Raw genomic sequence first — 251,216 nt, forward strand, 5'->3', positions numbered from 1 at the left:
GAGCAAACTGGCTACTCAACTGGCAGCTTCATTAAATAGTACCCGCAAAACACCCGTCTCAACATCAAGAGTGAAGTGACGACTCCGGGATGCTGGCCTACTAGGCAGAGTTCCTCTGTCCAGTGTCTGTGTTCTTTTGCCCATCTTAATCTTTTCTTTTTATTGGCCAGTCTGATATATGTCATTTTCTTTGCAACTCTACACTAGGTCGGGTTTTTTAGTCTCCAAATATCCACTATTTCTAATGTGTCCAAAATATTTGTGATTTCCTTAGGGGCATGTTGATGATAGTTTGTAGAGTGATTTCCTTTGCGGTCCATTGAGGAACTTAACACTGTGTTATAGTCTCCTACCATAATGATTTGATCACTTGTTGCCTGTAAGTTCAATAAATTGGTAAAGTTGTTTTCGAAGAAGAATGGATCATCCTGATTTGGACCATATACAGTTGAAGTTGGAAGTTTACATACACTTTAGCCAAATACATTTAAACTCAGTTTTTCACAATTCCTGACATTTAATCCTAGTAAAAAGTCCCTGGTTTAGGTCAGTTAGGATCACAACTTTATTTTAAGAATGTGAAATGTCAGAACAATAGTAGAGAGAATGATTTAATTCAGCTTTTATTTCTTTCATCACATTCCAAGTGGGTCAGCAGTTTACATACACTCAATTAGTATTTGGTAACATTGCCTTTAAATTGTTTAACTTGGGTCAAACATTTCAGGTAGCCTTCCACAAGCTTCTCACAATAAGTTGGGTGAATTTTGGCTTGACTTTGTTGTCCTTAAGCCATTTTGCCACAACTTTGGAAGTATGCTTGGGGTCATTGTCCATTTGGAAGATCCATTTGCGACCAAGCTTAAACTTCCTGACTGATGTCTTGAGATGTTGCTTCAATATATCCACATAATTGATCTTCTCATGATGCCATCTATTTTGTGAAGTGCACCAGTCCCTCCTGCAGCAAAGCACCCCCACAACATGATTCTTCCATCCCCGTGCTCCACGGTTGGGATGGTGTTCTTCAGCTTGCAAGCCTCACACTTTTTCCTCCAAATATAACGATGGTCATTATGGCCAAACAGTTCTATTTTTGTTTCATCAGACCAGAGGACATTTATCCAAAAGGTGATCCAAGTGCTTGTAAAGGGTTTCTCACCCAATGTTCTCTCTCCTTTGAGCTACAACCCTCGTCGTTTCCCACCGACCGGTCTAAGATCGCTTATATCATCACCCTGCTGTCGGAAAAAGCCCTGGCCTGGGCTACTGCTGTGTGGGATGCCCATTGTTCCTGCTGTGCCAGCTACTCTGCCTTTGCTGAGGAATTCAAACGAGTGTTTCAAGGCCCAAGCAGTGGTTCTGACTCAGCCAAACAGCTCCTGACTCTCCACCAAGGTTGGCGCAGCGTGACGGACTATGCCATCCAGTTCCGCACGGTGGCAGCAGCAAGTGGCTGGAACAACGAGGCGCTCACGGTGTGCTTTCTGAAAGGCCTTTCCGACACTATCCAAGATGAACTGGCCACTCGGGAACCACCGGACAATCTCGAGTCCCTGATCAAGTTGGCCTCACGCATTGACCAGCGTCTGAGAGAGAGAACTCAACCGTAGACCTCTAGGTCTAAAAAAAAATGTTTCTGTGATCATGGCTGATTCCTTTTGATTTTTACATGATGTCAAGCAAAGAGGCACTGAGTTTGAAGGTAGTCCTTGAAATACATCCACAGCTATAGCTCCAATTGACTCAAATGATGTCAATTAGCCTATCAGAAGCTTCTAAAGCCATGACATCATTTTCTGGAATTTTACAAGCTGTTTAAAGGCACAGTCAACTTAGTGTGAGGAAACTTCGGACCCACTGGAGTTGTGATACAGTGAATTATAAGTGAAATAATCTGTAAACAATTATTGGGAAAGTGACTTGTGTCATGCACAAAGTAGATGTCCTAATCGACTTGCCAAAACTATAGTTTGATAACAAAAAATATGTGGAGTGGTTGAAAACGAGTTTTAATGACTCCATCCTAAGTGTATGTAAACTTCCGACTTCAACTGTCGATTAATGAGCCAAATCTCTTTTTGTCCACTTTCATATTCAAAATATTCAACCTTCCTTGCGAATCATACCTGACTATTTACACATTCAGATAAAAGAATGTGTTATATCATCACACCTTTTGAGTTCCTTTGTCCATGACAGAAAATTATTTCACCACCCCATTCCTTTTTCCACGCAACTTCATCTAAATTCCTTTTCTTTTAGCTATGTAAAGACTGCTTTTCTTTTTTATAATCTGCTAAACCATTACAATTATAAATGGTAATGCTTATTTCACCCCTTACCATAACTAGATACTATTCTCAGTCTAAATTGAACATAATTAGTGCTTGTTAAGTTACTGCCATCAGAGGTATTTTGACGGTTCAAACTAGAGCTTTCAAATGTCTGATATTTAGAATTCAAGAAATAGGTTCTAGCAATTTGTTTTATTCCCTTGCCTGTTTGGCTGTGAGCCAATGCCACAGATATTAGAAAATTGAGACAAGATATTATGTGTGTAGTAAATCTGAGTAGGTTGATGTGTATGATATTGGATGTGATTTAGTGGGAGTGTGTACAATGTCTGTATAAGAGAAAGACTATAATGTGTGATGTCCAAATAAATAATAACTCCGTCAATTTGTATGGGTTAGTGTCTATGTGTGTAACATGTAGTGATAATTGTAATCCATATCATATCACCGTCATAGTTGCATCACAATTACCTTTAACATCATTGAAAAACACATCCCAGCATTTCCATCGCAATTGACGTTTCACATGATCATGAAAGAGACCTTGCATTATTCTAGAGATGGCTTTACTACAGTACAAATATATTCCATACAATATGTTATTATTCCCCAATGCCCCTATTCTGATATCTTCCCCTTGCTTGTTTGAACATGTATAAACTTGTAGACAAATACATAAAAAGATAGACAAACAATTAACATATTAAATTATAAGCAGTTCTCGACAATAGTGTAACGGCATTCCTCCTCTTCTGAGGAGGAGTAGCGAAAGGACCGGAGGACCAATGCGCAGCGTGGTAAGTGTCCATAACGTTTATTTAAAGACATAAACTGAACACTACAAAACAATAAACGTGAAACGAACGAAACCCAAACAGTACCGTATGGCAACAAAAACACACACGGAAAACAAACACCCACAACTCAGAAGTGAAACCCAGGCTACCTAAGTATGATTCTCAATCAGAGACAACTAACGACACCTGCCTCTGATTGAGAACCATACTAGGCTGAACTCAAAACCCCAACATAGAAAAACACACATAGACTGCCCACCCCGACTCACTCCCTGACCATACTAAATAAAGACAAAACAAAGGAAATAAAGGTCAGAACGTGACAAATAGAGAGGGAGAGAAGAGAAGAGAAAGAGAATAGAGCGAGATCAGGTGTGTGTGTGTGTGTGTGTGTGTGTGTGTGTGTGTGTGTGTGTGTGTGTGTGTGTGTGTGTGTGTGTGTGTGTGTATAAGTCCATATGTGTAAGCGAGCATGTAATTGAGTATGTGTGTGTTCATATCCACTTTATAATGTTCTGATATTTTTACAGTTCCCATACTTTATTTTGCTTGTAACCTGAAGTCCCTGTAGAATTTAGTACTGCCATTGTGTTATGGCACTATCTCGGAATAGCTATCCATCTATATAGAGTTTGTCCACAATGAGAAGGGCACGCTTACCCTTCTCCCTTTGTTGCCTTTGTACCAGATACAGTCTCTTACAACGTTCGTTTATCTTCCTTGGAAATTGGTCATTGAGACCGAATATGGTCCCTTTAAGCTCCCTTCCCCTGCTTTGATCAGCTCCTTTTGCTGTTAGTGTTCAAATTATGCAATAATCGGTCGGGGACCCTTGGTCTCATCACTCCGAGCTCCAAGTCTGTGTATTCTGTGGATAGCCACCTTGTTTACAGTCTCTATAGTTAGTTTCAAGGCGGATTGCATGAATTCTCTGATCATGCCCTCTGGATTATTGAATGCGTTCTCAGGAATCCCAGAAAAAATCCCATGCTAACTAGCTCTGCTAGTGCAAGTCAAATGGTCAGAGTGGGGTGTTCTCTCATTTGTCTGGAAGCAAGCTAGCCAATGTTAGCCAGTTAGCTTGGGTGCCTGACTGCCGTTGTGAGGTCAGAATGTTTCGATCAACCCTACTCCTCAGCCAGAGCGTCCAGTGTATGCTCTCAACGCTCCGAGAGCGAAACGCTATGAATTTACGAACGGACAATCTGACAGCACAGTTACAGTCACCAACACGCTGGATGACTTAACAGCCTAGCCAGCTCTGCTATTGCAAGTAATGTTCAGTGAACTGTTATCTATTTTGTGTCCGGAAGTAGGTAGCAAGTTAGCATGGGTGCTTGACTGCTGTAGTTAGTACAGAATGCTCGTATCAACCCTTAAAGAGATGGGTGGGGTTGTAGCTTAAGAGGGTGTGAACGATGCTAAATGGGTGTAGACATAGAAGGGCTCTCCAGTAGTAGTACCAAAACATTCAAAAGCCATTTTCTCAAAAGTGAGTTTATAAGTTTATCAACCTTCAAAGCAGAATTACTTTCCCATTGTTCCTCAGCTGTAGTGTATGATATACCATTTTGTAGCTCTGTGTCTCTAATTGTATCCAATGTAAAAATAAAAAATAAAAACATTTCAAATGTTGCTACTTAACAAGACCGATTCGAGCCGGTCGTTCACATATATTTAACAATCCAATCAGCTGTAAAAGCACCAGATAACATTTTTGCCAAATGCTTTTTAATTATGTTTTTGATATAGGGGAATAGTTTTTGGTGCCCTTATAGTACTGCTGATGTGTTGTTTAAGATGTACTCTTGCATCTAAAACCAGCCATATGGCTTATCTGGTACCCAGAACAAGCACATGCTCAAATTCAAACAGGACTCAAAACAAAGACACAAAGGCTTTATTGACTTGGAATGTTTAGACATTTACAAGCATGTTTTTGCTTTCAGCTATGTGTACTGTGAAAGTATGGTTATCAGGTTGTCCATATGGAGATATCACACATGACATTAATTTGTAACCATTGCCAAATTCATAAGTTCTCATTTGCATTTCCAATCAAAAGCAATATGAAAACATATGGAAATATCCATGAAGGGTAATTGCTGCTACAGAGAACTGTTTGAATAGCTGCAGGGAAGAAAATCATTAAACTTATTGCTTTATGCTCAGTGCATGCATTGGGAAACAGCAGACTGAACTGTGCAGAGATTAAGTACTATTTGCATTATAACTGTGTATGCTAGAGAAACATACTGCATGTGACTGTATTGCATCCTCTTTAACTAAAGCCTTAAAAAGCATAATTTAAATAAATAATACATACGTGTTAAATAACTGGAAACCAAGTTTGCACTGGAGAGAGCCTTAAAGTGTTATATTTCAACGTGAAAATATATTTTTATCCTTGGCAGAATCATACCTTTCCAAGGACCACTGCTACTTACAGATACAATATCTTAATTTGAGCCAGTTTGCTACAGCAGGAAAATAATCCTGCAGCAACAGGACATGTGAATTATGTAGATTATAATTAATGGACATTTTGGATGATACTTGATTTTCTAAGTGGAAATTACAAACTTCAGAAGCCTTTTTAAATCTCAAATACACTATCTTTTAAAAAGTCCTTCATTGCAGGAAAGTCCTCCTGCAATAGGGTGATCAAATTAAGATCCTACATCGGTAGTTACTCCATTGTCAATCATAACGAAACAACTGATAAACCCTCTACTTACTATTATCAAGGTTACACACCCAGAGCTTGGAAAAGAGGGTCCTTGTGTACAGTACAATGTAATAATGTAATGGGCAGTTCCTCAAGTCCAACCTTATGACACATCATCAACCCTATTGCTTGATACTGCTGTAAGGGGATGTGTGTACTGTACCTATACCCACGCAAAGCTTTATATTAGCACAAACCTCACCCACCAATCAACACATCAATTTACCTAGCCTCTACTGTATAAACAGCCAAAGTGAAAGCCACAGACACAGGGGGTTCAAGAGTGGTTTTGTGAGTGAACATTCGTGAATTAAAAATATTTAATTATTTCTTGAACATTTATGTTTTAGCTGACAATTATATTATGCTATTGTAGTGGGGCAATATTTTATATTTATGCAGTAGTGTAAAGTACTTAAGTAAAAAATACTTCAAAATACTACTTAAGTAGTTTTTTGGGGTATCTGTACTTTACTATTCATATTTTTGACAACTTTTACTTCACTACATTTCTGAACAAAATGATGTACTTTTTACTCCAAACATTTTCCCTGACACCAAAATTACTCATTACATTTTGAATGCTTAGCAGCACAGGAAAATTGTCAAATGCATGCACTTATCAAGGGAACATCCCTGGTCATCCATATTACCTCTGATCTGGAGAACTCACTAAATACAAATGCTTGTAAATGATGTCAGTGTGCCCCTGTACTAGAAAATTGTGCCATCTGGTTTTCTTAATATAAGGAATTTGAAATAATTTTTACTTGTACTTTTACTTTTGATACTTAAGTATATTTTTGCAATTACATTTACTTCTGATAAAACCAAATACTTTTAGAATTTTACTCAAGTAGTATTTTACTGGGTGACTTTCACTTTTACTTGAGTCCTTTTCTGTTAAGGTATCTTTAATTTTACTCAAGTATTTGTCACGACTTCTACCGAGGGTAACTCCTCTCCCTGTTCGGTTAGCGCTCGGCGTCGCCAGTTTACTAGCCGCCACCGATCCCTTTTTCCTTATCTGGTTGTTTTGTCTGTGTTCCTTTTCACACCTGGTTTCATTTGCATTTATTTCTGTGTGTATATAGGGCACCTGTTGCCTGCCTGAGTTTGTGCGGGATTAAGCTTGTGTGTATTTGCGCTCGATTATCTTTGATGTTTGTTGTTTTCATTATTACGCACGTGTATGTAAAGTGTCAGAACTGTGGTTGTTCCTCAGTTTCTGATTATCAAGAGTGTAGTTTTGGGATTTTCGTCTGTGCCATTTTTGTATTGGTGGACTATATGATTAAACACGCTTCACTGACATACTTGGTGATGCCCTTCGGCCTGACCAACGCCCCAGCGGTGTTCCAAGCGCTCATAAACGATGTGCTTAGGGATATGCTTAACATATTTGTGTTCGTTTACTTGGATGACATCCTCATCTTTTCGAGCTCCCTTAAGAACACACTAAGCATGTAAGACAAGTACTCAAACGCCTCCTGGACAGCCATCTATACGTTAAGCCGGATAAAATGTGAATTCCATTCATCTGAGTACAATTCCTGGGATTTGTAGTGGAATTTAATTACTTAGTCCAAATGGACCCTAGGAAGGTACAAGGCATGCGCTTGGCCCACCCCCAAATCCGTTAAGGATGTTCTAGATTTCCTGGGAAAACTTTTACCGCAAGTTCATCAAGAACTTCAGTTTGGTGGCAGCTCCATCTCTCAGCTTTAACCAAAGGTGGCAATGCAAGGTTTTTGTGGGGAAGAGAAGCTGAGACCTTCCAAGGACTCAAGCAGCTTTTACTATTTCCCATCCTGATACTACCGACTACGGATGAACCATTTGTGGTGGAGGTAGACCCAAACAGCAAGGTTGGTGTTGGAGCTGTCCTGTCTCAGAGGGGTGAAGACAAAAGCTTCATCCGTGCGCTTTCTTCAACACCTAGGCTTACCCCGACTAGAGAGGAACTACGATGAGGGGATCGTGAACTCCTAGCGGTTAAGATGGCATTGAAGGAATGGAGAACACTGGCTCAAGGGGGCTTCTCACCCGTTTCATAAATTACCAGCATGGACCACAAAAATCTGGAGTATATCCAGCCCCAGGCGAAGCGATTGAACTCTAGACAAGCTAGATGGTCTCTTTTCTTCAATCGATTCCAGTTTATCCTCACCCTATCGGCCCAGGTCGAAGAATCTGTTTGGATGCCCTGTGCTTCTGTCTCCTGCCATTCGAATGACAGGACATGCCTGTCTTCCTGCTGCTAAGATTGTGGCTCCGATCTCGTGGCAAGTTGAGGATACCGTGAGACGTGCTCAAGCTAGCGAACCGGACCCTAAAGGAGGCCCTGCCAATCGGTTGTTTGTCCCCAAGGCAGTGAGGACTCAGGTCCTTCTGTGGGGGCACTCCTCTCGCCTCACCTGTCATCCGGGCGTAGGTCAGTGCCACCTTGGAGTTCATCCAGCGTAAGTTCTGGTGGCCTACCATAAGAGAAGACGTTGCCACCATCAAAAGGAACATCAATGCCTGCCCCGTGTGCTGCCAGGGCAAATCTTCTCACCTCCGCCCTTAAGGACTCCTTCACCCTTTACCTGTTCCCCACAGACCCTGGTCCCATATCTCATTGGACTTTATTACTGGACTTCTCCATCCCATGGCAATACTACTATCCTAGTCATAATCGACAGGTTTTCAAATGGCAGGCAGGTTCAGATACCCTCTGACTAAGTTACCTTCTGCCAAGGAAACGGCTGAGTTGGTAATTAATCATGTGTTCCGAGTCTTCGGCATTCCTCAAGATGTGGTTTCTGACAGAGGTCCCCAGTTCGCCTCAAGGTTTTGGAAGGCCTTCTGCCAACTCATGGGGGCTTCTGCCAGTCTATCTTCAGGGTACCATCAGAGTCCAACGGCCAAACAGAGAGGATGAATCAAAGCTGGAAACCACCCTAATGTATGACATCGTGACAAGAATGTCCAAAAATGGTCATCCTAAATTGTTTGGCCCGAAACAGAGAGCACAACAGTTGCGCTCCTCCTCCACTGGTATGTCCCCAAAACGAAGTGTCAGTTTGGCTATGCTCCTCCATTGTTTGAGACCAGGAGGCAGAAGTCAGAGTGCCTTCAGCCTTGAGATTCGTCACAATGTCAACACAATGTGGAAAGACCCGTCTTAATCTCGTTCCACAGAGGTATCAATTAGAGCCAACATATTTCGCCGTCAGATTACACTACCCTGCGCCCCGGCCAGAGAGTCTGGATCTCCACAAAATATTTTGGGTGAAATACGGGTGGAGTCTGCAACCTGTCCCAAAAATACAGTGAAGTCCCTTCAAGGTTGTAAGGAGAGTTATGACCTTTAGCAGTTTCTTATGCAAATCACTTACCCAACACTGTATAGATTAATATGACATTTCATGTGTCATTATTTAAAACCTGTTTTTTTTTCTCCCCTTGTTTATTACAGACCTCCCTTACTCCGCCTCGTGTCATTGGAGGCCATGCAGAGATAGAGATACCGTCCACCGGATACTGGATTCCCGCCGGGTGCAGCAGGAACAAACTGACAAGTATCTGGTGGACTGTTTAAAGCTTCGGTCCTGAGGATTAAAACACTGAGTTGTTGACCAAAGACATCCTGGACAGTTGACCTCATTCAGTCAGTTCAGGGTCCTCCACCCAGGATGCAACGTCAGGAGCCGTTCTCAGTGGGGGATTCTGTCAGGATTTGGCCAGGGTTGTTCCGGGTTTTGGTCAGTAGATGCCCCCATTGTGCTTTTTGTCCCTATGTTTTTCCCTTGATCCCCATTATTGTTTGCACCTGTGTCTCGTTCCCCTGATTGTATTTAAACCCTTTGTTTCCCTCAGTTCTGTGCTCTGTGTTTGTATGTTAGCACCCTGCCCTAGTGTTCTGTGTGCTCTTGTCGATTCCGGGTGAAGTTCTTGTGGTATTCTGTTTTTTGTTTTTGTTTATTTTTGGTGAGTTTCTTTCAAGGTCTTTTTGTGTTTTTCCTACCACCTTTTGGATTTGCCATTTTTTGTATTTTAGGTCGCTTTTTTCTTTATTAAATACACCGTCTTAATGTACTGCTGTGTCTGCCTCATCTTCTGGGTTCTGCTGTCTATTCGTGGCTCAGTTGGTTAAGTGACTGTTTCTGACTCCGGAGACCCAGGTTCGAAACCAGGTCCTGACAAACACCATTGTAAATACAACCTATATTTATGTTGATTTATTTTCCCTTATGACCTTTAGCTATTTGCCCCAAATCATTACAACACTGTACATAGACATAATATGACATTTGAAATATCTTTATTATTTTATAAGTGTCTTTTTATTTTTTTATTGTTTATTATCTATTTCACTTACTATAGCAATGGAACGTTCCCGTAAACATACATTTCCCATGCAGAGATAGAGATAGACGCCCATAGCTCATGGGAGAAAGAAAGAAAGCAGTTCAGGAACAAACAAAAAAGACAACGAATCTAAGACTGTTTATAAGCTTCTGAGTTGTTTGGATTAAAACACTGAGTTGTTGACCAATAGTATTACTGTACAGTTAACCTTCAATCAGATTTCAGTCCTACAGGATGCAACCTCTGCTTCTCAGTGGCGAGACAGTGGGTGTTGGACAGATAATATATATGAATGTTGAATTCCTGAGAAGACAATAAAACCTTTTGCATAGAGTGTTGATAAAAAGAGTCACTTTGGGGCTGCCTTTCATAATACTCTCTTGAAAACATCTTATTCTGCTTCAGAAAGAAGTGGTCAAAACCGGATAGCCAGCGCTGTAGTCTATCAGGAATCAAGGTAAGACCCAGATGCAGAAACATCAAATTGACAATGGTTTGTCAATATTCCAACAGAGGCAGGCATTAGACTGGTCAAGGCAGGCAGGGGTCAGTAAACCAGAGGTGGGGCAAAGGTACAGGTCAGGCAGGGGGGATTGGGTCGCTGGAGCCAGGAGAATCCAAATACAACGGGTGCTAGATGAGCGGGAGCTGGATAGCCTCGCTGTGGTTCCCTGACACACGTAGGTTGATGGGAGTGGTTTTGGGTGACTTGGCCTATAGAGCGCCCATCCAGCGCTCTAACGTCCATGGGAATGAGAGGGGCTGAGTGGGGATGTTCAGCTCAAATTAGTCAATTTATATGGTCCAAAAGCATATTTTGCCCCAGAGTCAATGAGAACCCGGAGAGATTTGGACTGGTCTCCCCACATTAGAATAGCATGATTTTAATTTTATTTGCATGCAAGGAAGCAGGAACGTTCTCCATATGGCCCACCAGAGTACACGCTCCTACTGGTGAGCCTGTTTTTTTAAAGGACAAGAGAAAATGAAATGACAACTCTTTGTGTTGATCCTGTATTGCCAATCCACTGGCGACAGCCTAGCTCTGCCTAGTGGCATAGGCTCAGGAAGCGGTGACTCAGCTGGTGACTCAGTCGTCTTCGGCAGCCCTAGGGACAGGTCGGGAAGCCTCGGATTCTCTCAGCAACAAGACCGTCGGGAGCAAGGTGGGATCCCTGGGCGTGCAGGCAAAATCCAATATCCTCTCCCTCTGTCGTTCCCGTAATGGCCCATCGATACGGATGGTCAAAGCGGGAATTGAGCGCCGTGGGTAACTTCCGAGCTGCAAGCTCATCCTTGACATCCTCCAAGATGCCGTGCAGGAACATATTGAACAGTGCCTCTTTATTCCAAGCACTCTCCACTGCCAAAGTGCATAAATCCACCGCATAGTCAGCCACAGTGCGAGAGTCTTGCCCTGAGAACGGGGCATCAAAAACCTTCCTCACTTCTCCCATGAACCCCTCAAATCTACAGCCATGTTGTTCCCACATGGCAGTAGCCCAGTTGAGAGCCCTCCCGGACATCAGCGTGATGAGGTAGGCTTTCTTGGAGCGATCCGAGGGGAAGGAGGAGGGCTGAAGCTCGAAGACGAGGGCACACTGACCGGTGCTCTGCTCTCCATTGAAACGTTCTGGAGGAGGTAAGTGGAGCTCCCAAGAAGGTGGAGTGACCGATGAGACGGTGCTGCTAGCAGCTGAGTCGCTGAGGAGCTGTGGGGTTACCACCATGGTAGGCGGCCTCCCAGAAAACCTGTGGAATTGCTCCAGCAAACTGTCCAAAGCCCGGTCACGGCGTTCAGTCAACGTTTGGACCACCTCTACAAGGCCACGATGAAATTCCTTGTGCCTACCGATGGTGGCTTCCTGGGTGGAGATGGCGTTGCGCATTTGGCCCTGGTCTGCTGGGTCAGTCATGGCCAGCTCGTACTATCAGGAATCAAGGTAGGACCCAGATGCAGACACGTCGAATTGACAATGGTTTAATATTCCAACAGGGGTAGACAATAGCCAGGTCAAGGCAGGCAGGGGTCAGTAAACCAGAGGTGGGGCAAAGGTACAGGTCGGCAGGCAGGCAGGCAGGCTCAGGGTCAGGACAGGCAAGGGTCAAAACCAGGTGGGTGAGAAAAAGAGAGACTGGGAAAAGCAGGAGCTGATAACAAAAATGCTTGTTGACTTAACAAACAAGATGAACTGGCAAAGGACAAACAGAGAATAGGTTTAAATACACTGGGTGTAATGGGGAAGATGGGCGACACCTGGAGGGGGTTGGAGACAATCACAAGGACAGGTAAAACAGATCAGGGTGTGACAGTCGTCGCTGTAGACAACCTTCAGACTAGCAGTTTATGGTCCATAAGCATCACTTCAGAAGTGTCCTTTTGGCAGGTAGCATTGTCTTATTTAGACATGGAAATGTTTTAGATTTTAGATAACACCATTCCTGCAAGCAAGCTAGAAAGGAAGGCTCCATTTTTCTTTGGAAGAGCAAAACATTACACATTAATTTCCATTAACATAAAATAGTCTGTTTTTCTGATTGGATTGGTCAATAGCAACTTCAAAGTAGTTGTATCAAATCAGTCAGATTAATATAAAATATATTAAATATCACTGCGTCATAGAATACAGTATATTTTAAATTAAAACTCTCAAACTCTCCTCCCTTTGAGAGAAAATATATTTGCCTTGAAAATGAGAAAATAAACAAAAGAACCATGCATTTTGTAATAATCAAGAACAACTCTTGAAGCTAAATCAAAACAACAATCGAACACATGTTTTAGGTCTAGCATTTGTGTGAGAATTACAATGTAGGTTTAGAGTGGTTTCAAAAGCTATTTGAAAATTAAATGTATTAGCATCTCAGTTTACAGCACCCAACATTAGTATAGCAATGGTGAAAGTTCTAAGGCCATTTTCTAACAAATAATGACTTTTCACAGCACACACACATTTTTACATTCAGATTGACTTAGCCATTTGCACCACGCATAAGAAAACAAACTATTCTTTGATAAAACAGAGAAGGCTGAATTCCTGGGAAGACAATAAAACCTTTTGCATAGTTGTTCATAAGAAGAATCCCTTTGGGGGCTACCCAGCAGTATACAGTATGACACACAGATTACTGATAGGCCTGCATCAGCCAATAATTTGCACTCACAACATTATACACCTATTTGTTTTTATGTAAAAAAAAGGGATTTTAGAACTTGACTTTATCTGTCTTGTTGCTGTTTATTGCCATATAACGATGAATAACATGTGCATAGGGTTTAATAACACATCAATAGCCTCCACCTGCATTTTGTACATTTTCTGACAATCATGTAAATTAATCAGTGGTCTGAATCAAAGAATGAGACCAGATCAAGACAAAGGGCCCTGACAACTGCATGGGAATGGATCTGGCCCAGCTGGGTATTATGACAAATCTCCTTCAGAATGAGAGCTTACTGTGCAATGCATCAGGGAGGAAGATTAGTGGGCCACTTCAAGTCTGAATTTGATTCAAGTTACAGAGTTTTTCTCTCTCTCGCTCTCTCTTCTTTCAAAGTTTCGGAGAAGATGAAATGCCAAACACTAGTAAAAAGAGCATTAACCAAACCATCTTATCTTTTGGATGGAACATTGTCAATGAAGAAGTGCTATCCCACAGGCAATAATTGGTTTTGAGGAAAGGGGCCATTTATTAACTCGTTTTCAATGTAGTTAGTGCAGAGAACACAAGCCCATTAGGTTTGTGTATGCTAGATGCATGTGCTCTTTCCCCTTGGATGCTCTAACATGCTTTCTACCTCTCTCAACACGGATATTATCACCCTGTCACCGATGTCATATCCTCTGATAGGTCACATGAACATTATATTGAGTAACTGTCAGAACATGTCATCGTGGCATTGGCTATGTGAGTTTTGATTGACAGCTGTATGCAATGAGACTCCACATTCCCACTGTCCCTCGATATCCTGTTTGAAATAGTTAAATAACCTCATTGATTCATGGCCTGAAAATCTGATCTAGTGTATGTTCTTCAACTGAAAGGTGTCATTAAATAAGCATATGAATAATTGAACAATGTGAAAACCAGACCATGGAAAACAGTAGGGTTTCTGTAGATAAAAACACATGACATGATTCATCTTAACCCTAAGATTGCACTGACAGAGAGGGCTGCCTTGCTTCTATTTCTTAGGAAACTTTGCAGTATTTTGTTTTTTAAATATTTTATTTCTTACATTGTTAGCCCAGAAAATTGTATGTGTTATTACGTACAGCCGGGAAGAACTATTGGATATCAGAGTGGCGGTAACTCACCAGCACAACCAGCATTACGGATCCTTTGTTCGCACCACTCAGGGCAATTGAACTGATTCCAGAGGCCGACCCAAAACAACGCCGGCGAAGGAGAGGTACTCGGAGCGGTTTTCTAGTCCAACGCACCACCCACCGCTTCAGAGTATATTACTCGCAAATATTTAGTCCCTGGATAATAAACTTGACGAGCTCAGGGCAAGGGTTTTCTTTCATGGGAACATGGCTCTCTCGGGATATACTGTCGGAGTCCGGCCAGCCATCTGGATTCTCAGCTCATCGTGCCGACAGGAATAAACATCTCTCCAGGAAGAAGAAGGGTGGGGGTATATGTTTCATGATTAACGACTCATGGTCTAATTTTGATAACATACAGTCCTTTTGTTCACCAGACCTAGAATACCTCACAATCAAATGCCGTTGGTATTAGCTCCCAAGAGAATTGTCTTTGGTTATAGTCACGGCCTTGTATATCACCCTCAAGCCGAAACAATGATGGCCCTCAAGGAACTTAACCTGACTTTGTGTAAACTGGAAATCCTATATCCTGAGGCTGCATTTATTGTAGATGGGAATTTTAACAAAGCAAATTTGAGGAAAAGGTTGCCTAAATTCTATCAGCATATCGACTATAGTACTTGCGCTGCTAAAACACTCAACCACTGTTACTCCAACTATCCAGGGTGCATACAAGGCCCTCCCCACCCTCCTGTCAGCAATTCTGACCACGACTCCATTTTCCTATAGGCAGAAACCCAAACAGGAAGTACCTGTGCAAAGGACTATTCAATGCTGGTCTGACCAATTGGAATCCCTGCTTCAAGATGTTCTGGGTAGCTTCCGAGAATAATATTGATGAATACACTTAGACGGTGACTGAGTTTGTCTGAAAGTGTATAGGAGATGTTGTACCAACTGTGACTATTAAAACCTACCCTAACCAGAAACCGTGGATAGATGGCAGCATTCATACAAAACTGAAAGTGTGAACCATCGCATTTAACCATGGCAAGGTGACTGGGAATACGGCAGAATATAAACAAAGTAGTCATTCCACCCGCAAGGCAATCAAACGAGCAAAACTTCAGAATAGAGACAAAATGGAGTCACAATTCAACCGCTTAGACACAAGACGTATGTGGCAGGGTCTACAGACAATCACGGACTACAAAAGGAAAACCAGCCACGTTGAGAACACCGATGTCTTGCTTCCGGACAAGCTAAACACATTCTTTGGTTGCTTTGAGGATAACACAGTGCCATCGACGCGGCCCTCAACCAAGGACCGTGGGCTCTCCTTCTCCATGGCCGACTTGAGAAAGATATTTAAACGTGTAATTAACCCTCGCTGGCCCAGACAGAATCCCCTGCCGAGTCCTCAGAGCATGCACAGACCAACTGGCTGGTGTGTTTACGGATATATTCAATCTCTCTGTATCCAAGTCTGTCCCCACATGCTTCAAGATGGCCACCATTGTTCCTGTACCCAAGAATGCAAAGGTAACTGAACTAAATTACTATCGCCCCGTTGCACTCACTTCTGTCATCGTGAAGTGCTTTGAGAGACAAGGATCATAGCACCTCCACCTTACGTGTCACTCTCGACCCACTTCAATTTCCTTACCGCCTTAATTGGTTCACAGACGTTACAATTGCCATCACACTGTATACTGCCCTATCTCATCTGGACAAGAGGAATACCTATGTAAGAATGCTGTTGACTATAGCACAGCATTCAACACCACAGTGCCTTCCAAACTCATCATTAAGCTCGGGGCCCTGGTTCCGAACCCCACCCTGTGCAATTGTGTCCTGGACTTCCTGACGCACTGCCCCCAGGTTGTGAAGGTAGAAAACAACACCTCCACTTTGCTGATCCTCAACACTGGGGCCCCACAAGGGTGCATGTTCAGCCCCCTCATGTACTCCCTGTTCACCCATGACTGGCTGGCCAAGCACGCCTCCAACTCAATCATTTGCAAACGACACAACAGTAGTAGGCTTGATCACCAACAACGACGAGACAGCCTACTGGGAGGAGGTGAGGGCTCTTGGAGTGGGGTGCCAGGAAAATAACCTCTCACTCAACGTCAACAAAACAAAGGAGATGGTCGTGGACTTCAGGAAACAGCAGAGGGAGCACCCCCTATCCACATCGACTGGACAGCAGTGGAGAAGGTGGAAAGTTCCTCTGCGTACACATCACTGACAAACTGAAATGGTCCACCCACACAGACAGTGAGTTGAAGAAGACGCAATAGTGCCTCTTCAACTCCAAGAGGCTGAAGAAATTTGGCTTGTCACCTCAAACCCTCAAACTTTTACAGATGCACAATTAAGAGCATCCTGTTGGGCTGCATCACCGCCTGGTACGGCAATTGCACCGCCAACAACCGCAGTGGGGCGGCAGTGTAGCCTAGTGGTTAGAGCATTGGACTCGTAACTGAAAGGTTGCAAGTTCAAATCCCCAAGCTGACAAGGTACAAAAATCTGTCGTTCTGCCCCTGAACAGGCAGTTAACCCACTGTTCCTAGGCCGTCATTGAAAATAAGAATTTGTTCTTAACTGACTTGCCTAGTAAAATAAAGGTAAAATAAAAAAAAACGCAGGGCTCTCCAGAGGGTGGTGCGGTCTGCACAACACATCACCCAGGGCAAACTACCTGCCCTCCAGGACACCCATAGCACCCGATGTCACAGGAAGGCCAAAAAGATCATTAAGGACAACAATCACCTGAGCCACTGTCTGTTCACCCCAAAATCATCCAGAAGGCGAGGTCAGTACAGGTGTATCAAATCTGGGACAAGGGATTGAAAAACAAACTCAAGGGCATCAGACTGTTAAAGAGCCATCACTAGCACAGAGAGGCTCTATTTACACAGACTTGAAATCATTGGCTACTTTAATAAATGGAACACTAGTTACTTAGTCTATGCCGCTCTGACATTGCTTGTCCATATATTTAAATATTCTAAATTCCAAATTGTTAGATATTGCTACATTGTCGGAACTAGAAGCACAAGCATTTTGCTACGGTCACGCCCTGGCCAGAGAGGCTTTTATTCTCTATTTTGGTTAGGCAAGGGTGTGACTAGGGTGGGCATTCTATGTTCATTTTCTATGTTTTGTATTTCTTTGTTGTTTGTCCGGCGTGGTTCTTAATCAGAGGCAGCTGTCTATTGTTGTCACTGATTGAGAACCATACTTACATAGCCTTTTCCCACTGGGTTTTTGTGGGTAGTTAATTTCTGTTTTGTGTTTTTCACCTTGCAGGACTGCAATAACATCTGCTAAACACGTGTACAGTTGAAGTCGGAAGTTTATGTACACTTAGGTTGGAGTCGTTAAAACTTGTTTTTCACCCACTCCACAAATTTCGTGTTAATAAACTATAGTTTTGGAAAGTCGGTTAGGACATCTATTTTGTGCATGTCACAAGTCATTTTTCTAACATTTGTTTACAGACAGATTATTTCACTATATCACAATTCCAGTGGATCAAACATTTACATACACTAAGTCGACTGTGCCTTCATAGAGCTTGGAAAATTCCAGAAAATTATGACATGGCTTTAGAAGCTTCTGATAGGATAATTGACATCATTTGAGTCAATTGGAGGTGTACCTGTGGATGTATTTCAAGGACCACCTTCAAACTCAGTGCCTCTGCTTGACATCATGGGAAAATCAAAAGAAATCAGCCAAGTCCTCAGGAAAAAATTGTAGACCTCCACAAGTCTTCATCCTTGGGAACAATTTCCAAACGCCTGAAGGTACCACGTTCATCTGTACAAACAATAGTACGCAAGTATAAACGCCATGGGACCACGCAACCGTCATACCGCTCAGGAAGGAGATGCATTCTGTCTCCTAGAGATGAACGTACTTTGGTGCGAAAAGTGCTAATAAATTCCAAAACAACAGCAATGGACCTTGTGAAGATGCTGGAGGAAACAGGTACAAAAGTATCTATATCCGCAGAAAAACGAGTCCTATATTGACATAAGCTGAAAGGCCGCTCAGCAAGGAAGAAGACACCGCTCCAAAACCACCATAAAAAAGCCAGACTACAGTTTGCAACTGCACATGGGGACAAGCTTGGAAAAGCTTGGTCGCAAATGGGTCTTCCAAATGAACAATGACCCCAAGCATACTTTCAAAGTTATGGCAAAATGGCTTAATGACAACAAAGAACAGGTATTGGAGTGGCCATCACAAAGCCCTGACCTCAATCCCATAGAAAATGTGTGGAAAGAACTGAAAAAGCGCGTGCAAGCAAGGGGTCCTACACACCTGACTCAGTTACACCAGCTCTGTCAAGAGATACGGGCCAAAATTCACCAAACTTATTGTGGGACGCTTGTGGAAGGCTAACAAACGTTTGACCCAAGTTATACAATTCAAAAGGTAATGCTACCAAATAGTAATTGAGTGTATGTGAACTTCTGACCCACTGGGAATGTGATGAAAGAAAAGCTGAAATAAATCATTCTCTGCTATTATTCTGACATTTCACATTCTTAAAATGAAGTGGTGATCCTAACTTACTTATGACAGTGAATTTTTACTAGGATTAAATGTCAGGAATTGTGAAAAACTGAGTTTAAATGTATTTGGCTAAGATGTATATTAACTTCCGACTACAAATGTGATTGGTCACATACAGTTGATAAGATGGATTCTATAAAAAATGTAACATGTTTTAAGTTAAACTGTAGTTTTTTTTTTTTCTTTTTAGTGAATGATTCCTGTGAGTTTTAGTGATTTTAGGCCATCAAACTGTGTGTATGCTAATTTGGAAAGTTTGACCTAATCAGATAAAAGGAAATTGCCTAGGATCAGAGAGCAGGATCAGACCTAGGACAATGAAGATGGGCGGAGTGTGAGTCTGACATCGAGCTAAACAAAGTACGAGCCATGGACATTCCACAGGGGAAATAAGGGAAACTCATTGAATGTATAGCTGGGGAGGTTACACCTACAAGAGTGTGTGACCAAAAGGAGAGAAGAGTATAAGATGTGCTGTCAACTTTCTAAATATATGCACTCAGATGACGGCATCCTTGTTAGTAAACACTTGAAACGTCTCGAGCTTTTGGTCTCAATTCCTTATTGCAAAGAGGTTGCAATAGCATTTTTCTTTTTAACAATTTGATTACATGATTCATACAGTACAATATCACACAGCAGTATTGTGGCCAACAAACAGAATGAGAAATACCACATCAAATCTACAGTAATCATGTAAGATGTTGTCACATGCTTCATAAAGAGACTAACAATGAAATGCTTACATACGTGTCATTTTCCAACATTGCAGAGTTAAAGATAAAAAAAATACATTGAAATAGCGACACGAGGAACACATACACAGAGAAAAACAAAATCAATAACGAGTAAAACATAACATGGCTATATACAAGGAGTAGCAGTATAGAGTCAATGTCCAGGGGTAGGAAGTAATTTAGGTAGCTGTATAGATATAGGTGAGTAGGAAAAGTGAGTAGTTAACAGGATAGATAATATATGGTAGCAGCAGCGTATGTGGTGTGTGTGTGTGTGTGTGTGTGTGGCCATGCTTTGTCCAGCATTTTTCATTTCCTTCATCACTGTTCTTTTAATCAGGCCCATTATGTTGTATTTATTTAGCCTACCCCACCACTAATGCACTGAGATGTTGTCACATTGTATAATGATAGGAGACAGGCGCAAGAATATGAAATGTTTTTTTATTTCTTTACCCAAAATAGCGTACGTCATGAACATGACGGGGACGAAGCCCAAAACAAATACGTATATATATATATATATCACAGCGCTGTAACCCAAACAAAGGACGAGGTGTAAACCTCTAGAAAATACACGGAACGAGACCCATAATAACAAGTGCACACTAACTCAGTAACACCAAAGCAGATACAACAGAGCACAGGTTCTCACAAGACCAACAGACATGGAACAATAATCAAGCAGGACAACGGGGAACAGAGGGCACATATATAAACATACTAATCAGGGGGAATGGGAACCAGGTGGACGTAATGAGACAAGACAGTCCGGGGTTGGAGGTAGTGATCCAGTTGAGTGACGCCTAGAAGGCCAGTGACTTAGACCTCCGGAGCTGGTGAACGGAATGAGCAGCAGTACCGGGGGAATCCATGACTGATGTTGATATGAGTCCACCAAGAAATAGGTCACACAGCCTGTGTATTTGATGGCAAGACAACGAATGAGCCTATGAAGCAGCACCAGAGATGCTTTGATTTCTATATAGGCTATTGTTTAAAAAAGAGCAACATAATCAGTTTCAACTGAAATATCTGATCATTAATAGATTAGAAAAAAGGTAAGCCCATCATCAGGTAGGTCCTTGTTTAATAGCCTATGACATGCTGTTGAAATGTTGAAGCTTCTTATGATAACCTACTTCAAAACCAAATAGTAAATAGTCACAAAAGTAGATGGGGTGTTCGTTAAATTATCTTTTGAAATAAAAAAATGAATGGAGCAAATTTTGAGCAACAGTTTTGGTAGGCTCATGTCGCTGGGCAACTCGCGGCTTGTTTTCCGTTTGTAATCCGTGAAGTCCTGCCTGTCACAATCGTCATAACGAGGAGACCAAGGCGCAGCGTGATTGGAATATGTTCTTCTTTTATTAAAACAAAGAACACTTAAACGTGATGCTATAAACAACTAGTGTTGACATGCAACTACACAGACAATAACCCACAAAACTAAAATGGGAAATGGCAACCTAAATAGGATCCCCAATCAGAGACAATGATAAACAGCGGCCTCTGATTGGGAACCAACTCAAGTCACCATAGATCTACATTTACCTAGACAAAGCAAAACCCCATAGATGTACAAAAACCCTAGACAAGTACAAAACACCCAAACAACCAAAATAATAAAGAAAACAAAGATAACTAAGGTCAGGGCGTGACACTGGCACATCCAGCGAGCGTCAGAGATGGCGTAGTAGGATTCTATCTTAGTTCTGTATTGACTTTTTGCCAGTTTGAAATGCAGAAAGTAGAGTAGCTTACACAGTGTAATGTAGCTACAGTGGGTGAAGTAGAAATAGTTGTGCATTCCATTACCAGAAAGGCCAGGTGTGAATTCTTTAGAAGCGTTTATTTTTATTTTTTTTACGTTGGATATAAATTCCACAACACTGATTGTTGAAATGGTAAACATTGATGCAGTTTTGCTGACTGTATCTGTAAAGGGACTCTGTTGCTGCAGCAACAATGAATTCATGTAGGGAATTTGTTACCAGTGGTACAGTTCATAAAGTACAGCAAATTGTGATTTCCCTATTCCCTTGCATTTGAATAGTTTTCCACTCATCCTGATTATGTAATAATACCAATATGTAGATTTCATATTGTGTCAAGCCTAGGTCGAATTATGACTATCTCCATTGATATTGTCCACATTTGAAACAACGTAGATCTGCATTGTCAGAGCAATACAAAATGAGTATAAATTATTCTGAATTACAACACTTTCTCTCTGTGTATACAGTATGTGTATTAGTCACTGTTGTTTTCCATCCCAGTGCCATTGTCTATGTGGAGATCCCCCTGGATGTAGAGGCCAGGGTATTCAGGGATCTGCAATGGACCTGGGCCAGGGCTTGGCCACTGCCATGGGATGGATGAATATTCATCATATCTACCCTGTGGAAGACATATGGAGAAATGTGATCCCTAGTCTCGTCTGTTCAGCTTACTGTTTTCCTCCCCATCCATCAGAGTGACTGCAGCCCTCCCCCCTGGGCAAGTCCATGCAGTGGCTCTGACTCTGCCCTCTCACTCCAGTGCAGAGAGACAGAGAGGATCCAGGCAGAATCCATAGCTACTCATCCCAGAGTGTGCCATGAACTGGGCCAATGTGATATGCTTTTATAGAGACTGCAAGCTCTTTTTCTATTGCAAGTGCCATCGGTTACACATTCCTGATACCATTGTAAAGCATAAGTTACTATTGAGGACCTATATTTCAGTGAGAATCATGTACTTTTGTTAAGCTTTGTGCCTAAATGGAGCTCAGGTGCACACTCTGTGGCGAGTGCTACCTCTCCATTTTAGAATGATGCATTTGCATCCACTTATAGGAACTTCATGAATTCAACAAAAGCTATTATTTTTTCTGATCAAAGCAGTTGAAATATAAAATGAACACACTCCCACCCATCAGGCTTCATAAGCATCTGGCTGTGGTAGACAGGAGCATACCAAATCAGTTACTGACTGCCTCAGTAGGGTAATTAAGCTTTGGGTGCTGCCAGATCCTGTCACCTGTTCGTCGGCTTTGTTTACCCTCTCTAGCTCCACAGATGATGAGTGGTTCTCCAACGAGACAGAAATCCAATCGGAAGTAGAGATACAGAGGCTGAGGGGTTTTCAGAGAAGACAGCAGCCAATTAGAAGCACAGATACAGAGGCTGAGTGGTTCTCTGAAAGGACAGTCAACCAATCAGAAGTAGAGATGCAGAGGCTGAGGGTCCTCAGAGGAGACAGCAAACAAATCAGAAACAGGTGTGCAGATTAGTTTGACTTCTGTCACAATCAAATGATTGAGTCCAAGACAAACAGAACGAGAGGTCATTCCAGTATATCTAGGTCAGGTGCAGGAGCAGTTGCCCCTCCCTTGCATGCCGCCTGCCTAGGGTTGCAAAGCTATTAGTATTTTACTAAAGTTACTTCTGTAAATTTGTTAATGTATACCACAATAACTTACATTTTTTTATTCTTATATAGTATTCCTTTTTCACATCTGTGTTCATGAGTTTCCAGTCAATAGACCATATGATTCAAGAGAAAATAGCCTAATTATTGAAAAAAATACATCTAATCAATAATGTACTTTTTTCAATGAACTCTGAAACCCTTCCAACTATTGAATTTTTTCTAAACTGCCACCAGTTAGGCTTCAAAACATTTACAAAAAGACATAAAAATGTGTAAAAATATATATATTTCATGCTGAAACCCTCATAGTAAACCCCAATGGTATTCACTTAGTTGATGATTTGTATTTAAGATAATGTTTAACAAATATGTCATTACATTAATTAGACACATTATATTTTGATGTTCCCAAAAAGGACAGTAGATCTCATCTTTTAAAAATAAAAATCTTGAAAGCTACCAACCAAAATGTTGGTAGTTTACTTTGTCCCTGACCTGTTTGGAGAGCTCCTTGGTCTCCATAGTGCCGCTTGCTTAGTAGTGTTGCAGACTCTGGTGCCTTTCCGAACAGGTGTATATATACTGAGATCATGTGACAGATCATGTGACACTTATATTGCACACAGGTGGATTTTAATTATGTGACTTCTGAGGGTAATTGGTTGCACCAGATCTTATTTATAGCAAATATGCATGTACCACTTTTCCATTTTGTTATTCTTTTGGATTTTCTGAAACAAGTCATTTTTTTTCATTTCACTTCACCAATTTGGATGTCCATTACATGAAATCCAAATAAAAATCAATTTAAAATACAGGTTGTAATGCAACCAAATAGGAAAAACGCCAAGGGGGGTGAATACTTTTGCAAGGCACTGTATAGTCATGGGTGCCAAAATGTTTTATGTATGGTCCCGGGAATCAAACCCGCTATCTTGGCGTTACAAGCACCATGTTCTGCCGAGCTAGATGTTGCTGTGTGAGCTATGTGGCGGAGAGCTTCTACAGCGCTGTGCAGCGCGTGGACATTTTGCAGATGCAGGTGATGACTCCAATATGTGTAATTTTTTGGGACAACTGGGAAAATTGCTATTTTTCAGCTATGAACCCAGCATGAACCTGCAGGAGATCGCCCATTGGTGGATGCAATGGGGAACACGACCCTAATTTGCTCTCAATGTGTATGGTACATTACCAGGAAATACACTATATTATAAGGACATAAGGATTTGGAAGGGTCTCTGAGATTGCAAAGACAATGCAGTCCTTTATAATAATGTTAAACAACAGCTGATTTTGGAGTGCAGTGTCAAATGTCCACCATAAAAGTAATGAATAATAATATGGTAAATTATCATGCATGCAGGTGTCTGGTCATTGACAGTCAGTTTGAATGGTTCCTCTCTAGCACAGAATGAAACACCACTGTCCTCATTATGATTGAATATAAAGCACAGGCACCATCAACGTGGGAGACTTGTAATGTTTCATTTGTGTGATGGAAACTAAACCCACCCACTTCCTCAGCCCACAGGCAGAAGATAGCAGTGGGAAGGAACCCTGACTCAGTACATCAACCATTACATTCATCCCCTGTTCTAATCCTTGGAGTGATGACTCGACGGTTCTAACAGCCTGCCAGGGCAAATGGGGGCTCCCATCCCAGTCAGCCGCAGTTAGTGCCTCCCATGTTGAAACTCAATAATAGTGCCTTCATCTCATTGGCTCCCAAGGGATGCGGTGCCAGGGTCTATTGGCTCATCAATCGTAGCTCTATTGTCCCACCCCTGGGTTTTAAAGTGAACTTTTGGGCAACCCTCACCCCCACCTCTATCCCTCCAGTCCACTCCCCTTCCAGTCAGAACTGGTTAGCTGTGGCGGTGGCACCCATGGCAGGCAGCTGTTACAGGATTGGCCTGGATATGCCTTTAGCCTGTTTGCAGACTGGCATCCCTGGAGGAGCAGCAGTGGGTTCAGAGGAGAAACGAGTGGCTGCTTCCTCCATCACTGTTTTTATGGAAGCACCAGAACCTCCCAGAGGGAAACAATTTGGCATGGTTATGGGCGATGGATGAGGATTATCCCTTGCGTGTTAGTTAGGGATAAGAGTAATTTTCAATCAAATAACTAATAATTTCTACACAAATGCATTCAGAGAAAAACACTAAAAGGAACCGAAAACAGAGGTGTGCTTAATTCAAGGATTTACTCCTAGAGCATTACATTACTGTTTTCACATGAAGCTGGCACACTGTCCCGGGGTACAACAAGAAATGAGGGATGCCCTCTCTTTGTGTGACCCAGTGATCACCTCTCCACTGACTGTGCATCAGAGCTGGAGACAGAACCGTTCAATACCTGTCAAGTGTCTCCCTGTCTCTGTCTGGCCCGCCTGAGCACTGTGACAGCCAGAGAGGAGATGAGAGGAATACAGACGAACCCGAAGCTACAGCAGACTTCAAACAGACAAAACCAGACAGAACAGGGGACCTTTGCCAACAGAGACATATGCAGTAAACTGCTGCAGTCGAAAGCATCCACCTGGGGCTGTTATCTAGCTAGCTAACGTAAGTTGTGTAGGTCCAAACGGAACCTGCAGTTTTCTTCTATTTTCTGCAGAGATTTCTGATGAAAATCTGCAGAATTCTGCGGAAAGCTTTTCTTGTTCAACCTCTGGTGTAAGTGTACCTCATGCAGTGTAATGGGGCACTTTTATACAAATAAAGTTACATGTATAAGTTACCTGTTACATGTAAAACAACATGAACCCACTTACTTTCGATTTCGAACATTTACAATCGGTGTAAACAGATATGAAAACAGTAAGTTAATTAATAAATAAATAGATAAACAGTTTTGCATAAAGTGTCATGAATTCGATACTTTTTGTGTGAGAGAGAGTGTGAAAGACAAGAGAGAGAGAGAGAAATGTGCAGTGGAAAGAGTCAGCTCTTTTCTGCCTGGAGGATGTAGATATTTCAAATTTAAACAAAAAACAATAATACGTGCATGTAGCCTATACAACTCAGACCGCAAACTTCAATTCAATAACATATTATGTTTTTGTATGTATGAACTAAGATCCAAAAATTTCATTGACAAAATAGGTGTTAGACTACAATACCCTGAGCACTTACATCTGAATTTGAATCACTTGTGTTTGAAGAGTCAATCAGGCCATCAAATAAATAAACCAAACCTGAAGAGGTGTAGACAGGAATATAAAACACCAACCAACATCATTTCCTAAATACCTGTTCAACAAAATACATAGGAGGAGGTGAGGGATATGGCCAATATACCACAGCTAATGACTGTTCTTAGAAAGACGCAACGCGGAGTGCCTGGATACAGACATATTGGCCATATACCACAAAACTCTGAGGTGCCTTATTGCTATACTAAACTGGTTACCAACGTAATTAGAGCAGTAAAAATAAATGTTTTGTCATACATGTGGAATATGTTCTGATATATCATGGCTGTCCTCTAATTAGCATTCAGGGCTCAAACCACCCAGGTTAAACTCTCTAAGAGTATGATGTAAGTATGACCTACAGTAATTCTGACAGAAAGAGAGCGAGAAATAGAGAGGGAGAAAAAAGAAAGAAAGAGAGAAATAGAGAGAAGAGAGAAAGAAAGAGGGAGGTGTGATGTCTAATGTTTCAAGCAGGGCAGGGGGAGGAGTGAGACCGCATGAGAGAGTTCATTCTTCAGTGCTGCCGTTGAACTTGGCATTCTTCTGTTCTGAGTTAACAAGTTCTGGCGATGTGAGAAGAGTTTCTCAACATCCACAAGTAAAGAGAAGCAATGCGGGCCAGAGTTGGCAGCCTGTCTGTCGTCGCTGCCCACCAGTCTACTGCTCTCACCTCTCTGAAATCAGTCTTGTCTATTGACGTGTACCTGTGCCACTCCTCCTCATACACCTCACTCAAATCAGGGATGATGTGTACATAGGCCTTCCTCTCTTTTCCTGGACCCTTCCACTCGTGAGTAGGTCCTGCAGTTTGTTGCCGATGTTCTGGGCGAATGGCTCCGATGTCTTCTCCAGCTTCTTAAGGAGGACCACAAGCTCCAGACTGTGATCTACAATAAACACAGCCTAGGCCTTCAGTGAAGATATGTGGATCCTCAGCAGCTCCTTCAGATCTTGGACACACTTGGCAAAGGTGTCCAGGAACACAGAGAGGACATCCATGTGCTTTGCCAGCCACTCCACAGCACTGACCTAAGAGCACCACCTGGTCTGTACTGTGTAGACTGGCATTACAGGAGTGAGGTCCACTTCTAGCATGATGCTGGCGACAGTGGAGGGCAAAAAGACCTCTTAACATGAGCACACAAGGTGTTCATCTCCACGAACACTTCAGGCAAGACCTCTAAAACAAAGTTTAGGAGATGTGCAACATATGTCACATGGGTTGTGTTGGGAAAGAGGCCCTTCGGGAGCTTCTTAAAGGCCTTTTTCATGTAGCTGGCTGAATTTGATACATCGGCCCACAACTGATTGAAGCTCACCCCATTGCTACTCAAGACTTATCCAAAAAGGCCCAGTCTGCCATTATGGGTCTCTCTTCTACTGGCTGAAGTAGAATGACCAAGGCGCACCTGACCCTTGTGTCAGTGGTCCTGTCCAAGATCACGTAGAGATCCTGACCCTTGTGTCGGTGGACCTGTCCAAGATCACGTAGAGATCCTGACCCTTGTGTCGGTGGTCCTGTCCAAGATCACGTAGAGATCCTGACTCTTCCAAGATGTCGGTGGTCCTGTCCAAGATCACGTAGAGATCCTGACCCTTGTGTCGGTGGTCCTGTCCAAGATCACGTAGAGATCCTGACCCTTGTGTCGGTGGTCCTGTCCAAGATCACGTAGAGATCCTGACCCTTGTGTCGGTGGTCCTGTCCAAGATCACGTAGAGATCCTGACCCTTGTGTCGGTGGTCCTGTCCAAGATCACGTAGAGATCCTGACCCTTCAATACATCTTTGATTTTCTAGGTGTAGGGCTGGTACAGTTCAGCTAGGTATTCAGTGAACATATGGGAAGCTGCAGGAACACTCCCTCCTTGCTTGGAGTGTTTTTGTTTTAGAAACGTGGAGAACTTTGGTTCCTTCTCCAGCAGAACATTGAAAAAACACTCTGTCAGCGTCTGAATTCTTGATTGACCTGTAGGATAATAATAACAACGTGTGTTAATATAAATTAAAAATTAAGGATAACTTAAAGTCATAATAAGGTTTTGGTAAAACAGACTCTTCCTTTCACACACATACAGCACACAGAGCACACACACAGAGACCGAGAGAGAGAGAGAGCGAGAGGGCGATCCCAACACCCAAAAACCCACACACAGCGCACAACAGGATGCCCCATCATTTATTTTATTTTCATAACCTCGGCCTATTTATTGGTCTGGTCATTATTTCCTCCAAGCTAACTCTAACCCTATTTAGGCGAGTAAATACAGGCTAGGAAATCTAGCAATATTGGCCACTGTTGCCTTTGATCAATGTGCCATGAAGCTGTGCATAGCACTCTCGCCCTCTCACACATGCGGGCAGTACCCAGCTAACCTTGTGGGTACACACAAAATTCAATCCCATTAAAAATCCAATTTTCCCTAACCCCTAATCCTAACCCTAGCCCGTACTCTTACCTTTACCCTAACCTTAACTGTAAACCTAACTCTAGCTCTTAACCCTAACCCTAAAACTAACCCTAGCTCCTAACCCTAACCCTTAATGTAATTCTAACCCTAACACTAATTCTAACCTTAAATTTAAACCCCCGAGAAATAGCATTTGACCTCGTGGGGACTAACAAAATGTCCCCAGTTGCTCAAATTTGTGTTCGTTTTCCATTCTTGTGGAGACTTCTGTTCCCCACAAGAATAGCTAAACATGTCCACACACACACACACCACAGAGTTCACACACACACCACAGCTAGACACTGTAGCAGAAACAGTAGCCAACCACACAGTGTATATCACATGATTTCATATGTGCCTGGACTGATTTAATGACCATCAATAAAATAGACAAACAGACTCTCGAACATAAGTGAGAAGAGGAAATGGAGGAGAGCAGGCTCATTGTCTCAACATTAGCTCTTGGCTCAGCCAGTGAAGGACATTGTCACGTACACTCACACACACACACACACACACACACACACACACACACACACACACACACACACACACACACACACACACACACACAGTCCCCCATGGACCTAGGGTGATAAGTCAGAAGAGATGAGACGTGCCATTAAACCAAACTAAAGTTATGCCCAGTCACACAGTAGCGCTGGGTGAGATGTCGAGTTATACAGCAAGTCATGAAGTCAAGGATCCTCATGACAATGTCATCATTTAAAATGGCAGCCGTCTTCCATGATTATTAACAGGATTTATCAGCTTGTGGTTCCTAGTTAATTCCAGACGTACTCTATATGCATTTAGAATAAATTGGATTGAAAGTGAGAAAACAAGTGAGAAATTAAGTTATGGTGGAACAATCTCCAGGGGGTACAGCATCAATTCAGCATGTGTTGTGGCTTAAGAGTATGATAATGTCATATATAGACTACAGTAGACCTATCTGCCAACTCCTCCATCTTCCCACCATGAACAAACAAGTATACTAGAGGAATGGTTTTTAATTTGTTATCCTGACAATCATTTTATATACATGATCGTACAGTACACCAAATTAGTATAATTAAGAGACTATATACAGTATATGACAAGACACTATTGTTTTTGAGCAACAACAACATCAGGTGAAGGTAAGTGGATCAAGCGGCGTAATGATATCAATGTCAAAGTCAGGACGTTCCCAATTTCACTCTCATCTGATAAGACTGTCAGTTCTATTCTCTGTGTCTGGGTTGCTGGGAAGGTTGGCTTGTCAAATCCAGTGCCATGGAAACGCACGCCCACCGTGAGCCCTGTCACTTATTGCCTTTGTAACAATATTACTTCAGCTGAGGGAGAGGACCAGAGCTAATATGAAAAGGCTAATGCAGCCATGATTAAAAGGAAAATCTGCCCTCCGTCTCTAGGTAATACAAAAGCAGATAGCTCATATTACCTTCATATCATTGCAAATACATCTAATGGTGAGAAATGAATGGTTATTATATCACAGCAACTAATATGACATTTTAAGAACTCTGACTCAGATCTCTCCTCCATATTTGTTTATTTTCTGTGTCCGGGTAAATGTAATTGAGATCAAGGGAAACGAACACAGAGATTACAACAAATTAAACAGACAACTGATAGATAATTTGGGACACAGGAATGAGTAACACTGTGGCCAAAGGGTTGGTGGCTCCTTATGGCAGCATTCTTTAAAAAGCACAGCTAGAGTTTTTTTAAATAAAGACAGAGGCCTGTGGTGATTGAGAAACGCTCCATGGCATCCTCATCAGAATCACTCAGCCCTAAATGTGAGAGTTCTTTGCATCTGAGATCTCAGCCTCATCCATCAGCCATATGAGTGAAACTATAGGCAGCCTCTCAGTTTCCCAAATTAAATTCTCCACAGTGGCTGCATCTGAGGATGTCCACAGAAGAGTAATGTGGCGGAGAGGACAACCTGAAAATGCAGCAATCAGGGAGGTGTCGGAGATCTAGGTGATCTGTGAGTCCCAGAAGGACATTTATTTTTTTTGTCAGGTGAAGGTATTTGCCTGATTATGTCAATGATTTTACACAAGTCTGCATAGCGGTTTAATGCAAATGTCTATTTCAAGCATCTGTTGCTGCTGGTTATATTATCTTGCCTCTGGAAGGAAAATCCATGATAGAGATACAGACAGGGGCCCAAAGTGATTTTGGCTGATATACTGCCAAGTTATGTCATTCCACTTTGCCTTCTAAGATTTATTGGATTTGTGTTTATTCCTGATCCTTCCTCCAACAAGCATGCACTTGATGTGATTGTTTACCATCACTATTGCTGATATTTCCACTATATTGAACTCCCAAGTGGCGCAGTGGTCAAAGGTACTGCATCTCAGTGATAGAGGTGTCACTACAGACACCCTGGTTTGAATCCAGGCTGTATCACAACCGGCTGTGATTGGGAGTCCCATAGGGCGCGCACAATTGGCCCAGCGTCGTCCGGGTTTGGCCAGTGTAGGCCGGCATTGTAAATAATAATTTGTTCTTAACCGACTTGCCTAGTTAAATAAAAGGTTACATACATTATCTGAATGAATACCACAGTCATGATTCTAGCCACAGTATGTAGCTTGGGAGATCATCAATCCTTAAATCAATTGTTTTTACTCCAGAATTCAAATGTTGAGGCTAGCATTTCTCTCTGGGTAAAACAATACACTATGGAGAATATAGTAGATGAAATAAGAGGAAAATCCATTAATATACAACAATAAATGTTCAATTATTGATCAGGAATAATATTTCAGTAGTTCTGTTTTGTTTCATCTGCATTTTTCTCTTTATATTTTCCTCTCATAAAATATTTAGGAGCTCAATCTACTTATCCACATTTTCATTATCTGCAGATTTCCTCAAGTGGGTCCATTAGTGCAGTTTAACATTACACCTTGCCAACAATTTAGGTGGAGCATCTGGGAAGCTTAAGGTTATTGAGCAAACTTTAACGGTCAACGACCTTCGCTATTGACTAGTGCCGTAACATGATATTTTCAAGCTAATAAAACGAACAAACGTGCCCTTTGTGAAATCAGTAAACTTGAACACTTTCTCCACTCGAGTTAGAAACCTTGACTTACCACTAAACAAAAATATAAAACGCAACATGTAAAGTGTTGTTCCCATGTTTCATGAGCTGAAATAAAATATCCCAGGTATATATATGCATCAAATAGCTTATTTTGCTCTAAATCTGTTTACATCCCTGTTAGAGAGCATTTCTTCTTTGTCAAGATAAACCATCCACCTGACAGATGTGGCATATCAAGAAGCTGTTAAACAGCATGATAATTACACAGGTGCACCTTGTGCTGGGGACAATAAAAGGCCACTCAAAATGTGCAGTTTTGTTACACAACACAATGCCACAGACGTCTCAAGTTTTGAGGGAGCGTGCAATTGGCCAGCGGACTGCAGGAATGTCCACCTGTGCGGTTGCCCGATAATTAAATTTTCTCTACCAAAAGCTGCCTCCACTGTCGTGTTTAAGAATTTGTCAGTACAGCCAACCGATCTCGTGAGCGAGCGGTTTGCTGATATCAACGTTGTGAACAGTGCCCCATGGTGGCGGTGGGGTTATGGTATGGGCAGGTATAAGCTACGTACAACAAACACAATTGCATTTTATTGACGTCAATTTCAATGCATAGCGATACCTTGACGAGATCCCGACGCCAATTGTGAGGCAAATTTTGTTTAAGGTATCTGTGACCAACAGATATGTGTTCCCAGTCATGTGAAATCCATGGATTAGGGCCTAAAGAATTTATTTCAATTGACAGATTTCCTTATATGAATTGTAACTCTTAATGAACTGTAGAATGTTGAGTTTATATTTTTGTTCCGTGTAGATTTATGGCAGATATAATATTTAAAGCTAGCATCTTTGTACTTTAACATCTCAAGTTAGGACAGTTCTACAAAACATCTTTAATGAAAAGGACTCTGTCTTTGCTAATGTACTGCACTCCTAATGCTGCTCGTAATGCTCTACCTTGTAACCACTGAAAGTGCCAATATCCATTATGGCGTACTCTAATCAATGGAGGAGTAGCATTTAGGTGCATTTAGACACAGACTGTTTAAACAGGCTGCTAATGAAAGCTAGTAAATTATACAATTCAGTGGACTTCCATTTAGCTATAATACATGTACAAACAATACTGTCAATACATGGCTATTCCTATAGCTATCAAATATGGTCATCAATACTTACATATGTATGTCTTAATGGGGGCAGTTTTCTACAGCAGGAAAGTAATCCTGCAGCATCAGGAAATGTGAATTATTATGTGGATTATAATTAATGGACTTTTTTGTAGGATACATTTTTCGTTAGGGCAAATAAAGTCGGAAATTTCAAAGTGGCAATTAAACTATAGAAGTGTTTTTAAAACTCAAATACACAACAAGTTTGCATTTCCTGCTGTGCAGGAAAATTCTCAGACACAAAATAATGATCAAATTAAGAGCCTACATCTGTATGGCATCAAAGCTCACACCTTCATTGTTCAGTGGACAATCATCAACACTCCTTTCCACACTTGACACGACACAAGGAGATATGTTCTATAAATATCACCACATTAATACAGTGTGTCAAGAACATGTAGGACCTATCAGCTAGTCTAGACCTGATTCTGCATTGATTATACCAGACTCAGGTGATCTGCAGCAAAGCGGTAAAGTGGGGTAGAAGGGAGCGGTGTAGGACAGGTGGGGGAGCAGCTGTTCCCAGTGGGTACAGAGACATCAGCAAGACAGGGCAGATGGAGCCCCTCGACACCTCCAACAACACCCATTGCTTCAAACCAGAGCAGGGCACAAATGATGAATGGGTTTATTAATGTGTGACTATTGTGAAAATCAAATTAAATTAAGTCCGTAGCCATCTCTCTGATTACTATATTCATTATATTCAGTATTAGGTTTTTCAATTTCCTTTGCAGAAGAACAGTCATTCACTAATAACCATTACCAGCATAGTGAGATGAGTCACTGTCATTAGTTCTACACAGCTCTCCAACATCAACCCAGTTCTCTCTATCCATTAGTCAATGATCAACCAACAAATCACAATTAGTCAATCAACCACCCAATAAATCAGTCAATCAAACCAGCATTTCAATAAATCAATAAGTCAATCTAAAATAAAAGTAATCTTTTAAGTCCTTGAGACAAGCCATTTTGCTTTCGGCTCAGCAAAGAACTGACTGAACACTGATGCCTGACTGTGTGGTAGAATGGACCTACACATGTGGTGATTTTAGGGCTTTTAGATGCATGTACTTTTTACTCTCTCATTCAATATTCAATTTGCCGCTACCTTTGGAGATCTTAAAAGAAAGTATACATTTTTCATGGGGCACTTGTCAAGTGGAAATGGTGTTGAACCCGGTACCATATTTGTAGACCTTAAAAAGGTGACAAATATGGCCCTGTAATTTAATAGCACTTTGGCGTAGGCCTCATACCTTGACACCTGACAAGAACCCCAGGGTTATGCATTGAGGAATAGAGGTGTTAGATAAATGAATGTTGCATGCACTTATGCTAATGGAGAATTCTGCCAGAGTATTCAGGGTGATGTCAAAAAGAAGGCAGAAGAGAGCAGGCGGACGGTTAGGTGAAGTAAATGACCCCGAAATGGCTGTTTTCCATGATTCACAGGATAATATAAGACAATAATATTACAATAATGCACCATAACTATCAATACAATAGAGAGGAATGTCTTCTTCTAAGTACAAAAGGTGGCCAATATGATCTAAACTGTGATAATATAGCAGGTAATGTGTAGTGCGTATACAGTAGATGGGTGGGAGGTGGGATTTTCAACAATATTGATGCATAGCTGAACAATTTGCATCTACAGTATAGGTCTGCGTGTGCAAAGCCCTGTTGTGTTGAAGGCATTTTTTTCACAATGTGTTACCATGAAATAAATGACAACGATCGAGCTACTGTCACCCTACCTACCCTACGTGAATATTCGTTGCCCAAGGATCCCCATATATATTTGTCAATTATCATCCGAAATGGAAATGTGTTTTTAGATAAAATAATAGAGACAGTAGAAGTCGGAATAGACGGTAATCGCGGCGAGACTGGAGGTTATCCACCGCTCGGTTACCGCCTGTGGGCAGAAGTAAATAAACAGACTGGAAGGAAAAAAAACGCGTGTTTCTTTGTACCGTCTCTGTAGTCTATGCAGTCTCGACATCTAAAACATACAGCCTGTGGCACAATGTCTGGAGGGAAACTTAGAGAAACTGCAAAATTAAGCCAAACAAGTTGAGAGAGGTATATATGAAGTATTCATTTGAGCCAGGCCTGCTAGCAGCTTGGTATTGTTTTGACTGCTGGCTGTGCTTTGTGAAGAATGCAGCATGCGGATCTGTCTATTGCTGTGAAGCTGAAATAGTGTGAGCGGCAGTTAAGAGCGCGACTGGAGCTCACGTTAGCATCCACCGAAGCTCTCCTCGGTGCCCATTCCTCTGAAATAAGCCGTATAACCTTCAAAAACTTCCATAACTAATGCAACATATGTCAATATTGCTATACCATTGCTTAATCGTGCAGAATGTCCAAAAATAAACTCGAAATGATTAAAGGCGTTTTTGTGTTAGAGGGCTAAAGAGAAAGAGAGAGGGAGAGAGAGAGGAGAGAGAAAGAGAGAGACGCACCGATGTGACGGAGATTTGGGAGCAGCAGCAGAGTAGAGGGTGTTGTGCGCGCGCTAGCAGACCTGCCTCGTGATGGTTCTGCAGTGAATAGGTGAAGTCGAAGCAGCTGGAATTATAACACACTGCTCGGAAGTACGGTCATCGGAGGTATTTTCACTGAGGATATACAGAAGCCTGGATATCTGTGGCAAGCAAGGTGGAAATGTCATCTCTGGCCATCGCCTTTATTCTCACGGTGCTTGGCGTTGTCAGTGCTGCGCTGGCGGCCAGTCACTGTAAGTAACTTGATAATAATACAACATACATTGTATCGAGATTGTTGGTTCTGTTTTCTAAGTTTGTATGGCATTTGTTCTCTCTCGCAATCCTAAATCAGCAGAATGTTGAGCATGGAGTTCCATGCATGCATATGATAACCTCAACTCAGTCAGATAAACTACAGAGCGGTTTTGCAAAACCTGTCTTTGTCTCTACAATTGCAATGGATGTAAACGGATCTAATCGATTGTTTATAATACTCAGATCAATCAACTAACTTCCTGTACTTGGGATACACGTTTTAGCACATGTCATTTGAGTAAACATGTGTCGCATAGATCCATCTTTCTCACATTGCAGTGTTCAATATTAACAGTAGGAGCAAAATTCGAAATTAAGTTTTCAACATCACCTTCCTATCTCGGGATTTGTGAAGTCCTTGCGAAAACCTAGAGCTGTGTAGGGTTACATCCCACTGGGCACAGACGTCAATTCAACTTCTATTACACGTTTGTTCGGCGTAATTTCATTAAAATTATATGGAAACAACGTTGATTCAACCAGTGTTTTGCCCAATTGGATAAGCTGTTTTTATTTAATTTAATTGCTATAGGCTACTGTTTCTTTCAGAGACCACACTCAAACACAATGCATGTGCATTATACCTACTACCTATGTGAACCCAATTCGACTAGAGGCCTATGCCTAGAAGCACATCCTACCATGGTCATCAAACTTACTAAGAGGAATGACATTCTCAAGTGCAAATGCTTAGGCTATCCGTGTTACCATGTCTGCACTGTCACTAGAGGTCAGAATTATTCTACTTAGGTGCAGGAAGCTTTTCGATCAGAGAATATAACTGCTCTATTTGAAGTGGAACGAGACAGTTCTGAACACTATATTCTCAAAGCTAAGAAAAATATGACATGGTTCCTCATCTGAACAGTAGATGCCAGATGTCACCCATGATTATCAGCATAAAGTTTGAGTAATCAGTAGAAATAATATACATTCATAAGCCAAAGCTTTTTTTCAAACTTAAATAAACACAAAGGAATTAGCAATCAGTCTCTGATATTGATTTGGTAGCACTGTAGTTCTGAATCCATTTACTGTTCTTATAATTCTTTGAAACCTTGTTTGAAACAGGAAGTTGTCTAAATGGCATTACTGTATGCAACCTTGTTTAAGGTTGAGTCAAAAACTGTGCATTGGGGGCTTTGCTGCTAATGTTAGTGCCTGGGACCCATTTAGTCTGTGACTTGGTACCCTTTTTCACCTACAGTAATGCATTAATGTGGTTGGTGGCAGCTCAATGTCTCCCGTCGGACAGGCATTGCTTTGCCGTAGCTCTACCTGGTGCTGGAAGGCAACCTGGCAGGCAGCCTGGACGAGAGAGAGAAAGCAGGGGGAAACACTACAGTGTGTTTGTGCCTCACAGTTTGAACAGCCTGCTGCTCTTCTCTATTTGGATCAGAGTCTCATCAAGTGAGGCTTCTGTTCAATGGTCCTCCCAGACAGTGCTCTGATCATCATGGTTCATTCTCCCCATCCCTCCCCTATTTTTAAAGCTTCAATTTCAACTCGAGGAAATAAATGTACTCAGCACAGGATGCATAGAAGAGTGGTTGATCTGACATTAAAATGCATATCAGTATTTTATATTGACACGGTGTCTAACGGATGATTAAAGATGACTAAAAATAGCAAACTTTCACTTGGTGGTTTACCCTTTCCTCTGTGTGTGTGTGTGTGTGTGCGTGCACGTGTGTGTGTGTGTGTGTGTGTAACTAACTGGGTGCATGCATGAGTACTGGTGGTGTGCATATGTGTGTGGCTCATTTCATTTCATGGCCTAATGGTTCAATGACCTCATCCATCAGTCGTGATAGCTGCTCGTCATCTCATCCTGTATTTATTCAAAGGATATGGACTTGAGTCAACAGTGTGCATTGACCTGAAGCATGAAACATCAAATGTTACATGTCCCTTTTGTTCAAGCAATTCATTGTTTACTATTAGTTTATTTATTTTGTTTGTAAATAAGTAACAAAGTTATAACAAACATCAAAAGGACATTTAAAACAATTGTGCTTTACAACCAAGCACTCCTTTTGGTAGCGCTTTACAATGACTCAAGGTTATATAACATTCATAATGGATTAGTAAATGTTTTATTCATTATTTATCCATCATTACTCACACATTTGTAAATGTTAGTAACCTAGTTATTCACACATGTATAAACAACTTGTAAAGTACTTAAAAAATAATTAATATGATTACGCAAAAGAGGTTGAGTTAGTTAAGTCTTTTTGCGTGGCGTCATACTAGAGGTCGACCGATAAACAGTGCTGAGCTGTTGAAGAGCTGCTGGCAAAACGCACGAAAGTGCTGTTTGAATGAATACTTATGAGCCTGCTGCTGCCTACCACCGCTCAGTCAGACTGCTCTATCAAATCATAGACTTAATTATAACACACAGAAATACGAGCCTTTGGTCATTAATATGGTGGAATCCGGAAACTATCATTTCGAAAACAAAACGTTTATTATTTCAGTGAAATACGGAACCGTTCGTTTTTTTATCTAACGGGTGGCATCCCTAAGTCTAAATATTCTTGTTACATTGCACAACCTTCAATGTTATGTCATAATTACTTAAAATTATGGCAAATTAGTTCACAATGAGCCAGCCTGCCCAAATTGTTGCATATACCCTGACTCTGCGTGCAATGAACGCAAGAGAAATTACACAATTTCACCTGGATAATATTGCCTGCTAACCTGGATTTCTTTTAGCTAAATATGCAGGTTTAAAAATATATACTTCTGTGTATTGATTTTACATTTACATTTACATTTAAGTCATTTAGCAGACGCTCTTATCCAGAGCGACTTACAAATTGGTGAATTCACCTTCTGACATCCAGTGGAACAGCCACTTTACAATAGTGCATCTAAATCATTTAGGGGGGGGGGGGGTGAGAAGGATTACTTATCCTATCCTAGGTATTCCTTGAAGAGGAATCTCCGGAAGGTGGTGATTGACTCCGCTGTCCTGGCGTCGTGAGGGAGTTTGATCCACCATTGGGGGGCCAGAGCAGCGAACAGTTTTGACTGGGCTGAGCGGGAACTGTACTTCCTCAGTGGTAGGGAGGCGAGCAGGCCAGAGGTGGATGAACGCAGTGCCCTTGTTTGGGTGTAGGGCCTGATCAGAGCCTGGAGGTACTGCGGTGCCGTTCCCCTCACAGCTCCGTAGGCAAGCACCATGGTCTTGTAGCGGATGTGAGCTTCAACTGGAAGCCAGTGGAGAGAGCGGGGTGACGTGAGAGAACTTGGGAAGGTTGAACACCAGACGGTCTGCGGCGTTCTGGATGAGTTGTAGGGGTTTAATGGCACAGGCAGGGAGCCCAGCCAACAGCGAGTTGCAGTAATCCAGACGGGAGATGACAAGTGCCTGGATTAGGACCTGCGCCGCTTCCTGTGTGAGGCAGGGCCGTACTCTGCGGATGTTGTAGAGCATGAACCTACAGGAACGGGCCACCGCCATGATGTTGGTTGAGAACGACAGGGTGTTGTCCAGGATCACGCCAAGGTTCTTAGCGCTCTGGGAGGAGGACACAATGGAGTTGTCAACCGTGATGGCGAGATCATGGAACGGGCAGTCCTTCCCCGGGAGGAAGAGCAGCTCCGTCTTGCCGAGGTTCAGCTTGAGGTGGTGATCCGTCATCCACACTGATATGTCTGCCAGACATGCAGAGATGCGATTCGCCACCTGGTCATCAGAAGGGGGAAAGGAGAAGATTAATTGTGTGTCGTCTGCATAGCAATGATAGGAGAGACCATGTGAGGTTATGACAGAGCCAAGTGACTTGGTGTATAGCGAGAATAGGAGAGGGCCTAGAACAGAGCCCTGGGGGACACCAGTGGTGAGAGCGCGTGGCGAGGAGACAGATTCTCGCCACGCCACCTGGTAGGAGCGACCTGTCAGGTAGGACGCAATCCAAGCGTGGGCCGCACCGGAGATGCCCAACTCGGAGAGGGTGGAGAGGAGGATCTGATGGTTCACAGTATTGAAGGCAGCCGATAGGTCTAGAAGGATGAGAGCAGAGGAGAGAGAGTTAGCTTTAGCAGTGCGGAGCGCCTCCGTGATAGAGCGAAGAGCAGTCTCAGTTGAATGACTAGTCTTGAAACCTGACTGATTTGGATCAAGAAGGTCATTCTGAGAGAGATAGCGGGAGAGCTGGCCAAGGACGGCACGTTCAAGAGTTTTGGAGAGAAAAGAAAGAAGGGATACTGGTCTGTAGTTGTTGACATCGGAGGGATCGAGTGTAGGTTTTTTCAGAAGGGGTGCAACTCTCGCTCTCTTGAAGACGGAAGGGACGTAGCCAGCGGTCAGGGATGAGTTGATGAGCGAGGTGAGGTAAGGGAGAAGGTCTCCGGAAATGGTCTGGAGAAGAGAGGAGGGGATAGGGTCAAGCGGGCAGGTTGTTGGGCGGCCGGCCGTCACAAGAAGCGAGATTTCATCTGGAGAGAGAGGGGAGAAAGAGGTCAGAGCACAGGGTAGGGCAGTGTGAGCAGAACCAGCGGTGTCGTTTGACTTAGCAAACGAGGATCGGATGTCATCGACCTTCTTTTCAAAATGGTTGACGAAGTCATCTGCAGAGAGGGAGGAGGGGGGGGCGGGGGAGGAGGATTCAGGAGGGAGGAGGATTCAGGAGGGAGGAGAAGGTGGCAAAGAGCTTCCTAGGGTTAGAGGCAGATGCTTGGAATTTAGAGTGGTAGAAAGTGGCTTTAGCAGCAGAGACAGAGGAGGAAAATGTAGAGAGGAGGGAGTGAAAGGATGCCAGGTCCGCAGGGAGGCGAGTTTTCCTCCATTTCCGCTCGGCTGCCCGGAGCTCTGTTCTGTGAGCTCGCAATGAGTCGTCGAGCCACAGAGCTTTTTTAAGAAAGGCATTGGCGTTTATGGTTAGGTACAGTCGTGCAACGATTGTGCTTTTCTCGCAAATGCGCTTTTGTTAAATCATCCCCCAGCGTTGCATTGATTATATGCAACGCTTGACACGCTAGATAAACGAGTAATATCATCAACCATGTGAAGTTATAACTAGTGATTATGATTGATTCATTGTTTTTTTATAAGATAAGTTTAATGCTAGCTAGCAACTTACCTTGGCTTCTACTGCATTTCTGTAACAGGCAGGCTCCTCGTGGAGAGCAATGAGAGGCAGGTGGTTAGAGCATTGGACTAGTTAACCAAGGTTGCAAGATTGGATCCCCCGAGCTGACAAGGTGAAAATCTATCATGCTGCCCCTGAACAAGGCAGTTAAACCCACCGTTCCTAGGCCGTCATTGAAAATAAAAATGTGTTCTTAAATGACTTGCCTAGTTAAATGTATATATATATATATATATATATATATATATATATATATATATATAAAATATAAAAATCGGCGCCCCAAAATACAGATTTCCGATTGTTCCGAAAACTTGAACTCGGCCCGAATTAATCGGCCATTCCGATTAATCGGTCGACCTCTAATCCTGACATGACCCTCCAGCATGACAATGGCACCAGCCATACTGCTCGTTCTGTGCGTGATTTCCTGCAAGACAGGAATGTCAGTGTTCTGCCATGGCCAGCGAAGAGCCAGAATCTCAATCCCATTGAGCACGTCTGGGACCTGTTGGATCAGAGGGTGAGGACTAGGGCTATTCCCCCCAGAAATGTCCGGGAACTTGCAGGTGCCTTGGTGGAAGAGTGGGGTAACATCTCACAGCAAGAACTGGCAAATCTGGTGCAGTCCATGAGGAGGAGATGCACTGCAGTACTTAATGCATGATGCTGCCTGTTACTTTGGATTTTGACCCCCCCCCTCCCCCCCTTTGTTCAGGGACACATTATTTCATTTCTGTTAGTCACATGTCTGTGGAACTTGTTCAGTTTATGTCTCAGTTGTTGAATCTTGTTATGTTCATACAAGTATTTACACATGTTAAGTTTGCTGAAAGTAAACGCAGTTGAAAGTGAGATGACGTTTCTTTTTTTGCTGAGTTTCTATGGGTGATACAATCATCCCAGCTCTGCATATTTTGCTATGAAGAGACAATCACGAGATCAATTGTTTTGGTGCTGTCCATATGTAGCTTGTATGGCTAATGAATTTCAACATTTTCCTGGAGCTAACCCTGCAAATAGCACTGCTGGGCGATTTAAAAAGTCATAGTCAATCGATCAATAATGTAATAATACTTTTAGCAAAAAACGTTTATCTTTAAGATGACAATCTGTAGAAACTATGAAAAAAGAAAGGTTCTGTACTTTTGTGAAACAGAGCACAGATGAAAAACAAATGGCAAATTGAAAACGGGATGGTGTTCAGAGATAGATGGGAGGGCTTGAGTGAAGTTGAAGCATGTGTCTAAAAACAAACAAAAGATAACTATTGTAAAATGTCTGTGTCCGTAAAGTGTATATAGTATTTTTAAGCTGGAAGTAGAATCCTAAGTGTTGTTGTCCATTAGTTTACTCCAATTAGGGGAGTGGTGGTAGTGTTAGGGGAAAATAATAAAGGAAAATATATAAACATTTATACAGTAACAGTCAAAAGTTTGGACACACCTCCTCATTCCAGGGTTTTACTTTATTTTTTTACATTGTAGAATAATAGTGAAGACATCAAAACTATGAAATAACACATATGGGATCATGTAGTAACCAAAAAAAGTGTGCCTTGTTCAGAAGTTAATTTGTGGAATTTCTTTCATTCTTAACGCGTTTGTGCCAATCAGTTGTGTTGTGACAAGGTTAGTGGTGATATATAGAAGATAACCCTATTTGGTAAAATATCAAGTCTATATTATGGCAAGAACAGCTCAAATCAGCAAAGAGAAATGACAGTCCATCATTATTTTAAGACTTGAAGGTCAGTTAATACAGAACATTTGAACGTTTCTTCAAGGGCAGTTGCAACCTTCAAGTGCTATGATGAAACTGGCTGTGAATTCCACTCTAAATAATTCCACTTTAATAATGTCTACATATCTTACATATCTTACATTACAAATATCACCTGTATATTCTGTATTGAGACCCAATCAGTGGACACTAATAAATGGATCACTAGTCACTTTAAACAATGCCACTTTAAATAATGCCACTTTTATAATGTTTACATATCTTACTCATATCACATGTACATACTGTATTTTATACCATCTACTGCACCTTGCCTATGCCGCTCGGCCATTGCTCATCCATATATTTATATGCACATATTCTCATTCACCCCATTAGATTTGTGTGTATTAGGTAGTTGTTGGGGAATTTTTAGACTACTTTTTGGATTTGTTTGTATTAGGTAGTTGTTAGGAATTGTTAGACATTACTGCGCTGCTGGAACTAGAAGCACAAGTATTTCACTGCACTCACATTAACATCTGCTAACCATGTGTATGTGACCAATACAATTTGATTTGAGATCGGCCACAGGAAAGGAAGACCCAGAGTTACATCTGCTGCAGAGGATAAGTTCATTAGAGTTACCAACCTCAGAAATTACAACCCTTTTGACTGTATATATATATATAACAAAAATACTTACATAATGATTATTAAATGGTTTGTAAGGACCTATATTAAACATCTTATGATTGGAGTAATGATTCATAAATAAACTATTTACTAATCCATTATAAATGCTTTATGATGCGGCATTATTATGAAGTGCTACCCTTCGTTCACAATTAACCATTCAACACGGTACGGTTCAACAGCACCCACAAACTTCACAACGGCACCACACACATACCATCATTTGGCCCACTGCTACAATTCATGTGTTTTGGAGATTTAATTTCCATCCTCCTCGTCATCTGTGAATTGTTTCATCCAATGTCCATGAACTAATTCAATCTCCTCGAGAGGTAAATTCTTACTTTTGTTTTTGTCACGTTCGTCATAACGAGGAGACCAAGACGCAGCGTGATAAGAATACATTCTTCTTTTTTTACACGAGGAACACTAAACAAACTAACAAACCCCCTGCGACGCTATACGCCACAAGTGCTGACAGGCAACTACACATAGACAATAACCCACAAAACCAAAATGGAAAATGGCAACCTAAATAGGATCCCCAATCAGAGACAATGATAAACAGCTGTCTCTGATTGGGAACCAATTCAGGCCACCATAGACCTACATATACCTAGACATACTAAAACCCCATAGATATACAAAAACCCTAGACAGGCCAAAAACACCTAGACAATACAAAAACTAAACCAAACACCCTTGTCACACCCTGACCTAACCAAAATAATAAAGAAAACAAAGGTAACTAAGGTCAGGGCGTGACAGTTCTTACTTTTCAAACCCAATTTTTGGCTAATCTATAAAAACAATGTTGATAGCCGTTCTTGCACATGTGGGATTTCAGATGGTAATAAACATGTGCAAAACCTGACTGGTTTCCTGATGTAGATATTTGGTTGGGTATTTTAGCAAGGATTTCATGCCGCAGATCAAAACAAAACATTGTTTAGCTTAGCCATCCAAAATGTTTCAGTGCATCCAGTTTGTGTAATGTTTGGTCAAGTAGAAAAAAGGTGACCAAAACAGGTTTGGGCAATGGACATAAATAGACATGTATTAAAGTTTTGCTCCGTCTATACGGGGTGAATCTAAGCACAAGTCTGAACAATCATTCATGAACATTCTGCATTCATGTCAAATTCACTCCGTGATCAGGATTGGCAAGCTGCTCAGAGATAAAACATCTAGATTCTCCTAGAGGACAAGCAAATGACTGTTCTCATATTTACCTTTGAGAAACAAAAGGAGAAGCCAGATATCCATCATGGGTGGTTTGTGTAGCCCCTGTGTCTGGTGACAGAGATAATGGCAGCCACATCCTCTCAGAGGAGCATGTCCTCATGCACTCCTCGCAGAGAGAGAGAGAGATTTGTGACCTGTTGCCGCAAGAAAAGGTTAACCAGTGAAGAACAAACACTATTGTAAATACAACCCATATGTACAGTATGTTTATTTATATTCCATTTTGTACTTCAACTATTTTGCAGATTGTAACAACACTGTTAGACAGCCATTATATAACATTTGAAATGTCTTTATTCTTTTGAAACTTTAGTGGGTGAAATGTTTACTGTTCATTTCTGATGTTTTTTTCTCTCACATTTCACTTGCTTTGGCATTGTAAACATATGTTTCCCACGCCAATAAAGCCATTTGAACTGAATTTAAATTTAGAGAGGGAAGTGTCTCTCCTACAGTAGCTGTGATAGAAGCAAGTTTATAATTGTGTGTAATGGGATTAATAGAGGCTCAACATAAGCTGTGTTGGGTTGACTAGGCCAATATTAATATTGAGCCAATCTTGTTGAGGGCCGCCACACTAGCAATAGAGTAAACAATCCTCTCGTATGAACTTCTTTATGCTAGAACTTGTACTGTCTGATTGCAAATGGTGTAGGCTATTACAAAGAACAGCTAAAGAGTTAAAACCAGGAGAGGATTTTATTCTGATATTATACTGTAAGTGAGTACTCAAAAAGGTTAAAACAGTATAATAATGTAATATGTCACTATATTTGTGAAAGCAGTGGCTAATTTCACATTTCCCAATACATCCCCACTCTCTGTGGGGGATTGTGGAATTTTGACCAAAGCATTAGTGTAATAGAGTCTTTACCTCAATTTTATTATGAGGTCAAACATGTTAGGTGTTTTAAATGGAGTCACCCTGCTGGGAGGGAGAGTACGGTTGTGAAGGTTGCCTTGGGCAAGGAACAGCGGGGGGAGTTTCCATTTCAAAAACTCATACTGATAGTATAACTTATGACATACTTCCCTAGGGTCTGGCTCCAGCATATTGCTCCAGATCCTGTCAATACTATGGGGAAATGGGTCTTGACAACCCACACAAAGTCAAAGGGATTTATACAAGAGCACATTAGACACACACCTACACACACACACACCTACACACACACACCTACACATGCACACATGCACACATACTCCTAAACATGCACACACCTACAGCCATGCACATAAGCGTGTGCATGTGGACACACAAAGACTGTCAGACATAGCGAGCCTTCCAACCTTTGAAACCCTCTAAAATGTAAATGAATACCTCTTATCGTAGATAGACCATATCACCACACACAGCGGGGGAAGTTACAGTATGAATGACCTTGCGAGGGAAGACAAATACAATAGCAGTGGTATGTGGCCGTAATTCTCTCTTTACCCCATGATCATTTATTCCAGGTGTTTCTATAGGGGTAATTTAAATTAGTGAGTGTTTGGTCACTCTAGAGATGAATGAAACAACTTTGAGAGATAGCCGTGTTCTGAATTGCCCTCTAAAATGCCCCATCACTCACCCCTTCTCCAGATCTCCAAGATAGATGAGGACCCATTAAGTGATCAGGGAGTTAGGAGGAGGACAAAATGTCACTATAAATTATGCAGAGGGATGTTGTTGTGGTGTTGTTTAATTACGATGGGGACAACCCTATCAGCTGATGTGCTATATTTCCAAAATGATAATCAGCCGTTGACCTGGTGCTGAAAAAGACATTGTGATAAACCGTTATCATCATCATCAGGATTCTGATTGTCTGCCTCACCATGGCTAGCCCTCTGCTAGGATCACAGATAATGCAGATTATGATATGCCTCGGGGGGCATTCAAATGTTTGTGTTGGCAAGACACAAAGAACAGGACAGTGATACAGTTGGCACAGGGAAAATAGAGCTGGCTTTATCCTAAAGGGGTTTCTATCTAAATCCATTACAAACACAACTGTTCTGGATAAACCCACGGCCGTAACTGCCTCATTCTCACTGACTAGAGTTCATGTCTTCCTCTACCAGACTTATTCTGTTTGAACGGTTCAGCCCCCACTGTTCGAATTCATTGCTTTTTATATTAATGAGAACGTGGCTATTCTTTTTCTTGAGTTTGACTTATTGCAACTGTTCCGGGCGAATTGAGTACCAAAGCAAAGAGAGGCAGAGAGAAAATCTTTTTCTTCCTCTCACAGAGCTCACGATCAAATTAGAGTTCTCTTTTCTTTGATATGTTTTTGCTCGTGCCTGGTCCGCTTTGTATTACCCTAGGCTTTGGATTATGGTTTTATATTGTGTCAGATGACAATTCAAGTAAATTGTGCTTTCTTTTCAATAGGTCTGCAGGACAGACTGTTATTGCTGTTCTGTTCTGATTTAACACACTTGATGAAGTGTTAAGACTAAACTAAATGTGTCTGTAACCTAACGACCCGCACTCACAAAAGAGCATTTACATGTTCATTGCTATGAGCTCGTTTGTAATTAGTATAGTTATGTTAAAACTAGTTTCTTTTTTTATTAAATAGCCGTGTCTTCACATTTCCAGTCTGAGTAATACACAGAGAGTGAGTTGGGGAGATGTTGTTTCCAGTTAAATTAGTACCCATATATGACAAGCTTTTTTCATCTTCCAGTGTGTGGAAGATGACGCTGTAGGACAGCTCTGGTCAGCTGAGGGCATCTCACCCCATGGTTGTGTTTTCTCATTAAGCTGGTGTTTCATGTGATAACGTGAAATGATGAATCGCTACAAATTATGGCAGCCTGAAAATAAATGATCCACTTGCATCAACTAGAGCAATTTGCATGCATTGACTGCAATCACCACGCATGAGATACGTTTCTCTCTTTTTGAGGGTGCCCAAATGAATTAATACGACAGAATTACAGTTCAATTTAGCTATAATGGGGTCTCAGTTACACCACTTCTGAGTGTGCTCACACTCACACACACTGTGCAGACACACTTGTGCAGACACAAACATACACACACTATCTATTTGACAAATGTGGTGCCAGTGGAGGTCTTTGTATTTACAATCGAATCACTCCTACACTGATGGAACAACACTCTCCATCTATTGAGTCCTATACATTAGCTGTAAATATTAGCCTATTCATTTGCTTTAAAATCTCAATTAATTCATGGCATACAGTAACTAACCACAAAGTAAAAATTCCCACAAATCTGTTTTTAGACTTTGTAAATCCCCAGCATAGTAAGAGTTTATATTTGATCCATTAATCCATTTTTGTTTGAACATATTTGGGGACATTTTTGCAGTCAAGATGACACTGCAGCGGTGGTGTAATCCCAACTGGCCAGGCGGTCCCAGATGCTCCTTCTGTATCCTTTGATCTTCAATTCGGGAGCCTTAGTCAAGTACCATAAAGTAGGGTTGGGCCGTATTCAGATTTTCATGCCATCATACCGTTTCTGTACCATACTGAGGTATACGGTATTACCGGAAGTGCACAAAAGGGGAGACATTTTTAAAAATTATTTATTATGATATAAAAAAATTACCCAGAAAACTATTTAGGCAACAGGGATCTTGATCCAGGAGGGGATTGAATGTTGCTGTGGGGTTGCGTGCTATGCCGCTGCTTTATAAATATTACATTTCTTTTTCAGTATTGAAAATCTTACTGTCGGTATTTCGAAATAACCCAGTATACGGTATATTGCTCAAGTCTACTGTAAAGTACACTTTTCACCATATAAATCCACATAGTGCCCTCCACTGTAACTTAAGCCCTCCATGCTCTCAACGTCAACAGTGAAGAGGCGACTCCGGGAGTTCCTCTGTCCAGTGTCTGTGTTATTTTGCCCATCTTAATCTTTTCTTTTTATTGGCCAGTCTTTAGATATGGCTTTTTCTTTGCAACTCTGCCTAGCAGGCCAGCATCCCGGAGTCGCCTCTTCACTGTTGACGTTGAGACTGGTGTTTTACTATTTAATGAAGCTGCCAGTTGAGGACTTGTGAGGCATCTGTTCTCAAACTAGACACTATAATGTACTTGCTCAGTTGTGCACCGGGGCCTCTCATTCCTCTTTGTATTCTGGTTAGAGACAGTTTGTGCTGTTCTGTGAAAGGAGATGTACACAGCGTTGTACGAGATCTTCACTTTCTTGGCAATTTCTCACATGGAATAGCCTTAATTTCTCAGAACATGAATAGACTGATGAGTTTCAGAAGAACGTTCATTGTTTCTGACCATTTTGAGCCTGCAACCGAACCCACAAATGCTGATGCTAGAGACACTCAACTAGACTAACGAAGGCCAGTTTTGTTGCTTCTTTAACCAGGACAAGAGTTTTCAGCTGTGCTAACATAATTGAAAAGGGTTTTCTAATGATGAATTAGCCTTTTAAAATGATAAACTTGGATTAGCTAACACAACGTGCCATTGGAACACAGGAGTGATGGTTGCTGATAATGGGCCCTTGTACGCCTATGGAGATATCCCATAAAAAAATCTGCAGTTTTCAGCTACAATTGTTATTTACAACACTAACAATGTCTACACTGTATTTCTGATCAATTTGATGCTATTTTAATGGACAACAAATGTGCTTTTCTTTTAAAAACAAGAACATTTCTAAGTGATCCCTAACCTTTGAATGGTAGTGTACCTCACAGAAGTCTGAAATGTAACAAAACCATTTGACATAGAAACACTGTATTTTCTGTGGGCTTTCACAGCTTCATATAGTGTACATTCTATACATGGTTTACAGTATACCTATTCAGATTTTGGGGTCGCCACACAATATTAGCACCATGTATTCCAATATATGTGATCTTATTCCAGTGTATTTAAATGTGAGTATACTGGCAGACATTTTTACAGGAAAAATAGTGCTGTTGTGTCAGACCCACCATCTGGGGCTGCCGGGCTACATGATTCTATTTGAATGGGAGTCCCTCTCCTTCAGTCTAGTATTCAGTGGGGCTAATCAGCCAATAACCCCTGGTTTCTGACTTCCAGTGGGGGCTAATGTGTGGGGTCACTTGGGACCAACTAGGATCCATATTTTTTCCCAGCACTGGGGCTATTCAGTGGAGGAGAGGCAGGATCACCTGGAGTGTCAAATATGATTGGAATTACCACCCTGGAATCATTGGCTATGGTTGAGAAGGTTTGCTAAATTGAATGGTAAAAATATAACTTGTGTGATATTTTGTGATATTCGTTCTCCCATCCTGTCAACTCCTCATGGATATCTGAGGCAGGTCTGAGTTTGGGTGAACTGATGTTAACATTTAGTATCAAAACCCAAGAAAATGTTGGCATATAGTCTGTGGAAGAAAGAAATAACAGTTTGAACATCTGACTAACTTGAGAAAGTACCTTAGCTATCTTGTGAAAATAGGGCAATTTGTTACCGTAAATTAGTCTGGTTTCATTGTAGGGCAATGTTTGTTTGGTGGCTGAGAAGCTTGCTAATGAGCAAAGAGAGTTGAGAGATCTGTTGATAAGCACTGTCAAACAGACAAATGGGCCCATGATATCAGGAGGAGATCAAAGCCGTCATCATGACAGACAAAGAAGTTGGAGCCAAAGGCAAAAATTGGCACCACTGGTTAAAAAATAGGTCGTAAACAATATTTATTTCAGCCTCATAAAAGTACTTAGTACCTTTCTCCTGGTTGAATTTAGGCCTACTAGTATTAAACCCAGTTTAGTTGGCATATCATTGTTAGTCATCTGTATATATGAGACTGTGCCCCTTTTCTAATCTCCCAGTATGTACATGTTATACCACCTGAAATATCCCAATGGAACCAATATGCTGGGGCTGGAACATGATTTTGAGAGCTCTAGTGATAAAAACACAACTAGTCTCTCCATGTTAGCAATCTTATGTAACATGGTTATAAATACATATTGTTAGGGAGGGGATTGAGGATTCAACTGCAGAAGATACACTGTGCACAAAACATTAGGAACTCATTCCATGACATAGACTCACCAGGTGAATCCAGGTGAAAGTTATGATCCCTTGTTGATGTCACTTCTTAAGGAGGAGGAGGAGACCGGATGTTTAAGCCTTGAGACAATTGAGACGTGGATTGTGTATGTGAGAAAGGGAAAGGGGGATACCTCGTCAGTTGCACAACTGAATGCATTCAACCGAAATGTGCCTTCTGCATTTAATCCAACCCCTATAAATCAGAGAGGTGCGGGGGGCTGCCTTAATTGACGCCCATGTCATCGGCACCATTCAGAGGGTGAATGGGCAAGACAAAAGATTTAAGTGCATTTGAATTGGGTATGGTAGTAGGTGCCAGGCAGACCGATTTGAGTGTGTCAAGAACTGCAGGGCTGTTGGGTTTTTCACGCTCAACAGTTTTCCGTGTATATCAAGAACGGTCTACCACCCAAAGGACATCCAGCCAACTTGACACAACTGTAGGAAGCATGGGCCAGAATCCCTGTGGAACGCTTTCGACACCTTGTAGAGTCCATGCTCCGACGAATTGAAGCAGTTCTGAGGGCAAATGGGGGTACAACTCAATATAAGGAAGGTGTTTGTAATGTTATGCTTGTGTATCTCAATGATTCACGTACTGTAGTTGTTGCTGACTGTATATATATTTAGTATTCAGCTCACAAACTACCAGCAGCCTCTATGCCCTTCAGTCTGTGTTTGGTTCATTACTGGTGAGTTCATATGAAACCATGTCGTGCCCTCAGGAATATGTATACTACACTTCAGACAGTCCTCTCCACACAAACAGACTGGATTTGGGATTATGTCTTCAGGGATTTGTTTGACTGTGTCAGAACTTGTCATGGATTCAGAAGAATCCATGACAAAAGAAGCACTTGATTTGAATATGCAACTTCTGTAAACTCACATCTCAGGTGGAGAAGTAGACAGTTTACATCTGAAGTTGGTAATTCCTAAATAATCCATCAAATTCCCCTTCAGGTATCAACCCATTTCATCTGTTTGCTTTTAGTATTGTGTCAACTCAACAAATGTCTTTCTGACTAAAATCCAACAGGCGAATCCCTTCATTAGCCATTATCCAGAGAAGGGGTGGTCATTTTTGGATTTGAATTAATACCAGCCCTTTTGTTCAGGTCTAACAGGCAGACAAGAATAGCACATCCCAGTCCTGCCCAGTCCAACACTGCTGCCTAAAACCTTCTATTACAGTACAATGCTCCAGCCTTCTTCCATCAGCCTCAATGTGCTGACTGCAGGGAAATGTAATTATGCGACCACCGACCGTTTGAGCTGAGTCACTGCTGCAGTTGGGGCTCTCTTCTCGTCCTGCCTAACGACTTAAGCCACAGGGGCGGGATAGAGAGTTTAACCATGTGCTTGGACACATGTTGTGCTGTAGTGATGACGGGGATTGTATTGTTGACACTGCACAAGTGACTTGTTAAGTTACTATAATACCTGTGTAGTCAAAATGTAATTATAAATTATAAACAGCTGTTTTTTGTTGTTGTGGAAGTGCAATAGAAACTGTACCTTATTTCAGTTGTTTAATAATAAAGGTAGTGTTACCAAAGATGTAAACGAAGTAATCTGACGGAACATGCGTCTATACTGTAGATGAACTGTATGTGCCGTCCCAAATCAGGTTGTTTACTTGGAACTTGACCGGTGAGAAAAACAAGTACTTATCTATTTAAAGTAAAATATGATGTACTCCTGATCCTAAATCACTAAACCTTGATCCTCTTACATGATGTTGATGTGAAGATGTAAACCCTGCAGAGCTATGGCATGCATCTCAGCTCAGAGAGGAGCAGAGGGAGATGGAGGGGCAGAGAGTGCGATAGGCAGGGAGAGAAAGCAAACAGCCAACATGCACGGTAGCCTGCAGCATACCACAGAATAAAGAGGAGAGCGTCAACATCAAAATCCCTTCAGAGCACGTTGGCACTTGCTGTAGTGATGTGCGTAATGTACATTGGCAGATATCTCACTGCCCGGCTGTATCTGGGTCTTAAAAAATGGCTTGATCCACTCAGCATCAGAGGCATCTGCTGGCGAGTGATCTGAGTGCCGCCAAATCAGGTCAGATGAGATCCAGTGGGCCAAAGCATGCAAACAGACTTAATGCTGTCTGTTTTTTAACATGGCATTGTTGTCTACTAGATGAGTGGTCACTAGCCAATGCAGGTGTTTCCAGGAGGAGAGCTCCAGCATGGAGACAGCATCCAAAACAAGAGAGAAATCGATGAATGAGTCACTGATGGAGAGTGTACAGTGATCATTGTAATCAAGCTGTTGCCAGTTATTTTTATGTCCTGGGATCCTCTTTAGCAGCCACACAGTGATGCTCCAGAAGCAACACTGCTCAGTGGAAACAACAAAGGAGAGTTGTGGTGCAGTAACTAGCTAAGTGAAAGAGCTCCACCCCACTCACTGCTCTTATTGGGGCTTGGCAGGCAGGGCTGGATCAGTGATGTGTCCGACACGTTCAGATCACTGGACTCTTAATGTCCTTCTGCCTGGTGGACGTGATCTAATCTCACACTGATGGATTAGGGGAACACTACAAGTGTTCGTGCAGGATCTCACCGGTTCCGTCTATAACTCAACTCAATTTGGATTTATGATTCAGTTAACGTGCACGCCACAATCTGACTGAATGGTACAATGAATGTCATGTTATCAGGTTTATCTTTGGCCGATATTGTCGTTATCTAATCGGCCATGATAATAGGAGTTTTATTTCAGTTTTAATGAGCACTTTTAATCAGGCCCTGCTTCAGGTGTTAATCTCTAGATGATTTTCAGGCCTCAGAAAGCAGGTAATAGGCTAATCAAAGCCGGTGGGTGATTTGTAGAACCAGCAGAGAAAATCAATCTCAGGATTTAATGGGTGTAGAAAATAGTTTGATTTCATATAACCACTCATTGATTTAAAAGGTTAGATGTTGTTATCCATGAATCCACAAACTACTGTAACGTTACCTGGTATCCGTGTGCTAGAAAATATGTATTCAGTCGCATATTTCTGTTTTTTTCTTTAAATACATGCTGGAGATATTCAGCTACTCCTGAAGGACAGGGGAAGTTCAGCAAAAGATTATTGATTTATTATTTAAAATCTCTTTGTATCTCCTAGTCATGCACCTTGGTTGGACTGTGTGGTAGCAGCAGCATTTGTTTTCCTTTGTCTTAAATCTGTGCAGACAGAAAAATATAACAATGCATTTTGGCAATGATATCAAAGCCACCTAAGGGTCCAGGAGATGTTATTTATCAGAAAAGTAATTGTTGCAAATGTAACCATCTGGGGATATTTTGTGGAACTTTGCTATAGAAACTAATGTGTGAAAGGAAACATTTGACTATATTAAAATGAAAATGGGTTTCATGACCTGCATCAGCAGTGGGCTGGGTTGACTAAGAATTCCATTGAGTAAATATTGATATTATATTCCTTCTATCATTTTATTTTTTCCCTCTCAAGGCCATTGGCTCCTGTGAGAGTCGTAGATGCAGAGGTAGCTGCCGCTGTGAGCTGCTGAAAGCTTAGTGGAAATGTGTTTGCAATTACATGCAAATTCCCCAGAAAGGTCAAGAAACGTCAAACCCTGCAGTAGTTAACGTCACTAGCTGCATCTGCCTTTCATCTATGATACAATAGTAATATGCTAAGACAGAGAACTGAAAGTGACCAAGGTATGGAGTATTACACAACTCAGAAGAAAGATTCTAAAGAATACTGTAAGAATTCTGAAGCAGTTTAGTTGTTTCTTCTGAAAATGCAATGGATCACTGAATCCCTGTTTGTTTTCTCCCTCCCCACAACCTTTGTTCACAAGGGTCTGAGACCTTGAGAGAGAAGTGCCTGGTTGCCAGTACCAGGTTAGGCCTCATTTTTAAAGATAGCTGATGATCCACAGTGTGTCAGAGCCTGCAAAGCCATGCTGTGCAGCTTGCCCCAAGTCTTTAGGGTCCACAGGCAGTCTCACACACTGACATGGATGGTGTTTTATAACTAACGGTTATATTCCAAGTTGTGGAATGTTTTTGATGACTACAATATTCACATGCCAATCCAATCCTCAAATATCCTATACATGACCTGTCAAGGTGTAGAGGAGAGGTGCACAACAGATATTTTAGACATTTATGTCCTAAAGGCTGTTGCCATGGAAATGACCTTGACCTCTGTTAATATTGCTCTAGAAACCCAATTTTATGTTGTATAGACAGGTTGGTTGTTTAGCAACAAAACTGACCCGTGCACAACTGTGGGGCAAAACTGACAGGGTTGGCTTAGATTGTTGACAACATGTGACCTATCTTTCAACTCCAATGTTAATGAAAATGTGACTGCATCTGCACAATGAGCACTTGTTGTCTCTCAAATACAACATTACAGTTGTTGCTTAGCTAGATTGCGAATTTTTGGCATATTTGGGACATTGACATGAAATCAGTCCAAACACCTCAAAATAAGACATGGTATCAAGTACAAGATGAAACGAGCCACTTACGATTCCCCACATGGCAGTTTCTTGTCATTCTTGCTCGCAATCACAACAACGCGGTGACCTCTGCTCCATGGAAGTGCCTACATCACTTTTGTGACGTTGTCAGCTAACCCATCTACAGGATGTGTGTTTATGCTCCCCTGAAGTACTGTACAATATTACATTGGATAGACATGGCTGCAGTCACATTTGTGGACTGCACAGCATTGAAGGTCACGGTTGAGAATATGGTTGTATATCCTCTTCTGCAGCCCAGGCATTTCTAATGGATCCCACACAAGTAACGATAGACTAGTGTTGTCACGATTCCCAAATTTTGACTTCGATACCACTACCAGGGTTAGTATCACGATACATGATACCATCACAATACTCGATTCAAAAAAAATACCACAACAACAGAAAATTAGGCGTTTAAGCCAAAGTTACAGAATGGCACTTGCTCCAGACATAAACTCAGCTACTGCTCTGTTCAATCACTGGGCATCTTTTTTTTGTATGCATGAAGAACTCAATAAGACAATCATACAATCAATTTGACTTTGTTTTTAACAATCTAACTTTAAATGGGACTACAAAACAACATAATGGTAAACTTTTAGTTGAAAGGTAAATCTCTATTGTTAATCTGGGTAACTGAAGATGTAGCCTAGGTCTATTCACAATACAGGTGAATGCATATTATTCAATAGTGCGTGCATGCATTTTGTTATTGAGTTGGTTTTAGCTGATTTCATGGGGCTGCAGATGACAAACAACCCCTTCCATTTAGGACTTGTTTTATTGGCAACTGCTAGCAAAACATATAATTAATGTCGGACGTTTACATACACTTAGGTTATAGTCATTAAAACTAGTTTTTCAACCACTCCACACATTTCTCGTTAACAAACCATCGTTTTGGCAAGTCAGTTAAGACATCTACTTTGTGCATGACAAGTCCAACAATTGTTTACAGACAGATTATTTCACTTATAAGTGTAACGGCCGTCTGGTGAAGAAGGATCGGACCAAAGTGCAGCGTGGTAAGTGTTCATGATTTTATTGAAAACTGAACACTAGAAAACAAATAACAAAGTGAGAACTAAACAGTCCTGTCAGGTGCAGAACACTAAACAGTAAACAACTACCCACAAAACACAGGTGGGAAAAAGCTACCTAAGTATGGTTCCCAGAGAAAACGATAGACAGCTGTCCCTGATTGAGAACCATACCCGGCCAAAACAAAGAAATACAAAACATAGAAAAATTAACATAGAATGCCGACCCAAATCACACCCCGACCAAACCAAAATAGAGACATAAAAAGCTCTCTAAGGTCAGGGCATGACAATAAGTCACTGTATCACAATTCCATTGGGTTAGAAGTTTACATACACTAAGTTGACTGTGCCTTCAAACAGCTTGGGAGATTCCAGAAAAGATGTCAAGGCTTTAGAAGCTTCTGATAGGCTAATTGACATCATTTGAGTCAATTGGAGGTGTACCTGTGGATGCTGAAGCTGAAGAACACCTTCCCAACCGTGAAGTACGGGGATGGCAGCATCATGTTGTGGGGGTGCTTTGCTGCAGGAGGGACTGGTGCACTTCACAAAATAGATGGCATCATGAGGCCGGAAAATGATGTGCATATATTGAAGCAACATCTGAAGACATCAGTCAGGAAGTTAAAGTTTGGTTGCAAATCGGTCTTCCAAATGGACAATGAACCTAAGCATACTTTCAAAGTTGTGGCAAAATGGCTTAAGGACAACAAAGTACAGGTATCGGAGTGGCTATCACAAAGCCCTGACCTCAATCCCATAGAAAATATGTGGGCAGGACTGAAAAAGTGTGTACGAGCAAGGAGTTCTACAAACCTGACTCAGTTACAGCAGCTCTGTCAGGAGGAATGGGCCAAATTTCACCCAACTTATTATGGGAAGCTTGTGGAACGGTATTATTTTATTGTACTAATCAACAACATTGTATAGAAGAAGCAGTCTTTTCTTTTATAAAAGTGTGCGTTGTCTCTTTAAGAAAGGAATGTCATTCAGGAGGAGACAAAGAAGTAAATACATTTTTGGTGGCTACGGAGACAAAGTGAATGAGTAACGTTTTTGGTGATAATTAGCTTTGAAATCAGCATATTTTGCATTATGGTTTGCATATTATTACAAACATGTACTAGGGTATTGAATTGATGTTGCTTCCGGTGTAAGCTAGCAAGGAAATGTAGCCTACAAGTAAAGCTGGAAGCTCCCAGTATTGTCTGTTTATTACTGTTTTGTGAACAGTAATGAACAGTTTCAACATTTCTGCATGCCATGTTGCAGTATTCAAGTGTGTTAACCTTTGTGCATCATGAGTGGGGATCAACCAATGCAGCCCCGACAGCTCTAGCAATTAATGAGTAAGTGGACTATGCACTTTGCTCTTCACACTGTAAAGGGGCTGCGCTGATAGACAGACTTGATCCTCTCAGTCACGTGAGACACATTTGACAGAAGTACCGAACATAACAAAAAGTTTAGTGCCAAATATTTTTTTGTATAGGAAAAGGATCTACGTTTTGGCATACCGTGCAACAACACAATGGACAAGCAACTGTTGCCCGGGACCCAACAGTATAATATAGCAGTTTCAAGAGTTGTTTAGATTGTTCATTTAAATGGAATAGACATTTGCATGTTAGGTACAATATTGTGAGAATTGATTTAGTTTAAAACTTATTTTTGACAATACATGGGAGGTAATGCATAAATTAAAACGCTGATCAATGTAATGCAGTTTGGCATATGCCAAACACAAAGCAGGTGGTCATGTTTTAATTACTTTGCATGACTAAACCTGACATCTCGGAAGTGGAAACAATTACTCACTTTTATTATCACAGTGCACAAGAGAGAGCATGAGAGAGAGAGAGAGAAAGTGCTTATATAAACAAGATATTACAACAGTGCAATATGCAGATCGATAAGAGGAGTTTATTGAATTGCACTCAAGGCCCTCCTTACTTTCAAAGACTGTGTAGTCCAATACTGTTGACGCCAACCTTAAGACTTATTGCAGATGTGACCGCCACCAAGGACGGTGCACTCTTAGAAAAAAGGCACTATCTGGAACCTAAAAGGGTTCATCGGCTATCCCAATAGGAGAACCCTTTGAAGAACCCTTTTTTGTTCCAGGTAGAACCATTTTGGGTTCCATGTAGAACCCTTTCCACAGAGGGTTCTACTTAGAACCAAAAAGGATTTGATCTGGAACCAAAAAGGGGTTCTCCTATGACAGGGTTCTCCAACTGGCGGCCCGTGTGCCGAATTTGGCCCGCTGGTGGTTTTCTGAGTTTTCTGGGCAAAAACTAATAATAAAACAAATATATTTTTGTTCTTGTTGAATTTTCATTGTTGGAAATAAAAGACTGTAAAAAGACCAGGAAATCAGCTCCAAATGATTTTCAGTTTGGAAATCTGTTCCCACATATTCCCACGCATAATAGAGAGACATATGTGATTGTATACAAATAATAGTAATTAATAATAATTGATTGGAATCATATAGCATTTTCTACCAACTGGGGTGCTCAAAGTGTTTTTACATAGTAGGAGGAAACTCACCTCATCCACCGTCAATGTGTAGCACCCACCTCAGTGATGCACAGCAATCATTTTTTTGCAAGAACTCTCACCAGACATCAGCTGTCAGTTGATGAGATGAGCAGTGATATATGCCAGTTAGGAATGAGGAGGATGATTAGGTGGCCACTCTTACAATAAATGGGATTTTGAAAGACCACAGAGAGTTAGGACGCCCGTTTTAACGTCTCATCCGAAAGACGGCACCCTATGCTTATCAATGCTCCCAAATATAACCAAGGTTTGAAATTATTATGTTTTAGTCAAATATTATATCCGTTTCGGCTTCTTGTGGTGAATTTGCAGTCTACAAATATATCATTTTATTATGTTCCGGCCCCTTAACCATATGCTCAAGAAAAAATTCCTATTGGGACAGCCGAAGAAACCTTCGTGAGGACATGGTAGGCAAACTGCTTGAGGTCTTTCAACAAAGAGAATTGGAAAGAGACAGAAAGACAGAGAAGGCGAGGGACACCTACCTCATTCTCACATCTTTTATTTTTTTTGTATTTTAGCACAGAAAGTAACACCACAAAATATGTGTGGTCGGTGTGAAGTTCTGAATGTTTTTCTCTCCAAATCGTGGAGGGTGAGGCTTGGGGATATATCCCAGTGATTCTACTGTACACCCTGTATGTCTCTGAGAAGATTTGAGCCTCCTTGCTCTCCATTTCTTTAGGTACTTAGAGCCCTCATTGGTACTTAGAGCCCTCATTTAGAGATTACCATTGGGTATCATATAATTCTCTGGCCACTGCAGCCTCACAGCTTAGAACTCCACAACCACATCTTCCAGCATTTCTTCTTCTTGTTTTATAACTGAATGTCAAGCCTACTTTGGGGCTTACAACCCTATCAGTCTCTCAAGTATCTTAGCTCTGATGTTTAGTGGAAATGCAGCACACTGAGAGATAACAAGAGGGCCTCCACACACTCCCGGGCCCCTCGCCACCCTGCACCATTTCTCCATGCTCTTCCATCATGTGTTTCTTCCCGCTGTCACCCTCGCCTCTCTTTCTCTCTCATGATGATGTTGGAAATCAATTAATAAAATCTGGAGCCATCATTTTTGATGTGGGGCTCATTGAGCAGACCTGTGAAAATGTTAATTAGCTGAATAATCAGCTTAGCTACTGCTTGGCAGCTTAAACTGTTGGCCTCTATGGAGTGTATCAGACATGGTTAGGGGCTCTTCCTCTGTGTTTAACCATACTGCTAGTACAGCTATAGCCGATCCCATGAATGGTCACCTGGGACGAACATTGGGTTTTGCTCAGAGTACTCCCCGTCCCATGCTATTACATGTCAAATAAATCAGTAATCATGCATATGGGGCTGAGGCCAGGGTGAGCCCCCCAAAAAAGCCTGTAACTGTCTTCGTTGATGTTGGAGCCTGCTCAGCTCACCTGGAGATGCCTCATGGCATGGGATATGGTAGAGATGGCTTGGCTGACAGCGGGGGAGGGAGGGAGGGAGGGGGTCAGTGACAGGTCCCAGACTGCAGTCTGAGGGCAAAGTCTCATCAAGATGACGAGGAAAAAAGCTGTCCCCAGCAATCACAGAGGAGAGGAGATGAGAGGAAATATGCTCTAATGAGAAAGAGAGATAGACAGTAGAGCTGGGGGCAGGCAAGTGTGCAGAGAGGAGAGAAGAGGAGTAAGAAAGGGAAAACAACTAGGAAATAGAAGAGGGAGTGGAAACAAGAAAAGAGAGCCAGAGAGAATACAGTACTATGAAAAGGAGATGATGTATTATAGATATACTGTATACCACGCTTCTCTGCGGAGCTGAATCGCATGCTGGCATTCACTCGTCTGTAAACAAACCCCTCTCGGCGTACCCATGGTGAAGCCCAATAAGGTGCAATAGAAAGCAGCAGGTCTCAGCAGGTCAATGAGGTACTACTGAATCAGTGATGTAATGAAACCTCGGAATACTAATTGGCCTCAAGGAAAGAGAGAAAGTCTGAGAGATAGAGATAAGAATGGAGGGAAAAGAAGAATGTGAGAAGAGAGAACGGAGTGATATTTGCTCGGTATGCGAGATAAAAGCCCTGCAGCGACACAATCAAATTCAGCGCAGATGCTTCAATGGAAGCCACAATTGAAAACAAGAACAATAATGGATTGTCTCTTGGGTTTTCTTGACATTATTCTAAACAGATAAATTAATGTGTCAATTGCTGGAGGAAGGGCAAGCAGCAAGCAGACAAAAGAAGAAAAAGCGCTTGTGGTCTTTTATGTGAACAAGGAGGCGATTGCTTGTTGATTTCCTCTGAACTGAAAATGACTCTGTCCCTACAATGAGAGATTAAAGAGACTTGTATCCCCTTTGAACCAGGACAGATCGCGGCAAACACGTTCTAGGCGGTATGTTGTCGGTCATTTGAAGGGGCTCTGTTACTTTCTGCATAACCAAACCTCAAAGCATCCAAATCCTCTAAAGACACACCTGAACAAAATGGTGCACAGGTCCTAGGTGACAGGAGCTAGCTTCAACATGTTGGAAACCATGTATTATCCAATATGAATCATTGATATATGACACGTATGACTGACTGATCATTTCTAATGAGAATACTGTTATTTCTCATGATTCTTGTCTCGTGGGTAAATTAACTTCCACGGTAGTGCTCCATCACATGGCAAATATTTGACTGATTATGACGCATGTAATTAGTTACATCTCCCAGTCAACATAGAACAGCAGAGCTTGGTTAAACGAAGAGAAAAGGTTACCAGAACTCATATTTCATCAGCCTGTGCATGACTTTGAAAGGAAGCACTAGGCATAACCCTTCTCAGAACCGTTTGTCTTTCCCATCTTTTGTGTCTAATGCAATCAGAACTTAATGAGTTGGTTGCCACATTTGTCTGCATATACAATACACTGTCATGTGTCATACATTGGGGGCAGTGAACCTCACTTGAATGTTATCGATCATTCACTAGAGACAGTATAAGACATGCTCAAGGAGATCACAGGAAACAGGATCATTCAATGTTACAAAATGTATGTTGAAAGCATATTTGCTACAGTTCTCAGAGGTGTATCAAGGCTACTTACTGTATTATCGCGCTAACCTGATTGCTCTGGTTTTGATCTCTTTAGATAACTGTGATGGCCCTTTGGTATCAAATCTGCCCCAGGCCTCATTTCAGAGTTCCTCGCAGTCCTCCACCAGCAACGTTCCACACTTCTCCAAGCTCAACAGAAGAGATGGTGAGTAAAGATTAAGGCCACGCTCAATGCTGTGTATAAGTACCTATCCATCAGTAATAACCTCTTGACGCAGAGTCAACTTCCCATGAACATCCTGTGCAGAGCATGTTGCTTTAACATTTCATTTCCACGTGTAGCATAATAAACACAAATGATCTGTGTATAGCTGTAATTGATTTGATCGATGGATTGTAAACAACAATTGCTTGTCATTTAATTATATGGTTGTGAGCAGTTAATTGCCAGCTGTTTCCTTTAGAGTCCGCCATCTGCATTTGATCACTATACATCAATGGCTTTCACTCACGTAAATGAGAACTTGTCAAAGTATTGATGAACTCCAAAGGCCAACCTAATTGTCCCAGACACTCCATACTCCTCAGTCTGGAAAGTTGTCAATGTGGTTAACAACAGAGTTGTTGGAGTTGCCTGACTTAAAAAATATTGTTTGGCCTTTAACATACATTACTTATATATATTACTTATATATAGCAAACAGAGGCCTTCCAGGGAAACATACTGTATATACACATATATTTTTCACACCCTGTCCATCAAACACTGCCTGTACCCCAGGTTATTTTTAGCCACAGCCAACCTCCTTTTGTGAGTCTTTAAGAACCTGAATGATCCTTCTCTCTGGGGGGGGGGGGGGGCTCCGTAAATGATGCTTCCTCTGTGACTGAGACTCTGGTTTGATATTCAGAGCTCATCTGCTCCCATGGTGTTGTGTCCCAGCCCACAGCAGCTGAGTAATGAATCTCTGCCTGAGCTGACCTGTTTCTTCTTCTTGATAGCTGAGTAGCTGTGGGGCTTAAACACATCTTTAAGGAACATAACCTACATTACAATTAGGACTACTCAAACGATTAACATAAATGAATCAAGTTAATGGCATTAGTTCATTTTTTGTTGTTGAATTTTCTCAAATTTGTCCCTATAGAATAAAAGCAGATAATTGAGTAACATGTATACTTTGCTTTGATTGTCAGATTTTTACGGCTACATCAGAATGTTTTAATAGCATTTTCACTATCAAAAGTCACTGCAACATACAGCTATTAATGCTCCCAATGTTTAAGTAGTTTAACACACGCACACACACACACACACGCACACACGCACGCACACGCACACACGCACGCACGCACACACACGCACTGTGTGTGTGTGTGTGTGTGCAATGTCTCTTTCTCTCTCACTCTCTCAATCACTCACTCACTCTCTCACTCTCTCACGCACACACGCACACACACACACACACACACACACACACACACACACACACACACACACACACACACACACACACACACACACATAATGACAAAATATACTACTCACCTCACACTTTGACAAGCTTCTCATACTGTACAGTCTTGGCCAAAAGTTTTGAGAATGACACAAATTTAAATTTTCACTGTCTGTTGCCTCATTTTGAATGATGGCAATTTGTATATACCTCAGAATGTTATAAGGAGTGATCAGATGAATTGCAATTAATTGCAAAGTCCTTCTTTGCCATGCAAATGAACTGAATCCCCCAAAAACATTTCCACTGCATTTCAGCCCTGCCACAAAAGGACCAGCTGACATCATGTCAGTGATTCTCTCGTTGTTGATGAGCGCAAGGCTGGAGATCACTCTGTCATGCTGATTGAGTTCGAATAACAGACTGGAAGCTTCAAAAGGAGGGTGGTGCTTGGAATCATTGTTCTTCCTCTGTCAGCCATGGTTACCTGCAAGGAAACACATGCCGTCATCATGGAGGATGGCCTGGTGTCAAGAAGGGCAGCAAAGAAGCCTCTTTTCTCCAGGAAAAACATCAGGGACAGACTGATATTCTGCAGAAGGTATAGGAATTGGACTGCTGAGGACTGGGATAAAATCATTTTCTCTGATGAATCCCCTTTCCGATTGTTTGGGGCATCTAGAAAAAGCTTGTCCAGAGAAGACAAGATGAGCGCTACCATCAGTCCTGTGTCAGGCCAACACTAAAGCATCCTGAGACCATTCATGTGTGGGGTTGCTTCTCAGCCAAGGTAGTGGGCTCACTCACAATTTTTCCTAAGAACACAGCCATGAATAAAGAATGGTACCAACACATCCTCCGTGAGCAACTTCTCCCAACCATCCAGGAACAGTTTGGTGACGAGCAATGCCTTTTCCAGCATGATGGAGCACCTTGCCATAAGGCAAAAGTGATAACTAAGTTGCTCGGGGAACAAAACATTGACATTTTGGGTCCATGGCCAGGAAACTCCCCAGACCTTAATCCCATTGAGAACTTGTGGTCAATCCTAAAGAGGCGAGTGGACAAACAAAAACCCACATATTCTGACAAACTCCAAGCATTGATTATACAAGAAGGGGCTGCCATCAGTCAGGATGTGGCCCAGAATTTAATTGACAGCATGCCAGGGCAGATTGCAGAGGTCTTGAAAAAGAAGGGTCAACACTGCAAATATTCATCAACTTCATGTAATTGTCAATAAAAGCCTTTGACACTTATGAAATGCTTGTAATTATACACCAGTATTCCATAGTAACATCTGACAAAAATATCTAAAGACACTGAAGCAGCAAACTTTGTGAAAATTAATATTTGTGTCATTCTCCAAACTTTTGGCCATGAATGTATACTGGAAATACATAGCTTAATATACTTTCTATACTGTATGTCCTTTCAGGCTTTGGGAAAAACATACTACTGTATCAGAATCTCAATGCAGTCGGAGGATAGGCTATTAATACATCTCTGCTAGCATGTCTGTTTCTCTGTTAGTTTCTCTGGGAGACTAGGTCCACAGGCTAAGGGATATCAAGACTGTGTCCATATTTTAGAGTAATGGCTATGTGTAATAGAATGCTGAATATCAGACCAGAATCAAAGTTAGTTGCTTTTGTTTTTATTTTATTTTTTCTAAGGCACAACTACATGATTGAAGCCATTAATGGTTCACTACTACAAAGATGAGAAAGAAAAACCCTTGGTTCAAATTGTTTCCGATCCGGCTCAAAGGACTGACTAGAATAAGGGTGCAAAGGCACTGCCAAAACTGTCCAAATCACCTCCAATAATGCCACATGAAACTGCTTTTAGACAGGGTTTAGACAATCGTGCACATGAACACATATAGTAGAGTACAGCCAGTGAGTCTGTATGAGTTAACCCAAATGCCAAATGCCAAATCTGAAAAATTCTCTTTTATTTCTGTCTGACTCACAGCCCTACAGACATAATAACTGCAACAGTGACCAGTGACCAAACACAATCCCACTCTCTCCCACACACTCTATATTCTCTCTGGCTGGAGCTTTAAGGAAAATAATCTTTCTCACTGGAGATAGCTGTCTGGACTACCTATCTGTTTGGGGTTGTGTGCGTGTCTGTCTATCTACTCATGCTGTGTCACACCTAGCCATGCTAGGTCACTTTTTGCACCTTCCTGTTCTGAAATGTTTTTTCTTTCTCTGGTCTCAGGAGCGGGAGGCTGGTCTCCCCAGGTGACAGACAGACAGCCGTGGCTGCAGCTGGACCTCAGGGACAGGATGGAGGTGACGGCCGTCGCCACACAGGGGCGCTACGGCAGCTCAGACTGGGTCAGCGGCTACCTGCTGCTCTTCAGTGACACCGGCCTAGCCTGGAAGCAATACCGACAGGAGGATGGAGTTGGGGTGAGTCTCCTCGCTAATGATTTCTGTACCATGAAAGGCTCTGTTCTCTATTTGAATCCTTTAAACATTTTTGCAGGCTGTGTTCAATAATATGTGAGAGCTTCAGATCTATAACTGTCGTTCTCATTCCCCATGACAACGCCCGGAAGAAGGCGTCAAATAAAGCTGTATCTGACAGTAATGTCAGACTTCCTTGGGAAGATACATAGCTTGCGAGTTTGCCTCCTACCTGTCAACTCAGAAGCAGTACATGCTGACTGCAATGTTTGGGTTTGCTGAAGTGGATTTGAATCAGACTAAAAGTATGAAAGAATGACAAAAAGTCTATGAAAGAGTGACACTGCTAAATAAGACTGCTGGATAAGAAACACATGACTCAGTGTCTGAGCTCTCTCTATCTTCACTCTGCCAGATACAAGGGAGTTTTAATCCACTCTTTCAAGTCTTTACTTCATTTTAGCGTTGCCATGAGGGACAGAGTAACGGTTGATCAAGATTTTTGAGTCTGACTGTTTTTTGTTCCTGTGGTTTGAAATCCCAACTTGGATTTGAAATCCTAACAAAGGAGTGCTTTTGCAGATGCAAATACTCATCAGGCAACTATACCCCATGGACAAACATGCTCACAGGTTCCTCTATCACACCCTTCCAGAGTGTGGAATAAGAATTGTTATCCATGTCCACTGATGATTTATAAATATTGCACTTGGCTCTATTTTTCCCCCTCTCGTTCAGTGTGTGAGCAGAGAGTAGAGGAAACATGCGCCTGTATGGCCAATGCAAAGTCACATTACAGGAGAAAAGATTGATTGACTTATCATGTCCATTTTTTTTGGGCCTCATCAAAATGGATGCAGCGTCTCGACCTGGAGGTGTGAACTTTTCATCACTCACATGCTCAGAAACACATGGATGAAAGAACACCTTTTCTTCTTCTGGTACAGTATGACTGAGCTCAGCTGCTGCTCATGTAGCAGTCATATAGGGTAGGTCCAGCTATAGACCAACGACACTCCTATATCATAGAGGCGTTGCAGATGGTGCCACGGCAATTTCAGTGACCTCTCTATTAGTTGATGTCACTCGAAACCAAGCAGTCATAAACCTTGTAGTATTGTTGTTGGTGTGAGAGGTGTAGGATCCATTAGATTCAGAGTAGTGGCCATAACTGTGCTTGTGCTGACAAGCCAGCTTAGGGCTCTTATAGAGCTGACATTGACACATATCTCTCCACACCCTCGTCTCTCTTCATCTCCTAGCCTTTGTCACTTAACGGCAGGTGAACCTTGATTCCTCGTAGTGGAAAGTGCTGAGTGCAGGGGCTTTCTGAGTGCTTGTTGCTACACAGTTATTACTGTCATCGCATGTCTTCCCCAAAGACATGAATTTTAGACGCTTTCATGCCTCATAGGTTGTCATCTCAATAATAGTTTTCAAGGGCATAGTCTATACTCAGTGGTACTTTGCTTGACATAAATGCATGTACTTTGTCTGTCATGAAAGTATTGCCATTCAAAGAAAGGAATGGAAATTGCCAAAATAATGTCAACAGCCTTGTTAATAAAAAGAAAAGCTATAACTTTGAGAGAGCATCATATTTTTCTGACAGATTAACAAATAAATAAAAAATAGACCAAGGTAATGATGGTTAACCATTACATAGCAGTTGAAATGAAATCTTTCTCACAAAATGAACTACAATTCTGCTACGCAAGTTACATCGTAATTATTTGATGGTTATGTATTTGACATGTGAGATGATAAATTATGAACTTTGTCTCTAAATGATAATCTTATAGCAGAGGTCATAAGCTAATTCTGCCTACAGGGCATGTATGAAAGGGTTAATACAACATGAATTATGTTGCACACCATAATGTTCTAAAAGGTGCTGATAACCATAAGAATGAATATGTATTTTTCATTGAACCTTTATTCCACCAGCAAATCTCATTAGGTTTGTGCTTCTCTTCTCCGAGAGACTTTGCCCTTGATAAAGAAGCAGCGGATGTCACTCATTCAAACCATTGTGCTGAAAAGGTTTCCCAGGTTCAACCCACTCTTCATTTTCCATGAAGGGTTTCAGTGATTCTTTTGATGTAGGAGCACAGCACTTTTCAGAAACATTTTTTTTTTGTTCAATTGACAGGGGCACCTTTTTTCGAAAATGGTATTCATTGACGTGCTGCTGGTAATTTTCACCAGGTTTCCAAGATCAAAGACTGTGAAAGACCAGAGCAGCTACAACATTGGCCTTTCTGCATACAAATGTGGAGAAAACGGAGCCTTCGATATAAACAGGTTGTGCTTTGTTTAAACCTATGCATCTTGAAGCCATCTTACATTTTATGTCTCATGTATGTTTTGAAATTTGAGAAAGGGGTCACATAAGGACATTTGCATACATGATTTATCATGCAGTTATGTAGGCATTATAAAGGGCTTATGGAGGCTTCATTAAACATTCAAAGTGTGACCGATAAACAGATTAACAGACCTCCCATTAGTGCTGAGTGCTGCTCCCAGGCTCTCATAACCCCTGATTGACCACATGACCAGATACATCAGATCATGTGCTCTCCATACTTTCGGTTCATTTCTAATATCCAGCTCTCAAGTCTTCCATTACAGGGAGGCTTGAGCAGCCCACAGGCCAATCAATATGGAGTCTATTACCATGTGAAGATTGGGTGCAAGAGCATGGTCTGGTGGTCAGTGTAGATCTTCTCCAGGTCTAATTGATGGAAGGTTTGTTGGGATTGTCGAGGGGATCGGAAGTTTCAAACTGATGCTGAGTAATTGGCGAAAAGAAGACACATTTATCTCCATGGGTGGATATCTCACTTGTTTAACACATAGCTTAATATTAACCTCTAGTGTCGAGCAATCCCGTATCCGGGAGCGTGATCATAGCCTCAAGCTCATTAGCACAACGCAACGTTAACTATTCATGAAAATCGCAAATGAAATGAAAGAAATATATTCACTCACAAGCTTAGCCTTTTGTTAACAACACTGTCATCTCAGATTTTCAAAATATGCTTTTCAACCATCGCTACACAAGCAGTTGTGTAAGACGTATTGATAGCTAGCATAGCATTAGCCTAGCATTCAACAGGCAACATTTTCACAAAAACAAGAAAAGCATTCAAATAAAATCATTTACCTTTGAAGAACTTCGGATGTTTTCAATGAGGAGACTCTCAGTTAGATAGCAAATGTTCAGTTTTTCCAAAAAGATTATTTGTGGAGAAATTGCTCCGTTTTGTTCATCACGTTTGGCTAAGAAAAACCCCCGAAAATTCAGTCATTACAACGCCAAACTTTTTTCCAAATTAACTCCATAATATTGACAGAAACATGGCAAACGTTGTTTAGAATCAATCCTCAAGGTGTTTTTCACATATCTATTCGATGATAAATCATTCGTGGCAGTTGACTTTCTCCTCTGAAGAAAATGGAAAAATGCACGCAGCTGGAGATTATGCAATAATTTAGACGGAGGACACCAAGCGGGCACCTGGTAAATGTAGTTTCTTATGGTCAATCTTCCAATGATACGCCTACAAATACATCACAATGCTGCAGACACCTTGGGGAAACGACAGAAAGTGTAGGCTCATTCCTGGCGCATTCACAGCCATATAAGGAGACATTGTAACACAGCGCCTTCAGAATCTGGGCCATTTCCTGTTTGAAATTTCATCTTGGTTTCGCCTGAAGCATCAGTTCTGTGGCACTCACAGATAATATCTTTGCAGTTTTGAAAACGTCAGAGTGTTTTCTTTTCAAAGCTGTCAATTATATGCATAGTCGAGCATCTTTTCATGACAAAATATCTTGTTTAAAACGGGAACGTTTTTTTATCCAAAAATTAAAAGAGCGCCCCCTATATCGAAGAAGTTAAACAAAGATTGGTGATGTTGACGATGAGTGAAAGATAACTTCCAAGAAACAGAGGTTAACGGTTAGCTTGGATTACATTTGAATGACAACGTACACATACATTTTAGAAAACTATGAGCATGAATATTTAAAAAAAAACTTTTTTGGTTTTGGTAATGATTTATGAATTTGTTTTTGTATTATATCGTAAATGTATTGTCTTTTTTTATAGTGTATAAAAAAATCCAGGAATTTTCTGCTACTTAGTGCAGTTGAGGTGGGAATTCCATCTGCAGCTGTTTGTCCAAGGATGTGTTCATAAATTGCCTTCAGTGTGTCAAAGTGCGCTCTGAGCCGTTCGTAAATTCAAAGTGTTACGCTCTGGAGCGTTCAGAGCGCACTGGACGCTCTGGCCAAGTATTCGGGTTGATCCAAGCCTTCTGACCTCACAATGTCAGTCAAGCACCAAAAACTCGCTAAAGTTTGCTAGCTTGCTAGCTACTTCCAGAATCAAATGAGAGAACTCCTAATTCTGATCATTTTACTCGCCCTAGCAGAGCTGGTTAGACTGTTTCATGTTATCAGGAGGGTTAGTTACTGTAACTGTGCTGCTGGCGACTATTTCATTCTGTTTTTTGCCGAGTTCATAAATTAATCAATTACTCTGCTCTCTGGCATACTCAAATCGGAGTAGCCAGAATTAATTTACAAACGCACCCCATATCAACATCTGGCAAGTATTTGTGAAGAAGTAGACATAATGATATTTCTCCCTATCTGGTACTTTACCTAGACACATAAAGTCACATACTGGCCTATTATTTGTCCTCAAACAGGAATTAGTTGGTCCCATTTCACACATGCAGAATATTTTTCAGCAGCAGAATTAGCAATCATTGTGGTCCATAGTCTCTGCAATGTAGTAGCTTTCTAGTTTAGCTAACAACAAACTCAAAGTCTTTCTGACTTCATATATGATATATATATATGATATATATCATATATCAGTATTTACAAGTATGTTTTTGTTACATTTTATCTTCAGTTTCTGATGCCTCAGACAGAAGCGATGCAACATGTAGACGTACTGTGATGAATAATGAACTCATCTTTTCTCAAAGTTTCTGTCCCAGGTGCTATTCTGTGTTTTCTTCCTCATTGAACAGAGTAAATAATAGATTGTCTCTGATGTTTGCCTATGTGCAAGTGTAGCAGAGCATCAGAGACAGTGGAATGAAGAAAGAGCTTGGCGTAACCCCTTGGGAGAACTTGGCTGCCTTTGCCTCCCCTGTAAGCCCGGTAACCATGGCACTCAGGTGCTCTTTGTGTTTGACACATAGCTAAGTCCGCCCGGCTCAAGGGACCATATAAAGCATCTTTCTGCAAGGGGAAGGAAGATACGTTAAAGCTTGTACTGTAGCTAAAAGTAACACTGGGGCATTCTTTTCTAAAACTCAATACATCTTCCTTTGTTTAATGTACTGTTTGTATGTTTGTTTTGCATTGAGTGAACAATGCCTCAAAATAGTAGAAACTATCCTCAGAGAGCTTTCATATCCTTTCAAATGTCTACATGACACGAGGAGACATGCCATTTGTCTATGTTGTTACAATATATTGTCTTAGAATTTTATTATCCTAAATTTTCGTATAGCAGGGGAGTGAATATTTTACCCTAGAGCTAGTGTGCATTCAGCTGACGTGCATGACATTAGGGACCTCATCACAGTAGAGGAAGAGTAAAGAGTCCTAATGAATGGGAGGGAGGCCGTTGGTTCAAGAGTCGATACAGGAATAGAAATAATGAAGTCACTGTGGGGTTAGTAGCTGTTTATGTGGACAGTGACAAACCTAAAGCCCTGTGGTCCAATGGGAGGTATTCTGTCCCCTCAGGGTTCTAGCCAAAGACTCTGGTTCACATCTGCACGGTAATTGGGCGGATGTGTTGTCGCCATTTTTTTCAGATCTGGAATAACAAGGGTTGTTCTGGGACAGGGTTTAGTTTCCATTGTGCTTTAAAATAGATCACTCTTGCGGGAGACTGATGTTCCTGATATGACGCAAGATGACTGCTGGGACTTTTGTAAAGCAAACTGCAAAGCTTAAAGTCACTGTCCCTGCTGAATCACTTGTTGTACATGTGTTTCCAAGGTCACACACACCATGCACTCATCCATTTCAGTCCAAACACAAAAGAATGTGTCTTAGGTCTGCTGTATATGACTCATTTGAAAGAATGAGATGACACTCATGACGATTTGTATTACCTTCAAGGGCCTGTACGTATGTGTACTCACTCACTACTCACTCAACTCACTTTCTCTAACTGACTAGAGTTTAACCATGATTCTTGCAGCCAACAGGGAGACATGCAGATACTGCCTCTGGGTCTTACTCAGTTCAACACAAACCTTTGGGCTTGACAGTATGATTGAATCATTATAAGTCATTTCAGTGCTGATTCCCTTGCTTAATTTTCAAGAGAATTACTGATCAGTATTGCATGCCTATACTGTTGATTTAAGGATTTAATGAAGAGTGCCATTGACCCAAACGACGCTAGATAACGCTGATAGATACATTCTATTGAATTATTGTCTACGTTCTAGGTAAGGCATTTCCTTGTATGCTATTGATGAGATGATTATGAAATGCTAAGATATCCTGGACATATAGGAGAGATTTTAATATCAAGAAATTAAATGGCATTTATATATTATAGTCATTAGGGGGGAAAACATTATGAAAGCTGACACTTGGAAAACAGAAAAAGGAAAACAATGATGAAATTGCACCATGCAGGGTATAGTATATGTTTCCAGGCCATTCTAATTCAAACAGAATACTAATGACTTCATGCAAATTGAATTGTAAATAGCTTTTGCCATGTTGTTATTCATATTGTGGTATCAAAGTGTTTTCATTAAGTAAAACAGTGTGCACAGAAGCCACAGTACAATAACGCAAAATGCAGGACAGAATCTGCATGATTATGATTTCACTGTATGGGTGTCCTTAGTCCGTATCTAGTGACCATGATATTTTGTATACTGTGGGCGCGTGGGTGTAGGCCTATGTGTCGAAAGACACTATGACACGTGCTTGGAAGGTGTTGATATGTACTGGGACTTGTTAACAAAATATGTAACAAAACATGTATTGTACAGTTGAGAACTACCATCTGTACAATGGATGGAGAACAAAGAGAGTTTGTCCATTTGTGTTGCCCTCAATATTTCCTTTGAGAATGGATGAATGTTCAGTCATGGCTTACACAGTAGAGTCTATGATGTGATTAAGAGGATAAATATGATGAGTATCTTCATTAAATTTGCATTTTACTTTTCCACCTCTCAGGGTGCGCTTAAGGTTACTGTAGTGACGCTGCATGAACGATGAAAGACACCTAATGCATCTTATGTAACCCTTCTGCCTGTTCTCCTTCCTCTCTGTGTGTCTCCAGAGGTTTGTGGGGAACGTGAACGCTGATGGCGTCGTCCACCACAAGTTGTCCCACTCTATCAGAAGCCGCTTCCTGCGCTTCGTCCCGCTGGACTGGAACCCCAGTGGCTGGGTGGGACTCAGAGTGGAGGTGTACGGCTGTGCCTACAGTGAGTGACCAGACCACCAACATTACAGAAAACAAACGTGTTCAGCTAATATCATAATAACTCCATACACATTGAGCTAATATCTTAATGTTCTGGCATCTGTGATTCTAACCCATTTGGTATTCACTCTGTGGGACTCCTGGACTGCATTGGACATTGCTCTAACAAGAGCATGTTCAGACCTGTCCAGACTCTAACACTTGTCATTGGGGCTTGTCATCTGTCATGTGGCTGATTGTATCCCCATGTTGATGGTGGAATCCATGAGAAAATAGCATTATGCTAGCCAGTAATGTCATTGTAACCATCCTTTACATTGTTGCCCACTATTTAATAAGATATACAGTATGTGCTAACTGAAGAGACATTTCCTTCTGGCATGCCTTCCTTCCTACAAGATCAAAGCAAATACTGACGGAACACAGTCCTCACCAGTTAATAGAGGCAGACAGTGACAGCCAGCCAGGCGTGCCAGTTGAGAGCCAGTCTCTGCCTGGGTAATGCTAAATAAATAAAGGGGAGTAACTAGGACGCCTCTCACACACATTCTGAAGCAGCATTAACTGGATCAGCCAGTGAATTACTGCTTTGTGAAAGACAGTTACAATTAACCCTGAGTGAGCACTTTCATAATGCCGAACTGTTCCACAGCACGATCCCTGTATTAATATTGGATGAATGTGTGCTCTGCTAATAAATGCTGCGTGACATGCACCTCAATGTTAAAATGAAACTCCGGAGTGCTCTAACAACGAGCAAATACAGAGGGGAAGTGAAAAATCTTGGAGCCACGCAGTACCATTGAACATGTCATAGATGACAAAGTTGCACTTATAGGTAAGCCCTTGGAATCTGTATTCGGCTCATCATAATCATTATGGAAATCTTGCTGATAGGAAGGTCTGACTTTTATACATCCTCTAAAATGATTTAAAGACATGCATAAGATCCGGGCACAATCAATGAAAAATGTTGAAGTTAGCTGTCATTTGCTTAACTGTGGTCGGTACTGCCCAAATTAGCATGATTCAAACATAACATGTCTACTTTAATTACACCAACAGAAGAAATATTTCAACATTAGAATGCAGATTTAATTTCTTAATGTTCACACACTTATTGCAAATCTTGTTAATGTCAACTGAAGGGCTGTCCTTTGCCTGGAGACTGAATCACACCCATGTCTCTCCATCTCATTTTGTTTTTCATTCACTAGACCCTCAGACTTCAGATCAATGAAGGGTAAAACGATTTAACTTATTTTCACAGCTAATCACGTGAACAATTCTTACTTTTGTTCTGAATATTCCCCATAATTGCCATAATGCCTTATTGTAATTGACAAGGTTGGGTAGGTTACTTTCTAAATGTAATCTGTTACAGTTACTAGTTACCTGTCCAAAATTGTAATCAGTAATGTAACTTTTGGATTACATAAACTCAGCAATGTAATCTCATTACATTCAGTTAAGAGGCATTAGAAAAAGACAAAAATGTATGTTACCAATTTAATGACATCTATTGCAGGATAAATCTTTTTAAAGTTTACATAGCAGGCCATATATGGATGTTACATTTTACTTCATGGGTTGGTAATGTAGACTTCTTCTAGCCCATTGCTTTCTACTTGTCACGTTCTGACCCTTGTTCTTGTGTTATTTGTTTGTTTTAGTTGGTCAGGACGTGAGTTGGTTGGGCATTCTATGTTTTTGTGTTTCTAGGTTGTTTTCTGTGTTCGGCCTAGTATGGTTCTCAATCAGAGGCAGGTGTCGTTAGTTGTCTCTGATTGAGAATCATACTTAGGTAGCTTGGGTTTCACTGTTGTTTTGTGGGTGATTGTCTCCGTGTCTGTGTTTGTTCGCCACACAGTACTGTTTCGGTTTTGTTCACGTTCATTGTTTTGTATTCATTGAGTGTTCAGTTTATGTTTTTAAATAAACAACCATGGACACTTACCACGCCGCATCTTGGTTCGATCCTTGCTACACCTCTTCAGAGGAAGAGGAGGAAAACCTTTACACTACTACATATTATAATACGATTAAATTATATATATTCAAATACACATTTAGATTTGTGAACAGCCATCCACAACAACCACGTAAGGCGCAAATAGCTAAATGAGAGAGCAACAGTGTGATTCAAATCAATGCGCGATGTAGCTATCAACAATACAGTGGCAAGAAAAGGTTTGTGAACCCTTTGGAATTGCCTGGACTTCTGCATAAATTGGTCATAAAATTGTATCTGATCTTCATCTAAGTCACAACATTAGACATTAGATTACACAGTCTGCTTAAACTAATAACACAAACAATTATACGTTTTCATGTCTTTATTGAACACACCGTGTAAACATTGACAGTGCAGGGTGGACATTTTTTGTCAACCCTTGGATTTAATAACGGGTTGACCCTCCTTTGGCAGCAATAACCTCAACCAAATGTTTTCTGTAGTTGTGGATCAGTCTCAATTGGGATCAGGTCAGGACTGGGCCACTCCAGAAGGCATATTTTCTTCTGTTGAAGCCATTCTATCGTTGATTTACTTCTGTGTTTTGGGTTGTTGTCCTGTTTTATCACCCAACTTCTGTTGAGCTTCAATTATCGGACAGATAGCCTTACATTCTCCTGCAAAATGGCTTGATAAACTTGGGAATTCCATCAATGATATCAAGCTGTCCAGGCCCTGAGGCAGAAAGCCACTGCTGTAAAAAAGAAGAAGATCTGTGCCTCGACACAATCCTGAATCTGAGCTCTACGGGACAATTCCTTCGACTTCATGGCTTGGTATTTGCTCTGACCTTATGTCTACAGGTGTGTGCCTTTCTAAATGATCAATTGAATTGAATTTACCACAGGTGGACTCCAATCAAGTTTTAGAAACATCTCAAGAATGATCAATGGAAACATGATGCACCTGAGTTAAATTTTGAGTCTCATAGCAAAGGGTCTGAATACTTACGTAAATAAGGTATTGATTTTATTTCTATGGGGTATTGTGTGTAGATTGATGAGGATTTTTTTTATCCATTCTAGTATGAGGCTGAAACATGACAAAATGTGGAAAAAGGTTAGGGGTCTGAATACTTTCACAATGCAATGAATAAATATATACTGTACCAGTCAAAGGTTTGGACATAACTACTCATTCCAGGGTTTTTATTTATTATTACTATTTTCTACATTTTAGAATAATAGTGAAGACTTCAAAACTTTGAAATTACACATATGGAATCATGTATTAACCAAAAAATTGATAAACAAATCAAAATATATTTAATATTTGAGATTCTTCAAAGTAGCCTTGATAACAGCTTTGCACACTCTTGGCATTCAATCAACCAGCTTCATGCAATGCATTTCAATTAACAGGTGTGCCTTGTTAGAAGTAAATTTGTGGAATTTCTTTCTTTCTTAATGCGTTTGAGCCAATCAGTTGTGTTGTGACAAGGTAGGGGTGGTATACAGAAGATAGCCCTATTTGGTAAAATACTAAGATATTATGGCAAGAACAGCTCAAATAGGCAAAGAGAAACGACAGTCCATCATTGGTGCTATAATGAAACTGGCTATCATGAGGACTGGCACAGGAAAGGAAGACACAGTGTTACCTCTGCTGCAGAGGATAAGTTCATTTGAGTTACCAGCCTCAGAAATTGCAGCCCAAATAAACGCTTGACAGAGTTCAGGTAACGGACACATCTCAACAACAGCTGTTCAGAGGAGACTGCGTGAATAAGGCCTTCATAGTCAAATTTCTGTAAAGAAACCACTACTAAAGGACACCAATAAGAAGAAGAAATTTAGCTTGGGCCAAGAAACACAAGCAATGGATGTTAACCCGATGAAAATCTGTCCTTTGGTCTGATGAGTCCAAATTTGAGATTTTTGGTTCCAACCGCCGTGTGTTTGTGAGAGTTGGTGAACGGATGATTTTCACATGTGTGGTGTGATGGTGTGGGGGAGCTTTGCTGATGACATTGTCTGTGATTTATTTAGAATTTATTTAAGGCACACTTAACCTCTAGTGTCGAGCAATCCCGTATCCGGGAGCGTAATCATAGCCTCAAGCTCATTAGCATAACGCAACGTTAACTATTCAATGAAATCGCAAATTAAATGAAATAAATATATTGGCTCACAAGCTTAGCCTTGTGTTAACAACACTGTCATCTCAGATTTTCAAAATATGCTTTTCAACCATAGCTACAGAAGCATTTGTGTAAGAGTATTGATAGCTAGCATAGCATTAAGCCTAGCATTCAGCAGGCAACATTTTCACAAAAACAAGAAAAACATTCAAATAAAATCATTTACCTTTGAAGAACTTCGGATGTTTTCAATGAGACTCAGTTAGATAGCAGTTTTTCCAAAAAGGTTATTTGTGTAGGAGAAATCGCTCCGTTTTGTTCATCACGTTTGGCTAAGAAAAAAAAACGAAAATTCAGTCATGACAACACCAAACTTTTTTCCAAATTAACTCCATAATATCGACAGAAACATGGCAAACGTTGTTTAGAATCAATCCTCAAGGTGTTTTTTCACATATCTATTCGATGATAAATCATTCGTGGCAGTTGCCTTTCTCCTCTGAACCTAATGGAAAAGTGGACACAGCTGGAGATTGCGCAATAATTTCGACGGAGGACACCAAGCGAACACCTGGTAAATGTAGTCTCTTATAGTCAATCTTCCAATGATATGCCTACAAATACGTCACAATGCTGCAGACACCTTGGGGAAACGACAGAAAGTGTAGGCTCATTCCTGGCGCATTCACAGCCATATAAGGAGACATTGGAACACATCGCATTCAAAATCTGGGGCATTTCCTGTATGAAATTTCATCTTGGTTTCGCCTGTAGCATCAGCTCTGGGGCACTCACAGACAATATCTTTGCAGTTTTGGAAACGTCAGAGTGTTTTCTTTCCAAAGCTGTGAATTATATACATAGTCGAGCATCTTTTCGTGACAAAATATCTTGTTTAAAACTGGAACGTTTTGTTATCCAAAAATTAAAAGATTAAAATTATCGAAAAAGTTAACCAGCATGTGTTATTTCATAGTTTTGATATCTTCACTATTATTCTACAATGTAGAAAATAGTAAAACATTAAGAAAAACTGACTGATACTGTATATATATATTTATATTCTGGACTAATTTCTTTATTCTTTACTCTTTGGATTATGTGTGTCTTGTTTTTTATTGCTAGGTATTACTGCACTATTAGAGCTTGAAACACAAGCATTTTGCTGCACCTGAGATAACATCTGCAAATCTGTATACGTGACCAATAAACATAGATTTTGTTATTATTTTTACTTATTCGATTGAGTAAACAATTCTAAGAGGTAGGGCGATTCTAGAATTGTGTTTGTGTGTTTACGAACGTGTTAAACATTTTTTAAATACACGATAGCAAAGTCATGTCTTTGATACAATGTAATGTAAATGTTAGTTGAACAGCTTGCCCAAGCACGTCAAGTTTTCTCCTACTCATTGCTGATTCCCTTGTTTCTCTAGGCACATCACCCTCCCTCAGTTCTGTGTTGGAATAACAGGTGCATGTTAGAGATTGCATTATTTATTCAGACAGCTTTGCCTACAGAAACTGAATCCCATCAGAAAATATAATGTATTCAGGCTTTAAAAACAGGAATTCAACATTTCGCCTGCTGCTGAAGCTCACTACAGTATTTCTTCAGGTCAGGCCCATCCACATGAACTGAGCATGGAGCAGAGGCGCAGTGTTAGATAATGTATTAGACAGAGCTAGAGAGTTGTGATAAAAGTACCTCAGAATAAATAGAAAAAGTTTGACATATACTTCCAATCAGAATTTGTGGTGAAAAGTCAATTCTGTAAAAAGAAATGTAACTTGCCACTTCAATTCCTCTTAAAAGTACTGGCAACAGAAAACTCACAGCTCAGACGTGACACAGTGCCATAACTGAGGCCATTTTCTAAAAAGCAATGATTCTTTGATCTTCTTTCAATCCTCATCTAGAATCGTACGTGGCAGACTTTGATGGCAGAAGCTCCCTGCTCTACCGGTTTAACCAGAAGTCCATGAGCACGGTGAAAGATGTGATCTCACTGCGATTCAAGAGCCGCCAGGCTGAGGGGGTGCTGCTCCACGGAGAGGGTCAGAGGGGCGATTACATCACCCTGGAGCTGCACCGGGGCAGGCTGGCCCTCTACCTCAACCTGGGTGAGTTTGTTACACTGGGGCAGGCTGGCCCTCTATCTCAACCTGGGTGAGTTTGTCACACTGGGGCAGGCTGGCCCTCTACCTCAACCTGGGTGAGTTTGTTACACTGGGGAAGGCTGGCCCTCTACCTCAACCTGGGTGAGTTTGTCACACCGGGGCATGCTGGCCCTCTACCTCAACCTGGGTGAGTTTGTCACACCGGGGCAGGCTGGCCCTCTACCTCAACCTGGGTGAGTTTGTCACACCGGGGCAGGCTGGCCCTCTACCTCAACCTGGGTGAGTTTGTCACACCGGGGCAAGCTGGCCCTCTACCTCAACCTACGTAAGTTGCTGGCCCTGCACCTCAAACTTGCTCACATAGGTCAGGGGTTAGAGGTCAGAGATTAGAGATCATGGGTAACAGGACACACGGCACTCTGGGTAAGTATGGAGGAGTCCTTTGAACCTTAAAAGGAGTCAAGGAAGCAGTCTGGATGTTTGTATTCTACTCCCCTTCCAAATACCACTGCACCTGAGCTCCATTTACTAGCTGGACTCAGACTGTTAAGGATCCACATTGTGAGCAGTTGAGCTGGGAAAGATAATTCTTAAAGGACAACTGCACTTCCTGATTTGGCCTCATTTTCATCAATGCTCATTAAGAAAAGCTTGCTGCCATCACTTAATGCAAATGAGAGTTATCTTAAGGGGTGTGGTTTGATGTGGGTGTGTCTTTGCCATTCTATCAGAACAAACAAGGACAGTAGCTAGCCAGTTCTAGTTGAAATATCACTGAAAGCAAGCTGGCAACATTCATCAAAAATGTTGTCAGGTTTACTTGATTATGAGCTTGTCATAATCAAGCAAAAAACAAAAACAAAACAAAAATACATGTCATTCGTCAGATGCTTCGTAAACAACAGGTGTGGACTAACAATGAAATGCTTAATTAAGGGCCCTTATATAGAACAAGGAGGCCCGCACACTGTTAAAGCTCCCAATTCACTGCTTTATTGACAACGTTTCAATCCGAAATGGATCTTTGTCAGGGCCCTTTCCCACAATGCAGATAGAAAGAAAATAGAGAAATAATAGAAACGTTAAATATATATTTTATTTAACTAGACAAGTCAGTTAAGAACAAATTCTTATTTACAATGATTGCCTACCCCGGCTAAACCCGGGCCAATTGTACACCGCCCTATGGGATTCCCAATCATGGCAGGATGTAAGTGACACCTCTTGCACTGAGATGCAGTGCCTTAGACTGCTATGCCACTCAGGAGCCCAACATAACAATAAAAGTAATAACAATATAAGTATTTATAAATACACAATGAGTAACGCTAACTTTGCTATATACAAGGGGTAACAGCACCGAGTCGATGTGCATATGTCCTAGGTAATTGAGGTTGATAAGTTCAGTTGAAGTCGGATGTTTACATACACTTAGGTTGGAGTCATTAAAACATGTTTTTCAACCACTCCACAAATGTCTTGTTAACAAACTATAGTTTGGCAAGTCAGTTAGAACATCTACTTTGTGCATGACACAAGTCATTTTTCCAACAATTGTTTACAGACAGATTATTTCACTTATAATTAATGTATCACAATTCCAGTGGGTCAGAAGTTTACATACACTAAGTTGACTATCTTCAAACAGCTTGGAAGATTCCAGAAAATTATGTCATGACTTTAGAAGCTTCTGACATCATTTGAGTCAATTGGAGGTGAACCTGTGGCTGTATTTTAAGGCCTACCTTCAAACTCAGTGCCTCTGCTTGACATCATGGGAAAATCAAAAGAAATCAGCCAAGTCCTCAGAAAAAAGACCTCCACAAGTCTGGTTCATCCTTGGGAGCAATTTCAAAAGTTACCACATTCATCTGTACAACCAATAGTACGCATGATACTGATGCGTTCTGTCTTCTAGAAATGAGCGTACTTTGGAGTGAAAAGTGCAAATCAATCCCAGAACAACAGCAAAGGACCATGTGGAGATGCTGGAGGAAACAGGTACAAAGTATCTATATCCACAGTAAAACGAGTCCTATATCGACATACCTTGAAAGGCCGCTCAGCAAGGAAGAAGCCACTGCTCCAAAACCGCCATAAAATAGCCAGACTATTTGCAACTGCACATGGGTACAAAGATCATAGTTTTTGGAGAAATGTCCTCTGGTCTGATGAAACAAAAAATAGAACTGTTTGGCCATAATGACCATCGTTATGTTTGGAGGAAGAAGGGGGAGGCTTGCAAGCCGAAGTACACCATCCCAACCGTGAAGCACGGGGGTGGCAGCATCATGTTGTGGGTGTGTTTTGCTGCAGGAGGGACTGGTGCACTTCACAAAATGGATGGCATCATGAGGAAGAACAATAATGTGCATATATTGAAGCTAATCTCAAGACATCAGTCAGGAAGTTAAAGCTTGGTCACAAATGGGTCTTCCAAATGGACAATGACCCCAAGCATACTTCCAAAGTTGTGGCAAAATGGCTTAAGGACAAATAAGTCCAGGTATTTCAGTGGCCATCACAAAGCCAAGGAGGCCTATAAACCTGACTCAGTTACACCAGCTCTGTCAGGAGGAATGTGCCAAAATTCACCCACCTTTTTGTGGAAAGCTTGTGGAAGGGTATCCGAAATGATTGACCCAAGTTAAACAATTTAAAGGCAATGCTACCAAATACTAATTGAATGTATGTAAACGTCTGACCCACTGGGAATGTGATGAAAGGAATCAAAGCTGAAATAAATCACTCTATTATTCTGACATTTCACATTCTTAAAATATAGTGGTGATCCTATCTGACCTAAGACAGGGAAATTCTACTCAGATTAAATATCAGGAATTGTGAAAATCTGAGTTTAAGTGTATTTGGCTAAGGGGTAATGTAATCTTCCAACTTCAACTATACGTACTGTATAACTAGGAATAAAGTGACAAATAGCAAACTGTAGCATCAGGGTATGTGATGAGTCAAAAAGGTTAGTGAAAAAGGTTTAATGCAGATAGTTTGGGTAGCTATTTGGTTAACAATTTAACTAACATGGCTTGGGGGAGAAGCTGTTCAAGGTCCTGTTGGTTCCAGACTTGCCATGCGGTAGCAGTGTCTCCTCTACTCCCATTCCTCCTCCGGCCTCCGGCATGCTATCTACCGGTCCTGGTATCCATCATTATGTGCACCTGCAAGTCATCATCAGACACACCTGGACTCCATTACCTCACTTATTACCTCCCCTATATCTGGCACTCCCTTTGGGTCTTTCCTTAGGTTCGTTCTGAAAGTATTCACTCATCCAGACATTCTGTTGTGTTACAGCCTGAATTCAAAATTGATTACATTCAGATTTTTGGTCACTGTCCTATTCAAAATACCCCATAATGTCAAAGTGGAATTATGTTTTAAGATATTTTTACAAATTAATTAAAAGTGAAAAGCTGAAAAGTCTTGAATCAATCAGTATTCAACCCCTTTGTTAAGGCAAGCATAAATAAGTTCAGGATTAGATATTTGCTTAACAAGTCACATAATATTTGCACAAACTCGCTCAGTGTGCAATAATAGTGTTTGACATGATTTTTGAATGACTACCTCATCTCTGTATCCACATATACAATTATCTGTAAGTTGGCCAGTGAATTTCAAACACACATACAGTCACAAAGACCAGGGAGGTTTCCAGTGGCTCACAAAGAAGGGCACCTACTGGTAAATGGGTAAATCATGTAAAAGCAGACATTGAATATCCCTTTGAGCATGGTGAAGTTATTCATTACAATTTGAATGGTGTATCAATACACCAAGTTACAACAAAGATACAGGCATCCTTCCTAACTCAGTTGTCGGAGAGGAAGGAAACTGGAAAATCAGAGATTTCACCATGAAGCCAATAGTGACTTTAAAACAGTTGCAGAGTTTAACGGCTGTGATAGGAGGAAACTGAGGATGGATTATCAAGATTGTAGTTACTCCACAATACTAATCTATTTGACATAGTGAAAAGAAGGAAGGCTGTACAGAATAAAGCCTGTACTTTTTGTACTGAATACAAATCAAATCAATCAAATCAAATTCTATTTTTCACATACACATGGTTAGCAGATGTTAATGCGAGTGTAGCAAAATGCTTGTGCTTCTAGTTCCGACAATGCAGTAATAACCAACGAGTAATCTAATCTAACAATTCCAAAACTACTACCTTATACACACAAGTGTAAAGGGATAAAGTATATGTACATAAAGATATATGAATGAGTGATGGTACAGAACGGCATAGGCAAGATGCAGTCGATGGTATCAAGTACAGTATATACATATGAGATGAGTAATGTAGGGTATGTAAACAAAGTGGCATAATTTAAAGTGGCTAGTGATACATGTATTACATAAAGATGCAGTAGATGATAGAGTACATTATATACATATACATATGAGATGAGTAATGTAGGGTATGTAAACATTATATTAAGTAGCATTGTTTAAAGTTGCTAGTGATATATTTTTACATCAATTTCCATTATTAAAGTGGCTGGAGTTGAGTCAGTGTGTTGGCAGCTGCCACTCAATGTTAGTGGTGGCTGTTTTCCAGTCTGATGGCCTTGAGATAGAAGCTGTTTTTCAGTCTCTTGGTCCCTGCTTTAATGCACCTGTACTGACCTCGCCTTCTGGATGATAGCGAGGTAAACAGGCAGTGGCTCGGGTGGTTGTTGTCCTTGATGATCTTTATGACCTTCCTGTAACATCGGGTGGTGTAGGTGTCCTGGAGGGCAGGTAGTTTGCCCCCGGTGATGCGTTGTGCAGACCTCACTACCCTCTGGAGAGCCTTACGATTGTGGGCAGAGCAGTTGCCGTACCAGGCGGTGATACAGCCCGACAGGATGCTCTCGATTGTGCATCTGTAGAAGTTTGAGTGCTTTTGGTGACAAGCCAGATTTCTTCAGCCTCCTGAAGTTGAAGAGGCGTCGCCGAGCCTTCTTCACGACGCCGTCTGTGTGGGTGGACCATTTCAGCTTGTCTGTGATGTGTACGCCGAGGAACTTAAAACTTACTACCCTCTCCACCACTGTCCCGTCGATGTGGATAGGGGGGTGATCCCTCTGCTGTTTCCTTAAGTCCACAGTCATCTTCTTTGTTTTGTTGACGTTGAGTGTGAGGTTATTTTCCTGAAACCATAGTCCGAGGGCTCTCACCTCCTCCCTGTAGGCCATCTCGTCGTTGTTGGTAATCAAGCCAACCACTGTAGTGTCGTCTGCAAATTTGATGATTGAGTTGGAGGCGTGCATGGCCACGCAGTCGTGAGTGAACAGGGAGTACAGGAGAGGGCTCAGAACGCACCCTTGTGGGGCCTCAGTGTTGAGGGCGACTGGGTGGCGGCCCGTCAGGAAGTCCAGTACCCAGTTGCACAGGGCGGGGTCGAGACCCAGGGTCTCGAGCATGATGACGAGTTTGGAGGGTACTATGGTGTTAAATGCTGAGCTGTAGTCGATGAACAGCATTCTCACATAGGTATTCCTCTTGTCCAGATGGGTTAAGGCAGTGTGCAGTGTGGTTGCGATTGCGTCGTCTGTGTACCTATTTGGGCAGTAAGCAAATTGGAGTGGGTCTAGGGTGTCAGGTAGGGTGGAGGTGATATGGTCCTTGACTAGTCTCTCAAAGCACGGAAGTGAGTGCTACGGGGGGTAGTCGTTTAGCTCAGTTACCTTAGCTTTCTTGGGAACAGGGACAATGGTGGCCCTCTTGAAGCATGTGGGAACAGCAGACTGGGATAAGGATTGATTGAATATGTCCGTAAACACACCAGCCAGCTGGTCTGCGCATGCTCTGAGGACGCGGCTGGGGATGCCGTCTGGGCCTGCAGCCTTGCGAGGCTTAACACGATTAAATGTTTTACTCACGTCGGCTGCAGTGAAGGAGAATCCGCATGTTTTGGTAGCAGGCCGTGTCAGTGGCACTGTATTGTCCTCAAAGCGGGCAAAAAAGTTATTTAGTCTTGTCTGGGAGCAAGACATCCTGGTCCGTGACGTGTTATGTTTGTGTCAAATCTAATACAACACATTACTGAGTACCACTCTCCATATTTTCAAGCATAGTGGTGGCTGCATCATGTTATGGGTATGCTTGTAATTCTTAAGGACGGTGGAGTTTGTCAGAATAAAAATTACATGGAATGGAGCTAAGCACAGTCAAAATCCTATTGGAAAACCTACTTCAGTCTGCTTTCCAACAGACACTGGGAGATGAATTCACCTTTCAGCAGTACAATAACCTAAAACACAATGCCAAATATACACTGTAGTTGTTACCAAAAAGACAGTGAATATTCCTAAGTGGCCAATTTACAGTTTTGACATAAATCTACTTAAAAAGGTATGGTAACAACTGAAAGAGGTTGTCTAGAAAAGGTCAACAACCAATTTGACTGAGCTTGAAGAATTTTTAAAAGAATAATGGGCAAATGTTGCACAATCCAGGTGCGGAAAGCTCTTAGAGACTTACACAGAAAGACTGTGTATATACAAAGACATATGTAATTGTTGCCAAAGGTGCATCTACAAAGTATTGACTCAGGGGTGTGAATACTTATGTAAATTAGATATTTATGTATTCCATTTCAATTCATATGTTAAAATTTCCAAAACATGTTTTCACTTTGTCATTATTGGGTATTGTGTGTTACAACATATTTTGGAATGTTTTTATTCTGTACAGACTTCCTTCACAATGTCTAAAAACATGCCCTAACAAGCAAAAGAGGCTTGCACATAGTGTGGAAAAATTGCTTTTATTTACCTTTGTTTCACAGTAGCTTTATGCAGTTACAGCTAAAATGACCCCCATTTTCTCCAAAATACAATAGTCAGGATACTTGTCCACACGATTAAGCATGTATTTAAGGTAGCAAAAATGACATTCATTTTCGACCAAATGAGCAGTTACTGACATTTTGCTTGGAACGGCAGTGTAGATGGGTGAGGGAAAAAAACTATTTAATCCATTTTGAATTCAGGCAATAACACAAGAAAATGTGGAATACAGTGGCTTGTGAAATAATTCACCCCTCTTGGCATTTTTCCTATTTTGTTGCCATACAACCTGGAATTAAAATAGATTTTTGGGGGGTTTGTATCATTTGATTTACACAACATGCCTACCACTTTGTAGATGATTTTTTTTTATTGTGAAACAAATAAGAAATAAGACAAAAAAGACAGAACACTTGAGCTTGCATAACTATTCACCCCCCAAAGGCAATACTTTGTAGAACCACCTTTTGCCGGAATTATAGCTGCGTGTCTCTTGGGGTATGTCTTTATAAGCTTGGAACATCTAGCCATTGGGAATTTTGCCCATTCCTCCAGGCAAAACTGCTCCAGCTCCTTCAAGTTGGATGGGTTCCGCTGGTGTATTAAGTCATGCCACAGATTCTCAATTGGATTGAAGTCTGGGCTTTGACTAGGCCATTCCAAGACATTTAAATGTTTCCCCTTAAACCACTTGAGTGTTGCTTTAGCAGTCTGCTTAGTCTCATTGTCCTGCTGGAAGGTGAACCTCCGTCCCAGTCTCAAATCTTTGGAAGACTGAAACAGGTTTTCCTCTCGAATTTCCCTGTATTTATCGCCATTCAACATTCCTTCAATTCTGACCAGTTCCCCAGTCCCTGCCGATGAAAAACACCCCCACAGCATGATGCTGCCACCACCATGCTTCACTGTGGGGATGGTATTCTCGGGGTGATGAGAGGCGTTGGGTTTGCGCCAGACATAGCATTTTCCTTGATGGCCAAAAAGCTACATTTTAGTCTCATCTGATCTCCCACTCTCATCTGATCTCATCTCATCTCCCACATGCCTTTTGCGAACACCAAACGTGTTGGCTTATTCTTTTCTTTAAGCAATGGCTTTTTTCTGACCACTCTTCCGTAAAGCCCACCTCTGTGGAGTTAACGGCTTAAAGTGGTCCTATGGACATATACCTATGGACATATACTTACTATTATACTTGTTATTATTGGACCATGCTGGTCATTTATGAACATTTGAACATCTTGGCCATGTTCTGTTATAATCTCCACCCGGCACAGCCAGAAGAGGACTGGCCACCCCACACTGCCTGGTTCCTCTCTAGGTTTCTTCCTAGGTTTTGGCCTTTCTATGGAGTTTTTCCTAGCCACCGTGATTCTACACCTGCATTGCTTGCTGTTTGGGGTTTTAGGCTGGGTTTCTGTACAGCACTTTGAGATATCAGCTGATGTACGAAGGGCTATATAAATAAATTTGATTTGATTTGATATACTCCAATCTCCACTGTGGAGCTTTGCAGCTCCTTCAGGGTTATCTTTGGTCTCTTTGTTGCCTCTCTGATTAATGCCCTCCTTGCCTGGTCTGTGGGTTTTGGTGGGCGGCCCTCTCTTGGCAGGCTTGTTGTGTTGCCATATTCTTTCAATCTTTTAAAAATGGATTTAATGGTGCTCCGTGAGATGTTCAAAGTTTCGGATATTCTTTTAAAACCCAACCCTGATCTGTACTTCTCCACAACTTTTCCCTGACCTGTTTGGAGAGCTCCTTGGTCTTCATGGTGCCGCTTGCTTGGGGGTGCCCCTTGCTTAGTGGTGTTGCAGACTCTGGGGCCTTTCAGAACAGGTGTATATATACTGAGATCATGTGACAGATCATGTGACACTTTGATTGCACACAGGTGGACTTTATTTATCTAATTATGTGACTTCTGAAGGTAATTGGTTTCACCAGATCTTATTTACGGGGTTCATAGCAAAGGGGGTGAATACATATGCACGCACCACTTTTCCGTAAAAAAATGTGTATTTATTTTTTTCACATGACCAATTTGGACAATTTTGTGTATGTCCATTACATGAAATCCAAATAAAAATCCATTTCAATTATAGGTTGGAATGCAACAACATAGGAAAAATACCAATGGGGGTGAATACATTCGCAAGCCACTGGAGTATGGAGTATGAATACTTTCTAAAGCACTATACTGTTGGTGTTCCTTTTGTCCAAATGGGAACGGGCAGTGTGGAGTGCAATAGAGATTGCATCATCTGTGGAGCTGTTGGGGCGGTATGTGGATCCAGTGTGTCTGGGATGATGGTGTTAATGTGAGCCATGGCCAGCCTTTCAAAGCATTTGATGGCTATAGATGTGAGTGCTACGGGGCGATAGTCATTTAGACAGGTTACCTTGGCATTCTTGGGCACAGGGACTATGGTGGTCTGCTTGAAACATGTAGGTATAACAATCTGGGTCAGGGAGAGTTTAAAAATGTCAGTGAAGTCACTTGCCAGCTGGTCAGCGCATGCTCTGAGTACACGTCCTGGTAATCCCTGTGGCCCTGCTGCCTTGTGAATGTTAACCTGTTTCACAGTAGAACCGCTGGGCCTTGACGGACCCCCCTTCAAGCTAATTATATTCTCACAGTGTAATTAATATATTTAATTTATGCTAATGCAAAAATAATCACTTGGTTGTGTTTATGAAGGCCTTGGGTAACATTAGAATCAGGGTTGGGCGGTATTCAGACTTTCGTATTTTCACATCGTCCTTCTCTCATACCGGCATATACAGTATTACTGGCTTAGTACACAAGGGGGCGCCAAATAACACATAAAAAGCCCATTGTGTTTCTATTATCTGCTTACAAAATGAGCATAATTAATAGCGAATTTCAATGGAGGCTGCTAGCTAAATATGCTAGGGAGCTCAAATGAAAATAAACAAATTGCAAATATAGGCAATCCAGCTCATAAATTTAGACATAGGTAGGAGCTACCCAATGTCATTTTGGTGAGTTTGTACATTTACAAGTGAATGTGAGAGAGACATTTTGCAACTGAACAAAGTTTTGAGGCTTGCTTGTCTGAAAGACCAGTACTGGCTCTGGAGCAGCATGTGTAGGCTACACGCTCAATCTGTGTTCAGTCATTAGGGCGACAGGCCTGCCTTCTCTGCTTAGAGAAGAGGGGAGAGTTGAAGATGGACCCTGTTCGGAGAAGAGGGGAGAGGAGAAGATGGGCCAAGAACAGAGAGGAGAAAATACGCAAGGAATTCAAGATAGCATTGGCAGCTGTACAAATAACTAATCCAAAGGGCTTTGACTTCTCAAACATGGCAGAAAACAAACACAATATGATGCCCTGTCACCTTATTAATTCAGCAACTTACTTAGATTAACTAGATTAACTAAGTTAAATTTAGGGGTCAGGCTAATACAGAATTCCGCATTTTTCACATAGGGTTATTAAGTATAAAACACATAAGAAATACTTGCTGCATTTTGTAAACACAGATGTAAATAGCTTCTTATTGTAATTTCTGCATGGCATCAAACACATTTAGTGCTTCAGTTGCACTTCTCAACTCAGATGATAATTCAATAACAGGCATTCTATCAGCAGACCTGGCTCTGACTGATGTGTAGATAATTTTCTACTTTTTTCTTGGTGTAGCCAGCCTACTTTTCTCTGGTAAAATGATAAATTGACTGAAGCTGGCTACATTCTTTCTATGATAAACATGATAAATATGGTGGCCATGCATCATTTTTGTAAGCTAATTTACCTGTGTGACTACCAGCCAAACGCAAGTATAAACACCATGGGACCAGGCAGCCATCATACTGCTCAGGAAGGAGACTTATTCTGTCTCCTAGAGATGTACGTACTTTGGTGCGAAAAGTGCAAATCAATCCAAGAACAACAGCAATGGACCTTGTGAAGATGCTGGAGGAAACAGGTACAAAGGTATCTATATCCACAGTAAAACAAGTCCTATATCGATATAACCTGAAAGGTCGCTCAGCAAGGAAAATGTCACTACTCCAAAACCGCCATAAAAAGCCAGACTAATGTTTGTAACTGCACATGAGGACAAAGATCGTACTTTTTGGAGAAATGTCCTCTGGTCTCATGAAACAAAAGTAGAACTGTTTGGCCATAATGACCATCGTTATATTTGTAGGATAAAGGGGAGGCTTGCAATCCGCAGAACACCATCCCAACGATGAAGCACAGGGGTGGCAGCATCATGTTGTGTGAGTGCTTTGCTGCAGGAGGGACTGGTGCACGTCAGAAAATAGATGGCGCATGAGAAAGAAAATTATGTGGATATATTAAAGCAACATCTCAAGACATCAGTCAGAAAGTTAAAGCTTGGTCACAATGGGTCTTCCAAATGGACAATGAACCCAAGCAGACTCCCAAAGTTGTGGCAAAATTACTTAAGGATAGCAAAGTTAAGGTATTGGATTGGCCATCACAAAGCCCTGACCTCAATCCTATAGAAAATGTGTGGGCAGAACTGAAAAAGTGTGTGCGAGCAAGAAGGCCTACAAATCTGACTCAGTTACACCAGCTCTGTTAGGAGGAGTGGGATAAAATTCACCCAACTTATTGTGGGAATCTTGTGAAAGGCTACCTGAAACGTTTGACCCAAGTTAAACAATTTAAAGGCAATGCTACCAAATACTAATTGAGTGTATGTAAACTTCTAACCCACTTGGAATGTGATGAAAGATATAAAATCTGAAAGAAATGTTATTTCATTTTTTATATGACCTTTATTTAACCAGGTAGGCTAGTTGAGAACAAGTTCTCATTTAAAACTGTGACTTGGCCAAGATAAAGCAAAGCAGTGTGACACAAACAACAACACAGAGCTACACATGGAATAAACAAACATACAGTCAATAATACAATAGAAAAAGTCTATATATAGTGTGTGCAAATGAGGTGGATAAGGGAGGTAAGGAATACAATATAGCAATTAAGCACTGGAGTGATAGATGTGCAAAAGATGAGTGTGCAAGTAGAGATACTGGAGGGAAAAGGAGCAAAATAAATAAATACCAGTATGGGGATGAGGTAGTTGGATGGGCTATTTACAGATGGGCTATGTACAGGTGCAGTGATCTGTGAGCTGCTCTGACAGCTGGTACTTAAAGCTAGTGAGGGAGATATGAATCTCCAGCTTCAGTGATTTTGCAGTTCGTTCCAGTCATTGGCTGCAGAGAACTGGAAGGAAAGGTGGCCAAAGGAGGAATTGGCTTTGGGGGTGGCCAGTGAAATATACCTTCTGGAGCGTGTGCTATGGGTGGGTGGGTGACCAGTGAGCTGAGGTAAGGCCAGGGCTTTACCTAGGAAAGACTTATAGATGACCTGGAGCCAGTGGGTTTGGCAACGAATATGAAGCGAGGGCCAGCCAACAAGAGCATACAGGTCGCAGTGGTGTGTCGTATATGGAGCTTTGGTGACAAAAAGGATGGCACTGTGATAGACTGCATCCAATTTGTTGAGAAGAGTGTTGGATGCTATTTTGTAAATGACATCGCCGAAGTCAAGGATGGCAGTCATTTGAGAAACCAAGGCTTTTGAGTTAGCCGATAAGAATGTGGTGATTGACAGAGTCGAAGGCCTTGGCCAGGTTGATGAATACAGCTGCACAGTATTGTCTCTTATTGATGGCAGTATTGTCTCTTATGATATTGTTGAGGACCTTGAGCATGGCTGAGGTGCACCCATGACCAGCTCGGAAACCAGATTGCATAGCGGAGAAGGTACGGTGGGGTTCTAAATGGTCGGTGAACTGTTTGTTAACTTGGCATTTGAATACCTTAGAAAGGCAGGGTAGGATAGATGTGGGTCTAGAGTGTCTCCCCCATTGAAGAGGCGGATGACCGCGGCTGCTTTCCAATCTTTGGAGATCTCAGATGATACGAAAGAGAGGTTGAACAGGATAGTAATAGGGGTTGCAACAATTTCTGAGGATAATTTTAGAAAGAGAGGGTCCAGATTGTCTAGCCCACCTGATTTGTAGGGGTATAGTATTTTCAGCTCTCAGAACATCACCTATCTGGATTTGGGTGAAGGAGAAATGTGGGAGGTTTGGGCATGTTGCTGTGGGGGGTACAGGGCTGTTGACCGGGGTAGGGGTAGCCAGGTAGAAAGCATGGCCAGCCGTAGACAAATGCTTATAGAAATTCTCAATTATTGTGGATTTATCGGTGGTGACAGTGTTTCCTAGCCTCAGTGCCTTGGGCAGCTGGGAGAAGGTGCTCTTATTCTCCATGGACTTTACAATGTCCCAGAACGTTTTGGAGTTTGTGCTACAGGATGCACATTTCTGGTTCTGGTTTCCTAGTTCTACATTTTTTGAATGGGGCATGCTTATTTAAGATGGTGAGGAAAGCACTTTTAAAGAATAACCAGGTGTCCTCTACTGACTTAATAAGGTCAATGTCCTTCCAGGACACCCAGGCCAGGTAGTTTAGAATGGTCTGCTCACTGAAGTGTTTTAGGGAGCATTTGACAGTGTTGAGTGGTGGATCTTTTGACCGCAGACCAATTACGAACGCAGGCAATGAGGCAGTGATCGCTGAGATCCTGGTTGAAGACAGCAGAGGTGTATTTGGAGAGCAGGCTGGTTAGGATGATATCTATGAGGGTGCCCATGTTTATGGATTTGGGGTTGTACCTGATAGGTTCATCGATAATTTGGGTGAGATTGAGGGCATCAAGCTTAGATTGTAGGATGGCTGGTGTGTTAAGCATGTCCCAGTTTAGGTTCCCTAACAGAATGAGCTCTGAAGATAGATGGGAGGCAATCAATTCACATATGGTCTCCAGGGCACAGCTGGGGGGCAGAAGGTGGTCTATAGCAAGCATCAACTGTGAGAGACTTGTTTCTGGAAAGGTGGATTTTTAAAAGTAGATAGCAACTCCGCCCCCGTTGGCAGTTCTAAATGTCAAATAAAATAAAATTTTATTTGTCACATACACATCAAGATTGTAGTTACTCCACAAGCAGATGTTAATGCGAGTGTAGCAAAATGCTTGTGCTTCTAGTTCCGACAATGCAGTAATAACCAACAAGTAATCTAACTAACAATTCCAAAACTACTGTCTTATACACACAAGTGTAAGGGGATAAAGAATATGTACATAAAGATATATGAATGAGTGATGGTACAGAGCAGCATAGGCAAGATACAGTAGATGGTATCGAGTACAGTATATACATATGAGATGAGTATGTAAACAAAGTGGCATAGTTAAAGTGGCTAGTGATACATGTATTACATAAAGATGCAGTAGATGATATAGAGTACAGTATATACGTATACATATGAGATGAATAATGTAGGGTATGTAAACATTATATTAGGTAGTATTGTTTAACCTGTTACATCTATGGGGGCGCTATTTCATTATTGGATAAAAAAACGTGCCCGTTTTAAGCTCAATATTTTGTCGCAAAAAGATGCTCGACTATGCATATAATTGACAGCTTTGGAAAGAGAACACTCTGACGTTTCCAAAACTGCAAAGACATTGTCTGTGAGTGCCCCAGAACTGATGCTACAGGCGAAACCAAGATAAAACTTCAAACAGGAAATGAGCAGGATTTTTGAGGCTCTGTTTTTCATTGCCTCCTTATATGGCTGTGAATGCGCAAGGAATGAGCCTGCCCTATCTATCGTTTCCCCAAGGTGTCTGCAGCATTGTGACGTATTTTTAGGCATATCATTGGAAGATTGACCATAAGAGACTACATTTGCCAGGTGTCCGCCCGGTGTCCTCCGTCGAAATTGGTGCGTCATCTTCAACTGCACGTCTTTTTCCAAGCGATTCACAGGAGAAAGTAGACATCCACGAACGATATATCAATGAAGAGATATGTGAAAAACACCTTGAGGATTGATTCTAAACAGCGTTTGCCGTGTTTCAGTCGATATTATGGAGTTAATTTGGAAAACAGTTCGCCGTTTTAATGACTGAATTTTCGTTGTTTTTTTCGGTACCCAAACGTGATGTACAAAACGGAGCAATTTCTCCTACACAAAGAATCTTTCAGGAAAAACTGAACATTTGCTATGTAACTGAGAGTCTCCTCATTGAAAACATCTGAAGTTCTTCAAAGGTAAATTATTTTATTTGAATGATTTTCTTGTTTTTGTGAAAATGTTGCTGGCTGAATTCTAGGCTTATAGCTATGCTAGCTATCAATACTCTTACACAAATGCTTGTTTAGCTATGGTTGAAAAGCATATTTTGAAAATCTGAGATGACAGTGTTGTTAACAAAAGTCTAAGCTTGAGAGCAAATATATTTATTTCATTTCTTTTGCGATTTTCATGAATAGTTAACGTTGCGTTATGCTAATGAGCTTGAGGCTATAAATAGGATCCCGGATTCGGGATTGCTCGACGCAAGAAGTTAAAGTGGCTAGTGATATATTTTACATAATTTCCCATCAATTCCCATTATTAAAGTGGCTGGAGTTGAGTTAGTGTGTTGGCAGCAGCCACTCAATGTTAGTGGTGGCTGTTTAACAGTCTGATGGCCTTGAGATAGAAGCTGTTTTTCAGTCTCTCGGTCCCAGCTTTGATGCACCTGTACTGACCTCGCCTTCTGGATGGTAGCGGGGTGAACAGGCAGTGGCTCGGGTGGTTGTTGTCCTCGATGATCTTTATGGCCTTCCTGTAACATCGGGTGGTGTAGGTGTCCTGGAGGGCAGGTAGTTTGCCCTCGGTGATGCGTTGTGCAGACCGCACTACCCTCTGGAGAGCCTTACGGTTGTGGGCGGAGCAGTTGCCGTACCAGGCGGTGATACAGCCCGCCAGGATGCTCTCTCGAGTTTGTGAGTGCTTTTGGTGACAAGCCGAATTTCTTCAGCCTCCTATAATAATAATAATAATAATAATATATCCCATTTAGCAGAGCTTTTGTGTGAGTCGGCTGGGGCCACTACTTTTTTGGTGGACGGGAATCGAACCCACGACGCTTGGCGTTGCAAGCGCCATGCTCTACCGACTGAGCCACACAGGACTCCTGAGGTTGAAGAGGCGCTGCCGCGCCTTCTTCACGATGCTGTCTGTGTGGGTGGACCAATTCAGTTTGTCTGTGATGTGTATGCCGAGGAACTTAAAACTTACTACCCTCTCCACTACTGTTCCATCGATGTGGGTAGGTGGGTATTCCCTCTGCTGTTTCCTGAAGTCCACAATCATCTCCTTAGTTTTGTTGACGTTGAGTGTGAGGTTATTTTCCTGACACCACACTCCGAGGGCCCTCACCTCCTCCCTGTAGGCCGTCTCGTCGTTGTTGGTAATCAAGCCTACCACTGTTGTGTCATCCGCAAACTTGATGATTGAGTTGAAGGCGTGCGTGGCCACGCAGTCGTGGGTGAACAGGGAGTACAGGAGAGGGCTCAGAACGCACCCTTGTGGGGCCCCAGTGTTGAGGATCAGCAGGGTGGAGATGTTGTTGCCTCCCCTCACCACCTGGGGGCGGCCCGTCAGGAAGTCCAGTACCCAGTTGCACAGGGCGGGGTCGAGACCCAGGGTCTCGAGCTTGATGACAACCTTGGAGGGTACTATGGTGTTAAATGCTGAGCTGTAGTCGATGAACAGCATTCTCACATAGGTATTCCTCTTGTCCAGATGGGTTTGGGCAGTGTGCAGTGTGGTTGAGATTGCATCGTCTGTGGACCTATTTGGGCGGTAAGCAAATTGGAGTGGGTCTAGGGTGTCAGGTAGGGTGGAGGTGATATGGTCCTTGACTAGTCTCTCAAAGCACTTCATGATGACGGAAGTGAGTGCTACGGGGCGGTAGTATTTTAACTCAGTTACCTTAGCTTTCTTGGGAACAGGAACAATGGTGGCCCTCTTGAAGCATGTGGGAACAGCAGACTGAGATAGGGATTGATTGAATATGTCCGTAAACACACCAGCCAGCTGGTCTGCGCATGCTCTGAGGGCGCGGCTGGGGATGCCGTCTGGGCCTGCAGCCTTGCGAGGGTTAATACGTTTAAATGTTTTACTCACCTCGGCTGCAGTGAAGGAGAGTCCGCATGTTATCGTTGCAGGCCGTGTCAGTGGCACTGTAGTGTCCTCAAAGCGGGCAAAAAAGTTATTTAGTCTACCTGCGAGCAAGACATCCTGGTCTGTGACTGGGCTGGTTTTCTTTTTGTAATCCGTGATTGACTGTAGACCCTGCCACATACCTCTTGTGTCTGAGCCGTTGCATTGAGATTCTACTTTGTCTCTATACTGACGCTTAGCTTGTTTGATTGCCTTGCGGAGGGAATAGCTGCACTGTTTGTATTCCGTCATGTTTCCAGTCACCTTGCCCTGATTAAAAGCAGTGGTTCACGCTTTCAGTTTCACGCGAAAGCTGCCATCAATCCACGGTTTCTGGTTTGGGAATGTTTTAATCGTTGCTATGGGAACGTCATCTTCAACGCACGTTCTAATGAACTCGCACACCGAATCAGCGTATTCGTCAATGTTGTTGTCTGACGCAATACGAAACATATCCCAATCCACGTGATGGAAGCAGTCTTGGAGTGTGGAATCAGATTGGTCGGACCAGCGTTGGACAGACCTCAGCATGGGAGTTTCTTGTTTTAGTTTCTGTCTGTAGGCAGGGATCCACAAAATGGAGTCGTGGTCAGCTTTTCCAAAAGGAGGGCAGTGCAGGGCCGTATATGTGTCGCGGAAGTTAGAATAACAATGATCCAAGGTTTTGCCAGCCCTGGTTGCGCAATCGATATGCTGATACAATTTAGGGAGTCTTGTTTTCAGATTAGCCTTGTTAAAATCCCCAGCTACAATGAATGCAGCCTCAGGATGTATGGATTACAGTTTGCAAAGAGTCAAATAAAGTTCGTTCAGAGCCATCGATGTGTCTGCTTGGGGGGGAATATATACGGCTGTGATTATAATCGAAGAGAATTCTCTTGGTAGATAATGCGGTCGACATTTGATTGTGAGGAATTCTAAATCAGGTGAACAGAAGGATTTGAGTTCCTGTATGTTTCTGTGATCACACCACGTCTCGTTAGCCATAAGGCACACGCCCCCGCCCCTCTTCTTACCAGAAAGATGTTAGTTTCTGTCGGCGCGATGCGTGGAGAAACCAGCTGGCTGCACCGACTCCGATAGCATCTCTCCAGTGTGCCATGTTTTCCGTGAAGCAATGAACGTTACAGTCTCTGATGTCCCTCTGGAATGCTACCCTTGCTCGGATTTCATCAACCTTGTTGTCAAGAGACTGGACATTGGCGAGAAGTATACTAGGGAGTGGTGCACGATGTGCCCGTCTCCGGAGTCTGACCAGAAGTCTGCTTCGTTTCCGTCGTTTTTTTGGGTCGCCGTCTGGGATCCATTCCGTTGTCCTGGGTGACAGGCAGAACACAGGATCTGCTTCGCGAAAGTCATATTCTTGGTCGTACTGATGGTGAGTTGACGCTGCTCTTATATTCAGTAGTTCTTCTCGGCTGTATGTAATGAAACCTAAGATGACCTGGGGTACTAATGTAAGAAATAACACGTACAAAAGCAAAAAAACGCATATTTTCCTAGGAACGCGAAGCGAGGCGGCCATCTCTGTCGGCGCCGGAAGTGCTACTATAGTTAAGGATGGAAATTTCAGGGTTTTTGGTGGTCTTCTTAAGCCAGGATTCAGACACGGCTAGGACATCCGGCTTGGCAGAGTGTGCTAAAGCAGTGAATAAAACAAACTTAGGGAGGAGGCTTCTAATGTTAACATGCATGAAACCAAGGTTTTTATGGTTACAGAAGTCAACAAATGAGAGCGCCTGGGAAATGGGAGTGGAGCTAGGCACTGCAGGGCCTGGATTAACCTCTACATCACCAGAGGAACAGAGGAGGAGAAGGAGAAGGGTACGGCTAAAGGCTATAAGAACTGGCCGTCTATTACGTTCGGAACAGAGAGTAAAAGGAGCAGGTTTCTGGGCACGGTAGAATAGATTCAAGGCATAATGTACAGACAAAGGTATGGTAGGATGTGAATAGAGTGGAGGTAAACCTATACATTGTGTGAAGATGAGAGAGACATTGTCTGTAGAAACATCATTTAAACCAGGTGATGTCACTGCATGTGTGAGGGGTTAGCTAAGGCGTATTGTGCATGGCTAGAGGCTCTACAGTTAGATAAGGCGATAATCACTAACCAAAACAGCAATGGACAAGGCATATTGACATTAGGGAGAGGCATGCGTAGCAGAGTGATCATAGGTGTCAGGATTTGGCCAGGGTTGTTCCGGGTTTTGGTCACTAGATGCCCCCATTGTGCTTTTTGACCTTATGTTTTTTTCCCTTGTTCCCCATTATTATTTGCACCTGTGCCTCGTTTTTCCCCTGATTGTATTTAAACCCTTAGTTTCCCTCAGTTCTGTGCTCTGTGTTTGTATGTTAGCACCCAGGCCTAGTGTTCTGTGTTTTCTTGTCGATTCCGGTGGATGCTCTTGTGGAATTCTGTTTTTGTTTTTGAGTATCTCTTGAGGCTTTTTTGTGCTATTCCTACCACCTTTTGGATTTGCCATTTTTGTATTGAAGGACTTCTCCTTTTTACTTTATTAAATACACCGTCTTAAGTACTGCTGTGTCTGCCTCATCTTCTGGGTTCTGCTGACTATTCGTGGCTCAGTTGGTTAAGTGACTGTTTCTCACTCCGGAGACCCAGGTTCATAACCGGGTCCTGACAATAGGGTCCAATGAGTAGCTCGGTGGGACGGCGATTCGGACAGCTAGCGGGCCGCGACTAGCAAGCCAGCAGAAGGGCCTTAGAGGGACATCGTGATGGAAGAAGTCTGTTGTAGCCCCCTTGTGCTTTTACGTCGGCAGACCAGTCGTGATCAGCAGAGCTCCGTGTGGTAAAAGGGTCCAGGCCAATTGGCAAAATAGGTATAGTGGCCAAAGAAATTGTGCGATGGGCCTCTTCAGCTAACAGTCCGATATGCTCTAGACAGCTAGCGGGCTGCGGATAGCAGGCTAGCAGATGGGCATTCAGGGTACTTTGCTAGCTAGCTGCGATGATCCAGGGAAAAAGGTTCAGAGCTTGCGGTAGGAATCCGGAGATATGGAGAAAAATACGTCCGATATGCTCTGGTTTGAATCGCGCTGTGCAGACTGGCAAGAGTTGTCCGGGCTAAAGGTTAGCTGATGACTGCTAGTAGTGGCTAGCTGACTACTAGCTAGTAGCTAGTTAGCTGGCTAGCTTCTGTTGGGGGTTCCGGTTAAAAAATAAAGAAAATAGCAGATCCATACCACATTGGGTGAGGCGGATTGCAGGAGAGTATGTTGAAGTTGAGGTTAAGAAAAATACTCAAGAAAAAATATATAAGAAGATATATACACGGGACACGACAAGACGAAGACAAAGACATCTGACTGCTACGCCATCTTGGAAGAAGTCTCTCTACCAATCATTCTCTCTACCATTATTCTGACATTTCATAATTCTTAAAATAAAGTGGTGATCCTAACTGACCTAAGACAGGGAATATTTACTAGGATTAAATGTCAGTAATTGTGAAAAACTGAGTTTAAATGTATTTGGCTAAGGTGTATGTAAACATCCGACTTCAAATGTTGAATGTCAAACTGTAGGTGAAATGAAGAACACAATCTGCTTAATCTCCTAATGTATTGCACAAGTTGACTGCAGGTATTTACTTAAAATGTAGTTACACATATTATGATCATGTAAAGTGTAGGTCGCATGTTCCATGAGCTGAAATATAAGATCCCAGAAATGTTCCATATGCACAAAAAGCCAATTTTCTCTAAAAACAATGTGTGCAAATTTGTTTACATCCCTGTTAGTGAGCACTTCTCCTTTGCCTAGATAATCCATCCACCTGACAGGTGTGGCATATAAAGGGGTGGCAGGGTAGCCTAGTGGTTAGAGCATTGGACTAGTAACCCCGAGCTGACAAGATACAAATCTGTCGTTCTGCCCCTGGACAGGCAGTTAACCCACTGTTCCTAGGCCATCATTGAAAATAAGAATTGTTTCTTAACTGACTTGCCTAGTTAAATAAAGGTAAAATAAAAAAATAAAAAAGAGGCTAATTAAACAGCATGATATTTACACAGGTGCACCTTGTGCTAGGGACAATAAAAGGCCACTCAAGAATGTGCAGTTTTGCCACACAACATAACAATGCCACAGATGTCTCAAGCTTTGAGGAAGCGTGCAATTGGCATGCTCACTGCAGGAATGTTGCCATGGAATTGAATGTTCATTACCCTACCATAAGCCGCCTCCTCCAATGTCATTTTAGATTCTTTGGCAGTCTGGCCTCACAACCACAGACCACGTGTATGGCATCATGTGGGCGAGTGGTTTGCTGATGTCAATGTTGTGAACAGAGTGCCCCATGGTGGCGTTGGCATTATGGTATGGGCAGACATAAGCTACTGACAACAAACACAAGTGCATTGTATTGATGGCAATTTGAATGGACAGAGATACTGTGATGAGATCCTGAGGCCCAATGTCGGGCCATTTATCTGCCGCCATCACCTCATGTTTCAGCATGATAATGGCCCCATGTCGCAGGAATCTGTTACACAATTCCTGGAAGCTGGAAAATTCCCAGTTCCTCCATGGTCCGCATAATCACCAGACATATCACCCACTGAGCATGTTTGGGATGTTCTGGATCGACGTGTACCACAGCATGTTCCAGTTCCCGCCAATATCCAGAAACTTCACACAGCCATTGAAGAGGAGTAAGACAACATTCCACAGACCACAATCAACAGCCTGATCAACACAGCCTGATTATGCACAGAAAAAGTGTCGCACTGCATGAGGGAAATGGTGGTCACACCAGATACCCACTGGTTTTCTGATCCGCGCCCCTACCTTTTTTGTAAGGTACAGTATCTGTGACTATCAGATGTATATCTGTATTCCCAGTCATGTGAAATCCATAGATTAGGGCATTATTTATTTATTTCAATTGACTGATTTCCTTTTGTGTGACTCAGTATAATCTTTTATATGGATCTCCTAGTTTCCAGTTTTGAAAGCGGCAGAAGTCATGCTGGATTGACAGCATGGCCAATGTTTACCCTTTTAAGCTTGGAAAAGAGACCCATAAACCCAGAGTTGGACCACACATCCACTCCACTAAATAGCAGGCTAGTGATTGCTTTGCAATGCTTTTAGTTAGCCAATGATTCCTTCCAAGCCACTCATTGTTGAATTTGCGATTTCCAACCTGTTGTGTAATGTTTATGTCCAATGGCCGAGGAGAAGCAATACATTTTATCTATATAATTTCATAATTTCTCTTCATATGACAACATTTTTACATGATTTGCCAGTAGATTGCCTACTTGATTCATGATGATGACTGCTAGCTTGCTCGCTAAGATTTTAACAGTATGATCTTGACATGATCAGTCCAATCAAAGTTACTGTAGATATAACGTGGTTTGTCGTCATTTAATCTGTGGGAAATGACCTTGAGCCTTCTCGGATGGGCACTTATAATGTAACTCTATGGTAGCACCCAAGTGACTTGAATTTTTGAGCTCTTTAGCAATGATGTAGTGTCCCCATGAGTGACAGAACACTGAGCCAATCACGGCAAAACTAGAGAACATTACCAATCCCTATGCTCCATTTTTTCACTGGCTGCCCCACCACCACAGGAAGCTCTGAGATAGGCTGAAACACCTGCATTTTAGAGCTGCCTTACTAAGAGGCCGTGTTTGTGTGCGGCTTTATTATTATTTATATATTTTTTACATTGTTTGCAAACTGATATGTGACACTTATTAACGGCAAAATAACATGCAAAACAAACTAGCCAGTAAAAGCCATTCAAAGCCAGTAAAAAGTACATTTTACAACCACTGTTGTGATAATTGTGTTGTTTGCCCTATAACCCATTCGTTCATATGCAACGGTGATATACAGTAAGGCCGTGACAACAAAAAGACACCAGTCTCACAGGGGCGGAATAAATTCAAATAAAAAAATTTGGACACAACTACTCATTCAAGGATTATTCTTTATGTTTACTATATTCTACATTGTAGATGTATAGTGAAGACATCAAAATTATGAAATAACACATATGGAATCATGTAGTAACCAAAAAAGTGTTTAACAAAATATATTTTAGATTCTTCAAAGTAGTCACCCTTTGCCTTGATGACAGCTTTTGCCCACTCTTGGCCTTCTCTTAACCAGCTTTATGAGGAATGCTTTTCCAACTGTCGTAAAGGAGTTCCCACATATGCTGAACACTTGTTGGCTGCTTTTATAGTACAGAATGCTTGGATCAAACCCTAACAACACTGGACCAATTGTGCACCACCTTATGGGACTCCCAATCACAGCCAGTTGTGATCCAGCCTGGAATCAAACCAGGGTCTGTAGTGCCTTAAACAGCTGTGCCACTTGGGAGCCCGAAGACTGAATCAAGGCGGTCGATCACATATTGAACTTTAATCGTCTCAGGCCTGTGGCACAACATATTAATGTATGGTTAGATCAGAATTAAGTCAAAACCACAAGTCCAAATCCCCATCTCCATCCATGGCTTGGGAAATGGCTGATTTAGCAAGCTAGCTACTGCAGGACATCAACATAAGCAGACCAGAAAGAGACACGTTCTTCTGAAAATTATGTTTTGCTCAGGAAGTGATTTGATTGGTGTGAAGCCAAATTCAAACTGGCCTCCCTTGGGGGATGTTTTGCTGCTCCAGGACAACCCACAGTTGAGCTTAGCTCAACGCTGATTGGCCAATTATTTTATTTTTTAACAAGGGAGACCAAGTGCTTGCTGGCATCAATCAATCAAATAATACGGTGACAACATGTTATACTGTTTTGGTCCAGTCAGCATCAGATACAAGGGCTTCACATACTGAGACAGAGGGGCTCTGTTTCCCTCGCTCAGATGATTTCGCTGATGAGAGTCAGACACTTCAAATTAATCAAATCAAATTGTACTTGTCACATACACATAGTTAGCAGATCATTTTGCGGATTTAGCAAAATGCGTGTGTTCCTAGCTCCAACAGTGCAGTAATATCTAACAATACACAACAATACACACATCAAAAAGTAAACGATGGCTACAAGGCCCTCCCCCACCCTCCCATCTGCAAATCAGATCATGACTCCATTCTGCTCCTCCCTTCCTATAGGCAGAAACTCAAACAGGAAGTACCCGTGCTAAGGTCTGTTTAACGCTGGAATATGGAATATGTTCCGGGTTTCCTCTGAGAATAACATTGACTGAAACACTGACACAGTGACTGGGTTCACCAGGAACTATTGTTTCCACTGTGACAATTAAAACCTATTTAAACCAAAAAACATGCATAGATGGCAGCATTCCCGCAAAACTGAAAGCGTGAACCTGAACACGATGATGAACACAATGGGAGACAGAGAGCTGGTTTCAAGCGCAGGGCGCAGCAGGTGTTTAATGTAAAGGACCACAGGAGGAAGCAGGTAGCTGGGTCCAGGGGCAGGCAGAAGGTCATACACAAGGGGTCCAAAAGGGCAACAGTACAGGGAGGGAAAAGGCTAGTAACGTAGTCTGAGATATCAGGCAATAGGTAGATAACAGGAAATCTAATAGGATTAAATACAGGCAGGGTATAGTAAAAGGGAGTCGTTAGTGAGGCAGGCAAAAACTATCATACATGGGAGGAGTAAATCAAAAGAAAAGACAGCGCTCCGAAAGACGTGTGTCACAAAACAAACAATACCTCACAGTGATGGGGTGCAAACAACTGAACTAAGTAGTGTGTGATAATGATATACAGGTGTATAGAATCTAGGTGTTTGAGAGTGGGAGCTGGAAAGTGCGCTGGAAAGTGAGCTGCATCAGGGGATCTACGTATTTGGAAGCAGATGTTACAGAACCACCGCATTTAACCACGGCAAGGTGATTGGAAATCTGGTCGACTACAAACAGTCTAGTTATGCCCTCCGTAAGGCAATCAAACAGACAATACAGAGACTAAGTGGAATCACAATTTAATGGCTCAGACATGAGACTCCAGACAATCCCATATTTTAAAGGGAAAATCAGCCATGTCGCGAACACAGACGTCTTGCTCCCGGACAAGCTAAACACCTTCTTCGCCCACTTTGAGGATAACAGTGCCGCTGACGTGGGCCTCTCCCAGGTACTGTGAGCTCTTGTTCTTCGTGGCTGACGTGAGTAAGACATTTAAGTGTGTTAACCCGCTTGCCCAGACGGAATCCCTGGCTGCGTCCTCAGAGCATGCGCAGACCAGCTGGCTGCAGTGTTTAAGTACAAATTCAATCTCTACCTATCCCAGTCTGCTTTTGCCACTTGCTTCAAGATGTCCACCATTGTTCATGTACCCAAGAAAGTGAAGGTAACTGAACTAAATGACTATTGCCCCATAGCACTCACTAATGTCATCATGAAGTGCTTTGAGGGGCTAGTTAAGGATCATATCATACCTTGGCATCCATGAATACATGCCACTGACCATTTTAAGGTTCTAAATAAAGTAATAGATCAATACAATAGATTAGCCCAACCTGTTCTTCATTCACAATTGGAGATTACATAATTATGGAGATTACATAATTATCATTTGCTTCCCCTCACTCACCAACTCATCCATTCTCTCCTTTCTCCACATCATACTTTACTTTCACTTTTCTTTTCATAATCCGTGATAGTTTGTAAGCCCTGCCACATCCAGTGTCAGGCCCGGTGTAGTGGGATTCGATCATAGTTCTGTATTGTCGCTTTGTCTGTTTGATGGTTCTTAGTGTCATCATCGGTTTGTGGTGGTAGATAGACTGGTAATAGAAAGCTACGAAAAATATAGATGAAAACTCTTGTTAAATAGTATGGTTTACAGCTTGTCATGAGATATTCTATCAGGAGAACAGAACCAAGAGACTTCCTAACTATTAAAGATTGCGCACCAGCTGCTGTTAACAAAGAGACACACGCCACCCCACTTGAGCTTACACTGCCATTCTGTCCTGCCGATACATAGAAAAACCAGCTAGTTGTATATTATCAATATCCTTGTTCAGCCAAATTTCTGAGAAACTTAGGATAATACAGTTCTTCAGGTCCCATTGATAGGGTAGTCTCGAACGGAACCTGTCCAGTTTGTTCTCCAGTGATTGTACATTTGCCAATAGAAGAGAAGGTAGTTTCATCAGGGTGCCCGCATGTCGGCCTCTACATTGCCGTCTCTTCCTCTTCCGATTGTCCGGTATTAGGGCCTGGTCCGGAGTGATCAGTATGTCCTGCGCCGCCAACCCTTTGAAGTAGAGATCTTCATTCAAATTGAGAGTAGTGATTGCTTTTCTGATGTCCAGACGCTCTTTTCGTCATAGGAAACGGAGGAAACATTATGTACAAAAAAACACACACAATAGCAGAATTGGTCAGGAGCCCATAAAACGGCCACTATACTTTTCAGCGCCATTCTTCAGACCTGTCTTCAGGTGCAACGTTAGCTATGCAAATCTTCCTCTTACATTACACATCAGGTAGAGGCTATTAATTTAGCTAGTTACATCACAGCATAATAGCCTGTCAAGTAAGGACATAGCTATAAACCAAATTGAGCTACTTACCAACAACACACCTGTCTCTGGTTTGACGGTTGACAGGCCAAGTAGAAAGCAGTCAGATGTAATCCATATCCTAACCATCTGCTCTAGATTGTTGAACAACTTTATGGAAGCTCATTTTCACTACAGTAGCTATTTTCTGAGCAAGGGCAAGTACTAGTCACACGTCTTATCTGGGAAAGAGGTTCCATTGGGTGGGTTCATTTTGCTTGACCCAGTGCCCCGGATGGGCAGGATTTGCTAATTTTTTACATACTATGTATGAAAATACCCTCAGATTAAAGCTGACCATTTGCACTTAAACTTCATAGTCATTGTTTGATTTCAAATCTAAACTTTTGGAGTATGGAGTCAATAAATATGGAGGACACTGTAATTCATATCACAGGCCCAATACTACTGTAGAGCTGTTTTTACTTGCACTATATAGCTTGGTTGCCCCGTCCTGTCCCTAAGGGTCCACTGCCCTGCAGCGCCCAAATCCAACACACCCCGCTCAGCTTTAGCATTTTAGTGAAACATTCACTATTGGTTTCAGGTGTGTTTGTCTAAGGCCAGTGACAACCAACAGTATGGCAGACCCCCAGGGCCAGGACTGAGCAGCCCAGCAACTAGGGATTTCTTAAATAATTATCTCCACTGACGTGGGCATGTTTTTAATACAGATTCCTTTTCTCATACATTATTCCATATAAGGCATCCAGACCTTATGTTAGTTGCACAGAATTCCTTTAATCATGTAATAAATCAAATTGAGTGATATATAATTTGACATTTCTGCCATCCATTGTGACTTTGTGGAATGATAATCAACCTTCTTATTAATGGCAATGCATTTCTTAGTCGCTATAAACGCTAGGTTAAACAGTTTCTTCTTATAATAGTCTTCAGTATCAACATTTCCAAGCAAACAAAGGCAGGGAGAAGGGAGAATCTATGGACATGCTGAGATAAGAGCACATACTCCTTGCAAGAATTCATCCAGCCTTCACAAGAGTGTGACATAAGCAGATATGCCCCCTTTTGTGTTTTACACCTCCAGCAGTGGAATTACATTTCTGTGTCGATTATGGTCATGTTCACTGGTATATAGTGCGTTCTATGGATGGTATTAAACTACAGTAATTTATGTGGTCTCGATATCAGCCCTTAATACAATTTGGAACTCATCTTTAGAGGTTTGTCAGACTGCTTTAAAATTGTTTAAATCTTTGAAGCTTCTGGCTTGTCCAGTGTTTGCTGCACAGACAAAGTATTGCATCTGCAAAAGTTCACCTCCACACCATGACAGACTGCTCTTCCCTGGTTGCCTGATCCTGCTGAGACCACTGTCGCCATCTGATCCTGCTCAGATGAGACATGACAAAGTAGTAACTTGCTGTACATTTATACATTATATTATCCAAGAATAGAGTCAATGGTTCAATAATTGAAATTACCATTATTCCCAGATCCCTGACTGTAGCCTAACCATCAACTCAAGATTGAAACAAAGGCTACAAAACATTCCCATACACACAAGAACTGTTAAATACTGCTACCTGACAAATACTGTAGCTAGACCCTCAAGCTGAACTGGCTTTGGTAGCTAATAGCTAGCTAGCTAGTTAATTCACCTCACACAGCACTTCCATCGAGAGGGGATGAAACATGTAATCATTGGCTAACATTACATGTCAGTTACACTACTAACTCAGCACTGGGGGAATAAATATATATTTCTTTCTGTTGAGTCAAACAGCAGTTATCTTGCCAGCAACATCAGTCAAATAAAGAGTAGCCAGTTTCTGATCTGCTTGCTTTTACAACTTGGAGAAAAAGCACAACACACACAGACAACAGCTGCCTCTGTTAACACACTCTGTGGTGTCCAACCAGTCCTAAATCCTAAAAAGGCCATGCTTATATTTTCAATTTATTTTTTTGTCTTCAGATGACACCCGGTTGCGGTTCAGCAGTGGGCGTGTTGCGGTCACTCTGGGCAGTCTTCTGGATGACCAGCACTGGCACTCTGTCCTCATCGAGCGCTTCAACAAGCAAGTCAACCTCACCGTGGACACCCACACACATCACTTCAGGACCAAGGGGGAAGGAGACTCTCTGGAGGTGGACTATGAGGTGTGTCTATCCAAACATCCATAATATTTTCTTACAGTAGGTCTGAGTAGATTACACCACTATCATCCAGTCAGGAAAAACACATTACCCCAATACCAGGGTGAGATTAAGAATAATACTTGGTCTATCTCGTTAGAACCTGACATCTCATTTCAACCTGACACCTGACACTATACTTTCGTATGACTTTTCTTCTATTTCTTTATATATTTCACCTTCTTTCCTCATCAAAGCTCAGCTTCGGGGGCATCCCACTACCAGGTAAGCCTGGCACCTTCCTGAGGAAGAACTTCCATGGTTGCATCGAGAACCTCTACTACAACGGGATCAACATCATTGACCTAGCCAAGCGACGCAAGCCTCAGATCTACAGTGTGGTAAAAGCTATTCAGCTACTCATTTTTAATGCATAAACTGTAGGCCAAGGCCACATTTATTTTGCGCTGAATTACCAATATATTAACTTATGTAAGTGATAATGCTCCATTGTATTAGAAGTGGAGGTTAACAACACCTAACCTTAGAGAACTAGTGAACCATAACAGTTGTTGCATAACAAATTACAGACTGCGGATAGGTATCCATGTGAATACAGGGTGCATGGCAAGAACCACTTAGAGCTGAGAGAATAGTCTTCTATTTTCTTCTCTTGTTCTTATTTTGGAAAGAGATCAGGGTTCAGTGATGAGTTGGAGCAGGAGCTGTATTCAGTGATCCATTCCATATAGAGGTATTATTACCTTCTGTAGCCGGAGGTAAATTGCATTATTTAAGGTAGTCCTCTCGGAGCTGTCAGGGCCTTGTGCAGCCCCTAAATGATACATCTTAATGGATATTAACCTTGAGAAACTTTCTGTCTCAGTGGTCTTACAGTCCCAAACACGAGGTGTGATACACAACGGGTGTCACCTAACCTCTAACAACAAATCCGCTAACACTGAAATAGCATTAGCATAAATAAGTTATCAATGATTCGGTGTGAGTTAGTGTCAGCCTATTGAAATAGGAGGATACTGAAATCAAGTTTGGTTGATTTGATGGAAGAGTCCCTGTGGAGGGTTTAGTGAACGTGCTCCATGTCACTGCCACTCCATGTCACCAGGATCGATGATGTGTTCATCCCCACACTGCTCTGACCTTTTCCTGTGTACAGAAATTCATGTCTTCTGTACTGGCTCTTCCTGTCCCTAGGAGTCATAGTGGGGTTGGCAGTGGTAACCCAGCTCCCTACAGAGTTGATTTTATCTCATTCCACTGTTCTCTCTATTGTTCTTTCTCTCTCTCTTTTTTTGTTGGTCTTGTACTATACCCGCCATTTTCTTTCTCTCTCTCTAGAAGGGGGCCAGTAAGGATTTTTAATTAACCCCTAAATGTTGAAAGTTGATCTTGATCGGAGCAAGGTGACTGTAAGACTATGTGTTCCATGTGTGTCACCAGGGCAACGTGACCTTCTCGTGCTCGCAGCCCCAGCTGGTGTCCACCACATTCCTGAGCTCCAGCAGCAGCTTCCTGTCGCTCCCGGCCACGCCGTCTGCTTCAGGAGGCTTCACGGTGCGTTTCCAGTTCAGAACATGGAACCCAGATGGGCTACTGCTCTCCACCCGGCTGGCCCTGGAGCCCCAGAGACTGGAGCTGCAGATAAGCAACAGCCGGCTGCGCTTGACCCATCACACGTCAGCCCAGCAGAAAGAAGAGGTCTCCACCGGTGAGGGCCAGGCCAACAGCCTCTAGCCTAGCTAACCCACACTATGGGCTGGAATCAGTGGTTCTGCCTATGGGGACTCAGATTATAAAAGGCTATTGTATTCTAGTGAAGAAGGCAGACAATGAGAAACCCATTTTATTACTGCAGAGTATGTTTGTGGTTTTACACAGAGATAGTCTGATAGTGATAGTAAAGATTATGAGTAAAGCTTATAAGAGGAGACGATCCATTCAGTTGGACCTGTGCTTATCTCTTATGAGTTCACAAACCAGACCTGTGTTCAAATACATGTTTTAATGATTTTTTTGTGTATTTACTTATTTTCAAATACACAGCCCAAAACAAGTACCAAATAGTCGACCAAATTGTATTTGAATGTATTTAAAAAAAATACTTATTTAAAATACAATTGTCAAATACCTGAGTTAATGTAACGTAATGTATTTAAGTCCGTGTATTTGAGTATTTCCAAATTCATTGCAATATTCAACTTCTTGTATTCATGATATCATAGAAAATGTCACAGTTGCTGACGTTTTTCTCAATACATTGCCATCAATGGTAAAATGTGAGTGTTACAGGGTAGTGATGTGTAGGTTGACTCTTAACCTGATGTCCCCACAGTTACAGTGTCTTCGGGAAGTATTCAGGCCCCTTAACTTTTTCCAAATTTTGTTACGTTACACCCTTATTCTAAAATTGATTAAATTAAATAAATCCCATGAAGACAAAGTCCAAAACAGGTTTTTACAAATGTTTGCAAATTGATTAAAAATTAAAAAGAGAAATACCTTATTTACATAAGTATTCAGACCCTTTGCTATGAGACTCAAAATTGAGTTCAGGTGCATCCTGTTTCCATTGATCATCCGTGAGATGTTTCTACAAATTGATTATAATCCACCTGTGGTAAATTCAATTGATTGGACATTATTTGGAAAGGCACACACCTGTCTATATAAAGGTCCCACAGTTGACAGTGCATGTCAGAGCAAAAACCAAGCCATACGGTTGAAGGAATTGTCTGTTGAGCTCAGAGACAGGATTGTGTTGAGGCACAGATCTTGGGAAGGGTACCAAAACATCTCTGCAGCATTGAAGGTCCCCAAGAACACGGTGGCCTCCATCATTCTTAAATGGAAGAAGTTTGGAACCACCAAGACTTTTCCTAGAGCTGGCCGCCCGGCCAAACTGAGCAATCGGGGGAGAAGGGCCTTGGTCAGGGAGGTGACCAAGAACCTGATGGTCACTCTGGCAGATCTCTAGAGTTCCTCTATGAAGATAGGAGAACCTTCCAGAAGGACAACCATATCTGCAGCATTCCACCAATCAGGCCTGTCTGGTAGTGGACAGATGAAAACCACAACACAGTAAAAGGCACATGACAGCCCGCTTGGAGATTGCCAAAAGGCACTTAAAGGAATCTCAGACCATGAGAAACACGATAATCTCATCTGATGTAACCAAGATTGGCCTGAATGCCAAGCGTCATGTCTGGAGGAAACCTGGCACCATCCCTACAGTGAAGCATGGTGGTTGCAGCATCATGGTGTGGGGATGTTTTTCAGTGGCAGGGACTGGGAGACTAGACAGGAAAGATGAATGGAGCAAAGTACAGAGAGCTCCTTGATGACAGCCTGCTCCAGAGCGCTCAGGACCCCAGACTGGGGCGAAGGTTCACCTTCCAACAGAACAACGACCCTAAGCACACAGCAAAGACAACACAGGAGTGGCTTTGGGTCAAGTCTCTGAATGTCTTTGAGTGGCCCAGTCAGATCCTGGACTTGAACCCGTTTGTGTAGCAACGCTCCCAAACCAACATGACAGAGCTTGAGAGGATCTGCAGAGAAGAATGGGAAAAACGCCCCAAATACAGGTGTGCCAAGCTTGTAGTGTCATACCCAAGAAGCCTCAAGGCTGTACTCGCTGCCAAAGGTGCTTCAACAAAATACTTAGTAAAGGGTCTGAATAGTTATGAAATGTAATTTTTCATTAAAAAAAAGAAATCGCAAAAATGTCTAAAAACATGTTTTTGCTTCATCATTATGGGAAATTGTGTGTAGGTTGATGAGGAGATAAAAACGATTGAATCAGTTTTGGAGTAAGGCTGTAACCTAACAAAATGTGGAAAAAGTCAAGAGCTCTGAATACATCCCGAAGGCACTGTATATCCGAAGGGTGAGCGAGTTTAGGGTAATTAAATATTGTATGGCTAAAGGATGGGTGTATCTGTAGGCTACATTGAGGTTTTTCTATAATTATTTTGTTGTCTATCTGGCATTATTGCGTAAGCCTAAGCTTTAGAGCCTAACCATATGCATGCCAAATAGCCTACACGCCAATCGCCAAATACTTTTGAGAACTGGTAAAAAAAAGTTAGTCCATCCACTCAGGCAAAAAGGACAGTTTAATTCAAGAAAAAATCTGCGAAATGGAGAGTTTGGGAAGTGGTAAAAGAATATGGTTGCAGTTATGTGTGATGATTGTGTAGCATGCTATACACATTTGACATTCACAAGACGGGGACTTAGAATACGCCTCTGGCACGTCAATGGAACTGTAGCCAACTGCACTGTTCAGATGGGTTAAATGGAAACTGAAAACTGGAGACCGACTGTAGGTCTATATCCTCTCCCATAACTCCTGCAGAATTAATATTTTTTCTTGCAGTAAAATTATATATCAAATGTACAGTTGAAGTTGGAAGTTTACGTACACTTAGGTTGGAGTCATTAAAACTCGTTTTTCAACCACTCCACAAGTGTCGTGTTAACAAACTGTAGTTATTGCAAGTTGGTTAGGACATCTACAGCCTTATTTCTATTACAGCATATTGGATGACTGTTGTTCATATTCCACCCAGCTCAGTGTAACATTGGCTACTACATGATACTTACATTTTCGCTAAATCCACCATAAAGTTGCTACATCCTAGCCTAATTTACAACATAGGTGCACAGGTAGAGAGAAGAATGAGAGTAATCAAGGTGATAGACAGTGGCACATTCAATACCGCCTTGCACACTCTCGCCTGCATCTAGCTGATCGAGGGTGTAATCATTCGTCCAACAGTTTGAAATTATAGTTTCTATTGTATAAATTCAGATATGTTTATCCATGTTTCGTTCCTTTTGCTTCCACTTAAAACTTCTTAAGACTAGGGGGCGGTATTTTCACGTCCGGATGAAAAGCGTGCCCAAAGTAAACTGCCTGCTACTCAGGCCCAGAAGCTAGGATATGCATGTTATTAGTCGATTTGGATAGAAAATACTCTGAAGTTTCTAAAACTGTTTGAATTATGTCTGTGAGTATAACAGAGCTTATTTGGCAGGTGAAACCCTGAGGACAAACTGTCCAGGAAAAAAGAAATTTGAGTTCACTCTCTTTTCAATGGGTTTTCTATGAGGATCTGGATTTCTAAGACACTTGCTTGCAGTTCCTATCGTTTCCACTAGATGTCAACAGTCTTTAGAAATTGGTTGATGTTTTTCCTTTGAGAAATGAACAAGTAGGGCAGTTCAGAATGAGGGTAAAGTGAAGTGTACTGTTTGTTAGAGGCACGTGACCTGAAAGCAGGCTCCACTTTGTTTTCATACGGTATTGAACACAGTTTATCCCGTCTTAAATTTTATTGACTATTTACGTAAAAAAATACCTAAAGTTGTATCAGGATAGTTGTTTGAAATGTTTGGAACAAGTTTACAGGTAATTTACTAGATATTTTGTAGTCATGTTGCACGAGTTGGAACCTGGGTTTTTCTTGATCAAACGTGCCAAATTAATAGACATTTTGGATATATAACGATGGAATTTATCGATCAAAAGGACCATTTGTGATGTTTATGGGACATTTTGGAGTGCCAACAAAAGAAGATCTTCAAAGGTAAGACATTAATTATATCGTTATTTCTGAGTGTTGTGTCGCACCCGGCGGGTTGAAATATGAATGTCATGTGTTTGTTTGGTGGGGTGCTATCCTCAGATAATCTCATGGTTTGCTTTCGCCGTAAAGCCTTTTTGAAATCTGACACGTTGGCTGGATTAACAAATGTTGCTTTAATTTGGTGTATTGCTTGTGTGATTTCATGAAAGTTTAATATTTATGGTAAGTTAATTTGAATTTGGCGCTCTGCCATTTCACCGGATGTTGTCAAATTGATCCCGTTAACGGGATTTGATCCCTAAGAAGTTTTAAGAAACATTTTAACAGAATCTGCTAGGGCTGACCCCATTTTGTCGATTGTTCGATTGTTTGGTCGATAGGCTGTTGGTCAACCAAGATTATTCTAGTGAAGTAGTAAAAAAATATATATATAAACATATACATATGGTACACGAGACACCTGTTGGATTCAGGCCTGTCTGAGAGGACTAATCCATTGTGGAGGCCGCGGGGATGGCACACCAGTATTACCAGTGGTACATTTAACATTAATTACCATAATTTCCAATCTACAATGTTTGTTTGGTTATGGTAATTTCTGTTAATGCATTCAATATATTATTATTACAGTCTTACCATTGTGTTTGTAGGAGTGGACACATTCTTTGCGTAGTGCACAACCTAGGCCACACTTGTGAGAAAAAAGTTTGGGTTTATTTCATTCCATTTACAAGTATTAATTGTCTTTTGTTTGGAGCATTCCTGTCAGTCTTGAGTAAGAACCTGTTTACGCATAGAAGTAGGCCTAGGCTACCTGGCCTGCGCGCAAATGTAGGCTTATAAATGTGCCCATTTGGGGATCTGATACTATTTCTAGTTCACCATTTTTCTTCACCTCAAACAGCAAGTAAACAAGTCTGTTTTACATCCAATGAGAATAGTTCCTCAACCTAGCTTATTTGAAAAATCTTTCCAGCTCTCTTCCTTTCAATAACTATTCAGCATGAATGGAGAAAAAAATGTAATGCTCTGATCCGGTGAAACGTCATAAAAAAGGCCTACCTAATTACTTCTTATCCCTTGGGCAAATGGCCTACAGCTGTGTCTGTCTGTCCGGGAGCTCACTGCCACCTGAAACTCTGAGGGCCCAGAATATTTTATACAATGTTGAATGTTTGCTAGCAGGAGCTTTTGGCTGGACCAAGTTAATAGCTGATACAATGTTTCAAGTTCCTTGCAGACAGGCCATGCATATCCAATGTGATTTATAGGATATTCATTTTTATAAGCATATTTTCTACCTGCAGGCTGCAATGTTTTTATTTGATGGCTTTATGTAGGGCAATTCTTGACATAATGGCAATGGCAATAGAAGTTACTTTTATATTTGTATCGTTTTCATTTAGCTATCATTTTGAATAACCACATGACACATGAAATGAATCTGTTCCATGAAAATCATAACTGGCACACAGATCAATAGAAATGGTATGATAACTTGCCACTCCAAATGTAAAAGGTTGCTTATTACTGGCAACTTCCGGAGCATAAGGCCAGCAGCAGCATGCAGCAGAAGCAGGAGGGTCAAACACAGTTCATGCAGCCACATACAACAGCATGATCACTTGCTCAATGTACTATAATTCCTTATTGCATCTACACGCTCTCCTCCTCTCACCTTTTCCCTTCACTTGTGGACTTCAGTGCAGTGAAAGAAGGAGGGAGATAGAGGGTGAAGGAGAGAGAGTGGAAAGAGGGGGGAGAGAGGGGAGGTAGGGAGAAAGAGATATGAGAGAGAGAGAGAGGAGGCAGAGGGAGAGGACGGTTCATGTCTGTGATGACTTTCTCTATGCTTCCATGTTGTGATGTTAATCTTCCCCCATTGAGTGGAATGTATTCACTTTGGAATCAACCCTGTGACACTCATCTTTTCCAATTGACTGCAATGTATTGACATAAGCTTCAACCCTGTGACACTAATCTTTTCCTATTGTAACGGTTTTCTTTACTTGAAGGACAGGTGGACCAAAACGCAGCGTGGTGGTTATTCATGGTACTTTAATAAAGACACTATACATGAATAAACTAACAAAACAAGAAATGTGAAAAAACCAAAACAGCCCTATCTGGTACAAACACAGAGACAGGAACAATCACCCACCAACACACAGTGAAACCCAGGCTACCTAAGTATGATTCTCAATCAGAGACAACTAATGACACCTGCCTCTGATTGAGAACCATACTAGGCCGAAACATAGAAATACCCAAATCATAGAAAAACAAACAGACTGCCCACCCCAACTCACGCCCTGACCATACTAAATAATGACAAAACAAAGGAAATAAAGATCAGAACGTGACACCTATTGACATAAGCGTCATCACTGTCACTAATTGTTCCACATTGACTGCAATGTTTTGACATACACGTCAACCCTGTGACACTCATATTTTCCCATTGAATTCAATGTATGTCATAAACATCCAACCTGTGACACTTGTCTTTTTCCATTGACTGCAATGTATTGAGAAAAATGTCTGCTTTTCAAATCAAGGTTATCTGAATACTTGTTTTGAAATGTATTGAAAAGTAATTGAAATGCCTGAAATAGTATTTGAACCCAGGTCTGTCACACAAAAAGATAAGCATTTGGTTTTGTCCATTTTTTAACAATGGGGAGATGAAATATGCATTGAGGTGGGATTCCATATTGTTGGATTTAGTTATTTTTACATGCTTATTAGCACGACATAGCACACAGACAGAGTTATGTTTGACCCGTCTCTGTGTCTGTGTGCTCATTTGAGACTGATCTCACTCACTGCAACATAATCAAGATGTTATCAGTAACAATCCGAGGTCGTCCTCCATCTGTTGCATGTTGGAGGCTTCTCAGAGTCAATGCTTGAACCAGGTGTGCTTTTTTGTTTGTTTCAAACAATTTTCTGCCTGAATTCTAGCACATTTAATTACATTCCATTGTAATTCTCCTAGCCTGCAACCCTGCAAGCAGATGGCAAGCACAGAGGGGATTGTAGACAGAGCAGACACACACAGAGCTTGGATGCCCTTCACTGTAAAGGCCTGAGCTTAATTAAATCAAAAACCAAAGATTATACCACTGAGGTTTACCATTGGTTCCTTCTCAGAATGGAACTACAAACACAACAGATGGGGATTGTTGGTGATCCTTTGTTTATTTGGTAATGTAAGGGAAACTATATGAAATGTGTGTGTAGTGTGGAGGGAGATCCATAAAGTCAACATCTGCGAGAGCAACAGAGTGAATGCAGAGGTTTGTTGCAGACAAACAGATTGTATATATAAATATAAAACTGTACATTTTTTTTTGTAAATTGTTTTTATTACAGTGTAGTTGCTATGGTAAAATAACAGTGATGTGCAGAGATTGACAGTGTATTTTAAAGTCTCCAAAACACCCAGAACCTACACCCTGCTGTCTCCACAGGTCACAGGGTGAATGATGGACTGTGGCACACCGTGAGTCTCAGCTCCCGAAGTCTCCAGGTCACCATGACTCTGGACAACGAGCCGTCCTCAACCATCGAACTGGCGGACCACATGGACGCAGGAGACAACCTCTACTTTGGAGGTAAGAGGACAGATAATATGACCAATACTTCGTTAGGTATGAATATATGTTCTGGTATTTACAGTAGAAACGCAAGGACTTGATGAAACTGGGGACTGTAATACCTAAATAGCCTCACTCTTTGGCATCGTCACTCAAGTGCCATAGTGGGTCTTAATTTACATTGGCTTGTAAGCAGAGATTAACTTAATACATCCCTGTACAAACTTTAGCTTCCCAAAACTTGCCATGTACTGTACATCTCAAATCTTCTGATAGCTGGCATTTTACTAAGCTGCTTTTAAAAGGCTTCAACTTGTATAATGGCATGTCTTGGCAGGTTTAACTCTGCACTCTTTTTTTGGGCGACTTCTCTCTCTGCCATAACAGAGGTTTAACAACTTTACATGATTGTCACTAAATCACAAATGTCTCCAGTCAGTAAGTCAGTCAGCACTCTTAGCAACTTAACATGCAGTGCCTTTGGAAAGTATTCAGACCCCTTGACTTTTTCCACATTTTGTTACGTAACAGCCTTATTCCCATCAATCTACACACAATACCCAATAATGACAAAGCAAAAACATGTTTTTAGAATATTTTGCTAATTTATTCACCAACAAAAAAACTGAAATGTGACATTTGCATAAGTATTCAGACCCTTTACTCAGTACTTTGTTAAAGCACCTTTGGCAGCGATTACAGCATTGAGTCTTCTTGGGTATGATGCTACAAGCTTGGCACACCTATATTTGGGGAGTTTCTCCCATTCTTTTCTGCAGATCCTCTCAAGCTCTGTGAGGTTGAATGGGGAGCGCTGCAGCACAGCTATTTTCAGGTATTTCCATAGATATTAGATCGGGTTCAAGTCCAGATTCTGGCTGGGGAACTCAAGGTCATTCAGAGACTTGTCCCAAAGCCACTCCTGTGTTATCTCTGCTGTGTGCTTAGAGTCATTGTCCGATTGGAAGGTGAACAAGTTTTCATCAAGGGTCTCTCTGTAATTTGCTCGGATTATCTTTGCCTCGATCCAGACTAATCTCCCAGTCCCTGTCACTGAAAAAATTCCCCAAAGCAAGATGCTGCCATCACCATGCTTCTCCGTAGGAATGGTGCCAGGTTTCCTCCAGACATGAAGCTTGGCATTCAGGCCAAATAGTTTAATCTTGGTTTCATCAGACCAGAGAATTCCCAAGTGGGCTGCCATTTGCCTTTTACTGAGTAGTGACTTCCGTCTTGCTACTCTACCATAAAAGTCTGATTGGTGTAATGCTGCAGAGATAGTTGTCCTTCTGGAAGGTTCTTCCATCATCACAGAGGAACTGTAGAGCTCTGTCAGAGGGACCATCGCATTCTTGGTCACCTCCCTGACCAAGGCCCTTCTCCCCCAATTGCTCCGTTTGGCCGGGTGGACAGCTCTAGGAAGAGTTTTGGTGGTTCCAATCTTCTTCCATGTAAGAATGATGGAGGCCACTGTGTTCTTAGGGACTTTCAATGCTGCAGAAATGTTTTGGTACCCTTCCCCAGATCTGTACCTCGACACAATCCTGTCTCGTATCTCCATGGTCAATTCCTTCGACCTCATGGCTTTATTTTTGCTCTGACATGCACTGTCAACTGTGGGCCCTTATATAGACAGGTGTGTGCCTTTCTAAATCATGTCCAATAAATGTAATTTACACTGGATCTTCCTTTAGAAGTTGCATCATACTGCAGCACAGCTTGCGGGCTGCCGCAGGATTCTATGGCATGTTATTTAAGTGTCAGCCATTGTTGCCATTAATTCTAGTTAGTTCTAGTTTGACCACCAGAGGGCATCATTGAGAAGCATTTGACTGTTTTCAATATTGGCTGTACGAGAGAATTTTAAACCTTTTTTGTAAGATCATAGTATATGGGATAGATTTTAAGAAATGTAACTTAATTAATTTGATTAATATTATGGTGTTTCTAATTCCAAGGAAAACTAAAAACTAAACCCAAAGAGTTTTCGTTAGTAAAATATGGCGCTGTCAATGATGTGCGTACTGGGAGCGGAGTCAGGTGCAGGAGAGCAGAGAGTTGTGAACAGGCGCACACTTTATTTAGGCAGGAGAAACCAACAGACGGACGCCACTGCGTCGAAACCTCCAGCCAATTGGCAAAAGTGAAAACTCGCAAACAGTCACAATAATATGTACAAACAAATAAACATAACTCGTGAAATAAAACACGGAAATAAATGCATACCAGTATAGCGAGTCAAAATAGACACAAAACAATCTCACACAAAGACATGAGGGGGAACAGAGGAATAAATACATGTAGTGTGATTGGGGAACGACAACCAGGTGTGCAGGGAACAAGACAAAACAAATGGATAAATGAAAACTGGAGCGGCGATGGCTAGAAAGCCGGTGACGTCAACCACCGAACGCCGCCCGAACAAGAAGAGGAGCCGACTTCAGCGGAAGTCGTGACAGGCACTGTACAAAGTGAAGAGCAAAATAATCCTAACATTTCCACACCATAATTGTAGGCTAACCAATACCCAAATGGAGATTCAGTGAAAATAAAGTCAAATTGATTTATCAAGACCAGTCCCCATGCTTTTCTCAGAGCAGCGTGAAACTGTGCTGGCATAGTTTACCACACGCGGGTAGGCTATTGCTTCAAATCCTATTATAACAATTGGATGACTTTGGGAGTTTCAGTAAGCAACAATTTGTTGCCTTCATTAGCCTACTGTCACGTCTAAACAAGGTGGGTGGAATCAGGCGCAGAGAGCAGATAGCGATATTACAGTTTATTCTCCGGCGAACAAGAAACACGGTCAACCCAACACACACAGGGTGAACAATCCAACACAGGATAAAGACAGACCGGAGAATATTAACACAAGATACACCGACTGACATGAAACACAAATAACAATCCCACACAAAACAGGGGCGGGACAACCTACTACATATACAGACACTAATTAACTAAACAACACACAGGTGAAACCAATAAGACAAAACCAACAGATACACAAAAAGGGATCGGTAGTGGCTTGTAGGACGGTGACGACGACCGCCGAGCACCGCCTGAACAGGCAGGAGAGCCAACCACGGCGGAAGTTGTGACACCTACTTTATTCTTAAAATAACTCCAGCACAGAGAAGAGAAAGGAGCCTTAAATAATTCAACAACAAAGCGATTGAATTCAAAAATGCTTTTGACTCTTTTTAATTTTGGGCATCAACCAAAAACACAGCATTTTCCTTAGTTTGAATTAGATTTAAAACATACAACTATTTCAAAATGCATATGTTTATTAGGCTACTGTGCAGTCTGACAAAACCAACAGGACAATGAGAATAGGCAAAAATAACACACCATAATTCCTCTCAAGAGAATTAACATTACAGTTACACCAACTGGTAGGCTGATCACACAATTGTACAAAATGGTAAAAGAACTCTTGAAGAAAGCTACCCATCTACATACACATTTCTTGTGTTTACATCTAACAATAGCAACAGGAATATTATAAAAGTGAAATAAGTATTTGTTCTGACTTACATTTGGTCAAAAACGCACAAATATCAAATGAATGACAGTCTGATCTCCACAAAAGCCATCCTAAATAAGAAATCAATGTTGTTGGTTGCCATGGTGAATAATCCAATAATAATTGGTAGGACACATAAAAGGAAACATCAAAGAGTTTCCCGGAATCACTAAACGAAAATACTGGCAAATCAATAAAATGTCCTTGTACAGTAGTAGATCTAATTAAATTTAGAGGATTCTAAATTAATATCTAAGGGGATTTTGTACAATTATAATGCAGGGTTATTAATAAATTAATATATTTGTAGTGGTTGATGCATTATTGGGGGGGCAAATCTGGTTTTAGAGTACTTAAGCATCGAATACATTGCAAGTTTGCCCATTTTGGCCTTTGGACTACACTTTACAATATGACTCAACTCTGACTGACATCTATAGTGCTACAAATATATTATTGACTGTTTTATTAAGTAGTCTTGCTTGTCTCAGAGCAGCGCGAAACAGTGCTGAAGTAGTTGACCACATTCAAGTAGGCTATTGCTTCAAATCCTATTATAACAATTGGATGACATTGGGAGTTTCAGTAAGCAACAATTTGTTGCCTTCATTAGCCTACTTTATTCTTAAATTAACTCCAGCACATAGAAGAGAAAGGATTGAATTCACAAATGCATTTGACTGTTTTTAATATTGGCCATCAACCAAAAACACAGCATCTGCCGTGATAGAAATACATTATTGTATTCGTTTTGTTTTTTTTACTATTTCAAAATGCGTATGTTTATTAGGCTACTGTGCAGTCTGACTAGTAAACATACCCTACATTACATAGTAAACATGGTAATGTGCCTAATTACTTACATAAGGGCGAGCAGGCCATGTCCAGACTTTCTCAGTGACCTGAAGTACTCATTAACTCTGTCTTTAATGCTTTTTCGGGTTGCATCAGTCATGGACAGAAACCTCTGAGACACAGTATTAATGATGAACACCCGGAGGTTCACTGGTAAGCCACATTTGCCTCTGGATCCATCCCAAATGGTATTCTGTGTCAACTCGTGTTATCTCTCTTCGGTCACACATCCTTGGAATAGCAGAACAGTCCGGACGGACCTCGTCGTGCCTGGTGAGCAGTTCGTTAAGTTTTGTTGTCAGAAGAGGAATGGAAATGTCAGAGTGAACCGACGACCTGACGAATCCGCTACATCAAATCAAATCAAATCAAATTTATTTTATATAGCCCTTCGTACATCAGCTGATATCTCAAAGTGCTGTACAGAAACCCAGCCTAAAACCCCAAACAGCAAGCAATGCAGGTGTAGATGCACGGTGGTTAGGAAAAACTCCCTAGAAAGGCCAAAACCTAGGAAGAAACCTAAAGAGGAACCAGGCTATGTGGGGTGGCCAGTCCTCTTCTGGCTGTGCCGGGTAGAGATTATAACAGAACATGGCCAAGATGTTCAAATGTTCATAAATGACCAGCATGGTCGAATAATAATAAGGCAGAACAGTTGAAACTGGAGCAGCAGCACGGCCAGGTGGACTGGGGACAGCAAGGAGTCATCATGTCAGGTAGTCCTGGGGCATGGTCCTAGGGCTCAGGTCCTCCGAGAGAGAGAAGGAGAGAATTAGAGAACGCACACTTAGATTCACACAGGACACCGAATTGGACAGGAGAAGTACTCCAGATATAACAAACTGACCCCAGCCCCCGACACATAAACTACTGCAGCATAAATACTGGAGGCTGAGACAGGAGGGGTCAGGAGACACTGTGGCCCCACCCGAGGACACCCCCGGACAGGGCCAAACAGGAAGGATATAACCCCACCCACTTTGCCAAAGCACAGCCCCCACACCACTGGAGGGATATCTTCAACCACCAACTTACCACCCTGAGACAAAGCTGAGTATAGCCCGCAAAGATCTCCGCCATGGCACAACGTATGTTTATTAGGGGGGCGCCAACCCAGACAGGATGACCACATCAGTGAATCAACCCACTCAGGTGACGCACCCCTCCAGGGACGGCATGAGAGAGCCCCAGCAAGCCAGTGACTCAGCCCCCGTAATAGGGTTAGAGGCAGAGAATCCCAGTGGAAAGAGGGGAACCGGCCAGGCAGAGACAGCAAGGGTGGTTCGTTGCTCCAGAGCCTTTCCGTTCACCTTCCCACTCCTGGGCCAGACTACACTCAATCATATGACCCACTGAAGAGATGAGTCTTCAGTAAAGACTTAAAGGTTGAGACTGAGTTTGCGTCTCTGACATGGGTAGGCAGACCGTTCCATAAAAATGGAGCTCTATAGGAGAAAGCCCTGCCTCCAGCTGTTTGCTTAGAAATTCTAGGGACAATTAGGAGGCCTGCGTCTTGTGACCGTAGCGTACATATGTTGACTCTGCCTGTCAGAGGTGGAGTTCCAGAGCTCACAGGTGTGCCTGGCATGGATTGTGACTCCATTTCGTTCCTCGACCTCTTCAACACATCATTCTCCACCAAATCCTATTATAACAATTTGGATGACTTTGGGTGTTCCAGTAAGCAACTATTTGTTGCTTTCATTAACCTACTTTATTGGAATATTTCTGTCATTCAGTGATATTTATTCCCATAGTAATTTGTTATGGTTCCATCCAGATGTGGTTAGAAAACAATGCATTTGGTGGACCTGGTAAGAATCTATTGTCTTGCTGATAGCCCATCAAGGATGGATGACTTCTTTTGTATTCTTAAAAGAACTCCAGCACAGGGAAGAGAAAGGAACCTTGAATAATTAAACATCTCGGTAAAATGCTGTTAGACTTGGGGAATATGGTCACGGACAGTGCTATTCGCCTGTGTTACGCCGAACGTGACGACCCAGGAAAAGGAACAGGTACAGTAGGCTCCAATACTGTAAAGTTGGCCAAATAATGCTGAAAATAATGCTTAAATAAATTGACTGTTGGTCTTTACTGTATGCTGCACATTTTTACATTGTATTCCATTTCAACAAACAAGACTATTCAACTAACTGATGGTTGAAGATGATGAGCGATCGGCAAAGGCAATCTGGAATCTGCTGGCATCACAGCACAACATCAACATCGCTCTAATCACAGTCAGAAGACAGTTGAAGAAACTTGAGTGGACTTATGGAAAGGCTCTGTTACACATTTTATATACAGTTGAAGTTGGAAGTTTACATTCACTTAGGTTGGAGTCATTAAAACTAGTTTTTCAACCATTCCACAAATGTCTTGTTAACAAACTATAGTTTTGGCAAGTTGGTTAGGACATCTACTTTGTGCATAACACATGCAATTTATCCAACAGTTGTTTACAGACAGATTATTTCACTTATAACTCACTGTATCACAATTCCAGTGGGCCAGAAGTTTACATACTCTAAGTTGACTGTGCCTTTAAAGAGCTTGGAAAATTCCAGAAAATAATGTCATGGCTTTAGAAACTTCTGATAGGCTTATTGACATAATTTGAGTCAATTGGAGGTGTACCTGTGGCTGTATTTCAAGGCCTACCTTCAAAATCAGTAACTCTTTGCTTGACATCATGGGAAAATCAAAAGAAATCAGCCAAGACTTCAGATATTTGTAGACCTCCACAAGTCTGGTTCGTCTTGGGAGCAATTTCCAAACGCCTGACTGTACCACGTTCATCTGTACAAACAATAGTACGCAAGAATAAACACCATGGGACCACGCAGCCATGATACTGCTCAGGAAGGAGACGCATTCTGTCTCCTAGAGATGAACGTACTTTGGTGTGAAAAGTGCAAATCAATCCCAGACCAACAGCAAAAGACCTTGTGAAGATGCCTGAGGAAACAGGTACAAAAGTATCTATATCCACAGTAGAACAAGTCCTATACCGATATGATCTGAGAGGCCGCTCAGCAAGGAAGAAGCCACTGCTCCAAAACTGCCATAAAAAGCCAGACAACCTTTGTGGAAGGCAACCTGAAACGTTTGACCCACGTTAAACAATTTAAAGGGAATGCTACCAAATACTAATTGAGTGTATGTAAACTTCTGACCCACTGGGAATGTGATGAAAGAAATAAAAGCTGAAATAAATCATTCTCTTTACTATTATTCTGACATTTCACATTCTTAAAATAAAATGGTGATCCTAACTGACCGAAGTCAGGGAATTTTTTCCAGGATTTAAATGTCAGGAATTGTGAAAAACTGAGTTTAAATGTATTTGGCTAAGGTGTATGTAATCTTCTGACTTCTGTAGTTTTTTCACAATAATTCGTCTGACAAACAGAGAACTTTGCGTGCTGCAGGCCCAGGCATGGATCAAAGCTGGCGAGACATTCAATTACATCATCAAGATGTGACCACATAGTGTCCTACTAATAGTACTTGTGAAAAACAAGTGTTTGAGAACATGTTTTCAAATACCTCCAGGGCCGATAGACAAGTTCCTTACTTTTTCCCCCTTCTGCTTGCCTCTTCCATTTTTGCAGTAATGCTGCAATTAGTTGGTTGCAATTTTGGGTAGAGCAGACATTTCCGTGGTAGCTGCATGTGTAACATAACTCTACCAGTCCTATTTATGATATCATTTACAAAGTTTTACCTTTTTTAATTTTTTTTATTGAAAATGTTTTTTTTAAATCAATTAGTATATTTGAGTTGAACTACAATATTTATTGTATTATTTCATTTTCAAACAATCGAAAGTGAGCAGTTGTAATCTGAATAAAGGTACAAAGGCCATTCTTGAACATGGGGTGAGACATTGTTACTAATTTGATAGAAAATCAGTACGGATTTAATTATAACTTTTGTATGTCTGACACCTTTAGTGAGAGGTCTAATGCTTTAATATTTAATAATTTCTGCCCTCCGAATTCATATTCATTATATAAATATGCCCATGTGCACCTTCATCAGATGAACCTCAGCATGTCGGCTAAAGCGATTTAATTCATGAATGCATTTGAAAGTTTTTAATATTGTGATAATGAAGAGCAAAATAATCCTAACATTTCCAAATAAAAATCAGATTGATTTATCAAGACCAGACCCCATGCTATGTAATTCAGTGATATTTATTCCCATAGTAAATAAATCGATATGGATCCGTTAATATATATATATATATAATATATGTCGATGAAGTAATAGTGTACAGTATATGCTTTATCCGACATTTTGCGGTTGAATGAGGTTTGGAGTTAGAAATGTAAAACTTTAGAGTACTTAATACATTTCAAGTTGGGGGGATTTTTTTCACACCTAGCCAAGCCATCCTTTTGTAAAGGTTGAAGAGTCTGTCGTCCTGCTAATAGTCCATCATGGAAACGTTATTGGACCCATAGGTTTTAGGCCTGCAAGTAGGTTATAATAATCCATGCCTTCTGGGAATGTTTAAATGTCCAAATATTATAGGTGGAGTTAGAATTTTGGCTGTCAGAAGTATTAAAATCAACCAATTAAATGTGCTTTATTATCCAAATGTTTAAAGTGCAACACGCATCTGATTATACAATATGAATAGGATTTATTTTGTTGACATTATTTATTGTAACCACAATGTCACAAATTATTTAACACACACAACATGAGCAGATTAACTTGGTCAAAACCATCAAAACATTTATTTATTAAAGACTAACAGACTGAAAACACCTCCATTAATTTACGAACAGGTAGTCAATTTACAGTTTAGACTACCGATAGATCAGCGATATTTCCGAGATGATTTTGTTTTCAAATACCTGAAAGTGAGCAGTTGTAATCTAAATAAAGGTAAAAAGGCCATTCTTGAACATGGTGTGAGACAATATGATCTTAAATGGAATATTTTTTGCTCATATAATTTTAACAGGTCGATAGGTGTAGTCAAAACCATGAGCAGATATGTGAACTGTGATATGACTAAAGAGTTAAACTCTCTGGTGTCCCACCTCGCCAACAGCCAGTGAAATTGTAGGGCAACAAATTCAAAACAACAGAAATATCATAATAAAAATTCCTCAACCTTACAAGTATTTTACACCATTTTAAAGATACACTTCTCGTTAATCCAATCACTGTGTCCGATTTCAAAAAGGCTTTTCGGCGAAAGCAGAACATATATCATTATGTTAGGTCAGCAACTAGTCACAGAAAGCATTCAGCTATTTTCCAACCAGAGGTTTCACAAAAAGCAGAAATATAGATAAAATTAATCACTAACCTTTGACGATCTTCATCTGATGACACTCCCAGGTCTCAATATTACACAATACATGTATGTTTTGTTCGATCAAGTTCATATTTATATCCAAAAACCTCAGTTTACATTGGTGCCATGTTCAGAAATGCCTACAAAACACCTGGAGAAATTGCAGAGAGCCACATCAAATAACAGAAATACTCATCATAAAACTTTGATGAAAGATACATGTTTTACATAGAATTAAAGATAAACTTCTTAATGCAACTACTGTATCAGATTTCAAAAATGCTTTACGGCAAAAGCACAATATTCAATAATCTGAGAACAGCCTTCAGCCACAAAAGCAAGCCATACAGTTACCCGCCAAATTGTGGAGTCAACAAATGTCATAAATAGCCATATAAATCTTCACTTACCTTTGCTGATCTTCGTCGGAATGCACTCACAGGACTCCCACTTCCACAAGAAATGTATGTTTACGTCCATATGTATGTCCAAATACCTCCGTTTTGTTTGCACGTTTAGTTCACTATTCCAAAGGCACAATGCGCCAGTGCAAAATCCAGACGAAAAGTCAAAAGAGTTCCATTACAGTTTGTAGAAACATGTCAAATGATGTTTACAATCAATCCTTAGGGTCTTTCTATAATAAATCTTCAATAATATTCCAACCGAACAATAGCATATTCATTACAGAGGAAAAAGAAGGAATTGGGCGCCCGCGTGACCGCGCAGTAAAGAACTGTTTGGCCTCAGCCTAGTCCACTTGTTGAAACAGCTCTTATTCGACACCCTTCCACAATAGAAGCCTCAAACAACTTTCTAAAGACTGTTGACATCTGCTGGAAGCCCTGGGAAGTGCAACCTGGCCCCATAGACACAGCATATTGGATAGGCAATTACTTAAATTAAACTACAAACCTCAGATTTGTCTCATGTTTTCGCCTGCCATATGAGTTCTGTTATACTCACGGGCATCATTCAAACAGTTTTAGAAACTTCAGAGTGTTTTCTATCCAATACTACTAATAATATGCATATATTAGCATCTGGGACAGAGTAGCAGGCAGTTTACTCTGGGCACCTTATTCATCCAAGCTACTCAATACTGCCCCCCTGTCACCAAGAAGTTAATCAGGGTGATTTTTTCACAAATAGACAGGTATTTTCATCAATGGCACATTGTTTGAAGAGTCCTCAAACAGGGGGTAGAGTTCCAGAGCTCACAGGTGTGGCTGGCATGGATTGTGACTCCATCTCGTTCCTCGCCCTCTTCAATTCGTTTTTCTCCACCTGACTCTCCACCAATGCCGCCTGACTCTCTGCCAATGACGTGACTCTCCGCCAATACCTCCTGGTTCTGGACCAATGCATCAACTGATTCATTTTACAATCACAATCAGATTAATTTTACAATCATAATCCTAAGATTTCCAAATAAAAATCTGATTGATTTATCAAGACCAGCTCTGTCATTCAGTAATAATAATAATAATAATCATTGGATAACAGATCATCTCTCAGAACTCATTAAGAGGCAGCTTCTATCTTCAATATAATCATTAATTCAGAAGGTCAAACCCAGAAGTGGCCTGCAGTAGGTTATAATTAATGGAAAATTGCGTGTCAATTTATAAACCATGTGCCATGGAATCGGTACATCTAAAATCTCTTCCCAACTATTTTGCAAAATGGTATATATTTTTATTTACCACTATTTTCTTTAACAAATTTTGTTCTTTAATGCAGGGCCGACAGACAGGTTACGTCTGTCGGCCCTGCACTACTTTTCCCCCCTTCCACTTGATAAAGGTTTCCAATTGACAATGTTTTTTTAATCAAATAGTATATTTGAGTTTAACCACAATATTTGTTGTATTATTTGTTCTGTCTTTTCTGGTGGATTAAACTGAAATTGCAACCTACTTTCTATGACTTGTTTAAAAAATAACAATATTTTTTTTATTTTTTGTTGTTGCCTGATGCAGGACTCTAGTGCCAGAGAAGAGAGACTCTCCGACTGAAAACACTTCCATTAATTTACGAAAAGATAGTACATTTGTGCCACAGTTTAGACTACCAATAGTTACGCGTTCTACCTCCCCCTTGTGATGACAGAATGCCACCATCTCCCACTAACAGTCGCGGCATAAGCTCGGAACTTTTAAAAGAAAGTATTTATTTAGTTTTTATAGGTTATAGGGTATTTTGTGTAGATTTCATTTATTTAATCCGTTTTAAGTCTGTAACGTAACAAAATGTGGGAAAAGTCAAGCGGCCTGAATACTTTTGCATTATTACAATAGAAGCTGGTTTGGCAGACGTTTTGTTACGTAAACATCCTTCTGCTGTGTGTTCCATTAGGCTGTCCCTCCTTGTCCCCAGCTGACCCAGGCTGTGAGAACCCCACGTTGGCATTCCAGGGTTGCATGCGTCTCATCTCCATCAACAGCCAGCCAATGGACCTGAACCAGGTGCAACAAGGACGGCTGGGAAACTACAAGGAGCTGCAGTTTGACACATGTGGCATCCATGACAGGTATCACAATTTCTGTATACAATATTAGAATTTTGAAATGATGTGCCAAGGTGACAACCTTCATCTCAAAGCATATGCATGGGACTTTTTTTTTGCTTATGCAACTAACACAAAACTTAACACTTGATTATTGTCAGACCTTGTTTGATATAGTATGTTCCAGCAACTCTGTTTGGATTGTGCAAGGACATAATTGCTGTCTCATTTTGATTTTATGGCGCTGCCATAAAACATTGTAGTTTATTTTGGACCTGAAGCTTGTGAAATCCTTTTCTCACAGCTGAAGTGTGAGCAAATTAACATTAACACACGTTCTAAGGCAGGGGACCTTTGAAGTCAGCAGCCTTTACAGGGTCTACAGTAATTACTGAGGAGGGTTGAGTAATTAAAGAAACGTGGTAGGTTCCTATGTTGCCCAATGGAAAAAGCAGCTGATTGAGACTGCTTTCGACTGTGTCTCTAATTAACTGTGACTGGAGTCAGAGCGCCGATTGACTGATTGCCAGACTGACAGTCTACTGTACAATTTTTACTGGGATGAAACCAAGGAACCAGTTAACCTAAGAGACAAGATCCCCTGAGAAGTGATGATGAGGAGAGGAGCTTATTTTTCTTTAGTGTTTCCAAAAATTGTCGGGAGCAAAATGTCTCATGTTATGACACCTAACCGAACATATTTTAATTGGGAACATAGCATGAGAAACAGTAAGCAAAAATAATTGAGGCAAAGCTCAAAAGATGCAACTTTTTTCTTAGTGTTAAAATCTTGAACATTCTTTTGCTATTTTTATATATAGAACCAGCGCCCAATACATTAGTCAAAGCACAATATGAATAATCTGATGTCTACATGCATTGCTATACTGTAATTAGACTATACACTATTTCAGGATGTGCAACATGGAGTGTTTTTGGAGAACTGGTTATTTAAACCCCACCCATTTCTGAATTACTTTGTATTTCGGTCCTGTGGTGAGGATTAAGCACGGTGTTTATGCTTGTGGGGTTCCAATAATCAACACAATAAAAAAAGGCTTCCATCTTCAACCTTTTCAATATAATGACAACCTAGCTATAATTGCGTAACCTCCACTGTAACGGGCAAATCACTGCAATCAAACAAGATTACTACATACCCTGGGAGTTGTTCTTTCTATCGTCTTACCTTTTTAGAAAGTGTTGATTTATTCTTCCCCCTGCTCAACACTGCCTGTATATTCATAGTATAACATAGCAAAGCTAGGCCTCCCTCTGTCTCTCTCCATCACCAATTCTCCAGCTTTAAAACATTCATGAGCAGCTGTCATCCTCCAGGACCCTGCCAGGCTCAGGGTGGCAGTCCCCTAACAGCCAGCGCAGGTTGACTGGAAGACCGCGGCCTCCGCATGCCACCGTGGGGGTGGGGGCCATGGGTTCTTAGGAATGTTCAATAATGCCATTAAGGGACATGCCCAACCTAACTCAGCACTTTGGCTTGTGACATACTTTAAAGAAAAGCAATTCATTTCTTTGTCAGCGAGGGAACTAATTACATAACACAAAAAAACTTGAAGAGATTATAGTATCTTTTGTTGAAGAGCTTTCCTTGCCATTCACTCCGACCACTAAAACTTTATTGTCCGGTTTATTGCGGAGGAACAGTTCTGCAAGTTGAGCAGCATAATTTTATGGTCCACGAAAGCCTTTTTCTGTGTGCATGAATAAAAATAGCACAGCAATAATTAAACCATCACCCGAACATTATCCGGAGAACAGTTGACTCCTTTTGTAGTGCTAAATAGGTAAATGGGTATTGTAATAGCTGTGTTGTATGTACAACCCCCCACTAAACCAGAGCTCCCCTGGGACAGGTTTCACAATTGAAGCGGAATTAAATAATATATGCAAGCTTAAAAGGCAGGTAATTTTAGAAGGTACAGAGGCATGAGGAAGGCACTATTAATCAGAGTGTCTTTCCATAGCCAGTTTCACTGGTACTTTTTCTGCATATTGTTAACATTTACAGAGACCTCAGACGATTTGCAAAAATGTCATTGTAGAGAGGGAGAGGGGTGAGGAGAGTGGGGTTGTGTTGGGTTGCTTGCACCTGCCATAGCCATGCATGTTTACAAACAACTGCCGACACAAACACCTGCTTTACTGGAATTTGAGCCCCACACAAAAATCAACAATAACAAAATTGTTATGAAAATCTAAACTCAATTTTCTGTTTGCTAAATCTATTGTCACTGGAGAGTTTTGTATGCAGATGCTCATCTTTAAACGGCTCCCTGTGAAATTAGACTGTGTCAGGAATAATTACAATTTTAAGTCTTACAGTCGTTTTGTTGTTAAGAAGATGTCAAAACACCTGCCATCGTCAGTCAAGCATATTTTGTAATGTCCTCAAAACCATTATCTCCAGCTAGTTCAGTTCAGTCAGAGAGTGGGAACAACCACATTGTTTTAGCATTGCTGTCTCCATGACTTTGCCTCTCTAGTACCAGGTTACTTGGATTCCTTCTCACTGTCTGATCTTCCCTGTCTCTCTAGATGTCTGCCCAACTTCTGTGAACATGGAGGGCAGTGTTCCCAGTCCTGGAACACCTTCTACTGTGACTGCTCTGGAACAGGATACGCTGGAGCCACCTGCCACAACTGTGAGTCCTGCCTGCTCTCCGGCTGTATGGGACATGACTGGGCTGACCTCTGTACCCATTGTGTTTTATTGTGTAAATACACTAGATGACCAAGAGTATGTGGACACCTGCTTGTCAAACATCTCATTCCAAATTCATGGGCATTAATATGGAGTTGGTCCCCCTTTTACTGCAATAACAGCCTCCACTCTTCTGGGAAGGCTTTCCACTAGATGTTGGAACATTGCTGCGGGGACTTGCTTCTATTCATCTACAAGAGCATTAGTGATGTTGGGTGATTAGGCCTGGCTCGCAGTCGGTGTTCCAATTCATCCCAAAGGTGTTCGATGAGTTGAGGTCAGTGCTCTGTGCACTGGGGGCATTGTCATGCTGAAGCAGGAAAGGGCCTTCCCCAAACTGTTGCAACAAAGTTGGAAGCACAGAATAATCTATAATGTCATTGTAATCTATAATGTCATTGTATGCTATAGCTTTAAGATTTCCCTTCACTGGAACTAAGGGGCCTAGCCCGAACCATGAAAAACAGCCATTAATCCTCCTCCACCAAACTTTACAATTGGCACTCTGCATTGGGGTTGGTAGCGTTCTCCTGGCATCCACCAAACCTATATTCATCCCTTGGACTGCCAGATGGTGAAACATGATTCATCACTTCAGAGAAAACATTTCAATCGCTCCAGAGTCCACAATGGCGTGAGCTTTACACAACTTCAGCCAACGCTTGGCATTGCGCATGGGGATCTTAGGCTTGTTTGCGGCTGCTCGGCCTTGGAAACTCATTTCATGAATCTCCCAAAGAACAGTTATTGTGCTGACGTTGCTTCCAGAGGCAGCTTGGAACTCGGGTAGTGAGTGTTGCAACCGAGGACAGAAGATTTTTACCCGCTACGCCCTTCAGCACTCGGTGGTCCCGTTTTTTGAGCTTGTGAGGTCTACCACTTCACGTTGTTTTCCTAGACATTTCCACTTCACAATAACAGCACTACAGTTGACTAGGATAGCTCGAGCAGGGCAGACATTTTACGAATTGACTTGTTGGAAAGCTGGCATCCGATCAAAGTCACTGAGCTCTTCAGTAAGGCTATTCTACTGCCAATCTATGTCTATGGAGATTGCATGGTTGTCTGCTCGATTTTTTTACACCTGTCAGCAACGAGTGAGGTTGAAATAGCCGAATCCACTAATTTGAAGGGTTGTCCACATACTTTTGTATATATAGTGTATTCTACTCAGCAAAAAAAGAAACGTCCCTTTTTCAGGACCCTGTCTTTCAAAGATAATTTCTAAAAATCCAAATAACTTCACAGATCTTCATTGTAGAGGGTTTAAACACTGTTTCCCATGCTTGTTCAATGAACCATAAACAATTAATGAACATGCACCTGTGGAATGGTCGTTAAGACACTAACAGCTTACAGAAGCTAGGCAATTAAGGTCAGTTATGAAAACTTAGGACACTAAAGATGACTTTCTACTGACTCTGAAAAACACCAAAAGAAAGATGCCCAGGGTCCCTACTCATCAGCGTGAATGTGCCTTAGGCATGCTGCAAGGAGGCATGAGGACTGCAGATGTGGCCAGGACAATAAATTGCAATGTCTGTACTGTGAGACGACTAAGACAGCGCTACAGAGAGATGGGACAAACATCTGATCGTCTTCGCAGTGGCAGACCACGTGCAGCAACACCTGCACAGGATCGGTACATCCCAACATCACACCTATGGGACAGGTACAGGATAGCAACAACAACTGCCCGAGTTACACCAGGAACGCCCTCTCCCTCCATCAGTACTCAGAATGTCCACAATAGGCTGAGAGAGGCTGGACTGAGGGCTTGTAGGCCTGTTGTAAGGCAGGTCCTCACCAGACATCACCGGCAACAACGTCGCTGGACCAGACAGGTCTGGCAAAAAGTGCTCTTCAACTGATGAGTCGCGGTTTTGTCTCACCTTGGGTGATGGTCGGAATCGCGTTTATCGTCGAAGGAATGAGCGTTACACCGAGGCCTGTACTCTGGAGCGGGATCGACTTGGAAGTGGAGGGTCCGTCGTGGTCTGGGGGGGTGTGTCACAGCATCATCGGACTGAGCTTGTTGTCATTGCAGGCGATCTCAAGGCTGTGCGTTACATGGAAGACATCCTCCTCCCTCATGTGGTATTCTTCCTGCAGGCTCATCCTGGCATGACCTTCCAGTATGACAATGCCACCAGCCATACTGCTCGTTCTGTGCATGATTTCCTGCAAGACAGGAATGTCAGTGATCCGCCATGGCCAGCAAAGAGCCCGGATCTCAATCCCATTGAGCACGTCTGGGACCTGTTGGATCAGAGGGTGAGGACTAGGGCCATTCCTCCCAGAAATTTCCGGGAACTTGCAGGTGCCTTGGTGGAAGAGTGAGGTAACATCTCACAGCAAGAACTGGCAAATCTGGTGCAGTCCATGAGGAGGAGATGCACTGCAGTACTTAATGCATCTGGTGGCCACACCAGATACTGACTTTTATTTTTGATTTTGACCCCCTTTGTTCAGGGACACATTATTCCATTTCTGTTAGTCACATGTCTGTGGAACTTGTGCAGTTTATGTCTCAGTTGTTGAATCTTGTTATGTTCATACAAATATTTACACATGTTAAGGTTCCTGAAAATCAATGCAGGTGACAGTGAGAGGATGTTTCTTTTTTTGCTGAGTTTATATGCGACAGGGTTGACCACTATTCCCATTCTGTTTCACTGTGTAAATAAACAATCTAGTCTCACTATTTCCACATCTAATATGTTGTTTTAAGGTTTAGCCATAGATTGTTTTGCATACTTCGAGGGTGTTTGATGAGATATGAGACACTATAGTTATTGTTAGGCCACCATCACATTTTAAATGGAAACAAATAAAAAATATACACAACCCTATAATACAACTGTTTCTGCAAGTGTTTTTCTTTTTGTAACAGCCTGTGACAATATTTTATTACATTTACGCTACTCAAATTGTATTTTCATTCTCTACTCCCATGTGTATTCCTCTGTAGCCATCTATGAGGCATCATGTGAGGCCTACAGGCTGACTGGCAGCTCCTCAGGCTACTTCTCCATTGATCCAGATGGCAGTGGACCTCTGGGGGCGACACAGGTCTTCTGCAACATGACAGGTGAGCTGCCATCCTGGCCCTCAACCCCACATAGACATTTAGACTGATGGCCTTTATGATCTTGTTGTCAGACTAATCTAGATTTTCAGCCAGAATTATACTTTAGATCGGATTGACATTGATCATAATCCAACAATATTATGATAATTCAGATCAATCTCAGTCTATTTCATTGATCTTCATGGGCTTTATTTAAGATAGGTACATTCTGGATTAAATGCATTTTTCTTTTCCCTTTATCCCTTTATTTGGGAAGCAGCCACATTAGACCGTTTCATATCTGTAAAATCAGAATGCACTCTAGCGAGGATGACAGAGACTGGCTGGTAATTAGGGGGACTGTCAGATATGTAAATACCTCCCAGTTTGGTACAGGATCATGAATAATCATACATCATATTCAAATCACTCCTCGAAATGAAACTTAACGTATAATCACTACTGTGCTCTCAGATTCTGACTCTGACTTTCTGACTTGTCATCCTCAATTATTCTATTTATGCATGTGCCTTTTTGCATCTGTTTTTAAAAGTGTCAAAATAAACTAAACTAAAACCTGTTTATTTGCTCCATATTGTGTGTGTAGAGGACAAGGTGTGGACAGTAGTGACCCACAACAGCACAGATCCAGTCAGGGTCCAGGGTTCTACTCTCCAAAAGCCCTACGTTATGAAGTTCAACTACAGCGCCTCACCTGAACAACTGATGGCCCTCGTGGCCGGGTCAGAGCAGTGTCAACAGGAAGTAGTATACAGCTGCAGGAAGTCCCGCCTCTTTAACACTTGGGGTGAGCATTTCCCGTATTAGCTTGCAACATGACTGAAACTTTATCTCCTCAAAACAGTTCAGTTACAGATATTTCGCACATTTTACTTAGCAGGCAACCGAAGCACAACCCATTTAATACCCATTGTTTGTCCATGTAGAGTTTGTCTATTCCCAGCTGTATAAATTCTATTGAACATTGCTTGTGTGCCGTCGCATGGGGAGTTGAAGAATTCATCTAGCCAGTGAGACCCCTTTATTCCCTCAGTTTTCTCATCGCTTGGGGAGAACCCAACTACAGGTTAATCATTCATGAAAAATGTATGTAGTCAGATCTCTATGAGGTGAATACAATGTCACCGCAGACAATAAACAACTTTATTATGCCCAAACAACAAGATCATTAAAGGAAGAAAATACTTTTATTTTCAGGCCCAGTAGATATGAAACAAAACATAATTGCTTTCATTGTTTACTTGAATGCTTCAGAAACCGTTGTTGTCTAAAAAAGAAGAGATTTAAAAACACAGCTCACTGTAATTGGACTTGCAAACAAAAGAGGCTCCTTATATTACCACTGTAACCATGTTTCCATCCAGTTTTTTCTATGCAAGTAAAGTCATAAAGTACAACAAAAAAAATGGCAGCTGTAATGGAAAGAGGAAGATTCAGTGTAATTTTATAAATGCAGACAGATAATTTGTTCATTCAACATGTTGGGATCTTTTTGTGTCGGTAAAATGTATAATGCAGGAAATGGTGGTGGAAACGCCTTTAATGCACAAATATTGATATAATAACCATCATATCGAAGTAAATCAGGAGTCACGCGATGATATGGTGTGTGGTCCTCCCACTACGACTCGGGAAACCATTCAGTTTATTAGGCTACAGATAAAATAAGTTGTGGTAAACTTCACAGGGTGGTGAAAGTACACGGTGATGAGCTTGATGCTGCTTTCCGATAAATATTGCAGTTCTTATTCTGGTGACATCATGATCGATGCTTGACTACCGTTTGACAGATAAAAACATTCTCGCTCTTATCCATAATAATCTCATCATTTAGACTAGCCTACCCTTACAGCCTACCCGCACTGTATCTGCGAGCTGTTGGCTAGAGCGCAGGTGCCAAGACCAGAGTAGGCACATTTGCTATTTAACGCATCGGTTTTTGTGACAAACCTGTCGGTAAAGTTGAAAATGCAATGGAAACGCATTGAACTTTCCGTTTTATTCAGTTGAACACTTATGCGAAAATGTACATTTCGTCTTGACTACGTCATCACTGGTTTTTATCCTCAAAATGTCAGTTTAGTGGAAACATAGCACTGGTGGGAAATGTTAATATTTTGTTTATGCAGATTCCTGAATATTTGCATGAAAATCTGTCGCCAATTGAATGGAAACCTAGCTAATTCTATCCTGCTGTATAAAAGATGGCTTTTTTTCAGGCTACATCATAAGAAGCTTAACAGAAAGGTTATCATTATGGTCAGGCCTACACTTCATTTGCCAGAGACAGAAATAGATCCATATGCTAAATAAAAGCTGCATAATGTGCAAAACTAAAAGAGGTTGAACTGAAGCAAACAAGAAGGGATTTGTAAAAAGCGGATTATCATAACATGATAACTTCTACTTCATATGTACATGTTTCATCTGCATGAAAAAGGGAAACTTTATATTGCTCACCTTTTCACGATAATGACAGGAAGATCTTACATAACATCATGTTTGAGTAACGGGAAACATTTACTCTCACCATGTATCTCGATGAAAGCATCACCTTGTCTCTCCTGTCATTGAAAATTCCAAGTAATTTTTTTCTCTGGAAGGGTCTTGATAAATAAGTTATTCCTAACTCATTGAGACGATAGCTCATATCCCATATACGGAAATATAGATTTAATCAGATCTTCCTCTTTGTTTGAGCACGTTTGGAAACCAATTTCCTCGTGATTACTTTGATTTAACTGGAAAACAATACACGGGCTGCACTTCCGTTAAGCTGATCTATGGAAGTGTATGCCCTGCATTTTGTTGAATTATTAACCTAGCTCTTATCCCAGACTCCCCAAAACCATAATTATATCCTCAAACTATATCTGACGCTAATGGAAAGCAAACAACTGATTTATTGCGATTCATCATGATCGTTGAACGTTTTTGAAAGAATCTTGATGCAAATATTAAAATCAGGCTATACAGTGGGGCAAAAAAGTATTTAGTCAGCCACCAATTGTGCAAGTTCTCCCACTTAAAAAGATGAGAGAGGCCTGTAATTTTCATCATAGGTACACTTCAACTATGACAGACAAAATGAGAAAAAAAATCCAGAAAATCACATTGTAGGATTTTTAATGAATTTATTTGCAAATTATGGTGGAAAATAAGAAAATAATTTGGTCAATAACAAAAGTTTATCTCAATACTTTGTTATATACCCTTTGTTGGCAATGGCAGAGGTCAAATGTTTTCTGTAAGTCTTCACAAGGTTTTCACACACTGTTGCTGGTATTTTGGCGTATTCCTCCATGCAGATCTCCTCGCAACAGACTTTCAACTCCCTCCAAAGATTTTCTATGGGTTGAGATCTGGAGACAACATACACTGTCAATGTCAGTCAGTGTGTCTTGACCAGTACCACTGTTACAACCCCCCCATGCCCACACTTATCAAATTACTCTCAATGTAATGTTCCTATTATACGTTCCCCACTCTCCCACCACTCTCCTGTCTTAAGAGTAGAGTCTGAGAGCTAAGGGGCTGCTCCTTACAGGCCTGGAGTGTCTCTAATGCAGAGTCATATTGTCTGACGGATGGCTGTAGCAGGGCCACTTACAGATGCTCCAGGAAATGAGCCCTGCCTGTCTGACTGGCATCACTGAGGGTTCATTGACACAATGCCATGGGATGCCAACAGATGCTGTACAGATTATGCTACTCTATATGTGGACCTAATTGTAATACTATGGTTGGTGCAGATGGCAGCCCCCTGTCCTGGTGGGTGGACCAGGGTGGAGAGAGACGGACTTACTGGGGAGGCTTCCTGCCGGGGGTTCAGCAGTGCTCCTGCAGCCTGGAGGAAAACTGCATGGACATGAACTACTTCTGCAACTGTGATGCCGACACAGACTCATGGTAACAATGCAAATATGTCTCTCTGTGTATCTACTGCCCTGCCCATCAATATGGTTTAGCTATGAATCTGTGTGCATATCTTCTATTTCTTGTCTCATCTTACATTTCCACATTTGTACATTATTCAGTTTATTACCTTTTGTCAAATATTGAGATTAAGTGGGTCACGACAGGGTAGGCGAGGATTCCATCATTGATTGATTCCTTCCACAGAGACCATGCTCTCCTCTCTGTATTGTAGGGCTAATGACACAGGAGTCCTCTCCTACAAAGAGCACTTACCAGTGAGTGAGATCGTGATTGGAGACACCAACAGAACAGGCTCTGAGGCACTCTACAGAATCGGCCCACTGCGTTGTTATGGTGACAGTAGGTGAACTCTTCTGTTTTGTTACATTTTTATCTTACAGATGGTCCCTTTAAACATCCTTGTTTTTCCACGCCAAATGCTGATGAAATATTGAGTATGTTCAAACGCTCCACTCAGTCCCAAGATATTCATCCTCATCTCTGTATCCTTATTATGTGAGTCAGGACTTTCCTCTAAGAAGAAATTACTGTTTCCTGTTTTCTAGAGTCTGTGTGGAATGCAGCGTCCTTCTACCAGGAGTCATCCTACCTGCACTTCCCGAGCCTCCAGGCAGAGCTCAGCGCTGACATCTCCTTCTACTTCAAGACCAGCGTTCCATCAGGAGTCTTTCTGGAGAACCTGGGCCTCAAGCACTTCATCAGAGTGGAGCTTAGCTGTGAGTTTGTGGGCCACACACGCACGCACAAACACACACACGCGCATAAATAATCTGCACTTCATTTCATGAGAGCAATGCATGTGACATAAAATCACAAATCTAATCTAATTTTATTGGTCGCGTACACATATTTTGCAGATGTTATCGCAGGTGCAGCGAAATGCTTATGTTTCTAGCTCCAACAGTGCAGTAATACCTAAGAATACAAAACAATACACACAAATCCCCCCCAAAATAATAAAGGAATTAAGAAATATCTGGTTGAGCAATGTCTGAGTCTGTAATATAAATATACTTTACGTGTATAATGGTATGTGTAGACATTATGGACAATATATTAGTATAAAAGGTGTGTACAGCAGTAGTTATATAGGATGACATGTGCTTCAAAAAGCTGCCCGAGCTGTCCATCCAGATATAAACTTCATAATGTAATCCAAATTATAAGATGTATTATAAAGCACAATTACAGTGCTAACATCAAGCTGTCAACTTAGCTTTGAATAGATGCAGAAAATGACCCATGTGCTTGGAGAGAGAAAGAGCATAAAAGAGGGTTGGAGGGGTGGCAGGCAGTGGGGAAGGAAATTCTCAGAAGTCATTGTGCGGATGTACTTCTATTGAAGGGAAAATGTGAGAAACCGTTGACAGGAAAATGGAAGTACAAAATGTGAAGGATGAGTTCTCTGTGACCTGACTGTCAGCTATTCTCATCCTGTTCTGCTCCCTCAGCTCCATCCGTGGTGACGTTCTCTTTTGACGTGGGAAACGGGGGGGTGGTCCTTGCCGTCAAGTCCCATGTGCCCCTGAATGACAGGCAGTGGCACTATGTGAGGGCAGAGCGCAATGTGAAGGAGGCCTCTCTGCAGGTGGACCAGCTGCCCTTACGCTTCCTGGAAGCTCCATCTGATGGACACCTCCGCCTCCGGCTCAACAGCCAACTGTTTGTGGGTAGGACTGGCTTGTCCTCATAGCCTTAGTCTCAGTCTCAACAGCCAACTGTTTGTGGGTAGGACTGGCTTGTCCTCATAGCCTTAGTCTCAGTCTCAACAGCCAACTGTTTGTGGGTAGGACTGGCTTGTCCTCATAGCCTTAGTCTCAGTCTCAACTGCCAGCTGTTTGTGGTTAGGGCTGTTCTGCTCTTAGTCTCAGTCTCAACAACCAGTTGTGTGTTGGTAGGGCTGGCCTTGGCCTCAGTAATTATAATATATTTTATTTCATTAGGCAGCTTTTAATTGTGGCCTTTCCCCCTCAAGTTCCACCAGAGATATACCCTATTGTCTCGGCACAGTTTCTATCTCAGGATTTACAGTGTCCTCAAATTTGACAGTAGGTCAAGGTATGAATTATAATGCTATTAGATATTCTTTTTCATATTCATTATCATTATTTCACTGTAACTTTCTGGTTATGCCAAGGCATTACACACATGAATGGGTTCCCTATAAGAAATTCTCAATGAGCTTTTCCTGAGATTAAACCTTTATTTGGCCATAAATCTTGATTTGTCATTCGGGGGCTATACTGTTTCTTCTGCTCATAATGGCTTGAAAGGTCAGCCCAACACTTCATCGTTATAGATATTCTTCCATATTTGCATATAGTTAGTCTTAATGAGGCCTCTCACACATGAATAGTTCCAGAGATGTCTTAGATGCTTACTGGGATTAAATCAAGGGTTGCAGTAAATCAGTGGGGTGCTTTCATAGGTATAAAGACTAGTTAGAAATGTTTTATAATGTATATAATGTGCAATCTCCTCCTCTAGGGAGAACAGCAGCCAGGCAGAGGGGTTCCCTGGACTGTATTATGTATATAGAGTAGTTATACATCTGTTATAGCATTCTATTAGGCATTATTAGCTAGTTATAACCTGCAGTCTCACCTCTAGGAGGAACAGCAGATAGTACTCTGTGGAATATTATGCATGATATACTAATTATAAATGTGTTATAACACTGTAAATGCCATATCAAGTCATTATAGCCTGTGGTCCCTCCTCCAGGGGGAACAGCGGCCAGGCAGAGGGGCTTCATGGGCTGCATCAGAACTCTGAATATAAACGGCATGACCTTTAACCTGGAGGAGCGGGCTAAGATGACCCCGGGCGTAAGTGCAGGCTGCCCCGGCCACTGCAGCGGCTCCAGCAGTCTCTGCCACAACAGAGGGAGGTGCATCGAGAAGAACAGCGGCTATGTCTGTGACTGCTCCCAGTCTGCTTACGGGGGACCCTCCTGCAAGGAAGGTCTGTGAGGATATGCCCCCAAAAAACTAGATGTAAATGGGATCACTCATGAGATTGTCTATGATGAATTATTAAATGGAAAAACACTTAAAACACAATGATTAAGACATAAGAGTAGGCTTACACTTTGAAATTATTAATAATTTATCTAATACAGTTGGTACTTGGAACATTCTCCAGGTCCTCATCACACTGCATGTATTATACAATAGAGTGATGACATCCATATGCAACTGGTACTGTACAGCTAGGGGTGTAACAGTACCCATATTCATGCCGAACGGTTCGAAGGCCGATCATGCGTAATCGTTTAAATCTACAATTTGGGAACATTTTAGCTTCCCAGTAGATTACAACGATGATGGGCAGAGAGTTGTGGATTAAACGTTAACAGTATGTCACCACACTCAATGAGAATAGCCTATGCAGCCGGAGCAAGACGGAAACGCAAAGAAAAAACAACACAACATCTTCTCCCCCACTAGCACCCATTTCAGCAAACAGTTAATACCCGCTCTATAGACGAGTTTGTTGTTTTGCAACAAATACCAAGACATGCGCAAATATGGGGCAAAACATACGGGGTTGGCTTAGATTCTTGACAACCTGTAAACAATATTTAGTCTTCAATGTTTATTGAAAACATAAATAAATGTGCACTATGAGCACTTGTTGTCTGTTAAATACATTGTTACATTTGTTGGTTAGCCATCTAACCATATTAGCATTGACATGAAATCAGTCAAAACACCTGAAACAAGACATGGTATCAAGAACCAAATTAAATTAGCTGAAACTAGACACTCACGATTCCCCACATGGCAGTCTTGTCATTGTTGCTCGCCATCTGGCCACCCAGAGTCACAACAACTCACGGACTTCTGCCCCATTAGTGGCGTTGTCAGCTAACCCAACTATATAAACAAGCGAAAGCCAAGGTTTTCAATGAATTGGCCAATTCACCCTGTGTTGCGCTTACTTAACAGTGACAGCCCATCACATTACCCCAGAGTGGGAAAGGTACGGTGCCACAGACATGCCCCCTTTATGAGAGTCACAACTGCGCATCTGGCACTCAAGGAGTCAATATGATGGTGCGTTCCTAACTAAGTGGGAATTTACCACATACGACTGGGAAAAATCCACTTGAACGGCTCTCCAAATGGTAATTACTAGTGGGAAACTCATCTATCATCCTGAGCACCCACTTCTCCCACATGGTGACCTCTGACGTCACCTACTAAGGAAACAGACTATAGAACAGCATTTCCGGCAGTTAAATGCAACATCAAAACATTATTTCTAAAAAGCAATCTATTATTATTTACTTGTAAGCATGATAGCTGTACTCTATGCAGTTCAAAGTACAAATCACATTAACGCATCTAACTGATATTTACAACATCACAACTGATACACTTCCACCTTTTTTTTATTTACTTAACTAGGCAAGTTAGTTATGAAGAAATTCTTATTTACAATGACTGCCTAGGAACAGTGTGTTATCAGCCTTGTTCAGGGGTAGAACAGCATAATTATTATATATCTTTTTTTTTTTTACCTTGTCAGCTCAGGGAATTGATCCAGCAAATCTATCAGTTACTGGCCCAACACTCTAACCACTAGGCTACCTGGCACTCCACCTGCCACATGGTTACACACGTAGCATCAGAGTGGAAACTTGAGATGCCCAACATAACAACCCTGTCACAACAGACAGGAACATTGTGAATGGCATTTCGTTTTCCCGATGTAGCAAACTGAACCCCAAAACCACAATAGGTACAGAACCATGGGTTTGGTGAACCATTACACTCATATGTACACTTCTCCACCCCCCCGTGGAAACACTTTTTTTTTACCTTGCTAGGTTTTGAACAGTCATACTTTACAACAGAAGCCCTGTTAATACTTGTTTCTAACATGCATCCTTTGTACTGATCTTTTCCACATTCTGATTATGCCCACATTTTTTTGACAAGTGTAGATGATTAAAGATCTGACTGTGATCTGATCTTCCTCAACACCTACCGAGGTAGTCAGATGCATTGTGTCTGTCTTACAATTGTAGACGGATCTCCACAGTGAAACCATTTAAATCATCATCCCGCCCTATAAAATCATTGACACATATTGATGCCATTGACTTATGGCATCAATGTGTGTCTTAAAATAAATAAATATTATTTTGAAAGAATATCTGTCAAGTAATTAGCATAGAGGCATGGACCAGGATATCTGATCACAATGCAGAGACAGTGGATGGATAAGAGACACATTTTGCTACCATGTGTTGATGCAACAGTTACAATGTGGGCACAATCAGAAAGTAAATAAGATCAGGACAAAGGGCACATTGGATGCGTTTACACAGGCAGCCCAATTCTGACATTTTTTTCACTAATTGGTCTTTTGGCAATCAGATCATCTCTGAAAAATTATGAGAAAACATCTGATGTGATTGGTCAAAATACTAATTAGTGAAAAAAAGACCTGAATCCGGCTGCCTGTGTAAACACAGACATGTTAGCCACAGGAATAAACGAGGCTAGAAAGAGCAGTTTTAAGCAAAAAGCAGGATGTAGCGACCACCGCATGTGTGGGATTCTTGCATATTTTGAGATAGCTTGTTTTTCTCTGAAGCACTGGATATACTTGTTCCTGAGCCTCTTTCCAGTTAAGCAATCCTTGCCTTCAATCATGTTTAAGAAAGAAAGCAATATTGACTTATCATAACCCTGTTCTGTCTTTGTAGATTCTTCTTTATTTCCACTGTCTGCTCTTGTGTGGGTGGAGCGCTTTTCATTCTCTTTCCACAAAGTCATGACTTGTTATGAAACTTAGTTATGAAAACATAAAACTCACTGAGAATGTGCTTAGACAAAGCTATAATTATGCAATATTTTCCTTTGTCCATGAATAACTTTGAAGAGAACGGGGGAAGAGAAAAGAACGGAATGTTTTGAGAGGTGTTCACTTTGCTCTTAAAGTGGAGGTGTTGAGATCAGTGGCATTCAGAGTGCAGATTGGAGTCCATCTGAAAAAGACATCAAAGAGGGAGAAGATGAGATGACAGATCCTTGCTGCTCTGCTTTCTCTGGTCTGTCTGAGAGGATCTGGCTCTCACATTCACACTAATCTAGGCCTCCATTATCATGGAGCAGACACTTCTTTAACAAAGGGTGTTCTGTTTCTTATAGGAGGTACATGTCATTCTATTTCGTCCGATGACATTGACAGAACGTGTATTTGTCAGGAATGTTGGTGATTTTTACAATTCTGACTGGTGATTAGGTTCAGCTAAGTGCAGCTACAACTTATAAAATGTAATCAACAATTGATGTAATGAATTCAGTGTATAATAGCATAACTCCCCTAATGATCCATCCTCTCTCTCTGTGTCCATGCAGAGGTGTCTGTGTCATTTGACAGAGAGTCGTCGGTGACCTACACCTTCCAGGAGCCTTTCTCTGTGATGCAGAACAGGAGCTCCCAGGCGTCCAGAGTCTACAGAGAGAGCAGCAGGGCCAGAGAGAACATGGCTTTCAGCTTCATGACCACACAAAGCCCTGCCATGCTGCTCACTGTCAGCACCTTCAGCCAGCAGTACATAGCAGTCATCCTGGCACTCAATGGTAGGGACACCTCGACCATTCATTTGTTTGTAACAGTGGAGGCTGCTGAGGGGATGATGGCTTATAATAATGGCTGGAATGGAGTGAAGGGAATGGTATCAAACACGTGTTTGATACCATTCCATTTACTCCAGTCCAGCCATTATTATAAGCCGTCCTTCCCTAAGGAGCCTCCACTGGTCTGTAGTACGTACAATAATTGAATCATTTCTAATGTGTACTGTCTATGCTTTGAACATATTTCCAGATTTCTGGAAAAAGTTGGCGCTCCACCAAGGCTTTAGCAAAGGGGGTTGTAATGGCTCAATTAGCTAGCAGAGTGCAACTCTAAATTCAGAATTTAATCTCATAATATGGTGTGTTTTCTCCAATTGTACCTCACAGCAAAAGGCTGAAAGAACCAAGTTGCCTTGCACAACTTTCAACACAAAAAATGCAATATGTTTTTTTTATCGAATGATGGAATTATAGTCCCTTCACAAATATGGAAGAAGTAATATGTCATGTTGAGAATATTTCCATCCATTACATAACGGACAGGAATAAAAAATAAAAAAATTGAACCTTGACAGATCCAGGTTTAGCAATGCGTCTCAGCCTATTCAGCCTCATCCATAACGATGCCATGAACACTCCAGATCAGGCACCTTAGACCTCTAATCTGACATCCTTCCAAGTAGAACAGAAAGCCCACCAGCATCGTGTTGAGTTACACCGTTTTTCTTTAAGTCGTCGTTGCTTTATGCTCGTTTGTGTTCATCGGTGCATGTGGAAGAGTCACGCCTTTGTAAATATTGGAGGATCAGGAGGACATTTCATCCACGGTAATCTCCGGCACCCGGGCACTGTCAGGGGTTTCTCAAACATATCATAAAACCATTCGCCGAACTGAGCTGGAATTGTAGTATTGACCCATCTTCACTTGATAATGCAAAGCTCTCTGCCTCTCAGATCTAGTGTCGTGTGTGTGTGTGTCTCTCAGATCTAGTGTCGTGTGTGTGGGAGGAACATTGAGGCTGTTCGAGGATAACTATTTATACATCTACAGATGTAGGCTCTTAATTTCATCACTCTTTTGTTGAGGGGCATCAATAGAGAAGCACACTGGAGTGTATAAAACATTAGGAACACCTTCCTAATATTGAGTTCATCCCCTTTTGCCCTCAGAACAGCCTCAATTTGTCAGTGCATGGACTCCTATAAGGTTTGAAAGTATTCCATAGGTATGCTGGCCCAAGTTGACTCCAATGCTTCCCACAGTTGTGTCAAGTTGGTTGCATGTCCTTTGGGTGGTGGACCATTCTAGATACACATGGGAAACCGTTGAGCATGAAAATCCCAGCAGCGTTGCAGTTCTTGACACACTCAAAGCGGTGCGACTGGCATTTACTACCATACCCTGTTCAAAGGCACTTACATATTTTGTCTTACCCATTCACCCTCTGAATGGCACACATACACAATCCATGTCTCAATTGTCTCAAGGCTTAAAATCCTTCTTTAACCGGTCTTCTCTCTTTCATTCAGTCAGAATGCTATTTTCATTTATATGGTTCTTGGCATTCCAAACTAATTTAGATTGATAGATGTGCGTGGGGCATTGAATAGGTTAAGATGAGGTGATCCTCATGAGATAAGTTTATCTATTTAAATTAAAGGTTATTGTCAAGCCTCTGGCGTTTTAATGAATAAACAACTCTCGGGACAATCTCATCGGCACAGCTCATGGAAAATTGCCAAATTCAAAGAAACAAAGGCAATAACATTACCAAAGCACCAAAAGGGCATTTAATGGATATTTCAAAATACGTTTTCATTTTCATGCATACTTTAGCCCGAATGAAAAGTAGAGATATTTGCATAGTCCCCACATTGAGTTCGATGCATGATTTAAACAAGTCCAATAGTCCCACGCATCAAGGTACAGTGCCTTCAGAAAGTATTCAGACCCCTTGAATTTCCATATTTTGTTAAACCACAGCCTAATTCTAAAATGTATTAAAACAAAAATAATAATTGTCATCATTCTACACACAATACCCCATGACAGAGCAAAAATAGGTTTATATAAATGTTTGTGAATGTATTACATATAAAAGATGAAATATCACATTTGCATAAGTATTCAGACCCTTTGGCGGTGATTACAGCATTGAGTCTTCTTGGGTATGATGCTACAAGCTTAACACACCTGTATTTGAGGAGTTTCTCCCATACTTCTCTGCAGATCCTCTCAAGCTCTTTCAGGTTGGATGGGGAGCTTTGCTGCACAGCTATTTTCAGGTCTCTCCAGATATGTTCGATCGGGTTCTTGTCCCGGGCCACTATTCAGAGGCTTGTCCCAAAGCCACTCATGTGTTGTCTTGGCTGTGTGCTTAGGGTTGTTGTCCTGTAGGAAGGTGCACCTTGCCCCAGTCTGAGGTCCTGAGTGCTCTAGAGCAGGTTTTCATCAAGGATCTCTCTGTACATTGCTCTGTTCAGCTTTTTATTTTATTTATTTATTTTATTTCAGCTTTATTTAACCAGGTAGGCTAGTTGAGAACAAGTTCTCATTTGCAACTGCAACCTGGCCAAGATAAAGCTTAGCAGTGTGAACAGACAACACAGAGTTACACATGGAGTAAACAATTAACAAGTCAATAACACAGTACAAAAAAGGCGAGTCTATATACATTGTGTGCAAAAGGCATGAGGAGGTAGGCGAATAATTACAATTTTGCAGATTAGCACTGGAGTGATAAATGATCAGATGGTCATGTACAGGTAGAGATACTGGTGTGCAAAAGAGCAGAAAAGTAAATAAATAAAAACAGTGTGGGGATGAGGTAGGTGAAAATGGGTGGGTTATTTACCAATAGACTATGTACAGCTGCAGCGATAGGTTAGCTGCTCAGATAGCACATGTTTGAAGTTGGTGAGGGAGATAAAAGTCTCCAACTTCAGGGATTTTTGCAATTCGTTCCAGTCACAGGCAGCAGAGTACTGGAACGAAAGGCGGCCAAATGAGGTGTTGGCTTTAGGGATGATCAGTGAGATACACCTGCTGGAGCGCGTGCTACGGATGGGTGTTGCCATCGTGACCAGTGAACTGAGATAAGGCGGAGCTTTACCTAGCATGGATTTGTAGATGACCTGGAGCCAGTGGGTCTGGCGACGAATATGTAGCGAGGGCCAGCCGACTAGAGCATACAAGTCGCAGTGGTGGGTGGTATAAGGTGCTTTAGTGACAAAACGGATGGCACTGTGATAAACTGCATCCAGTTTGCTGAGTAGAGTGTTGGAGGCAATTTTGTAGATGACGTCGCCGAAGTCGAGGATCGGTAGGATAGTCAGTTTTACTAGGGTAAGTTTGGCGGCGTGAGTGAAGGAGGCTTTGTTGCGGGATAGAAAGCCAACTCTTGATTTGATTTTCGATTGGAGATGTTTGATATGAGTATGGAAGGAGAGTTTACAGTCTAGCCAGACACCTAGGTACTTATAGGTGTCCACATATTCAAGGTCGGAACCATCCAGGGTGGTGATGCTCGTCGGGCATGCGGGTGCAGGCGACGATCGGTTGAAAAGCATGCATTTGGTTTTACTAGCGTTTAAGAGCAGTTGGAGGCCACGGAAGGAGCGTTGTATGGCATTGAAGCTCGTTTGGAGGTTAGATAGCACAGTGTCCAAGGACGGGCCGGAAGTATATAGAATGGTGTCGTCTGCGTAGAGGTGGATCAGGGAATCGCCCGCAGCAAGAGCAACATCATTGATATATACAGAGAAAAGAGTCGGCCCGGGAATTGAACCCTGTGGCACCCCCATAGAGACTGCCAGAGGACCGGACAGCATGCCCTCCGATTTGACACACTGAACTCTGTCTGCAAAGTAATTGGTGAACCAGGCAAGGCAGGTTACTGAGTCTGCCGATAAGAATATGGTGATTGACAGAGTCGAAAGCCTTGGCAAGGTCGATGAAGACGGCTGCACAGTACTGTCTTTTATCGATGGCGGTTATGATATCGTTTAGTACCTTGAGTGTGGCTGAGGTGCACCTGTGACCGGCTCGGAAACCAGATTGCACAGCGGAGAAGGTACGGTGGGATTCGAGATGGTCAGTGACCTGTTTGTTGACTTGGCTTTCGAAGACCTTAGATAGGCAGGGCAGGATGGATATAGGTCTGTAACAGTTTGGGTCCAGGGTGTCTCCCCTTTGAAGAGGGGATGACTGCGGCAGCTTTCCAATCCTTGGGGATCTCAGACGATATGAGAGAGAGGTTGAACAGGCTGGTAATAGGGGTTGCGACAATGGCGGCGGATAGTTTCAGAAATAGAGTGTCCAGATTGTCAAGCCCAGCTGATTTGTACGGGTCCAGGTTTTGCAGCTCTTTCGGAACATCTGCTATCTGGATTTGGGTAAAGGAGAACCTGGAAGGGCTTGGGCGAGAAGCTGCGGTGGGGGCGGAGCTGTTGGCCGATGTTGGAGTAGCCAGGCGGAAGGCATGGCCAGCCGTTGAGAAATGCTTGTTGAAGTTTTCGATAATCATGGATTTATCGGTGGTGACCGTGTTATCTAGCCTCAATGCAGTGGGCAGCTGGGAGGAGGTGCTCTTGTTCTCCATGGATTTCACAGTGTCCCAGAACTTTTTGGAGTTGGAGCTACAGGATGCAAACTTCTGCCTGAAGAAGCTGGCCTTAGCTTTCCTGACTGACTGTGTGTATTGGTTCCTGACTTCCCTGAACAGTTGCATATCCCGGGGACTATTCGATGCTATTGCAGTCCGCCACAGGATGTTTTTGTGCTGGTCGAGGGCAGTCAGGTCTGGAGTGAACCAAGGGCTGTATCTGTTCTTGGTTCTGCATTTTTTGAACGGAGCATGCTTATCTAAAATGGTGAGGAAGTTACTTTTAAAGAATGACCAGGCATCCTCAACTGACGGGATGAGGTCAATGTCCTTCCAGGATACCCGGCCATGCCGATTAGGAAGCCTGTCACAGAAGTGTTTTAGGGAGCGTTTGACAGTGATGAGGGGTGGTCGTTTGAGGCTCCTGCTACAGGCACAGAAGTGTATCTTTTCAGGAGCTATGAGGGTGCCCTTGTTTACACCTGGTGGGTTCCTTGATGATTTGTGGGTGAGGGCATCTAGCTTAGATTTGACTGCGATGCTCTGGGGCGCTATTTCATTTTTGGATGCGTTCCCTTTTAAACAAGATATTTTGTCACAAAAAGAGGCATATAATGAGGCAGTGATCCAGAACTGAGATCCTGAGCTTCAGGCAAAACCAAGATGAAGATCCAGGAAAGCGGAGCTCTGTTTTCCATTGTCTCCTTATATCTGGAAGGGCCAGTTGTGTCAGGATGAGGCAGATCTGGAAGATGAGACCACATTTACCAGGTGCCCTTGTATTTTTTTACAGAGTTATGAAGGTTGTACCTGATTGATTGGGTTCCTTGATGATTTGTGTGAGAATTGAGGGCATCTAGCTTCAGGAAAAACTGCGATTTTGTAAGGACTGAAAACATCAGAAGCTCTTCAAAGGGATTTTATTTATTTGTTAAGCATATCCCAGTTTAGGTCACCAAATTAAAAGAACAAACTCTGAAGCTAGATGGGGGCGATCAATTCACAAATGGTGTCCCAGTTTAGGTCACCTAAAAGCTGGGAGCTGAGCTGGGGTTGGTAGCAGGCGGCAACAGTGAGAGACTTATTTCTGGAGAGAGTAATTTTCAAAATTAGTAGTTGGAACTGTTTGGGTATGGACCTGGAAAGTATGACATTACTTTGCAGGCTATCTCTGCAGTAGACTGCAACTCCTCCCCTTTGGCAGTTCTATCTTGACGGAAGATGTTATAGTTGGGTATGGAAATCTCAGAATTTTTGGTGGCCTTCCTGAGCCAGGACTCAGACACGGCAAGGACATCAGGGTTAGCAGAGTGTGCTAAAGCGGTGAGTAAAACAAACTTAGGGAGGAGGCTTCTGATGTTGACATGCATGAAACCAAGGCTTTTTCGATCACAGAAGTCAACAAATGAGGGTGCCTGGGGACATGCAGGGCCTGGGTTTACCTCCACATCACCCGCGGAACAGAGAAGGAGTAGTATGAGGGTGCTGCTAAAGGCTATCAAAACTGGTCGCCTAGAGCATTGGGGACAGAGAATAAGAGGAGCAGGTTTCTGGGCATGGTAGAATATATTCAGGGCATAATGCGCAGACAGGGGTATGGTGGGGAGCGGGTACAGCGGAGGTAAGCCCAGGCACTGGGTGATGATGAGAGAGGTTGTATCTCTGGACATGCTAGTTGTAATGGGTGAGGTCACCGCATGTGTGGGAGGTGGGACAAAGGAGGTATCAGGGGTATGAAGAGTGGAACTAGGCGCTCCATTGTGAACTAAAACAATGATAACTAACCTGAACAACAGTATACAAGGCATATTGACATTTGAGAGAGACATACAGCGAGGCATACAGTAATCACAGGTGTTGAATTGGGAAAGCTAGCTAAAACAGTAGGTGAGACAACAACAGCTAATCAGCTAGCACAACAGCAGGTAAAATGGCGTTGACTAGGCAACGGGGCCTTTGCCTAAGCTTTGCCTCAATCCTGACTAGTCTCCCAGTCCCTGCCGCTGTAAAACATCCACACAGCACGATGCTGCCACCACAATGCTTCACCGTAGGGATGGTACCAAGTTTCCTCCAGACGTGACGCTTGGCATTCAGCCCAAAGAGTTCAATCTCGGTTTCATCAGACCAGAGAATCTTGTTTCTTGTGGTCTGAGAGTCTTTAGATGCCGTTTGGAAAACTCCAAGCAGGCTGTCGTGCCTTTTACTGAGGAGTGATTTCCATCTGGCCACTCTACCATAAAGGCCTGATTGGTGGAGTGCTGCATAGATTGTTGACCTTCTGGAAGTTTCTCCCATCTCCAGAGAGGAACTCTGGAGCTCTGTCAGAGTGACCATCGAGTTCTTGGTCCCTGACCAAGGCCCTTCTAACCCGATTGCTCAGTTTGGCCGGGCGGCCAGGTCTAGGAAGAGCCTCGGTGGTTGCAAACTTCTTCCATTAAAGAATGATGGAGGCCACCCTTCGCCAGATCTGTGCCTCAACACAATCTTGTCTCGGAGCTCAAAGGGACAATTCCTTCAAGCTCATGGCTTGGTTTTTGCTCTGACATGCACTGTCAACTGTGGGACCTTATATAGACAGTGTGCCTTTCCAAATCATGTCCAATCATCTGAATTTACCACAGGTGGACTCCAATCAAGTTGTAGAAACACCTCATGGATGATCAACGGAAACAGGATGCACCTGAGTTTAAATTTGAGTCTCATAGCAAAGGGTCTGAATACTTACGTAAATAATACATTTGCAAATAAAAACTAAAAAACTGTTTTCGCTTTCTCATTATGGGCATATTGTGCGTAGATTGCTGATTTTTTTTAAATGTAATTTAATCGATTTTAGAATAAGGCTGCAACGGAAAAAAATATGTAAAAAGTCAAGTAGTCTGAATACTTTCCGAAGGCACTGTGAGTTTTAGATCTTTCAATGCATGGTTTTCACCCAGTTTGTGCTGTGTTCTGCAGGGAGTCTCCAGATCTGGTATCGTCTCCATGTGTACAGGAAGCCAGATGTGTTCAGCCCCAGCCCCAGCAGCCTGGCAGACGGACGCCTCCACCGTATCAGAATCCACCGTCAGGGGAAAGATGTCTACCTTCAGGTGAGCAATGGATACATGTACAAGAGGTGTAGATACTGTGCAGTGTAATTCCTTCGCAGCATCTGGGCAATATTGTATACTGTTAAGAAAGTGCTTTAGTTCCCAATCAATTTAGCTGGACTACAGCAATTTGCAGCCATTTAGATGAATCAGTATTTCCTGTAATCCTCGTTTTTATTACTTGATTGCTTTCCACATTCCCCCAGATCGATCAGGACATCCACAGAAAGTACACCCTGTCATCTGATGCGGAGTTGATCTTAATCAGGTCATTGACTTTGGGCAAAGTCATCGGTAAGCCCGCCTATGAAATGATACTGCCATTGCATGGAGCTATTTTGAATAATGAAATGAGGACGACGCGCACACGTGTGTTGTTTCATGACTTTATGTGATGCTGTTCACACCTATTTGTCCACATTTTCAAACCCGTTCTCAGAATAGCTTTTGTAAAACCGGACATGCAGATTTAATGATTTTACCATCAATGCTGTAGCATAATTATTTGTTTATCCCTCACTGCTGTTGCCATAGAAACCTTATCTTCAATTCAGGAGGCAAAGGAGGCTGAATCTAATAAAGGCTGTATAAAGATTAATTGATGGGGAGGCTGAATCTAATATAGGCTGAATAAAGATTCATTGATGGGGACTAAAAGGGTTCTGACAGAGAGCAAATAAAAGTTGAATACAATAACCTAAGCAGAAAGCCAACTCACTCTCTCTCTCTCTTCTCTCTCTGTATCCTACTCACTCACTCCTCTAATTAAAAGCATACAAATGAAGATCTACTAAATATGCTCTACATACATATCTTCCACAATGACTGATTTGTACATCATAAAAGCACAAATTGCTAGCACAGACTGGAATATGTTCTGGGATTATTCTGATGGCATTGAGGAGTACACCACATCAGTCACTGGCTTCATCAACAAACAAAAAAATGAACCTTTATTGAACTAGGTAAGCTAGTTGAGAACAAGTTCTCATTTACAACTGCGACCTGGCCAAGATAAAGCAAAGCAGTGCGACACAAACAACAGCACAGTTACACATGGAATAAACAAGCGTACAGTCAATAACACAATAGAAAAACAAAAAAGAAAGTGTGCAAATGGCGTGAGGAGGTAAGGCAATTAATAGGCCATAGTAGCAGTGACCGTACGTACATATCCCAACCAGAAGCCATGGATTACAGGCAACATCTGTACTGAGCTAAAGGGTTGAGCTGCCGCTTTCAAGGAGTGGGACTCTAACCCAGAAGCCTATAAGAAATCTCGCTATGTCCTCCGACGAACCATTAAAACAGGCAACGCGTCAATAGAGGACTAAGATTGAATCGTACTACACTGGCACCAATGCTCGTCAGATGTGCCAGGGCTTGCAAACTATTACAGACTACAAAGGGAAGCACAGCCACGAGCTGCCCAGTGACAAGAACCTACCAGACAAGCTAAATTACTTCTTTGCTCGCTTCGAGGCAAATAACACTGAAACATGCATGAGAGCACCAGCTGTTCCGGATGACTGTGTGATCACGATCTCCGTAGCCGATGTGAGTAAGACCTTTAAACAGGTCAACATTCACATGGCCGCAGGGTCAGATGGATTTCCAGGAAGTGTACTGTAAGCATGCGCTGACCAACTGGCAAATGCCTTCACTGACATTTTCAACCGGTCATTGACTGAGTCTGTAATACCAACATGTTTCAAGCAGACCACCATAGTCCCTGTGCCCAACACCACTAAGGTAACCTTTCTAAATGACTACCGACCCATAGCACTCACGTCTGTAGCCATGAAGAGCATTGAAAGGCTGGTCATGGCTCACATCAACACCATTATCCCAGAAACCCTAGACCCACTCCAATTTGCATATTACCCCAACAGATCCACAGATGATGCAATCTCTATTGCACTCAACACTGCCCTTTCCCACCTGGACAAAAGGAACAACTATGTGAGAATGTTATCCATTGACTACAGCTCAGCATTCAACACCATAGTGCCCTCAAAGCTCATCACTAAGCTAAGGACCCTGGGACTAAACATCTCCCTCTGCAACTGGATCCTGGACTTCCTGACGGGCCATCCCCAGGTGGTAAGGGTAGGGAACAACACATCCCCCACGCTGATCCTTAACACGGGGGCCCCTCAGGGGTGCGTGCTCAGTCCCCTCCTGTACTCCCTGTTCACTCATGACTACATAACATAGCACGACTCCAACACCATCATCAAGTTTTGCTGACGACACAACAGTGGTAGGCCTGATCACCAACAACAATGAGACAGCCTATAGGGAGGAGGTCAGAGACCTGGTTGCATCACTGCCTGGTATGGCAACTGCTCGGCCTCCGACCGCAAGAACTATGGGGGTAGTGTGTTCGGCCCAGTGCATCACTGGGGATAAGCTTCCTGCCATCCAGGACATCTATATCAGGCGGTGTCAGAGGAAGTCCCTAAAAATTGTCAAAGACTCCAGTCACCCTAGTCATAGACTGTTCTCTATGCTACCGCATGGCAAGTGGTACCAGAGTGCCAAGTCTAGTTCCAAAAGGCTTCTTAACATCTTCTACGCCCAAGCCATAAGACTCCTGAACAGCTAATCAAAGGGCTACCCAGACCCCTCTTTTACGCTGCTGCTACTCTCTGTTTATAATCTATGCAATCACTTTAACTCTACCTACATATTACCTTAATTACCTCAAATAACCGGTGCCCCCGCACATTGACTCTGTACCGGTACCCCTTGTACATAGCCTCGCTTGTTATTGTACTGCTGCTGTTTAATTATATGTTATGTTATTTTTTTATTATCTATTTTTTACTTAACACTTTTTTAAACTTCTTAAAGCATTGTTGGTTAAGGGCTTGTATGTAAGCAACACCTGTTGTTTTCAGCGCATGTGACAAATAAAAATTGGATTTGATTGGATATATGTTTTGTTTGTTTTAGCTCACAAGAAACTTGTTCTCTTGTGGGATAACTTTCTTTCCCGTGAGAGACTATACTGCTTTAACAGCTCAATGTTAATTTTGAATTACAGGAGGAGAAAATTTTGATGAGGAGGTGATGCAGGCAGGATCTAAGGGCTTCATTGGCTGCCTCTCATCAGTCCAGTTCAATCACGTGGCTCCACTGAAGGCAGCGCTACTAAACCGTGGCAGCTCATTGGTCAGCGTACGGGGTCACCTGGTGGAGTCTAACTGTGGGGTGCTGGCTGACTCAACAACCTCACACCCACTCTCAGGTAAGTTATTGTAAAACACAGTTTCCACTTAGCTAACTGGATAAAACTCAGGTCGAACAAATATATTTGTTTGTTTACTATGCCACAGCTGTTCAGCTTTCATTCTGGAAACCATTTGAAGGTGTGTGGAATCAACTGTGGATGTCCAGTTTTGTCTCTGGCTTAAAGCATCATTATTACATTTTAGGGATAAATCAGGAACGAATCGACACCACAATGAGCGGATGCCTGACAGCCTAATGGAAGTTTTGTTATCATTGTTTACACAGTTACAAAAATACGTTATCTTCTGCCACATACACCCGGTTGAAGAACATCCGTTGGCTGCACAGCTCATTCACTCATTACTGAAAGTTAATTAATTAGCCGGCTTCTCTTTTCTTCTCTGCCAGATCAAGCTGCAAAAGCAAACAAAGATAAGGAGCAGCAAGGCAATGACACCCGGCATGATTCAGCAGTAATTGGAGGTTTGTTTCTCTATTTTGTCTTAATTTATTGGTCCTGTCTTAATATGAAATTAGCCTATTTTTCTTTCTTCCTTTCTCTCGCTCTCTTACCTTACACTCATTTTTGTGGTTGTCTCCTTGATAACCTAACCTGTGATGTCATAACTAACCCTTGCTCGTCTACAGGAGTGGTGACAGCAGTGGTCTTCATCACTCTGTGTGTGGTGGTGGTGATGACCCGTTTCCTTTACCAACACCGGCAAGCCCAGAGAGATGCCAGCATCAAGGAGAAGGAGCACCGACACAACCTGGAAACAGCCTACCGGAGAGAAGCAGCCTACCAGGCCGAACCGGTCTACCGGGCCGAATCAGCCTACCGGACAGAGCTCCACCTCCACGACAGCGCCACCCTCAGGGACAACAGGGAGTACTACATCTGACCACAGCATCCAGCCAAGCCTTTTAGCCATCGCTGCTTACCTTTATTCTGTTTTGTCCAGCTGTCTGCACGGGAGGAGACATCCAGACTTTTTCCTCGCTCCTCTGCGGTAGAAATGAAGAATTCATTCTCCTTTAGGGAACTGTGGGAATATCCTGGTGGGGAACGTCTTCCCATTTCTGTCTAGATATTTCGTAGGACAGGACTTGTAGCTGCAAAGATGTTGACCGGTCGGCTTACGAATGCTGGTGATGGGACAGGAAAATGGTGCCATAAGAGATTGAAGCATTTGGGTATGGTGCAACGGATTTATCCAATGATAGGAATACAAAGAGACTGGAAGAGTTAGAATAGGCAGGCATTGTTATAGGAAGTGTAGGCAATGTTATGGTATAAAGCCACATAGAGGAAAACATGGACAGTAGCACTGTTTTGGTGGCTCAATGTATGTAGATTGCGAAGATTAAACTCTCCCACTGTCATGTGGGGAAGAAATCTCATGTTCTGACTCAGAGAATCTACGCACACATGCAATGAATCTATTTCAAATTCCTAAGAAAATGGTTAGAAGTATAACAGAATGGAATGGTTGAAAAGACTAAACGCAAAGGCCATCTTAGATAATATACTATTGAAAAACACAGAGTAAGATAAGTATTGTTTTACTGATCTTGATAATGCAGTGATTAATTAAGATTAAATGAATTCCACAAAGAACTGATATTAAAATTAAATCTTCATTTCAATATATCCTTAAATAAAGCCATTAAAAATTAGGTGCCCCGGACCGGTTTCCTACATTGTAATTATTTGAAAGTTTGATTTAAAATTCTTCTTTCTCCACAATGTTCTTGAGGTTTCTAAGACACATGCTGGGCTAGATTGTAATTTCTGCAAGAAAGGGAATGTAAAAATAACCTAGCTAACTGGAACATCTGCTAGCGGTCCCCTAGCAAGACAACCTAACCATCATATACCACAGAAGTGGCTGCCGGCCAAGGGTTAGAGGAGTCTTCAACGAGCTGCCATATACAAAGCTTAAGTTGTTCACCCAAGCTTTTTAGATTTATTTTGGGGTATTTTTTATTGTTTTGTTTGTTTCCTTCAATAAACATTTTGTTCTGTCACACATTTGATCTGTTCACGCATTTGCTACCATTTTATATTGTGTTTTTTATTAAAAGTTTTTAATTCATTGCTACTGCTTGACGTCAACAGTATCCCTGTGTTAGATCTACAGTATAAAGTGATTAGTATATACTGGTATTTAATGCTGGATATTGATGCTTAGTTTAGTGTAATTTTTCTCTGAAAATTAAGTGGGAAAGGATAATCGGCACTAAGTGCAAAATAACACAGTTTGACAGTTTATCAATAATAAAACAGAGAATGAGAATGAAAATCGTATACGCAAACATCTTTGATGAGCAACAGTTCATAAACACACCATCACCAAAATAATGAAATTGGCAGAAGTATTGCCTGAAAACATTTATTTCTTTCATATTAAAGTGTCCTTGACAGCAAGTTATGGTTAACCTCTGAGACTCTGAAATCCTTTTTGTACTCATGTTGATATTGTGGTTATTTTGAGGGCCCATTTTGTATGGCTATAATTGTACAGGTATATTATGAATATATGTTTAATAAAACCAAACATTCTTTTTGAAAAATAATGATCTCTTTCAGAGAAGTTTTATGCTACATAACCTGTATCTCAATCTTTAACTTTCTTATTGTCTTTATATGTGTGATTGTGTTGTTTTTACATGCGTGTAGAAGCATACATATACCAAGGATGGTAAATGCCAAGAGGTGGTCCTTTGTATTCTGATATAGTAGAAACATTCATTATGTGCTGTGAAACTACATCCTCCTTCCTACAAATGTTGTTATGGTAAATGTGCAAAATGGAATCTGACCTAATTCAATCACAAAGCCACAGTATTTAATTACTTTAATGGGTGGGAAATTGTGTTGTCTCTAAATTAATTGTGCTTTCTGCAGTATTTTATCCTGACGAGTCTAGTCAAATATTACAACACCGGGATATATTCTTATTCATCCAATTAAGTGTCCAATTAAAAAATGAATTCCTGCTATTTTATTGAATTAATTGCATCATAAATGTATTACAGTGGAGTAACCATTTATATACCCCATGTTCTATTATACCCTGGTCTAACCCATGGTTCTGTCAATCATAAGATCACATGGTGTCTCCATGAGTGGCTTTAGTAGTGTGGCAATGGGCAAGGCCAAGGAAGTTTCATTTCAGCTAAAATACTTTGCATATTGCTAGGTGTGTTTTCTTCTCAAAACTTAAATGAGTGGAAAGCCACCTGAGAAAACCCCTTTTGCGTGCATGCAAACTGGATTGCTCCAGATCTATTACGGTGGCTCAAGGTATGGTTGTAAAATATGTGTCCAGTGAAAGGGAGTATTTTCAAAGATGGATAATGCTGTGTTTACTGGTCTTTGGGGAGACATTTATTTTTACCACCACTGTGTTTAACATAATTGTTGTGTTTATTTGAGATTCCCCCTCATATCTAGAACACGGTGTACTGTAGCACCAATTCACTTGGTATATCTATTCCTGGGTTTCGACATCATGATATTGTCCTGGGGAAGGACCTTTGTGTACCTGTGAAGGCACATGAAGAAGATGGAAGAACGCAGCAGGCCTTTCTCCCAGCCCCAAGCACTGTAGAGCCAGATGAGGGTTACTGTGACATACATGAAGAAGACACTGTAGATCACTGTAATGTGCATCTATAGAAAATACATGGATCCCTGTGGACACACTGTGATTTATCAGTTAATAATAATATATGCCATTCAGCAGACACTTTTATGCAAACCAAAATACAGTTATGCGGGCATACATTTTAAGTATTGGTGGCCCGCCAACCCTGGTGGTACAAGTGCCATGCGCTACCAAGTGAGCCATGCAGGACCAGTTCTCCCACTGTATCTCCCTGTGCTTCAGCTTCTCTCATTCTGTTTACAGCCAGCATGGAGCTACTTTGTATTAGTATACTGTGTACCACAGTGGAGGCTCCTCAGAGGAGGAAGGGGAGAACCATCCTCCTCAGTGAATTTCCTAAAAATGTAAATTCTAAAACATATTAAAAGTTATCCTTTTTAGATACAACTATACTGACTATAATCACATCACCAAATAATTGATTAAGAAAACAATACTGAATATAATCACGTCACCAAACAATTGTTTAAAACAATTTTGCAAAGAAGGTCTACAGTAGCCTCAATAGTACTCTGTAGGTTAATACCATGGTGTAGCCAGAGGACAGCTCGCTTCCATCCTCCTCTGGGTATATTAACTTCAATACAAAACCTAGGAAGCTCATGGTTCTGACCACCTTTCATAGACTTACACAGTAATTATGACAACTTCCGGAGGACGTCCTCCAATCTATCAGAGCTCTTGCAGCATGAAATGACATGTTGTCCACCCAATCAAAGGATCAGAGAATTAATCTAGTACTGAAAGCATAAGCACCAGCTACAGTAGCTATCACTGCAGTGCGTAAAATGAGGTGAGTAGTTGACTCAAAGAGAGAGAAAGACAATAGTTGAACAGTTTTGAACGAATTATTTTTTTCCAAAATGAAGGAGAAGCAAGAGAGAAATATGGAGAGAGATTTGATATTTTTTTCACTTTTGGGTTTCACTTCCTTAGCTACCAAATGCAGCTAGCTAGTTTAGCCTACTGAAAAACCCTGCTCAAACAGAGGGATGCTAAGTTAGCTAGCTGTCTCTGACTATCCAACACAACACTGGAACTCTTCCAAGTCAAGGTAAGCTTTTGGTATTACTAATTTATTGCCACCGGGTCCCCGGTGTAACTGCTTACTGACTGTAAACTAACATTACTGCATGATTGTAGCGGGTTTACTAACGCATTAGTTCTATTAGTTAAGCTGACTATGACTTTACTTTAGCTAATATGGTGACAATGATGTAGGCTGTGTGTAGTGGTTTGGCTTGGAAAGATTTTTTTCACCTGGTCACATGCAGCTGATGTGTTGTATTGAAGGCCACAAGCAAAGGGACAAGGTGAGAGGAGAGCGCATAGAAGGAATACAACGTGGCTCCTAAGAAAGTGAACTGTTTTTACTCATGATCAGGGGTGTACTCATTCCACCGATTTTGTTGAAAAACATTTCTTAAACAGAAGCAAACGGAACAAAACGGGGATAAACAAACCAGAATTTGTCCAATAGAAATTATAGTTTGCGACAGTTGGACTAATGATTACACCCTATATCAGCTAGATGCAGGCAATATTGTGCAAGGTGGTGTTGAATGTCACTGTTTGTCACCTCAAATGTGTCTCTCAACCTGTGTGCACCTACATGGTAAACTTTCATTCATAGGCTAGGTTGTAGCAGCCTCATGATGGGTATAGGGCAAATTTGGGCATCATGTAGTAGCCTGAACCTATTGCTGTCACATTGAATTGGGCGAATTGAATTTGAATGAGAGTCATCCAATATGCTGTAGTAGACATAAGGCCATGCTCATGAAAAAGAAAATGTTCTCCCTCATCTTAAACGGCACTGACCGCCACTGGTGTACACAAAGCACTCTTTAATGTTAGGCAAACAAATGTGACTGGTTACAGGATCGAGGGCGTTTAAAGCTAGTTCCTACTTCACAGTATGGTCGTTTGAAAAATAAACTGTATTGTGGTGGCAGTATGGGGAGTGCCACAAAATGAGGAATTGGTATTTAGACATTGTGCACCAATATTGAATTTTAAAAACATGTTATATTCAATGAAGTGACCTTTAATATAGAGCACATGGATAATTCAATAAATACTATTTTGTATATGAATAAAGACTTGCTAAAGTGCCAACATTCTGCATTTTGACATTTCCCTCGTGCACCCTTTGTGACTTCAAGGAACATTTTAACCCACTAAACCCCAACATGTCTCCAAGTTTTCACCATCATTGTAGAACCCTAGTTACAGTATTTAGCTGCTTTGACAAACTCATTTCTGAATATTATTAATTATTGAATGATTCATTTTAAGTTTAAAAGGTCAACTATGTTTTGTGAACTGAGCTCATTTTTTAATATGGTGAAACAGAACAGAGTATACCAAACATTAGGAACATCTTCCTCAGAGGGTGGCCTCAGAACAGACTCAATTCGTTCAGCATGGTCTCCAGAAGTTGTTGAAAAACCCAGCAGTGTTGCAATTCTTGACACAAACCGTTTGTGCCTGGCACCTACTTACATACCCTGTTCAAAGGCACTTAAATATTGTATTGCCCATTCACCCTCTGAATGGCACTCATACACAATCCATGTCTCAATTGTCTCAAGGCTTAACAATACAATTTAACCTGTCTCCTCCCCTTAATCTACACTGATTGAAGTGGATTTAACAAGTGACATCAATAAGGGATCATAGCTTTCACCTGGATTCACCAGGTCAATCTATGCCATGGAAAAAGCAGATGTTTACCCAGTTTAACTACAGTTGAAGTCGGACGTTTACATACACTTAGGTTGGAGTCATGAAAACGAGTTTTCAAACACTCCACAAATTTCTTGTTAACAACTACAGTTTTGACAAGTCGGTTAGGACATCTACTTTGTGCATGACAAGTCATTTTTCCAACAATTGTTTACAGGCAGATTATTTCACTTATAATTCACCGTATCACAATTCCAGTGTGTCAGAGGTTTACATACACTAAATTGAGTGACTCTAAAGGGTGGGATTAAAAACAACAGATAACTAATGTAAAATATACAGTGACTGTAAAATGAATTTAGGTTCAGAACTGTTGTGAAACAGCACAGTTAAAAATGTGTGGAAAAATAGAGATCAAATTGGATGGTCTTCAGGGATACATGGGAGGGGTTGATGGTATCTGAAGGATGGGTTTAAAAACAAACAAAATATAACTATTGTAAAATACATTGTGTCTGTAAAATGTATATAGTATGTATAAACTGGAATTAGAAGCCTAAGTGTTGTTATCCATTAGTTTACTCCAGTTAGGGGAGGGTGTTAGGGTTAGGGGAAAATAATAAAGGAAAATGTATTTAAAAAAATATATATATATATACAGTGTATATTATTTTTTTCAAAAAAATATATATGGGGGATGCAGACAATTCAATTGATGGAAGCTAAACTCTATCTGCAGTATTAAAGCTGATCTACTCCCTAGGAAAAAAGAAAAAGAAAAGTGCAGGTGTTCTTAATGTTTTGTATGCTCAGTGTATTTCTTTTAAAATATTGTTTTCAAAAGAAACACTGAACATCTAGTCAAATCATGGTGTAAAGCATAGTGTGAAACCACACATTTAACGTAACCTCACCCCATTCCGTACAAATGTGCGCAATCGCGACATTCAAACGAGGCTGCAAAGAAAACTAATGGGACTGTAGCGAGTGTTGACTTCAAAATCTGGGGTGTGAACTACGTTTCTATTCAAGCGTTGACCGACATGGTAATGGCTCTATAGTATTGGAGAAAAGTTGAAAAACTGACCCTCCGTTACATCGTGACGTGTCATGCTGTAACGTACAGCACGCATAAAGCAACTATTTCTGTCTTACAATCTCTCTCCACCAGGTGTAGCAATTCTCTCATTGTTTAAAAACCAGAAATTGACAGTGACAGGGGTAAGGGGGTGATACATAGTAATTTATTTGCGTCATCACTGCAAGCGAGCATCACTCTCAAAGCCGCTGTTTACTTCTGAAGATCACTTTAGCACCGCCCTAAAAGCCCAATTCAAATTCGACACAAACTTTCAAATGGGTATGTAATGACACATTTCATAAACTCTTTATAGTGTTTTATTTACATTTTAGAGGCGTTAAGGTGATAAGTTGGACAGATCGAGTGAAAAAAAAAGTTTTCCCACACAACATCTGTCTTTCTTACTATCACGCATTGCTTTCGCTTCCCCACCCGCCATTTTTAAAAAGACCTGACGGAGCTCATTGACTTGTTAAATTATGCAGAAACGGGCAGAGTGGAGCTCATGTCATTGATTTTGTTGGAAAGGGGAGAAATTGTGCTTTACAATAATATTGACATTTGTCACGTTCTGACCTTAGATCTTTTGTTATGTCTTTGTTTTAGTATGGTCAGGGCGTGAGTTGGGTGGGTAGTCTATGTTCCTTTTTCTATGTGGTATTTTTGTGTTTGGCCTGGTATAGTTCTCAATCAGAGGCAGGTGTCATTAGTTGTCTCTGATTGAGAATCATACTTAGGTAGCCTTTCCCCACCTGTGTGGTGTGGGTGATTATTTTCTGTTCAGTGTTTTTTCAGCACCATTCAGGACTGTTCGTTTGTAATTTTATTGTTTTGTTTCAGTGTTCAATTACTTGATTAAAGAATATGGACACTTACCACGCTGCGCATTGGTCCTCCTCTTCTTCCACCTACGACGAACGTTACAGAATCACCCACCAACCAAGGACCAAGCAGGGTGGTAACGGGCAGCGGCAGAAATCTCAAGAATCCTGGACATGGGAGGAGATTTTGAATGGAGAGGGACCCTGGACACAGGCTGGGGAATATCGAAAGCTGAGCGGCGGTGGTATGAGGAGGCAGCACGAGGTGGCAGCCCCAAAAACGTATTGGGGGAGGGACACGGGAGTGTGGCTAAGTCAGGTAGGAGACCTGAGCCAACTCCCCGTGCTTACCATGGAGAGAGGTGGACCGGACAGGCACCGTGTTATGCCGTGAGGTGCATGGTGTTCCCGGTGCGCAGGCATAGCCCGGTGCGTTACATCCCAGCGCCTCGTATCGGCCGGGCTAGAGTGGGCATCGAGCCAGGTGCCATGAAGCCAGCTCAGCGCTTCTGGTCTCCAGTGCGTCTCCTCGGGCCGGGGTACATGGCACCAGCCCTACGCATGGTGTCCCCGGTTCGGCAGCACAGCCCAGTGCGGCCTATTCCACCTTGCCGCACTGGCCTGGCTACGGGGAGTGTCCAGCCAGGTAGGGTTGTGCAGGCTCAGTGCTCGAGACCTCGTGTGTGCCTCCACGGTCCGGTCTATCCGGTGCCTCGTCCACGCACCAGGCCTCCGGTGGCAGCCCCCCACACCAGGCTGTCTCTCCGTCTCCTTCCTGCAGGTGCTCCCGTCTGTCCTGAGCTGCCAGAGTCTCCCGTCTGTCCTGAGCTGCCAGAGTCTCCCGTCTGTCCTGAGCTGCCAGAGTCGCCCGTCTGTCCTGAGCTGCCAGAGTCACCCGTCTGTCCTGAGCTGCCAGTGTCACCCGTCTGTCTTGAGCTGCCAGAGTGCCGGAATCGCCCGTCACTCCGGAGCTGCCGAGTCTCCCGCCTGTCCAGTGCTGCCGGAATCTCCCGTCCATTCGGGACCCGTTGCTAGGGTCCCCAGTCCGAAGAGCACATGTTCAACTTAATAAAAAAACATGTTCCTATTTGAAGAGGTTAAAACCTGTGCCCATAGTAAACTGAAAGAAAAAATCTGTCCAAAATTGCTAATATATTCTGTCTTGAGCTATTTGAAGAGGTTAAAACCTGTGCCCATAGTAAACTGAAAGAAAAAATCTGTCCAAAATTGCTAATATATGCATATAATAATTATTCTTGAATAGAAAACACTCTACAGCGTCTAAAACCGTTTGAATTATTTCTGTATGTATAGCAGAACTCACACGGCAGCCAATCTCCCAAACTAGTTTTCTCATCAGGAAAGTTTGGCTAACTTTCTCCCGCACCCACCCTTCCTAAACAGCTATGGATCTGGGAACAGTTTCTATGTCTTCTGGAGATGTCTTCTATCAGTAGAACATTTAATTGTGCAAATTCGGGACCCTTTGGCAGACAAAATACTGGGTGTCCCCAGTTCTGGCGTGAATTGTACACAGTCATTCATCCATTCCAGATTTCTGAGAGGAATTGCTTTTGTCCGGTAATCGCCAAACGTTAATAACATCCTAAATGATTCTCACTTAGTTTGACCAGTTTAGTCGACATATAATATGTAATTTTAAAGTTTTGAAACCTGGGCCAGAAGTCATTTTGGATGCATTTCAGCTGGAACATTTGCTAAACAAAAAATCTTGTCCAAAATTGACTCCTTCCACTACATTCTGATAAGACCATCAAAGGTAAGGGAATATTTATGTTGTAATTTTGTGTTTCTGTTGACTCCAACATAGCGGAGAAATATTGCTTAAAGTGCCGTCTCAGATTATTGAATCATTTCTGTATGAAATGTGACAAAGCATTAACTCTTTGAACTCTAGGGCGCAATTTCATTTTTGGATCTCCCAAACAAGATATTTTGTCACAAAAAGATTTCTATCATATAATTCAGGAAAGAAAACACTTGACGTGTCCAGAAATACAAATATCTTCTCTGTGCGTGCCCACCCTTCCCAAACAAGATGACATGGATCAGGAAAACAAGTTTCTAGGCTCTGTTTGTCATGATCTCTTCTATCTGTAGAGAGGAATTTGCCCTTTTGTCGTTTCCCAAATCTGCCATTGTGAGCTTTGACCCTTTGGCAGGCAAAGTCACCTGCCAGTATTTTTCCACATACTGGGTGTCTGCGTATTTGTAGGCAGATCATTGGAAATTGGTTGCGCAAAAGTCACCTGCCAGTATTTTTCCAAACAATACACAGAGTAAAGCAAGTCAATGAAGAGATATGTGAAAAAACACCTTGAGTACTGATTCCAAACAACGTTTGCCATGGCGATATGGATGAGCGTCTGCTAAATGACTTAAATGTAAATGTATTATCAGTTCATCCAGTTTTCGTTGTAGGTGACTGCATTGTCTCAGAGCCAGGCGCAATTGCGATTTTGTACACTGAAGCTTTCAGGAAACACTGCGCATTTTTTTGTAACTGAGAGTCTCCTATTGAAAACATCTCTTCAAAGGTAAATGATTTTATTTATTTGTTATCCAGTTTTTTGAAAATGTTCGACATGTTATTCAAAATATTGTAATTTTACACAAAAGTCCATTTCTATGGTTCAAAAGCATATTTTGAAAATCTGAGATGACAGTGTTGTTAAGAAAAGGCTCATTGAGAGCAGATGCATTATTTTCATTTTAGCGATTTTCAGAACTTGTTCGCATTATGCTAATACAAGGCTATAACTGTATACAGGGTTTTTGAAACGTGAACAAAACGATATTTTACACAAATAATATTTTTTTGAAAAACTGCACATTTGCTATGTAACTGAGACATTCATTGAAAACATCAGAAGACCATCAAAGTTAATGATTTTATTTATTTTTATCTGGCTTTTGTGAAAATTTTGTGTTTCTGTTGCATACTCTTACACAAATTAGTCAATTTCTATGGAAAAGCATATTTTGAAAATCTGAGATGACAGTGTTGTTAAGATTATTGAATAGCAAACGCATTATTTTAATTTTATTTGCGATTTTCAGAAATCGTTAAGAAATGCCTGACTTTAGTCAAATCCCGGATCCGGGATGGGGAGTTGCATAAGAAGCAGTGTATCTTTCTAACTATATGTAGAACATGTATATTTAGTCAAAGTTTATGATGTGTATTGCTGTTATCTGGCATTATCTGGCGGAGTTATCTATAATTTCTCCTGACATTTTTTAGCATTTTCTGAACATGGCGTCAATGTAAACGGAGATTTATGGATATAAATTGCATATTATTGAAAAAAACATAAATGTACTGTGTAACATGTCCTATTACTGTCATCTGATGAAGATTTTCAAAAGGTTAGTGAATTATTTTTCTTTTAATCCTGCGTTTGAGATTGCATCTTTTGTTCGACAAAATGGCTACATATCATCTGTGTCTTTGTGGTGGTTTGACATACATATGTGCTATGTTTTCGCCTTAAAAAACAATTTAGAAATCTGACTCGCTGGGTAGATGAACAAGGTGTTTATCTTTCATTTGAGCTATTGTTGAATTCTCATTTCTGATTGGCTAGAAGGGCATTCTAGAATGAACATTAAAACCAGATAACGGGACAGTTGGAAAAGATATCAGGACACCTTGCAATCATGACGCAATATGCGCCTACACATGCAGACCGTACTTGCTACAAAGTTACAGAAAGCTAAACCAACAACTACACAAACTGAAATTGGATACTTAGCCAGGTAACATTGATTTGTTTTTGCAGAGACATATTTTTGGGGAGCATCTGATGACCTAATGTGTTAAGTGAACATGAATTTCTCCGGTCCCCTCCACAGCTAAAGCTATCAAATCCTCCCATATGTTTCTAGTTTGACCAATGGTTTTCAGCCATTTAAATTTTTTAATTTGGTTGTCAAATTGTAAGGTTTGCTAGCAACAGTGTTGACGAGTGTCCTGACGAGAAGGCAAACATTTCTAGCTATGCCAGACATTGGGCATTATCAGCTCATTGTTATGGATTTATCCAAAATAATGTCAATAGAAAACAGATAAATTGTGACTGTGTTATGTTGTGACTGTGGTAGCTGTAGCTACTGTAGCTAGCAAGGGATAAGAACATTGCCAGTGAGCATGGCAACAGAACATAAAAAACGAACGACTGGGTCAAGTCCATAGATTTCAAACTAATTGAATGAATGACTGGGTTGCATTTTTATCAACCAAAGATGAGCTAGTATGTATTTGCTCAAATAAATGAAAATATCAAGATTAGTTTTTTATTTATACTGGTAAATGTGTGCTTAGTATTGTTTTCTTTTGCAACTGTTGTATAAGCGGGACAAAAAGCTTAAACAGATGCAAAGCAACACATGTTTCTGTTATTCTGGCTGCAAAGGTTGTGACTGTTTAGCTGTAGCTAGTTGACTAGATATCAGCAAGCAATGGAAAAGAACATTACCAATGAGCATGGCAACGTAACATTAAGGGCGAACAACTGGGTCACCTCTGTAAATATCAAACTAATCAAACAAATGACTAGGTCGTTTGCCCCTTCCAGGGTCGGCAGGATAGCCTAGTGTTTAGAGTGTTGGACTAAAAACCGAAATGTTGCAAGTTCAAATCCCTGAGCTGACAAGGTACAAATCTGTCATTCTGCCCCTGAACAGGCAGTTAACCCACTGTTCCTAGGCCATCATTGAAAGTAAGAGTTTGTTCTTAACTGACTTGTCTAGTAAAATACATTTTAAAAAAGTACTACACCAACTCATCTATTTTGTTATCAAAGCTTGAGTTTTGAAATATGATATGGTCTGAGAAGAGCAATATTGGCAGGCATATAACCAATATGCTGTGATAATGTAATAGGCTTACGGCAAAACATTGTTCCTACAGAACTGTTTTCATTAGGTCAATGTTACATTTTTAAGTGAAGTAAGGATCAGACCCTTTTTTCAACATTTGCCTAAAATGACATACCCAAATCTAACTAACTGCCTGTCGCTCGGGACCTGAAGCAAGGATATGCATATGCTTGATACGATTTGAAAGGAAATACGTTGAAGTTTGGGGAAATGTGAAATTAATGTAGGAGAATATAACATATTAGATCTGGTAAAAGATAATACAAACCAAAAAAACATGCAATTTCTGTAGTTTTTTGTTCCATCAACTTTGAAATGCAAGAGAAAGGCCATACATTCAGATAGGATTTTAGGTGTAATTTAGATGTTGTCCACAAAATTACAGCAGTGTGTGTGCAACGTTTCAGACTGATCCAGTGAAGAATTGCAACACTACACAACATTTGGTTTCATGTTTGCTAGGAGTTAGCCCAAATGTGCCGAATTGGTCCATTTATACATTTTCAAGTACATAAACTATAGAGAACATAAAAAAATGCTATGGTAACAAAGAATGTAAGTTTACTCACTCCCAGGAATGTCATACATGGTGGATCATTAGCTTCCCTACAGAAGAGACACTAACCTTCACACATCTTGATGGCAGGTTTTTTGCCCATATAAGACATTGTCAAAGACTCCAGCCTCCCTTGTCATAAACTGTTCTCTCTGCTACCGCATGGCAAGCGGTACTGGAGCACCAAGTCTAGGTCCAAGATGCTTCTAAACAGCTTCTACCCCCAAGCCACAAGACTCCTGAACATCTAACCAAATGACTACCCAGACTATTTGGACTGACCCCCACCCCCTCTTTTAGTCTGTTGCTGCTCTCTGTTATTATCTATGCATAGTCACTTTAATAACTCTACCTACATGTACATATTATCTCAATTACCTCCACTAACCGGTGACCCGCACATTGACTCTGTGCAGGTACCCTGTCGGTGCATTGCGGTTTGCTTGAATCCAGGAACTAAATATCACTATAGGTCACTGTTTATTTTGGTCTTCATGTTGTTGAGTCTTCCTTCCCTATAGCCTGTTAGCATCATTAGCATAAAAAAACAAGCTTCATGGGCCAACTATATTAAAACTGCAACAGGGGAGAAATGAGTGGAAATATTCTCTACTCAACTTCAGAACCTTCCAAGAGAGATCTGCGATGAGTATAGTACATACAATAATAATGGGGTTGGTTTCATTTGTTGGTATATTTTTTAACATGTTCTGGTATGTTGGCTGCTGCTACTGTGCCTTCACAGCCGATTGGATCTTTGTTTTGCATTTGATACTTACATGATAGCGACATCCAGACACCCTGTGACTGAGGTTCATTTCAACCATTAGTGCTCTGGTGACAATGACACTCTCAGTAGAGATATGAACATGTGCACTCCCATCCGTGGAGCATTTCGAAACATCCATAATGCACATTTGCTAAGTTTAATTGTGAAGACGGCAGGGTCATTGGGAGCCACACATGTCTACCTGCGCAGGCACACGAAGAGGAAGGAGTGAAGCAGCAGCTCTTTCTCCAGCCCCAACATCAGAGCCACATGAGGGTTACTACCATCAGCATTGTTCAGACCATTCTTTACCTTTTTCACTCTGGATTGTTGCTTGTAAGCTCATCATAGACATACTTGACACCAACAAAATTACTATAATAAAAATGAGTTATGATGTGATTGCTTTGCTCTTTTGATTTGTACCGCTGTCAATATGAGGTTTGGCCAACCTCTGTTCTGGGAGAAAGCAATTGATATTTTGAAAAAGGTTCAAATGGGGTGTGTCTGGATCTGTACTCGAATCACATTAAGGTTGAGTTTGACATCAGTTAATCAGCTGGATTTTTTTTAAATACCTAATGTTTGGAAAGAAAAAGTAACTACAGCTTTACTAAAGCACAGAGGTACTTTAGTACTATAGTGTAATATTATATTAAATTAACCTCTTTCCTGCAGCAGGAAAATTAGAATTTCTGAAGAAATATTTAGAATCTGGGGGGAAGCTAGAGACAGTGTTTGTATACAATGCACACCGTAACTTCATTGTACTTTATGTAGGCTATGTGGAGGCTACAGTGTGTCTCATGTTAATTATTATGCTACATGACCAAAAGTATGTGGACACCTGCTCATGGAACATCTCATTCCAAAATCATGGGCATTAAAATGGAGTTGGTCCCTCCTTTGCTGCTTTAACAGCCTCCTCTCTTCTTGGAAGGCATTCCACTAGATGGTGGAACATTTCTGCGGGGACTTGCTTCCATTCAGCCACAAGAGTATTAGTGATGTCGGACACTGATGTTAGGCGATTAGGCCTGGTTCGCAGTCAGCATTTCAATTCATCCCAAAGGTGTTCGATGGGGTTGAGGTCAGGGTTCTGTGCAGGCCAGTCACGTTCTTCCACACCGATCTCAACAAACCATTTCTGTATGAACCTCTCTTTGGGCACGGGGGCATTGTCATGCTGAAACAGGAAAGGGCCTTCCCCAAAATGTTTCCACAAAGTTGGAAGCACAGAATCGCCTAGAATATCATTGTATGCTGTAGAATTATGATTTCCCTTCACTGGAACTAAGGGGCCTAGCCCGAATCATTAAAAACAGCACCAGACCATTATTCCTCCTCCACCAAACTTTACAGTTTGCACTATGTATTGGGGCAGGTATTGTTCTCCTGGCATCCGCAAAACCCAGATTCATCTGACGGACTGCCAGATGGTGAAAGGTGATTAATCACTCCAGAGAAAAGTTTCCACTGCTCAAGAGTCCAATGACAATGAGATGTACACCACTCCAGCAGACCCTTGGCATTGCGCATGGTAATCTCAGGCTTGTGTGCGGCTACTCAGTCATGCAAACCCATTTCATGAAGCTCCGAACAGTTCTTGTGCTGACGTTGCTTCCAGAGGCAGTTTGGAACTCTGTAGTGAGTGTTGCAACCGAGGACAGATCATTTTTACGTGCTACGCGCTTCAGCACATACTTTTGTATGTATAGTGTATGTAGATTATAACACATAGACATTTATAGGGGGTAGATGTATATTTCAACACGGATTTTCTTCTTTTTTTTACATCAATTGTTTAATTATACAGTACCAGTCAACAGTTTGGACACACCTACTCAATCATGTTTTTCTTTATTTTTACTATTTTCTACATTGTAGAATAATAGTGAAGACATCAAAACTATGAAATAACACATATGGAATCCCATAGTAACCAAAACATTTAAATATGATGTTTTATTTGAGATTCTTCAAAGTAGCCACCCTTTGCCTTGATAACAGCTTTGCACACACTTGTGGCATTCTCTCAACCAGCTTCACCTGGAATGCTTTTCAAACAGCCTTGAAGGTGTTTTTCCTTCACTCTGCGCACCAACTCATCCCAAACCATCTTCAATGGGTTGAGGTTGGGTGATTGTGGAGGCCAGGTCATCTAATGCAGAACTCCATCACTCTCCTTGTTCAAATAGCACTTACACAGCCTGGTGGTGTGTTGAGTCATTGTTCTATTGAAAAAAAAATGATAGTCCCACTAAGCACAAACCAGATGGGATGGCATATCACTGCAGAATTCTGTGATAGCCATGATGGTTGAGTATGCTTTGCACCCCCCACACCATCCCACCTTCTCCTCCATGCTTCACGGTGGGAACCACCCATGCGGATATCATCTGTTTACCAACTCTGCATCTCACAAAGACAAGGCAGTTGGAACCAAGAATCTCAAATTTGGACTCATCAGACCGAAGGACAGATTTCCACCGGTCTAATGTTCATTGCTCGTGTTTCTTGGCCCAAGCACGTCTCTTCTTTTTATTGGTGTCCTTTGGTAGAGGTTTCTTTGCAGCAATTTGACAATGAAGGCCTAATTCACACAGTCTCCTCTGACCAGTTGATGTTGAAATGGGCTGCAATTTCTGAGTCTGGTAAATCTAATGAACTTATTCTCTGCAGCAGAGGTAAGTCTGGGTCTTCCTTTCCTGTGGTGGTCCTCATGAGAGACAGTTTTGTCATAGTGCTGGATGGTTTTTGAGACAGCACTTGAAGAAACGTTCAAAAATATTGAAATTTTCTGGATTGACCGACCTTCATGTCTTAAAAGTAATGATGGACTGTCGTTTCTCTTTGCTTATGATGGACTGTCGTTTCTTTTTGCTACCTGTGACCGGGGCGACTGGTTGCCTAGTGGTTAGAGCGTTGGACTAGTAACCGAAATGTTGCAGTAGCAAATCCCATTATTCAAATGACAAGATAATAATCTGTTGTTCTGTCCCTGAACAAGGTAGTTAACCCACTGTTCCGAGGCCATCATTGAAAAAAGTTGTTCTTAACTGACTTGCCTAGTTAAATAAAAAAAAATGTAACTGTTCTTGACATAATATGGACTTGGTATTTTACCAAATAGGTATATTATCCGTATGTCACCTCTACCTTGTCACAACACAGCTGATTGTCTCAAACACGTTAAGAAGGAAAGAAATTCCACCAATGAACTTTTAACAAGGCACACCTGTTAATTGAAATGAATTACAGGTGAGAATGCCAAGAGTGTGCAAAATCTGTCATCAAGCACAGTGTGGCTACTTTGAAGAATCTCAAATATAAAATATATTTTGATTTGTTTAAGACTTTTTTGGTTACTAGATGATTCCATATTTGTTATTTCATAGTTTTGATGTCTTCACTATTATTCTACAATCTAAAAATAAATAAAACCCTTGAATGAGTAGGTGTCCAAACATTTGACTGTCACTGATTGTTGAAGGCAAGCAATATGCAGAATAAATTATTAGTTTCCTCAGGGCCTGCCTGTGTGGTCCAACGGTTATAGCCACTCACCTTAGCACACATATTCCAGAGGCGGAATGTGTTCAAATCTGGCCCACTGCCCATGGAAAAATATCTGTTTTTCATGTATTACTTCTGCATGGTTACAGGGTTAAAACAGAAACAGCTCAAAGGTTTACAGTTTAGGCATTAATAACGAGTGGTTAAGATTAGGGCTATGGTTTGGGGAAGGCTTAAAACAAAATAATAAAAAATGACAAGGCTGTGTATTATCAGTATTCTTAGTGCGTGGCAGAGCATTCCGATATGCTGTAACACGGTGATCTAAGCAGTGTGCTCCAGTACTGGGTCTCATGAGTCAGGGTCCACTGCTGGGTGATATACTGATCAGCCTGAGACTACATTAGGCACAAGTTAATTGCATTAGTTTAAATGTTTTCAAAAAGTTAAGAAAAATGTCTCAGCTCAACGGAATCGTCTTTGGATAGGCTCAAATGCATAAACATCTTGTCAGCTTTACTAAATTAATTATTAAAGCCCAACAATACAGGCGTTCAATCCACATCAAAGACCAAAATTATACGTAAGGAATCAACACTTAATTTCTGTTCATTATCTTGCCAATAATCGACGACACAACAGAGTTCATTTTTCCAAGATATTGTAATGTACAGAACAGTGGCGTGTATCCCTCTTATACCATAGTTACAAAAGAAAGCAATACTTAAGCACACATTTACCAGTATAATTTAAAACATATATATTTTGAATCAAATTCATACTTTCTCATCATTTGGTTCCTGGAGACACGAGCCAGTCGTTCGTTCTGTTAGTCCTATATTTAAGGACGCGACCCAGTTGTTTGTACTGTATGTTCCATTGCCATGCTTGCTGGCAACGTTCTTATCCCTTGCATGCTAGTTAGCCAAGTGGCTACGGCAAACGCAGTCATGACCTCTGCAGACAGAATTGTTCTTATTCTTTTTTCATTTCACCTTTATTTAACCAGGTAGGCTAGTTGAGAACAAGTTCTCATTTACAACTGCGACCTGGCCAAGATAAAGCAACACAAACAACACAGAGTTACACAAGGAATAAACAAATATTCAGTCAATAATAAAATAGAAAAAGTCTATATACAGTGTGTTCAAATGAGGTAGGATAAGGGAGGTATGTATAGAACCCCAGAGAGAACCCCAGACACATATAGGTAAGGCAATACATAGGCCATAGTAGCAAAATAATTACAATATAGCAATTCAACACTGGAGTGATAGATGTGCAGAAAATGAGTGTGCAAGTAGAGATACTGGGGTGCAAAGGAGCTAAATAAAACAAATAAATGACAGTATGGGGGATGAGGTAGTTGGATGGGCTATTTACAGATGGGCTATGAGGTGCAGTGATCTGTGAGCTGCTCTGACAGCTGGTGCTTAAAGCTTGTGAGGGAGAAATGAGTCTCCAGCTTCAGGGGTTTTTGCAGTTCGTTCCAGTCATTGGCAGCAGAGAACTGGAAGGAAAGGCGGTCAAAGGGAGAATTGGCTTTGTGAGATATTGTTACGGTTTTCTTCGGGTGAAAGAGAGGAGGACCAAAATGCAGCGTGGTAATTTTGATACATGTTTAATAAAGAGAGACCACGATCAATACAAAAACAATAAACGTAATGTGAAAACCAAAACAGCCTAAACTGGTGCAAACTAACACAGGAACAGGGAACCACGAAACACTCTAAGAATAGGTCTGCCTAAATATGGTTCCCAATCAGAGATAACGATAAACACCTGCCTCTGATTGAGAACCACTTCAGACAGCCATAGACTATGCTAGAAAACCCCACTAAGCCACAATCCAATACCTACGAAAAACCCCAAGACAAAACACACCACATACCAAAACCCATGTCACACCCTTGCCTGACCAAAATAATAAAGAAAACACAAAATACTAAGACCAGGGCGTGGCAGATATACCTGCTGGAGCGCGTGCTACGGGTGGGTGCTGCTATGGTGACCAGTGAGCTGAGATAAGGCGGGGCTTTACCTAGAAAATACTTATAGATGGCCTGGAGCCAGGTCATCTATAAGGTTTGGCGACAAAGATTTGGCGACAAATATGAAGCAAGGGCCAGACAACGAGAGCATACAGGCCACAGTGTTGGGCTGTATATGGGGCTTTGGTGACAAAACGGATGGCAATGTGATAGACTGCATCCAATTTGATGAGTAGAGTGTTGGAGGCTATTTTGTAAATGGCATCGCCGAAGTCCAGGAATGGTACGTTGGTCAGTTTTACGAGGGTATGTTTGGCAGCATGAGTGAAGGATGCTTTGTTGTGAAAAAGGAAGCCGATTCTAGATTTAATTTTGGATTGAAAATGCTTACTGTGAGTCTTGAAGGAGAGTTTACCGTCTAACCAGATATCTAGGTATTTGTAGTTGTCCACATATTCAAAGTCAGAACCATCCAGAGTAGTGATGCTAGACGGTGGGCAGGTGTGGGCAGCGATCGGTTGAAGAGCATGCATTTAGTTTGACTTGCATTTAAGAGCAGTTGGAGGCCACAGAAGGAGAGTTGTATGGCATTGAAGCTCGCCTGGAGGTCAGTTAACACAGTGTCCAAAGAAGGGCCATTGAAATGCATTCCAGGTGACTATATATATTTGAGGTTCTTCAAAGTAGCCACCCTTTGCCTTGAAGACAGCTTTGCACACTCTTGGCATTCTCTCAACCAACTTCATGAGGTCATCACCTGGAATGCATTTCAATTAACAGGTGTGCCATGTTACAAGTTCATTTGTGGAATTTCTTTCCTTCTTGGTCCTTTTGAGCCCATCAGTTTTGTTGTGAGAAGGTAGGGGTGGTATACAGAAGATTGCCCTATTTGGTAAAAGACCAAGTCCATATTATGGCGAGAACAGCTCAAATATGTAACGAGTAACGACAGTCCATCATTACTTTAAGACATGAAGGTCAGTCAATCTGGTCAAATGTACAGTTGCAAAAACCATCAACTTCCATGATGAAACTGGCTCTCATAAGGACCGCCACAGGATAGGAAGACCCAAAGTTACCTCTGCTGCAGAGGATAAGTTCATTAGAGTTACCAGCTTAAGAAATTGCTGCGCGAATAAATTCTTCAAAGATCAAATAACAGACACATCTTCAACTGTTCAGAGGAGTCTGCATGAATCAGGCTTTAATGGTTGTATTGTTGTAAAGAAAGCACTACTTTCTTTACTTGGATCAAGAAACACAAAAACAATGGACATGAGAGTGGTGGAATCTGTGCTTTGGTCTGATGAGTCCAAATTTGCAATTTTTTGTTCCAAAAGCTGTCTTTGTGAGACGCAGAGTAGGTGAACGGATGATCTCCCCATGTGTGGTTCACACAGCTATGCATGGAGAAGGAGGTGTGATGGGGTGGGGGTGCTGTGCTGGTGACACTTTTGGTGATTTATTTTAACTTTAAGACACACTTAACCAGCATGGCTACCACAACATTCTGTAGTTATGCGCCATGCCATCTGGTTTGCGCTTAGTGGGACTATCATTTGTTTTTCAACAGGACAATGACTCAACAAATCTCCAGGATGTATAAGTGCTAATTGATAAAGAAGGAGAGTGATGGAGTGCTGCATCAGATGACCTGGCCTCCACAATCACCCGACCTAAACCCAATTGAGGTGGTTTGGGATGTGTTGGACCGCATACTGAGGGAAAAGCAGCCAACAAGTACTCAGCATTTGTGGGAACTCTTTCCAGAGTTTTGGAAAAGCATTCCAGGCGAAGCTGGTTGAGAAAAAGCAAAGAGTGTGCAAAGCTGTCATCAAGGCAAAGGGTGGAACCCCCCACCAGGTGTCTCCCATTTGTCTCCATTAAATATTGTGTTGAAGTTGAAGTCAGAAGTTTACATACACCTTAGCCAATGTCACGTTCTGAACTTAGTTCCTTTGTTTTGTCTTTTGTTTTGGTATGGTCAGGGCGTGAGTTGGGTGGGTTGTCTATGTTAGTTTATCTATGAATTTCTATTTCTAGGGAGTTTTTCCTCGCCACCGTGCTTCTACACCTGCATTGCTTGCTGTTTGGGGTTTTAGGCTGGGTTTCTGTACAGCACTTTGAGATATCAGCTGATGTACGAAGGGCCATATAAATAAATACATTTGATTTGATTTGACTTAGTCTTGCAACACATACAGAAAACTTACATATTTCTAGAGAGAAGATAGAGAGAAAATGTAGTGATACTGTTCTATCAGATATGAAGTATGCCTTTCTTTCATGAGTACATAGCCCAGACATATTTATCCCTCATGAGTCAGACACATCTACATTCAATCATACAGTATATACCCTCCTCCTTTTTATACAGAAGAATGACAGAATTGCACAATAACACTTAATATCCTGGTCTATAAATAACTCCAAGAAGACTTTCCAAAAGAGAATGTTTTACTCCTGAATCTAAATATCCTAAACATTTACAGCGAAAAGTCACCACTATTTAATTCCTCTCTTTATACATCTACCGCTACCTTTAAATGGTCCTTGCCCGGTTATTCAACCACCCTGGAATAATGTTGACCATCATAGACCACACACCTACACGTAAATTATATTCTTTGTTTGCTGTAACTGAAGCCTTGAATTTGTGATCTTATGACAACCCCTGCATTGTAGTTCTGAATGCAGTGGGTGAGGGACATCAAGTAGGGTTATCAAGCAAAGAGGGTTCAACAATATAATTATGTTCAAGGGCCAATTATGGAAATTATACCATACAGTTTGGAGACTGGGTTTGGTACATGCAAGGGCAAAGGGGTAACTGGCATTGGAAGTGATGAAATTGTCCCTGGCATTGGTTGCTTTTCCATGATAGTTATTTACAGGCATCCTTTCAAATCACACTCTGATCACCCCCATTTAAACCTTGTGTATACAGTAGCTGTGTCTGAAAATAATTTGAGGTGTGCATTAACAATACAAGGGGATTTCATAATTCAATTGAGAGATTGAAGCCTTAAAGGGGAATTCCATTTTTTTTTTTAAATACCTCATATTCATTAACTCCAGGTGGAGATAATGATTGTGTGAAATTGGGGCGTTTCTATGTTATGTATGTTTAAAAAGATACAAGGAAGAAGTTCTAATGGATGATGTTCTCAAAAGTGTAACTAGTGAAATTCCCCTTTAATGAGACAATAATAAGATAATGTATGCCTACCTCCATCTCTCTGGTGTTTTAGGTTTTGCTTCATACATTTATTTTTCCACAAAATCAATAAATAAAATATGAAAAGGAGTAGAAAGGAGGGGGGAACACTCTAATTCTGCGGTTTCTTTTGAAAATAAATTGAACTAAATCAAGGTCATAAACCATGCCACCACACTTGGAGAGCCGCAGAATTAAAAATGAGTGCCAGCTGGACAAGATGAATGAACCTCATCAAACAAAAGTTACAATGAATAACTCCCACTTGTATTTTCCTATTAGTAAAGGACACACATCTCTTGTGAGCTGAAAGAAAAAAGACTAGAGTCTACAGTATGATTCACACTATTAAATACTTTTGGCATTCACTGGTAGTTGCCTGAGAACATTCAGGGACAGTCAAGATGTATTGGGATAGCAAATGGATGGCAAGTCGTAGCCACCTGGGTTTAGCATCCCACAGTGACATTGACTTCCTGAGACCAACTAATGCTCGGGTTTATATTAGCAGTGTGAAATGTGTTCAAATATTCAATGAGTTAGTAGTACATTTAGCCAGATATTTATATATTTCCTTAGATTTTGGGGATCCTCAGAGTACAATAGTCAGGAAATGATGTATACCCAGGACCAACCAAAAATAACCATAGAGCTCACCAAAGTGTGCCCATTTGTGAAAATAACTATGAAACTGGAAAACTGTAAATAATTCCATTATCATATTTCTGGGCGATGCTTTCTAACGCCCAGGAGAGTGGATTTCAGACACCTTTGCTCTGGGTCGATTGGCCATACAGGTTGATATGAAATCAATCATAATGTATAAGTTTGAGCATGTACCGTAGTGAGCCTCAAATGACCACCGCTTTCTGAGTGTTTCCTTGCAGCTGCTGCTTTGAACCCGCCAACTACTGGGATCACCAGGGATTATGGTTTGAGGAGACACAGTGCATTCTAAATTATTCTCTGAACTCTGTTTGCCGTGCAGACTGTTTCATTCAAAGGATATCAGGGGAGGCGGGTGGTTTATCCATCCTAAAGAAGAGTCCTCATGCATACATGCTTCCAATATGAAATGAGTATGTGAAAAAAAGAGAAGGGGGCGAATGATTATTGCAAAGTCTGGGTCACTTTTTCCTGTCAAATGTCCCTCTCTATGGTCTGATGTCTACAGTAAGTATGCAAGTATGCAACGATCTCATTGTTACAGTAAGCTTTAAAGCAATGTGATGAATAATTTAAGCACTGTTATTAATAATTAAAATGTTTAATGTAGCTTCACCCTGACCCAAAAATGCAACTAACACTATTTAATGAAATGTATGCTATTTCACAATGAAAGACAAACAGATGGAAGTTAAACTTAATGGGAAATTTAAATGAATTCCAGATATCAAAGTCAGTGCCAAAGTGCCAGGCACTGCTAGTTTGTCCTTTTGACCTTGCTCCTGGTGGAACATGTCAAGATATCTAATAATATGTCAAATACAGTCCAGTTTATCTCTAAATTACATGCAGTTCCAGTAATTACAGTTGGTGGAATGTTAATAATTTCCCACTTTAACGGTCATTAATGTGTTTGTAAAACCAACGTGTGTGCATTGGCACAACTTGGTGAATGTGGTGGAGAAGCTGGAACAAATGTATACCATGGTATATCTATAGTAATTTCAACCACACATAGACTCTGCACTGGGTGATACAGTATTGAGTATCCCTCGAAGGCATATCTGCAGGCTTGTCTTAGATGCACTGCCATTTCAGCATAGCGTGTTCGATTTTCGATACTGCGATTTTTGATACTGCAAATATTTGAGCATGAGGATGTAGCAACCAGTATATATATCTACAGTATGTTTACTCCAAATAAATGTATATTCTGAGGAGCTTTTGCTTGAAAATCACGTAATGTTACAAATGTTTCAGAAAACAGGTTTTTCCATCATGCGTTAATTGCAGTGCCACATGGAGTGATTTTTTGGCCATATTTCAAGTTTGTTTTTTAATGTCACGTACACAAGTACAGTGAAATGGCTTTCTTGCCTTCTCCAAACCCAACAGTGCAGTAATCCATATCAATATAGCACTAAAAATAACGTAAGGTAGAACAACATCAGACGAGAAATACAAATAAGAAATATGAAGAACATGAGAAAGTAAGAGGCTATATAGAGGGTCAGTTCCAAATACTATATTTACAATGTGCAAGGATACTGGAGTGATAGAGGTAGATATTTATAGGGGTATGGTGACTGGGCATCAGGATATATGATAAAGAGAGAGAGAGTAGCAGCAGCAGAAATGATGAGTGTGTGTGTGTGTGTGTGTGTGTGTGTGTGTGTGTGTGTGTGTGTGTGTGTGTGTGTGTGTGTGTGTGTGTGTGTGTGTGTGTGTGTGTGTGTGTGTGTGTGTGTGTGTGTGTGTAGTAGTAGTCTAAATAGCAAATTTATAAAACGGGGTTGCCTTTTTCTTTACAATGTAAATCGACAACTCTGTCTTTATCAGTTTCTTTGTTAAAAGCATTATCCCATCCTTGAGTCTGAGACCTTGTGAGAATATGTGGTAGAGGAGAAGAATGTAGTTATGAAAATGTACATTCCCCTATACTAGTTATCATCACCATAATTTCTATAGTTTAGGCCTGCTACCTAGTTAGTTGTTGTATTATCCACCTAACAATAATTGTGCTTGCAAACACGAAACTAGCTAATGTTTAACCACATTGAAAAGGAACTAATGTTACCCATAGTGTGTTGACACAAGTAGCTAGCTAAGCTAGCTAGCTAACTTTAACATGCCGGGTGTGTATCACATAATACCCTTGGGGTATTATTCATATACCCTGAGAACAAGGTTCAGGGGAAGATAAGATCATCAAATCCATCTCAATTTAGCTAACTAATTAGCCAGCGAGTAGCGACCATAACATAGCTATTGGCCTGCTTTAGGCAGCTTGCTTGTCAAGGTTAAAAACAACCTAATCCAAAAACACTCAACAGATTACATGGAAAGTCTCTTTTGTAGATGGTAACTAGCTAGCTCGCCTAGCTGGTAGGCCTAACAAAAATGTGAGAGAAGCTAACATTAGCGAGCTACAGTTAACTAGCTAGCCAACACTAGGATAGCTAGCTGGCAAATGCTAACTAGCTAACTACCTAACTATGCTAAATTGTCCACCAGAATTCAAGTATTCAAAAAAGCAAAACAAATTGTATGGAAAATGTACTTCTATCTCCTGTGTTGACATTTTTGTCATGTCTACAACATTTTGTTTTTTTGGCGGCAATCTGGATTTTGCACACCGAACTTATTCTCGATGTGTTCTTTGCACATTTTTATTTTGTGGTATTATGGCTGTCCACAAACAATGTTATAGGTGCATGCTGCCACCTACTGGATGGATGAAAACTGAACCACTTGAATGCAGAAAAAATAGGGGAAGGGTGAACAAAAATCATAACTTTACTTCTTCAATCAGATTCAAATGTCTTCTCAGATCCCTACGCAGGTTCAGTATTCCCTGTAACGTTTTGGACATGAAGTTCTGAAGATCCCAAAATCGTTTTGCCGCCCTCACATTGATTTGCAGTTTCTTTGATTTTTGTATTAGTATGTCCAGTGCAATATATCATTTGACAAATGCAACAAAGTCTACCTTCTTCCTTGTTAGTATCTCAGGATCCCTTTGATGAACGGTATTCACTGCAGGCTGTGGGATATCCACTCTCATCTTATCTCCACTTGCTCTTTCCACTATTTGCACTGCCTCCACATAGGAGACCTGCTGGATAGCCCTGATCCTAGCTACTTCAACCTCTTTTACCCTAACAGGGCACTCCGGGAACTCGGGAGCGTGGTTCCCATTACAGCACCATCTAAGAAGCAGTAGATCTGTTCTATGTGCACTATTTATATTCTTTCTGTTCTTAAGGTTTGTTTTTGCATCTTTTACTTTTGGTTTTGTACACAGCTTCAAACAGCTGAAAATACAATATTTTTGCATATGGAAAATATATTTCACAACATTTTAGCTGATACAATGAATCTCTACACTGTACTTGCTTGTTTTGTCACAAACTGAAACTAGGAAAACTATTACAAATTTAGCAACAAGGAAATGGTGGAGCGATTTCTGCATAATGCACATTTAACAATGTAAAGTATTATTTTATGTGAACCATCTGTGAACTTGTTTTGCCATTAGGCCTGGGCATCAGACTCCAGAGCCCTTTATCGTGTATAAAGTGGCTTTAAAAATGTTTTATCGCGTAGTAGAACTGCAAAAGTGTTGCTCTCCACTTTCTGGAGCACCGAGCTTTGAAATCAGTGGTATTAGAGAATGATAGCTAAGGAGATGAAGAGATCACCTGTCTCTGGATTACATCTTAAAACTAAGGGCAGCCATGGCTACCCTCAGGGAGGAAAGTCCTTCCATGATGTAAAATATTCTAGTTAGCTACATTTTCAGATTTGACACATTTCTAATTATGACGGAAAGTAATGTTAATTTCAAGGTAAAGTGTACTGTTAGCTAGGTAGCTAACGTTAGCTTATTATTCATTTCTCAGAGCCATTTGCTTTACTAGTTATAGCCTAATGTTAGCTAGGTAACATTGAACCTTGTTGGTTAGCTACAGTTGAAGTCGGAAATTTACTTACACCTTAGCCAACTACATTTAAACTCAATTCCTGACTTTAATCCTAATAAAAATTCCATCTCTTAGGTCACTTAGGATCACCACTTTATTTCAAGGATATGAAATGTCAGAATAATAGTAGAAAGAATGACTTATTTCAGCTTTTATTTCTTTCATCACATTCGTAGTGAATCAGAAGTTTACATACACTTAATTATAATTTTGAAGCCATTGCCTTTAAATTGTTTAACTTGAGTCAAAGGTTTCGGTTAGCCTTCCACAAGCTTCCCACAATAAGTTGGGAAAATGTTGGCCCATTCCTCCTGACTGAGCTGGTGTAACTGAGTCAGGTTTCTCGCACATGCTTTTTCAGTTCTGCCCACAAATTCTTGATAGGATAGAGGTCAGGGCTGTGTGATGGCCATTCCACTCCAAGACTTTGTTGTCCTTAAGCCATTTTTGCCACAGCTTTGGAAGTATGCTTGGGTTTATTGTCCATTTGGAAACCCATTTGTGACCAAGTTTTAACTTCCTGACTGATGTCTTGAGATGTTGCTTCAATATATCTATATAATTTTCCTTCCTCATGAAGCCATCTATTTTGTGACGTGTATCAGTGCCTCCTGCAGCAAAACACCCCCACAACTTGATGCGGCCACCCCATTCTTCACGGTTGGGATGGTGTTCTTCAGCTTGTAAGCCCCCCCTTCTTCCTCCAAACATAACAATGGTCATTATGGCCAAACATTTCTATTTGTGTTTCATCAGACCAAAAAGTACGATCTTTGTCCCCATATGCAGTTGCAAACCATAGTCTGGCTTTTTTATGGCGGTTTTGGAGCAGTGGCTTCTTCCTTGCTGAGCGGACTTTCAGGTTATGTCGATATAGCACTCTTTTTACTGTGGATATGTCACGACTTCCGCCGAGGTTGGCTCTCCTGCCCGTTCAGGCGGTGCTCGGCGGTCGTCGTCACCGTCCTACTAGCCACTACCGATCCCTTTTCGTGTATCTGTTGGTTTTGTCTGATTGGTTTCACCTGTGTGTTGTTTAGTTAATTAGTGTCTGTATATAATGTAGGTTGTCCCGCCCTTGTTTTGTGCGGGATTGTTTATTTTGTCATCTATGTCTGTCGGTGTATCTTGTGTTCTTATTCTCCGGTTCGTCTTTCATCCTGTGTTGGATTATTCACCCTGTGTGTATTGGGTTGACCGTGTTCCTTGTTCACCGGAGAATAAAACTTTCATATCGCTATCTGCTCTCTGCGCCTGATTCCACCCACCTTGATTAGACGTGACAGGATATAGATACTTTGTACCTGTTTCCTCCAGCATCATCACAAGGTCCTTTGCTGTTGCTCTGGGATTGATTTGCACTTTTCGCACAGAAGTACGTTCATCTCTAGGAGACAGAACACATCTCCTTCCTGAGCGGTATGAGGGCTCCGTAGTCCCATGTTGTTTATAGTTGCGTACTATTGTTTGTACAGATGAACGTGGTACCTTCAGGCGTTTGGAAATTGCTCCCAAGGATGAACCAGACTTATGGAGGTCTACAGTTTTTTTTCTGAGGGCTGATTTCTTTTGATTCTTCCATGATGTCAAGCAAAGAGGCAATGAGTTTGAAGGCAGGCCTTGAAATACATCCACAGGTGCACCTCCAATTGACTCAAATGATATCAATTAGCCTAACAGAAGCTTCTAAAGCCATGACATAATTTCCTGGAATTTTCCAAGCTGTTTGAAGGCACAGTCAACTTAGTGAATATTAACTTCTGACCAACTGGAATTGTGATACAGTGAGTTATAAGTTAAATAATCTGTCCGTAAACAATTGTTGGAAAAATTACTTGTGTCATGCACAAAGTAGATGTCCTAACTGAATTGCCAAAACTATAGTTTGTTAACAAGAAATTTGTGGAGTGGTTGAAAAACGAGTTTTAATGACTCCAACCTAAGTGTATGTAAACTTCCGACATCAACTGTACCTGCAGATACATGCAGGGTCGTAACGTCATGAGTTGAGATTATGGTACATTTTTTCCCTCACTAGCTACGTCTGCAGATTCGTGCAGGGGAGTACTGTTGACTATCCCCATTCTGTAGAAATTTGCGCAACCGGGGCATTCAAACGAGGCTGCAATGAAACGAATGGGACTGTAGTGACTGTGTTGGCATCAAAATCTGGGGTGTGAACTAAGTTTCTTTTCAAACATTGATTGACATGGTAATGGCCCGATAGTATCAGAGAAAAGTTTAATAAACTCATCCCTCTGACACTGTACATTAAATTGTGACTTGTCATAACTGTCAGCACGCATAATGCAACTCATTCTGTGTCATACAGCCTCTCTACACCAGGTGAAGCGCTCCTCTCACAGATTAAAATCAAGAAAGGGACAGGGTAAGGGGTGATACCTTGTCAATTGTACAGCTGAATGCATTCATTTTTTGACTTTCACAAGCCGAGACAGCCGCTGATTACTTCTGAAGATAACTTCCACCGTAAAAACCTGATTCAAATTCGACACAAACCTTCTAATAGGTGTGTAACTATACATTATATAAACTCTTTAGAGCGTTTTATTGACATTTTAGAGGTGATAAGTTGGACAGATCGGGTGAATAAAGCTGTTTCCCCACATGGCTTATCTCCCCTTTTCCCAATCACGCAGTAGGTTTTGCTCCCCCACCCGCCATTTTTAAAAAGACCCGACAGAGCTCATTGCCTTCTTCAATCACACAGAGACGGACAGCATGAAGGTCTCGTCATTGCTTTTGCTGGAAAGGGGAGAAATTGAGCTTTAAAATTGTTTTCATTTTACAGTTGACCTGGAAGTATTACATTGTTGTTAGGACAGGACAGTTGGATCAACCCTCAAAGAGATGGGTGGGGCTAAATCCTAAGAGGGTGTGAACAATGCTGAATGGGTGAAGACAAAAAGAGCTCTGCAGTAGGTACCAAAATATTCAAAGGCCATTTTCTCAAAAGTGAGGTTACAAGTTGATTAACTTAAAAAGCAGAATTACTTTCCCGTTGTTCCTCAAATGCAGTGTATGATATACCATTTTGTAGCTCTGTGTCTTTGTAAAAATCACAATTTTTATACGTAAGACGAAATCAAGCTGGTTGGTCACATATGGTTGTGATGCTATTGAAAACTTGCCCATTTGTAACAAGCATGGCAATAAACATTCGTTATTACACCTCTGTAATTACAGATGGCAATTACCACCCGTTACATGTTGTTATTTCAGTGTAACTATGTATTATTAAAATGAATTACAATACTTGTTAGTGTAATTACATATGTAACTACACTAAGGACCCCGTAAAATTCCGTGTTACCAGATGTACTCCAAGTAATGTAATACTGCCAAAATTGTAGTACAGTATTTTTCTGGTTGATTTTGACTTTCCAGCATGTTGTTTCAGAAGCTTGATCAACTTAATTTAAGAATACTTTTTCACACATCTTGTTTTTGTCACGGCCGTCATAATGAGGAGACCAAGGCACAGCGTGCTAAGCGTACATAACTATTTTAATGAAAGAACGAACACAGAACAAACTATACAAAACAACCAAACGAACCGTGAAGCTATATGGCTAGTGCAGACAGGTAACTAAACATAGAATAACAACCCACAAAATACCCAAGGAATATAGCTACCTAAATATGGTCCCCAATCAGAGACAACGATAAACAGCTGCCCCTGATTGAGAACCAATCTAGGCAACCATGGACATATAAACCCCTAGACATACCAAAACCCCTAGACATTTTATGTCTTGATGTTATTTTCTCTCTCATTAAAACCAAAATGAACATGCAGTCTTTTGAGACTATAGTTGGTCAAGACAAAAGTTTTGTACAACTATAAATGTTATAGTATGACTATAAAACATGCTTCATCCTAGCACTATTATCGACGTAAATTCCTCTCAAAATGAAAGCGTTTTGAAGGCACAGAACCCAAAGGAGTTGGGAAGCCACTCTTTGGCAAACTAAATTTACAGACTGACCTCCATCCAAGGGGGCTCTTGACCTCGCCATTCCACTGTGCATATGAATCATCCAGTGATTGTTATTATCAGTCCTGTTCAGTGACTCAATAGTGGGTCTAAGCTCGTTGATATTCATGTATTTCTACCTCCCTATAATCTGCCCTTAATAGACCGCTGGTAGGAGGCATAATGAACCATAATGAACCATTGAACAGGATAATTGTTGTTGTAATTACCTGTTAAGAGCTTATTTCCACACAATTAAAATGGCAAGGGGGACCTTCTGCGGACATGCAGAAGTTTGTGCAGCCTGCCCGGGCAGAGTGGACAAGTTGGCATCCTTCATTCGTCTCTGATTCCCACAGAACCAGAGTTGTTTTATTATTCTTAATTAAGTTGTGAATAGAAGCCTGATTTAGTCTTCACATTAGTCTTCAATTATGAACTTACGAGTTACACTTATTTCACAATCTAAAAGTTATCCTTACATATACTCAGAAAATAAACAGAAAGGTATTGGTGTGGATCCTACAGTCAGTAGTGTGAATGCTAGAGACCTTCTGTCACGATTGTTTGTAGAGACGGACCAAGGCGCAGCGAATGTTGAGGTCCACATAATTTATTAATAGTGAAAACTTAACAAAAACAAGAAAAAATAAACGAACAACGAACCGTGACTACAGAGGTGCTACGTGCACTAACTCAAAACACATTCCCATAAACACAGGTGGGATCGAACACTGCTTAAATATGATCCCCAATTAGAGACAACGATTACCAGCTACCTCTAATTGGGAATCATACAAATCACCAATATAGCAACATGAAAACTAGAACACCCACATAGAAATAATAAACTAGACTAACCCCCAGTCACGCCCTGACCTACTCCACCATAGAAAATAAGGACTCTCTATGTCAGGACATGAGACCTTCAAACCAGTAAAGCACTGTTGTACTGTGTTCTCTACTGTCAAACAAGCTGTCAAACTGATTTCTGTAATTTGAGTGTGGGAAGAAATATTCAAATGCAGTCCATTCTCTTGGAGAATAGCTCATCAGAGGGTAGCTCAGTCAAAGTGTAGCTTCAGCAGCAATTCCGTGTTAATTTTTGATTCGGAGCCTATTCAGCAGAAGACTGTTAAGAGGCTAAGAAACTCATCAGAAAATAACTATTTATTATGCACACAATAGGGGACTTTTGAGAAGAATGATGTTCCCTTACTTTGAACAAATAAAATACAAAGTAAAAATACTTTATTTTATATACTTAATGTTTTCATATGGTGATGAATCCAGTAAGTTGTGAATTATAATTAATTGTTACATCACCTATGTCTACATTACTTTTGTGGTTTAAGTTTTTGTAGAAAATATACTGAGTATGGTCACAAAATGTTCTTACTGGGCTCCGGGTGGAGATATCAACCAAGAGAAAAGAGTGTCTATGATGAATATCCTTATTTATTGTCATTGTCTATGTCTAAAGTTGACAGCTATGACAAATCAAAATAAAGTTGTGTTTTTAGAAACGAAGGATAGCAGCTACGATCTTGGCTTTGATTTTTTTATTCAGTTTTAGCTTTCGTAATGGTCACAAAAAATGTAAAGGAACATTTGATGTTTTGAAGATGACTATAAATGAACCCATCAGAGACCCAGTAACAGATCCCTCCTAAGTTGACAGACATTCTGTGGGCTGCCATTTAGTCAAAGAGCCTTTTATTTCTAATGGGATCTTCTGATGTCTTTATTTGCTGTCCCTTGATACCAGCTATTTTGCCTGATTTCTCCCGGAGCCTATCATGTCTCCATGCCAGTGAAAGATGTTGTCTGGTTTTTAGATTCATATTCACCATCTATAATGTAGCTTTTGGAATTTCACAATTTTCACCCATATTAAGAGATAGAACAGAGACAAAGCAACAACAAAAAAAGCACTCACTTACACATACCTGCGTAATAATAATAATATATATTTACAGTGGGGAGAACAAGTATTTGATACACTGCCGATTTTGCAGGTTTTCCAACTTACAAAGCATGTAGAGGTCTGTAATTTCTAATTTCTATCATAGGTACACTTTAACTGTGAGAGACAGAATCTAAAACAAAAATGTCCTGTCGCCTATCCCAGCCTTGCGCAGGTCTACAATTGTATCCCTGATGTCCTTACACAGCTCTCTGGTCTTGGCCATTGTGGAGAGGTTGGAGTCTGTTTGATTGAGTGTGTGGACAGGTGTATTTTATACAGGTAACGAGTTCAAACAGGTTAAGTTAATACAGGTAATGAGTGGAGAACAGGAGGGCATCTTAAAGAAAGAGTAACAGGTCTGTGATAGCCGGAATTCTTACTGGTTGGTAGGTGATCAAATACTTATGTCATGCAATAAAATGCAAATTAATTACTTAAAAATCATACAATGTGATTTTCTGGATTTTTGTTTTGGATTCCATCTCTCACAGTTGACGTGTACCTATGATAAAAATGACAGACCTCTACATGCTTTGTAAGTAGGAAAACCTGCAAAATTAGCAGTGTATTAAATACTTGTTCTCCCCACTGTACATACATAGATACATACATACACACCCATACATACGTACACCATTTCCTCTTCCTGCTCGGCACTTCTCTCACCCCATCCCCATCATTGCATCTCTAAATACATACATTTTAAACAAACTTACAAGCAGAAACTAAACAAAAAAGCTCAGTTTAAACCAAGAAGTTAGTACAGTGTAATACAGTGTAATTCTGAAATACAGAGATCACCACCATTCTAAGAGAATCCTTGCAGCATAATAGCTGATAACTCAGGTTCTAGGTAATTTAGATAAGGTTCCCATACTTTGTAGAACTGATCTGTTTTAGAATGCAATGTACATATATTCCAGAGGCACCCATTCAAATAGTATAAATAGTATCTTGTGCCAAGCTTTAATAGAAGGAACCTTATCACTAATACACTGTAAAAGGATGTTTTTCCTCGCTGCGAAGGTTGTAAAGCCTCCTCTTACCCACAGAAGTAGCATGCCTACTAGGGAGAACCAACAGTAAAGAAACTGGGTGTCAGAGAGTAACATGCTCCATAACACTAAATAGAACACCTATACAACAAACACTACACTGACAATAAACAATCTCTGACAAAGACATGAGGGGAAACAGAGGGTTAAATACACAACAGGTAATGAATGGGATTGAAAAAAGGTGTGTGGGAATACAAGACAAAACCAATGGAAAATGAAAAATGGATCAATGATGGCTAGAAGACCGGTGACGTTGAAAGCCGAGCACCGCCCGAATAAGGAGAGGCAACGACTTCGGCAGAAGTCGTGACAGTACCCCCCCCCCCCCCGACGCGTGGCTCCAGCAGCGCGTCGACACCGGCCTCGGGGACGACCCGGAGGGCGAGGTGCAGGGCGATCCGGATGGAGACGGTGGAATTCTGATAACATGGAAGGATCTAACACATCCTCCATCGAACCCAGCATCTCTCCTCCGGCCCGTAACCCTCCCAGTCCACGAGGTATTGAAGGCCCCTCGCCCGACGTCTCGAATCCAAAATGGATCGAACAGAGTACGCCGGGACCCCCTCGATGTCTAGAAGAGGCGGAGGAACATTACGCATTTCAGCCTCCTGAAGCGGGCCAGCCACCACCGGCCTGAGGAGAGACACATGGAACGAGGGGTTAATACGGTAATTAGTGGGAAGTTGTAACCTATAACATACCTCATTCACTCTCCTCAGGACTTTAAACGGCCCCACAAACCGCGGACCCAGCTTCTGGCAGAGCAGGCGGAGGGGCAGGTTTCGGGTCGAGAGCCAGACCCTGTCCCCTGGTGCAAACACTGGGGCCTCACTGCGGCGACGGTCTGCGGCAATTTTCTGGCGCCTTATGGCACGCTGAAGGTGGACGTGGGCTGCCTCCCAGGTTTCCTCAGCGCGCCGAAACAATTGTCCACCGCAGGAGCCTTAGTCTGGCTCTGATGCCAAGGAGCTAGAACCGGCTGATACCCTAATACACATTGAAAAGGAGTAAGGTTAGTGGAGGAGTGACGTAATGAGTTCTGAGCCATCTCTGCCCAGGGCACGAACTTCGCCCACTCCCCCGGCCGATCCTGGCAATGAGACCGCAGAAACCTACCCACATCCTGGTTAACTCTCTCCACCTGCCCATTACTCTCGGGGTGAAAACCTGAGGTAAGACTAACCGAGGAACGTACAGACGACCAGCTGGACACTCAGGGGGAGAGGGCTCTGCACGTGACGCCCGCTCAATGTCCGCGTCCAGCTCCCACACTACAGGCGCCACCAGACACGAAGCTGGGAGTACGAGTCATACGAGACAATGCGTCTGCCTTAACGTTCTGGGAGCCTGGTCTGTAAGAAAGAGTAAACACAAAACGAGTGAAAAACATGGCCCACTTTGCCTGGCGAGGATTCAATCACTTCGCTTGCCGGATGTACTCCAGATTGCGGTGGTCAGTCCAGATGAGAAAAGGGTGTTTAGCCCCCTCAAGCCAATGCCTCCACACCTTCAAGGCTTCTACGACAGCTAACAGCTCCCGGTTCCCCACATCATAGTTACGCTCCGCCGGGCTGAGCTTCTTCGAAAAGAAGACACAGGGGCGAAGCTTCAGTGGCGTACCCGAACGCTGAGAGAGCACTGCTCCTATCCCAGCTTCGGATCCGTCCACCTCCACTATGAATGGCAAAGAGGGATCCGGATGAGCCAACACAGGCACCGAGGTAAACAGAGTCTTCAGGTGCCCAAAAGCCCTGTTCGCCTCAGCCGACCACTGCAAGCGCACCGGGCCCCCCTTTAGCAGTGAGGTAATGGGAGCAGCCACCTGACCAAAACCCCGGATAAACCTCCGGTAGTAATTGGCAAACCCCAAAAAACGCTGCACCTCCTTTACCGTGGTTGGAGTCGGCCAATTACGCACGGCTGTAATGCGGTCGCTTTCCATCTCCAGTCCTGAAGTGGAAATCCGATGCCCTAGGAAGGAGATGGATTGTTGGAAGAACAAGCATTTCTCAGCCTTGACATATAGATCATGCTCCAACAGGCGACCAAGCATGTAGCAGAGTATATCAGAATGTCATCGATATACACCACTACACCCTGCCCGTGCAGGTCCCTGAAGATCTCATCTACAAATGATTGGAAAACTGATGGAGCATTCATCAACCCATATGGCATGACAAGGTACTCATAATGACCTGAGGTAGTGCTAAATGCCATCTTCCAATCATCACCCTTCCGAATACGCACCAGATTGTACGCACTCCTGAGATCCAATTTTGTGAAAAAACGTGCCCCGTGCATTAACTCAATAACCGTATTGATCAGAGGTAGCGGGTAACTATATTTCACTGTGATTTTATTAAGACCTCGATAATCAATGCACGGGCGTAAACCGCCATCCTTTTTTTCCACAAAAAATAAACTCGAAGAGACGGGTGAAATGGATGGCTGAATGAACCCCTGACGCAGGGATTCAGGGACATATGTCTCCATAGCCTCCGTCTCCGCTTGCGACAGGGGATACACGTGACTCTTGGGATATGCAGCGTCTACCAGGAGATCTATCGCACAATCCCCCCGTCGGTGGGGTGGTAATTGAGTCGCCTTCTTTTTACAGAAGGCGAGAGCCAAATCGGCATATTCGGGGGGAATGCGCACGGTGGAGACCTGGTCTGGACTTTCCACCGTAGTAGCACCAACGGAAACCTCTAAACACCTACCTGAGCACTCTCGCGACCACCCCGTAAGAGCCCTCTGTGGCCAAGAAACAGTGGGGTTATGGCAAGCTAACCAGGGTAGGCCTAGCACCACAGAATACGCAGGAGGGTCACAAGGAGAAGATTAGTCTTTTCCTATACAACAAACACTGCACTGACAATAAACAATCTCTGACAAAGACATGAGGGGAAACAGAGGGTTAAATGCACAACAGGTACTGAATGGGATTGAAAACAGGTGTGTGGGAATACAAGACAAAAGCAATGGAAAATGAAAAATGGATCAATGATGGTGAGAAGACCGGTGACGTCGAACGCCGAGCACCGCCCGAACAAGGAGAGGCAAAGACTTCGGCAGAAGTCATGACACTGGGTCCAATTCTAGATCAACTCCTAGGATCTTTTCAATTTCTTGCAGAACACCAGACCAGTATCTTTGTATTTTGGTACATGACCATAAACAATGTGTTAGGGAGCCTGTATCAGTTTTGCATTTAACAGAGGGGAAATAGGAGAGGGGACAAGGGATGTCCTTGTCTGGTCCTTTGTTTGGTATCTCTGTATATTGAAAAGCTATTTGACCTTAGCCCATTAGTCAGGACAGCAGCCTGAGGATCATCATATAAAACTTAAAACAGACTGCAAAGACGTCCTGGGCATAAAAAAGTGACATCCATGAGGTGCAGATAAAAAAGTGAACTCTCTGTTGGAGGGATGAAAAGTTCTCCAAACATTAGCATACCCCAGATCATCACAAATAGCTTTAAGTGACTTAGCTTGAGGAGAGAGTGAAGTTATACCGCTGGGAAACATATCAATAAGGGGGTTCAACAAACAATTAAAATCTCCTCCAACCACTGCAGTGTCCGAGTTTAATTCTGAAAAGTCTAGAAATACCTTTATTGAGGAAATCAGGGGGATGGGCAGGGGGGGAAGTAAATATTCACTATGGAAATGTTCTGCCCTTGTAAAGTACCATTAATTATAACAAAGCGACCAAATGTATCTTTCACACAATTCAAGACCTTAAGTGGTAAGTTCTTTTTCACAAGAATCACACCTCTACTTCTGGATGTAAAATGATGAGAAAAACACTTGACCAAACCCCCCTTGTGGTGATTTCAGATGCTCCTTATCATCCAAATGAGTTTCTTGCAACAGGGCAATATCAATATTTTCTTTTTTCAAAAAAGACAGTATCTTCTTCCTTTTAATGGGGTTATGGCTCCCTCTAATGTTCCATGTACATACACACAGTCTGTTACCTGCCATTGCACTTTGACCATTCAATATCCAGACTGAATCCTACTGTAAAAATGTATTGAACTCTCTTCTATCTCACTGAGCATAGACAAACAATATCAACCCTGAACTCGAACTATACTAAACCCAAAAATGTAAGATCCAAAAGGGGGTTTTCCCACTAGCTAACATGCAGGGTATTTCAACTTTCCAATGTAGACTCTTAAGTCCGCATTGCCACTCAATAGCCTCATTCTTTATATATATGGAAATGAAAATCAATAGAAGAAGATTGAGGCTCTTCCACCTAAAACCAAGCCTGGGCACCAATATAGATTCACACATATCTCAGCCTGACCGATAGCGGCAGTTACTTTAGCAAGAAGAATAATAAAGATACGAATATTACTGAACCGGAGCACGTGAGAACTCACAACACTGTTTCATGATCAGATTCAAATAAAATAAAAGTTATCCAATGCAGCTGAGGTGCAACTTAAAAGTTATTTACCGAAGAGAGTCAATAAATGCAGCAGCCTCTTCAGGTGTATAGAGTTTTTTTAGGCGATCCGTTGATCATAATTTTCAATGTGGCCGGGTACAACAGTGCGTAGTCCATCTTCATTCTCTTGAGTCGAGCCTTGGCCTCATCAAACGCTTTGCGTCTTCGTACAACCGCTGTGGAATAATCATTGAAGAATGAGACCTTTGGACCTTTACATTGACTACCGTCAGAGCCAATGTTTCTAGCCGCATCCATGACGCGCTGCTTGTCGGTGAAGTTGTGGAACTTTATAACCACTGGCTGTGGGCGCTGGTTGGGACCGGGTATCGGTGCCTGAGAGCAATGGGCTCTGTCCAGCTTCACACGACTAGCCATAGTGTCCATTTATGGGTAGCCAGGGATCCATTCCTCAAATTTTGTTCCAGAACGTGTCCCTTCAGAATTTTCCGGGAGTCCCACAACACGAATATTGCATCTGCGTCCTCGATTATCCAAGTCGTCAATGTGCTCTGCCATTTCGCACACCTGATGATCCATAGATGTAGTTGAAGTTTCCACTGTAACAATTCTTCCTTCCGCCTCATCAACACGTTTGACAACCCTCTCTAGTTCAGCTGAATGGACTGCTATTGCTTCCAAGACCGTTCTTAAAATTGATCACTTTTAGTGATGTTATCCGTCATCTTTTGAATCACCAAGTCCATTGTGCCTGGATCCGCTTCGCTAACGTTAGCTAGTTCCTCCTGCACATCTATAGGGATGGTGGTTTTGGTCAAGTTCTTAGTAGTTCTGTTGGGCATGTTGTCGGAGATTTTTGAGAAATAGCCGTCAAGACTCATTGTAGGATAACTTATTTAGCCAATTCTACCACTTTTTAAAGTTTGGAGATTAATGTAAAAATATAAATTTACGAATGCCACGGGAGCTCGCTGAAACAGTGTTCTCTCTACGGCGCCATTTTGTGAGGGAATTAATAATATTATAAAATGATCAATGTTCACAATTCCAAGATGTTATATATTAAAGTAAGCATGTAATAACATGTAATATGTATATATTTTTATTTCACCTTTATTTAACCCGGTATACCAGTTGAGAACAAGTTCTCATTTACAACTGCGACCTGGCAAACACAAAGCAAAGCAGTGCGACACAAACAACAGAGTTGCACATGGTTCAAACAAATGTACAGTCAATAAGACAATAGAAAAGTCTATATACAGTGTGTGCAAATGAAGTAAGATTAGGAAGGTAAGGCAATAAATAGGCCATAGTGGTGAAATTACAGTTTAGCAATTAAAACACTGGAGTAATAGATGAGCAGAAGGTGTATGTGCAAGTAGAGATACTGGGGTGCAAAGGAGCAAAAAAAAAAATAACAATATGGGGGATGAGGTAGTTGGGTGGGCTATTTACAGATGAGCTATGTACAAGTACAATGATCTGTAAGCTGCTCTGACAGCTCATGCTTAAAGTTCGTGAGGGAGATATGAGTCTCCAGCTTCAGTGATTTTTGCAATTCGTTCCAGTCATTAGCAGCAGAGAACTGGAATGAAAGGTGGCTAAAGGAGGAGTTTGCTTTGGGGGTGACCAGTGAAATATACCTGCTGGAGCGTGTGCTACAGGTGGGTGCTGCTATGGTGACCAGTGAGCTGAGATAAGGCGGCGCTTTACCTAGCAAAGACTTAGAGATGACCTGGAGCCTGGACGAATATGAAGCGAGGGCCAGCCAACGAGTGCATAAAGGTCGCAGTGGTGGGTAGTATATGGGGCTTTGGTGACAAAACGGATGGCACTGTGATAGACTGCATCCAGTTTGCTGAGTAGAGTGTTGGAGGCTATTTTGTAAATGACATCACAGAGTCAAGGATCGGTAGGATAGTCCTTTTTACGAGGGTATGTTTGGCAGCATGAGTGAAGGATGCTTTGTTGCAAAATAGGAAGCTGATTCTATGTCATTTTGGATTTTTGGAGATGCTTAATGTGAGTCTGGAAGGAGAGTTTACAGTCTAATCAGACACCTAGGTATTTGTAGTTGTCCACATATTCTAAGTCTGAACCATCCAGAGTAGTGATGCTGGACGGGCGGGCGGGTGCAGGCAGCGATCATTGGAGAGCATGCATTTAGTTTGACTTGCATTTAAGAGCAGTTGGAGGCCACGGAAGGAGTTGTATGGCATTGAAGCTTGTCTGGAGGTTAGTTAACACCGTGTCCATACAGAAGGGTGTCGTCTGCATAGAGATGGATCAGAGAATCACCAGCAGCAGGAGCACCATCATTGATGTATACAGAGAAAAGCGTCGGCCTGAGAATTGAACCCTGTGGCACCCCCATAGAGACTGCCAGAGGTCCGGACAGCAGGCCCGAAAGTGGAAATCCTTGGCCAGGTCGATGAATACGGCTGCACCGTATTGTCGATGGTGGTTATGATATATTTTATGACCTTGAGCGTGGCTGAGGTGCACCCATGGACAGCTCGGAATCCAGATTGCATAGTGGAGAAGGTACGGTGGGATTCAAAATGGTCTGTGATCTGTTTAACTTGGCTTTTGAAGACCTTAGAATGGCAGGGTAGGATAGATAGAGGTCTATAACAGCTTGGGTCTAGGGTGTCTCCACTTTTGAAGAGGGTGATGACCGCGGCCGCTTTCTAATATTTTTGGATCTCAGACAATATGAAGGAGAGGTTGAACAGGCAAGTAATAGGGGTTGGAACAATTGCCGCAGATAATTTCATAAAGAGAGAGTCCAGATTGTCTAGCCCAGCTGATTTGTAGGTGTCCAGATTTTGCAGCTCTTTCAGAACATCAGCTATCTGATTTTGGGTGAAGGAGAAATAGGGGAGGCTTGGGCAAGTTGCTGTGAGGGTGCAGAGCTGTTGACCGGGGTAGGGGTAGCCAGGTGGCAGGCATGGCCAGCCGTAGAAAAATTCTTATTGAATCGGTGGTGACAGTGTTTCCTAGCCTTAGTGCAGTGGGCAGCTGGGAGGAGGTGCTCTTATTCTCCATGGAATTTACAGTGTCCCAGAACCTTTTGGAGTTTATGCTACAGGATGCAGATTTCTGTTTGAAAAAGCTAGCCTTTGCTTTCCTAACTGCCTGTTTATATTGGTTCCTAACTTCGCTGAAAAGTTACATATTGCGGGGGCTATTCGATGCTAATGCTGTACGCCACAGGATGTTTTTGTGCTGGTCAAGGGCAGTCAGGTCTGGAGTGAACCAAGGGCTATATCTGTTCTTAGTTCAATTTTTTTGAATGGGGCATGCTTATTTAAGATGGTGAGGAAAGCACTTTTAAAGAACAACCATGGATCCTCTACTGACGGAATGAGATCAATATCCTTCCAGGATACCCGGGCCAAGTCAATTAGAATGTCCTGCTTGCTGAAGTGTTTAGGTAGCGTTTGACACTGATGAGGGGTGGTCGTTTGAATGATGACCCATTACGGACACAGGCAATGAGGCAGTGATCGCTGAGATCCTGGTTGAAGACAGCAGAGGTGTATTTAGAGGGCAGGTTGGTCAGGATGATATCTATATAACTACCTAAGGCCCCTATCCTGTATTAGCTTACACAATATGCTACCACATTTTGCATATTCATTGCCCACTTGGCACAGACGTCAATTCAATGTCTAATCCACATTGGTTCAAATTAGTTGAATTGAAATTATGTGGAAACAATGTTGATAAAACCAGTGTGTACCCAGTGGGTGGGTTTCAAAGTATTGCAGACACTGTAAAATTGTTATATGACAAAAAAATTGTTATATGACCACTCCTCATCCCAGGTGGTACATCAAAAACATGGGTGGTGTTAAAGGGACGATTGAGCTGGAATGCATTTGCTGCGAGCTAAATGACATCCACAAAAGTATTGCTCAGCATCTTTCACACGCAGGATGTTCATCCAATTAGGACACCTGTTTGGATACCACTCACAACCAGATCACACTGAAAACAATCTGATACAATCTGCAAGAGCATGTTTCAGCCTGTCATTGTGCTGTCTTGCTAATAAAGCAACTGCAATCTTTGTCATTATATGTATCGTTAATCCAAGTTGGTACATTTTGCTACCAGAGTCAAGTCGCTGTTCTCAATGATATGTCACACCCATTGTGGAACAACTGTGTTTTCAGACAGTGAACTAATCCTTGGAATATCTTCAGATTAAGAGAGGATTTGGGGTATAAATACCTGGTATAGATGCATCGTTTTCATGAACCGAACATGTGCAGTATGGAGCGTCCTCTCAATGATAAAACCAAAGCCTGTCATAATGAGCTAAATACATGCTTATATTTTTCTCTCTGCTATCAGTGTCCAACGATGAGTGCATCCTTGCTCTTCCCAAAATATCTGTCACTAATTACAATGATTAATCTCATCTCCACTCAAGAATGTCTTAATCTAATTAAGTGCATGTTGTAGGCCACAGAGAAGAGGAAAACACAGCGGGTAATTATCTCAGGATAAGGCACTAGGGGAGGATGCAGATAATTCACTGCTGATCTGGTAGCGCCTTTTGATGATTAATCACCCTTTGGGTGCACATTCACCAAATAAACAATAAAATCACAGAGCTCCATGGCATCCATGATAGTGGCGAACATATGAGGACTGTCAAAGACAATAGAGGGAGTGAGAAAGTTTGGACTGTATCTCTATGTCTCTTGAGACAACCTGGTCTCAGGGCATTTTGTGTTATTCTGTACGTAGGCCCGTTACACTCCATTTGGTATGGTATGTTACATTTTGTATGGTATGTATTAATTTGTGGATGTCTGTCATGCATTTTGAATTATATGTTAGGACTTACAATTCATATTATATGTTACAAATTTGCAAAATGTACTATATTTTATGAATTTGTCAAATGTATTGAATGTTACGCATTATGGCTAGGTGTCTAACGTTAACCCATAACCTAGCTATTAGCCAGCTTGCTCAGGTTAGGGTTAAGTTTAGGATTTAAGTTAAAGGGTTGAGGTTAGGGTTAAAGGAAGGGTTAGCTAAAATGGGTAAGGTTAGGAGAAGGGTTAGCTAAAAGGGTTATGGTTAAAGTTAGGGGAAGGGCTAGCTAGCATGCCGAGTAGTTGCAAAGTAGCTAAAAAGTAGTAAGTAGCTAAAATTGTCCCTGATGAGATTTGAACTCGCCTTGTTTTTGCCTTAAGTAACCATCTGTCTTATGTAACCATACCAAACATAACATACTGTATCATACTAATTTAAGTGTCCCAGATTTAACTTTACTATGTTACATCTAGTCTATGAGTCCACTATAATCTATTTTATGTATAACAGCATGGGAAAACTCCTAGCCTTGTGATTTTTGTTGTTGTTCAAGATGGAAGTAACTTAATTTATCTGAATGGGTTATGTTGCAAGATGTATGGTAGTGTCTAGTGGTCTTTCAAAGAGAATACATGTATCATCCTCCCTTCAAGTTTTTTATACGATATGTCCAATCCACTTGACTCAAACAAAACACTGTCATTGGCAATCTTTGACCCATAGGCCACACTTTGGGCAGTTCTGCTCTTGCGCAATAACACTGCAGGATGGATGATTAAACAATTTCAGCAACAGTCTGTCTACCTATCAAAACAAAACAAGACATTTCTTTGAAGAGCATTCTTTTCCTGCTCTAATGAAGACGTTGACTGACTTGGTCCTGATATGACTCATCTTTAGGCCTCAACTCCACCTCAGTAAACATGGCAAGGATGAACGTGGCTGTCCTTAGGGTAATCGAGATGCACTCCTATTCCAGCCAGCCACAGCAAACAATGCTGACCTTTATTGTTGAGCTGCATATCAATTTCAAACAGCAATGCACATAAATTGCATGTCGAACAAAAGTTAGCAAATCGAAATTGTATACAAATGAAACCATCCTTGTAATTTGGGCGTAGATCAATCAGAACATTCTCTGGACTCAATAAAATAATTATTCTGAGGGAGGGGGTGGAGATTGAATCAATGACATGATGCATACTCCCTTGTTTGTGGCTTGTGCTCTAGAAGAGGGCGGCAAGGGGAATAGATTTTTCCTGAATTAGAAAACTGTTGCAAGGATGTGGGACATTCAATGGCAAAGTGACAAGCATTTTTCATCCATTAGAACAAGCAAAAAGACTCTTCAATATGCTGTGTGGATCCTAATTATTTGGTCCGTACTTTTAGAGCCTGTTTGAGCCTCTGGTTTAGGCAGATCCGAGGGCGGATTTCAAACCAACATGGAAAATTGGTCTATGGCAGGATTATTAACATTCTTGGGTTGGGAGTTTAGCTCCAAGAATATAGCCTGTCTTTCTTTTTCTGAGGCTTTATAAAGTTTAACCGAGGGGATTGAAGCAGCAGATACATTGTTTGTAATATGTTACTACTGACTTCCACAAGAGCACCAGAATGAACTCCAATTATTGGGTGGTCATCGACTATTTTGACCAAAGCCTCTGAGAGAGAACCTGTTCAGATATTAGTAGATCACTTGGGTTAATAATACACTACACTGTCATTGGCACGCTTCATCTTAGATTTGCAAGTGTGCAATTCAGACTTTGATGTCACAGAAATGGTAAACACCTAGCTACTGTCTATCATCTACCCTGGTGCCTAATCACTTTAACTCAACCTAAACATTAGGAACACCTGCTCTTTCCATGACATAGCATGACCAGGTGAATCCAGGTAAAAGCTATGATCACTTATTGATGTTACCAGTTAAATCCACAGGAGACAGGATAAAGAAGGATTTTTAAGCCTTGAGACAATAGAGACATGGACATTGTGTATGTGTGCCATTCAGAGGGGAATAGGCAAGACAAAATATTTAAGTGCCTTTGAACGGAGTATGGTAGTAGGTGCCAAGCGAACTGGTTTGAGTGTGTCAAGAACTATGATGCTCCTTGTTTTTTTTATGCTCACAAGTTTCCCGTGTGTATCAAGAATGGGCCACCAGTGTTCCTAATGTTCTGTACACTCAGGGCGTGGACATACTGTAGCTACCTCAATGTCCTCATACTCTGCACATTGACTCAGTACTGGTACTCCATGTATATAGCCATGTTACTTTTAGTCATTACTATTTTTTGTTAGTCACTGTATTTGTTCCTCGTGTCACTATTTATAAAATCTTTATCTTAACTCTGCATTGCTGGAGATGGACCCGTAAGTAAGCATTTCACTGTTAGTCTACACCTGTTGTTTACAAAGCATGTGACAAATAAAATGTCTGAGTCTGTTGAAGAGGTGCTTTTGACCCTGAGGTGTAGGACACACAAGGTTTAATACCAATCTATTGATAAAAAAGAGGCATGAAAGTCAAAAAAGAACATTGGCGTATTCTTATCTATGAGCTGATGCAATTTTACGTCCAAAGTCACTAAAACAAAAGCAGAGATGGAGAGCAACAGATTACCACCGACGTTATGGAATGAAGGATAAACAAAGTTGAACGCTATGTGTGATGTTTATATGAATCAGGGGTTCTCTGTGAAAGTCAAGCTTTAGAGATTTCTGAAGAATTTAGATGACCATAGTCTTACTTTTGTGGTAGCTGAAGTGACAAAGGCACACATTTCACGTCACATAATCATTTCATAGTTTTTCCTTGTAACATCTCCATACAATTTAAACATGCATCACATTACATCCATTAAACATTGTACTCTACAGCAAAACAAATAGAAAGCCATTTTCAGTCACATTGAAAACATTAAAGTTAACATCTATTTTCTTCCCTCTCCTCTCCTCTGAACTTGGCCCCCAGTGAGAGCATATGCTGAGAGCCTGAGTGAAAGTCCATCACTCTTTTAATCTCTCACGACCCAGAACCAGTCAGTAGTTTTAAATGGGTCTCGCCGTTACAAGCTTTATCAACCATGACATCCTCTACAGCGCCCTAATACAGCACAGATGGTGTGTTGGAGGATGTCCCCGTTTGTCACTCAAACAAAAGAGAAACAGGCTTAACCAGTAGAATCCAAACAATACATCAGAAAATTCTATGTGCTTTGTAATTATTTCATTTTGTCTTCAAATACTTATCTCCGTGTATACTGAACAAAAATATAAACACAACATGCAACAATTTCAACAATTTTACTGAGTTACAGTTCATATACGGAAATCAGTCAATTGAAATAAATGAATTAGGCTCTAAGCTATGGATTTCACATGACTGGGCAGGGGTGCAGCCATGGGTGGGCCTGGCTCCCAAATTAGTGGGCCTATGCCCTCCCAGGCCCAGCTATGACTGTACCCCTGCACAGTCATGTGAAATCCATAGATTAGGACCTAATGAATTTATTTAATTGACTCCCCATCCACTGGGGAGCCTGGCCCAGCGAATCAGAATTAATTTTTTGTCTCAAAAGGGCTTTATTACAGACATAAATACTCCTCAGTTTCATCAGCTGTCCAGGTGGCTGGTCTCAGATGATCCAGCAGGTGAAGAAGCCAGATGTGGAGGTCCTGGTGTGGTCTGCGGTTGTGAGGCCAGTTGGACATACTGCCAAATTGTCTAAAATTATGTTGGCCCTTAATTGTCCGCAGCACAAGGTGCACCTGTGTAATGATCAAGTTACTTAATCAGCTTCTTGATATGCCATACCTGTCAGGTGGATGGATTATATGGCAAAGGATAAATGCTTAGTAACAGGGATGTAAACCAATTTGTGCACATTTGAGAGAAATAAGCTTTTTGTGTGTATGGAAAACTTTGGGGATCTTTATTTTCAGCTCATGAAACATGGGCCAAATGCTTTCCATGTTTCTTTAATAATTTTGTGCAGTATAATAGCTGAAGAACAGAAAAATGTTTAGACACGTGCTAACAACTGACACTGAATATGTGGCTTCTACTGGTGTCTCAATATTCTCAGACTGGGGAAAGTAATGGTCACATTGGAAATAGCTAATTTAAAGTTTGATTTAAATGGGAATCTAACTGGAGAAGGCCTGGCACCAGTGGATGCTGCTGAGGAGAGGAAGGCTCATAATAATGGCTGGAATGGAGCAAATAGATTTGCATCAAACACATGGAAACCATGTGTTTGATTTATTTGATACAATTCCGCTCCAGCCATTACAACGAGCCCGTTCTCCCCAATTAAGGAACCTAAAGGAAAGTCTTTGTCCTCAGGCCTGGAGGGAAGCCAAAGTAATTTTGCTGTCCATGAGTGGTAAAGTGGCCTTTACTGGTTCTAACAGCAGACCTACAAGCTTGCTGCCAGCTCTTAGCAAACCGTTGGAAAAGATTGTGTTTGACCAAATACAATGCTATTTCTCTGTAAACAAATTAACCACAGACTTTCAGCATGCTTATAGAGAAGGGCACTCAACATGTACTGCACTGTCACAAATGAATGATGATTGGTTGAAATAAATTGGTAATAAGAAGATGGTGGGGGCTGTACTATTATATTTCAGTGCAGCCTTTGATATTATTGACCATAACCTGCTGTTGAGAACTTAAGTGCTATGGCTTTTCAACCTCTGCCATATCGTGAATTCAGAGCTATCTATCTAATAGAACTCAAAGGCTTTTCTTTTATGGAAGCACCTCTAATATCGAACATGTAAAGTGTGGCGTACCATAGGGCAACTCTCTAGGCCCTCTGCCCTTTTCTATTTTTACCAATGACCTGCCACTGGCATTAAACAAAGCATGTGTGTCCATGTATGCTGATGATTAAACCATATACGCATCAGCAACCACAGCTAATGAAGTCACTGAAACCCTAAACAAAGAGTTGCAGTCTGTTTTGGAATGGGTGGCCAGTAATGGTCCCGAAAATCTCTAAAACTATGAGCATTGTATTTGGGACAAATCCTGCTAAACCTCCGCTGAATTTGTTAATGAATGGTGTGGCTGTTGAACAAGTTGAGGAAACTAAATTACTTGGTGTTACCTTAGAGTGTAAACTGTCATGATCAAAACATATAGATTCAATGGTTGCAAAGATGGGGAGAGGTCTAGCCGTAATAAAGAGATGCTCTGCTTTTTTGACACCACACTCCAAAGCAAGTTCTACAGGCTCTAGTTTTGTCTAATCTTGATTATTGTCCAGTCGTGTGGTCCAGTGCTGCAAGGAAAGACCTAGTTAAGCTGCAACTGACCCAGAACAGAGCGACACATTTTGCTCTTCGTTGTAACCAGAGGTCTGACATAAATACTATGCATGCCAGTCTCTCTTGTCTAATAGTTGAGGAGAGGCTGACTGCATCACTTCTTCTTTTTATAAGAAACATTAATGTGTTGAAAATCCCAAATAGTTTACATAGTCAATTTACACACCTCTGACACACACACTTATCCCATCAGACATGCCACCAGTGGTCTTTTCATAGTCCACAAATCCAGAACAAGACGTATAGTACCATATAGAGCCCTGGAACTTACTTCCATCTCAATTTGCTCAAATAAACAGCAAACCTGGTTTAAAAAAACAGATAAAGCAACACCTCCACCCTATTTGACCTAGATAGTTTGTGTGTATGCATTGATATGTAGGCTACGTGTGCCTTTTTAAAAATGTATGTTTTTTTGTCCTTGAGCTGTTCTTGTCTAATGATGTTCTGTATTATGTCAATCTGTATTATGTTTCATGTTTTGTGTTTACGCCAGGAAGAGCAGCTGCTGGTTTTGCAACAGCTAATGGAGCTCCTAATAAAATACCAAATACCAAAATATCACCAACCTTTACTGTGATATGTGGTTGTTTAATAAAATTAAATACAGTAGTTCACCCCCAGCCATGCTGTATCCTTGGCTATAACAGTCATTTTTCACCATGTAATGTTACACATTTTCAAAATACGAAATACATTTCTATACCATTTTTCATAGTGCTTTCAATTTTAAACAACCACAAACCACAGTAACATGTTTATTTAACTATTACTGATAACATTGTTGTATTTTATGGGTCTACTTACATGTGTAATTTGTATTTGATATTTTAATTACCTTAAAAAAGCCTGTGTCTTAATCGAACATGTATCCCTATAGCTGGCAGCGTGAGCAATGAGAACTAATGAGAATAATACATTAGAACCAATAGTCTCACCAAAATGGTCTCTTCAAGACCTAAACAAGCAAAGCTCTTTCAGCCGATCAGTCTCACTCTGCACAATGGTGCATAATTGCAGGATTTAGTTGTGTGGCTGTTTCGTGGGATTACGCAACAACGAGATAATCATAACTCCTTCTCAGATTCAGGCCAAGACATTATGGCAGTTTATGTAATCTATAATTAACAACATTTCCCCCTATAGAAGATGACTAAGTCATGTGAACATTTAATTGGAGACAGTTGAGACATTTAGGAAATGCAAGTAACTAACATAGTTTAGTAAACGTTTAAATGTGTGCCTTTTTATGAGATAGTAAGGAGTCTAAAGTGAATGCTTTATCTCCTGCTATCTTCCACTCTTCTCTGTTTCCGTACAGTTGAAGTCAGAAGTTTACATAAACTTAGGTTGGAGTCATTAAAACTTGGTTTACAACAACTCCACAAGTTTCTTCTTAACAAACTATTGTTTTGGCATCTTCTGTGTGCATGACACAAGTCATTTTTCCGACAGTTGTTTACAGACAGATTATTTCACTTATAATTCACTGTATCACAATTCCAGTGGGTCAGAAGTTTACATACTCTAAGTTGACTGTGCCTTTCAAACAGCTTGGATAATTCCAGAAAATGATGTCAAGGCTTTAGAAGCTTCTGATAGGCCTTGAAATACACCCACAGGTACACCACCAATAGGCTAATTGACATCATTTGAGTCAATCTTCAAACTCAAGGGCAATTCAAAAGAAATCAGCCAAAAACTGTAGACCTCCAAGTCTGGTTCATCCTTGGGAGCAATTTCCAAATATGTATGCAAGTATAAACACCATGGGACCACGCAGCCGTCATACCACTCAGGAAGGAGACACGTTCTGTCTCCTAGAGATGAACATACTTTGGTGCGAAAATTGCAAATCAATCCCAGAACAACAGCAAAGGACCTTGAGAAGATGCTGAAGGAAACAGGTAGAAAGTATCTATATTCACAGTACAACGACTCCTATATCGACATAAATCTGAAAGCCACTCAGCAAGGAAGAAGGCACTACTACAAAACCACCATAAAAAGCCAGACTACGGTTTGCAACTGCACATGGGGACAAATATCATACTTTTTGGAGAAATGTCCTTTGATCTGATGAAAGAAAAATAGAACCTTTTGGCCATAATGACCATTGTTATGTTTGGAGGAAAAAGGGGGAGGCTTGCAAGCCGAAGAACACCATCCCAACCGTGAAGCACGGGGGTGGCAGCATCATGTTGTGGGGGTGTTTTGCTGCAGGAGGGACTGGTGCACTTCACAAAAAGATGGCCCATGGGGAAGGAAAATTATGTGGATATAGTGAAGCAAGATCTCAAGACATCAGTCAGGAAGTTAAAGCTTGGTCACAAATGGGTCTTCCAAATGGACAATGACCCCAAGCATACTTCCAAAATTGTGGCAAAATGGCTTAAGGACAACAAAGTCAAGGTATTGGAGTGGTCATCACAAAGCCCTGACCTCTATCCTATAGATACTTTTGGGCAGAACTGAAAAAGTGTGTGCGAGCAAGGAGGCCTACAAACCTGACTCAGTTATACCATCTCTGCCAGGAGGAATGGGACAAAATTCACCCAAATTATTATGGGAAGCTTGTGGAAGGCTTCCCGAAACGTTTGATCCAATTTAAACCATTTAAAGGCAATGCTACCAAATAGTAATTGAGTGTATGTACACTTTTGACCCACTGGGAATGTGTTGAAAGAAATTAAAGCTGAAATAAATAATTATCTCTACTATTATTCTGACATTTCACATTCTTAAAATAAAGTGGTGATTCTAACTGACCTAAGACAAGGAATGCTTACTCTGATTAAATGTCTGGAATTGTGAAAAATTGAGTTTAAATGTATTTGGCTAATGTGTATGTAAACATCAGACTTCAACTGTATTTTGTGATTTATTTTAGTACATTGTCCTTCAGGGTATTTTGTAATTGTATTTTGTCATTTATGCCCATTCCTGTGTGTTCATCTGGGCAACAACTCCTTCTTGAATGTCATGCAAGAAATAATATTAACAAAAAGTACACACAATCCATCTTCCCATATGTGTAGGGACAGAGAAATACAGCTCCTTACAAACAACTGATAGTGAATCAATGATGTTTCTCACAAATTGGTAAGAGGAAGTAAGGCACAGCAGTAATTACTAGCTGAATTAGTCTGAATAAATTATCCAATTAAAAACAATTACATGGTTGACTGGCAAACCAGAGCAAGAATGAAAGCCTGTGGCTTAATCGAACATGTATCCCTATAGCTGGCAGCGTGAGCAATGAGAACTAATGAGAATAATACATTAGAACCAATAGTCTCACCAAAATGGTCTCTTCATGACCTAAACAAGCAAAGCTCTTTCAGCCGATCAGTCTCACTCTGCACAATGGTGCATAATTGCAGGATTTAGTTGTGTGGCTGTTTCGTGGGATTACGCAACAACGAAAATCTCCTTCTCAGATTCAGGCCAAGACATTATGGCAGTTTATGTAATCTATAATTAACAACATTTCCCCCTATAGAAGATGACTGAGTCATGTGAACATTTAATTGGAGACAGTTGAGACATTTAGGAAATGCAAGTAACTAACAGTTTAGTAAACGTTTAAATGTGTGCCTTCATTTATGAGATAGTAAGAAGTGTAAAGTGAGTGCTTTATCTCCTGCTATCTTCCACTCCTCTCTGTTTCCGACTCGCAAAACAGTCTTGTAAGAGAAATCCCAGCGGAGAAGGTTGTTTTTCCACCCATTTTCTTCTTCTCCTTCCTCGCGGCGATGCACTGCAAAAGAATTAAAAGGAATTCAAAGAGAACAATCCCTCAGTAGTGGCGTTGGTTTGTAGGTAATATTCACTCTAAAAGCAAATCAAAGGAAAAGGATAATGGTTTCTGTGCATGGTGACCCCTGAGATAAACTGTTCCCAGACCTGTTCTCATTACTCGCAATAAGATAGGAGGAGGGAAATTGATTGCAGGCTTATGTAAGACAACCAGTTTTCTAGCCATTTGAAATTGAATACCCTTGTAAAGGTATTAATGCAACAAATTGAGATTTTGCTTCTTATCCACTGCACCCATTCTCCAAAAGTTGTACAGTATGTTAACACATCTCCCTTGATTTTCCTTTGCACTATCGAAGTATTCAGTTTTATCATGATTTGATTTCCAATGTTGAAATGAAATGCCATTACATTTTCGTTATTGGCATATGAACAGTATGAAGCTTTCCTTTATTCAATATATTGACTTTTTAAGTCAATTGGATTTCAGAAGATATATGAGACCGACTGCCTCGATACGGTCTTCTGTAGCAAAATTTGAAATTGTGAAAGTAAAGACTCAGAGCTACAAAATGATATATCATACACTACAGTTGAGGAACAATGGGAAATTAATTCTGCTTTGAATGTTGATCAACTTTTGAGAAAACTACTGGAGAGTTCTTCCTTGTTTACACCCATTCAGCATTGTTCACACTCGCTTAAGCCTTAGCCCCACCCATCTCTTTAAAGATTCACATGTGAGGCCATGCACTAACTTTTAGTGAGTAGTTTAGTAAACACCCAAAGATTTCAAGACAAAGTGGTAAAAGTAGTAGCCTACAATAAGGAAAAACTCCAGGAAAAAATGCACTTTATCTTGGTGCAGTTCATGTTGTTCTTCACATTACTCTCTCTGGTAAACACACACTATATCAAATAAAATCTACATTTATTTGTCACATGCACAGAATACAGAAGGTGTAAACAGTGCATTGAAGTGGTTACTTGCATAGTAGCAATATCAAAAACAGAAAGTGTCCAAAAATATTTTAGAATTATTAGATGACGCTTACCTGACACACTTGCCTAAATTGATGATACAAACATTGTCATGGCTGAAGTTTGAATCTGCGGGAAGCTAAATAGCTACATGTTCAGACATGTAGCTAGCTAGCTAACATTAGGCTATAACTATTAATGCAAATGAATTTCTGATTCTAATAATATTATTACACAGATCATACATGTAACGTTAGCTAGTGAGCCAGCAAGCTAACATTCGCTAGCTACTGTAGCTAACTATGCTTTAACTGACAAAATTAGAAACGTATAAAAAAAATAGAAAAGGCATGGCAGAAAGGACAATCAACACATACCGAGCATCTCAGTTTTATAGACAGAAGTCTGCTACATGGCAGACCAATCTTAACTCATCTCCCGGCATGTCCAGCCCACCCATTATCTCAACCAATCACGGCTAGCTTCTTTTTCGGTGACTAAACCAACTAATTTTAACAAATGTATTTGTATTTGGGATAGAATACATGTTTGTTATTAAAGCACATGAAAGTTCACATATTACAGAAGGCATTTCTGCGAGAGAAAGAAACACATTTTGATTTAGCGAAAAAACGGTTAGGTTCAAATGGCTCTCCTGTGAAGTAGTGAAGTGCGACATACGCCTACTTTCCTGAAACGAGTCACATATGGGATGCTATCAACAGAGCTAAACATATATGAGCATTGCCCATTGTTTAGTGATGATCTGCACCCACTGTTGTTTTCAATAGTCACACTTGTGATGAGGGTTAAATTAGCACAAAATGGTTTATAAAGGCTAATGTGAGAGAGTGAAATAATAAGAAAGAAATTGAACAAATATGTAAAATTATCTAGAGGTCTATATGGTACAGTGTTCCTGAATTGGAAGGTGTTGAGTAGGCTACAAATCATGTTATCACACATTCTTCTCACTTGTGTGAACAATGTAGTGAGGAGGCTTCTATTGTGAATCTGATCAATTGTTGTAAGTGTTATAACTTGATCTCCCTACAACTAGAAAGTATTCTCCCTTCGTGATGTTCAGTCTAAATATGACTCGATCTTACTCAGCCATGAACAATGTGATTCAGAGAGCAAACTGTTTCAGAGAGCAGATTGTTCATGTAACAATTGCCAATAATGTAATGGCTGCTAATGATGCATCACTTTTGAATTTATAATGTAATAAATGAGGGTAATGTAATAATTTGCCAATAATGTAATAAATATTCTGAACACATGACGTAATAGCATTTGTGCATAATGTAATAATGATTACTTTATGCATTTATTTTTACATTATAAAGTGGCACAAAAAAAATCCATAAAAAATATAATAACTTAAACCAATAATATAATAGCAACCTATAATCACTCGCTTTCTTTAATGGCATACATATTAAGTGTCACACACTCGAGGAACACTCTGCATTTCAAATCAAATCAAATTTTATTTGTCACATACACATGGTTAGCAGATGTTAATGCGAGTGTAGCGAAATGCTTGTGCTTCTAGTTCCGACAATGCAGTAATAACCAACAAGTAATCTAACTAACAATTCCTAAACTACTGTCTTATACACAGTGTAAGGGGATAAAGAATATGTACATAATGATATATGAATGAGTGATTGTACAGAGCAGCATAGGCAAGATACAGTAGATGGTATCGAGTACAGTATATACATATGAGATGAGTATGTAAACAAAGTGGCATGGTTAAAGTGGCTAGTGATACATGTATTACATAAGGATGCAGTCGATGATATAGAGTACAGTATATACGTATGCATATGAGATGAATAATGTAGGGTAAGTAACATTATATAAGGTAGCATTGTTTAAAGTGGCTAGTGATATATTTACATCATTTCCCATCAATTCCCATTATTAAAGTGGCTGGAGTTGAGTCAGTGTCAGTGTGTTGGCAGCAGCCACTCAATGTTAGTGGTGGCTGTTTAACAGACTGATGGCCTTGAGATAGAAGCTGTTTTTCAGTCTCTCGGTCCCAGCTTTGATGCACCTGTACTGACCTCGCCTTCTGGATGATAGCGGGGTAAACAGGCAGTGGCTCGGGTGGTTGATGTCCTTGATGATCTTTATGGCCTTCCTGTAACATTGGGTGGTGTAGGTGTCCTGGAGGGCAGGTAGTTTGCCCCCGGTGATGAGTTGTGCAGACCTCACTACCCTCTGGAGAGCCTTACGGTTGAGGGCGGAGCAGTTGCCATACCAGGCGGTGATACAGCCTGCCAGGATGCTCTCGATTGTGCATCTGTAGAAGTTTGTGAGTGCTTTTGGTGACAAGCCAAATTTCTTCAGCCTCCTGAGGTTGAAGAGGCGCTGCTGCGCCTTCTTCACGATGCTGTCTGTGTGAGTGGACCAATTCAGTTTGTCTGTGATGTGTATGCCGAGGAACTTAAAACTTGCTACTCTCTCCACTACTGTTCCATCGATGTGGATAGGGGGTGTTCCCTCTGCTTTTTCCTGAAGTCCACAATCATCTCCTTAGTTTTGTTGACGTTGAGTGTGAGGTTATTTTCCTGACACCACACTCCGAGGGCCCTCACCTCCTCCCTGTAGGCTGTCTCGTCGTTGTTGGTAATCAAGCCTACCACTGTTGTGTCGTCCGCAAACTTGATGATTGAGTTGGAGGCGTGCGTGGCCACACAGTCGTGGGTGAACAGGGAGTACAGGAGAGGGCTCAGAACGCACCCTTGTGGGGCCCCAGTGTTGAGGATCAGCGGGGAGGAGATGTTGTTACCTACCCTCACCACCTGGGGGCGGCCCGTCAGGAAGTCCAGTACCCAGTTGCACAGGGCGGGGTCGAGACCCAGGGTCTCGAGCTTGATGACGAGCTTGGAGGGTACTATGGTGTTGAATGCCGAGCTGTAGTCGATGAACAGCATTCTCACATAGGTATTCCTCTTGTCCAGATGGGTTAGGGCAGTGTGCAGTGTGGTTGAGATTGCATCGTCTGTGGACCTATTTGGGCGGTAAGCAAATTGGAGTGGGTCTAGGGTGTCAGGTAGGGTGGAGGTGATATGGTCCTTGACTAGTCTCTCAAAGCACTTCATGATGACGGAAGTGAGTGCTACGGGGCGGTAGTCGTTTAGCTCAGTTACCTTAGCTTTCTTGGGAACAGGAACAATGGTGGCCCTCTTGAAGCATGTGGGAACAGCAGACTGGTATAGGGATTGATTGAATATGTCCGTAAACACACCAGCCAGCTGGTCTGCGCATGCTCTGAGGGCGCGGCTGGGGATGCCGTCTGGGCCTGCAGCCTTGCGAGGGTTAACACGTTTAAATGTTTTACTCACCTCGGCTGCAGTGAAGGAGAGACCGCATGTTTCCGTTGCAGGCCGTGTCAGTGGCACTGTATTGTCCTCAAAGCGGGCAAAAAAGTTATTTAGTCTGCCTGGGAGCAAGACATCCTGGTCCGTGACTGGGCTGGATTTCTTCCTGTAGTCCGTGATTGACTGTAGACCCTGCCACATGCCTCTTGTATCTGAGCCATTGAATTGAGATTCTACTTTGTCTCTGTACTGACACTTAGCTTGTTTGATAGCCTTACGGAGGGAATAGCTGCACTGTTTGTATTCAGTCATGTTACCAGACACCTTGCCCTGATTGAAAGCAGTGGTTCGCGCTTTCAGTTTCACGCGAATGCTGCCATCAATCCACGGTTTCTGGACTGAGGGGTAGCTCAGGACCGAGGGGTAGCTCAGGCTGGTTGACGGCTCTGGCAGCTTCTGGCTGAATGGCGGATCTGGCGGATCCTGGCTGAATGGCGGCTCTGGCGGATCCTGCCATAAACACCTAGACTAGAAAACACCCCATAAGCATACAAAACCCCTAGACCAGACAAAACACAAAAATCCCCCATGTCACACCCTGACCTAACCAAAATAATAAAGAAAACAAAGATAACTGAGGCCAGGGCGTGACAACCACTGCGACCTATATGTTCTTGTTGGCTGGCCCTCGCTACATATTCGTTGCCAAACCCACTGGTGCCAGGTCATCTACAAGTCTGTACTAGGTAAAGCACCGTCTTATCTCAGCTCACTGGTCACCATAGCAACACCCACCCGTAGCACGCACTGCAGCAGGTATATTTCACTGGTCATCCCCAAAGCCAACATTTCCTTTGGCCCCCTTTCCTTCCAGTTCTCTGCTGCCAATGACTGGAACATATTGCCAAGATCACTGAAGCTGGAGTCTTAGATCTAACCTCTCTAACTTTAAGCATCAGCTGTCAGAGCACCTGTGTACCTGTACACAGCCAATCTGTAAATAGCACACCCAACTACCTCATCCCCATATTGTTACTTATCCTCTTGCTCTTTTGCACCCCAGTATCTCTACTTGCACATCATCATCTACTATTTTGCCACTATGGACTATTTATTGCCTTACCCCGCTACTCTTCTACATTTGCACACACTGTACATAGATTTTCATATTGTGTTATTGACTGTACGTTTGTGTAACTGTTGTTTTTGTCGCACTACTTTGCTTTATCTTGGTCAGGTTGCAGTTGTAAATGAGAACTTGGTCTCAACTGGCCTACCTGGTTAGACTGTAAACTAAAGGTGAAAAAAGGTGGGCAAAAAATTGTGGATAAGTACTTTTTAAATCTTTCAATCTGTAAAATCTATTTTTGATGCATTTTTCCAAATAAAATGTTTTAAAGAATTAAACATTTACAACACATCAGCAATTCCCTTTGGGCAAGTCTTGAGAATATATTTAAGGATAACCACACACAATAAGCATCGGCATTCACCAAATTAAAGACAAGTACACTGAATTAGTACTACCAAATGCCAAAAGCCTATTTAGATCTAATCACCTCTTCAAAGTAAGTTACTAAATGTAGTCCAGTTTGTAACATTCTCTATGAAACAGGGTTTGAAATGATGTGTAATTCAATGGAGTGAGCTTTAAAAATTTTGATGTCCATTTTAAAGTGATTAAATTTTAAAGTGATTGATACAAAAATTGGATGACGGGCCTCCCGGGTGGCGCAGTGGCTAAGGGCACTGTACTGCAGCACCAGCTGTGCCACCAGAGACTCTGGGTTTGCGCCCAGGCTCTGTCATAACCGGCCACGACCGGGAGGCCCGTGGGGCGACGCACAATTGGCCTAGCATCGTCCGGGTTAGGGAGGGGTTGAGGAGCGATGAGACAAGATAGTAGCTACTAAACATTTTTTTTTCAATTGGATGATGGTAGTATGATAAACTTGATAATTTATTGTTTATTGTTAAAACGAGAGGCTGCCTGGATCTTTAATTTAAATACCCTTGCGCCCTTCGGTCTCAACGTAGACTTTGATCTGAAGCCATTCTTGTGATTATTGTGACTTTGCCATTGTAATTGTGTGTAAACTTGTATAGTTAAATTAATCTATGATCGTATGCTATCCATTTGTTTGTATGCTGTTCTTTGTATGACATTTTAATATTTGATTATTAACCAATGATATTAAGCCACTCCTGGCCATGATTACAGACACCTGTGTCCTTTGACACTATATAAACGAGTCATCCTGCAGTGTTTGTGATTATACCCTGATGAAGACAGCTTGGCTGTCGAAACGTTGGTATTAAATTTTTGCATCTGAGCTCCAAGAGTGTGCGGCTCTCTTTTATTTTTATTTTCAAGTATGATAAACTTAACCAAATATACATTTTCATTAAGTTTTTGACATTCTTAAGTTTACTTTTTGAAAATACTAATATTAATGGACCAAAATTGATAGGTTGGTGCAAAAATATAATTTCATCCTGTGGTGCCTGGCCTTACTAGTAAAAGTAAACATCTTAGGAGGTGAAGAATTTATTTGATTATATTGGGTGAGGGTAGGGGTTGTGGGTGTGTATTGGGGTCAATTGAAATTCTTAATATTACTGCTAAAGTCAGGTTTAGAGCTAGGATTCAGGAATGTGGTTTGGTGTGTAGTCAGCTATTACTGAAGCATGACACTATTGATGAAAATAAATACGTCCTTCATAATGTAATAATCATATTATATTATGTACAAAAATGGGTTTAGCATATTTATTACATCATTGGCAATGTATTACATTATCAGCATTTATTATATTAGAAATGCAAACATTATTACATTATTGGCAGTTATTCCATTATCATTTGCTACAAAGTATAAAGTGGAATATCCCAAATTCAATGCTTCACCTAGTTTAACTTTTCTTTAGATTTCCAAATAAACTACAGAAAAAAAGTGTGATCCTCATTGGAATCGTGTTGCTACATCCCTTATCCCCTGAGATGTAGGAGAAAACATCCTTGACTAATCAACGTCTCTTAGTAGAAATCAACATTCAGTAAACATTCCTTGCCAAGCTTAAACAAAACTGCAATGGGGATGACACTTCCCAGTCACAAATCCTTATGGAACATTAGGAAAAAATACACACTTTTAAAATAATTCCAATAGGACTTAAAACTTTTTGGGTTGTTTATATGCATTGGCGCATGTACCTTTTCATAAGGCTTAGCTCTTTCATCACCTAGGGCAACATTGCACTAATTTCCTCCCTCACCACCTTGAGCTCCAGTGTGGTCTCACTGAAGGTGCAAATCCACCAAGAGAAGTGTAAGAAAAGGTGCTTTTAATGTTCTAGTATAAATGTGTCTTCACACCTTCAGAGAGAAGTGTAAAGGGATAGGTAGGGTTGCTTGCTTACACCATTTATTTTTGTTCTCTCTTTCTCTCCATATGGAGGCCTCCAAAGGGGGAAGGATCAATGGATGACGCTGAAGGACTGAGCAGAAAGGAGTACATTATTTCCCACTGGTTTGTTTTTGTATTCTTATTGATTTAATATGGTCTTTGTGAGGCTCAGGCTCATACACTGGTGCGAGTGCTCTCTAAAACAAATTAGGCTTTGATAGAGAAGATAACTTTTCCTGAGATAACCATTCGTCTTAAAGTCCAATGGGCAAGTCTAAGACAGAACCTTGACACTAGAGAAGAGGGACATTAGTACCATTGTCACAATTTGACAATCTAAAAGTTCTGCCTTATGAAAGTTATTCCTCAGGTGTTTGTAGCTAGTATCCCAGCATTCAATCAATCAATCAATCAATCAAATGCATTTATAAAGCTCTTTTTACATCAGCAGTCGTCACAAAGTGCTTATTCAGAAACCCGGCCTAAAACCCCAAAGAGCAAGTAATGCAGATGTAGGAGCACAGTTGCTAAGAAAAACTCCCTAGAAAGGAAGAAACCTAGAGAGGAATCAGGCACTGAGGGGTGGCCAGTACTCTTCTGGCTTTGCCGGGTGGAAATTATATGAGTACATTGCCATTCAAATCAATCAAATGTATTTAAAAAGCCCTTTTTACATCAGCAGTTATCACAAAGTGCTTATGCAGAAACCCAGCCTAAAACCCCAAAGAGAAAGGCAGGCTCTGAGGGGTAAACAGTACTCTTCTGGCTGTGCCGGGTGGAGATTATAAGAGTACATAGCCATTAAGGACAGATCCTTTTTCAAGATGTTCAAATGGTCATAGATGACCAGAAGGGTCAAATAATAATATGAGTGGTTATTACAGTTTATCTCAATTGCTAAAACACTAAAACCCATTGGCTGAACAAAGTTCTCAGTTGCCTATGCAGTCTGTTGTCAGTACCTTAAACCATTTCACATGGTAAAACACAATTTGCAGATCTCACTTAGACTTTTCAGCAAAACTCTAAACACATTATCATTCTCAAAACACATTCTGCACTCTAATGCACATGTCATCCATACTGGTAAACACAAGTGGCAACAATCAAATACAAATAGAGAACATATGTCATTGATTGAACACAACCACTCAAAATTGATTTAACCTGTTTCAAATGATGCGACACAACCAATATAAGCCAGTTCAGAGAGCAAACAGGTTGTTGAAGGTGGGAAGGAGAAAGTCTGAGAATGAATACTGTATTACAGTGCATTTTAGGCTGTATACTGTACAATGGACAAATTGTATGGCCCTGAACATTGTGATTTCCATTTATTAACAGTACTGACTTCTCAATAGATTTTGACTGGTTGCAGGTTCATATCAACAAAGAACAAGAATTATAGTATCACAGAGACAAAGGACAAGTTTGTTAGATGCAGGGTACAGTACTGTAAAAATAGGGGTACAAGGAGGAGGAAGAAGAAAAAACAAAATTGCAAAGAGCAAAGCAGAGTAGTAATTTCTGATCAATTTTGAGCTACTATGATAGAACATGTTTTCGTTCATCAAAAGACAATGACGGAAAAATATTAATATTTTTTTGATTAAAAATGTACTTCTCCCTGAGAATTGTATGTTATTAACAATGTGTTTTCTATTTTTCGGTGTACAATTTACTGACTGCTTGAGAGTGTATATCATTTTGATCACTTTGTTTATTATTTGAGAGCCGTGTTTGATTTTGAACACAGGTAAAACTGTTTTGAGGTGAATGTTTAATTTTGCAAGAGGAGTCAGAGGTTATGTAAATAGTGCTTGAAGATGAGGATTTGTGTTTAATGTTTTCAGGAAATGGAGCAAGGTTTCAGAAATTGTGTTTTAGCAATTGAGAAAAACTGTAAAAAGGGTGCAACAGGTCAGCACCTCAGGAGTAAATACTGTACCAGTTGGCTTTTCATAGCTGAGTATTCAGAGAGTAGAAACAGCAGGTGTGGTAGAGAGAAAGAGGGAGGGAGAGAGATGGAGGCTCGAAACAGCAAGGAGGGAGGGAGGGAGGGAGGGGGAGGGAGGGAGGGAGGGGGAGGGAGGGAGGGAGGGAGGGAGGGAGGGAGGGAGGGAGGGAGGGAGGGAGGGAGGGAGGGAGGGAGGGAGGGAGGGAGGGAGGGAGGGAGGGAGGGAGGGAGGGAGGGAGGGAAAAAATATTAAAGGGAGCATACCTAAAATCACACAGTACACCAGATAAATCAGGAGACTTACACCAGATAGGACAGACTGACCCTATCGCCCAGGCACATAGACTATTGCAGCATTGATACTGGAGACTGAGACAGGGGGGTGGCCCCATCCAAAGTTACCCCCGGACAAGGCCAAACAGGCAGGATATAACCCCAACCCACTTTGCCAAAGCACAGCCCCCACACCAATGTATCAACATACAACTAACTTACCACTCTGAGACAAGGCTGAGTATAAGCCACAAAAATCTCCCCCACCGCACACAAGCCCGGGGGGTGCACAAAACTGGTCAGGAATATCACATCAAGTCAAGTATAGCGAAGAATGCATGGCACGATGTGATTGCACCCCTCCTAGGGACAATATTAGAGAGGACAAGCAAGCCATTGACTCACCCCCTGTAATAGGGTCAGAGGCAAAGAAGCCCAATGGAGAGAGGGAAGCCAGCCAGGCAGAGACAGAGACGCCTTGCATGTTGTGAGTTATACACATCAACAAGTGTCCTATATTCAACTCTCAACTCTTTGGTATTTTAAATATTTTACTTACACATATCTGTCCTTTGAAGCAGAGTAAGTATCCCAGGTGAGGGAATATTACAATTGTGTCTGCCTGGTTGAAGAATATTGACGCTTAGATTAATTCTTATAATTCCTCTTGTTCTATTAGATAATTTCAGTATATTACCCACAGGATGACATGCATGGGAGATTATCATTGTCGTGTATACTCCTTCTCTGGCCTCTAGATCATTAGCCTGCTGATTATTCCACACACCTGTCACCATTGTCAAGCGCACCAGCGCCTCTTGACACTCACCTGGACTTCATCCCCTCCTTGGTTATCTTCCCTATATCTGTCACTCCCCTTGGTTTTTTCCTCAGGTGTTATTGACTCAGTTTCATGTCGGTGCGTTGTTTGTGTTTCGTGTTTGTTTTATTTATTAAAACATTCACTCCCTGTACTGGCTTCCCAACTCTCAGTGCACTCGTTACAATTATTATTATTTTTTTGTTCATCAACGACAAGCCACCGGGGTCTGACAAGTTGGATGGAAAATTACTGTGGGTAATAGTGGACGAAATTGCCACTCCTACTAGAAAGTGTGTGCCCTCAGGCCTTGTTGGGAAATAAAAGGAATTCCGCTAAGAATAGCAAAGCCCCCTTTACTGGCTCAAATAGCCAACCAATCAGCCTGTTACCAGATGCAATGCTATTTTACAGTAAACAAATTGACAACATCTTTTCAGCACACTAATAGGGAAGGAGATTCAACAAGCACAGCACTAACAAAAGAATAACTGATGTTTGGCTAGGAGAAATTGATGATAAAAAGATTGTGGGGGCTGTTTTGTTAGACTTCGATCATAGTCTCATAGTGGTAAAAGGGCTTTTATGTACTCTGCTCCATCGTCTTGGAACGCCTTACAAAATACTTTTAAACTGGAAGAACTTGTCCCGATTGGTATTTTTAAATCACTGATGAATGATCTTGAGACTGATTCCCTGACCTGTCAATGTTTTTGATTTTGTTATACTCTTGTGAATTATATGATTTTTACTAGATTACTTGTAGTTTTTCATGTTGTTTGTCTGTCATTTTTGTAATGACTTGGTGCTGCCTATCATGGCCAAGACAGTCTTGAAAAAGAGCTTTTAAATCTCAATGAGCCCTTCCTGGTTAAATAAAGGTTAAATAAAAAAAAAAATGTAAAGTCTGTTGCTGGAAAAACTTGTGTTATGGCTTTACACCCATTGCTATATTGTGGATAATGAGTTACCTGTCTAACAGAACACAGAGGGTGTTATTTAATGGAAGCCTCTCCAACATAATCCAGGTAGAATCAGGAATTCCCCAGGGCAGCTGTCTAGGCCCCTTGCTATTCTCAATCTTTACTAACGACCTGACACTGGCTTTGAGTAAAAGAGGGACTTGCAATTTGCCACAAAGAAGGACTTGTAATTGGCTCAGAAAAGGGCAGCACGGCTGGCTCTTGGAGGTGCACAGAGAATTAACATTAATAATATGCATGTCAATCTCTCCTGGCTCATAGTGGAGGGAAGAGTAACTTCATCACTACTTGTATTTGTGAGAGGTAATGACATGTTGAACGCACCAAGCTGCCTGTTTGAACTACTGGCACGCAGCTCGGACACTCATGCATACCCCACAAGACATGCCACCAGAGGTGTCTTCACAGTCTCAAAGTCCAGAGCAGACTATGGGATGTGCACAGTGCTACATAGAGGCATGACTACATGGAACTCTATTCCACATCAACTGACTCAAGCAGTAGAATCAGATTAATAAAAAAAGATAGAAAATACACCTTATGGGACAGCAGGGACTGTGAAGAGACACAAACACAGGCACAGACACATGCATACACAAACACAAAAACCTACAACATATAAACGCACGTACACATGGATTTTGTGTTGTAGATATGTGTTATTAGATTAGTGGCCTGAGAACACAATGTGTTGTGAAATCTGTTGTAAACGTATTGTAATGTTTTTAAAATGGTATAAACTGCAGCAGCTAATGGGGATCCATAATAAATACAAGTAATTGTAATATCAAATAGAAATATTACTTGTGCAAATGCATCTATCCAAACAAATGTTTCACAGTCCCCACGATAGATTTACCTATATTTTTGTCTGTATCAGACTTGGATTTGAATGGTGGATTACAATGAGTTGTTGAAATTATTTAAATGTAGATGCTGATTAAAATATACTAAACTCTAACTTGTAACTTTTTTCAAGCTATTTGAGATGAACACCCGACATGGTTTTAAAGGAAAGACACTATTTAACAAATAGGAACAGGAACTATTCAGCGCTCTTCTCAGAGAGAAAGTTGGGATAATATTAAATTATTAACTTAGTGCTGCTGAAGGGTGTACATAATTAAAGTAAAGTAACTGTCCAGTGTTTCCAGATTTCAATGAAACATTACTTGTAATTAATTACAATATGAGAAATGTAGTTTTCCTTCCGCTTTATTTTATTAATATGAAAAGGCAGCTTTTCTATGTATCACGTATGAAGGTAAGACCCAGATGCAAACAACGTCAAATTAACAATGGTTTAATAATCCAAAAGGGGCAGGCAATAGACAGGTCAAGGCAGGCAGGGGTCAGTAAACCAGAGGTGGGTCAACGGTACCGGACGGCGGGCAGGCTCAGGGTCAGGGTAGGCAGAGGTCAATAATCCAGAGGTGGGGCAAAGGAACAGGTCGGCAGGCATCAGAACAGCGATTACTCACCTTGAATTGGATGAATAATTTAATTGGACGAGAGGGATTTACTCCCGTCACTCGAACAGGCCCTCATCCCTTGGCAGTAATTAAAGCTGAGTCTTTCTGGGTCTCTGAGAAGCTTTCCACACCTGGATTGTGCAACATTTGCCCTTTATCTTATCAAAAATATTCAAGCTCTGTCAATTTGGTTGTTGATCATTGCTAGACAGCCATTTCGAGGTCTTGTGAAATATTTTCAAGTAGATTTAAGTCTAAACTGTAACTAGGCCACTCAAGAACATTCACTTTCTTCTTGGTAAGCAACTCCAGTGTTCATTTGGCCTTGTGTTTTAAGTTATTGTCCTCCTGAAAGGGGAATTCAACTCCCAGTGTCTGGTGGAAAGCAGACTGATCCAGGTTTCCTGTAGGATTTTGCCTGTGCTTTACAACATTCCTTTTATTTTTTTATCCTAACAAACTCCTCAGTCCGTAACAATTATAAGCATACCCATGACATGACGCAGCCACCACTATGCTTGAAAATATGGAGAATGGTACTCAGTAACTTGTCGTATTGGATTTGCCCCATGTAAGGTGTTAATCTCAAATAGCTTGAAAAAAGTTACAAGTTAGATTTTAGGGGCATTTAGAAATGTCCTTGTTTTTGAAAGAAAATCACATTTTTTGTCATTTAAAATAACAACAATTTGATAAAAAATACAGTGTAGACATTGTTAATGTTGCAAAGAACTATTGTAGCTTGAAACGGCAGATTTTGTATGGAATATCTACAGCTGTTCAGAGGCACATTATCAGCAACCATCACTCCTGTGTTCCAATGGCACATTGTGTTAGCTAATTCAAGTTAATCATTTTAAAAGGATAATCAATCACCAACCCTTTTTCAACTATGTTAGCACAGATGAAAACTGTTGTCCTGATTAAAGAAGCAATAAAACTGGCCTTCTTTACACTAGTTGAGTATCTGGAGCATCAGCATTTGTGGGTTTGATTACAGGCTCAAAATGGCCAGAAACAAAGACCTTTCTTCTGAAACTCGTCATTCTATTCTTGTTCTGAGAAATGAAGGCTATTCCATGCGACAAATTGCTAAGAAACTGAAGATCTCACAAACTGGCTCTAACCAGAATAGAAAGAGGAGTGGAAGGCCCCGGTGCACAACTGAGCAAGAGGACAAATACATTAGAGTGTCTAGTTTGAGAAACAGACACCACAGAGGTCCTCAACTGGCAGCTTAATTAAATAGTACCTGCAAAACACCAGTCTCAACAGTGAGAACACCAGTCTCAACAGTAAAGATGTGACTCCGGAATGCTGGCCTTCTAGGCAGAGTTCCTCTGTCAAGTGTCTGTGTTCTTTTGCCCATCTTAATCTTTTCTTTTTATTGGCCAGTCTGAGATATGGCTTTTTCTTTGCAACTCTGCCTAGAAGACCAGCATCCCGGAGTCGCCTCTTCACTGTTGATGTTGAGACTGGTGTTTTGCGGGTACTATTTAATGAAGCTGCCAGTTGAGGACTTGTGAGGTGTCTAGACACTTTAATGTATTTGTCCCCTAGCTCAGTTGTGCAGCGTGCTGCGGCACAGCTTGCATGGTGCAGCAGAATTGTATGGCACGTTTTTTAAGTGTGAACCACTGGTACCATTAATGCTTGTTAGTGCTAGTTTGACCACCAGGGGGCATCTTTGAGAATCATTTGATAGTGGCTGTACTAGAATGCAGGCACGCAGGAGATTGGGGTTCAATTCCCTGATTGGGAGGAAGGAGTTGACTGTCCTTGTAAATAATATTTTGTTCTTAACTGATTCCATGTGTGTTGTTTCATAGTTGTGATGTCTTCACAATTATTCTACAATGTAGAAAACAGTTTTAAAAAAAGAGAAAAATAATCCTAACAAGATAAAATAATAAAAACCTTAGTGTCACAACAGTTTTAGTAAGTAATACTGAAGTTGTGCACAATTATCAGTTTCTATTTAGGTTTATGTCACCCATTCATTGTCAGTTGACACAGTAGGATGTTTTCATTCTCTTGATGTGCAAAACTGATAGAGACATACCCCAAGCGACTTACAGCTGTAATCGCAGCAAAAGGTGACGCTACAAAGTATTAACATAAGGGGGCTGAATACTTTTGCACGCCCAATTTTTCAGTTTTTGATTTGTTAAAAAAGTTTGAAATATCCAATAAATGTCATTCCACTTCATGATTGTGTCCCACTAGTTGTTGATTCTTCACAAAAAAATACAGTTTTATATCTTTATGTTTGAAGCCTGAAAAGTGGCAAAAGGTCGCAAAGTTCATGGGGGCCGAATACTTTCGCAAGGCACTGTAATTGTATGGAATTGATTGGGATGTATAAAACCATAATCAATAAATTTGTAGTCCTAGTCAGATTCAGGATAAAATAATATAGCTAATGTTTATGTCTTTATGGTATTTTAAACAGACTGTCAGAGCAAAATTCTGTGCCGACCTGACTAGAGATTTGGGAGAGAACGGGGAGTATGTCTCAAGGTCAAGGTCTCCCTAATCTCTGTCGACTGGGTAGTGAGACTGTATGTGCATAGGATACCTTCTGTTTGTGTGTATGTATGTGCATAGGATATCTACTGTTTGTGTGGAAGTATGTGTATAGGATACCTTCTGTTTGTGTGTATGTATGTGCATAGGATACCTTCTGTTTGTGTGTATGTATGTGCATAGGATATCTACTGTTTGTGTGGAAGTATGTGCGCAGCTATAAAATGGATGTCTTTGTATTCTTGACTTTACAACGCTCTCTGAATAATCTGTACTAACCTTTTGCATAAGCTGAGTCTTTAACTAATTATTATTATACCCATGGTCTTACAAACCTCGGGAACTGGTCAGAGCTATTGATTGATTGTTATTATCATTGGGATTGGAAATTCTCGTGACAGCCTACCACTGTTGTGTCTTCAGAAAACTTAGTGATGGTGTTGGAGTCATGTTTGGCCACACAGTCGTGGTTGAACAAGGAGTACAGGAGGGAACTAAGTACACACCCCTGAGGGGCCCCAGTGTTAAGGATCAGCGTGGCAGACATGTTGTTGCCTAATCTTACCTCATGGGGGCGGCCCATCGGGAAGTCCAGGATCCAGTTGCCGAGGGAGGTGTTTAGTCCCAGAGTCCTTAGCTTAGTGATGAGCTTTGTGGGCACTATGGTTTTGAACACTGAACTCTAGTCAATGAATAACATTCTCACATAGGTGTTAATTTTGTCCAGGTGGGAAAGGGCAGTGTGGAGTGCGATTGAGATTACGTCATCTGTGTATCTGTTGGGGCGGTATGCGAATTGGAGTGGGTCTAGGGTGTCCGGGAGGATGCTGTTGATGTGAGCCATGACCAGCCTTCAAAGCACTTCATGGCTACCGATGAGAGTGCTACGGGGCGGTAATCATTTAGGCAGATTACCTTTTCTTCCTTGGGCATAGGGACTATGGTGGTCTGCTTGAAACATATAAGTATTACAGAGTATTAGGGAGAGGTTGAAAATGTCAGTGAAGACACTTTGCCAGCTCATGCTTTGAGTACACGTCCTGGGAATCCGTCTGGCCCAGCGGCTTTGTGAATGCTGACCTGTTTAAAGGTTTTGTTCACATTGGCTACTGAGAGATTTATCACACAGTCGTCCAGAACAGCTGGTGCTCTCGTGCATGCTTCAGTGTTGCTTGCCTCGAAGCGAACATAAAAGGCATTTAGCTCGTCTGGTAGGCTTGCATTACTGGGGAGCTCATGTCTGTGATTCCCATTGTAGTCCGTAATAGTTTTCAAGCCCTGCCACTTCCGATGAGTAGTCATAGTAGGATTCAATCTTAATCCTGCATTGACGCTTTGCTTGTTTGAGAGTTTAGCGGGATTTCTTATAAGCTTCTGGATTAGTCTCCCGCTCCTTGAAAGCGGCAGTTCTTGCTTTTAGCTTAATGGATTCTGGTTGGGATATGTACATACTGTCACTGTGGGGATGATGTCATCAATGCACTTATTGATGAAGCCGATGGTTTTGAACCATGGACTGTAGTGATGTCTTTTGCACTGTGATGTAGGGCATTGGACCGCTGTGCCACTCAGGAGCCCAATGGTTAATAGTGAAACGAAGGTGCTCATTCATAGAGTTTAGATAGGGATAGAGTTCTTCTTGAGTACCTGTACAGATCACAAAAATGTCATCCAAATATCTCAGAATTAGGAGAATATTGGAGAGAAAGGGGTTACAGTTTGGAGTCTGTACCACCTGTTTTTCAAACATTCCTAGATATAGGTTTGCATAATTAGGAGCCATTGTTGTTCCCATTGCTGTCCCTTTGGTCTGGAAGAAAAAGTATCCTCTGAAGAGAAAACAGTTGGAGGTTAGTATCAGTTCAGTCCACAATACAATTGGTGCTGGGAAGAGCATTAGGGGGACATTCATTGAGGTAGAACATGAGGGCCTCTAGGACACCCTGATGGGGGATGTTAGTATATGGACTGGTAACATCAAAAGTACACAGAATATAATTTTCAGGTATATGGTCCACAGATTTCAAAAGATCAAATACAGGGACACAGGAAGATCTCTTGGAATTCCATGCCTATCTAAACTCTATGAATGAGCAGCTTCATTTCCCCATTAACTATGACCTATCACAAATCAGTTTCTTGATGTGATGGTCATTTGCTTTGCTGGTTTTAAGCAATACACTTTCAAATAGCACTTTGTTGACTGTTTCTGAGTGTTATTGTCCATCATCAGCACCGGCCTGTACCCTACCTGCCCTAAGCTCTCTCCTGGCCCCTTACACTAAGTCTGAATTTGTCCTGCTAGGTGACCTAAACTGGGACATGCTTAAACCACCTGATCAAGTCCTAGAGCAATGGGACTCCTTAAAATCGTTCTCAGATTATTACCAATCTCACAAGGTATGACTCCAAACACCCAGTAAATGCTACTCTACTTGATGTTATCCTCACAAATAATCCTGATTGTTATCGGTCTGTTTTTTTCTCTAATGACCTTAGTGATCATTGTTTGATAGCCTGTGTTTGTAATGGCTGTTCAGTGAAACGACCTGTCCTGATTTGTCATAGACGCTTGCAAAAAATGTAATGAGCAAACCTTCCTTCATGACCTGGCCTCTGTAAATTGGTATAGAATCAGCTTGCTCCCCTTTGTCGAAGATGCCTGGACCTTATATTTTCAGTAGTATTTTTAACAAACATTCCCCCATAAAGAAACTGAGAATTAAAAACAGGTTCATCCACTGGTTCGACCGTGATCTGGCACGGTTACTCCACCTCAAGAATTCCATTTGGCAAAAGGCTCAGCACGTGCATTCTGAGGCTGACTGGCTCTCATTCAGGCAAATGACAAATAAGTGCACTCAGGCCATCCGGAAGGCCAAAGTTAGTTACTTTAAGGAGCAGTTCTCTCTCTGTGGATCTAACTCCAAGAAGTTCTGGGACACAGTTAAAGACCTGGATAATAAACCCTCCTCCTCACAGCTGCCAATGTCCCTTAATATTGATGACGTGGTTGTTACGGACAAGGCTTGCATCATTAACAGTCCAACATTTCCTCATCTCCCACCCCTTCTAATGCGACCAGTCCCAATGCTCCTCCTTTTCCCCCTACCTCTCTACAAAGTTTCTAGATGCAGGCAGTCACTGAGTCTGGTGCTAAAGGAGCTCCTTAAACTTGACCCCAAAAACCATCTGGTTTAGATCCTTTCTTCTTTAAGGTTGCAGCCCCATATCATAGCCAAGCCTATCTCGGACCTTTTTAACCTGTCTATCCTCTCTGGGGAGGTTCCCATTGCTTGGAAGGCATCCACGCTGCATCCTTACCTTAAAGGGGGAGATCAAGCTGGTTAACTTTTATAGGCCAATTTCTATTTTGCCCTGTTTATCAAAAGTGTTTGTCAATAATCAACTGACTGGCTTTGTTGATGTCTATAGTAATCTCTCTGATATGCAATCTGGTTTCCGCTCAGGTTATGGATTTGTTACTGTAATCTTAAAGTTCCTAACTGATGTCACCATTGCCCTTGATTCTAAGCAATGTTGTGCTGTTATTTGTATTGACTTGGCCAAAGCTTTTGAAACGGTAGACCTTCTTGTGGGCTGGCTAAGGAGTATTGGTGTCTCTGAGGTGTCTTTGACCTGGTTTGCTAACTACCTCTCTCAAAGATTGAGTGGATAAAGTCAGAACATCTGCTGTCTCAGCCACTGCCTGTCATGAAGGCAGTACCCCAAGGCTTGATCCTAGGTCCTACGCTCTTCTCAATTTACATCAACAACATAGCTCAGGCAGTAGGAAGCTCTCTCATCCATTTATATGCAGATGATACAGCCTTATACTCAGCGGGCCCCTCCCCGGGATTTGTGTTATTAAACGCACTACAACAAAGCTGTCTTAGTGTCCAACAACCTTTCTCTACCCTTATCCTTGTTCTGAACACCTCCAAAACAAATGTCATGTCTTTTGGTAAGAAGAATGCCCCTCTCCCCACCGGTTTGATTACTATGTTTGAGGGTTTAGAGCTTGAGGGAGTCACCTCATACAAGCACTTGGGAGTATGGCTAAGGTTGAAGGTTGAAAGCTGCAGGCTAAGGTTGAATCTAGACTTGGTTTCCTATATCGTAGGAACACAGCATGGTGTTCGCAGCTCCTTTTTCACTGCAGCTGCCAAACTAACCCTGATTCAGATGACCACCCTACCCATGCTCGAAGACGTCATTATAGATCGGTAGGTAAGGGTGCTCTCAGATGGCTAGATGTTCTTTACCATTTGGGCCATCAGATTTGCCACCAATCCTCCTTATAGGTTACATCACTGCACTCTATACTCCTCTGTAAACGGGTAATCTCTGTACTCCCGTTGCAAGACCCACTGGTTGATGCTTATTTATAAAACCCTCTTAAGCCTCACTCCACCCTATCTGAGAGACCTACTGCAGCCATCATCCTCCACATACAACACATGTTCTGCCAGTGTAACAGTATAATTTTAGACCGTCCCCTCGCCCATACCCGGGCGCGAACCAGGAACCCTCTGCACACATCAACAACAGTCACCCACGAAGCATCGTTACCCATCGCTCCACAAAAGCCACGGCCCTTGCAGAGCAAGGGGAACCACTACTTCAAGGTCTCAGAGCAAGTAACGTCACCGATTGAAACGCTATTCAGCGCGCACCACCGCTAACTAAGCTAGCCGTTTCACATCCGTTACACCAGTTACATTCTGATAAGGGTCCCCAAAGCACACACATCCCTGGGTTGCTCCTCTTTTCAGTTCGCTGCAGCTAGCAACTGGAATGAGCTGCAACAAACACTCAAACTGGACAGTTTTATCTCCATCTCTTCATTCAAAGACTGAATCATGGACACTCTTACTCACATTTGTGGCTTTTTCGAGTGATGTATTGCTGTCTTTACCTTCTTGCCTTTGTTCTGTTGCCTGTGCCCAATAATGTTTGTACCATGTTTTGTGCTTCTACCATGTTGTGCTGCTGCCATGTTGTGTTGCTACCATGTTGTTGTCATATGGTGTTGCTACCATGCTGTGTTGTTGTCTTAGGTCTCTCTTTATGTAGTGCTGTGGTGTCTCTTTTGTCGTGATATGTGTTTTGCCCTATATATTTTTTTTTCTTAATCCCAGCCCCCGCAGGAGGTCTTTTGCCTTTTGGTAGGCCATCATTTTAAATACTAATTTGTTCTTAACTGACTTGCCTAGATAAATAAAGGTTAAATATTCTTGTTTGGCATTTTTCTAATTACCTAGCTAGCTCCCTTAGCATTATTGAATTACTAGAATTGTTTGAATTACCCTGGCCTTTGTAGCTAACGAGCTAACCTTTGGTCTCTCCGTTGAACAGAAGCAAGGATGGTTCTGTGCTATGTACCAGATTGTAACCACTACTCCAATAAGCACACGTGCATTTTATCATTTTTTTACTTCTTTAAGCGAGAGGCATTGCTGGAGCAGTGTGATACGGTAAGCCTTGTTTGCTACCTGCTAACAAGCTATTTTGGTTTGGTCAAAGATCTGTGGTTAGCTAGATGCTTAGGAAAATTGTCTACATAACCACCAACTGTAGTTGCTTGTACAGAGAGTAGGACAGAGAGTAGTATGGAGAGTAGTACAGAGAGTAGCAGCATTGTGGGGGTGGGGCAGCAATGCAAATTGTGTGAGTCTGGGTAGCCATTTGATTAGCTGTTCAGGAATCTTATGGCTTGGGGGTAGAAGCTGTTGAGAAGCCTTTTGGACTTAGACTTCGTGCTCCGGTACCGCTTGCCGTGCGGTAGCAGATAGAACATTCTATGACTAGGGTGGCTGGAGTCTATGACAATTTTTCGGGCCTTCCTCTGACACCGCCTGGTACAGAGGTCCTGGATGGCAGGAAGCGTGTCCCCAGTGATGTACTGGGCTGTACACATTAACCTCTGTAGTGCCTTGCGGTCGGAGGCCGAGCAGTTGCCATACCAGGCAGTGATGCAACCCATCAGGATGCTCTCGGTGTTGCAGCTGGAGAACCTTTTGAGGATCTGAGGACCCATACCAAATCTTTTCAGTCTCTTAAGGAGGAATAGGTTTTGTCATGCCCTCTTCATGACTGTCTTGGTGTGCTTGGACCATGTTAGTTTGTTGGTGATGTGGACGCCAAGGAACTTGAAGCTCCCAACCTGCTCCACTACAACCCCGTCAATGAGAATGGGGGCGTGCTCGGTCCTCCTTTTCCTGTAGTCCACAATCATCTCCTTTGTCTTGATCACGTTGAGGGAGAGGTTGTTGTCCTTGCACCACACGGTCAGGTCTCTGACTTCTTCACTATAGGCTGTCTCATCGTTGTCGGTGATCAGGTCTAACACTGTTGTGTCATCAGCAAACTTAACCTGTTGATGCTCTGGGGGCGCTATTTCATTTTTGGATGAAAAACGTTCCCGTTTTAAACAAGATATTTTGTCACAAAAAGATGCTCGACTATGCATATGCATATGATAGCTTTCGAAAGAAAACACTCTGACGTGTCCAGAACTACCAAGATATTTTCTGTGCGTGCCCTAGAACGTGAGCTTCAGGCAAAACCAAGATGAGACGGCATCCAGGAAATGAGCAGGATTTTTGAGGCTCTGTTTTCCATTGTCTCCTTATATGGCTGTGAATGCGAGAGGAATGAGCCTGCCCTTTCTGTCGTTTCCCCAAGGTGTCTGCAGCATTGTGACGTATTTGTAGGCAGATCATTGGAAGATTGACCATAAGAGACCACATTTACCAGGTGTCCGCCCGGTGTCCTGCGCCGAAATTGGTGCGCAAAAGGCAGCTGCCAGTATTTTTCCATGGGATACAGAGAGGAAAGCAAGCTTCCACGAACTGCATATCAATGAAGAGATATGTGAAAAAACACCTTGAGGATTGATTCCAAACAACGTTTGCCATGTTTCGGTCGATATTATGTAGTTAATTCGGAAAAAGTTTTACGTTGTAGGTGACTGAATTTTCGGTTCGTTTCGGTAGCCAGACGCAATGTAGAAAACGGAACGATTTCTCCTACACACAGACGCTTTCAGGAAAAACTGCGCATTTGGTATGTAACTGAGAGTCTCCTCATTGAAAACATCAGAAGCTCTTCAAAGGTAAATGATTTTATTTATTTGGTTATCTGGTTTTTGTGAAAATGTTGCGTGCTAAATGCTACTCAAAATGCTATGCTAGCTTTGCATACTCTTACACAAATTAGTCAATTTCTATGGTTCAAAAGCATATTTTGAAAATCTGAGATGACAGTGTTGTTAAGAAAAGGCTAAGCTTGAGAGCAGACGCATTATTTTCATTTTATTTGCGATTTTCAGAAATCGTTAACGTTGCGTTATGCTAATGAGCCTGAGGCTTTAGTCACGATCCCGGATCCGGGATGGGGAGTTCCAAGAAGTTAATGATGGTGTTGGAGTCGTGCCTGGCCGTGCAGTCATGAGTAAGCAGGGAATTTAGGAGGGGACAGAGCACACACCCCAGAGGGACCCCCGTGTTGAGGATCAGCGTGGCGGATGTGTTGTTACCTATCCTTAACACCTGGGGACAGCCCTTTGGGAAGTCCAGGATCCAGTTGCGAATGGAGGTGTTTAGTCCTAGGGTCCTTGCTTAGTGAGGAGCTTTGAGGGCACTATGGTGTTGAATGCTGAGCTGTAGTCAATGAATAGCATTCTCACGTGTGTTCCTTTTGTCCATGTGGGAAAGGGCAGTGTGAAGTGCAATGGAGATTGCATCATCTCTGGAACTTTTGGTGTGGTATGCGAATTGGAGTGGGTATAGGGTTCCTGGGATAATAATGTTGATGTGAGCCATGACCAGCCTTCCAAAGCATTTCATGGCTACAGACGTGAGTGCTACGGGTCGGTAGTCATTTAGACAGGTTACCTTAGTATTTTTGGGCACAGGGACTATGGTGGTCTGCTTGAAACATGTTGGTATTATAGACTCAGTCAATGACCGGTTGAAAATGTCAGTGAAGACACTTGCCAGTTGGTCAGTGCATGCTCGGCGTACATGTCCTGGTAATCCATCTGGCCCAGCAGCCTTGTGAATGTTGACATGTTTAGATGTCTTTAGAACTAGAACCAGAAGTACATTCATATGGCTAATAGCAATACTTCACCTGTTTGAGGAAATAGTACCCTAGACTGTCCAGATATTTACTCCTTCCCAGCAGAAATGTCGTAGGATTTTAGAATTGCAGATTGACCAAAGTCCAGTCTATTTTACCGTTACTATTGTGAAGTCTGTGGGTTATGGTATTTTAATATAGATCTTACTATTTTAGTAATAAACTTAGCTAGCTAGTAAAAGTAACTTTGCTTTGTCTTTCAGATGGGCGGACCGGAAACCCAGTGTCAACGCTCTGGTCTGCAGCTTCCATTTTCAGTTCAAAAGAGTAGTGGACATGTATTTACCAGAAACGGTAGCTCAACCACCATAGAAGAAGAGGAAGATCGAGTCTGCTGATTGGAAAACAAGAACAAACAATGAGGCATGAGGATTGGGTGTTGAGGGACAGTCAGTCAGCATGAAGCAGCCAGAGCCGTCAGTCTGCCAGGATCCGCCAGTCAGCCAGACTCTTCCAGATCTGCCAGTCAGCCAGACTCTTCCAGATCTGCCAGTCAGCCAGAATCTTCCAGATCTGCCAGTCAACCAGAATCTTCCAGATCTGCTAGTCAACCAGACTCTTCCAGATCTGCCAGTCAACCAGAATCTTCCAGATCTGCTAGTCAACCAGACTCTTCCAGATCCGCTAGTCAACCAGACTCTTCCAGATCCGCTAGTCAACCAGACTCTTCCAGATCCGCCAGTCAGCCAGGATCTGCCAGAACTGCCAGCCAGCCAGGATCTGCTTGATTCAACTGCCTGGCTGGGCTTCCTCTCAGTGCTGGGCTTCCTCTCAGTGCTGGGCTTCCTCTCAGTGCTGGGCTTCCTCTCAGTGCTGGGCTTCCTCTGTCCCAAGCCGCCACTCTGTCCCGAGCCGCCCCTCCGAGCCGCCAGTCTGCATGGAGCTGCCAGTCTGCAAGGAGCTGCCAGTCTGCAAGGAGCTGCCAGAGCTGTTAGTCTGCATGGAGCAGCCAGAGCTGTCAGTCTGCAAGAAGCCACCAGAGCTGTCAATCTGCATGGAGCAGCCAGAGCCGCCAGTCAGCATGGAGCAGCCAGAGCCGTCAGTCAGCATGAAGCAGCCAGAGCTGTCAGTCTGCCAGGATCCGCCAGTCAGCCAGACTCTTCCAGATCTGCCAGTCAGCCAGACTCTTCCAGATCTGCCAGTCAGCCAGACTCTTCCAGATCTGCCAGTCAGCCAGACTCTTCCAGATCTGCCAGTCAGCCAGACTCTTCCAGATCTGCCAGTCAGCCAGACCCTTCCAGATCTGCCAGTCAACCAGACTCTTCCAGATCTGCCAGTCAGCCAGACTCTTCCAGATCTGCCAGTCAATCAGACTCTTCCAGATCTGCCAGTCAACCAGACCCTTCCAGATCTGCTAGTCAACCAGACTCTTCCAGATCTGCTAGTCAACCAGACTCTTCCAGATCTGCTCGTCAACCAGACTCTTCCAGATCCGCTAGTCAACCAGACTCTTCCAGATCCGCTAGTCAACCAGACGCTTCCAGATCTGCTAGTCAACCAGACTCTTCCAGATCCGCCAGTCAGCCAGGATCTGCCAGAACTGCCAGCCAGCCAGGATCTGCCGGATCTGCCAGTCAACCAGACTCTTCCAGATCTGCCAGTCAGCCAGACTCTTCCAGATCTGCCAGTCAGCCAGAATCTTCCAGATCTGCCAGTCAACCAGAATCTTCCAGATCTGCTAGTCAACCAGACTCTTCCAGATCTGCCAGTCAACCAGAATCTTCCAGATCTGCTAGTCAACCAGAATCTTCCAGATCTGCTAGTCAACCAGACTCTTCCAGATCTGCCAGTCAACCAGAATCTTCCAGATCTGCTAGTCAGCTCTGGGCTTCCTCTCAGTGCTGGGCTTCCTCTCAGTGCTGGGCTTCCTCTGTCCCGAGCCGCCCCTCTGTCCCGAGCCGCCCTCTGTCCCGAGCCGCCCTCTGTCCCGAGCCGCCCTTCTGTCCCGAGCTGCCCCTCTGTCCCGAGCTGCCCCTCAGTCTAGTGGGGTTCTGGGTGAGGACTACTAGGCCATGGTTGGCGGCGTGGGTGGACAATCCTAGGACGCGAGGAGTGGGGACTAAGACATTCATAGAGTGGGTTCCACGTCCCGAGCCGCAGCTGCCGCCATGGACAGGCGCCCACCCGGACCCTCCCTATTGTTTTGATGTGCGTCCGGGAGTCTGCACCTTAGGGGGGGTTCTGTCACGCCCTGGTCTATATTTATTATGTTATTATCATTTATTGAGTCAGGCCAGTGTGTGACATGGGTTTATTTGTAGTGTGTTTCGTCTTGGGGTTGTGTGGGGTGTATAGATTAGTCCATGGCTGCCTGAGGCGGTTCTCAATCAGAGTCAGGTGATTATCGTTGTCTCTGATTGGGAACCCTATTTAGGTAGCCTGGGTTTCACTGTGTGTTTGTGGGTGATTGTTCCTGTCTCTGTGTTTGTTGCACCAGTCAGGGCTGTTTCGGTTTTCGACGTGTGTTGTTTTGTATTGTTCATGTTTCGTTATAATTAAAGATGTATCGAACGAACCACGTTGCATTTGGGTCCGATCCTTATTCCACCTCTTCGTCAGAGAAGGAGGTAGAAGAAAGCCGTTACAGCCTGGGTTTCACTGTGTGTTTGTGGGTGATTGTTCCTGTCTCTGTTTCTGCACCAGATAGGACGGTTTGGGGTTTTCACATTTATTGTTTTTTTGTAAGTTTGTTCATGTTAAGTGATTTATTAAAACATGAGTCAAAATAACCACTCTGCGCTTTGGTCCGCCTCTCCGTCAATGGAAGAAATCCCTTACACTGATCTCGTTTTGTTTTCCCGAATTCCCAGTTGTCTTGAATGCACCAAAAGTAATACGTTTCGGCCGTAATAGTGAAGACATCAAAACTATGAAATAACACATGGAATCATTTCGTAACCAAAAAAGTGTTAAACGAATCAAAAGATATTTTAGATTTTAGATTCTTCAAAATAGCCACACTTTGCCTTGATGACAGCTTTGGCTGCTTTTCCAACACTCTGCAGTCCATTTCATCCCAAACCACCTGAATTGGGTTGAGGTCAGGCAGCACTCCATCACTCTCTATCTTGGTCAAATAGCCCTCACACAGCCTGGATGTACTGTATGTTTTCGGTAATTGTCATGTTGAAAAACAAATGATTGTCCCACTATGTGCAAACCAGATGGGATGGCATATCGCTGCAGAATTCTGTGCTAGCCATTCTGGTTAAGGGTGCTTTGAATTCTACATAACTAACCAACAGTGTCACCAGCAAAGCACCCCCACACCATCACACCTCCCCCTCCCTGCTTCACGGTGGGAACCACACATACGGAGATCATCCGTTTACCTACTTTTCGTCTCACAAAGACACGGCGGTTGGAATCAAAAATCTCACATTTGGACTCATCAGACCAAAGGACAGATTTCCACCGGTCTAATGTCTATTGCTCATGTTTCTTGGCCAAGCAAGTCTCTTCTTATTATTGGTGTTCTTTAGTAGTGGTTTCTTTGCATCAACTTGACCATGAAGGCCTGATTCCTGCAGTCTCCTCTGACCAGTTGATGTTGAGATATGTCTGTTACTTGAATTCTGTGAAGCATTTACTTGTGCGGCAATCTGAGGTGCAGTTAACTCTGATGAACTTATCCTCTGCAGCAGAGAACTCTGGGTCTCCTTTCCTCTGGCAGTCCTCATGAGAGACAATTTCATCATAGTGCTTGATGGTTTTTGCGACTGCTTCTCTGAGTTGTTCTTCCCATAATATAGTGGTCTTTACCAAATAGGTCTATCTTCTGTATACCACCCCTACCTTGTCACAACACAACTGATTGGCTCAAACGCATTAAGAAGGAAATAAATTCCCTAAATTAACAATGTTAATGTTAATGTTTTTTATTACTTTTATTTAACTAGGCAAGTCAGTTAAGAAGAAATTCTTATTTTCAATGACAGCCTAGGAACAGTGGGTTAACTGCCTGCTTAGGGGCAGAAGGACAGATTTGTACATTGTCAGCTCGGGGATTTGAACTTCCAAACGTTTGGTTACTAATCCAACACTGTAACCAATAGGCTACCCTGCCACCCCGAAATTGAAATGCATGGTTGAGAGAATGCCAAGAGCGTGCAAAGCTGTCATCAAGGCAAGGGGTGGCTACTCTGAAGAATCTCAAATATAAAATAAATGCTGATTTGTTTAAAACCTTTTTTCGTTACTACATGATTCCATATGTGCTATTTCATAGTGTTAATGTCTTCACTATTATTCTACAATATAGAACATAGTACAAATAAAGAAAAACCCTTGAGTGAGAAGGTGTGTCCAAACTTTTGACTGGTACTGTAGCTTTCATTAAATATGGAATAAATCACAAAGACAGAGCTGCATTAAGATTCACATTTCAGACAGTTTTCCATTAACATTAGAAAAGCCGGGCCTCGATATCCCCCTAGGCTACCTAAGCCAATGACAAATCTTCTTGACGTTAACATTCTAACAGTCTAATAATTAATGTATTAATGTAGGCCTATGCCTATCGCAAAAATAATATTTTTTTGTTTGTTTATGAAGATCTTAGGTAAAGAAAATGTTTTTTTTTTTAAAACACAATAGCATTTTCATTAGTTTAGGTAACTGCTGGCTATATGTGCAATCAAAAAACCTCTAAAACACCGGAATTCAAGTGTTAAAATCCATTAAATAAACAACATCACAAAGATCATTCATTATTTATTCATTAAGGGCAGTTCTATAAGAAAATGCATTTGAAAAGAACATCATATTTAGAGTTTAAATATATTACTGTGCTTTGAGTGTTGTAATCGTGGTGTACAGTGCCTTGCGAAAGTATTCGGCCCCCTTGAACTTTGCGACCTTTTGCCACATTTCAGGCTTCAAACATAAAGATATAAAACTGTATTTTTTTGTGAAGAATCAACAACAAGTGGGACACAATCAAGAAGTGGAACAACATTTATTGGATATTTCAAACTTTTTTAACAAATCAAAAACTGAAAAATTGGGTGTGCAAAATTATTCAGCCCCCTTAAGTTAATACTTTGTAGCGCCACCTTTTGCTGCGATTACAGCTGTAAGTCGCTTGGGGTATGTCTCTATCAGTTTTGCACATCGAGAGACTGAATTTTTTTCCCATTCCTCCTTGCAAAACAGCTCGAGCTCAGTGAGGTTGGATGGAGAGCATTTGTGAACAGCAGTTTTCAGTTCTTTCCACAGATTCTCGATTGGATTCAGGTCGGGACTTTTTAGGTGATTTGGAAACAACAAATTCTGTTTTTTCTGGCACTATATAGATTTTAAAACGTCTTATCTGCTTGTGACTATAGGAGAATTTGAAAAAGTCACATTTTGTCCGCCATTTCCATTCCATTTCATATACAATTTAAACAACTGATAATATTGTCACGCCTCAGACTATTGTTAATTTAATATTCTATTTAGGCTAACTATTACTCATTGTGTGAAATGTATTTTTCTATAGTTTAGGTGTACAGTAGTGTCGATGGGCCATCATTGGCTCAGCAGGCTGACTGGTGGGGACCGCACCACTCTCTCACATGTTGCCCCTGAATCCACTGTAGTTGAGCCAACTATGTCAAACCACCCTGCTGTTGCAATGATGCTGCGCTCCTTTATCTTCTTTTGCACAATTTTTACAGTACAAAGTCAAAGTCCACAGACATAATTTTTTGGTCCAGACCGAATCTGAATAAATGATTGATGTCTTATGTGCTATCTTGTAAATTAGATCAGACTGAAAATTCAGTTCGGATCTCTAGATCTTTGCAGACAATAATAGATGTTGGATACAGATCTGTGTGACAGACTTGGCGTAGGCTATTCAATGGCTCCTACAGTTATGGGAAAGCATATCACTCCTCTTCAGCGAATGAGACCCTTCGCTGGTGCCCTCTTGCAGCTTGGGGCCACAGGAAAGGCATGGGCCACAAACCCAGGTGAATAGTAGATGGCCTCTGGTGAAAGACCTGAAGGCCAGATAGCCTTGGAGAGCTTACTCCAACCTGAATGTCAGAAGCCAGTCAATTTCATCGGCCCCGGCCCAGTGCAATCTAATTTCATGGTCTTTTCACCATGCAGCCTTTTCTAAACATGGTGTTCATCTGATCTATAGATTGCTCTATGGAGTTGTAGATTCTATTTGGAATATTTCAATGTAATGTTGTCATGCAGTTTATATGACAGAACAAATCATCCTTTGTATGGTTTGGCACAAAGTGTCACATTCACAGGGCTGTTCCGGTAAAATTACCTAGCGATCTTGCCCAGAAGATTTCACAGATTCACCAACAGAGTAGCAGTTCTTCTAATCTGATACCAATACATTGAACATTTATAGTGGCGGTATATAGCTGTGCCTGCTATGCCCTTTGTCCCCATTGTCATACAGTACTGTATAGAGGCATTCATTCACAGTCATTTGTCAAACCTCATGTATGTCTTCCGTTTCGGAGAGATTCAAGATCGGAGTAATGTTGGCATGACAACCTCAGATGAAAAAGTATGTCCAAAAGGCTAGATAGTTTGAGTATACAATAAAGTAAGTTTATACTGGTTGTTAATTAATCTAGAGGTCGTGTGAAAGACATATCACAACACAATAGCCGGACCAGAATGTAACATCCTATCTTCTCTCTCCCTTCCACACTCACGATGACCAAAGTCTCTTCAAGTGTGCTCGTGCTACGAGAGGAGTAAAAGCATCACAGGGGGCCGATCAATAGCCATTGATTGCTACAAGATATTTAGTTCATCCATCCAATTACGTGAGGCAAAAAAAAGCTGAAGTCTGGATGGAGCTCTTTTTTCTTCTATCACAGACCAAGCTTTATAAATAGACTCTAAAGAATAACCCATTGCTTTGGTGAGAAAACCACCCAGCATGTCAGTTCAGCTGAATTGATTCAGCTTGGAATTCTGTCACCCCTTCCCTGCAAAACACATTAGAATACTTTGGTGTCCATGGGGGGGAAATCATTTCTACACATAACAATGTTAATAATCATGGTATTCACAGGTCTGCATTTCCATTCTATATCCGGGCTTGCTCAGTCCAATTATTATGGTTAGAAGACCTTATTATACGTTATACCATTATGGATGTAAGCAGGCCTGAGACAGTGAGCTGTGATCTTCCATGTAATGTTATATTAAAACAGCAATGATTACAACATTTTAGAACTCCTTAGCATTAGATTGTTGACAAACACAACGATTGTTGCTATTTTTACACAAATGGAATGAATAATGAATTAAGAATGGAGTTTAAATGAAGTATTGGCATGTGTGTTATTAGGCCCGAGACAAAGTCAAGGGCTGGCAAATCTTGCCAAAAATGTCTTCCAAACAGCAGTTTCGAGGGCACTATCACTTTTTTACAATGGGTTACCAACATATTCAAATAATGATTGACAGATTTTCATTAAAATTTTTATTTTGATTCATTTGCTCCTACTATTTCATCCTTCAACAAAATATATTCCCGACACAAATCTAGGGTTTGGTCGTTGTTCTATCGGTTCGGTTGCCAGATACACAACCCAGACGTTCAGACTTTTTTTTCTGTATCTATGGACCAAGACATTCATTCTAAATGTTACACTTGCTTGCTAGCAAGCCAGCTACAGCTAATTTACAGTCATGTCAAACAGTGCAGACAGAATAACAGCATAGTAGCTGCATTTGCATTTGTTTAAGCTGTTTTCTATTGACATTTAATGGGATACATCCATGACAATGAGTTAATGATGCGTGATTTTGCCTGGCGTAGAAAATGTGCTCTTTCATCAGGATACTGTTCTTCAGAGGAGCTAGCCAACAACACTGCTAACACAATCCCATCGAACTGAAGCTGGAAAGACAGCAGGCTTTATTAATTTTGTTTCGTTTTACCTGTTTTCTATTGATAGTTATTTGTATATATCCATAGAAATGATGCTGATTCATGATTTCGACTGGCTGAGAAAAGCTACCTGCCTGTCTGTCTCATCCCGACTCCCGACACGTTCATTACTATGGGACAGCTGGAGATCGAATTTGAATATTCAAACAATGTTGCAAACGTTAGAGAGACAGACAGCAAGGTTTATACAAATCTCCGCTGTTGAAAACTAAATGTTAGTCTAAAAGAAATGTGAGATAATGTCTAGATGATTTTTATAGTTGAGATCAAGTTTGTAAATTGCCTGGCTGGGCTGATGAGACAGTGGATTGAGCAGTCAGACGGAAAAGAGTAAATAGGCATTTTAACCTCTCTGCGCACGGAACCCGGTAACCAGCTGAAATTCCACAACATACGGTGATCGCTACATAAATAGTCATATTAAACATTCATGAAAATACAAGTGTCTCACATGTATCGAAAGCCTAGAATCTTGCTAATCCAACTGCGTTGTCAGATTTAAAAAGGACTTACTGCGAAAGAATACTATGGAATTATCTGAGGATAGAGCTCCATAAAAAAAACTATTTCAACCAGCACAGGCTAACTAAATCACAAACTGTATTAAAATAAATTGTTTACCTTTGACTATCTTCATATGTTTGCAATCCCAATGCTCATTGTTACACAATGAATGATCTTTTGTTTGATAAAATCAGTTTTTATAGCCTAAAACATTTTGTGAACCGCTTGTGTCGTGAATTCCGTCTCATTCAATTATCGATGACACATTCGAGGGTAAATACCCACACAAAATGTGACTTTTCCAGTCATGTTTGGTTTCATTGCAATCAACTGGTTTGTTTGTAACAGAACCAGTAACACAACCAAACCTGATGGGCCATTTCGCGGGACGTAATGACTGAAAGAAACTGATTTGAAGACAACAAGTAATGACATCACTGTGCACCAATGATATGACCACTGTTTCGTTGATTGACTGTATTTTAAACCAATGACCACTGATCGTCTTGAGTTTGTCTAATTTATTATCCAGAGATTGTACATTGACCAGTACAGATGGCAAAGGCTGATTAGCCACTCGTCACCTGATCCTCACAAGGCACCCCACTCTCCTTCCGTGAAACCTCAGTCTCTTTCTCCTGTGAATGACGCTTCTACAAAGTATTGACTCAGGGGTGTGAACAGTTATTGTATGTAAATTAGATATTTCAGTATTTCTGTCACACCCTGACTATGGTGCTCAAGAGCTCCAGTGCGCCTATCCAGTACCACCTCCACACACCAGCCCTCCGGTGGCAGCTCCCCGCACCAGGCTTCCTGTGCGTGTCCTCGGCCCAGTACCTCCAGTGCCAGCACCACGCATCAGGCCTACAGTGCGCCTCGCCAGTCCAGCGCTGCCGGAGTCTCCCGCCTCTCCAGCGCTGCTAGAGCCTTCCTCCTCTCCAGTGCTACCCGTCTGCCCAGCGCCGCCTGAGCCACCTGTCTGCCCAGCGCCGCCTGAGCCACCTGTCTGCCCAGCGCCGCCTGAGCCACCAGTCTGCCCAGCGCCGCCTGAGCCGCCAGTCTGCCCAGTGCCGCCAGTGCCGCCAGTCTGCCCAGCGCCTCCAGTGCCGCCAGTCTGCACGGAGCCTCCAGTGCCGCCAGTCTGCAAGGAGCCTCCAGTGCCGCCAGTCTGCAAGGAGCCGCCAGTGCCGCCAGTCAGGGGCCGCCAGCCAGGGGCCGCCAGTGCCGCCAGTCAGCCAGGGGCCGCCAAAGGCGCCCAGAGGCGCCGGAGCCCCTCAGCCCAGAGGCGCCGGAGCCCCTCAGCCCAGAGGCGCCGGAGCCCCTCTGCCCAGAGGCGCCGGAGCCCCTCTGCCCAGAGGCGCCGGAGCCCCTCAGCCCAGAGCTTCCGCCCCTCAGCCCAGAGCTTCCGCCCCTCAGCCCAGAGCTTCCGCCCCTCAGCCCAGAGCTTCCGCCCCTCTGTCCAGAGCTTCCGCCCCTCTTGTCCAGAGCTTCCGCCCCTCTTGTCCAGAGCTTCCGCCCCTCTTGTCCAGAGCTTCCACCCCTCTTGTCCAGAGCTTCCGCCCCTCTATCCCGAGCTGCCCTTCAGTCCAGTGGGGTCATTTTAGTAGGGTCGCCGTGGTTAGGAGGCCACGGAAGCGGACAAGGTGGCGGACTAAGACTATGATGAAGTGGGGGCCACGTCCAGCACCAGAGCCGCAACCGCGGACAGATGCCCACCCAGACCCCCCCTATAGGTTCAGGTTTTGCGGCCGGAGTCCGCACCTTGGGGGTGGGGGTACTGTCACACCCTGACCATAGTTTGCTTTGTATGTTTCTATGTTTTGTTTGGTCAGGGTGTGATCTGAGTGGGCATTCTATGTTGGATGTTTTGTTTGTCTATTTCTATGTCTGGCTTGATATGGTTCTCAATCAGAAGCAGGTGTTAGTCATTGTCTCTGATTGGGAACCATATTTAGGTAGCCTGTTTGGTGTTGGGTTTTGTGGGTGATTGTTCCTGTCTCTGTGTTTGCACCAGATAGGGCTGGTTTGAGTTTTCACGTTTCTTGTTTTGTTAGTTTATTCATGTATTGTGTCTTTTTAAATTAAACATGAATAACCACCACGCTGCGTTTTGGTCCGACTCTCCTTCAAGTAAAGAAAACTGTTACAATTTCATTATCAATCAATTTGAAAAATGTCTAAAAACATGTTTTCACATTATCATTATGGGTTATTGTGTGTAGATGGGTGAGAAAAAATATTATATTTAATCTATTTTGAAGACCAGCTGTAACACAACCAAATTTGGAAAAGTAAACTGGTATGAATCCTTTCTGAAGGCACTGCATATATAATATATACAGTCTATATTTCCTTTATAATTGTTTTAAATAATAAGAAATAAATACAAATCTGCCTCTTTGTCTCCCCACAGGCATGGGCCCAGTGGCTTCAGCCCCGGTAAGCACTTGCATTAATCCAGACCTGATTAAAGCTACAAGCACCACACCAACATTTACATGTACAAACTGACTCAACATATGCTGTTTGTTAAAATATAGTTGGTGCTATTTGTACTTTTCAAACTATAACTGTTTTAACTTTGCATAAACGCTCCATAGGCTTGAATGGGAATTATTTGGATTCACCACTGCTCTTGAACTATTAAAGCTACAAACACCACCTCAATGTTGACATGTGCAGACTGACTCAATTTAGATTGCTTCATCACAGCTTTTTGCTACCATTCCTATTTCCTAAACTCTAAAGTGTGTTGTATCCCCATTAATTTCAATGGCGGAATGCAGACTTCAACATTCTAAACTGAAATCACTGCCACCAAACTTTCAGAATTTTCAAACAAAAAAAAGGTCTGAGAGCTTCAAAACCCATTATATGGCTTATGATGATATTGTACTCACTTAGCCTACTATACTAGCCCACTATAACACACTATAATAATTCCACACCTACAAACCACCCCAAAATAGGTCACTATAACTATGAAGTCCCTATTACTACCACTACAGCTAATGCCATTACTACTGCCATCCCTACCACTACTATTTCACAAGCACAAATTCTTCAAGACCAGCAAGCCACACCACATTTACTTTAGTGAATTTTCTTTTCTAGTTTTGTCTATAATGACAAAATGTATCAAATTGACCAATCTCAATTTTTGTATTTTGCGATCGTATCAAAAATAGATATGTTTTTAAGCTTTGACTATCTTGTTTACTTCGCTGTCTGTACACAATGTGCCATTCCTAAACTTTACTTTACATCGTCAGTGAATCTACAGTTCTTTCCATTTACCTTTTCAGAAAGTGGGACCATGGAGGGAGTTTACCAATTGTTACTAATATGAACTAAGTAAAAAAATTACTGTCATCTTTCAAGGCATGATAAGCTATTTAAATGCATAAGTGAGACAATATCTTTACAGTGACTATACATTAATACATTTTTTGAGTCTCTGTTGTCGTTTGATGTTAATTAGGGTATCGACAAGCTGAAACTAATTGGCCACCCACTGCCAACTTTCATAGATTGAATTGCTTATACACCAACAAGCCATGCCAAAAAACAAATTGAAGTAATGGTATTGATTTTTGTTTATGATGTCGGGAGCCATTAATTTGGGTTCCTACTTAATATCAACCTTGCTAAGTGAAACTTGGCAATAAAAAAAAACAGAGAAAGAAAAAACATGGCTTGAAGAAGAAAGAAATCTGCCAATTTCATGCACATTGGCAGGAGGAATCGAATTTCACACTGTCTGATTTGTGCCTTTTAGTCTTACTGCAGATCGAGAAAATGAATTTGTAAGACCGCAATCTCACAAGGTTAATCGGTGAGGACGACATGGAACTTTTATTTTATCTATTTACTTTTTCATTAGTGCTCTCTGAAGCAGAAATTGTAATCAGGAATGCATGCATTGGATGTTGTTTTGACAAGAAGCTGCATTGTCTCAGCTTTATGAGTACTTCCTTTCCTGTGTAATTACTTGTCTATGGCTTTGTTTTAAACTTTGTGTTTACATGTTCCATTGTAAAGTCAAACATTATTATCTAAACTGCAAAGAGGCATTGTAAAGTTCCGCTTATACCAAGGAATATGTCTGATTGCACAAGGTCTGTCTTGATTGCCATAGAGAAAGCTGCATGTATTGGTTGGGACTTGTCTGTACCTCGTATGTACTGTATATTAGAGCTCGGGAAGAGCATGGTAAGTTAAATAGCTGCAAACAGCTCTAACAATAAACATTCCAGGGAGGTGATGAGAGGTATCAGATGGTCTAATAAGGAAACGTCTCTTCCTATGCTACAAGGATATGGTGTTCATAGTAAGAGCGGCGTGATAATGCTTCTGAAATCATTAGAGGGAGGAAGATATATCTCCAGAGAAAGCCTCTGATTGGCTGATTGGTCGATTAGCGGAGAAGGATGAGACCCTGAGGTTTTAGGTCCCATGGGGCTTTAAATCAATGACAGTCAGTCAGAGGCTTCTTGCTGCTGTCACGTTCGTCATATGAAGGAGACCAAGTAGCAGCTTGGTATGCGTACATTCTCTTTATTAAAAGAATGAACACCGAACAAACTAACAAAATAACAAACGAAACGTGAAGCTACTGGAGTCCACAAAGGCAACTTACTGTAGACAAGATCCCACACCAGAAAGTGGGAAACAGGGCTGCATAAATATGTTCCCCAATCAGAGACAACGATAAACAGCTGTCTCTGATTGGGAACCATATCAGGCCTACATAGAAATACAAAACCCCTAGACCTACAACAACCTTAGACATACAAAACCCTAGTCATACAACACTAACACCCCCCTCCTTATGCTGATCCCTCCGCTTTTGTGGAACCGGACCGTGGATCGTCGCTGGAGGCTGGACTGCGGATCATCGCCAGAGGCCCCGGTTCCCCAGACCCCAGACCCCAGACCCTGGACTGGGGACCTTCACTGGAGACCCCGGACTGGGGACCGTCGCTGGAGGCCCCGGACTGGGGACCGTCGCTGGAGGCTGGACTGGGGAGGCCCCGGTCCCCAGCAGACCCCAGAGGACCCTGGACTGGGGACCGTCACTGGAGGCCCCGGACTGGGGACCGTCGCTGGAGGCCCCAGACTGGGGACCATCGTTGGAGGTTCCGGACTGTGTACCGTCGTTGAAGGTTCCCGGACTGTGTACCGTCGTTGAAGGTTCCCGGACTGTGGTCCGTCATTGGAGGTTCCGGACTTGAAACTGTCGTCGGTAGCTCTGGACTGGGAACTGTCGCCGGAAGCTCTCGACTGGGAACTGTCGCCGGAAGCTCTGGACTGTGGAGGCGCACTGGAGGCCTGGTGCGTGGGACCGGTACAGGTGGCACCGGGCTGATGACACGCACCTCAGGGCGTGTGCGGAGAGGAGGCACAGGACGTACTGGACTGTGGAGGCGCACTGGAGGTCTGATGCTTGGTGCCGGCACTGGTGGTACCGGACTGGGGACACGCATCTCAGGGTGAGTGTGAGGAGCAGGAACAGGACGTACTGGACTGTGGAGGCGCACTGGAGGCCTGGTGCGTGGGACCGGTACAGGTGGCACCGGGCTGATGACACGCACGTCATGGCTAGTGCGGAGAGGAGGCACAGGAAGTACTGGACTGTGGAGGCGCACTGGAGGTCTGATGCATGGGACCGGTACAGGTGGCACCGGGCTGATGACACGCACCTCAGGGCGAGTGCGGAGAGGAGGCACCACCCTTCCTGACTGGATGCTCACTCCAGCCCGGCAAGTGCGGGAAGCTAGCGCAGGACGCACTGGGCTATGAATGCGCACTGGAGACCTGATGCGTGGGACCGGTACAGGTGACACCGGGCTGATGACACACAACTCAGCACGCCCGCTCGGCAGCGCTCTCAATGCTAACACCTCTCTCCGGAGTCTTGCGTCGAGCTCCCCATCAGACTTCCTGACTGGCTCTGGTTCTCTCCTCGGCTCTGCCGACTGCTCCATGTGCCCCCCCCCAAAAAAAAAATCTTTTTGGGGGGTTTCTGTGGCCTACCTCGTTGGTTTAACTCCTCATAACGTTGCTGTTCAGCTTTTGCTGCCTCTATTTCCTCCTTCGGACAGCGATACTCCCCAGCCTGTGTCCAGGATCCTGCTCCATCCAGGATCTCCTCCCAGGTCCATTCCTCCTGAACACGCTGCTTGGTCCATTTGTGGTGGGATCTTCTATCACGTTCGTCATATGAAGGAGACCAAGGAGTAGCGTAGTATGCGATATTCTCTTTATTAAACGAATGAACACCGAACAAACTAACAAAATAACAAACAAAGCGTGAAGCTACTGGAGTGCACAAAGGCAACTTACTGTAGACAAGATCCCACACCAGAAAGTGGTAAACAGGGCTGCATAAATATGATCCCCAATAAGAAACAGCGATAAACAGCTGTCTCTGATTGGGAACCATATCAGGGCAACATAGAAATACAAAAACACCTAGACCTACAACAACCCTAGACGTACAAAACCCTAGACATACAACTCTAGAGTACCCACCCTAGTCACACCCTGACCTAACCAAATATATAGAAAACAGAGATATCTAAGGTCCGGGCGTGACAGCTGCTGACATGTTGCACTGCTTTAAGGCATGTCAGTTGAACCAGGAGTACAGAATAACAACAGGAGAGTTGTCCTTAAAAATTTAACTTTCAACCCTTCCAACCTTACTTCCTGTATATCCAGTTGGGTTCCATTATGGTGTAACCGCCTGTCAAAATGTCAGAACATAATCACACATAGAACTATACCACACACACAAAAGAAGACATATGCGCTGCACATGCACACTAGTACACACAGACACGTAAAGGTAGCACTTTGGAGGGGATTTGCTTGCCACACAGTGATCAAAAAGAGAGTAATTGATTTAATTTCTCCATTCAGCCCATCATTCATGAGAGATTTGTGAGTCAGTGACTAAACGGTGTCAGGGTGTCCAGGTTAACCAGCTACCCAGGATGAAGTGCATCACTAATGAAAGGTTTTACTCTAGCAGCAGCCAACCTCTGTCCACAGTCAGCCTAACACCCAGAGTAATTTCCCTCTTCAATAAGAGGTGCTATGATATTATTAATGGCTTTTGTGACACAAAACAATCAGATTCCGGCAAGGAGAAGCTTCAGATCCGCTAAAATAAATTGGAGGAATAACCCGTGCTTTTCTTCTCCCCAAATGGATTTGTGGCCTGTTCTTCAAGTTTCTGCCGAGGCAGTTGTTTTGGATATCGCATCCACAGTTCACCACGGTCACTGCATTCTTTCTGTCAGCTCAAGTTCTTCGCTCGCAGATTGTTTCCCTGCTGTACTGGAGGAAATTTCAATTTCAGTGATTAGTGCTGCACCTTGTTTAGCTCAAGTCTGCTCAGAGGGTGTTTCTACAAGGTCAGAGTCGTGCGACCAAAGCATGCCGGGAAGAGCAAACACAAAGGGTAATTGATTTAACCATGATCGGCGAGGCTCAGACATGGCTTACTGAGCTGCTGCAGATTTATTACCACATCTATGCGTTCTCCTCTTCTCAGCTGATTAAACTCACAGACCAAAAATGCACAGGGGGATGTAAATTCGATGGCTGCATAGACACAAGATCATATCAGCCCTAAGAGAACAGATTGACTCACAAACACACACACACACACACACACACACACACACACACACACACACACACACACACACACACACACACACACACGTGCCTTCCTGGAGATCTGTATCATTGCACATGCAGGTGTACAGCTCAGCTTTACTGTGGCCTCACAATGTAAACCTTGATAAACTGGCCTGACGACAGAGGATGGATTAGAGAGAGAGAACACTGTGGTGTAAGCACTACTCCCATAGAACAGCACACATGGGCAAAATGTACACACACACACATACACTCACACACGCACACAGCAGTTTACAGGAACCACATAGAACCACATAGAACCACAGACACACACTGGTTTCTGTCTATTGACCCAAGGCGAAAACGTTTGTATGCTGTTCCCCTCAGGCTATCCCCAGCTATTTATTCTTCTTCTTTACCCAGATTCTCTCACATAAGGGTGGCCACTGGTTGGAAAAGCCCTGTGGGGTGTGTTGGTGGTTGTATGGCTGACCTACAGCGACACCAACCCACACACACACTCTCCCTGTGATCTTTGCTTTGGTTCCCCATGTTTCTCTCCCACCAGACTGTGTCTGAGACGCACACTGTATTGGCATTTGTGCGGCTGCTGTCGCCCACCCCCTGGGCCAAACCAAGCGTCATAGATTTCCAGTCGTCTGGCATTAGCCTCTGACTCCCGCCTGCATCCACTGGATCGCTCGCTCTCTTTCAACCTTATCTGAGCCATGTGCATCTGAGCATGTGCAATGCAAGAAGGAGCGAAAGAAGGAGAGGCAGGCAGGGGAGGGAGGGAAAGCAAGGGCAGTAGACAGAATAAGCAATAAGGAGAGAAGGAGGGGTAAAGGAAGAGCGAGAGAGGAGAGACAGAGTCGGTGGTGGGAAAAGGGAATAAAGGAATACAGATGGAGCAGATGAGGATGGCGAGTGAGTGAGGAAAAAATAAAGAAAAGAGGGTTGGAAAGATGGCTGGTGAGAGAGTACGCGTGGCAGCAACACAGAGCTGAGGGAGGGAGAGCATATAAGGCATTGTCAATACTTCTAATGAGAATGACATTCATACGGCATTATGTTAATGGATAGGAGATTATTCTGAGGGACACATTGTACAAGATGATGCAATTACAGTCCTTACAAAGACCCAACTAAAGGAGGAGTGTGAAAGTGATGAAAACTGATGAACAACAGTGTTCTCTGTGGACTCATCAGCAGAAAGATAAGAGCCAGAGCTCCTCTTATTGGTTGGTTTAGGTACTGCGGCACTATTCCACACTGGCACCTGAAAGCAGTTTGTGTTCCATAGAACTAAAGGAAGATGAT

At 41.7% G+C, this 251,216-nt stretch overlaps 1 protein-coding gene across 1 annotated transcript; it reads left to right on the forward strand.

The window, feature by feature from the left end:
• Window positions 1–35,591: 35,591 nt before the first annotated feature.
• On the forward strand, window positions 35,592–159,667 carry LOC135519409 (contactin-associated protein-like 5). The gene is made up of 24 exons (XM_064944613.1): window positions 35,592–35,842; window positions 61,930–62,040; window positions 65,525–65,718; window positions 73,067–73,214; window positions 79,228–79,431; window positions 107,787–107,971; window positions 108,205–108,348; window positions 109,409–109,676; window positions 117,033–117,176; window positions 129,230–129,404; window positions 131,937–132,043; window positions 135,074–135,193; window positions 135,780–135,980; window positions 138,946–139,102; window positions 139,344–139,471; window positions 139,678–139,848; window positions 140,584–140,802; window positions 141,857–142,096; window positions 145,507–145,731; window positions 153,294–153,427; window positions 153,634–153,721; window positions 156,477–156,680; window positions 157,073–157,147; window positions 157,313–159,667. Exons 1-24 carry the CDS (start codon window positions 35,770–35,772, stop codon window positions 157,564–157,566), a joined length of 3,969 nt encoding a protein of 1,322 aa, XP_064800685.1. The 5' UTR covers window positions 35,592–35,769; the 3' UTR covers window positions 157,567–159,667.
• Window positions 159,668–251,216: the final 91,549 nt, after the last annotated feature.

This window comes from Oncorhynchus masou, chromosome 29 (genome assembly GCF_036934945.1).
Source record: "Oncorhynchus masou masou isolate Uvic2021 chromosome 29, UVic_Omas_1.1, whole genome shotgun sequence".
Classification (NCBI taxonomy): domain Eukaryota; kingdom Metazoa; phylum Chordata; class Actinopteri; order Salmoniformes; family Salmonidae; genus Oncorhynchus; species Oncorhynchus masou.

What these genes read in the sequence shown, in the direction of transcription:
- LOC135519409 (XM_064944613.1), top strand. Translation starts at nt 35,770, where the DNA reads ATGTCATCTCTGGCCATCGCCTTTATTCTCACGGTGCTTGGCGTTGTC. An exon ending in CTCTGGAGGTGGACTATGAG is followed by an intron (nt 107,972 to 108,204) that starts GTGTGTCTATCC and finishes TCCTCATCAAAG; the next exon opens with CTCAGCTTCGGGGGCATCCC. An exon ending in AGTCATCCTGGCACTCAATG is followed by an intron (nt 145,732 to 153,293) that starts GTAGGGACACCT and finishes TGTGTTCTGCAG; the next exon opens with GGAGTCTCCAGATCTGGTAT.